This window comes from Equus przewalskii, chromosome 2, assembly GCF_037783145.1.
Source record: "Equus przewalskii isolate Varuska chromosome 2, EquPr2, whole genome shotgun sequence".
NCBI classification, from domain to species: Eukaryota; Metazoa; Chordata; class Mammalia; order Perissodactyla; family Equidae; genus Equus; species Equus przewalskii.
The window spans coordinates 21,696,704-21,963,746 of record NC_091832.1 but is presented as its reverse complement, the minus strand read 5'-3'; the positions used below and the strand labels follow the sequence as shown (position 1 = coordinate 21,963,746).

The 267,043-nt window shown below is 37.7% G+C and overlaps 2 protein-coding genes, 1 long non-coding RNA gene and 1 pseudogene across 23 annotated transcripts; 2 read left to right on the top strand and 2 right to left on the bottom strand.

Moving 5' to 3' along the window:
* The first annotated feature begins 13,489 nt into the window (after nucleotides 1–13,489).
* On the top strand, nucleotides 13,490–16,129 carry LOC103566099 (large ribosomal subunit protein uL1 pseudogene; annotated as a pseudogene).
* Nucleotides 16,130–25,073: 8,944 nt separating this feature from the next.
* SFPQ (splicing factor proline and glutamine rich) lies at nucleotides 25,074–41,347 on the bottom strand. 3 transcript variants are annotated; one of them, XM_008542362.2, is made up of 13 exons: nucleotides 40,397–41,347; nucleotides 39,484–39,672; nucleotides 38,843–39,144; nucleotides 38,649–38,744; nucleotides 37,668–37,864; nucleotides 37,487–37,571; nucleotides 37,025–37,142; nucleotides 36,354–36,402; nucleotides 36,152–36,273; nucleotides 30,561–33,731; nucleotides 27,390–27,437; nucleotides 26,390–26,473; nucleotides 25,074–25,165 (listed from the first exon to the last, which is right to left on the bottom strand). In XM_008542362.2, exons 1-10 carry the CDS (start codon nucleotides 41,225–41,227, stop codon nucleotides 33,594–33,596), a joined length of 2,127 nt encoding a protein of 708 aa, XP_008540584.2. In that variant the 5' UTR covers nucleotides 41,228–41,347; the 3' UTR covers nucleotides 25,074–25,165; nucleotides 26,390–26,473; nucleotides 27,390–27,437; nucleotides 30,561–33,593. The 3 variants fall into 3 exon arrangements, with proteins under 3 accessions (XP_008540584.2, XP_070450763.1, XP_008540585.2); XM_070594662.1 differs by having other exon boundaries at nucleotides 27,390–33,731; XM_008542363.2 differs by lacking the exon at nucleotides 30,561–33,731.
* Nucleotides 41,348–51,079: 9,732 nt separating this feature from the next.
* Nucleotides 51,080–55,446, bottom strand: LOC139079492 (uncharacterized). The gene is made up of 2 exons (XR_011533190.1): nucleotides 55,276–55,446; nucleotides 51,080–54,748 (listed from the first exon to the last, which is right to left on the bottom strand). It is a non-coding gene; the product is annotated as an uncharacterized lncRNA (long non-coding RNA).
* A 36,073-nt stretch (nucleotides 55,447–91,519) lies between these two features.
* Nucleotides 91,520–259,552, top strand: ZMYM4 (zinc finger MYM-type containing 4). 19 transcript variants are annotated; one of them, XM_070610329.1, is made up of 32 exons: nucleotides 91,707–92,017; nucleotides 168,889–168,934; nucleotides 175,116–175,275; nucleotides 200,684–201,208; nucleotides 202,888–202,949; nucleotides 203,297–203,467; nucleotides 207,500–207,550; nucleotides 209,984–210,068; nucleotides 210,310–210,565; nucleotides 214,628–214,802; nucleotides 214,910–215,122; nucleotides 217,663–217,813; nucleotides 218,313–218,428; nucleotides 218,857–219,132; nucleotides 219,306–219,456; nucleotides 220,272–220,444; nucleotides 221,007–221,157; nucleotides 221,693–221,833; nucleotides 222,170–222,207; nucleotides 223,110–223,254; nucleotides 225,450–225,568; nucleotides 226,487–226,658; nucleotides 228,830–228,883; nucleotides 229,264–229,443; nucleotides 229,836–229,930; nucleotides 234,393–234,564; nucleotides 234,747–234,842; nucleotides 236,872–237,023; nucleotides 251,664–251,775; nucleotides 253,241–253,489; nucleotides 255,758–255,887; nucleotides 257,043–259,552. In XM_070610329.1, the coding sequence occupies exons 4-32, from the start codon at nucleotides 200,695–200,697 to the stop codon at nucleotides 257,248–257,250; spliced, it is 4,608 nt and encodes a 1,535-aa protein (XP_070466430.1). In that variant the 5' UTR covers nucleotides 91,707–92,017; nucleotides 168,889–168,934; nucleotides 175,116–175,275; nucleotides 200,684–200,694; the 3' UTR covers nucleotides 257,251–259,552. The 19 variants fall into 19 exon arrangements, with proteins under 19 accessions (XP_070466429.1, XP_070466442.1, XP_070466434.1 ...); XM_070610326.1 differs by lacking the exon at nucleotides 175,116–175,275 and having other exon boundaries at nucleotides 91,610–92,017; XM_070610335.1 differs by lacking the exon at nucleotides 207,500–207,550 and having other exon boundaries at nucleotides 91,619–92,017.
* The last annotated feature ends 7,491 nt before the right edge of the window (nucleotides 259,553–267,043 follow it).

The window sequence follows — 267,043 nt, the reverse complement described above, 5'->3', positions numbered from 1 at the left end:
CATATATCTGATAAGGGGTTAATATCCAAAATAAATAACTCACACAACTCAAAAGCAAAAAAATGAACAGTCCAATTAAAAAATGGGCAGGGGGGCCAGCTCAGTGGCCCAGCAGTTAAATTTGATGCACTCTGCTTCAGTGGCCTAGGTTTACAGGTCAGATCCCAGGTGAGGACCTCCACCACCCATCAAGCCATGCTGTGGTGGTGACCCACATACAAAATAGAGGAAGATTGGCACAGATGTTAACTCAGGGCCAATCTTCCTTACCAAAAAAGAAGAAGAAGAAAAAATGGGCAAAGGAACTGCATAGATATTTTTCCAAAGAAGACATACAGATGGCCAACAGGTACAGGAAAAAGTGCTCAACGTCACTAATCATCAGGGAAATGCAAGTCAAAACCACAATGAGATATCACCTCACACCTGTTAGAATGGCTGATAAGTGATAACAAGTGTTGGTGGGAATGTGGAGGAAAGGGAACACTTGTGCACTGTTGGTTGGAATGGAAAACAACATGGAGATTCCTCAAATAATTAAAAATAGAACCACCACTTGGGCCAGACTGGTGGCACAGAAGTTAAGTTCACACGTTCCGCTGCTTGGCAGCCCGGGGTCCACCGGTTCGGATCCCGGGTGCGGACATGACACTGCTTGGCAAAAGCCATGCTGTGGTAGGCATCCCATGTATAAAGTAGAGGAAGATGGGCATGGATGTTAGCTCAGGGACAGTCTTCCTCAGCAAAAAGAGGAGGATTGGCAGATGTTAGCTCAGGGCTAATCTTCCTCGGGGAAAAGAAAAATGCGGCATAGAATTTTGTAAAACACCAACTAGAAATGCTAGACCAGAAAAATGCCATAGGTAAAATTAGGAACCTGATAAATGAGTAACAGCAGCTTTAGATAAGCCCTAGAAAAAATGAGTGTATTGAAAGGTAGATGCGAAGAAATTATTCTGAATAAAGCACAGAAAGATAAAGAGATAAAAATTCAGGCGAAAGACAACCACAGAATGGGAGAAAATATTTGCAAATCATATCTAATAAGGGCCCAGTATCCAGAATATATAAAAAACTCTCACAACTCAACAACAAAAAGACAAATAACCCAGTTTAAAAATGGAGAAAGAATGTGAGATGTTTTTCCAAAGAAAATTGGCTAATAACCACATGAAAAGATGCTCAATGTCGTTAGTCATTAGGGAACTACATTTCAAAACCGCAATGAAATAGTACTTCTTACCCACTACGAGGGCCACAATCAAAAAGTGGAAAATAATGGGGCCAGCCTGGTGGTGCAGCATTTAAGTGTGCACATTCTGCTTTGGCAGCCTGGGGTTCACCAGTTTGGATCCCAGGTGCAGACATGGCACCGCTTGGCAAGCCACCCTGTGGTAGGCGTCTCACATATAAAGTAGAGGAAGATAGGCATGGATGTTATCTCAGGGCCGGTCTTCCTCAGCAAAAAAAGAGGAGGATTGGCAGCAGATGTTAGCTCAGGGCTAATCTTCCTTAAAAAAAAAAAAAAGTAAAATAAATGTTGGTGAGAAATTAGAACCCTCATGTATTGTCAGCTGGGAGTGGGAAGAGATTCTCTTAAAAGGAGCAGTAGTTAGAGTAACTACTGACGTCTCAAGGGGAACAATAGGGCCTGGATGATGTCCTCAAAGAGCTGGAAGAAAATAACTGACAACCTGGAATTCTATATCCAGTGAAAAATATCCTTCAGAATTGAGGATGACATGAAGATACTCTAAAGACTATTCATGGATTCCATATTTGCCAATTCGCCTTGCTAAAATTTATTTGTAATCCAAAAATCAATACTCAAGCTCTTTTGCAGTTCTTTGCAGACATGCGGACATGTTCAGACACCCACATTCCCAGCTGAAGTCAAGTAAGAGGACACTCTGCCTTCTTGTTTCAAGTCTAATACAAAGATGACAAGAGGATGGAGACAATAGGGAACAGTACAGTGTCGTGCAAGAAGCTCCAGCTCTGGGGCCAGTTGGATAGGGTTTGAATCCCAACCCTGGCACCTGTTAGTTGGGCAGCCTTGAGCAAGTCACTTAACACTCCTCTTTTGCAAAAGAAAGAAAATGGAATCTACCAGGATGAGTTACTTAGAATTTAAGATAATAATCTACGTGGGCTATATATGTGGATGTGTGCGTGTGTATTTTCACTGAGGATTTTTTTTCAATATGGGTCATGTTTTCCTTGCATGCCTAGTAATCATCAACTGAATGGTAGAAATTATGAATTTTACCTTGTTGAGTAATGAATATTTGTGTATTTTTATGAACCTTCTTGAGCTTTGTTCTGTGATTCAGTTAAGTTACTTGGAAATAGTTTGATCCTGTTTGCTCTTACTTTCATAATTTGTCTGGTGGGTCTGAAGCAGTGCTCAGTCGAGGACTAATCAGGCTGAGACAAGACCTTCCTGAGTATTCTCCCAGTGAGAATTAGGAGTTTTTCTAGTCTGCTTGTTGGGAGGAGACACCATTCCCAGCCTTGTGTGAGTGCCAGGCACTGTTCTCCAGTGCATTCTGATGGTTTTCTCTGGGCCTTGGGGAGTTTCCTCACACGCATGCTGATTAGCCCTCTGCTGAAAATTTGAAGGAGGTTCTCTGCAGACGTCCAGAGTTTCCAGTCTGACACGCAAAGAACCTGGAAGGCATCACTCCCATCCTCACAACAAGAAAAAGTTGAACAAACTGGAAATCAACTCTTGTTAGATCCATCAGAAAGTGGAAGTCAGGGGGCAAATTGCTGCCCCCAAAACTGGAGAGACAGGCAGTTACAGAAAATCACAGCTTGCTGGGAGGAGAAGTCCAGGAGGAGAAGGCTGCTGCTGAAGCCAGCACCAATAGGAACACCTTAAACTATCATTAACAGGCTGCCAGAGGCTCAGTGTGCACAAGCTTGAGAGTTAAAAACTCCAGCGGGGTGGGCCGGCCCCATGGCCTCGTGGTTAATTCCGCACACTCCACTTTGGCAGCCCCAGTTCAGTTCCTGGGCGTGGGTCTACACCACCCGTAGGCAGCCATGCTGTGGCAGCAACCCACATACAAAACAGAGGAAGATGGGCATGGATGTTAGCTCAGGGTGAATCTTCCTCAGAAAAATCGAAACAACTCCAGGGGGCCCACTTTCCCCCTCTTAGGAGAAGGTCCACACTTTTGTGAGTTTTACCTCCAGGTTCCGGGCTAGGTTCTTACAGTGAAGACTGGAGAAAAATCTCCCTTGTGCTTCTGGCAAGAGGACAGGAAAAGTAACCATTCTGAAATACTTCCAGATCTCTCTGTTCTCCCTAACAAGGCCTGCCCTCAAGGGAAAGCATTTTGCCAGAGCCTAATCGACTGGGGCTTTACTAAAGCCAAACAGACCTGGGGAAGGGAGATTCCCCCCCGAGGCACAGTAAAGAGCCAGAGACCTAGCCACAGGGTGGGGGCTGCCGGCTCTCCCTGCCTCCCCACCGCCTCAGGAGGGTTCCCCACAACGACAGGATTACAGCCAAAAGGACTGCAAGCCCAGACCCCATTTAGAGAGCCTCCAGGGACACTCAAGACAACAAGGGAAACAAAATAAGGGCCGCAGAGGGAATTTTTGCCTCTGACACCACAGCTACAAGAAACAGTAAACACAGCATAACTCCTAGCCAGATAGAAGTGAATCTCCACACTAAGGCCTGTCTACCTGTTTCTTTGATCCAGTATCCAGGTTTCCCCCTCTGTGTAAGCTTCTCCTCTTCCTGTGAGCACTGGCCACCCTGGATGCTCAGCTCCACATGCTAAACTGAGTCCACTGAGCTCTGCCTGGTGTCCCCTTCCCGGCCCACACCCTGGAGACCCTCGGGGCGGCCCACCAGGGCAGTCACAAGGTTCTCCTCATTTGTTTCTTGTCTCAGCAGCCATTGTCCTTTGTTGCCTGATGTCCACGCCTTGAACCCATTACTGCACATATTTGGCCTGGGCTTTGGGTTTTTGTTTTTATTTTGGGCAGGAGGGTAAATCTGGTTCCTCTTGCTTCCATCTTGAGCAGAAGTGGAAGTCTTTTTAATTTTGATATTTGGAATAGATTCTTGAAAAGTGTGCTAGACATTGCCCCATCTCAAACAGATGGTACTAAACATAGGTACCTGCCACTGTGCTAGTCCCTGTGGATAAAAAGATAGGTACCATCTGGTCACCTTCTCAAAAACTTCACATTTTCACACGCATTCTTAGAGTTTCATAAAAAATGTAATATGTTGTATAAGAACTATGTTTAAAGCATTATGGGAATTGCAGGGAGCAACAAGTTGATTCAAGTGCTGGTTGAGGGGTGGGGGTTGATAAATAAGGTTTTGGAGAAAGAATAAGAAAATGGTGACACTTGAGGCAAACCTCTAAGAGCTGATAAAAGTTACCTTGGTAGGGAAGAAAAAATCCTGTGCAGAGGGAGCAGCCTCTTGCCCAAGCAAATGTGTAGCAGGCCCTCTTCACAGCCGGCGCACCAAGTCAGAGCAGCCCTTTGCTGCTTTACTGCTCTGATTTGCTGAAGGCTTACAAACCAACTAACGAGCCTGCTGAAACTACCTTCGATTATTTTTAAAGAGCTCAGAGGGCGAGACTTAGGGGCTTTCCTATGAGAAAATTAAATGCAGGAGTTTTAATATAGGACCTAATCAAACCTGTTTTGGAATTAACTGGTTATTTCCTTGGATCTTGGTGATATTTAAATTGAGAAAAGTGTGATTGTATGTCAGACCTCACACTCACAAAAGATGCTGAGTTCATGATCTAAAAAAAGAAAAATCATACCTTTAGACGAGACTTTAAATATAATCTACATAAAGAACATGAACTCCATTATAAGTTATAGAATTTAAACACCACTATAAATGAGGTAGGAATACACATTTATGCCAGCTAATATATATTCAGGGGATTAATTAAATTCTAAAGGTTTCCAGATGTAGGGTACAAAAGTTCTAGAAAAATCCCCAACAGTTAACTCTGACCAGCTCTGGGTCATCCTGACAAAATTCTTTCCCTTCTTCTCCACTTTACTAGTACGTGAACTTGGGTGATTTACTTTATCCTTCCAGATTTCTGTAAAATGAAGATAATATAAGAATGTACCTCATAATGTTGTTATGAGGATTAGTAGATGGATGCATGAAAAGCATTTGCTAAGCTCATTATAAGGACTCAATATTAGCTATTTTTTATCACAACCTAAATGTTGCCACTGTCTTTCCACCAGCTTATTAAATTAGTTTAATTTTTTAGCAAAGAGAATTTTACTTCAAAGGCAAGTAAAAATTTTCTCTCTTCTTTCTTTTATTGCCTTATAGCATTAGTTCCCAAACCTGGCAAGGCATAAGCTTTTCCATGGATTCCCATGTCCTCTCCCTGGAGATTCTGATTCAGTAAGTCTGGGGCAAAGCTGATGAAACTGTGGTTTTAAAAGTTCTACAGGGTTTCGGATATAAAAATACACACAATAGAATATTATTCAGCCATTAAAAAGAAGAGGGGCTGGCCTCGTGGCATAGTGGTTGTGTTCAGCATGCTCCACTTCAGCGAGCCTGTTTTGCCGGTTCGGATCCTGGGTGTGGACCTACACCACTCATCAGTCATGCTGTGGTGGTGACCCACATACAAAATAGAGGAAGATTGGCACAGATGTTAGCTCAGGACAAATCTTCCTCAGCAAAAAGAAAGAAAGAAAAGAAATCATACCATTTGTGACAACATGAATGGGCTTTGAAGGCATTATGCTAAGTGAAATAAATCAGACAGAGAAAGACAAATACTGTGTGATCTCTCTTTTACGTGGACTCTAAAAAACCAGAAAACCACCAAACTCATAGAATAAGAGATCAGATTTGTGTTTACCAGAGGCAAGGGGTCAAGGGAAGGGAAATTGGAGGAAGGTGCTCAAAAGGTACAAACGTCCAGAAATAAGTACTAGGGATGTAATGTACAACATGATGACTCTAGTTACCACTGCTGTGTGGTATACTTGAAAGTTGTTAAGAGTAAATCCTAAGAGATCTCATCACAAGGAGAAATTTTTTTTCTTTTCTTTCTATTGTATCTGTATGAGACAATGGATGTTAACTAAACCTATTGTGGTAGTCATTTCACAATATATGTAACTCCAACCATCATGCTGTACACCTTAAACTTATACAGTGATATATGTCAATTATTTCTTAATAAAACGGGGGGAAAAAGAAAATGAAAAAAAAACTCCACGGGTGATTCTGATGCACAGTCAACTTTGGGAATCACTGTGTTAGAGAATGACTTTTGAATCAGTTGTGTCCTCTCAGATCTATTCAGTTTGTCTAACATGAGCTGAAAAAACATTCTGTGAAAACACTGAATGTAGCAACGTGACGATTGCACCTGATAACTTTTCTGGGTCTCAGTTTCCTCAAAACCAAAAGAAAAGGCTTGGATTAGACGACCTTTTATGGTTCTGTACGCACTTAGAACATCTAATAAAGAAACCAGCTCAAGTAATGGCTGTGCCATCCAAGACATAGTAAGGGAGATGGAAAAGGAGGAGGGGGAGGGGGAGGGAGGAGAAAGAAGGAGGAGGAGTATCAAATGAGGATGAAAATCCACAAGAGAGAAGGCAGGGTAGAAAATGACCAGAGTGGCTACATTTTAAAAGGATGAACAGGGGCCAGCCCAGTGGTGCAGCAGTTAAATTCGCTGGTTCTGCTTCTACGGCCCAGGGTTCACTGGTTGGGATCCTGGGTGTGGACCTACGCACGACTTGTCAAGCCATGCTGTGGCAGGCATCCCACATAAAAAATAGAGGAAGATGGTCACAGACGTTAGCTCAGGGCCAGTCTTCCTCAGCAAAAGAAGGAGGATTGGCAGCAGATGTTAGCTCAGGGCTAATCTTCCTCAAAAAGAAAAGGATGACCAGATTTGTCCTCAGAAAAAAAGAAAAAGGTAGAAGAGGAAAACCAACAAGCAGCCTGTGGAAGTATGAGAGTGAAGGCCCACTCCACGGAACCAGAGGAAATATAGGCTCAACAGAGGAGGAAACAAAACGAGGAGTGAGAGAATGTCAAGGATGGTCATGGAAGAGGCCGAAGAGTCAGGAGGACTAAAGAGTGAGAAAAATATATGATAGGAATCAGAAAGACAGAAGGGCCAGCAATGAAATCCAAAAAAAGAAAAAAAAATAGAATCAGATCAAACATAGAAGATTAACGCTCAGTGTTACAGTTAGGTAAAACTGTGCTACAGATAGATTTAAAAACCTGCAAGTTCATGGAACGAAGATGTGTTGTAAAAAGATGAACAAATTAGATGCAAAGGAAGACAATTTAAAAGTTTTGAGAATTTCTTCTGGCTATTTTGTAAATAATGACTAAATCAAAGAAATAAAAGTTTGATAACTATACATTATGTGACAAAAAATGGAGAATACTGACATTTTAGAAAATTATAAAAACTGTATAAATTAGATTGAAAATCATATGTATTGTACAAAGGAAAAAGTAAATATTATTACCAAGAGTCTTTCATGGTAACTATAAAAGAAAAATTTGCAATTTAATTTTTTTTACAATCTAATTAAAACATATAACAATCTGTAAAACTTTTATTAGAAGTTAAGGAAGAAAACCTGAATGAATAATCTGAATGAATGGATTTGGCAAAGATTTCTTAAATAGGACATGAAGAGCACAAACTATAAAGGAAAAAAACAATAAATTGCACATAATCAAAGTTAAAAACATTTGCTCTTCAGAAGACTATTATGAAAAGGAAAAAGCAAGCCACAGACCAGAGGAGAATCTTTGCCAAACATATCCAACAAAAGACTTGGATCTACAATATATAAAGAATTCCTACAATTCAATTTAAAAATTTGCAACAGATATAAATAGACACTTCACCAAAGAAGATGTATGGATGGCAAATAAGTACATGAAAAGATACTCAACATCATTAGCTATTAGGAAAACACAAATTTACACTTCAAAGTGAAACCTCTATCAACCCAGTAGAGTAATTAAAATTTAAAAGATTGGCAAAATTTAGGTGTTGACAAGGATGTGGAACAACTGAAACAGTCATGCACTGCTGGTGGAAATATAAGATGGTACAAGCACTTTGGAAAACAGTTTGACAGTTTCTTTAAATGTTTAACATACACCTACCATGTGCCCTAGCTGTTCTGCTCTTAAATATTTAGCACCTAAGGGAAATGAATGCCTATGTCTAGACACAAACTTGTACACAGATATTCACAGCAGCTTCATTATAATAGCCCCAAAGTGAAAACAATCCAAATGCCCATTGTATTAGTCAGGGTTCTCCCGAGAAACATAAGGAGATAGATATCTCCTTAAATATAATAAGTGAGTACATGAGGAGATTTATTATAGGAATTGACTTGCGCAATTTTGGAGGCCAGGAAGTCCCACTGCCTTCTGCAAACTGGAGAATCAGGAAACCCAGTGGTGAGATTTTATTCAGTTCAAGCCTGAAAGGCCTGAGATCCGGGGAACTGATGGTGAAAGTCCCAATCCAAGTCTGAAGAACCAGGAGGAACTCCAAGGACAAGAGACAATAGACGTCCCAACTCAAGCAGAGAACAATTCACCCTCTGCCTCTCTGAATAGAAGGTTCTATTCAGGCCCTCAACAGATTGGGTGATGTCCACCCACATTGGTGAGGATGATCTTTTTACTCAGTTTACCAATTCAAATGCTAATCTCTTCTGGAAACACCCTTACAGGAGCACCAAAAAATAATGTTTTATGAGCTATCTGGGCATCCCTTAGCCCAGTCAAGTTGACACATAAAATTAACCATCACACCCTTCAACAGGTAAATGGATAAACAAATTGTGGTATGTCCATATAACAGAATACCACTCAGCAGTAAAAAGGAACAAACTATTGATACTCACAACTATATGGATGAATCTCAAAATAATTTTGTTGAATGAAAGAAGCTGGACTGAAAAAAGTAAATTGTGTATTTCATTTATATCAAATTCTAGAAAATGAAAACTAATAGAGAGTGACAGAAACTGTCTCAGTGGTTTCCTGGGTGGGGAGAAAGTGATGGGTTACAAAGAAGCAAGAGGAGCTTTTGGGGGTGATGGATATGTTCATTATCTTGACACAGCTATAGTTCCACGGGTGATTGCGTATGTCAAAACTCATCGAATTATACACTTTAAATATGTATGTTGTATTGTGCATCAATTATACCTCAATTAAACTGTTATGCGTTGGCTGAATTAGTGACTCTCAGGCACAAGGAACTGTATGGACACTCAGGTACACATTTTAGGGACAACTGACAAGTGATACAAGAACATCTGTTTCATATCCAAATCATATTTAGAGACAAAATTGGTGGGTTTCTTAGTTGTTGTTGTTGTTGTTTTTTCACACAAAAGCAGAGCCCAAGACAAAGGCTTGGATGTAAGTAGTTTATTTATTTATAACTGGGAGTTTGTACCTTTTGACCACCTTCACCCCTTTCACCCCACCCTCATCCCCTGCCCCTGGCAACCACCATCCTGTTCTTTATATCTATGAGCTCATTTTTGGGTTTTTTTCTAGATTCCACATATAAGTGAGATCATACTGTATTTGTCTTTCTCAAGTTCCATCCATGTTGTCACAAATGGCAAGACTTCATTCTTTTTTATTGCCAAATAATTTTCCATTGTGTGTGTGTGTGTGTGTGTGTTTATATATATATCTCACAATTTCTTTATCCATTCATCCATCGATGGACACTTAAGTTGTTTCTGTGCCTTGGCTATTGTAAATACACTGTAATGAACATGAGGGTGCATGTATCTTTTCAAGTTAGTGTTTTCATTTTCTTTGGATATATACTCAGAAGTGGAATTGCTGGATCATTGATAGTTCTATTTTTAATTTTTTGAGGAAACTCCATACTGTTTTCCATAGTGGCTGCACCAATTTACATTCCCACCAACAGTGCACAAGGGTTCCCTCTTTCCTGCACTTGCTCACCAACACTTGTTATTTCTTGTCTTTTTGACAATAGCCATCCCAACAGATGTGAGTTGTAGTTTTGATTTCTATTTCCCTGATGATTAGTGATGTTGAACACCTTGTCAGGTACCTGTTGGCCATCTGTATGTCTTCTTTGGAAAAATGTCTATTCAGATCCTCTGCCCAATTTTTAATCAGATTGTTTGGGTTTTTTGCTATTGCATTGTATGAGTTCTTTATATATTTTGGATATTAACCCCTTATTGGATATATGATTTACAAATATTTTCTCCCATTCAGTAGGTTGCTTTTTCATTTTGTCGGTGGTTTCCTTTGCTATGCAGAAGCTTTTTAGCCTCATCTAGTCCCACCTGTTGATTCTTGCCTTTGTTGCCTTTGCTTTTGGTGTCAGATCCAAAACATCGTTGCCAAGACCAATGTCAAGGAGCTTACTGCCTATGTTTTCTTCTAGGAGTTTTGTCATTTCAGCTCTTACATTCAAGTCTTTGATCCATTTTGAGTTAATTTTTGTGTATGGTAGTGTAAGATAGTGGCCTAGTTTCATTCTTTTGCATGTGGCTGTCTAGTTTTCCCAGCACCATTTATTGGTGAGATGGTCTTTTCCCCATTGTATATTCTGGACTCCTTTGTCATAAATTAATTCAAAAGAAATAGCTTCCCACATAGTATTACAAGAGTAACATTATTTTTCTCTAGGCCTTGAAGATTTCCTAGCCTTTTTAAAATAATGAATGATGTTTAAATAGTAGTTCCCTACAAGAATAGGGCATAATAGGACCATTTTACATTATTGCTTTTATAGAGAATTTCAACTGAGAGAGGTAGAATAATTAGTTTCAGGTGTTCCTTCAAATAGCTAGTCATATTATTTAGCCTTGAGGAAAAACAAAGTTCCTAGTAATTTAGAATCTATAAACCCCTCAATTAACGAAGTTTTTATGAGGAAATCTAATAAGAAGTTGGAAAGCAAAAGTGACATATTTGTTCTAAAGTGACATTTCTTCAGAAACACAGAAATGTAGAAAATTAAACCCAATTCTCTAAGAACGACATGCACAGAAATGAAGAAACAGGTCACAGACTTTAGCATTCTGTTTTACTCTGAGCAGCTTGGGTAAGTTTTCTTGGTAGAAGTTGGTGAACCGATAGACGAAATTTGCCTGCTAATGCATGGTGTGGAACAGAACAGCTGAGAAGTGCAATCCTCCCATAAGCGATTTTCCCCTGCAGTTTTCCCCTGATGAAAAATAATCGAACAATCCGAAACAGAAACCTCAATAGCTATGGCTGAAGCTGAAAAAAGCTTTTTATACACATTAGGAGAAAAAACAGATTTAGATAGAATACAAGTATTAAGTATAGATCCTTTCTTTTGTGGGTATTTTCAGTGTTGCAATTCAATATTATGTTGAGTATTATGTGCAGTATTTGACTTTTGGACATCACCAAATTCCTTAAAACTTAAAAAATAAAATTAAATTAATACAATACATTCCATATATATCAAAACCAGACATTTAAGCCAAAGTGATGTTATAGTCTTCCCTCCTTTCAATAAACTGTGTGCTCTAAACAAGAAATGCCATGTTTCTATTCTCTGTGCTGAGTAAACATGGCAGATATCGTGATCAGTCATAGTAGTAAACCCAGATTTATCTTCAGAATCCTCACAACACAATGGCATGCATAGCCACTACCACAACCTGGGGTTAGTCTGCCAAATAAACATTTGCCATTCCTGTTTAATGGCTAATAAATAACCCTATTCACAAACGCTTCACAAGATAAAACCTACAAATCCAATATCATTTTCCAAGTGAGTTTCACCAAAAAAAAGAGAATATATTAGCTCAATAATTCACTAAATGTTTACATATGCAAAGTACCTAAAATGTGCCTAACCCATAGTAGGCAATATGTGTTTCTGTCCTGATTATCGAGCACCTGCTATGATGAGACACTATCCGAGGCAGTGAGGAAACAGCAATAAACCAGACAAAATGTCCCCTGACTTTATGAAACCTCCCTTCTGGTGAAGGGAGACTGACAATAAACAGAATGAAGAAGTAAATTATATAGTTTATTAGGTGATATATGCTTCGGAGAGAAACAAAGCAGGGGAGAAAAACTCAGTAGTGCCAGGTAGCCATCACTCCACTTGTTTATCCAAGAAAACTGAAAGCATATGTCTCACAAAGACTTTTACCTGAATATTTACAGCAACTTTATTTGTAATAGCCCTACATTGGAAAGAAGTCAAATGCCGATCAATATTTGAATGGATTAAAAAATTGTGGTATATCGAGAGAAATAGCCCAATGACAAAAAAGAATAAACTGTTAATACACATAACAATGTGAATGAATCTCAAAAAAATTTATGCTGAGTTTTCAGACAAAAAGAGTGCATGCTGTATGCTTCCATTTATATAAAATTATGGAAAATGCCAACTAATCTATAGTGATGACAAAGCAGGTCAGTGGTTGCCTGAAGATTGGTAGGGGGAAAGGAGGGTTATGGAGTGGCAGGACTCAGGGATTACTAAAGGGCACAAGGAAATTTTGGGGTATGACAGCCATGTTTATTATCTTGATCATGGTGATGATTTTCTGGTGTATACATATGTTAAATCTTATCAAATTTATACTTTAAATGTGTGCAGCTTTTTGTAATCAATTATGCCTCAATAAAGCTGTTTTTTAAAAACAAAATTCATCATGTTTTCCAGTGTAAAATGAAGGTTTGTGTGAATATTTGTAACTTTTCCCAACTTGTTCTGTCCCCTAGTAAAACAAATCTGTTGGATCCAGCTCCCAGCTCAGGCAGAGGACTGGCACCAGATTTGCCTTTCTGCTGTAAACAACTAGAAAACCACGCAAAGTATATTAAACAACTGTTGTTCATACATTGTGTATTAGATTGCTGTGGCTGCCATAACAAAATAAATACCACAGACTGGATGGCCAAAACATCAGAAGCTTATTTTCTCATAGTTCTGGAGACCAGAAGTTCAAGATCAAGGTGTCAGCAGGTTTGATTCCTTCTGAGGCCTCTCTCCTTGGTCTGCAGATGGTGACTTTTTGCTATGTTCTCACATGGGCTTGGTCTCTCTTCCCCTTCTTATAAGGATACCAGTCATATTGGTTTAGAGCCCCAAACTCAGGACCTCATTTTAACCTTAATTACCTCTTTAAACACTCTATCTCCAGATACAGTCACATTCCGATATGTACTGGGAGTTAAGACTTGAATATAAGAATTTGGGGGGATACAGTTCAGTCCACACACATTGGAAAATAGGCTATGCAGGACTGTGATCTGTGAAAGAAGAGTAACAAGTGAGGTGAGCCCCATGATTGCTATAGCCGCCTGCCTGGAGGCATTATCCAATCCACAGCATGGGAAGGAGGACCCAAGCAGAGCATGATGGTCTTGCTGCATTGAGGAGACAGAGATAGGAGTTTGATGGGGCCGAAGCAGCTGGAATTTGTGGAGCAGAGTACTAGAAAGGAGGGAGGTAAGCAGAGAAAGAAATCTGCATAAGGTCCTTTTGAATCCTCAGCAGAACACTAAGCTGTGCATGTATAGAATGAGACTCCACAAGGTCAGACAAAGAACAATTGCTGAAAAAAAGAGCAACGATTAGAGAGCTCTAAGATGAACAGTTCCTAGAGCTTATCCAGGGCTGGGAGACATTTATGTTCTGATTATCCAGAATAGAGGAACCTTGTTAAACACCTGGGGCATCCAGTAGAGACACTAGAATTAGCTCTAGAGAAAAGGCCATTCTGGACTTGCTCTAGAAAATCTAACTGCCAGCCAAAACTAAACTAAATACTCTTAAAAGGAAGAAGCTCAACAACATGAAATAACAATGTCCAGCATCCAGTCAAAAATTACTAGACATGACAAGAGGTTGGAAAATATGACCTATACCAGGAGAGATCAGTTAATCAAAAAAAAAACAAACAGAATGACAGAGATGATGGAACTAGCAGAGAATAATGTTAAAAACAGCATTATACCTTTGCACATGTATTTAAAAAGGAAAACATAACATGATGAATATTAAAATAGAACTAATGGAACTTCTAGAAATTTTCTAGAGTTCTCGAAAAATATATCTTCCATAAGATACTATATTTTCTTTTAGAAAAATATAATATCTGAAATGAAAAATTCACTTATTGGGGATATAGAAAATTAGACATTACAGAAGTAAAGATCAATGAATTTGAAGACATAGCAAATCATACTGTTATGTCTTCAAGTTCACTGAAGCCCAAAGAAAAACAAAACTAATGGAAAATGAACAGAGTCTCAGTGATCTGTGGGATAATGTCAAGCAATCTAACTTATATGTAATAGGAGTGTAAGAAAAGGAAGAGGGCAGGAAAAATATTTCAAGAAGTAGTGACCAAACAGGCACATGAAAAGATTTTCAACATCATGAGCTATCAGGGAAATGCACATCAAAACTACAATGAGATATCACCTCACTCCAGTCAGAATGGCTGTAATTAACAAGACAGGAAACAACAAGTGTTGGAGAGGATATGGAGAGAAGGGAACCCTCATACACTGCTGGTGGGAGTGCAAACTGGTGCAGCCACTATGGAAAGCAGTAAGGAGTATCCTCAGAAAATTAAGAATAGATCTACCATGTGATCCAGCTATTCCACTGCTGGGTATTTATCCAAAGAACTTGAAAACACAAAAGCATAAAGATACATGCACCCCTATGTTCATTGAAGCATTATTCACAATAGCCAAGACTTGGAAGCAACCTAGGTGCCCATCAAGGGACGAATGGATAAAGAAGATGTGCTATTTATACACTATGGAATGCTACTCAGCCATAGGAAATGATGAAATCCGGCCATTTGTGACAACATGGATGGACCTTGAGAGCATTAGGCTAAGTGAAATAAGTCAGAGGGAGAAAGTCAAATACAGTATGATCTCCCTCATAAGTAGAAGATAAAAACAATGACAAACACATAGCAGCAGAGATTGGATTGGTGGTTACCAGAGGGAAAGGGGGGCCAGGGGAGGGCAACAGGGGTGATGAGGCTCACATGTGTGGTGACAGATTATAATTAGTTTTTGGGTGGTGAACATGATATAATCTACACAGAATTTGAAATATATTATGATGTACATCTGAAAGCTATATGTTATAATCCAATGTTGCTGGAATAAAAGAAAAAAGAAGTAGTGGCAAACTTTTAAAAATCTGTTGGAACTATAAACCAAAAGATTCAACAATTTCAGCAAATCCAAAGCAGAATAACTCAAAGCAAACCATCCCAAGACACATCGTAATGAAGATGCTGAAAACCAGAGATAAAGAGAAATGCTTAAAAACAGCTAGAAAGACATATTATAACAGGAGAACAAAGAAAAAGATGACAACTAATTTCTCATCAAAAATAACACAAGCAACTCTTTTCTGCTTATTGCAGCAAGAGGCACCAACAGCAGCAAATCTCCCTGGAAGTCCTGCACCAGAACCTGCCCAGCGCCAGAAGTTTTGGAAGCAGTGGAGCTGCAGATCATCTTGAAGAACTATGACCCTCAGAAGGACAAATGCTTTTCCAGCACCGTCAGGCTTAAGTCCACTCCCTGCCCCAAATTCCCCATGTGTGCCCTGGGGGACCAGCAGCACTGTGATGAGGCCAAGGCTGTGGATATCCCCCACATGGGCATTGAGGCACTGAAGAAACTTGACAAGAATGAGAAGCTGGTCAAGAAGTTGGCCAAAAAGGATGACCCCTTTTAGGCTTCAGAGTCTCTGGTCAAGCAGATCCCATGAATCCTGGGCCCAGGCCTGAATAAAGCTGACAAGTTCCCTTCCTCGCTGACTGACAATGAGAATATGGTGGCCGAAGTTGATGAAGTGAAGTCCATGATTAAGTCCCAGATGAAGAAGAAGTTGCTGTGTCTAGCAGTGGATGTTGGCTACTTAAGATGACAGATAATGAGCTTGTGTGAAACATCCACTTAGCTGTCAGTTTCCTGGTGTCATGGCTCAAGAATAACTGCCAGAAGGTCCAGGCTTTATACGTCAAGAGCACCATGAGCAAGCCCCAATGTCTGTACTAAGGCACAGTTTAGTAAACCCAAGTGCCACCAGTCAAAGAACAAAAACAAAAAAATAATAATGTAAGCAAGAACACACTGACAAGACATCTTTAAAGTACTGAAAGAAAACCCATCAACCTAGAAAAAATATATATATAATATATCCAGTTAATATATCCTTAAGAATAAAGGCAAAATAAAGATATTTTCAGACAAACAGAACTTGAGAGAATTCATCACCAGCAGACTTGCATCACAAGAAATGTTAAAAAAGGTTCTTCCTGGGGCCAGCACCATGGCCGAGTCATTAAGTTTGCGTGCTCTGCTGCAGCGGCCCAGGGTTTTGCCAGTTCGAATCCTGGGTGCGGACATGGGACTGCTCATCAAGCCATGCTGAGGCAGCATCCCACATGCCACAACCAGAAGGACCCACAACTAAAAATACACAACTATGTACCAGGGGGCTTTTGGAGGAAAAGGAAAAATGAAATCTTTTTTTAGAAAAAGAAAGAAACAACAAGGAAAAGCTCTTATGATAAATATCAAAATCCTTAACATGGCCTACAAGGCTTTCCATGATCTGACCTCAGCCTACTGCTCTGCCCTCTGCTTACACTATTCCTATGGTCTTGCTGTTTTAAAAAACTATGGTGTGGGGGATGATGTCAGCATCATAGTGGAGTGAGCTCTTCCTTTAGACTCTCCCCTGCTAAGATACAATGAAAAGGACATTAATATACCAACAGAGGATATTCAGACAACAATAAAGATGTCTGAGAGACCCACACAGCCATAAGTCTGAAGGTGGAGGTGCTGGACCCCCAGAGGAAGTGAAAGGAGGTAAGCGGATCTCCTCTCCCTCCTCCAATGGCAGTCACCTAGGGTGTGGGACTGTGCATGGCTCTGAGAGGAAAGAGGGGAGGGATAGCCCTCTGTGGGATCACCTTCACTCCCCAAGTTCCCTCACAGCCCATGGGAAAGCCCCACATAGAGGTGGCTAAGCTATTTCTGGGGTGTCTTCATCAAGCCAGCACTCTAGGAGAGCAAATAGTGAGGGCAGAGTGAGAGTGCCCCTGGGATCATGCAGGTAAAAGAAAGCACCCCTCTCCTGGCCAGGCACTCCAGCCAGTGAGCCAGAGCATCCACGCGTATGATAGAAAAGCAGCAGCTGTGAGCTGAGGTTGCAGTGGGCTCCGAATACACAGCTCCTGACCCCCACCCAGTGGCAGCAGGTGGAAGCTGCAACCAAATACTATCACTATGTGGAGGCACAAATCCACGCTGTCAGACAGTATGAAAAAATATATTAATACTCCAGACCAGAAGGAAAATGACAAGCACCCAGAAATCAATCCTGAAGGCACAGAAATTTATAATCTAAATGACAGAGAATTCAAAATAGCTCTCAAAAAAACCCCACAGGGGCCGGCCCAGTGGCACAGCGGTTAAGTGTGCATGTTCTGCTTCTTAGCGGCCCGGGGTTCACTGGTTCAGATCCCGGGTGTGGACATGGCACCACTTGGCACTCCATGCTGTGGTGGGCGTCCCACATATAAAGTAGAGGATGATGGGCACGGATGTTAGCTCAGGGCCAGGCTTCCTCAGCAAAAAGAGAGGAGGACTGGCAGTAGTTAGCTCAGGGCTAATCTTCCTCAAAAAAAAAAAAACAAAAACAAAAACGACGAGTTATAAGAAAATACAGATAGTTCAATGAAATCAGGAACTTCTTCACAAAGAGATTGAAACTATAAAGAAAAACCAATCAGAAATGTTGGACATGAAAAACACAATAGATAAGATAAAGAAAAATCTAGACACCCTGAAAAATAGAGCTGATATTATGGAGGAGAGAATCAGCAGCCTAGAGGACAGAAATATAGAAATGCTGCAGCCAGAAGAGGAAAGAGAACTAAGACTAAAAAGAAATGAAGAAATTCTCTGAGAAATATCCGACTCAATTAAGAAATGCAAAATAAGGATTATAGGTATTGGAGAGGGAGAAGGGAAGGAGTATGGAGTAGGAAGCTTGTTCAAAGAAATAATAGCTGAGAACCTCCCAAACCTGGGGAAGGGGCAGGAAATACTAGTGAAAGAAGCTAACAGATCTCCTAATTATATCAATGTAAAAAGACTTTCTCCAAGACATATAGTAGTAAAACTGGCAAAAGTCAATGACAAAGAAAAACTGTCAAGGGCAGCAAGGCAGAAAATAACTTACAAAGGAACCCCTATCAGGCTTTCAGCAGATTTCTCAGCAGTAACGTTATAGGCTAGGAGAGTCTGGTAAGACATATTCAAAAAAAATTCTGAAAGACAAAAACTTTCAGCCAAGAATACTCTATCCAGAAAAAAATATCCTTCAGATGGAGAAATAAAAACTTTCCCAGATAAACAACAGCTAAGGGAGTTCATCGCCACAAGACACTCCCTACAAGAAATGCTAAGAAAGGCCATGAAACATGAAAAAGAAAGGAATTACGAAGTCTTGAGCAAGGAGATACATAGGTAGACAAAATCAGAACATTGCAGCTCTCTATCAGAACAGGTTAGCAAACACTTAATTATAACATTAGACAAAGGGAAGGAAAACATCAAAAATAAATATAATCTCATCATTTTAACCACAAACTCACAATACAAGATGGAATAAGTTGTGACAATAATAACTTAGAAGGGGAAGAGGAAGGGATGGAATGGGCTTAGTCTAAGGAAATAAGAACCTATCAGAAAATGGACTATCTCATCTATGAGATTTTGTATACAAACCTCATAGTAACCACTAAACAAATAATCAGAACAGAGACACAAATGATAAAGAGAAAACTAAGAAAACCATCATAGAGAACTACCAAACTGAATTGGTAATCTGAAATACACAGGATAAGAAAGAAGGAAAATGCAGAAAAATCAGAAAATGAGCAATAAAATGGCAGCAGTAAGCCCTCATATATCAATAATCACTCTAAATGTAAATGGATGGAATTCTCCAATCAAAAAGACTTGGAGTGGATGGATGGATGAAAATCAAGACCCAACAATATGCTGCCTCCAGGAAACACATCTCAGCTCTAAAGACAAACATAGGCTCAGAGTCAAGGGATGGAAGATGATACTCCAAGATAATGACAAAGAAAAGAAAGCAGGTGTTGCCATACTTATATCACACAAAGTAGACTTCAAGACAAAACAGGTTATGAGAGACAAAGGGGAGCAGTATATAATGATAAAAGGGACACTCCACCAAGAAGACATAACACTTATAAATATATATGCACCCAACAAAGGAGCTAAAGTGCATAAAACAGCTATTAACAAACCTAAAAGGAGATATTAACAACAACACAATAATAGTAGGGGACCTTAACACCACACTTACATCAATGGATAGATCATCCAGACAGAAAGTCAACAAAGAAATAGTGGATTTAAACAAAAAACTAGGCCAGATGGACTTAATAGATATAAATGGAACACTCCATCCAAAAAATAACAGAATACATATTCTTCTCAAGTGTACATGGAACATTCTCAAGGATAGACCATATGTTGGGAAACAAGGCAAGCCTCAATAAATTTAAGAGTGAAATTATATCAAGTACCTTTTCTAAACATAATGCTATGAAACTAGAAATCGACTACAAGAAAAAAGCTGGGAAAGTGGCAGACAAGTGGAGACTAAACAACTTGCTACAGAACAACCAAGGATCACTGAAGAAATTAAAGGAGAAATAAAAAAAAACTGGAGACAAATGAAAATGAAAATATACCATACCAACTCATATGAGATGCAACAAAAGTGGTCCTAAGAGGGAAATTCATTTCAATTCAGGCTGACCTTAACAAACAAGAGAAATCTTAACAATGGTAAAGTACACCTAACAGAATTAGAAAAAGAAGAACAAACAAAGCCAAAAGTCAGCAGAAGGAGGAAAATAATAAAAAATTAGAGTAGAATTAATGATATTGAAACCAAAAAAACTGGTAGAAAGGATCAATGACACAAACAGCTGGTTCATTGAGAAGATAAACAAAATTGACAAACCCATGGCCAGACTCACTAAGAAAAAAAGAGAAAAGGCTCAAATAAATAAAATTAGAAATGAAACAGGAGAAATGGCAATGGATACCACAGAAATACAAAGGATTATAAGAGAATACTATGAAAAACTATATGCCAACAAATTGCACAATCTAAAAGAAATGGATAAATTCTTAGACTCATACAACCTCCCAAAACTGAACAAGAAGAAAAGAAGAATTTGAATAGACCAATCACAAGTAAAGAGACTGAAACAGTAATAAAAAACCTCCCCAAAAATAAAAGTCCGGAACCAGATGGATTCTCTGGAGAATTCTAACAAACATTCAAAGAACATTTAATACCTATCCTTCTCAAACTATTCCAAAAAAATGAGGAAAACGGAACACTTCCTAACATATTCTACGAGGCCAACATCACCCTGATACCAAAGCCAGACAAGGACAACACAAGGAAAATTACAGGCCAATATCACTGATGAACATAGATGCAAAAATCCTCAAGAACATATTGGCAAACCAAATACAGCAATATATTAAAAGGGTCATACACCTGATCAAGTGGGATTTATACCAGGGACACAAGAATGGCTTAACATCCACAAATCAATCAATGTGATACACCACATTAACAACATGAGGAATAAAAACCACATGATCATCTCAACAGATGCAGAGAAAGCATTTGACAGGACTCAACAGCCATTTATGATAAAAAAAAAACTCTCAATAAAATGGGTATAGAAGGAAAGTGCCTCAACATAAAGGCCATATATGACAAACCCACAGCCAACATCATACTCAACAGGGAGAAACCAAAAGCCATCCCTCTGAGAACAGGAACAAGGGTGCCCACTCTCACCACTCTTATTCAACATAGTATTGGAAGTTCTGGCCAGAGCAATTAGGCAAGAAAAGGACATAAAAGGAGTCCAGGGGGCTGGCCACATGGCCGAGTGGTTAAGTTCCTGCACTCTGCTGCAGTGGCCCAGGGTTTCGCCGGTTTGGATCCTGGGCACGGACATGACACCACTTGTCAGGCCATGCTGAGGCAGCGTCCTACATGCCACAACTAGAAGGACCCACAACTAAGAATACACAACTATGTACCAGGGGGCTTTGGGGAGAAAAAGGAAAAAAATAAAATCTTTAAAAGAAAAAAAACAGGAGTCCAAATAGACAATGAAGAAGTAAAACTCTCACTGTTTGCGGATGACATGATTTTATATATAGAAAACCCTAAATAATCCATTGGAAAACTATTAGAAATAAGCAACAACTACAGCAAAATTGCAGGGTACAAAATCAACTTAGAAAAATCAGTTACATGTCTATCCTCTAATAATGAACTAACAGAAAGAGAACTCAAGAGTACAATCCCATTTACAATCGCAACAAAAAGAATAAAATATCTAGGAATAAATTTAACCAAGGAGATGAAAGACCTATTCATCAAAACTAGGGGCCGGCCCCGTGGCCGAGTGGTTAAGTTAACACGCTCCGCTTCGGTGGTCCAGGGTTTCACTGGTTTGGATCCTGAGTGCAGACATGGCACCACTCATCAGGCCATGCTGAGGTGGCATCCCACATAGCACAACTATACTAAGATATCACCTTACATCTGTTAGAATGGCTATCGTCACCAAGACAAAGAAATCAACGTTGGAGAGGATGTGGAGAAAAGGGAACCCTCATACACTGCTGGTGGGAATGCAAACTCGTGCAGTCACTATGGAAAACAGTATGCAGATTTCTCAAAAAAATTAAAAATAGAAATCCCATACGACCTAGGTATCCCACTACTGGGTATTTATCCAAAGAACTTGAAATCAACAACTCAAAGAGACTTATGCACCCCTATGTTCATTGCAGCATTATACGGTATAGCCAAGAAGTGGAGGCAACCCAAGTGCCCATTGACTGATGATTGGATAAAGATGTGATATGTATATACAATGGAATACTACTCAGCCATAAAAAAAAAGACAAAATCATCCCATTTGCAACATGGATGGTCCTTGAGGGAATTATGTTAAGCCAAATAAGCTAGACAGAGAAAGACAAATACTATATGATTTCACTCATACGTGGAAGATAAACTAATACAGGGCCAAAGAGAACAGCTCAGTGGGTTACAAGAAGGGAAGGGGTTTCGGAGGTGGGCACAAGGGGTGAAGGGGCATATTTATATGGTGACTGACAAATAATAATGTACAACTGAAATTTCATGTTATAAACCTATTATCTCAAAAGAAAAGTTTGAGATGTAATTCACGTACAATTCATCCAAAGTATACAATTTAATGTTTTTTAGTATATTCAGCTATGTGCATCTGTCACCAGTAATTTAGAATGTTTTCATTACCCCAAAAACAAACGCTGTGTCCTTTAGCAGTCACGCCCCTATTCTCCATTACTCTCCCCTTCCTCAACACCCTCCCCCCTAGTCCTAGGCAACCACTAATCTACTTTGTAGTTTTCCCTGTTCTGGCCATTGCATAGACATAGAATCATATGTGGTCTTTTGTGACTGGCTTCACTTAGCAAGTTTTCAAGCTTCATCTATGTTGTAGCATGTACCACTACTTCATTCCTTCTCATGGCTAATATTCCACTGTATGGATATGCCACAATTGATCATCAGTTGATAAGCATGTTTCTACATTTTGACTACTATGAGTAATGCTATAAACATTCATGTACAAATTTTTGTGTGTACTTTTCTTTCAGGCATTAGAATTGCTAGGTTGTATGGTAACTGAGGAACAGCTAGACTGTTTTCCAAGATGGCTGCACCATTTTACATTCCCACCCGTAGAGCATGAGTGTTTCAATTTCTCCACTTTTTTTTTCCTTAGATTGGCACTTGAGCTAACAACTGTTGCCAATGGTTTCTTCTCCTCCTCCTCCTCCCCAAGGCCCCCCAGTACATAGCTGTGTATTCCAGTTGTGCCTCTGGTTGTGTGCCATGTGAGACACCATCTCAGCATGGCCTGATGAGCAGTGCCATGTCAGCACCCAGGATCCAAACCAGCAAATCCCTGGGCCACCAAAGCAGAGCACGCGAACATAACTGCTTGGCCATGGGGCCGGCCCCTCTACGTTCCTTAATGGCTTCTTCCAAGGCTCCCAATCCCTTAAGTACTAACGATCTCTTGCCAATCTTCCCCTTCAGACTCCATGGTTTGAAGGCTTACCAAAATTAACTTCTCTATTCTTTGCTATCAAACCTAAAACTGCATATCAGATCTTTGGATTACATGCTGTAATTAGGTCAAAAATTCTCTACTTGTTGCCTGTGAATCCTAATGACTGCCTATATATTTGAAAATACCACGTACTCCCTCGTGCCAGAGACTATGCTAAACGCTTTACGTACATCATCTTTTATCCTAATGACCCAATGAAAAAGGTAGGATGTTCACTTTATCAACGAGCAAATTGCAATTTAGGTAACTTGCCAGAGAAGCCAGCTGGGCAAATTGCAGAACCCTCGCACTCCAGTGATTAAGACCCCATTATGCCCCTAACCACTATATTACATTGCAGTTTGTGCCTTGAGATCCATAAAGCTTCAGACGCTAATTTGGCAATCAGAAAGGAGTAACAGAGAAGTTGAACCACAACAGATTCAGAACAGATTCTTGATTTGGGATGGCTGGGCTCTCTGGCTCTTTGAAGACACGCCAACCATGGATAAGCAGAATGACTACAGAGCATGAGAAAACCAGCAGGATTACGGCCTCTTCCCTGGTACTGACTATACATGCACAGCTTTTCAAATCAAATTTCATGGGACCAGTGAGTATTGTGACTTTCAACTTTCCTTTGTGAGTATTTTAACTAATTGTGAGCAAACTGCTCTGAATTCCAAGTCTCTCCTGCTTAATCATAGCAAGCTAATAAAACAGCACTTTCTGAAATTCTACAGTATTAGTAATGAGGCCCAAACACCAAAGCCCACAGATAGACACAGCAACAGGATTTTTTTTTGGTGAGGAAGATTGCCTCTGAACTAACACCTGTGTCACAATCTTCCTCCATTTTGTATATGGGATGCCACATAGCATGGCTTTGATGAGCAGCGTGTAGATCTGTGCCCAGGATCTGAACCCACAATCCCTAGGCTGCTGAAACAGTGCACAAACCTAATCACTATACCACCAGACTAGCCCCCAGAATTACGTTTTAAACATACACACACATAACCCTGAACAAATGCTTAAGTGGTGTCAAAGAGCTCTTCAACTGACTACCTGTCAAGTTTAATTTAGTATCAGAGCTACAAGAGTGAAGGGGGTAAGATTTTACTTCCAATTTTCTTTATAAAGCAGATTATACAGTTAATTCCTGCACTTTTCCCTACATTTATAGATTGTTCTGAATATCTACCCAGATTACACTGCACATAACATTCAACTTTATTTTAGCTTAAAGAAATTGCTAGTTGGGGTAACCAAAATATGGTCATTATTTGGCAAGACATAATCCTGTCTGTGCTTTGTGAAGTGATGTATGACTACCGTGTAACCATCATCTGATAATTCATTTATAATACACAAAACTGGGATATAAAATGCTATTATGCCCAAAATCCATCAAGGAGCACTGTAGTTAAGAATTACCAAATGAGTCACATGATAACTTTAGGAGTAAGATCCATACGGAGTGATAGCCCTCAATATTTTAAAATTGCCACTAAGTGAGGTTAGTAGACAGTAAAGGACCATCAAAGTGATTAGTAATTAAGAAGTTGAAGTAGCTCTGCCAAGAAGGCCTCAAGAAAGAGTCCTGAATTAATCTGTTCTTCGTCTACCGTATGAACATCTTTTTTTGTCACCTAGAAACAAGTTGATGAAATAAGGAAAATTCTAGAAATCAAAGAGTCCTACTTAAAAATAAAACCAAAACAAATAAAAGAACAATCTGATTTTTAAATGTCTTTATTAACAACAATTAGGTTGTTCATTCCTCTTTGCCATCTTCCTCACTGGTTTTCTGGACACAGTTCACCTGATCCTGCCAATTAAAGGAAAAACAATTACTCCAACAGACATAAGAATCCGAGTTACCAAGTTCTCAAACATAGATCAGTTAGCACTAAACAAGCAAACTTCTTATCACCAAAGAAAAATTAATCAAAGACTGTGGTAGTAACAGTATTTAGTGATACTATATTAAGGCTTCCGTAATCATTAAAATAAAAGATTATCTTAACACCGGATGTCGCCCAGCCAGCTGATTAAATATAACTTCTGTTTTCTACAAGAAATTTTAGTAGCAACCAGACTCTTAGAAGGCAGATCTCCAACATTCAAGATAGTCCATTAATGGGCACCCTCCCTCTCCCCAGGTATAAGCTATAGCCCTAAATTATATGTTATCCCTATTTCTAACCTTAAAGTACTCTCCCTTTCTGTTTAAATTCCAAACTGTGATTATTACAGCCCTTTAAACCTGAGTGATACCTATCTATACATGCAATTCATATCAGATGAAAGGACAATAAGCTACTATCCACAAGCCACCTCTTTTTGTCAAACAGTTTTATTGGAAGACAGCCAGGTCCATTTGTTTGCACAGTGTCTGCTTTCCAACTAGAACAGCAAAGTTGAGTTACCCTTTAAAATTGTCAATGATTCTAGTAGATAATTATTTATTATTTTGTTCTCCATCTATTTTCAACTACAGGTGACCCCACCATATAATTATTTGGATGAAAAAAAGAACTTCAAATTTTCCAAACCCTCCTCTGCATAGTGCTAAGGACAGAGTAAATATATATACATATTTTTATTGAAAACCCAAGTCCCTGTTTTTCTGAGGCTTAAGCGAAACCAACAGACAAGGTTTACAACCTCGAAAGGTTGTCAAAATGAAAGTATTTAAGTACAGTCACATATCACTTAACAACAGGGATACATTCTGAGAAATCATCAGTTAGGTGAATTTGTCACTCTGCGAACATCAGAGAGTGTACTTACACAAACCTACATGGTATAGCCTACTACACACCTAAGTTATATGGTACTAATCCTCTATCACCATTGGATATCTAGTCCATCACTGACCAAAACATATTGTTATGTGGCACATGACTGTACTATAAAAGCAATGTATTTCCGACTAGGAAGTTTTAATGTAGAAGAAACTAAAATGAGATATTCACACACAAGTAGTTATTATTGTACCACCCAAGCATCCTTCTGAAAGCAGTTTATAGGTAAGAATCACTCAACTTACCTAGACAATTCCTCAGTCTAACAGCTTGTGGCTTTCCTTCTTGGTTGGCTCATGCTGTGTTATGCCTTGAGAACAAATATCCACCTATCATTAAAAACATAATGATTTTATTAAAATAACATGCTCAACATATTACATTTTTATTAACTTTTAGTGTGCACATTTTATTCTGTCATCAACGAGAGAGACACTTTTTGGCACAAGTTTGGGTTCCAATCAGTGGTTTTTGGTTTTTTTTGTTTTTGTTATGTTATTGCTTAAAAAAGATCTGGCCCACACACCAAGGTTATATCCTCTCAATTTCCTTCCCATGTCCTTACGGAATATTTCCTCCTGTCAACAACTAGGTAGTTGTTCCTCTATTGTTTACTGGATAAGTAAAAAAGAATCTTAAGGGGATTTCGAACGGGTGCAAAGTTAAAGTACCAAAAATATGGTATTTCTCCACTAATTCAAGCTTTTTCTAATCTTCTATGATTGTTTTCTCTACATAACCACGCGTCTTTTTAAAATTCTTCTATTGTTTGACATTTTTGTAACAAATATTCCCCACCTTCTCTCTTTCCAACTGTCACACACACACTCACATGCACACACCTATTTTCAAAAACAAAAACACTGGGATATTATCTTAAAAAAAACAAGCATTTTAAAAAATCAAACACATTTCACCCCACATAGCAAAATCTATTTAACCATTAAAGAGAAATCAAACCCGGGGCTGGCCCCGTGGCCGAGTGGTTAAGTTCGCGCGCTCCGCTGCAGGCAGCCCAGTGTTTCGTTGGTTTGAATCCTGGGCGCGGACATGGCACTGCTCGTCAAGCCACGCTGGGGCGGCGTCCCACATGCCACAACTAGAAGGACCCACAATGAAGAATATACAACTATGTACCGGGGGGCTTTGGGGAGAAAAAGGAAAAAAATAAAATCGAAAAAAAAAAAAAGAGAGAGAAGTCAAACCCAAAGTCTTCTACAGGTTAAAATTTCAAAGGAAACTTACTTGAAGTGAATAAGCACTCCAGTGTCAGCCAACATCAATCATTCTTACCTAAAGAATAATAAGAAAAAGTTAATATAAAAGACAAGGGTATAAAAGTTTGAAAATGCTAGTTAACTTCAAAATTTAAAGAGTAAAATTCCAGAGACAAAGATTAAGGGGCAAGTTACAGCATAAAAAAATAGGAAGAAACTTCATGGGGGGGAAAAAATCTAAAATTATTCCTATGTAAAGTAGTAAAGCAGACACCTGAATTAGAATGAAAACTGTATCTTCTTTAAAATACAGCAGCCTAACTTCTCTTTTCACCAGTCTGAGCACAGTGAAGTTTGACTGCAACCCAAAATATACTATCCCTTATGTGAAGGTATGTGACAACGTTTACCTTACCAAATGAGTTTGAACATCGGCTCTTTTCATATGAAAGTACATACCCTGCTCCCCATTCAAGTGTGTCTTCCATTCTCAGGTGGACTGACCACCTTCAGCAGTCCTCCTCCAAGAGTGCCCTCCCCATCCCACAGAACCCAACAATGCAGTTGTTACCCTGCAATCCTATATATTTGCCTCGTTCTTTCTCTCTAAGTCCTGACTGAGTTTTAAGTTAGGGCAGGGAAGCTAAGCCTTATTGGGACAGCAAGGAACCTGAGTTTTTCTGAGGGAGAAGACATGCACCTTCACTATATACGCCTGGCAGGGCCACAGTGCACAAAAACCAGAAAGATCAGCCTTAATTCAAGTTCCAGGTTTTCATTCCTCCCTGATAATCAGTTACTGCCAAGGGTGTTAGGAAATAGAGTTCCCTGTTGCACATGTACCATCCATAAGGGATACTATATCGTTTTGCATTCTTCCCCCATTCTCCAGATTATCCTATTCTGCATCCAGCCCCCTTTTCTCCCTCCGAATAAAATGTTTTCAGCACTGGTGTTCAAAAGCAACGTTTTTATGGTTGATGGATTACCAACAACTCTGCGATTTCCACAGTTGAGTCTTAAAAATTGCCAATCATTATCTAGCAGCAATGACAGATGATTAGGAGCAGTCAAATCCTCTGAATTCTTTCCCTAATAGGCAGCCATTTGAGAACTGCACTAGCTGACAGAGCACTGAAACATTATCAGCTAAAGCCAACCAAATAAAGGCCCAGAACAAACATCCTGGCTCCTAAAACCTACCCAAAATCATTAAGGGAAAGGCAGTAAATGCAGGACTGTGGATCATGTCACTGCAGCTGACAATGATTAACAATAGGAGACATGCAACCCCCATTAAAGTGAAAAGTCCAAAACTAGTCACACGCATCTCTTTATTGGGGAAAAGTTGAGACTATTTTGCATTCTTTGCAGGTTTTGCAACCTTGTGTGAAGAGCACCCATTGCATTTCTTTCATCTTTCAGAAAGCACCGGTATCTGTTCCAAGGGCCTAACAGTACGAAAATGCATTCTGGCATCACACCTCTGAACTTCAGACCACTGTCATTAAAAAGAATAATTTTGGTTTATAACAAGACAAGACTATGAAATACAATGCAGGCACCTTAGTATAGTGTTATTACTGAAACCCATTTATCCCCAGCTTTTTGAATGAGTGTTTTTAAGACCCTCTGCACTAAGATTCACAAATTACAGCTACATACAAATCAAAACTAGCAAGAATTGACTTAAGTCACAGGTTTCTCATTCGAAAGTGCAAAAGCCTATTCATCTCGAAATAAGCAGAATGAAGCAAAATTAACCCCCCACCCCAAAGATATTCCCCAAAGTCCATATATTGTAACAAGTACATTCTCTCAAAGTTGTTGACCGTTAGGAAATAAACCTGAGCTTTTATTTCTAAACAATCGCTAAATCACGGTAGCATGTGTTGGCCACCGATTTAAGATTATGCCACAGGAAAACGCAATCAGGGCTGTATGCCAATTTAGTGACACTCCTGTCACTAACATTGAGCATTATGTTTGATCTGCATTGTATTATTAATATAGACAGCTAAACTAGTCACCATTTGTTCTTTCATCTGGCAGGAGAGTCCAGTTACTTGCTTGAATGAACTACATATTCAAGTACAAATCTGTCCCCATCTTGTGAATCGCTTGCCAAGAGCAAGCCATTTTTCTTGATACAATGGAAGAAACTGCTCAAAGTCATGAAGAGTTTTCACCAGGATTTATGCAGAGTAAACCAAATTTCCAATTACAGAGCAGAAAGGATTATATGTGAAAAGCTGTTTCTCATGCATGCTAGCTAAAAACCAGTTCAAAAACCAAAGTTGAATTGAGGTCTGGAACAACTGTCGATGCAAAAACTAAGTCCTAAGCAACAAAGGAAGGGGCTTTTGAGACTCATTTTTTTGGTAATTGAACATTTTGGATTATAACATCACATCCCTAAAGCTAAGGGAACCAAATTCAAAAAGCTACTCTGAAGATTTGCAGTTATCCTACAGAATACGACGAGGTCTTATGATTGGGAAATGATTCCCAACATGTATTCACTCAACTGTAGGCAAGTCAACGTGCCACACCACTTTCCCCCAGGTTTAGAGTATAGACATATTTAGACAAGTCACATAACTTGAACTATTCACATTAGATTCCCATCTAAGCCCAAGTTAGTAACAAAGATTTTCCCATGGAGACCATTTTTTAAAAAATTTTAAATCACATTACAAAAAAACTGTACTTTTAGTCTTCATTCCCTCAACTTGCAGAATAATTACCAAGATTGCATTCTGAAATTGTTGGCATTGGTGACCTATGGGCAGGTCAGTTTGCTACAACAGAGACTAATTATCACATGCTATACAGTCCGTGTCAAGATGCTAAAAGCACTCTACTTCCCCAGTATGGTTTGGTTCCCTCTCCCCCACACTGCTGATGTATTCCACATTATCTTCAGTTACAATGCAACTAAAGAAAACCACACAACTGGAATCATATACCAAAGAACCAAGTTTGCACTTTTTATCTGAGAACTGCAACAGCACTGGATTCTGCCTGACAAATTACAGCTCTAAACCCAAACCCACACGGTTCTGACATAAGCTAGCTTTACCGTACAAGTGTTAGGTGCTGCACTGTAATCTCATCGTCAGAAGTGTGATGTCAGAATGACCACGGAATAAAAGTACATAGCAAGTCACCAAGTTAGATTATATTGCTTGTTACCTACCTGTATGCAGTCGGCAATGAGAATCTTGGAGCAAGCAGGAATACTACATCCGGGTCCTAATGTCCATTGCCATTTGCGGTACTACGTTCCTCACAGTTACGCACTGCAGAAATGCTGGCTAAACGCAGTTATGTAGCAGGCCACTACTTTAATAGTGCACAATTGCAGTCCAAGACACCAGAAAACATTCCGCCACAACTTAGTGGCTTGCCCAAGAAAAGCCAAGTACCTAAATTTTTATCTGCCATAATATGCCACTTAGAAAAATTGCACAGGCGTAACATTACAATTTCCCAAATTATGATGTTTATATTAGTGGTATAATACATCTATAAAGAGTGGTGGGGTTTATAGTACTTCTAACTTAGGAGTTTAGTGTTCTACGCAAAGAGGATTATGGTTTCACTAAATAATGTGAGCCAATGGCTTCAGCCTATGAGATACCTATAAAATACACTGGGGTCTCTTAGAGAATGTAGTTTTTAAAGATTAGGAGTTAATAAGCTTAACAAGAATCATTATTCCTCTTAAAACAGAATTATGAGAGAAAGTGAAGAAGAGGAAATGGGGGCAGGTGGTTTCTTTAAATGAGAAAAATGGCTAAAATACTTCGTAAGTACTACCTTCCCCTTCCCACCCCAAGTTTCATATCAGCTTTTAGGAAACTACTTTTTAAGATGATTTAAATTCACATTAGGCTAAAAACTATCATATACATTGCAAGACTTATTGAAAGTCTATTTGAGTAGCTTACAACCCTTGGCACACTGCTGTTTCAGTGATGAAAGTCAAAACTTAGTTGAAACTAAGCAACATTATTTGCTAAACAATGTTTAGCAATTCTACAGCCCAAAGTAAGGCTATCAAAACCACAACTTTCAGGAGATTATCCATTAGCATCCTTCACCACTCTTCAAAGGTACAGTACTACCAAAAGCTTATTTTAGGGGTCTGTGCCAGCATCCCTTATAAAGAAAGGCATGTAATCTGAAAAATAAACTGAAACATTAATTTTATAGGCAGATTTTCCCATTTCCCCACCAGCCCCCACCCACACACATTCAAGTTCACCCTTTGTGGGTGTCCCATGAACACCCCTTATTTTCTTATCATTAGCGGAGTCCCTACCATACAATTCAATCAAATTGTAACGGACTCCTTTCAAATCAAGACCCTTGTTTCCGTACAGAAAAATCTCATACATATCACCAATAAATAACCTGGAACACAACTTCCTCATTGATAGAATTATGGTAGAGCTACCCATTTCCAAGTGTCTTGGTGAATAGTAATAATGAACATTTTCTAATGCGATTCTCTCCCTTAATTAGCACACCATGTACCTGTCAGTCACACAACCAGAATTGGGTGGCATGCCTTTATACTCCACTAGTGTTTTAGTATTATCCGGTTGCCTATGCAGAAAGTACTCAATTGTTTCAACAATAGGGTTCCCTTTGTACTCAGGCACAATACTAAACTTCAGCATTTTAACAAGGATTTGATTTAGAATTTTACTTTTGCCAATTAGCACCAAGAACAGAGGTAAAAAGGAGGAAGACACATTCCATAGTAAGAGTTCTATAATGTACAAATTTGAATGGAAACATAACTAAGAACAAAGCCAAACCATTCAATTACTTTACCTACTTTTAAGGTTCCCCTGCTAACATATATATACTGAGAAACCAGGTTCCCATTGTACTAACAGACAACAGTAACAACCTACTTTTAATATTTAGTCAAAATGTCTCTTATTCTAATGGAAGGAGAGTCAATGAGGTTGACAATATACTGACAACACCATCGAAACACTCCAAAGCTTCATGGTGGGAAGAAGGGATATTTGTACTGTGTAGCATAAGCAACTCTCTCCAGATTTAGTGCTACATCAAAAGGAAACTATGGAAAAACAGGTTAACAAATATTTTACAATAAGAATGGTTATCTGCAACCCTAAGTTAACAGTCACCACTAACTCTTAGAAAAGAGAACAGATTTTTATAGTCCTACATATTTTGCCCAACAGAAGTAGCACAAGGAGATGTAAAAGTTACAGAGTACAAATGTATGTAGAGCTAAGCCTACTTTATGGTCACTACACTTCTTACTTTCAAGTTGAATTTTTCAGACTAAACCCCACCTTTATAATCACTTGAAGTAATACATGAAAAGACTTCATGTTTAACAATCTTTAATTCAAATGTGAAAGTTCATTACAAGCCATTTGTAGGGCTTGGGCTTGTTCTTTAAAAATAAGAATGGAGGAATGCAACAAAATGATCTTTCCACTTTTTCTTCAGAAACTTTCAAGGAAAGGATAGATCATAGTGCCATAAAAGATCCATTTAGTCATACCCACTTTCTCCCCCTACCAATAGTCTTACACCCATTCCATAATCTTAATACACATTCCTGAATGAAGATTTACAGTTCAGCTTTGCTTACATAACCATTTAAATACTTAGCACCAACTTGCTTCCTATAATGCCAAACAAATCAAATCATCAAACTACTTCAATATGCATCTCTTCTCTTTAAAACAAGGGGGTAGTTATTTGTAGAAAGTAGTACTTAGCCTACAAATACATTTCCCAGAAATGGCATATGCCATTCAAAGGCCTAGACACTCTCATGCTTTCAAAGTGGAATACCTAGCCTAATGTGCATAGAAGCATGAATGGCAAAAGTTGAAGATCAATATCATAACTATTTTTTTCTATTTATTTGAAGCACAGTAAAAAAAAAAATTGGTACACTTTGGAAATTCAGTGGCACAAGGTACACTGCCATAACTTGAGGGACATTATACAGTTTAAAAAAAAAGGAAATAAAAAGGAAAAAAAATTCCTGTTTCAAACACTGCATTACATAATTTTACCTGCCCAAACAGACCATTTACAAATATTAGGTCAATAAACTGCTAACATCCATAAAAAGGTAGCTTTCTTACTAAAATGCAAGAATTTAAAAGATTGGTATCTAAACAAGAAAAGACAAAAACAAACTGGAATGAAAGCCTAGATATCACATCTAAAATCGGGGTTTTTTGTTTGGGCCTTCATACTCTTCTCTCCCTCTACCATATCCTGCTGGAGTTCCAGGCCCCATTCCTCTAGGACCCTGTCCACCCACAGGTCCCGCACCTCCCTGCCCAAAGCGCTCAGTACGCTATTGAAACAGTAATTAACAGTTCATTATATGTAGTTGATGTCCATGTGTGTTAAGTAAATATTTTAGAAGGTTCCGTAGTCAACGTTCGTCGATACAATCACCAATGAGTCGATCCACAGGTACCGGGAACATAGAAAGGAAAAAAGGGTAATTTGAAAATTAGTTTACGATAATACATGCCTTGTGGTATGTTCCCACTTGAGCCATTCTCATACACCTGTTTCAAAGAATAGATCTTCCCTGTAGTGCTAAAAAATTTAAGAATTAGTGCAGATGTGAAAACCCATTCCAAAATGAGTTTTAAGAAATTTCACATCAGATTAACCCACTGGAAAGCTTGCAAACTTCTCACTTTGAAGATCTGAACAGGAAATTTAATTTCCAAGTAAGCCTGCCAAGCCCAACCAGACAGATTCAATTCACTCAGTCAAGTGACAAAGACCTACTCACCAGTTAGTGGCATGTGCTGCATAAGAAACCTTGTGCTTTTCAAGATCTTAAGACACATCTGCTAAGTTGCACAAATCTTAAAAGGTTCAAAGTTTTAATAAAATGCTACCAGACTACAAAAAGAAAAAGCATAAAAGACTAATAGATTTAGTCACTTAACCGGCACAATAACTTGATTAAAAAACATGTGCTGCCACATTCTCACAGGTATACCACCTTCAGAGCCATCACTATATAACCAGACAATTATGTTCACAGTACTATTCTGTATTATTGCAAATGGACTGAATATACAGCCCACCCCATAAGAGCCCAACTTCGCCTTTAGGTCTTAGAAAAATCCACTGATACTTTGTTATGATTCTGTTTTGGGTATCTCCCAAATAGCATTAACACCAAGCTTTAGTGACTGCAATAAAGCAGGACTTCATTATTCCATCTAGTTTTAGGTAATTCTAATCTTAGAAACCTATGCACCCAAACAGAAGAATCCTACAGATATGCAAGCACAGCATCCTGAACTGTCTTCCAAACTCCATTTAAAACAGATCAGTTACTGAGAGAATTACTCAAAAAAAAAAAAAAAACAAAACTAAAACGGCCACCAGAGTTTAATTGTTCCCATAATTTCAACATGTTTCCTACAAACTACTATAAGGCCACTTGAAAGGACTAAATCTCAATCCTTTAAGTTATTTTGCAAACTCTTACAAGTTTTATGATTTTAGCACACTGTACTGAGTATTTCAAAAAGTTAAAAAGGAAAATCTAGGGGTCTCACAATTGTGTTATTGTAACATCTGAAAACCCAGGAGCTACCTGTTCTTGGAATATAGAACCTTAACTGTGGGAACACATCAAATTAGATTTTACAAATTTGATATATACCTACTATCTGCCTTTTAGGAAGGATATAAACCATAATGTTACCCCAATTTTTTAAAAATTCAATTTCAAAAAAACTCACAGCACTACATTTAACCCAACCAGCTATTTACGACTCTAATTCTCAAAAAGTCTTAAGTAGATTTTAAATAGATGAGGCCCCATACTAACTACTTATGTTCCCATTTGTAGAATGTATCTAGTGAACTACACGCTGCAGCTTCCCTCCTTTGCCAAAAGCCCGTAGGTGAACCAATCCGATTCAATCGCTTGTGAAAATGCACTCTTCTCTAAACCCACCTCTAAAGCCAATATTCATTTCCCCTAAGGATTTTTAAAGCACTAATACAGCCACTCAGACCAATTCACTTGGTTGGTCTAAAGCATCCTGACAGGCTATCTGTACAGCTACAGTATGATAGCACCAAGATGGTTCAGATCAAATGCACACAACTAGTATGCTTAAAATTACCACTGATTTTTGCTACCCTGTAGCAAAATAGAGATGTCAGTTTATTTTAGATGGTGTACCTATGAACAGGCCCAACAGGTGGGAAAACGACGAGTCAAAACACTAAACAATTCCCTTTTCATCATGGGTAGAAGCCACACCAAATATAGGTCAAAGTCCTATACATCACTAAAACATGTCTAAAGCTACAAACTACAAGCCTGATTCACACTTATGGCAAATACCAACATAACGAATGACAGTTTGCCATTTGATTACTCTCACTTGGATGTAGAATAATCAGGTACCTTATCTATCATTTAGAATTTGGATTTGCCATGCGCTAGAGTGCAAAAGTACACAAGCAATATAACAGAAAGCACCTAAGTCTACTTATTGCCAAAGATAACTCCAACATACTACTAACAGCATTGACTTCTTGTTGGCAACCGTAATGTCTAGGTTACCATACACTGAGTTCTTCTATGTTGCCAAAGTATTCCTCAATAGGATTTACATGATAGGGGAACTAAAAGAGGTCCAGTCACCTACTTTAAAAAAAAAAAAAAACACACACATAAGTTGTGAAAATGAGAATTTCCTTGGTACTACGTCTCACAGGATACATTACCATGTCACTTCCCATCATGGAACCACTCATGGTTGCTGGTGGAACTCCAGGATTAGCTTCATAACCTATGCCACCACCACCACCTAGAGGTGGAAATTTCTGGCCTCCTGAACCATAGGGATCTAGGAAACAAAAATGCTGGTTACGACTCAACCAAAACACTGCTCTCTAATGGTACTGATAATTTGATTTTCATGCTTACCTCCCATGTTCATTGCTCCTCCACCACCCATTCTCATGTCTCTCTCTCTCTGAAAAAAAAAAATCTCTTTCACACATCTGTACTATACCCACAACAAGTATTCTTGAGAACAGAAATTTCCAAAACATAAAAAAAAATTTTAACTTTTAAAAGAAGACCAAGTCAACTTCAAAATCAACATTCTGAAACTAGTTATTAAGATTCAATTATCAGAAGATCTATAAAGCTTCTTCCCAACCAATGAAATCTTTTGGCCCAACTAAGAAGATAAAATTCAACGCATATCAGTCATCAAAAGTAATACAATTGTTTACAGAAAAAATAAAAAGCCTGGCCCGGTGGCGTAGTAGTTAAGTTTGCATGCTCGGCTTCGGTGGCCCAGGGTTCACAGGTTCGGATCTCGGGCGCGGACCTACACACATCAAGCCGTACTGTGGCGGTGTCCCACATATAAAATAGAGGAAGATTGGCACAGATGTTAGCTCAGGGACAATCTTCCTCAAGCAAAAAGAAGATTAGCAACACATGTTAGCTCAGGGCCAGTCTTCCTCACACACACACACAAATTAGCTATAATGTAAAATGTTCTACTTAACTGAGTAACATTTCGTTCTAGGTACCTACAAGTTTTATAGACAACTCCAATTAGATCACAACAGAAGTATACTTACTGGATCCATGTAGCCCATCCGGCTATAACTTTCCTCTCTTTGGCGTCTCATTTGTTCTTCCATCTCACGCTGACGAATCATCATCTCTTCTTCCCTTCTACGTCGTTCCTCCTCTTGCCTGGAAATATTCATCAAGCATATAAACCTGAGTGTTATCCCCATCTTTTATAATTCAATTTGTAGAAAGCTAGTAGTTCCCCTAAAAGCTTTACAAAGTCTAGGTTAGAGCAAACACACACAAAGGTCTGGAAAGTGAGTCTAAGAGAATAGCCCTAGAGGCATTCTGGCAGAGAAAATAAGCAATATTAATGAAATTCTTACAGTCTATTCCAATTTAAGAGTTAGACCACTGACACGGTATCTAACCTCTTTGAACGCATCTGACTCACCTGCAAAATTTAGGTACAGCTTTCCTCTAAATGTTAATGCAGAACCAAAAACCTTAGTTCAACAAAATTTTACCTCAATTGCATTTCTTTACGTTTCTGCATTTCTTGATTGTGAAGTTCTTCCATGCGTCTTAATTCTTCCTGGCGTCTCATCAGATCTGAACATTGGAAAATTTTGTTTTGAATTCACATTAATGAATTTCAAGTAAGTTAAAAAAGCAATTGGTCCTATCACAAAGGATTTTTTTTTTTACCTTGACGCAAAAGATTTGCCTGATGCTCATGATAGGCATCTTCCATTTCACTTTCCAGTTTGTCTTTTGCATCTTTCATGTTTTTTTCAACTTGTTCCCTTTGCTGTTTTTCCATTTCATCCAGGGACTTCCAGCGCTGAGAATATTCGTACTCAAATGTGCCATGCTGGGCAAAACGAGGAGGAGTTTCTCTCTCTCTGACAATATTTAAACGTGAATCAATTTGTGGATGCACACAAAAAAATACTATTTGATTCCCCTAAAAACACTGGCCTTTCCCCTGGCCCTATCACCTGTAAGGAATATCAAAAGCCCAAGAACACCCTGGTTCACATAAAATATCTTCACACGACACACAATACATGCCCCAGAATGATACAGTAACAGAGTACGGGCACTGGAAAGAAATCCTCCTTTTTCCATTTCCTAATTCTATTTGCTCTAGCCAAAACCTAGTCAAGAAATACATTTTCCCATTCTTTTTTTTTTTTTTTTTTTTTAAAGATTTCATCTTTTCCTTTTTCTCCCCAAAGCCCCCCGGTACATAGTTGTGTATTTTCAGTTGTGGGTCCTTCTAGTTGTGGCATGCGGGACGCCGCCTCAGCGTGGTTGGATGAGCAGTGTCATGTCCGCGCCCAGGATTCGAACCAATGAAACACTGGACCGCCTGCAGCGGAGCGCGCGAACTTAACCACTCGGCCACGAGGCCAGCCCCACATTTTCCCATTCTCAAAATACGAAGACACCGACACATCATGCAGTTGTTCTAAGGACAAAATAAGACTGCATGTGAAACATACCTACCTCAGAAACAAACATCAGACATTTAACTGCTTCAAAACCTCTAACTTTCTGAGCCTGAGGTTTTTATTAAGCACATCCATTTAGAAGAATTTTGCATATTTTAAGCACATTTGAAAAATTCCTAGAACAAGTTACCATTTACACTTAAAAACTGCCCCAAAGTTTAATCAATCTTACTTTTGATACATTGGATTCTTCTGTGCAAGTTTTTCAGGAAGACCATCTTCATCATCTAATTGTTCGAGTGGTTCCACAATGACTGGACGAGGAGTTCTAATAACAAAAATAGCGCCATCTTAACTCTGTTCCACTTGCAACTTCCTCATACAAATTAATGAAGAGAAATTATTGGAATAATCACAAGAACTTACGTTGTCAGTAGGAAAACGCCTTCACTGCACCTTTCAAATGCTTTTCTTGCTGCTGGTTTAGAAGCAAATTCAACAATGCCTTTCCCTGTAGACCTTCCACGATCATCCACAATTACTACAGCCCTTTCAATAGGACCAAACTGGCTAAAGGCTTCTTCCAACAGTTCATTGGAAACGTAAGGTGAAAGATTTCGAACAGAAAGGGCAGCGGCATGTGTGGCAAAGCGAACCCGAAGCTGTCTACCTCTCATGGGGGTATCGTCAAGTTCAGCTTTGGCAATTTCAGCCAATGCTCTAGACTCCTGAAAGTATCAGACACACTCACGTTAATGATCTCAAAATTGGCTAATGCCCGCTCTGAAACTGCCACAAGCCTAATTCCCACTCCTATTCTTCCTGCGGCTCAGGTCAAGTGGCTTCAGGCAGCCCTCCCTGACACCATTCAGGGCAGGCAATTAAAAGCTTTGCCCACTCCCCTCCTTTCTTAGATACCCACAATTATACACTGACCAGCAACTGCATCTTTTCTCAAAAATAATAAAAATTCTGAAAACCCACTTATTTTTGTTGGTTTAAAAACCAGTATGTAGTAGCAAAAAAAAAAAAAAGACATTTTTAATTCTACATAAAATCAAACTCACAAGCTTAATAAATCCGAATCCTTTGCCTTTGTTGATAAAAACTTCTCCTGGTTCTCCATATTTAGCAAATAGTCTTTTGAATTCATCCTCCGTGATATCAGCGGGTAGATTCCCAACAAACAACCGACAGCGCTGAGTGTACGTTTTCTCTCCAGGCCTCCTCAAGAGAGACAAGTTGGCTTTAAACCCCTGATGAAAAAGGATGGGAATTTCAGACACCAGCGACCTCTGCAAGTAGGAAAACCCAGCAATAATTTTCGCTTTTCCCGAACTGGCTAAGTTATCGGGTTGCTCCCCTGTTCCGTTTCAAGTCAAAATCAGGGCTCTACTACATTTGCGGAATTTCCAATATGATCGCCAATATAATCCTAACACCAAAAAACCCAAATAATCCAGGATACTCTTGAGAACAGACACACAGACCTCTCTACACAGCAACCTGTGTGTCAGCCACCTCGTCAGCCGTATATGCTGAGCGTCCCCGACAAATCTAAATCTCGGCAGACAAAACTTAAAATGATAATCGAGCCTTAAATGAGAAAAGACAACGACCAAAATCCCGCTGTCACCGGGACGACTTGCGCCTGCGCCGCTGAGACCGGAACTCTCCCATCTCCGCCTCTCTCACGCCCTGCTGCACTCGTTCCCCGGGACCCGCTAGCTCTAACAGGCCGCATCACAGCCTCCCAGCGCCTCCTTCCTCCGCCCCGCCCCTCGGTCCCCAGGCAGGCGGGACGCCAGGCCGGGGCGACCAGAGGCCCCACGCCGGCCCCCTCCCCGGCAGCCGGCCCCGCCCCCTGCCGCCCGCGCAGGCGTCCTTTCCGGTGCCCGACAAAATGGAGGCCGCGGAGGGGAAGGAGGAGGGGGCCGCCGCCATCTTAGGGAAGCCGACGCGTCCTCCGGAGACACTCACCTCCGAGTCGGAGATCTTCTCCTCGCTGCGGCCGCCGGGCCCGCCGGGCGGGGGCCCTTGGTGGTGCTGCTGGTGGTAGGGCGGGTGGTGCTGCCGGCCCCCGCGGGGCTCCCCGCCGCCCCGGTGCGGCGGCTTGGGGTGGCCGCCAGGAGTGCTTAGGCCCGGACCCCCGCCGGGCTTCGGCCCGCCTGGCATTTTGCCGCCTTTCGGGCCGCCGGGGCCGGGGCCCTGCTTAGGCCCTGGGACTGGGCCCCCTGCGGGAGGCGGCGGCGGGCCCCCGGCCTGAGGGGGGGTGGTGGGGACCCCGCTGCTTGGCGGCGCGGGCGGGGGCGCGCCAGGGGGCGCCGAGGTGACAGCGGGCGGCGGGGTCGGCGTGGGGCCCGGTCCCGGGGGGGCCCCCGAGGTCGGGGGAGTGGCGGGCGGCGCCGCGCCGGAGGCCGGCGGAGCGCTGCCGACCCCGGGAGCCGGGCCGGGTCCCTGAGGAACGACAGGCTTGGACGAGTCCGGGGGCGGCGGCGGCTGCTGATGCGGCGGCTGATGCGGCGGCTGATGCGGTTGCTGGTGAGGCGGCGGCTGAAGCGGCGGCGGCTGCTGTGGGGGCGGCTGCTGAGGCGGCGGCTGCTGCTGCTGTTGGTGCGGAGGCGGTGGCGGGATCGGGGGCTTGGGGCCACCCTGGCCCGGCCCGGGACCCATGGGTCCGCGGTTCTGATTGAGGCCCATGCCGGGCGGCGGGGAGCGGAAGTCGTGGAGGCCGCCGCGGCCGCCGCCGCCTCCTCGCCGGTGGAAGCCGCCGCCACCACCGCCGCGACTCCGGAACCGATCCCGAGACATGTCTGTGACCAAGGGGCGGTCGAGGCAGAAGCGGAGAAGGCGCTCAGGAAACGTGGATGCCACCTTGCTTCGCACAAGATGGCGGATGACACAGGCGGCGCGCCGCCTTTGTCCTCTTCTTATATAGGCCGGCTGGCGTGGCCCCGCCTACTTCTCGATCGTAGCTCCAGTAGCCAATTGCAAGTACGGTACCTGATGACACTAAGTTACGAAGCGATAATCTTTCCTATTGGCTCCCGATTAAGAGGCGGGAGGCCTGGAGTGGCTGAAGTTTCCAGTCGGCCAATGAGCGAAAAGGAGTTGGCTGTAGGCCACTGTGATTTGCTGGGAGAAATTTGAATGCGTTCTCTGGAGGAATTTTCCCGTGAAAGCAAATAGCCAGGACCCTATCAGCTCCTGGGGGGAGATGTTAGAGGGCCCTTTTGTTTCTTGATTGCCCCTAGGAGCAGTCTGCGGGTGTCCTTTCCCAGAAAGAACAGAGATTCCCCGGTTCAAAAGCATAAATTAAGTGCCTACTATCTACCTTGTACTAGGCCAATGAAGTTAGAGAAATAAGATCTTACCGATTTCACACACACAATCTTACTGATTTCCTTTTGGAATACAGGTTTCTTTTAGCAGTATAAACTTCGCGATATGTTCAAGTGAATGCACTCTTTGTACAAAAGGAATAGAGGCCTTGATTTTGTGTGTGTATATAGACTAACAATTTACAAACACAAATCACAGGAGGAATATAACATTTTTCTTAATTCCACTATCACTCAACACTTTATGAATAGATTAAGATACTTCAAAATTACGATATTAAAATATGTATATGAAATCAACCAATGGGCATCGTCCTTTCTGCTTCGAAATCTGCAACTTCTTTAAAGTGCACTAGCAATATTCCTTAATACCCCTCCTAGTTACTGTCATCTGTGGACCTTTTGGTGGATCATTCCTCCCTCAGTTAATATTAGCTCATGGCTCATTGTCTTCCTTTCCAGCTCTACTTCTGTTCATCCAACATCTTTGTGGATGACCACCCAATACTCTGTCAATTCTTTACCTGCTCACCGCCAACAATCTTCCATCCTACATCAACCATCCCCCGCCCCATCATGGTTATCCCTGTGTTTGTTATTGCCGGTAACCACACCATCTCTAAAATCTCTATTTCATCCCAACTGTGTGATCATAGTAACTCTGATTCTTTGACTTCATCAAAACCTCCAAACAATTAAGTGTATTACTTTTTCACTCTCTCTCACATTCTTATATTTATAACTTGTGTCACCCAGTTTAGATGTTATGATTGCCTACAAATACGTACTACTCTTGTTTTTCTCTTTCTCCATTATACTCACCTGATAAAACCCCAATTCTAATTGGACCCAACAATTCACCTTCTAAAGAAAACAAGTTAAAATGAGGACTGAGGCTTTCACTTTAAATTCTTGACCACAAGCCTCAAAAGGGCATTAGACTTTTCTGGCAATCTTACTGAATTTCCCTAGTAAGTTCACTTTCCCACTTCCAGAGGTAGGGTATTTCATGCTTTCTCTGTTCAAACCCTACACCTTTTTTTTCTCACTCCACCATAACTAATGACTTCTCATATTTCTTTGAGAAAATGAAAATTATCATCAAAAAAATCATCAGAAAGGAACATTCTCATCCAACTGGCACGCCACAAGCCTTCTTACATTTGTACCCATCTTCTCTTGTCTTCCTTCCTGATACTATGAAAGACGTGTCTTTGCCCCGTCAAAGGGCAAACCCCCCTAGTGCTATGCATCCCACCCCCTCATGCATTCTCAAAGGGTTTTCCTTGCTGTATCATCAGTTGCTTCTACTGGATCATTACCATCTTAAAAGTAAAACCTTCCCTTTATCCTATCATCTCATTTCTTCACTCTTTGCAACAAAACTAAAACCAGTTGTCTACACTAGAGGTCTCCATTTCCTCACCTCTATTTCCTCTTCAATCCACCTTAATCTGTCCACCCTTCTCTTAAACTTACCAAGGATACCAATGAGCCACGTTGCCAAATCCAAGAAACATTTCTCCATATTCATCTCTTTTATGTGTCAGCAACATTCAACATAGATGGCATTCTGTCTTTCATGAGACACTTTTCTCACTGGCCTCTGTGACACCACAGTCTCATGATTTTCCTCCTACCTCAGTGATCCGTCTCCTTTGCTGACTCCTCCCTTGGAGGAACTTTAAATGTTGAGATGTTTCAGGGCTCATTTCGGGGCCCTGTTTTCTTCTTCTTCTCCTTGTCCGTCTCCTTCTCCTTCTTTTCCTTCTTCTCCTCCTCTCCCTCCTCCTCCTCCCCGCCAAAGCCCCCCAGTACACAGTTGTACATTCTAATTGTGAGTGCCTCTAGTTGTGGCATGTGGGACGCTGCCTCAGCATAGCTTGACGAGCGGTGCCATGTCCGGTCCCAGGATCTGAACCTGCCAAACCCCAGGCCACCAAAGCAGAGCGAGCACAAACTTAACCACTTGGCCACAGGGCTGGCCCTCTGGGCCCTCTCTGAGAACACTCTCTCCTTATCTAGATAAACTATTCGAGACTTCAAGCACCATCTAAATGTTAATAATCTAATTCATTTTTCCATGGTAGGGTAGATCTCTCCTCTGAGTGCCCAACTCATATATCCAACTACTTATTAGATGCTCCACTTGGGGGATTAGCTGGCATCTCAGATTTAATATGTCAAAACTGGAACTCTTGATTTTATCAACCTAACCTGTTCTTCCCCGAGTCTTCCCCAGTTTAGTAAATAGCATCACCTAGTTGTTAAACAGTAACAACAAGGATTCATCGTCTTCATAAAATCCAAAAATCAGTTCTCCCTCCAAAATATATCTCAAATCCATTTACTTCTCTTCCTTTCTACCACTACAACCTAATCTTTTTCACCTCCAACTCTCACCTGAGTTACTGCAACCACTTTTGAACTTGTCTCCTTGCTTGCTTTCTGAGTCCTCTCTAATCCATTTTCCATATCACAGCTAGAGTGATCTTTTAAGAAAAGATAATTGAGATGTCATTTTCCTCCCCTAAAGTCCTCAGTGGCTTCCGGTTGCTCTTAGAATAAAATCCAAACAACTTATCAAGATCTACAAGGCCTGACTTGATCTGACCCCTGTCTGCTGCCCTAATCTTATCTCTCTAGTTCCCTGACCCCATCCACAGGAAGCACCTATCTGTTCTTAGGATTTATCAAGTTACTTTGTCTGCCTGCTTTTTGCCTCGGGGTATTTGGACTTGCTGTTTACTCAACCTTAGGTGCTCTTCCCCCAACTTTCTGCGGAATTATGGCTGGTTCATTCTTCTATCTCAGTTTGAATGTCACCTCAAAAAAGCCTTCCCTGCCAATCATCACATCTAAAGGAAGCCTCTCCTCTGTGTTACACAATCCTGTATGCAATGTAATATGCATAACAGCTCTCTTCACAATTTGTCTTTATCTTGTTTATTTCTTTACTTGTTTATTGTCTGTCTCCTCTGTCAGACTGGGATTCTGTCTGAGTTCTTTAAGGGTGTACCACTGGTACCTAAGACAGACACGAGCACAGAGATGCTTAATAAAGATGTGTTGAATGAATGAATGAAAGCATACTGGTGAAGAACAGGCTCTGGTTCCATCTCCAGGGCCTTGTCCCAAGATCCTTAACTTTTCTGACACATTCCCTAAGGGGTACACACTCCTTAGGGAAGTTGTGAGGATCACTTGACATGTTTAGTACCTTCTAAGTGCTCAGTAAATACTAGCTATTGTTATGAAGAAATCAGAGACCTCTAAAGGCACTTGAGTATTACAGCCCAGAAGACAAATGGAGTTCACTAATAAAAGTCTGGTTAGTGTATTGTTCTTGAAGAGACAAGGAAGAAATTTTAGAATGCATTTCAAAAGAAAGTCTATCCTTGAATTTAGCAGTAGATTAAAAGAATGATCCACCACAACTAAGTAGGGTTTTTCTTAATGGGAAGAGGCATGTCTTTATATTAGGAAAGCTATTAAGATATTAGAGAAAAACTATTGAGCTGATACATCCCATCAATAAATCAAATAACAACAAGCATGTGGATGCTGAAAAGGCATTTTATAAAATTCACTCATTGAGTTAAAGTTTTTAAAAATTTGGAACAGGAGGATAATTTTTTTTCTTCTTCTCCCCAAAGCTCCCCAGTACATAGTTGTATATTCTAGTTGTAGGTCCTTCTAGTTCTGCTATGTGGGATGCCACCTCTGCATGGCTTGATGACCTGTGCTAGGTCTGTGCCCAGGATCCAAACCGGTGAAACCCTGGGCCGCCGAAGCAGAGCATGAGAACACAACCACTCGGCCACAGGGCCAGCCCCATTTTTTTTCTTTTTAAATCAGGTGTTTATAAATAAGAAAGCATACATTAATTACATAAAAATAGTTTTCGAATAGTGAAGTCATCATATTGGTTTTTTGGGGTTTTTTTGAGGAAGATTAGCCCTGAGATAACATCTGCTGCCAATCCTCCTCTTTTTTTTTTGCTGAGGAAGACTGGCCCTGAGCTAACATCTGTGCTCATCTTCCTCTGCTTTATATGTGGAACACCTGCCACAGCATGGCTTGATGAGCAGTGCCATGTCCGCACCCGGGATCCAAACTGGTGAACCCTTGGCCACCAAAGTGGAACATGAGAACTTAACCGCTGTGCCACTGGGCCAGCCCCCATCATATTGTTATTAGCAGCAGCAAAGGAGAAAACAGGGACAGCGATGCAGATGCTCCTGACAGATATAAAGGTAGAGCTGTGTTGTTTTCCTTAACTGGAAAAAAATGTTTGTGACTCCTGACTTAAAGCAAGCACAAGAGGCCTCCCTCGAGCCTGGTGGACGCAGGCACTGGGGAGGGGGTGGGGAGGATTGAAACTGTGTGGAGCTCCAGGGTGGGGTCCCTTGGATAACTGGCAAAAGGGTTTCTCCTCCCCCCTGCCAGATGAGCGAGTTCTTTTTCGGTTAAAAACAACCCAGAAAACAGGACAGCTACCAGGTAAGAAAAGAGTTTCTTAAAAAGGAACCACCATCTACAGGTATGATACAACAGTGTAAAAGGAAACAAAGTAATATTTACATGGTCATTGTTTTCACATTGGCTAGTTCTGTACAAAAAGCAGAATATTATGTGTATGAGTTAGCTGCTGCATAGATCTGAATGTTATTGATGTTATTTTTTCCTTCATTAAAAATCTTCTTTCTGAGTAATTAAACGGAATACAGTATCATTTTGACATGGATGTTACACACAGTAAGAGTCAGCAGCCTGCAAGATAGATTCCTCTTCTCCCTTCTTCTGAAAAGAAATGACTGCAGCTTCATGAATGGGAACCAGGTCTTGGGCCTGGGGTCGGCCTGGGTATGGTGGTCCAGAGCGGGTCTGGCAGTCGCAGCTGTCTGGCGGACCTGGGCCCTGGAGGACAGAAGCAGCGGGGACAACCCCAAGCCCCCCAGCCTCACCCAAGAGCTGCCCAGGAAGGCTCGAGCTGCTGGTGAAGGGGGAGCCCACCGCGTCTGGTTCCCACTCCACCAGCTCTGGCGGGCCACAGGACCCAAGAGGTATAATTCTTTTAAAAAATCTTATTATTTTAATGGTAAAAAAATGTTCAGATTGTACCAACTACCTCTGGAAATGGAAAAGCGGTAAATTCTAAATAATGAGAACAGCTGCCCCTTAGTGACCATTGACGTTGTACCAGTCACTCTATTATCTCAATTAATCTTCACAACAATGCTGTGAACTAGATACTATGATTATTCCCATTTTACAGATGAAGAAACTGGGGCTTACAGAAGCTGAGTAATTTTCTCAGCGTTACACAGCTAACGAATGATGGAGCTGAGGTTTCAGTCCAGATCTCTCTGGCTCTAAATTTCAAGCTCTGAGCCATTCTGCTATACTTCCTCCTCTTTCCTTCTGGATATTGATGCTTAGGTTCAGTTGTAGGTTTAGTTATTAATTTTTCAAAAATTACACGAGTAGTACATTTTACACATGTTAACTGCAAAAGATCCAAGTAATGAATAAGTTTCTGGAGTAAAATTCAACCCTCATTCACTCACTCCCACTCTATTGTTAAAAGTTCGATGTGTGTACCCAAAAGAAAATTCTTTTTTTTTTTTTTTTAAAGATTGGCACCTGGGCTAACAACTGTTGCCAATCTTTTTTTTTTTCTTTCTGCTTTATCTCCCCAAACCCCCACTGTACATAGTTGTATATCTTAGTTGCAGGTCCTTCTAGTTGTGGGATGTGGGACACCGCCTCAACGTGGCCTGACGAGCGGTGCCGTGTGTGCGCCCAGGATCCCAACCCTGGGCCACCGCAGCGGAACGCGCAAACTTAACCACTCGGCCACGGAGCCGGCCCCAGAAAATTCTTTAATATGACAAGAAATAGCTGCCTCAGTGTGGAGATTCCTCAAAAAATTAAAAATAGAACTACCAGACGATCCAGCCATCCCACTACTGGGTATTTATCCAAAGAGCTTGAAGTCAGCAATCCCAAAAGTCCTATGCACCCCAATGTTTATTGCAGCACTGTTTACAATAGCCAAGGCATGGAAGCAACCTAAGTGTCCAGCAACAGACGAATGGATAAAGAAGATGTGGTACATATATACAATGGAATACTACTCAGCTGCAAAACAGAACAAAATCATTCCATTTGCAATAACATGGATGGCCCTTGAGGGAATTATGTTAAGTGAAATAAGCCAGCGAGAGAAAGATAATCTGTGTATGACTCCACTCATATGAGGAATTTAAAATTATGGACTAAGAACAGTTTAGTGGATACCAGGGGAAAGGTGGGGTGGGGGGTGGGCACAAAGGGTGAAGTGGTGCACCTACAACATGACTGACAAACATTAATGTACAACTGAAATTTCACAAGATTGTAACCTATCAATAACTCAATAAAAAAAAAGAAGATACGGTATATATATATACAATGGAATACTACTCAGCCTTAAAAAAAGACAACTAGACATTCACAACAACATGGATGGACCTTGAAGGAATTATGTTAAGTGAAATAAGCCAGATAGAGAAAGACGAACTCTGTATGACTCCACTCATAGGTGGAAGTTAAACATAGAGACAAAGAGAATTGATTGGTGGTTACCAGGGGAAAGGGGGGTCGGGGGAGGGCACAAAGGGTGAAGTGGTGCACCTACAACATGGCTAACAATAATGTACAACTGAAATTTCACAAGGTTGTAAACTATCATAATCTTAATAAAAAGTTAAAAAAAAGAAATAGCTGCCTCAAATAATAGCCAATATCATAACAATAGCCAAAATTAATTGATCATTTACTAGATGCTAGAGTAGTAAATACTTAATATGGAATTCTCGTTATGACTCTGAGATAGATAGTATTGTTTTCCCCTTTGACAGATTAAAAAACCAAGGACCCTGTAATCCAAGCTAACATGGTAATGTGATTTCTCACCTAGCCATTTGCAAAGCTTCCTGAATGGTGTCACAATGCCCTCCTCCTTTCTATTTTCCAGGCAGCAACCAAAATTATCTTTGTAGAGAGCAAATTTGATGCTTCTTCCTCGCCTCTTTAAAACCCTAATTGTCTTCACATTGTCCTCAGGAGAACAATCCCTAATGGCCTTCCATTCCCTGGCCATTACATTCCTCTCCAGTCATCCCTCCCTCTTGCATTCTTTGCTGCACTCACACTGACTGCCTTTTAGTTTTCTTGACTTAATCATGCTCTCATTCGAAATAATCTCTCCCTAGCCACTCTCTTCCCACTTTTTGGTTAGCTCCTATCCATCTTTCAGGACTTCACTTTTACCTGCCCTTCTCTGAAGGCCTTCTTTGACCCCAAAGACCAAGTTGCTTCATTTGATTGGTGCTCTGTACTTTCACTCTCATAACATGTGTCCTCCTTTATTGTAGAGATTTTCTAAATTGTATCATCTAGACTGTAAGATCATGAGGGCAATATCTGAGATTCTCTCTCCTTTTTTTTTTTTTTTTTGAGGAAGATTAGCCCTGAGCTAACTACTGCCAATCCTCCTCTTTTTTTGCTGAGAAAGACTGGCCCTGTGCTAACATCCGTGCCCATCTTCCTCTACTTTATACGTGGGACACCTACCACAGCATGCCTTTTGCCAAGCCGTGCCATGTCGGCACCAGGGATCCCAACCCGCCAACCCCGGGCCGCTGAGAAATGGAAAGTGTGCACTTAACCGCTGCACCAGTGGGCCGGCCCCTGAGATTCTCTTTTAACCACCAAATTCCCAGGGCCTAGAGCTGGGATACTCAATATGTATTTGAAAGAATGAATGAATGAATCCATTAATCTTTCCTTATCTGAACCATTGAAGTATGCCCCTAGTCATAAATGATTAATTTCAGATATTAAACATAACTCCATAGTTCAAATGTGTGTAAATTATGCTGGATGGTAGGTAGAACAATCCTCATCTAGTAATACTCTGATATGGGTGAACTTACAATTCAAAACTATAATTACAATACATAAAAAGTGTGATTATCCTCTGGTTTGACTTTTTCTGAGGCCTAGAAGGGTAGGGGATGGAGATAATATGCTTGATGAAACACATTGCTGCTCCCTAGTGAATAGTAATTGAACTGATTAAATTTACATCTTCAGCTGTTTCCCAGGGCCTGAGAATCTGTGTTGATCAGCTTAATATGTGTTAATTTCACGGTTCCAACTTTGCAGAGGCTATTCAGTTTCCGGATCTATCAGCACTTGTCTTTGTAGGTTCGTGGACACAAGAGAGGCCTCAAATTATTTTGTTAGTGTGCAGAAAAGAGGGCACCTAAGTTCCCCAAATGGACGCCCCCCTGTAATAAGTGGTTCCTAGAGGGGCCCCACTGGCATACTCTAATGGTGCAGTGAAGATCCTCACCACTAGGTGTCTCAGTGGCCGTGCCACTTCCTCCACCTCCTTGGAAAGCAGCGAGCTGCACCAGCTCCATTACTCCATTGTTGAGCCTCCAAGCAAATAACCTTTCCGAAGGGTTGATTTCAATACCTCGGTAAATTTTCCAGCAGATCTAATCAGTAGGCAGATGGCGTCTCTCAATACCAGAAACATTGGATTATCCGCAGTGTCTCACTGCTATTGCTCTCCTTTGTTTAGGAATATCATGCTGTGTTTGTAGTACATCTCTTTCTTTATTTCTCTGTTTATTTATTTATAGGGGAGGGAGGAGTCTTAGCCTGAAGTGATTATGACGTTCGACCTCATCTTGATCTCGTCCCCACAGTGAACTAAATTTCTTCCAGGATTTCTCCACACAGGTGCTGTCGTCTTGAAGGCATTGATCACTCTTCAACTGCAGCTAAATTGACTACTTGGACTGATTTTAAAGGTCAAAAAAATTCAGAATTTAAAGAATCACCAAATGAAGGAAGATAGTGTAGAGACAGATCCTATATATATATATATATATATATGAATTTTTTTTTCCATAAGGGGACATCAGAAATCAATGAGAAAGGAAAGAAATATTCAACAAATGGTATTAGAATAAGTAGTTTCCAAAAAAATTTTTTTTATCAAATTAATTCCAGATGGATTAAAGAGATAAATATATTTTAAAATCAAATCCTGAAAGAAAGAGAAAAAAGTAGAAATGAACATCAGATATTTGTCAGGAAGAGACATATCTAAGATTTAATATGACAAAACAAAGAACAAAATAAAATATCAATGAATTTCCCTGCATGAAGATTAGAAATCGCCATGTAAAAAAAAAAGACAATAACAAAAATGAAAAGTTAAACTGAAAAAATAATTGCAAAGACAAATTATAGGTGGCTAATATCTTTAATATATAAAGAATTTATACAGCTTTATTTAAAAAAATCACCAAGATCCCAATAAATAAACAGCCAAATAAATGAACAAACATATGGAAAATATTCATCTTCACTGATAATTACAGAAATGCAAATTAAAATAAGATACCATTTTTCATTTAAGTTAACATAAATTGAAACAGCCACTGCTGATATAACGCTTTTGGAAAATAATTTAGCATGCCCTTTAGCAAATTCATTCTCTTTCTCTCTCTCCTCCTTCCCCCTCAGTCTCCCTCTCCCTCCAGCTCCCTCCCATCCGTCTCTTTCATTCATTCATTCATTTTTATTGAACAAATACCCTCTGTGTGCCTGCTGGAATCTAGCCTAAATTCTAAATACAGAAAAAACTTTATGTACAGATTTATTCCTCTCAACATGATCAGTAATAGTCTCAAATTGGAAACATCTTACATTGTCATCCATTGACACGGTGACCAAATGTCTTGTTTTGCTCAGGACAATCTTGGTTTATGCTTGATGTCCCAGGGTAATTATTAAATGGCGCCTCATAATAAGACAACTTTCTGGCTGATGGCAGTCAAGTATCTTGAGGAAGGGCCAGCCTTTCTAATTTGTACAAAAGCACCATTGGGATTAGCTGCTACCCATGGAGTTACTGAGGTTGGGTGATTTCTGGTTTTGTCTGTATTTTTCTGTAATTTTCAGATTTTCTAAAACGGACTTTATATGCTTATGGGCTTTACAAGCATTAACTGATTTAATTTTCAAAATCCTATAATTATTTCTTTTTTCTTATTTCACTGCTTTTTTAAAAAGGAGGAAATTGAAGACTGAGAGATTAAGTTACTTACCTAGAGTCACACAGTTGTTAAGTGGTAGAACCAAGATTTACACCCAGGCAGTCTGTCTCTGGACGTTTAAACACTAAGACCTCCTGTCCTTTGGAACCACTATATCCAACTGGGCATTTATAGGGGAATAAAGACTACCTGTGCTCATAAATGTTACTTGAAAATACTTCAAATAATAGCCCAAAAAGGTCTCTCTTTATCTCTTAGAAACAAAATATTTTCTTTTAAGTCCACGAATTAGAAACACAGTTGATTTTTTAAAAAACATGAGATGCAAAACTTCATAAACAGTAAGTAAACTGTAAGAATCCCAAATACCAACTTTTGATACATGGTTATATTTCTGATTAAATTTCAACATACATTAAATACTCGCAATAAAAATATCTGCTTTAAGTGTATTGGTGAACAAATAATATTTTTCTTACATGATTAAAGTAAATTAAACAACATGCATTACTATTTAAATGAGGAAATGTAAACAATTATGTATACTTTAGAGTATTATTAAAGATTTATAAAAACAACTATACAGAGCCAGCCCTGGTGGTCTAATGGTTAAGATTCACTGCTGTGGCTTGGGTTCGTTTCCCAGTTGTGGAACCACACCACCTGTCTGTCAGTTGTCATACCGTGGTGGTGGCTCACATGGAGAACTAGAAACTAACAACTAGGACATACAACCATGCAGTGAAGCTTTAAGAAAAAAACAAAAAAACTGTACAATGCTACCTTTAACTATATGTTAATGTAAAATAAATTATTTAACTTAAAATCACTTTTTTTAAATTGAGGTTATGATAGTTTACAGCCTTGTGAAATTTCAGTTGTACATTATTATTTGTCAGTCACATTATAGGTGCACTCCTTCACTCTTTGTGCCCACCCCTCCTTCCCCGTGGTAACCACTAATCTGTTCTTTATGTCCACGTGTTTGTTTATCTTCCACATGAGTGGAATCATACAGAGTTTGTCTTTCTCTATCTGGCATATTTCGCTTAATGTAATACCCTGAAGGTCCATCCATGTTGTTGTGAATGGAACGATTTTATCCTTTTTTATGGCTGAGTAGTATTCCATTGTGTATATATACCATATCTTCTTTATCCATTCGTCAGTCGATGGGCACTTAGGTTGCTTCTACGTTTTGGCTATTGTTAATAATGCTGCAATGAACATAGGGGTGCATGAGTCTCTTTGAATTGTTGATTTCAAGTTCTTTGGATAGATACCCAGTAGTGGGATGTCTGGGTCATATGGTATTTCTATTTTTAATTTTTTGAGAAATCCCCATACTGTTTTCCATAGTGGCTGCACCAGTTTGCATTCCCACCAACAGTGTATGAGGGTTCCTTTTTCTCCACAACCTCTCCAACATTTGTTATTTTTTGTCTTGGTTATAAAATCACTTTTTTTTTTTATCATATACTACAGAAGGACAAAATTTAAATCATCTCCTTAAAAGGGACCCTGGTATATTCAAGTGTCACCTCACCGTCTGAATCATACTACTATAGTACCAATCAATTGGTACCAGATCGGTAAATTCCCCTTGATGGACTTGAGTATTCACCAGTCTCATCTGCTATAGAGTCACAGATCATGTTGGTGGTCGGCCGTAGATATCTCATCCATTATGTGTTAACATTTCGTAGTTTCATTCTCAGACATTGGAAGCAGCATATGGAATGAAACATTCAGGTTCCCACTTCGGCTCCATCTCAGGCCATTTGCTCCTGGGCAAGTTTCTGAACTTTTCTGAGCTCCAATTTCCTCATTTGTAAAAGGATAAGGGTAATAAATACCTCTTGGTGTTGGCTTGAGGATTAAGTGAAACAGGTCCTATTGAGCACCTAACACAAGGTCTGGCTTCCAGTAAGTTCTCAATTAAAGTTAGTTATTATTATCATTATGACATCCAAGTTTGAGGAACCCAACTGGGGCTCTTATGTGGTGACTCTGGTTGGACAGGGTCAGATTTGAAAATAACCTCACTAGCTTGAGCAAGGAAGGACAAGATGAAAGCACAGCTTGAGTGACATTTCCTGAGAGAGCCTAAGGGAGCAATCTGAAAGGGCAGGGCAAAGCAGGCAAGATTATCAAGGTTGGTTGGTTTTGGGCAGGCATGCTAGGCACTGCAGGGGGTTATCTGGGGCAATCTGGATTGAATTTTAATATCCTTCAGACCACAAAGGGGATAGGCTTCCTGTCCTCCTGACAGTGCAGCGAAAGCCAGTTCGGGCACTGGCCTTCCCCTCCTAGTCACTGGGACTGCAGCAAGAGCAGCAAAAGAGCCTTCATCTCATCTGTCTCCCCTCTGACAGGCCCAGAATGGAGCCTTGGCTCCAGGTTAAGTGGCACAATTCACGGCTCTCATTCAATGTGCCTAGAAGCTCCATGAACCCAGTACCACATGGTGGTGGACGGGCACAACATGGGAGGCAGCATGCCTCGAAATCCCTTTGCCATCTTTCAATGTCCAACTCAGGATCAAGGTTGTAAGGATTAAATGAGATAATGCATAGTTAGTACAGTGCGCACCACAAAATGTTGGTCTTCCTCTGTACCTCCCTGCTCCACGTGACTGCATTGCGCATTGGGGATTAAAGGTCATCTTCCTCAGGCAGAGCCTGTCACCTGCTCCTTTGGGCTCCTAAATCTCCTACTCTTGGTCTGTCCTTGTACCTATCACTCTGCATTGCATTTCTGTTGTCTGCTGACTTGCATGTTTCTTCCACAAGGCTGTGAGTTCTTAGAAGGCAGGGACCACCTCTTTGGTGAATTCATATTTTAGGTGCTTAATGAGTGTTTCAGGACTGTTAAATAAAGCAAAGTACGTTGAAAAAAGTATGCATTTTGGAATCTTTATAAACCTGGATTTGAATCCCAACTTCAGCATTAAAGCGGTCTGTCCCCAGTAAGTTACTTCATTCAGAGTTTCAATTTTCTCACCCAAAAACAGGGATGACAGTAACTCCCTGCTAACATTGTTGTGAGGATCAAACAGGATAGTGCAGGAAAGGATGGAGCCCCCTGGGCCTGGCCAATATTAGGTGCTTAGTGAATGAGTTCCCTTCCCCCTCTAGGAACTTATACTGATAAGCTAAAGAAATGAAAATATAAATCTCCTGGACTCTGAGTCTCCTTCATCTGTAAAATTCTCAGCAAGTAAGAATACATGAGATAACTGTAAAGTACTATGATGTCTCTGGCTGAGCAGTGGTTGTGTTAGCTGAAGGAAAAATCTGATGTGTTATTACTGAGCTTAATTAAATCTTCTCTGCTATACTATAATGGATAAAAATACATTCTCCTTGGAGTTAATTCAAGGAGCACTACTCACAGGAGGGAAAGTCTGGGGCAGGAGTCATCAGGGAGTCTGGGCTCCACTCCCCCACCTCAGCCAGCAGCATTTCTTCCCAGCCCTCTTCATAGACGCTAATAGATCCTGCTAAGTGCATCCTCCTCCTCCCCTGGGACTTCTTTGTGAATCACCCCAGCCAGCCCAAGGCTGGAAACAGGACTCAGGATTCATCAGGCCTGGTGGATGGCTGATAGCAGGGCTGAGTCTGACAGAGGGGGTTGGATTTTAAATAAACACAAATCCGATTGGACAGAGGATAAAAGATGATGAGAAGGGGAGGTAAACCAAAGGGGTAAGTGGAGAGATTTTCCTACGAATGCCCAAGTAAGCCAGATTCCAAGGTGCACAGTGCCTCCTTCCCCCAAGTGCTGCCTTCCCCACCTACCATCCCTCCCCCACTGCCTTTTCACTGCGTGCTGAATTTAGACCACGAACCACGTGCCTGCTGCCTCTTCAGAGCCCTCCTGGGAGTGAGAATCTGATGCTTCTGAAGCAGCTGGTGATCCACGGCACAAAGTCAAACAGCCTGCTCCTTCTGTTTTCCACAGTTGGCCCCAGTTATTGGGTAAGAAAAGATACAGTCACACAAGAGGTGACTCTAGGAGTCAGTGGCCTCATATTGTGAACAGCTTATTTACAAAACTGGATTAAATCCATCTTCCGCCACCAGTCCCTTCAAGTTATCATTTCAGCCCTCATCCACCGCTGTGCATTGCCTCCTCTCCCTTTCCCCTTGCCTTCTGGCTGTGGCCCACACAGTGGAGAATGGCCTCTTCTGCCCCTACTGTCTTCCTCGAGTTAAAAAAATTTTCAGAAAATTACCTCAGCCTCACAAGTCGGAAGGCATGATTTTGAAAAGGCTCAAAGCCCTTAATTCTAAAACATTAGCACCTCCAACCTCTTTTCTTGGGACATTTTATCCAACCCCATAAGAAAATTGCCCTATGATGTGTTTTACATCCTCTCAAAATTCTCAAGGAATTGTCTACCCCTAGATGTCTTAAATTAATTTCTTTTTTATAAAAGAAAAAAGCAACAACAAAACCAAAAATGTTTGAGGAAATAGAAACCAATTCACTCCAGAGAGGTAGTAAGCATAGCTTTTTTTTTTTTGGTGAGGAGGACTGACCCTGAGCTAACATCTGTTGCCAATCTTCCTCTTTTGCTTGAGGAAGATTGTCGCTGAGCTAGCATCTGTGGCAACCTTCCTCTATTTTTTGTATGTGGGATGCCACCACAGTATGGCCTGATGAGCAGTGCGTAAGTCCGCAGGGTCCAGGCCCACGGCCACCAAAGCGGAGCACCTGAACTTAACCACTACACCACCAGGCCAGCCCCTAAGCATAGCTTTTAAGAAGCACATAGACTCTGGAGCCAGGCTGTCTAGGTTTGAATCCTAGGTTTGCTGCTTACTAGTTATATGTCTTTGTCAAGTCTCTTAATCTCTCTGGGCCTTGAGAGAGGTTTCCTCATCTGTAATATGGGGATGGTAACAATTTACTTGCTTTTAGCATTAAGAGGATTAAATGAGTGTTTAAAACACATAGAACAGCACCTAGCACATGAAACATGTTATAAAAACATATGATATTATTTTACTAGAATGTAGATTTGAACTCCAATATATAGATGGCAACTGGAATTATAGCCTAGATCTTAATGGCTCAGCCACCCTGCTACAGTCTGATAAACCATCATTCCCAGTCCATGCAAATCCTGCTCCAACCTTGTACCATTCTCCTACTCGGTCACCTGAATGCCTGTTCTTACCAAAATAAAGTACCTCCCGTCTTTGAAAGAAGAGCAATGAACCTATCTGTTGGTCAGAACTTCTGCTTTGGTGAAACAATAGTGGCTCAATTTCTAAATTTGAAGAGATTTTGACTCATGGAAATGAGATTGTCTGCAGAGTTGAATGAAGGAAGAGCGGCCCTCAAAATGGACACCAAGGACCGATCCATGAGTTAGAAGGGTCAGCGGAGACCATAATCAGAGACAACAAAAGATGAATTTCAATCCCTTGAAATTCTGCTTCTTTCACAACTGCGTAACTGCAGTGGTACTTTGAAAGGTCATCCATGTCCATTTTGGGCCAGTGCAGGCCTTTCTTCAGCCCTCATCCTTCATAAATCTTTGTAATTTCTTCTTGGCTCCACACCAAAGCCTTCAAGCTCCTAAAAGGGATGTTAGGGGGTGGTGGCAAGGACACTGTCAAAAGATTACGAGGTAAGAGTTCTCATCACAAGGAAAAGATTTGTAACTATGTGTGGTGATAGATGTTAACTAGACTTATTGTGGTGGTCATTTTGCAATATATACAAACATCAAATCATTATGTTGTACATCTGAAACTAATATAATGTTGTATGTCAATTATAGCTCAATAAAAAACATTTAAAAAAGTGGTTACAAGGATACCACAGAAATACAATGGATTATAAGAGAATACTGTGAAAAACTATATGCCAACAAAATGGACAATATATAGGAAATGGATAAATTCTTAGACTCTTATAACCTCTCAAAGCTGAATCAAGAAGAAATAGAGGGGGCCGGCCCCATGGCCGAGTGGTTAAGTTCGTGTGCTCCGCTTTGGCAGCCCAGGGTTTCACCAGTTTGAATCCTGGGCGCAGACACGGCACCGCTCATCAAGCCACGCTGAGGCAGCGTCCCACATGCCACAACTAGAAGGACCCACAACTAAAAAAAAAACCACACACACAACTATGTACCGGGGGACTTTGGGGAGGAAAAAGGAAGAATAACAAAATCTTTGAAAAAAAAAAAAGAAGAAATAGAGAATCTGAATAGACCAATCACAAGTAAAGAGGTTGAGACAGTAATCAAAAGCATCGCAAAGAATAAAAATAAAAGCCCAGGACCAGATGGCTTCCCTGGGGAATTCTACCAAACTTTCAGAGAGGATTTAATACCTATTCTTCTCAAGCTATTCCAAAAAATTAGGGAAGATAGGACCCTTCCTAACACATTCTATGAGGCCAACATCACTCTGATACCAAAGTCTGACAAGGACAACACAAAAAAGGAAAACTACAGGCCAATATCGCTGATGAACATAGATGCAAAAACCTCAACAAAATATTGACAACCTGAATACGGCAATACGTCAAAAAGATCATACATCATGATCAAGTGGGATTTATACCAGGGACAAAGGGATGGTTCAACATCCACAAATCAATCAATGTGATACACCACATTAACAAAATGAGGAATAAAAACCAAATGGTCATCTCAATAGATGCAGAGAAAGCATTTAACAAGATCCAACAGCCATTTATGATAAAAACTCTTAACAAAATGAGGATAGAAGGAAATTACCTCAACATAATAAAGGCCATATATGACAAACCCACGGCCAACATCATACTCAATGGGGAAAAACTTAACGCCATTACCCTGAGAACAAGAACAAGACAAGGATGCCCACTATCACCACTCTTATTCGATACAGTACTGGAAGTTTTGGCCAGAGCAATTAGACAAGAGAAAGAAATAAAAGGAATCCAAATAGGGAATGAAGAAGTGAAACTCTCACTGTTTGCAGACGACATGATCTTATATATAGAAAACCCTAAAGAATCCATTGGAAAACTATTAGAAATAATCAACTACAGTAAACTACAGTAAAGTTGCAGGGTACAAAATCAACTTACAAAAATCAGTTGCATTTCTGTACTCTAATAACAAACTTAGAGAACTCAAGAATACAATTCCATTTACAATCGCAAAAAAAGAATAAAGTACCTAGGAATAAATTTAACTAAGGAGACAAAGGACTTATACAATGAAAACTATAAGACGTTATTGAAAGAAATAGGTAATGACATAAAGAGATGGAAAGAGGTTCCATTCACATGGATTGGAAGAATAAATGTAGTTAAAATGTCCATACTACCCAAAGCAATCTATAGATTCAATGCAATCCCAATCAGAATCCCAATGATATTCTTCACAGAAATAGAACAAAGAATCCTAAAATTCATATGGGGAAACCAAAGACCCCGAATTGCTAAAGCGATCCTGAGAAAAAAGAACAAAGCGGGAGGCATTACAATCCCTGACTTGAAAATGTCCTACAAAGCCGTAGTGATCAAAACAGCATGGTACTGGTACAAAAACAGGCACACAGATCAATAGAACAGAACTGAAAGCCCAGAAATAAAACCACACATCTACAAACAGCTAATCTTTGACAAAGTTGCCAAGAACGTACAATGGAGAAAAGACAGTCTGTTCAATAAATGTTGTTGGGAAAATTGGACAGCCACATGCAAAAGAATGAAAGTAGACCATTATCTCACACCATACACCAAAATAAACTCAAAGTGGATCAAAGACTTGAAGATAAGTCCTGAAACCATAAAACTCCTGAAAGATAATATAGGTAGTACATGCTTTGACATCAAACTGAAAAGGATCTTTTCGAATACCATGTCTTCTCAGACAACGGAAACAAAAGAAAAAGTAAACAAGTGGGACTTCATCAGACTGAAGAGCTTCTGCAAGGCAAAAGAAACTAGGATCAAAACCAAAAGACAACTCACCACTTGGGAGAAAATTTTTGCAAATCATGTAACCGATAAGGGGTTAATCTGCATAGTATATAAGGAACTCACACAACTGAACAACAAAAAAACAAACAGCCTGATCAAAAAATGGGCAGAGGATACGAACAGACATTTTTCCAAAGAAGATATACAGATGGCAAATAGGCACATGAAAAGATGCTCATCATCACTAATCATCAGGGAAATGCAAATCTAAACTACACTAAGATACCACCTTATGCCTGTTAAAATGGCTATAATCACTAAGACTAAAAATAGCAAATGTTGGAGAGGGTGTGGAGAGAAGGGAACTCTCATACACTGCTGGTGGGAATGCAAACTGGAGCAGCCACTATGGAAAACAGTATGGAGATTCCTCAAAAAACTAAAAATAGGACTACCATATGACCCAGCTATCCCACTACTGGCTATCTACCTAAACAACCTGAAATCAACAATCCAAAGTAACATATGTACCCCTATGTTCATCGCAGCACTATTCACAATAGCCAAGACATGGAAACTATCCAAGCACCCATTGACTGATGATTAGATAAAGAAGATGTGGTATATATATACAATGGAATACTACTCAGCCAGAAAAAAAGACAAATTCATCCCATTTGCAACAACATGGAAAGACCTGGAGGGAATTATGCTTAGCAAAATAAGCCAGACTGAGAAAGACAAACACCAGATGATTTCACTCATATGCGGAACATAAACAAGCACATGGACAAAGAAAACTGTTCAGTGGTTACCAGGAGAAGGGGGTTGGGAGGTGAAGAGGAGCACCTATGTGGTGACAGACAAGAAATAATGTACAACTGAAACTTCACAGTGATGTAAACTATTATGAACTCAAATTTTTAAAAAAATGATTACAAGGACCCTCCACTGAAAAATAGAACAGTGGACATAATAGGCCAGAAAAGGTGGTGAAAAAAGGGACACAACTGTCCCAAAAGCTGCTGGGACAGACTTATTACTTTCTTTGTTCTTTGCTGTTTGTTTTCCTATCTCTAAGTATAAACTACATGGCATTGAGGAGAGAACCTTCCTGGAGGAGGTAACAGATTACAAATATGTAGAAAAGTTAATGTTTTTGTTTCTTTCATGGCACATACCTAATTTGTCATTTTATTAATTGGTTTCTTGGATTTTATCTGTTACCCCACCGCAATATAGCCTCCAGGATGGCCAGGAACAGGCTCTCAGTCTTGCTTAAGCTTGTATCTCCAGCAGCTAACACAATGTCTGGCCTATTGTTATAGATTTTAACATAGAAAACAAGCTATAAAAATAGTAGAAGGAGGGGCTGGCCCAGTGGTGCAGCGGTTAAGTGCACACGTTCTGCTTCTTGGCGGCCCAGGGTTCGCCAGTTCGGATCCAGGGTGTGGACATGGCACCGCTTGGCAGAAGCCATGCTGTAATAGGCATCCCACATATAAAGTAGAGGAAGATGTGCATGGATGTTAGCTCAGGGCCAGTCTTCCTCAGCAAAAAGAGGAGGATTAGCAGTAGTTAGCTCAGGGCTAATCTTCCTAAAAAAAAAAAAAAAATAGTAGAAGGAGATATTGGAATATTTATTTTTATATTCTTGGAGCACATAAAACCTTCCTAAACAGGAGAGAAAATCAGGAAACCATGAAGAAAAAGATAATCAGATATGACTACATAAAAAGAAAGCTTTCTGCCTGAAGAATAATAAAACAGTGATTATTTGTCACTTTATACTTGCCGGTTTCTGTTCTAAGCACTCCACATGTCTTAACTCATTTAAGCATGCTAATGGTCTTATGATGCAGGCACTGTTATTCTCATCTCCCTTTTCCAGATGAGGAAAGTGAGGTACAACAAGATTAAACACTTTGCTCGAGGTCGAACAGCTTATTAAGTGGTAGAGTCTGGTTTTGAACTCATGCAGTCTAGTTCTAATATCAAGAAGAAAAACACAGACAATCCAGTTGAAATTTGGGCCAAGAATATGAATCAAAATTCACTGAAGAAATAAACACATATGGTCCATAAATATTCCTCACTAGTAAGTAGTGATTCCTAAAGCTATAGCAACAGTGAACTACTACTTTTTACCCCTTAGACTGGTGAAAAGTAAAACATTGCTAATATCTAGTATCAGCGAGGGTATGGGGAAATAGAAACAGTAAACTGGTAAAATCGCTTTCTTATTTTATTCAATGGGTTATTTTTCACTACTCTCACTAATGATTGATCAATCGGTAATGATCAACTAATCAATGAGTGTTGATTTTCAAATGGTCCCAGATTTGACCAGTGGGAGCCCCTCCAAGCTGGCTCACATGTCCTTTTGACATGTCCCATCGTTCTTTGAGCACTACTTACTTTCTGGCACAACCAAATATTTGTCCCAGCCCTATAGACAGCCATTTCTCTGAGGGGCCCTGATTCCTTGTACAAACCAAGTGTGTTCAATGTTGTTGTAGTGTCATTGCTTTTAGGTCCTCTTGAAGGGCTGGAAAGTGAATGTATGCAAAAATGCTAAATGCTCAATGTTAAAATAATCAGACAGAAAATTGTACATACAGTATGGTAGTTTCCATTAAAACCACACACACACAGACACAGCAAAAGGCTGAATTATGACATTTGGGGTGATTTTTTAAATTTCAATTTGTATTCCAAATTTTCTGAAATGAGGCATGTTATTTTTTATTACTTTTTCAACAAACTTTTATTTTATAGTAGATTTAGATTACAGAAAAGTTGCAAATATAGAACAGAGTTCCTTTATAACCCACACTCACTTTCCTGTATAGTTAACATCTTTTGTCACAATGAACCCATGTTGATCATTATTATGAATGAAAGTCTATATTTTATTCAGATTTCCTTAGTTTTTACCTAGTGTCCTTTTTCTGTTCCAGGATACCACATACATCTAGTTGTCATGACTCTTTAAGCTCCTCTTGGCTGTGACAGTGTCTCAGACTTCCATTGTTTTGATCACCTTGATAGTTTTTAGGAGCACAGCTCAGGTACTTTCTAGGTTATCCCTCAATTGGGATTTGTCTCATCTTTTTCCTCATCATGAGACTAGAGTTACAAGTTTTTGGGAAGGGGACCACAGAAGTAAAGTACCATTCTCATCCATCGTATCAAGGGTACTTATTACTGTTAGTATGCTATTTTTATAATGAAAAAATAGCTGTGCTTTTTAAAGTTCTGCCTAAGAACACATGTAATGCATTTTCTTATATAGTAGTGTAGGATATAAGTTTAGCTGCTACAACAAGAAGAAACCAAAATATTGAAACATGATGGAAATTAATTTTTTCTCTCAAAAAAGTCTAGACAAAGCAGTCCAGGGCTGGTAGGGAATTTGCTTCACAAGGTTGGTAAAAGGCCTAGGTTCCTTCTAATGGTCCTGTCTTCCTTAACAAGTAGCTTCCACAGCTACAGTGGAAGCTTCTGTGGTCACATGGCTAAGATGTGTGCTTTAGAGGCTGCCATCACATCCATATCCAGACTGAAGGGGACAATATACTCTTTCCTTTTAAAGACATACCTAGAAGTTGTACATTTCATTCATTCTGTTCATATTCCATTGGCCAGAACCTAGTCATATGGCCACACCTAGCTGCCAGAGAGGCTGGGAAGTGTAGTCTTCTAGTAGGCAACTCTGTGCTCAGCTAAAACATCTATAAACGATTAGAGAAAGGGAGGCTGGGTTTTGGGGTAGACAATCAGCAGTTTCTGCCAAAGTTGGAATGCAAGCATCCTAAGAGTAAAAGATGGATCTGGACAATCCAACACTTTAGCGGCTATTAATCATTACCTTCATTACATTACCACCAAAGATTTCAATGTGAACACCAGGCATTCCTTTTTCTCATGTCTCTTGGCCAGCCCACTGCTGAGGAATTTACACCAACCACTTTCACTCCACATAGTCCCCAACCTCATGCCATTTCCACCTTTCTCCGTCCCATCCCATTCTCCTTTCCTCTCCATCTCAGGAGCAAAACCAAACTCCTTGGGGCCAGCCTGGTTGTATTGAGGTTAAGTTTGGCACACTCCGCTTGGACAACCCAGGTTTGCATGTTAGATCCCAAGCGTGGACCCACACCGCTCATCAAGCCATGCTGTGGCAGCAACCTACATACAAAAATAGAGGAAGATTGGCACAGATGTTAGCTTAGTGACAATCTTCCGCAAGCAAGAAGAGGAGGATTGGCAATGGTTGTTAGCTTAGGGCCAGTCTTCCTCACACACATACACATGCAAACCAAACTCATCAACGCACTTGTGGTTTATCCAGCCACGGTCACGCCCTTAGCATTTCACCTTCTACTTCAAGAGGATTAATCAAGATATTTTCCCAAAGAAGGACCATCCCTTAGAAAAACTGTTAAAATCGTCAGCACGTTTATGCTAAGAACATCCTGCCCACCAACAGACAAGGTGAAATTCCCTTGTGTCTGGCACTGCTTGAACATTTCTTCACACAGCAGCCAGGATAAGCTGAAGATCCTCGTTCACAGCAGGCTCCCTGGCTCCATGGAAGACTACAACATTGGAAAAGTTTCTTCTCAGGTGTCTTCAGTTTTTCCCTACACCCTCCGCCTCTCCCGCAGCCTCTCCCTTCCTTCCTTTCCCTTCAGGGTAGTCTCAAGCCTTCCTCCCGCCTTTGCTTTCTCAAAACAATTCATGACCCACATTTGACTGAGGTATAGATAATAGTGGGACATCTAGTTACTAATTTCAGAGCCATTTACATTTTAATGGGGACTAAAGATTGAAGTCTAAGAAGTGAATGTCTAAATGGAAGAATTTCAAGTATCTCATAGTTCTCAGGGGAAACTCTTCATCCCTGATATCATTGAGGTGAAAGAATGAGATAAAAACAAACTTTTATTGAACAGCTAGTATGTAATAGGCATTGTGTACAAGATTTCCACAAAAGCCAGTGTATTTAATCCTCACATTAATTATGAGTGGCATTAGTATCCCTATTTTACGAATAAATTGAAGCTCAGAGAGATCTAACAGTTTGAACCCGGATCTGTCTGATTTCCCAAATCTGCATTGTTTCCACTATAGCAGCTGTGAATATTTGCCTGAAGAAAAGAAACTAAGGATTGCTGCCATCTCAAGGAATCAAATCTTCTTGGAAACTACCCCTAGATAGATCTTGGGCTAGGATTAGCAACATAGGAATGGTTGCAAGACATGAGTGAATTCTATACCCAGCCAGACCCGGTCACTTTTGCACTGTTTTTCGAGAAGCATCCTACAGTGGAATCACTAGGGGCCTTTAATGAAAATGTGGCCCCCTGAATCCCATCTGAAACTACTGATTCTGACTTCTGGGGACACAGCCTTGGAATCAGCATTTTAAATAAGACTCTACAGCACACTACGTTTGCAAATCACTGGCTTAGTGAATAAACAGAAAAGAAGAGCTGTCATCCTCCTCCTTATGACTGCCCATATTTTTGTAATTTTATAGCTTGTTAGCACTCTTGTCAGAGGCTGGGAGCCAGAAAGGCTAGGATTCATTTTCCTAGATTATTCATTTAACAATTATTTATTGCATGCCTTCAAATATGCCAGGCATAGGAAAGCAAACACATTGCTTTTGAAATGTATTAGAAGGGAGAGCAAAAAACTGGGAGGAGGGACATCTGAAAGCAAGGGTCAAGAAGAAATTGAGAAATTATTTGAATGGCTGATCACTCACATGGACTCTCAGTGTCTCCAGAGAAGTGGCTGCAATAATCTGGAACTACAGATGGAACCAGCAGTTGCTGGTTACCTGCGTGCTCTCATGTTACAGAACTAGAGCGTGCCTGCCCTCATGTGCAGGTCAAAGACAGAGAGGCGAGAGGTATTTCTCCTCTGCTTCCAGTGGAGAAGCCAGATCACTAGCTTTCGTCTAGCTGGGGAGGGATGCATTTCAATCTAGGCAGCAGATCCGGGTTGCGTAGGACCTGAGCTTTTACAGTTCTGCACACCTTCTCCGAGAACACAAAACTATGAGTACAATATTAAGTATGAACGTGAATATTTGCTTAGAATGTGAAAAGTAATCAAGACAAATTATTGAAGACAGATTCAGACCCTTTTTTCTGAGGTCTTCAGGCAATTTTCCAGAAATGCTTACACAAAAATGCTGCTTGATTGTTAACTACTTCTCAACTCCCAGACTGCAACTCCTACCAACTGTCAACTCTCACGGGGGAGCCCTGCAAGTGAGGGGCCCTGAAACTTAAGCTTCATTAACTTCATAATAAATCCTCCTTCCTTCCTTTTGTCCTTCCAGGGCAAAGTGCTCATCTTTGCTCCAGTGGCCTTTGCCGTAGGCTAGCTCCAGCAAATATGTACAGGCCAGTTAAACGATTTAACTGGGGAGCAGTCTTGGCAGAATAAATTCTTTTTTTAATAGAGTTCATAATATTATATAGGTTTCAGGTATGCAGCATTATAATTTGACATCTGTATATACAACAGCATGCTCACCGCTGAAAGTCTAGTTTCTGTCTGTCACCAAACAATTGAATCCGTTTACCCATTTTACCCATTTCACCCACCCCCACCCTCCTTCTCCTCTGGCAACCAGCAATCTACTGTCTGCCTCTATGAATTTGTTTTTGTTTTGCTTGTTCATTTGCTTTATTTTTTATATTCCACATATGAGTTAAATCACATGGTATTTGTCTTTCTCCACCTGACTTATTTCACTTAGCACAATACCCTCAAGTCCATCCATGTTGTTGTAAATGGGAAGGATTCATCTTTTTTATGGCTGAGTAGTATTCCTGTGTCTGTGTGTGTGTCTGTGTATACCATATCTTTATCCATTCATCATTTGTTGGGCACTTAGGTTGTTTCCGTACCTTGGCTATGTAAATAATGCTGCAATGAATGTAGGGCTGCATATAATTTTCAAATTAGTGTTTTTGTATTCTTCAGAAAAATACCCAGAAGTGGAATAGCTGGATCCTATAGTAGTTCTATTAATCTTTTGAGGAATCTCCATATTGTTTTTCATAACAGCTGTACCCGTTTACATTCCCACTAGCAGTGTATGAGCCTTCCCTTTTCTCTACATCCTCTACAACACTTGTTATTTCTTGTCTTTTTGATAATAGTCATTCTAACAGGCATGAGGTGATATCTTATTGTAGTTTTGATTTGCATTTCCCTGATAATTAACGCTATTGAACATTTTCATATGCCTGCTGGCCATCTGTATGTCTTCTTTGGAAAACTTCTGTTCAGATCCTCTGCCCGTTTTTTCTTTTTGAGGAAGATTAGCCCTGAGCTAACATCTGCTGCCAATCCTCCTCTTTTTGCTGAGGAAGACTGGCCCTGAGCTAACATCCATGCGCATCTTCCTCTACTTTATGTGGGACGGCTACCACAACATGGCTTGCCAAGCAGTGCCAGGTCTGCACCCAGGATCTGAACTGGTGAACCCTGGGCCGCCAAAGCGGAATGTGCAAACTTAACCACTGTGCCACGAGGCTGGCCCCCTCTCTGCCCATTTTTTAATCAACTTGTTTGGTTTCTTGTTGAGTTGTATAAGTTCTTTATTACTTCAGATGTTATTTATGGAATATATGGTTTTCAAATATCTTCTCCCATTCAGTAGATTGTCTTTTCATTTTGCGGATGGTTTCCTTTGCTGTGCAGAAGCTTTTCAGTTTTATGTAATCCCATTTGCTTACTTTTGCTTTTGTTTCCCTTGCCTGAGGAGACATATCCAAGAAAATAGTGCCAAGACCAATGTCACAGTGTATTGTCTATGTTTTCTTCTAGGAATTCTATGGTTTCAGGTCTTACATTTAAATCTTTAATCCATTTTGAGTTAATTTTTGTGTGTGGTATAAAATAGTGTCTAGTTTCATTCTTTTGCATGTGGCTTTTCAGTCTTCCCAACACCATTTGTTGAAAGACTTTCCTTTCTCCATTGTATGTTCTTGGCTCCTTTGTCATAAATTAGCTGTTCTTGTATGTGTGGGTTTATTTCTGGGCTCTCTACTCTGTTCTATTGATCTGTGTGTCTGTTTTTTGACAAAATAAATTCGGATGATGGTGGAGGTATAAGTAGAGAAAATGGATTATTGGATCTGAGAGAGTTAACCCACCCCATTCACACTGGGGAATCTGAAAACAGCCAAGGGGGCCCGTGAGGATTCCAACATAGTTTACGATTTGCTTCAGTCAGGCTGTGCAAGCTGGGTAATAAAATTCTCTTGACTTGATTTTATTAATTCAGTTTGGTTGCAAGAGGTCTCTCTCCCCTGCTATTCAGAAATCCTCACGGACTTTCATCTTGCGTGAGTAATACACCAGGAAAGAGAATAAATAATTTCTTAGCAAATGTGATTTGTTTATTAGATAAAAACATGGTGTTCAAGAGAGGGGGCTTACTGGTAAACATGTTGAGGAGCACAGTTCTGGTCCAGGCTCCTCACTTTACAAATGCTAAACCTGAGGCCAGAGAAAGGGAGAGATGTGTTTAAAACCACATAGTCAGGCAGGAGCAGAGCCAGAATAGAATTCCTGGTCCAGGCTTCTCTTTGGCCCAACAACCTTCCCAGCTCAAAATCTCAGTTTCTAAAAGAAGGCAGAGGAATGACTCAGAAGGCAAATGAGAGTAAGCTGTTCAACTGGGTTTGGAATTGCTGACAATCCAGTGGGGAGGTGATGGGCCAGGCTAGCCCTCTGCTGAGAGGAGTGCAAATCAGCCTAGCGCTGCTGGAGAGTTATTGCGAAACCAGGATCAAAGGCCTTGAACATGTGTATGCCCTCTGACCCTGAAATGCTACTTCTCAGGATTGATTTTGAGGGCATAATCAGAAGTGAGTGAAAAGATATATATATATAGATATAGATATCTGCATAGATATGTTTACTGCAGCATCATTTATAATTTTTAAAAATTAACATAAAAATTTTATACATATGTATAATTAGACATCAGTATGAGTAGGCTTATCATGAAACCTAGTAGTCCTTTACCCACCAGTCCCTACCCACTAGTTCCACTCCCTGGAATGTCGACTATGTTACCTGTATGTTTTTCTGGTATCTATTTTTATGCTCATACTGCTATTTCTTGATTTTTCAATTTCAGACACTGTTCATGGATTTCCCATAATGGTAAGGGAGGATTTAACTCCTTACACTCACCTCTCCTGCTTCCTCTCTTCCTTCTCCCAGTATCACAATTGTTTCTTAAATCAGTAACCGATATTTGCATTATTATAGTTTCATAAGCTTTATTCGCTTCTCTGCTGTGTAGTGTACTACGATTGTGATTTAACTTTTCTCCTTTTGTTGTCGTTGTTTTTCCTACAGTTATTGCTTCACTTTTTTATTTGCTTAGTTTTCAATATTTATGAAATTATCTATCTTTATGTGTTCCCTGGGATCTGCTATATGTTTATCAACATTACTTTTCAACTGGTCAAGATATTCTACCAATTTCCTTATATTCCCCCAGACATCTCTGTTCCAGAGCCTTCTGTTGCTCTGTTCTGGAGTAAGAGCTGGAATTCTAGATCTGCTGTGAGCTATTACCATAGAATATCTTTTCACCGTTTTCCTATGCTATATCTTCTGTTTCCCTCATCTTATCTCAACCTCTTTCTAGGTTTATTCCCTTATTTTACTGGAGCACATCCTCTAGTAGTTTCTCTACTAAGGAGGCATGTAAGGTAAATTTACTGAATCCTTGTAGACTGGAAATGTCTTAATTCTATCCTTACACTTAATAGTATGGTAAACTGAAGAAAACTAGGTTGACATCCCATTTTTTTTCCTCAGAATTTGGAAAGTCTTGCTCCACTGTCTTCTAGCTTCCACTGTTACATACTAATTTCGGAAGGTCATCTATTTTTCCCCTCTTGGGAACTTTTAGGAATTGCTTTTCATAGCTTGTAATCTGAAACTGCCAGCTAATGTGCCTTAGAGTGAGCCTCTTTTCCTCCATCATGCTGGGCACTTTGGGAGGCTCTTGCAGTCTGGAGAGAATTTCTCTTAACATAAAAGTATATGAAATACCAATTGTGCAGATTCCTTCTTAACGCACAAATAGCAATAATATAGTTTGATTCTCTTAAACTTTTCTGTGTTAAATTCTAAAACTTCCCAGAGTTAACAGGATGCAGACCAGGAAGGGAGGCATTTACTGAGATTATGAATGACCACAGACATACTGAACCCTCTTTAAAGTTATTCTAGCAATGACTCCTTAACTTCAAGTGGAGTATGATCACACAACTCACGTTAAATATACACATTTCCACACTTTTCCCTCTTCTCACCTTCTATTCATGTTAATTAATCGAATGAATTTTGAATTTCTTTGGTTCTTGAGATATGTCTATGTCATTTCTTTCTAATTTCTAAAACCATTGAATTTGATAGGATCATAGAATATGTTCATGTCTTCCATTAAAATTTTGAGCTTTAAAGATTTTGGAATTTGGAGGAATCTTAGAAATTTGCATTCTATGTATTCCTAGAGTGAGACGATGATTTATTTTGAATATTTTAAATATCTCATTGAATTTTGAATATCTCATAGATTTTGTCTGACTTGAAGCTACAGCCTAAAATGTCATTCTACCAACTTCTGAGTGCCCAGGGTTCTCTGGGGAAGCCTAAAAAGACTCATGACATCAAACCTGCAGGAGGAAAGTCAGAGGACTGTGGAGAGAAGACTAGATTTTCCTTGAAACAAAAGATTTGCTCCAGATGTTCCAGCAACAACTGTTAGGATTTCACAATCCTAGTATTATTAATTAATAACCATTATCAAGATGACATATATTTCTCTAAATCCCCTTGTTGTGAAGTTTACCCAGCTTCCCTATTCAAATCTGTTGATTTGTCTGTTCATTCAACACATACGGAAGGGAGAAAGGATCTTCCCATTTATTGAGGGCCTACAATGTGCCTGGCACTAGTCGAGGCATCCACAGACATGACCTTGTTGAATTTTCCCAGGTACTTGCAAGATGGGTGCCATTATCCTTATTTTACAGATAGGGAAAGTGAAGTTAGGAGGGCAGCTAACTTGCCCAGGTTCACTCAAGAAGGTGCTGTGCTGAGTATGCTGTAAGGGAAACCATTTCTTATTCTGGAAGTTTTACGATCTAAGGGCAAGACAGACACACAAATGAACATAATATAAAAGAAAGGAAATAAATGAGAAGGTGAAGGTACAAGCAAAATGTCCAGCGAGCACACAGGAAGGGGAATTTTGTCCTGACTTGGCGAGGACAGATATTTGGGCCGGAACCTATAGGATGAGTAGATTAAATAGAATAAGAAGGCAGTCCATAGAATGTTGCTTGAGCAAAGCCACAGAAGAGTGAAAGTGCATTTCGTGTTTGGGGAACAGCCACTGTCCGGGTGGTTGGAGCACAGAGAAGGCAGAGGCAGAGAGGGGAAATGAGGCCAGATCATCAATGGTCTTGATGGCCGTGCTGTGGAGTGTGGACTCAATTCTGAAAGCGATGGGGAGCCAACACATGGTTTAGAGCAACAGTTCTCAAGGTGTGGGCCATGGGAGTCCCTGAGACCTTTTCAGAGGGTCTATGAGGTCAAAACTATTTTAATAATAATAATACGTTATTTGCCTTTAAAAAATTATGGTAAAAAGCACATACCATAAAATCTACCATCTTTTTTTTTTTTTTTTTTTGCAAAGTTTAGCCCTGAGCTAACATCCATGCCCATCTTCTACTTTATATGTGGGATGCCTGTCACAGCATGGCTTGAGGAGCAACGCATAGGTCTGCGCCCAAGATTTGAACTGGCTAACCCCGGGCTGCCGAAGCCGAGTGTGCAAACTTAACTGCTGCACCACTGGGCCAGCCCCAAAATCTACCATCTTAACCATTTTTAAGAGTACAGTTTAGTAGTGTTGTGCCACCATCACTATCATCCGTCTCCAGAACTTTTTCTTTTTTTTTTAAAGATTGGCACCTGACTTAACACCTGTTGCCAATCTGTTTTCTTCTTCTTCTTCTTCTCCCCAAAGCCCCCCAATACATAGTTGTATATTCTAGTTGTAGGTCCTTCTGGTTGTGCCATGTGGGACGCCACCTCAGTCTGGCTTGATGAGCAGTGCCATGTCTACACCCAGGATCTGAACTGGCGAAATGCTGGGCTGCCAAAGTGGAGCGTGTGAACTTAACCACTCGGCCACAGTGGGGGCCCCTCCAGAACTTTTTCATCTTGCAAAACTGAAACTCTATACCTATTAAACAAGAAATCCCCATTTCCCCCTTCCTCTGGCCCCTGACAACCACTATTCTGTTTCTTCTTTCTACGAATTGGACTTCCTTAGATACCTCATATAAGTGGAATCACGCAGTATTTGTCTTTTTGTGACTGGCCCATTTCACTTAGCATAATTCTTCAAAGTTCTCCATGTTATAGCATGTGTCAGAATTTCCTTCCTTTTTAAGTCTAATTAATATTCCATTGTATCAATATACCACGTTTTGTTTATCCATTCATCTGTTAATGGACATTTGGGTTGCTTCTACCCCTTAGCTATTGTGAATAATGCTGCATGGGTGTACAGATATCTCTTTATTGAACACGGGTATACAAATATCTCTTTGAGGTCCTGATTTCAATTCTTTTGGATATGTACCCAGAAGTGGGGTTGATAGATCATATGGTAATTCTATTTCTATTTATTTTTTAATTTTTTTGTTAGGAAGATTGGCCCTGGGCTAACATCTGTAACCAGTCTTCCTCTTTTTGCTTGAGGAATGTTGTCTCTGAGCTAACACCCATGCCAATCTTCCTCTATTTTGTATGTGGGTTGCCACCACAGCATGGCTTCATGAGTGGTGTGTAGGTCCATGCCCAGGATCGAACCTGCTAACCCCAGGCTGCCGAAAGCAGAGCATGGGAACTTAACCATTATGCCACTGGGTCAGCTGCTCCATTTTTAATTTTTTGAGGAGCCATCATACTATTTTCCATAGTGACTGCACTATTTTACATTGTTATTTGGTTTTTAACTGTGTTAACATTTGATTAATGTTGCAAATCAGTAGTGGGTTATCTGCTCTCCCTATGGGACAGTGGGCTCAAACTGAATCTGTATTCTTTGCCACCACACAACCACAGTAAAACAAATCTTCTTGATGAAGCAGTAAAAATTATTAATTTTAATTTTGTTAAATCTCAAGTACATATCTTTTAAATGTTCTGTGTGATGAAATGTGACGAAGGCATAAAGCCCTTAAGCTGCATGTCAAAGTAGGAGGTTTATTTCAAGGAAAAGCACTTGTGGGATTGTTTGAGTTGGGAGCCGATCCAGCTGCTTTTTTCATGGAACACCATTTTTACTTGAAAGAATGATTGACAGACAAACACTGGTTGTACAGATTCGGGTATTTGGCAGACATTTTCTCAACATTGAATGAAATGAGACTATTACTTCATGGAAAAAAAACTGACAGTATTTGCTGCCAATAATAAAATTCAAGCTTTCACATAAAGTTAGAATTTTAGAAAACCTGTGTCTACCATCATGACCTTGACAGCTCTGCAAGACTTGAAGACTTTTGTAAGAAGATTGGCAGTGACATGAATGAATGAGATTTTTGATATTCTGGAATGAAACATGTCAGCAATTGGAAGATCAATATAAATAGTGAACCAATATTTTCCAAGTGACCGATGCATGGTGTTGTAAAATTATTCATGAGTAGAACATCCATTCAAGATACAAGATAGATCGATGGATTTTAATGCAACATAATACAGAATTCATTGATATAGTTTCAGATTCCACCCTGAAACTAACCTTTAATAAACTACTATATGTTGACTATTGGTGTAATAGCAAAGAAGAATATCCACATTCAAGAAGACTTTGAAAATACTTCTCTCTGTTCCAATAATGTATCTATGTGAGGCCAGATTTTTTTCACAGTCTTCAGCCAAACCAGCATATCACAATAGACTGAATGCGGAAGATATGAGAATCCAGCTGTTTTTTTATTAACCCAGACATGAAAGAGGTTTAGAAAAGTGTAAAACATTCCACTTTTCTCAAAACTTTTTTGTTTTGGATAATATAGTTATTTCTTATAAAATAAGGCATATATTGCTATAATTTTAAGTAAACTAATAAATATTTAAAAATTTTTCAGTTTTAATTTCAAATATGGTAAATATACATGAACAAAAGCTTAGCAATGTTTGAGAGTGTAAAGTGGTCCTGATACAAGGAGCTGGAGAACTGGTGATTTAGAGGCCGAGTGCAACATTAGAACGGTTTTTAAGAATATAATTCTGAAGGTGGTCTATGAAAAGTCTGAAAAATTGGAGGCAGGGAGACCAGTGAGGAAGCTATTAAAATAGTTGTAATGGGGCCGGTCCTGTGGCCTAGTGGTTAAGTTCTGCGGGCTCTGCTTCAGCAGCCTGGGTTCAGTTCCCAGGCACGGACCTACACCCCTTGTCGGCGGCCATGCTGGGGCAGATACAAAATAGAGGAAGATTGGCACAGATGTTAGCTCAGGAATCTTCTTCAGAAAAAAAAAAAAAAATTGTAATGAACATTCTACAATCTCAATGCAAAGAAGCTATAAAAATATACAGAAGTGGGGCTGGCCCGGTGGCACAGCGGTTAAGTTCGCATGTTCTGCTTCTCGGCAGCCTGGGGTTTGCTGGTTCGGATTTCTGGTGTGAACATGGCACTGCTTGGCAAAAGCAATGCTGTGGTGGGTGGCCCACGTATAAAGAGGAGGAGGATAGGCATAGCTGTTGGCTCAGGGCCAGTCTTCCTCAGCAAAAGGAGGAGGAATGGCAGTGGGTAGCTCAGGGCTAATCTTCCTAAAAAAAAAAGTATAGAGAAGAAGTTTCAACACAGTACTTTAAGAATACTCAAAACTGTTTGTGTATCTTGGGTTTGGACAGTGTGGTAGGCAGAATTCTAAGTTGGCTCCCAAGAATTCCATCCCCTGGTGTACACACACTATAAAATCCCCTCCCTGTAAGTTATGGATGGACCTGTAAATATCATGGGATACAATTTTGTGATTAGGTTACCGTATATGGCAAAAGTGAGAAGATTTTGGAGCTGTAATAAGGTCCCTAATCAGCTGACTTTAAGGTAATCAAAACAGAGATTATCCTGGGTGGGCCTGACCTAATCAGCTGTGCTCTTTAAAAAGGAGTCTAGAGGTCAGAGATGGAAGAAGTCACAGAGATTTGAAGCACCGGAGATCCTCACTTGTTGGCCTTGAAAAAGCAAACTACTATGTTGTAGAGTGGGTCATGGGGCATAAAATGGTAGGTGACCTGTAAGAGCTGAGGGCCTCAGTCCTATGAGTGGAAGAAATTGAGTTCAGCCAGCAACCAGTGAGCTTGGAAGAAGACCCTGAACCTCAGGTGAGATCAAAGTCTTGGCTAACATTTTGATTTCAGCTTGACAAGAACAGAGCCAAAGACCCAGCTAACCCGTGCCCAGATTTCTGACCTACAGAAACTGTGAAATAACAAATTTGTATTGTTTTAATCCACCAAATTTTCAGTAATTTGTTACATAGCAATAGAAAATTAGATGTGTATAAATTATTGCTACTGTCAGTTCTGTATAACAAACCATCCCAAAACTCAGCGGCATAAAGGAACCTCCTTTTATTATTTTCATGACTCTATGTGTCACCTGGGCAGTTCTGTTGACCTGGGCTGGGCTAGGCTAATCTCACTCGGACTTGTTCATGAATCCATAAACACCTGTTGGGTTAGCTGCGTTGGCTTGGCTCCACTCCACGTGGTCTCTCATCTTCCGGCAGGCTAGCCTGTGTTTGTCCTCACAGTAGTGGCAAAATTAGAGAAAGGAAGAGAAAACACATGAACAAATTTTCAATTGCTTACATCAAGTTTGCTACTGTCCCATTGACTGACAAGAAAAATATATCCATACAAAGACTTGTGAAAAAATGTTTATAGTAGCAATTCATAAGAGCCAACAAGTGGAAACAACTCAAATGTCTGTCAATGAGAGAAAGAAAAAACAAACTGTGGCATACTCACAAAATGGAATATTACTCAGCAATAAAAGAATGAGTTAGTGATACTAGCAATGATGTGGATGAAAATCAAAAACATTACATGGAGCCAAAGAGGTCAGACACAAAAGAGTACATCTGAATGATTCCATTGACATGAAATTGCAGAACAGGTAAAACTAATCTATGACACTAGAAATCAGGATAATTAGACATAAAGGGGATGGGGATTGAGTGGAAAGGGGCATGAGGGCACTCTCTGGGTTCATGGAAATGTGCCTTATCTTGATTGGGGTGGTGGTTACATGGGTATATAAATTTATCGACTCATTAAATTGTAGACTTTAGATCTATGCATTTCACTGTATCTAATTTTTTTTTTTTTTGGTGAGGAAGATTGTCCCAAAGCTAATATCTGTGCCAATCTTCCTCTATTTTGTGTACGGGATGCTGCCAGAGCCTGGCTTGACGAGTGGTGTGTATGTCCATACCTAGGATCTGAACCTGGGAACCCCGGGCTGCCACAGTGGAGAGTGTGAACTTAACACCACACCACTGGGTCAGGCCCTCACTGTATCTAAGTTGTACCTTAAGAAACAAATAAACAAACAAACAAAAACTGATGTAGTGGAAAGAACATAAGTGTGGATGTTGAAAAGCCTTGGATTTGAATACTATTTCCACTTCCTAAATGTGTAAAGTCAGATAATCTTGATAGACCTTAATTTCTCATCTATAAAATGGGAAAGTTGTTTACCTCACTGTTTTTTATATTGTAGTAAAATATACATAACATAAATTTATTATTTTAACCTTTTTTTTGAAGAAGAAGATTAGCCCTGAGCTAACTAATCCAATCCTCCTCTTTTTGCTGAGGAAGACTCCCTGCTAACATCTGTGCCCATCTTCATCTACTTTATACATGGGACGCCTGCCACAGCATGGCGTGCCAAGTGGTGCCATGTCCGCACCTGGGATCCGAACCGGTGAACCCCGGGCTGCCGAAGCGGAATGTTCCGAAGGGGAACTTAACCCCTGTGCCACTGGGCTGGCCTCTAACGATTTTTTAAAAGATTTTATTTATTTTCTTTTTCTCCCCAAAGCCCCCCGGTACATAGTTGTATATTATTAGTTGTGGGTCCTTCTAGTGGTGGCATGTGGGACACTGCCTCAGCATGGCTTGATGAGCGGTGCCATGTCTGCGCCCAGGATCCGAACTGGTGAAACACTGGGTCGCTGCAGTGGAGCATGCAAACTGAACCATTCGGCCACGAGGTGGCTCCTATTTTAACCATTTTTAAGTGTACAGTTCTCTAGCACTAAGTACATTCATATTGTTGTACAACCATCACGATCATCCATCTTCGGAACTTTTCTGTCTTCCCCAACTGAAACTTTGTACCCATGAAACACTAAATCTCCACTCCCTTTTCCCTCAGCCCTTGCCAATCATCCTTCTACTTCCTGTTTCTTTGAATTGGACTACTCCAGATACTTCATATAAGTGGAATCATACAATATTTGTCCTTTTGTGACTGGCTTATTTCACATAGCATAATTCTCCTGCGTTCATCCATGTTGTACCATGTGTCAAAAGTTCCTTCCATTTAAAGGCTGAATAATATTCCATTATGTGGATATACCACATTTTATTTGTCCATTCATCTTTCAATAGACACTTGGGTTGCTTCCACCTTTTAGCTATTATGAATAAAGCTGCTATGAACATGAGTATGCAAGGATCTGTTCAAGTCCTTGCTTTCACTTCTTTTGGGTATATATCCAGAAGTAGATATGCTGAAGAGCTGCCATACCCTTTTCCACAGTGGCTGCACCATTTACATTCCCACTAGCAATGCATACAGGTTCCAATTTCTCCACATTTTCACCAACACATGGTACTTTTTGTTTTGTTTTTTATAATAGCCATCCTAATGTGAGTGAAGTGGTATCTTATTGTGGTTTTTATTTGCATTTCCCTAATGACCAGTGACGTTGAGCCTCTTTTCCTATGCTTATTGGACATAATCTTTGGAGAAATGTCTATTCAAGTTCTTTGCTCATTTTTTAACTGGTTGGTTTTATCGTTGTTGTTGAGTTGTAGGAGTTCTTTATATAATTCTTTATATACTCTGGATACGAATATCTTATTAGATACATGATTTGCAAATATTTTATCCCACTCTGTGGGTTGGATTTTTACTCTGTTGATAGTATCCTTTGATGCATAAAAGTTTTAAATTTTGATGAAGTCCAACTTATCTATTTTTTCTCTCATTGCCTGTGCTTTTGATGATATATCCAAGAAATGGTGCCAAATCCAGTGTCATGAAGTTTTCCCCTTGTGTTTTCTTCTAAGGATTTTATAGTGTTAGCTCTTATGTTTGGGTCTTTGATCTATTTTGAGTTAATTTTTTATATATAGTGTAAGATAAGGTCCACCTTCATTCTTTTGCATGTGGATATCCAGTTTTCCCAACACCATTTGCTGAAAAGACTGTCCTTTTCCCATTGAATGGCCTTGGCACACCTGTGTCAAAATCATTTACCATATATGCAAGAGTTTTTTCCTGAGCTTTCTATTCTATTGGTCTGTCTTCATGCCAGTACCACACTGTTTTGATTACTGTAGCTTTGTAGTAAGTTTTAAAATCAGGAACTGTGAATCCTTCATCTTTGTTCTTCCTTTTCAAGACTATTTTGACTACTCAAGGTCCTTTGAGATTCTATATGAATTTTAGGATGGGTTATTCTAGTTCTACAAAAAAAATCATTAGGATTTTGGTAGGGATTGCATTGAATCTGCAGATTGCTTTGGGTAGTATTGACATCTTAACAATATTAGGTCTTCAAATCCATGAATGTGGGATGTGTTTCCATTTATTTATGTCTTCTTTAATTTTTTTCAGAAATGTTTTTTAGTTTTCATTGTACAAGTGTTTCATCTCCTTGGTTAAATTAATTCCTAGGTATTGTATTCTTTTTGATGCTATTGTAAATGGAACTGTTTTCTTGTAATTTCCTTTTCAGATTGTTCATTATTAGTGTATAGAAATTCAACTGATTTTTTTTTTATTGAGTTATTGATAGGTTACAATCTTGTGAAATTTCAATTGTACATTAATGTTTGTCAGTCATGTTGTAGGTGCACCACTTCACCCTTTGTGCCCACCCCCCACCCCACCTTTCCCCTGGTATCCACTAAACTGTTCTTGGTCCATAGTTTTAAATTCCTCATATGAGTGGAGTCATACACAGATTGTCCTTCTCTCACTGGCTTATTTCACTTAACATAATTCCCTCAAGGTCCATCCATGTTATTGCAAATGGAATGATTTTGTTCTGTTTTGCAGCTGAGTAGTATTCCATTGTATGTATGTACCACATCTTCTTTATCCATTCGTCTGTTGATGGGCACTTAGGTTGCTTCCACGTCTTGGCTATTGTAAACAGTGCTGCAATAAACATTGGGGTGCACAGGACTTTTGGGATTGCTGACTTCAGGCTCTTTGGATAAATACCCAGTAGTGGGATGGCTGGATCGTATGGTAGTTCTATTTTTAGTCTTTTGAGGAATCTCCATACAGTTTTCCATAGTGGCTGCACCAGTTTGCATTCCCACCAGCAGTGTATGAGGGTTCCTTTTTCTCCGCAACCTCTCCAACATTTGTTGCTATAAGTTTTAGATATTTTTGTCGTTCTAACGGGTGTAAGGTGATATCTTAGTGTAGTTTTGATTTGCATTTCCCTGATGATCAGCGATGATGAGCATCTTTTCATGTGCCTATTGGCCATCAGTATATCTTCTTTGGAGAAATGTCTGTTCATGTCTCCAGCCCATTTTTTGATTGGGTTGTTTGATGTTTTGTGATTGAGTTGAAATGCAACTGATTTTTGTCTGTTGACTTTGTATCCTGCTACTTTGCTAAATTCATTTATTAGATCTAACAGTTTTTGTGGAGTCTTTAGGGTTTTCTACAAATACAAACATATTATCTGTGAACAGAGAAAATTTTACATCTTCCTTTCCAATTTGAAGGCCTTTTATTTCTTTTTCTGGCCTAATTGCACTGTCTAGAATTTCCATTACTACATTGTATAAGTAGTGAAAGTGGGCATCCTTGCCTTATTCCTGTTCTTAGAGGAAACTCTTTCACTCTTTCACCATTGAGTATGACACTTGCTGTGTGTTTTCATATGTGGCCTTTATTATGTTGAGATAGTGTTCTTCTATTCCTAGTTTGTTGAGTGTTTTTATTATGAAAGGGTATTATATTTTGTCAGATGATTTATCAGCATCAATTGAGATGACCAGGTGTTTTTTTCCCCCTTAATTCTGTTAATATGGTGTATTACATTGGTCAGGTTTCATGTGTTGAACCATCCTTGCATTCCAGGAATAAATCCCACTTGGTCATATGCATAATCTTTTTAATACGCTGTTGAATTCAGTTTGCTAGTATTGTGTTGATGATTTTTGCTTCAGTTTTCATAAGAGATATTGGTCTATGAGTTGTTGTTTTGTAGTATCTTTGTTATCAAGGTAATGTTGACCTCATAGAATAAGTCAGGAAGTAGTCTCTCCTCTTCAATTTTTTGGAAGAGTTTGAGCAGGATTGAAGTTAATTCTGTAAATGTTTGGTGAATTCACCAGTGAATCCATCTGGTCCTGGGCTTTTCTTTGTTGGAAGTATTTTTTTTTATTACTGATCCAAGCTCCTTACTAGTTAGGTTTGTTCAGATTTTCTATTTCTTCATTACTCAGTCTTTGTAGGTTATGTGTCTTTAAAATTTGTTCATTCCATCTAGGTTATCAAATTTGTTGGTATATAATTGTTCATAGTATTCTCTTATGATCCTTTTTATTTCTGTAGAATTGGTAGTAATGTCCCCACTTTCATCTCTGATTTTAGTTATTTGAGTCTTCTCTCTCTTTCCTTAGCTAACCCTAGCTAAAGGTTTGTCAATTTTGTTGATCTTTTCAAAGAATGAACTCTTGCATTTGTTGATTTTCTCTTACTGGGGTTTGTGAGGATTAAATAAGATAATGTGATACCAATTCCTAAAGAAAGAATGCAAATAGTCAAAAGTCATATTTTAAAGAATTCAGTCTTCTTAAATAATTCAAAGAAATTAAGTTAATGGTAAGACACCATTATTTTATCGAATTGGCATTATTGGAAACAGAACCTAGCTGGAAGTCGAAGTCACCCTGTTGTGTGTTGGTTTAGTTACTAGAAGGAGATGCTAAGGGGGCTTCAGGGAGCTTCATTTATTGATCTGGGAGCTGGTTTTTTTAAAAAAATATTTATTTATTTATTTATTTTTGAGGAAGATTAGCTCTGAGCTAACATCTATGCCCATCTTCCTGTACTTTATACATGGGATGCCTGCCACAGCATGGCTTGATAAAACGGTGCATAGGTCTGCACCCAGTATTCGAGCCAGTGAACCCCAGGCCACCGAAGCAGAGCGCATAAACTTAACTGCTGTGCCACCAGGCTGGCCCCTGGGAGCTGGTTTGATGTCTTAAAAATTCATCAAGCAATAGAGTGTTACTGTTTACTTGGTACAGAGTTTCAGTTTTGCAAGATAAAAAGAATTCCTGAATTGGATGGTGGTGATGGATGCAGAACAATGTGAATGTACTTAATGTCAATGAATTGTACACTTAAAAATGGTAAGATGGTAAATTTTATATTATATGTATCTCACCACAATTTAAAAAATCCGTTGAGCTATATACTTGTAATTTGAGTACTTTTCGGTATGCAAGTTATATTTTATTATTTTTAAAAAACGTAGTACGTAGGATGGAAGCTTGCGGTAAGCAGACACTGCTGGTGAAAGTGTAATTGATATCTTTCTGGAAGGCAATCTGGCAGCATGCATCAAAAGCCATAACCTTTCACTCAGCAATTCTACATCTAGGAATTTATCCTAAGGAAATATTTAAGATGTTCACAAAGCTGTGTGTAAAAGGATGTTTACTGTAACATTGCTTCTAAGAGCAAACAACTGGAAACCACCTAAATGTCGCATAAAAGGAGACTGGTTAACAAAATATATGGTAGAGCCACACACCAGAATATATGAAGCCATCAAAAATGCTGTAACTTAATCTTTATCAGCACGGTAATGTGTTTATGTTACATTAAGTGAAAAAATCAGGAGATAAATGTGAAAGACATAAAAAGTAACAAAAAATTCGCCAATGATCATCTACTTTGGGCAATGGTGATGTATTGGCTTTTAATTTCCTTCCTTTTCTGCTTGTGAGTGCTTTAAATTTTCTTTAAGGAATATGTTATTGCCTTTATAATAAGAAGAAAATCTGCCAGTTATCAGCAATTAGGAAAAATAGTGTTTGGCACACAGTGGATGTTCAAAAATGATAATGCCTCTTCCTTCCTTTGGAAAAGTAATCACTGCCTGCTTATTACCTGTATTAGTCAGGGTTCTCCAGAGAAATAGAAACAATAGGATGTGTAGATATAGAGAAAGAGTTTTATTTTAAGAAATTGGCTCACACAATAACGGAGGCTGGCAAGTCCAAAATCTGCAGGGTGGGTTGGTAGGCTGGAGACCCAAGGAAGAGTCAGTGTTGCAGTTCAAGTCTCCAGGGTGTCAACTGGTAAAATTCCTTCGTGCTTCTGGGGGTGAGAGGGTGTCAGTCTTTGTTTTATTGAGGCCTTCAACTGATTGGATGAGGCCCACCCAAATTATGGAAGGCAATCTGCTTACTCATAGTCCACTGATTTGTGTTAATATCATCCAAAAAACACTCTCCCAGAAATATCCAGAATAAGGTTTTGACCAAATATCTGAGCCTCATGGTCTCACCAAGTTAATACATAAAATTAACCATTACATTATTGTTCCATAGGGCTTGGCTGTGGGCACCTGGTTAGAAATAGAGGAAAAAGATAAAAGTCCTAGTTCTCTGGGCCTATTGAGTATTTCCGGATGGCATGAACTTCCATGCAGAAGCCAGCATGCCCAGAAACTCTTTCAATCTGCTTTAGTTAAGGTTTTCACAGACTGCATAAAATTTGCCTATTTGCCTCACTCTTGGAAGTACCCACTTTATGTTCGATCTCGGATGCAGCTGTCCAAGATCAGAGCATTTGAAATTGAGGAGGACAGACATCCAGTGCCTGGGAGAAAATAAATGCTCTTTTCCATACAATTTTCTCTTTTCCATCCCAGGAGTTGGAGTCTGCTGTGTCTCCAGGCTGCCCCTGCTGTTCAGATGAGGCTACAAAAAGGGTGGATTGTGTTGACCTGCCAGGTATGTGCCTCTCTGTGTTTTCAATGTTTTTTTCTCTCAAAATTTTCCTGTAAGCCTTCCCTTCTTGCTGTTTGTTATTCTTTACTTTACAATTCTGTTAGGTGATATTTATTTGAAGCTAATGGAGATGTTGCAAACTGGGGGCTTTGCAGGTGCTTCTTGTTGGTATATGTGGAAAGTTTAAAACTATTTGGCTTAATTGACAGCACTCAAATATCTGGAAATTTCATGGTATATCCACATAAAGGAATACTATTCAGCCATAAAGAGGAGTGAAGTACTGATACATGTTATAACATAGATGAACCTTGAAAACAGTATGCTAAATGAAAGAAGCCATTCATAAAGACTACGTATTACGTGATTCTATTCATATGAAATGTCCACAATAGGGAAATCTGTAGATGCAGAAAGTAGATTAGTAGTTGCTTGGGGCTGAGGTGGGGAGCTGGAAGGGCAGATAGGAGAGTGATAGTTAAAGGGTATCTTTTGAAATAATGTAAATGCTCTGAAAGTGTGGTGATGGTTGCACATATCTGTGAATATAGTAAAATCCATTGAATTGTACATTTTAAATGGGTGAATCATATGATATGTAACTTATATATAAGCAAAGCTGTTTTTAAAAATTGAGTTCTCGGTATATATCCTAAAGATTTAAAGCAGAGTCTCAAAGAGATATTTGTACATCTATATTCATAGCAGCATTATTAACAATCGAAAGTTGGAAGCAACCCAAGTGTCCATCAGTGGATGAATGGATAAACAGAATGTGGTATATATATACAGTGGAATATTATTCAGTCTTAAAAAGGAAGAAAATTCTGACACATGCCATAACATGGATGAACCTTGAGGATATAAAGCTAAGTGAAATAGACCAGTGACACAAAGAGAAATATTATATGTTTCCACCTATATAAGGTATCTAAAGTAGTTCAATTCACAGAAACAGAAAGTAGAATGGTGGTTGCCAGGTTCTGGAGAGGAGGAAATGGAGAGCTTTTGTTTAATGGGTATAGAATTTTGCAAGATGGAAAAGTTCTGGAGATTGGGTGTACAACAAGATGAATATACTTAACACTACTGAATTGTACACTTAAAAATGTTGGGGCTGTCCCCATGGCCCAGTGGTTAAGTTCACGTGCTCCGCTGCAGGTGGCCCAGTGTTTCGTTGGTTCGAATCCTGGGCGCAGACATGGCACTGCTCATCAAGCCACGCTGAGGCAGCATCCCACATGCCACAACCAGAAGGACCCACAACGAAGAATATACAACTATGTACTGGGGGGCTATGGGGAGAAAAAGGAAAAAAAAGTGTTTCAGATGGTAAAATTTTTGTTATGTGTGTTTTGCCACAATGAAAAATTTTTAAACCTTGAGAAATTTCAAATAAGAATCCAATTTCTGAGTTTATAATTTTAGTATCTGGAAACTCTGAGCCGGCATCCCCTCATGGCTAGAATCTCCTAGAGTGAGTAGTGGCTGTCTCTGCTTTTGAGTGGCCGTGAGCTTTCCACTATTCTACTTGGCTCCTTTTATGCATTTATGCTACCTACTACCCACTGTATGTATTTGCATTTGGAACCCGTGTTCTGGAGTATCTAACCTCCTCTCTGTTTTCTCCCCACTCTGCACTACATCCCAGTGTGAAATCATCTACATGTGGCATCAGACAGCAGAGATGTCTCTCAAACTCCTCTGCTATGTGGCCTTGGGCTGGTTACTTAAACTCTGAGAGTACTTCCTCTCCTTAGAATAATGTGGACAAAATGTTCTCTACCTAACAGGAAAGGTGAATAATGCATGTGAAACTATCTTGTAAGTAAAAAATTGCTTTTCATATGAAAAGCATGAGAAAGAATGTTTGTTCCAAACCTATTTAAAATATGCTGGATTTTTTTTGTTTATTATACCATTATTTTCTCATTTATTTTAGCTCTATTATTTTAATCAGGATTTTGAGGGAATTTAAGATTATTTAATTTTTTAAAAAAGTAATACACTTACATAATTCAAAATTTTAAAAAGCTATAGAATGAAGATTATTCCTCCCGTATCTTCCTTGATCTGGCCCCAAATAGGTAACTACTGTCCATTTTCTGCATATCTTTCCAGATTTTTAAAATGCATATTCAAGCAAATATATATTCTTTTTGGGGGGGGAGGTGATTTTTATTTTATTTTATGTTAATTTTTAAAATTTTTTTTATTTTTCAAGGAAGATTAGCCCTGAGCTAACTGCCTCCAATCCTCCTCTTTTTGCTGAGGAAGGCTGGCCCTAAGCTCACATCCATGTCCATCTTCCTCTACATTATATGTGGGATGCCTGCCACAGCATGGCTTAACAAGAGGTGCCATGTCTGCACCCAGGATCCGAACGAGTGAACCCTGGGCCTCCAAAGCGGAACGTGTGCACTTAACTGCTGTGCCACTGGGCTGGCCCGGGAGGTGATTTTTAAATATAAACTTTTACAATTTTACTTTTGAAAAATAATTTCTGTATCATTGAAAACAATATTCTTATTATATTAGGAAATAAAAATATCTCATGTTTATTCAGTTGGCTTACAATTACTGTCACTTTCCAGGTTATGTCCTTGACCTTTTCACCGTGAAATTTCAAAATTATCTAACTCCTCAGCATGAAGTATGCTCACCTTTAATACATCGTTGTTAGTCCTGAATTTTACTTCAACCTCTAGACCCTGAAGAACAAGCTTCACAGAAGAAGCAGCACAATGATACTTACCTTCCTTCACAGAAAGACACCAGTAACCACGACAACTCTACAGAACGCATTCCCCAGGGATTAAATGCTGGATGGACCACCGCCTTCTAAAGTTGGCTTGACCCCAGGATGCATGATTTCCTCTTTTTGACCCACCCCGTTATCCACTTCCTGGCCTGTATCTGTTCTCTCAGCCTCATTTCCATACTTTGTGCAGGCTTGGAAGCAAAGGTCTTTGATGCTGTGTTGTCCATTCCACTTTTCCAATGTATTTGGTGATGCTTTACTATTTTTTTTTTTAAAGATTTTATTTTTTCCTTTTTCTCCCCAAAGCCCCTCAGTACATAGTCGTACATTCTTCGTTGTGGGTCCTTCTAGTTGTGGCACGTGGGACGCTGCCTCAGCGTGGTTTGATGAGCAGTGCTATGTCCGCGCCCAGGATTCAAACCAACGAAACACTGGGCCGCCTGCAGCGGAGCGTGTGAACTTAACCACTCAGCCATGGGGCCAGCCCCAATGCTTTACTATTTTTAATGTTTCAATGACTCCCATCTTAAAAAAAAGAAAACTGCCTTAACCCACATTCCCCTCCATCTACCACCCTATTTCTCTGACCATTATAGCAAAAGTTCTTGAGACAATTGCCTATACCTACTGTCTTCTTTATCTCCTATTCTTCACCTCCTGTTCTCTCTTTAGCCCAGTCCAAGCATGCTTCTGTCTATACCAATCCCCTGAAATGGCTCTGCTCCAGATCACCAATGACTTTCCAATTCTATAGTCAATTCTTGGGCCTCATCTTACTTATCCTCTCCACGACATTTAACAAATTGGCAATCAATCCTCTCTCGGAACACGCGTTTTTTTTTGGTGAGGAAGATTGGTCCTGAGCTAACATCTGTTGTCAATCCTCCTATTTTTTGCTTGAGGAAGGCTGTCGTTGAGCTAGCATCCGTACAAATCTTCTTCTGTTTTGTACATGGGATGCCGCCATAGCATGGCTTGATGAGCCGTGTGCAGGTCCATGCCTGGGATATGAACCTGTGAATCCCGGGCCGCTGAAGCAGAGCACACAAACTTAATCACTACGCCACTGAGCCGGCCCCGAAACACTCTTTACTTGGCTTCTGAGACCACACTCTTTCCTGGTTTTCCTGCTACTTTACTGCTGCTCTTTCTCTTCCTGAGTTATAAATGTTGGAGTGCTTCAGGGGTCAGTTTAATTTCTACTCTCTGGGTAATCCTATCCAGCCTTATGGCTTACACTGATGACTCTCACATTGCTATCTCTAGCCCTGTTATCTCTCCTGAGCTTCAGACTCTAATGTCCACCTGCTCATTTGACATTTCCACTTGGACGTCTAAGAGGCATCTCAGGTCCAAGACATTAGTCTTGCTTCCTTCTTTGCCCCACTGCTTCAAACCTGCTCTACTCTTCTCCATTTCAAATAAAGAGCAGCGCCATTAATCTAGTTGTCCCAGCTGAAAAGCCGAGGGTCATCGCTAAATCATCTTTTTCTTTCACTCACAGGATCCAATTCATCAGCAGCAATGAATTTATATGTTTGGCTAAAGCTCCAAAACATATCCTAAATTCAACTACTTTTCACCATTTCTACTACCAACATCCTAGATGAAACCACTGCCATCTCTCACTCGAACTACTGCAAAGCCTCTTATTCCACTCTTGCTCCATTATGGTCCGTTCTGCACACAGTATGCGCAGGGTTCACAGAACTCTTTTTGAAAAATTTTTCCAATGGCTTTCCCTCATACACAGAATAAAATAGAAAATCCTTACCATGGCCTCTACTTCTCTGACTTCATCTCCTGCCCCTCTCTCACTCAGTTCTAGTAATATTGGCACCTTGCTGTTCTCAAACACTTCAAGTTTGTTCCTGCTGCAGGACGTACACTTGCTGATCCCTCTGCCTGGAATGCTCCGCCCAGACATTTGTGCGCGGACAGCTCCTGCTCATTATTTAAGTTTCAGCTCAAATGTCACCTCCTCAGAAAGATATTCTCAGACTACTATATCTAAAGTAGCCCAACTCCAGTCACTTTTTATCCTAGCACCCTGTTTTACTTTCTTCTTAACAGTCTCAGAATTTACCTAATATATCTAAATGTCCAGTTTTGTTTAAAACATATTTGAATCTAATGGATAGAACTCCTTTAGGTGATAACCTCTTTTGGGAAGAAATGCCAAGTCTTTCATATAGCTGCTCTCCACCTCTGTGCGTGTCCCTAGGATGGCATCGGAGCGTATGAGGCATCGTGGTGCTGAGGAAGCCTGAGAACTTGGATCCATTTGGTGTGCTTGCACTATTCTCTCACTTCTCTGGACACCCAGCAACCTGTTGGTCAGCAAGCGGTGTATCTTGTAGCTTGGCCTCCCTAAGTTTGCTAAAAGCCTAGAGGCAAACCACAGCTCTTCCTGAGGTCTGGCTGTTACTTATCTCTAAATCTCTCAGAACACTTTTGGTTCCTAGCACCATAAGAGTGTATTATTTGTATATTTAAAAAATTTTAAATTATAAGCCAACATTTAAAATGGGATATTTCACATAGCAATCCAAATTTCTGACTTCTCTAAAAAAAAGTAGAATATAATGGTGTAATATTTTGCAAATATCAAGCTGACTCATTTTAATTTTCTTTAAGCCGTGTTCCATTATAGACTCTTGTCTGAAGTGCAGCTCTGAGACTTATTTTCCTGATTAGGAGAGAGTAGAATAGGCTTAGTGGAGAGAAAAAGAATTTGTTAAATTTCCTTAATTCCATTTAACCTATGAAGTTCAGCACGCAGTAAGAATCTCATAGAATCTTCCCATACTGCAGAGGAGATGCTGCTTCCATCTAAGACAGCTAAGCCATGAAGCTGTAACATAGGGAAGTAAAAGAAAAGCCTGACTCTTAATTTAGGTGTAGAGGGGAGAAGGAAGAGAGATATAAGAGGAGCAGTGATTGAGAGACACATGACTCTCTCTTCCCTCCCCAGCTCTTCAAAACAGAAAGCCTTCCCGCTTTGCTTCTCTTTGGAATTTCAAGTAGAGATGACTTACAGACTATGCCCACACCAACAAGCCAACAGCCACATATGAGTAAAAATGATGGCCCAGTGTAGCTGGGAAGAGAGAGAAGGCCTGCATCTAGTCCCTCAGAGTGCCTTTTAGCTAGGGGTGAATCCAAGTTTTGTGGGTCTTGGAGTTTATGTGATGAAGGCAGGGAGGAGTTTTTAAGGAAACAGAACACAAAATTCTATATACAAAATTAGATATGGGGTCTTGCAAGGAGCTCTGCAAGTGAGCGGTGATACAGAATGTATCCGCAAGTTCCCACATAAGGAAGGTAGCCAAGAGAACTGGCTGGAATACAGGGGTAAGTAGCTGTGAAGCTCTCACTGGCTGGGAACAAAAAGTAGCACAGTATTAACTAATTCTCCCAACAATCCATTTTACAGATGAGGAAACTAGCGCACAGAGCAACTAACTTGACCAAGATTGCATAGCTACACATGGTGCAAACCAAATACATGTCTGTGGGAAAGATTTCTCTGCAAGGCCACCAATTTGCAACCTCCAGTTTATGATATTATTTGAATAAGCCAGAAAAAGACTTTAAATTCTGGCTTGGCTTCTCTGCTGAATGACCTTGGACTGGTCATTTACCTCTATAAATCCCTCTGTAACATTACGATAATATGATTAACCTTGCAGGGCTCACTCAGTGTTGGTTTTCTCTTTTCTCCTTCCCCCATATGGATGACTGCACTGAACATTCATGGGTATGCTTGTATATTTTCTGGAATGCACAATTCCTGCCTGTCATTCAAGACAAAACACATTCCCAATGCCTCTAGAAACAGTCTGATAGAGGAGACAGCTCTAGGCTGGGGGTCAAGATGCCTGTTCCAGTCCTGATGCTGTTACTAATCCTTTGTGTCATTTCAAGCCAGACACATCTTTTTGGGCCTCAGTGGCTCCATCTTTAAAATGTGGAGTTGGACGAAATCAATGGCTTTAAACTGCATTCTGGAAAACGCGACATTTCTCTAATGGTGGGAGGGGGCATGAAAGAAGGAGAAGAGACAGGGCAAGAGGGAGGCTGGGTGAGCAGGCTTATGGGTTCCCCATTTTGATTTCAGATTTCACAACCCTGTTTTAAGCCACCAGACTTTATTACAAGAGAGTATTCCACTTTCAATAAAACAAGTGGAAACTACCAGACCATTCATGTACTCACATTCCATGAAACTATATTTTCTTGGCTATTTTCTTATTTCCTTGTTGTCCTGAACACGGAACTAAAGGGTCTGACATGTTTTTAAAATTCTGGCTGAAATATACACTTTCTTTTGTCCTTCTCTCCTATTTCCTAACCAGAAGTGAAATTAAAGATGAAGAAGCCTAAGCAAGGACCAGCATGGAAACTTCCAGCAATATCACAGAGTTTTCAGCAAAATGTGATGGATTTGGAAACTTCTCAGTTTCAAAATGGCTTCTAAGTGACACTCAAAAAGTGACACACGGAAGCTACATCTCATTATCCTGTGATTTAAAGAGTTGCTTATTTGCATTTGAATGTTTCTTGCCATGGGGAATGACCTTTCAGAAAGCAACTTCTTTGTATTTTTACTTAGACGTCTTATCTGATTGCCCCTAAGCTATCATTACAAACTCCATTAGGGCAATTTTTGTCTACCTAAGCTGGGGGACTGGAATAGACTAAGGAATGAATCAAGTCTCCATTCTTTTCAGCCATCCTCAGCTTTGGTTTCAGGGCAAGATAGACCCAAATCTACTTCCCAGTTTTCTGCTTAGAGAATAAGATGCTCATCTTTAAATTAGACTCTTGAAGTCCTTTAATGGAGGAGACACACAATGTTTGCAAATCATCACACATCTTCAGAGGAGGATTACCATATTCTTGAAATATTATGGAACTTTCATGTTTAATCTTCTAGATTAAAACAAATTTATCTCTTGATTTGAAGACAGCTGGGTGCATTGAAAGTCTGGAGAGCTGTGACTCAAATCTTGATTGTAATTTCACACCAGTCTCTAGGTGCCTTGGGGCAAATTACCCCCGTTGACCAGGCTGCAATTTTACCATTGGGAGCACTGGAGTAGATGGTTCCTAAGATCCTTCTCGATTTAGATATTCTAATGACAAATTACATTGAGGAAATTATCTCCAGTTGTTGGTTCAGTCTTCCAAATCACCAAAGGATCTGATTTTGAGGTTAGGCTATTAGAGTTGGCTCTTAATATTCTACACCCTGGGCTTCGGATCAGGCTGTCTAAAGACAGGAATGCTGGGTCTCCTTGAGATGACTGGCTTGCTCCCTCATTGGCTGGGATTCTTCATGTTCAGAGGTCCACTGAGAACTTCAGCTCACCATCATTTATCATTTACAATGGTATCTCAGCAGTCAGGTGTAAGACGGTGATCTGGACCCCTCACTGACGTTCCACCCAATTCTCCAGATAGCCTTTTCACTAATTTCTTTCATTCCTCCTTCATGACTGCGTCATGGTCCCTTTAAGGCAGCGGCCATAGTTGAGTGGTGGGAGCAGCTGCTGGCAGCAAAGAGACTTGCAGGATTTGGCCTACCCTGGGCCACTCACCGCGCACGCTCAGGACCGGGGGCTTGGTGGGAAAGGGGGGAGGGGCTTAAGGTGCGCCTGCGCATCAGGGGCGCGCGCAAGGGGCTGGTTTGGTGATCCCTTTAAGAAACCGCAGGCGGAGGAATTTCTCTGAGAGAAAATAATCCTACTCACGGGGCCCCTTGGAGGCCATTAACCCCCCGAGTCCCGGCCCCCCTCGCCCGGGCAGGCCCTCCCGCCCACGCGCGCACCCGTGGGATCTCGAGCTCTGCGGCCCGGCGCGCGGCATCCGCCCCCTCCCCACTCTCCGCGCCGGCCCGGCCGGGTTCTGGGAGGCTGCCGCGAGGCGGCCGTGCCTGCAGTGTGGGCGGGGGCCGGGGGGCCGAGAGGTTCCGCCGCCACTGCGCCGGGAGCCGCAGCGGTTCCGAGCGGGGCCCAACATGGCGGAGAGAGAGGTGGAGTCCGGCCCCCGAAAGAGGGTAGGTGAGGTGAGGCAGAACTCGGGCGGCGGGCGGCGGGCGGGCGGCCGGCGGCGGGGGGCGGGGCGGGGGCCGCGTCCCGGGGCCGGGAGTGGGCCGAGCGCAGGCTCGTGGAGGAGTCGCCGGGGCCCGGCTGGGGAGAGGCTGCGGGCAGGACCGAGGCCACCTTGAGTCTGGAGCGTGCTGGAGAGTGGTCCTTCGGCAGGTGGGACAAAGATTTGCTGCTGGTTGGGAGGGGGAGGGGCGGGGGCTGTTGTTTGCTTTTTAAAAAAAATTTTCCAGCACTGGGTGTGGGTTATCTGGGACAGGGGAGGGAAGGTGTCAGATTCTTAAGTGCATCTTTAGGAAATCAGAGTCTGGAAGTTTGAACTGGGGAGAGGTCAGGTGGGGGTGGTGGTGGCGGTGGCGGGAATAAGTCGTGGAGGGGGTCTGAGGAGGAATAACCGGGAGGGTACACCATCGCGAATTCACGTCCCTGCCTCCTTTCCCCTCCCCCCATAACCGTTATCAAAACTGAGGTGGAGGTGGTGCTCTTACCTGTGGAGAAGTGGGGTCGTTGGCATGTCCTGATTTAGGAGAAAGATTTTGGCAACTGTAAATGTCATGTTCTAGTCTAGACTCTTTACCAGCAATTAAGAACGTGGAAGAGTGTGACAAGTTTTGTCATAACAAGGATGTACCCAACCAACCTGCAGAGGTGAAGCCAGTTCTTCTAATAGGAGTTGTTGAGTGCCTTTTAAAGTTCGTCTTGAAACTTTTCTTATTTAACTCAGAATGGTTTTTTTTCAGATGGAGAACAATACCGTACTATTGATTGAGCAATATTTTTCAGAATTTTCTTTTACTTCCTCTCCTTCTAGCCCGTTAAGCAGTAAGTTTTCCTATCAGGAATCTTCCTTTTGGGAATCGTCTCAAAATGATCACGTTACTGTGAAGCCAACCCCGTAAAAAATTACTACTAAATCTTTATTGAGAAAGCTCTTTGGATTTAGCGTAAAATTAGCAATCTCATAATGATGTTATAGCTAACATTGTGAGTGCTTACCATGTGCCTGGCACTGTGCTTTACAAGAAGAATTTAACCTTAGGTTAACATTATAAAAAAACCCATTTTGCAGATGAGGAAATGAAGGCGTAAAGGGGTTACGTAATTTACTTAAGATCAGTTACCTAGTTAGGAGGTTGAGCTGGGATTTGAGTCAAGGTTTGTCCCAGCTACGTGCTGGTGTTGGATGCCACATGGGAGTTTCTTTAATTTATTTCTCTTCTTAAAAGTTTAAATTATAAATAAGCAAAGAAGTGTCAAATAGTATTTTTTCAACAATTTATTAGGAAAATATTTTCAACTACACAGCAAAATTGAAAAAATTTGCCCGGAGCATTCATATACCCACTACCTAGATTCTACCAATAACGTTTGACTATATTTATTTCATCACATATTTATCATGTCTATCCCTTTATCCATTCATCAGTTATTTTAATGCATTTCGTTGTGGGTTTTGAGCAATTAAAATTTAATGTTGATAGTCTTAGGTTTATAAAATTTTAGATATTTCTTGTATAATAATTAGTTATTGGACAAGTTAAAATGTATGATAGTATGTCTGAATGTTTCATTTAGTATAAATATTGGGTGTGGAATGCACGTGTTTTGAAATTTTAAATTGTCCTTTGAGCTGTCAGTTTTAAACTGGATCCTCATTATGCTTCAGTAAAGGCAGATGGCATGTGGTCCACCAATGAAAATATATAGGGTAAATTACTTTAGGTGTGTAATGTTCCTTCAAGGAGATCTCTGAATGCTGTTGGCATTCACCTTATACGATAGAATGTTCTAGAAAACATCTATGCCCTTTGGTAACAAATTCAACTAGATTTTAAATACTTCTTTCTCTTCTGATAGATTTAAAAAGGTGCCACACTGGTAGCAATCTAAGCTTTATTTTTTAACAACATGTCATACACACAGCACTTGTACAGGGTTTCCCTGTTATTTTACCAGGTTAATTGTGGCGGAAGGTTACTTTCAGTATCTTTTAGGCTACATAATCCATTTTGGTTTTGATATTTGGTTAGAATGTTGAGTAGGCTAGTCCTGAATGGTACACGTGGTACATGTGCTTTTTTCATTTCTCGTTTTGTGTGTGTGTGTATGTGCTAAATTCCACGTGAATGCCATATGTATACTCCAAGCAGATTAGTGGGGACTGTGTTCAGAAGTACAGTATCTTTTTGAATAATTTGACTGTTTGCCTTGAGACAGTCAAACTACATAGACCTAGGTAATAAGTTTAGGCTGTTTAATCTGAAAGTGATGCCATAGTATTGTATTTATGATGCTTACTGCCTTTGACCTTTATAATCATAAGTTATAAAATATCTTTGGGGACCTATGCTAGTTGACTGTATGCTAGGCATTGTGCTATGGAATTTATGATTGTTTACGATGATGTATTTTGGCTCTCCTGCTAAATTGTGAGCTCCTTTAGGGTAGGGTCCTTTTTAGTACTTTTTGCATCTCCAATACTTATGACCTCCACATAAGAGGAACTCAAAAGACATACTGATTTTTGAAAAGAAAAGTTTACCTGTTATAATAGAGGCTTTGTGGCTTGAGTTCCAAGTTAATCTGCTTTGTAATTTTAGGAGCTTGTATAAACTTTTCCTATCATCCTGTATACCCAAAGTTCTCTCCTATGGATCCAGATTTAGGGATCTTCTGATTGTTCTGGATTATGGTTAGATGGGAGAGTGTATTTTAAGACCATTGGGTTAACAACTCTAAATTCTCTGCAGGCCTTCCTGGTGTCTTATGTTCTTGCTTGTGGGCGATTAGAACAATAGGTATTAATTAGATAAGAATGATTTGATTGTATTCAGACTATATCTGAATGCCAGTCTCTCAATTTGTGGGCATGGGGAAGCTGCGTATGCGGGTAGGTCAGCACTATATCCATCTATCATTTCTGCTATAGAAAGATCCAAGTTTGTAGGAAGGCCATTATTATAGAGACACACACACACACACTTTCTCTTTCTTTAAAGTAAGGATATTTTTGAGATAGTATTTATGCATTTTTTTAAGATTGTAAAATTATTTTCTAAAATAAGTTTTAAAATTCATTAGGTAGGCTTATTGTAAGTAGTGGAATGATTTTATGCATGGCTATTATAATAAACTTATGAAGCATGACTAGATCTGGTGGAAATTTTTTTGTGTGAAATCCCTGTATCTTTTCAAAGTTTACGTACAAAATAATAACTTTTGTAAATGTATGTGTTATTACCTGGTTTAGAAAGTTGTATCTATTTTCATACTTAAACTTGTCTGTATATTAAATTTGAGGTGTATGTTTGTTATGCTTAAAGAAAGAGAAAGCAAATGTATAAGGAGTATGCTTCCATTTTTGTAAAAACAAACTGACCTTTCTCTCCCCTCCCCATTTATGTGTCTATACTTATATATTTATGAGCTTGGAGAAAATTGTGAAGGATACGTATAAGGCTGTTACTGTTGATTACCTTCAGCAAATGAGAAAGGAAAGGGAAAATAAAGGAGAAAACTTTTGCAAAATGGAAAAATATGGTATAAAGCTAAGTGAAAATATAGACTATAAAATGTTATCTATATTGTTATTGTAAGTGTGTAAAAATTGAACATACGTGTAGACAAGAAATAGAAAATAACGTGAACAAATGAAAACATTGATTTTATTGTGTGATGGGATTATGGACAAGTTTTGTTTTGGATTTCTGTTATTTTAATATTTTATAATAAAATAATTGCAAAAGGTTGATCCCTCTTAATTCCTTAATGAACTTTTAATCTTTTGTCTTTTTGCTAAATGTGTTACTTAAAAGCATGGTGGTACATATCATTAAAAATACTTGCAGTTCATGTGTACACAATGTAAATCATCTGCTTTAAGAATGCATTGGCCCTTCGTATAAATAGCGAGCATTGGAAGAGACCATTGTAGTGTTGACAGTGATCCCAACTTGTTTCACAGTGCCCGTCTTGTAGCTAGCAGAGACTTCTCTAAATAATGGTAATACTTGGTATTTATAAACGTTTAAACTCCAGTCATTATTCTGAATATCTTATATGTAATATATCTTTTTTTTTTTTAAGATTTTATTTTTTCCTTTTTCTCCCTAAAGCCCCCTGGTACATAGTTGTATATTCTTCGTTGTGGGTCCTTCTAGTTATGGCATGTGGGACGCTGCCTCAGCGTAGTTTGATGAGCAGTGCCATGTCCGCACCCAGGATTCGAACCAGCGAAACACTGGGCCGCCTGCAGCGGAGCGCGTGAACTTAACCACTCTGCCACGGGGCCAGCCCCTTATATGTAATATATCTTTTAATCCTCAATTCTGTAAGGTGTAGTCACTATTACTGCCCCATTTTATAAATGAGGAAACTGAGGTACAGAGAGGTTTGCTCAAGGTCATAATATAATAGACTAAACCAGGATAAGTACCATTTGAAATGTACTGTTTGATAAATAGTATAGGTTAGAATTAATTATAATATATAATAATATATACATTAATTATATATAACTATATTATATATAATAACAGTATAGGTTCAGAATTCATTATCTGGAGTTTTTGGTTGTTGAAATAAATTGGATTGTATTTCAATCAAACTGATGTAAATTACTTCTCAGGTAGCATCAAATTAACTTTTTGCCTAAGAAATACATTCTTGTTTGAGATAACCTTAAAACATATCTTTGCAACTCATAGGTTTATTTTTAAGAAAATATACACTAAATATTTTAAAGCTATGATTTAAAGGTAAAGTTTGTGTTTCCTTTGAAATGGAGTGATTTCTTTATTTACTAAAGAAAATATAAGTAGATAAATGTAAAATTGCCATTTCTGTGGCTATTTAGAAGATATTTTTGAGTTCTATCTTAGGAAACCAGCTGCTCTTTAAAGATGATTGACGTTTCTTTTAAATATTCTGGTTATAGTACTATGTTAACTATATGTAATTGTCTTAGCAAAGGAGAGAAAGGAAGGCATTATGGCATAGTATTAGGTTGAACTGTATGGAATTGCTGATATTAGACCATTTGACCTACAAAAATGCATTTTCATATGGCTCAATCTAATAGAGCATGAGCTTTTCAAAGTCAGGTTATGGTACAATCTCTGGTATTTAGTAATATTGGGATGATAACATCCACATCACCTTTCTTTCTTTCTTTCTTTTTTTTTTGAGGAAGATTAGCCCCAGCCCTGAGCTAACATCTGCCGCCAATCTTCCTCTTTTTGCTCAGGAAGATCGGCCCTGAGCTAACATCTGCGCCCATCTTCCTCTACTTTATGTAGCTTGACAAGCAGTGTGTAGGTCCACACCCAGGATCCGAACTGGCGAACCCCAGGCCACTGAAGGGAAACATGAGAACTTAACTGCTGTGCCACGGGGCCCGCTCCCACGTCTACTTTCTTATACTTAGAGAATACTTATAATGTTATTTTAATTGCATTCTTACCTTCTTTCTGGCCTCCCAGAGCTTGAGCTAGCTGCTTTCCTGCCTTTGACCAAAGATAGTACCTGAGCAAACCTTTTCTGTCCAACATATAGACTACTGTGTGCTGTAAGCTCTTTGAGGTCAGGGATCATATGAGTTCATCTTTCTTTACATCTCCTGACATGTTGTCTTATATATTTAAATGTTTTTTATATATATGTATGCACTCGCATATATTTCATGCCTATGTGTTTGTAGGCAAAAATAAAAAACTTTCTATGTTTCATAATTCCATATCAATATAGAATATAAAGTATAGATTGGTACAGTGAAACCCCGTGTTATTATTGCATAGCTTTTTTTTTTTAAAGATTTTATTTTTGCTTTTTCTCCCCAAAGCCCCCCAGTACACAGCTGTACGTTTTTAGTTGTGGGTCCTTATAGTTGTGGCATGTAGGATGCCGCCCCAGCATGCCTGATGAGCGGTGCCATGTCTGTGCCCAGGATCCGAACTGGTGAAACCCTGGGCCGCCGAAGCAGAGCGCGAACGTAACCTCTCGGCCACGGGGCCGGCCCCTGTTACCCAGCTTTGACAACTAAACAGTTATCAACATTTTGCCATCCCTATCTCGTCTAACTTCTTCCTTCCTTCCTTCCTTCTTTTCTTTGTCTTTGAAATAATTTCAAAGAAATTTCAGGCATCACATCATTTAATCTATAAATACTTCTGTATGTATTTCTAACAGGTAAGAAGTTTTAAAAAATACAACTACAGTACTGTTAGACCTAACAAAATTAAGAGTTCCTTAATCCAGTCTGTGTTCCGATTTCTCTGATTCTTTAAGTATCCTTTTATAGTTGATTTCTTTAAGTCGCTATCCAAGTAAGGTTTGCCATTTCATTTGGTTTGTATGTCTAAGTTTCTCTTTAACCATCTCCCTCCCTATCCTATACCCCCTGTACTTTTGTCCATGCTGTTTGTTGAAATAACTAGGTCACTTGTCCAGGAGGACTTCCCACATTCTGGATTTGGCTGGTGAAATACTTGTGTTTAACATGTTCAGTTACCCTTCATATTTCCCACAAGTTAGTGTTAGATATAGAGGAGTGGTTCTCAACTTTGGCTCAAACTTTAGAATTACCCGGAGAACTTTTAAATGTCCTGATTCTGAGGTCACAGATCAATTAAATCAGAATTCATGGGGTGGATTCTAGGCATGAATATTTTAAAAAATTTCCCAAGTGATTTCAGTCTGCAGCCAGCCTTGAGAACTTGAATTGGTAGGGCTTTATGAGATTTAGATTCAGTTTCTTTGGAAAGAAAAATTCATAAATATTGTATAATTTATTTCCAATTAGATAATTTTAAGAATGAAAAGGTGTGCTGTTTAATAATTACAGTGGGACAGTAGCCATAAACCGGGACTGTCCTGGACAAATTGGGATGTATAGTCACCCTATTAGATTATGCTGTGAATTCTTGTTGCGTCATTCTGGGAGGCACATAAGTGGTTGTCACACTTTTAGTGGTATTAAAATTGATCAGATTAGTCAGTGGGATCCCACCATCATAGTTTCTTTTTTTTTTTTTTAAAGATTTTATTTTTTCCTTTTTCTCCCCAAAGTCCCCCGGTACATAGTTGTATATTCTTCGTTGTGGGTCCCTCCAGTTGTGGCATGTGGGACGCTGCCTCAGCGTGGCTTGATGAGCAGTGTCATGTCCGCGCCCAGGATCCGAACCAAGGAAACACTGGGCCGCCTGCAGCAGAGCGCGTGAACTTAACCGCTCGGCCACGGGGCCAGCCCCACACCATCATAGTTTCTTAACTTTTCACCTAATAGATTTATCAGCCACTGATGATTTTTGCCCAGATCTGTTATTTCATTAGAAGAGTTTTCTATCATTTCTCCTATATTTATTCACTGGAATTCTTACATAAAGAATTCTTTCATCAATTATTTGGTTACTCTGTAATGTCATTTGTACAGGAAAAGCAGAATAAACGTTTATCCCTCTACCCTGCCCCTTTTTTTGTTTTTTAAGCAGTTTTCAGAAGAATGAATTGATGCCTTGGCAAATCCCAAAGGTGAAATTTGGGAGGATATCATTATGAATTCATGGATTTTAATATATTTGATTTTTTAAAAATTTATTGTGGTCAGTATTCTTTTTGCTGTTTAAATTTGTCACATTTTTGATCGCTGGCTATCTGTATTAGTTTCTTAAGGCTGCCATAACAAATTACTACCAGCCTGGTGGCTTAAAACAAGAGGAATTTATTCTCACAGTTCTGGAGGCTAAATGTCCTAAATCAAGGCCTTGTTCTCTCTGAAGTCTCTAGGGAAGAATCCTTCCTTACCTCTTCCAGCTTCTGGTGGATTGATTTGTGTTCCTTAATTTGTGGTGTTCCTTAATTTGTGGCCGCATACCTCCAGTCTCTGCCTCTATCCTTATGTGACCTTCTTCTCTGTGTCTTCCTTACTATCTCTTCTAAGGATACTCTTAATTGGATTTAGGGTCCATCCTAATCCAGGATGATCTTATCTCAAGATCCTTACCTTAATTACACCTGCAAAGACCCCTTTTGCTCACATGCAAAGACCCCTTCTGCTCACATTCGGAGGTTCTGAGTGGACATGTCTTTTAGGGGCCACAATTCAAACCACTATAGTCCACCAAGTCATCCCTAAAACTTCGCATCCATCCCATGTGCAAAATACGTTTACCTTATCCCACCATCCCCCAAAGTCAACCAATTACAGCATGAACTCTTAAGTCCCAAAACTCATCTAAATATCAGCAGCTCAAAAACTCCCAAATCTCACCATCTAAATCATCTAAATGAGGTATGGGAGTGATTCTGGGTATGATTCATCTGGGGTAAAATTTCTCTTTATCTGTGGACCTGTGAAACCAGAAAACAAATTTTCTGCTTCCACAATACAATTGTGGAACAGGCATAGGATAGACATTCCTATTCTGAAAGGAGAAAAATGAATCACTGGTCCCAATCAAGTTCAAAACCTAGCAGGACAAATTTCATTAGATTTCAAGGCCGGCGAATAGTTATCTGTGGTTTGATCCTCTGCCTCTGTGGCTTGGTCCTTGGAGGTGCTGTAGACCTCTGCCCTGGGCCTGCTTCTCTGGCCTCTGCCTCTGTGTCTGTGGCTCTGTCCTCAGAGTCATTTTCCTTTTTTTTGAAAGGTAGCACATGTTTGCAGCTGGGTAGCTTTATTAACTCTTTCCTGCCCTTAGAGTTCCAGAAGTCAGACAGCTTTTTTTCATTTTTGTCTAGTCTCTGTTCCTTTAAGTACAGACTGGCAGTGTTCTTACTGGTATAATATGCTCAAAAACCTTGTGAGTCTCCTCTCTGTATTAAGGGGACCCACATACTTAGACGAGAGGGTTCTTTACACATCCTTCCTGGATAACTCCATATTTCTGACTTAAGCTGAGATGATTGATTGGATCCATGAGTGACCCATCTAATATCTTCAGCAAATGGTTTTCTAGCCACACACTTGGCCGTATCTCTAGAGCACACTTTTCTAATGGTGAATTTCCTGAATTTAGCATCCTTTGCAATCTGGATAGGCTGAGAACCTCCTAAATCATCAAGAGTTGTTTCCTTTTTGCTTAACAGTTCCTTCCTCAATTTATCTCTTTCCTTTTGCTTTTACTTAAGCAGCAAGGAGAAACAAGGCTGCACTTTGAACGCTTTGCTAAGAAATCTCCTTAGCTAATATCCAAGTTCATTGCTTCTAAGTTTTGCTTTCTAGCCAACAGCAGAACACAATTCAGCCAAGTTTTCTGCTATTTTATAGCAAGGATCACCTTCTAATTCCCAGTAACATAGTCTTCATTTTCTTCTGAGATCTCATCAGAAGCGCCCTTAACATTCATGTTTTTCCCAGCATTCTGTTCATGGTATATGTATTTTTTAAGATGATATGAGCTTTCTCTTTGCTACTCACTTCCTTCTGAACCTTCAACAGAGTTGCCTTTAATACCCATATTGGTACCAACTGTCTCTTCAAGGCAATCTGGCCTTTTTCTACCATGTTTCTCAAAATTTATCCAGCCATTACCCATTACCCATTTCCAAAGCTACTTCCACATTTTTAGGTATTTCTTACAGCAGCACGCCACTTCCATGTACCAAAATCTGTATTAGTTTTCTTGATTTGCCATACACAAATCACCACAACTTGGTGGCCTAAAACAACAAAAATTTATTCTCTCACAGTTCTGGAGGCTAGAAGTCCCAAATCCACATGTGGGCAGGGCCATGCTCTCTCTGAAGGCTCTAGGGAAGAATTTTTCTCTCTTCCAGCCTCTGGTGGCCCCAGGTGTCCCTTGGTCCGTGACTGCATAACTCCACTTTTTGCCCCTGTCTTCACATAGCCTTCTCTGTCTGTCTGTCTTCTGTCTCTTCTAAGGGCAGTCTTCACTGGATGACGGCCCACCCTAATCCAGGGTGATCTCATCTCACGATCTTTGCATTAATTACATCTGCAAATAAGTTTATTCCAAAAAGGTCTCATTGTGAGATTCCCGGTGGACGTAACTTTCGGGGGCCACAATTCGGCCTACAACAGGGTCTTTAAGGTTACCACCTGAATCCTTTTTAAAAATTGTTATTTTATAGTTGAATAATTACCCTAAAACTTTTTGTGTTAAAATATACATAACATAAAATTTACCATTTAAAGTGTATAATTCAATGACATCAAGTAGATTAACAATGTTGTACAACTATTACCACTCTCTCTTTGACCCCAAACAGAAATTCTGTACACAATGAGGAATAACTCACTGTTGCCCGTTCCTCCAGCCCCTGGTATGCTTCAGTCAATTTTCTGCCTCAGTGAATTTACCTATTCTAGATATTTCATATAAGTGGAATCAGACAGTATTAGACCTTTAGTGTCTGGCTTATTTCGCTTAGCATAATGTTTTCAGGGTTCATCCATGTTGTAGTATGTGTCAGAACTTCATTCGTTTTTATGGCTGAATAATAGTCTATTGTATGTATATAATACATTTGTTTATCCATTCATGTGTTGATGGACACTTGGGTTGTTTCTGCCTTTTGGCTATTGTGAAAAATGGTGCTATAAACTTAAGTATCTGTTTGAGTCCCCACTTTCAGTTCTTTTGGGCATACCTAGAAATGGATTTGCTGGGTCATATGGGAATTCTGTGTTTATCTTTTTGAGGAATCCACAGAGGCTGTGCCGGTTTCCATTCCCACTGGCAATGCCCAAGGGGTCTGATTTCTCCATATCCTCTCCAATACTTGTTCTTTTCTTTTCTTTTTTCATAATAGCTGTTCTAGTGGGTGTGAAGTGGTATCTCATTGTGGTTTTGGTTTGTATTTTTCTAATGACTAATGATGTTGAGTATTTCTTCTTGTGCTTATTGGTCATTTGTATATCTTCCTTGCAGAAATGTCTATTTAAATCTTTTGCTCATTTTTTAATTGGGTAGTTTGTTTGTTGTTGAGTTATAGGAGTTCTTTATATATTCTAGATATTAAACTCTTATCGGATATGTGATTTGCAAACATTTTCGCCCATTCTGTGGGTTGCCTTTTTAGTCTATTGATAGTGCCCTTTGATCCAAGAAAGTTTTCAATTTTGATGAAATCCAACTTACCTGTTTTCTTTTTGTAGCTTGTGCTTTTGTTGTCATATTTAAAAACCATTGCCAAATTCCAGATCATTCAGTTTTTCCCATATGTTTTCTTCTAAGAGTTTTATAGTTTAGCTCTTTAATTTAGATTTTTAGTCCATTTAAAGTTAATTTTTATTTATGGTATAAGGTAAGTGTACAATTTTGTTCTTTTGTATGTGGATATCCAGTTTTTCCAGCACCATATGATGAAGTCTCTTCTTTCCCCATTGAATGATCTTGGCACCCTTGTCAAAAATCATTTGACCTTTGTGTTAATCAGCTTGGACTACCATAACAAAATACCACAGACTGGGTGACTTAAACCACAGAAATTTCTCACGCTTCTGGAGGCTAGGAAGTCTAAGATTAAGGTGCTGGCAAGGTAGGTCTTGTTCTGAGGCCTCTTCTCTTGGCTTATGGGCAGCCACCATCTTGCTGTGTGCCTTCATAATTTCTTCTTTGTGTGTGTTGAGAGAGAGAGGAGCAAGCTCTTTGGTGGCTCTTATAAGGACACTAATCCCATCATGAGAGCCCTGTTGCTAATTACCTCCCAAGAGTCCCATCTCCAAATACCATAATATTGAGGTTTCAGGCGTCAGCATATGAATTTTGGGGACACAAACATTCAGTCCATAACAACCATGTATGTATTTTAAGTGCTTATTTGTGCACTCTCAGTTCTATTCCATTGATCTATGTGTCTCCTTGTACCAGTACTACACTGTTTTGATTGCTGTGGCTTTGTAGGAAGCCTGAAATTGAAAAGTATGAATCCTCCAATTTTTTTCTGTTTTTCTACTGAGGCAGATTAGCCATGAGCTAACATCTGTGCTAGTCTTCCTCCACTCTATGTGGGTCACCACCACAGCATGGCTGAGTGATGTAGGTCCGTGCCTGGGATCCAGACCTGTGAACCCTGGCTGCTGAAGTAGAGCGTGCCGAACTTAAACACTACGCCATGGAGGCCAGCCCCTGTTTTTTTTTTTCAAGATTTTTTTGGCTATTTGGGGTCCCTTAAAATTCCATGTGAAGTTTAGGATAGTTTTTTTTTTTTTTCTATTTCTGCAAAAAATGCCGCTGGGATTTTGATAGGGATTGAATTTAATTTGAATCTCTTGGGTAGTATTGTCATCCTGTGTCTTCCAATCAGTCAACATGGAATGTCTGTCCAATTATTTAGGTCTTTAGTTTCTTTCGGCAATGTTTTGTACAAGTCTCTTGGTGTACAAATCTTGCACCTTCTTGGTTAAATTTTTCTGAAGTATCAATCAATGTAATACACACATTAATAGAATGAAGGAAAAAACCACATGATCATCTCAGTTGATGTAGAAAAAGCATTTGAAGAAATCTAACACCCTTTTATTATAAAAGGACTCAATACACTAGGAATAGAGGGGAAGTTTCTCAACATGATAAGCGGTATATATGATAAGTCATATAGTTAACATCATATTCAACGGTGAAAGACTGGAAGCTTTCTCCCTGAGATCAGAAATAAGACGAGGATGCCCTCTTTTCTCAAATTTACTCAATGTAGTATTTGAAATTCTAGCCAGAGCAGTTAGGCAAGAAGGAAGACAAAGGCATCCAGGTTGGAAGGAAAGAAGTAAAACTATCTCTATTTACAGATGACATGTTAGTGTATGTAGAAAACCCGAAAAATTCACCAAAAAAACCAAAACAGTAAACCCTGTGAGAGCTAATAACAAATTCAGAAAGTTCATGATAAAAAAATCAACACACAAAAATTAGTAGTATTTCTATACACTAGCAATGAACAATCCTGAAAGGAAATCAAGAAAATGATTTCATTTATATTAGCATCAAAAAAAAAATATTTAGGCACTTGTATCTTTTTGGCTTAACTGCAATAGTCCTTGAAAGACTCTCCCCTTTTTGGCCAAAAAGATGTACCTAGGCTCATCCTATCCATTCCTATCTCAGACTTTGAATTAACTCCGGGAACCCTGGTACCTTTCAGTGGGGAATGGTAGAGACTTCGGCAGCTTTTTGAAGTTAGTGTCTTTTTTTGAGGAAGATTAGCCCTGAGCTAACATCCGCTGCCAATCCTCCTCTTTTTTCTGAGGAAGACTGGCCCTGAGCTCACATCTGGGAACCCTGGGCCATTGAAGCGGAATGTGCGCACTTAACCGCAGTGCCACCAGCCCAGCCCCTGAAGTTAGTGTCTTTTTGAGATGGTATCAGGTGTGTATTTCTCATTTGTTCCTCAACCTACATCTGGCTTTTCCCTCTGTTTTGCCATTGAAATTCTTTTTTTTTCCCCTTCTTCTCCCCAAAGCCCCCCCCAGTACATAGTTGTATATTCTAGTTGCAGGGCCTTCCAGTTGTGGGACGCTGTCTCAGCATGGCCTGATGAGTGGTGCTAGGTCTGCGCCTAGGATCCAAACCAGGAAAATCCTGGGCCGCTGAAGCAGAGCACGGGAATTTAACCACTTGGCCACGGGGTCAGCCCTGAAATTCTTTTTAAGATCACTGAAATGACCTAGTAATCACCAAGTCTAATGGATGCTTTTCAGAACTTTTGTTATTTGATCTCTCTTAGACATCTGACCATATTGCCCATTCCTTCCTTGAAACTTCTCCCTTGTTTATAAGATGGCTTTCTCATGGTTCTCTTGAATTGCTTCTTTTCGTCATCTTTGACTCATTTTGCATGCTCAGTAAGTGTTGTTCTCTCGGCCTGTATTTTTCTTGGGTAATCTCTTCTACAGTAGTTTTAACCTCTACCCATTAAATAATATTATGTGATTCCCTTTCTAATTCTTTGCTTTTTTTGTCTTTAAAACTTAAAATCTGTGTTTGCAAATGAATACTTTGGCTTGTATTTTGCTGTCTTACAAGTACTGGTAATTCAGTATACCTAAAACAGAACTTCTTATTCCCCTGGCGAGTACTTAGTCTCCCCATTGGTGCCCCATTCCTTCTCAACCTGTTTTTCTTCCTGTGTTCTGTGTTTTAATTATCGTCTTCTAGTCACCCAAGTTAGAAACCTGTGAGTCTTGCTTCTTCCCTTGCTCTTATTAATCCAGTTTTAATTGGTAAGTGTTGTTGAGATTACCTCAGATATGATTTTTAAAACTTTATTTCTACTGCCACCAACCCCGTCCTGATATTCATTTTGCTTGCTTTTGTCTTCTTACTTTCCTTGCCTTACAACACTCCTTTTCCCTCTCCCTTCTCTACTGTTTTCTCTACCCTCTTCATTTTATATACTGGAGACTGATTTATCTTTGGAAATGAAGATCTCTTCATCTAAAAGGTAACGAGTTGACTCCCTTAGTACAATGCCAATTCCCCAAGATAGGTTCTGTTTGAATTCTCTCTCTGTGGCAAGAGGCACGTTGCCTTACAGCTCTGGCTCTCCTAGAAATTTACTTTTCCTTCATGGAAGTGTTTCTTTCTGCTTATCTCTGCTACTATCATGCTAGCCTTGGTAGGAGTCCTTCTTGGGCCCTGCAGCCCGAATGTGGATACAGAATCTTTGCAGGCTGTGACTTTTGAACAAGACTTTATTAAAAGTTTAGTATAGTAGGAGGGAGGTAGAAAACAGATATTGGCTCTTAAATATGGTTGACCTAGGAGAAATGGGCACCATTTACCTGCGGAGCCTTCAGCCACTCTTCTAGTGAGCAGAGGACACCTTTTCTTTGAAACCCAGCGGTTTGAGATCCGGGGGAAAGAATGCATTTTCCCGCCATTGTTCTAAGGACCTAACATTCTGACCTATAATTTGTTGTTTTTAGGCTGACTACCATTGGGAATATCAGTTTGCTTCAGGAGATTCGCTCTCCCTGCTTCAGAGGTGTATCATTACTCTTTGGCCCCAATGGAGTGAATAGACTAACATTAGTGTGAGAGATTCGTTCATTCAACAGATATTTAGGACATGTATCAGGTGTGGTTTTAGGTGCTGGAGAAATAGTAATGAACAAGAAAGACAAAGTTTGTACCTGTGGTGGGGGGGACAAGATAGAAAATAAACAAGAACTAGATAAAATAATTTCAGGTAGTGAAGAAAATCAGATAGCATAGGATAATATGATAGTGAGTGATTGGGGTGGGAAGAAACAATATCACATATTTCTCTGAGAAGCCAGTTTGTGTTTTTTAGATATGATCTCTTAAAAGATTCCTGGGGCCGGCCTGGTGGTACAGCAGTTCAAGTGCGCATGTTCCGCTTCTCGGTGGCCTGGGGTTTGCTGGTTCGGATCCCGGGTGCGGACGTGGCACCGCTTGGCACGCCATGCTGTGGTAGGCGTCCCACATATAACGTGGAGGACGATGGGCACGGATGTTAGCTCAGGGCCAGGCTTCCTCAGCAAAACAAGAGGAGGACTGGCAGTAGTTAGCTCAGGGCTAATCTTCCTCAAAAAAAAAAAAAAAAGATTCGTTAGCTCCTGTATACAGGATGAACTTCAGGGAGCAAGATGGGAAAAAGAGTCATTTAGGAGGCTCTTGGTGTAATCCATGTGTGAAAGTGATCATTGGAAAAGGTGGAGATGGTGAGAATTGGTTGTGATATATTTTGGAGGTGGCGTCGATAGGACTTACTGATGATTATAGGGAAATAAGACTACAGACCCCTAGAGTTTTACTTTGAAAAACTAAATAGTTGCTAACACCATAAACCAAGATGGGAAAACTGGCAAAGAATACACATAGTATGGGGATGAAGGAGGAAACTATTATTTCGTTATTTTAGATTGCTCTGCTAATCTAAATTGCTGATGATTAGTGACGACTTCAGCGTAGCCTAGATCAGAGTTTCTCGGCCTCAGTACCGTTGCCAGTTTGGACCAGGTAGTGGTTTGTTGGGGGAGGGAGGAGTTGTCCTGAGCAGTGTGGAAGTTCAGCAGCTTGCTTGCCCGCGATCAGCTCCGTGCCCACTGCATCCACAGTACTGAGTCCTCGTTTGTGACAACTCAAAATATCTCCAGACATTGCCTAATGTCTCCTGGGGGCAAAATTGCCCCCGTTTGAGTACCACTGGTCTAGATATTTTTACCATGTATCCTAAAGACCTGTCCAAATTGTTCTAATCTATGTATCCAGCTGTTTCTCATGCCATTCTGTTATATAAATTCTGATACTACCACATTGATTGACATGCCAGTTTTCTTACCATTGTGCCTTTTTAAAAATCATATTTTATTCAGCCATAACTACTACTTAGCATATTTCTTTCCAGGGATATTTCTATGCATGTGTACATGATTAACATTGTATGTACAATATGTTAACATGATTAACTTCATATGTACAATTTTGTTTCTTGAGTTTTTTAACCTAAATTTTCATCGTAAGCAGTTTCCTCTGTTATTAAACATCTACTTATAAACCTAATTTTACTGGCTTTATAATATTCTGTGGCATAGATAAACTGTAATATAGGAATATTCTTCCATTCTTAGATTGTTTGAATTTTTTTCCCTATTGATAATGGGGCTATACTGGGGGAAATGCCCGGACATTGTGATAGCCAAAGGAGTGATAGCCAGAGGGTTCAAGATTTCTTTCTGGGGTGATGAAAATATTCTAAAGTTGATCCTGGTAATGGTTGTATAACTCTCAGTATACTCACAGTCATTGAATTGTGTACCTCAAATGGGTGAATTATATGGCATGTGAATTATATCTCAATAAAGTTGTTACAGAAAAAGGAGGCTAAAGCAAACAGCATTGTGTAATTTTTGTCTGTAGCTCTGCTTTCCTAGAAGTGAAATTACTGACTCAAGGCATGTCAAAGATATATTTAAAATAAGGTTTATTGAGGTATAATTTATGTAGAGTAGAATTCACCCTTATTGTTGTACCCTTATTCACCCTTATTATTGTACAATTCTGTAAATTTAACAAATGCATATAGTTCTGTAACTATCACCCCAGTCAATATATAGAACACCTCCATTATCACCCAGATTCCTTCATGCCCCTTCATAGTTAGCCTTTCCCCTACCTCTAGTCCCATATCTATTTTCTGTTCTGTAATTTTGTGTTTTCAGAAAATCATATAAATGATACAATACAGTATGCACCCTTTTGAGTTTTCCTTCTTTCACTTAGCAATATGCAGTTGAGATTCATCCATGTTGTTGCATGCATCAGCCGTTCCTTTTTACTGGTAACTAATATTCCATTTTATGGATGTACCACAATTTGTTTATCCATTTGCCAGTTGAAAGACAATTGTATTGTTTTTAGTTTTTGTTGATTATGAATAAAATCATCATAAACATTTGCCTATAGGTTTTTTTGAAATACTGTATTTTAACAAAAATATACTTCCTTTAACAATTTGCCGTTTTAAAAAATTTTAAAGCAAAGTATACAAAAGGGAAAAAAAAGCTTCATTCCCAAGAAGGAATTAATAAAAGGAAAGGCTTATGTGTTAGGTATAATTTCGTTATACGTATTTGTTCAAATTTACCTTTTTCCGCAATGAATTTGAGGCAATTTACAAAAAGGTATGTAAAAAAAATGAAAAGAAATAAAGGACCATGGTAAAGGAAAGTACAGATATGATAGTTCTGATGTTGTGATTGATTAGGGAATATGATTAAAGAATGTCCCGCTATCAAATGGAGGAAACATTACTGCGTTTTTGAAGAAACAGCATTTTCTGGCACTGATTCTAAAAGTAGTTTCAGGTGTTAATCTTCAGTAGGAGACACTGATTAATGTAATGAACATTGTCTTCAGTAACATTTTCTTTTCAACAGAAAAAGCGGTCTGAATTTCTTGCCTATAGGTTTTTTAAATAAACATATGTTTTTATTTCCTTTGGGTAAATAGGAGTGGGATTGCTGGGTCATATAGTATCTGTTTGCTTAGATTGTGTTTTGAAAGCTATTTATATGTTTTGGATACAAATCCTTTATTATATATATGTTTTGCAAATATTTTCTCCTAGTCTATGGCTCATCTTCATTTTCTTAACAGTGTTTTCCAAAGAGCAGAATTGAGATTGAGACTGGTGAAATACAGACATATACACAGACACGAATTTAATTTTGTGCAAATCAGCAGATAGATCATCTTAGAGGACTCAGAAGAAAACATATCATGGTGTATTTATTTTTAATTAGCAGTATGCTTCAGAACTTCCTGGGAGAATTCCATCTCTCCTCCCTCACCATGTACACTAATGTCCAGTCCCTATCTATCCCAGACCGTCTGAAAGAAAATATGGGTGGGAAGGTGGAGGATTGCGGAGTAGGAACCACTCTGTGGCCATAGTAGAATTTGGCCCTAGTACTTAGTAACCATTCTGGTGATCTAGTGGTTAAGATTTGGTGCTCTGACCACCATGGCCTGGGTTCGTTTCCTGGTCAGGGGACCGCACTACTGACTCTCGGTTGTCATACTTTGGTGGTTGCGTGTTTCTGTGATGCTCAAAGCTATGCCACTGGTATTTCAAATACCAGCAGGGTCACCCATGGTGGACAGGGTTTAGCGGAGCTTCCAGACAAGGCAGACTAGGAAGAAGGACCTGGCCACTGCTTCTGAAAAATTGGCTATGAAAACCCTATCAGTAGCAGGGGAGCATTGTCTGATAGAGCCCTGGAAGGTGAGAGGATGGAGCAAAAAAAGAGCAGGCAGGGTTCTGCTTTGCTGTACGCCGAGTCACTAGGAGTTGGAATCAACTCGAAGGCACTAACAACAAGCTTGTCAGTAACGTGGTTTTTGTTTTCTTGTGCATAAAATGGAAATAAAGACACTATCTAACTCTTAGTAAGTTTCACAAGGTTAGTGCACATGAAATACCTAGGGTATACTGCTAGGTGGTAATTTGTAGAAGCACAGGGGAAAGAGTAGGAGCCCAAGGATAGTGTCATGGAAACCTTGGAAGTCATTGCCAGGAAGTGGGAATGAGCGTTACTCTCTTCTTGCCTTTGATTCCATGTGACACTTGAATGGTTGAAGTAGCAAATATTTGCTCCAGTTATTCTTTCATTCGACCCATTTGTTCTATTGAAATTGACTATGACATTTTTAGAAGTTCTTGTATTCCAATATATCATAGTAACTTCCTTGCTTCTTTAAATGATTTTTCATAGAATTTATGTCAGAGTTGAAGTGTTTCTCTAAAGATAGTTCTAGAAAATATGCATGCTTACTGTCCTTCACTTTTTTTTCATGTTTGTTGTCTTAACGTACATGTTAGAGAAGTAAATACTTTTCTTACTATAATTTTTCTTTTTTAAGATTGGCACCTGAGCTAACATCTGTTGCCAATCTTTTTTTTTTTCTTCTTCTTCTCCCCAAAGCCCCACAGTACATAGTTGTATAGTCTAGCTGTAGGTCCTTCTGGTTGTGGCATGTGGAACGCCGCCTCAGCATAGGTTGATGAGTGATACGATGTCCTCACCCAGGATCCAAACCGGCGAAACCCCAGGCGCCTGAAGTGGAATGCGCAAACTTAACCACTCAGCTACAGGGCGGCCTCGCTATAATTTTTATATATGGAAAACAATTTTACTTTAAATGAAGTAATATTCGATAATATTGAGCAGGAAAAAGGGTGCTGTGTCTAGTAACAAGGGAGGATTTGCTTTATTTGTTTAGTTGCCATTTGTTGGAAGAAAAGAATACAGAAAGGCTCCAAAATAGTGAGTTATTTTTAGGGATGTAAGAAGTTTTATTCGCAAAAAACCTGCTTGTTTAGCGTGAGGAATACAACTCTGCATTCAAGAGGTTTCTAGTTGATCACTACTTTTTCTTTTAACCTTTATTGTAGAAATTTTCAAACATAAGTGTAGAGCAAATAGTTCAACTAATGCGCGTGTATTCATCATTCATCTTTTTTAACAGTCATCAACTTTGTGTCTGTTGCTTCATCTCTTCCTCCCACATTTCTTTCTCTATAATATTTTAAAGCAAATTCTAGATGTATTTCATTTCACCTACTAATACGTAAAGTGTGTATCTCTAATTAATACAGTCTCTTTTTAAAAAACACATAACCTTAAAACCATTATCACACTGAACTAAATCAACACTAATTCCTCAGTATTACCTAACACACTATCTGTTTAGCTTTCTTGTTTTGTTTCAAAAAGCTAGGAGCTAAAACAAGGTTCGTGTATTGCTAAAACAGCGTTTGTGGGTTGTTATGTTTCTTTAGCCTCTTTTAATCAATAAATTTCCCCATTTAACAAATGCCGTTTACTTTTAGAAGACACTGGATGATTTGTTCTGAAGCATTTGCCACATTCTGGGTTTTGCTGATTATATCCTGGTGTCATTGAACATGTTCCTCTATTCTTCATGTCCCCTGTAAACTCTTAGAAGTGTGATTCGATTCAGGTTCAATTTGTTTTGCTTTTTTGGAAAGAACTCTTTATAGGTGGTGCTATGACACCACTAGTGGAAGCAAGTCACTTTTGGTGATGTTCATCCTAGTTCAGGTGATGTCAGCCTAATCCATACATTAAAAAGCTCCCCTTCGGTTTTTGACCTAATGGCATTTACTGATAATTATTTCTTGATTCACCATTTCATTTCATGGTGGTTTCCTAATTCTTTTATTTCTCCAGTGTTTATTAGCTATGATTATTTTATAGAGAAGAACTCTCCCTGATCACCTATTTGGTTTCTCTAATACCTTGAAATAGTGTTAATATAGAAAAGATAAGAGAAATGCTTGAGTCTTTTATTTGTCATTTTTAAGAATGAGTTGATGCCCAGGCAGCTCCACAAATAACCAGGGAAGGTTGTTTTTTGGGGTTGGGGGAGTGAGGAGGGGATATCAGGATAAATCATTTAAAATGGATTTATATACAGTCACGTGCCACATAATGTGTCAGTCAGTGACGGGCTGCATGTATAATGGTGGTCCTGTATGATTAGTACCAAATAGCCTAGATGTGTAGCAGGCTGTACCGTCTAGGTTTATGCAAGTACACTCTATGATGTTTGCACAATGACGAAATCGCCTAACGACATTTCTCAGAATGTATCCCTGTCATTAAGTGACGATTGACTGTATATTTATTGTATGTCAGTCTCTTGTACCATCTTTGGTCAGTAAAAGCCTCTTCAGGTTAGCTTTGAGTCATTTTTTCATGACCCCATAGTCTTTGATAACTTGCTTTCTGGTGCAAGATGAAACATGCTCATCTGTAAATTCCCTACTCCAGACCTGAAGTCAGCCATTTCACCCAGGAGCCCTGGTTCCTTTTAGTGGGAAATGGTATTTAGAGACCAAAGCAATTGATTAGTTTTTAAAGTTATATGGTCTCAAATTTTAGATTTAGAAATGTCGTTTGGAGTTTCTACTTAGTGTAGGATTCTGTGTCCTAAGTATTTTGCACGTTCATAACTGGACTCATTTGATCACCATTTAAAAAGATTAAGTGACAAAGATTCTCATATTGAATATGATCTCTACTTTGTGTTGCGTATAAGAGAAGTTTTAAATGAAGTGAAACTAAGCAAGTTAAAAATAAAAGAATGTATAAAGCAAATGCAGCAAAAATTAAAGTTTTAATATTAAAATGATCTTATTCATGGGAAAAGTAATTAACTGCTACTAACAAATTTCTGACTTTATGTTTGTAAGAGATATGTCACATTGAGGATGTAATTGCTATGAGTCGTTATGTATCAAAAAACCTTGTATTGAAGTATATAAAACAAAAATTTAAATGGTTTAGAGGAACTGAAATTTAATTGAACTCATACACTATGGGGAAAACATTATCATCTTTTTACACTCCCAAGGAATATTTACAGCAATTAAATCATAATTTACACTTCAGAAAAAAATTACAAATTTTAAAACCTAAAAATTTACAGACTACGTTCTTTGACCCCAGCACAATAAAGTTGAAATGAGTAAAGTGTCAGTTAAAACAACCCAACTGGGCCAGCCCCGTGGCCGAGTGGTTAAGTTCGTGTGCTCTGCTTCGGCGGCCCACGGTTTCACCGGTTCAGATCCTGGGCGCAGATGTGGCACCACTCATCAAGCCATGCTGAGGCGCCATCCCACATGCTACAACTAGAAGGACCCTCAACTGAAAATATACAACTATGCACTGGGGGCCTTTGGAGAGAAAAAGGAAAAATAAAATCTTTAACAAAAAAACCCAACCCAACCATTTGGAAATTTTAAAACTTCTAAGCAACTTTTGGGTTGAACAAGTGAAACTAACTTGAATTACAAACTGTTTAGAATATAACGAGTTATATATCAATTAAACCTCAATAAAAAAAGAATATAACAATGAGAGCACGCCATATCATAACTTGGTATATAGGAGAGCTATACTCTAAAGAAAATAGCATTAAATGCTTTCAGTAAAAAAAAAAAAAAGGGAATTGCATGTTCAACTTTATATGTTAGAACAATGAAATAAACCTGAGGAAACCACAAGGGAATAATTAATAAAGTTGAAAGTAATGTGTTAGAAAAAATGAATTAAGAAATAGAAAATCTATAGACTGATAAAAATAAGTGCTGATTCTCTGTAAAGAGACCAGTAAAGTAAAGAAGTTTCTGATAAGTCTAATTGAGGGGAAAAAAAAGAAATACATAGTATTAAGGAGAAGAAAAGGCTTATAATGATAAATAGATTGGGGATAATATGTTGAACTAGTCTATGTGTAATTAACTCAATGCTGATACATATATAAATTAAAAAGAATGGAAGATTTTCAAAAATAAGTTACCAAAATTGATTTAAGTAGTAGAAAACTTGAATAGGCCAATAACTGTTTAAGAAATGGTAAATAGGGGCTGGTCCCGTGGCCAAGTGGTTAAGTTCGCGCGCGCTCCACTGCAGGCGGCCCAGTGTTTCGTTGGTTCGAATCCTGGGCGCGGACATGGCACTGCTCATCAAACCATGCTGAGGCAGCGTCCCACATGCCACAACTAGAAGGACCCACAACGAAGAATATACAACTATGTACTGGGGGGCTTTGGGGAGAAAAAGGAAAAGATAAAATCTTTAAAAAAAAAAAGAAATGGTAATAATGTCAAAGGACAACCTCCCAAGTTTCTTATCTTTCTTTCTGTAACCTTTGAGGAACAGTTTTTATGTTTTAAAAATATTTGCCAAAATAGAAAAGACCTTATATCAAGATACTGAAAAAGACCTTGATATGTTTAGTATTTATTTGCGATGAAGTCTCTAAGAGTAGAGGGTTGTTTCCTACACATAATAAAACATATGTATTAGAATCATCCCTTGATCCCCAACTATCCCTTGAAATTTAGGAAGGATGCTTGCTATTACCAGAATATTACTGTTCTGGAAGTTCTAGGCAGTATAGTTAGATGAGGAAAAGAAATGAGAGGTGTAAATCTTCGAAATTTGGGGAACAAAGAAATAATTATTTTCTGATGATATAATTATTTCCCTGGAAATTTCAAGAGTATCAATAGAAGGTATTTTAGGGCTAAGAAGTAAAAATGCAAAGATGAAAACAGTCTGGAGGGAAAGAAGAAAATGTATTAAAATTATGACAGGGAATAGTAAAATGCCTAGTTACAAAATAAAAAAATCCTACAAAACCCAACAATTTGTCTATAAGTAGTTGGAAAATATATTTTAAAGTTTAAAAAAGATTGATTCACAAAGCAATCAAAAATTAAAATTTCTTGGGACAAACCTAACAAGCAATATGTGAAACTTGAAAATGACAAGACTTTCCCCAAGGATGTGATAATAAATAACAATAGTCACAACAACAACTAATCTTTATTGAGCATTTTTTTTTTTTTTCCTTTTTCTCCCCAAAGTCCCCCAGTACATAGTTGTATATTCTTCGTTGTGGGTCCTTCTAGTTGTGGCATTTGAGCATTTTTTTAAGTGCATGTCTTAACTCAGTTAATCCTCAAAATGACCCTGTGATATAGGGTTATGCCTGAGGGTAACAGGGGTAAAGTGCCTTGTCAGTTTATTTAGCTGGTTAGAATGAGGAAGAAAGGGATTGGAACCCGTTCAGGCTGTGTGACTCCAAATTCTAGAGACTGCAACCACTATGCTTTGATGACTCTTGAAAAAAATAAGAGTGATGTACCCTGTTCCTAGATGGGAAAACCCAATATTATAAAAATTTGTGTCCCATAAAATTAATATTATTTCAGTCAGTATCCCCGTGGGATTTTTCTTTTTCTTTTTGATTGTGAGGAGGGTAGAATTTGAGAAAACAATGATCAAGTTCATTAGGAATTATAAATATGTAAAAGATAGTCAAAGCAGTGGTGAATTAGAAGAATAATGGGAGCATGGAGGAGTAGGGGAATGGGTGGTTGCCTTGTTCTACAGGATCTCAAATATAGTACTGGCATAGGAATGCTCAGACAAATGACCAATAAAGAAAGAGATTCATGTCTGTAAAGAGTGTGGTTATAAATTATTCATTAAATGGTGTTTGGACAATCTACTGGTCATTTGGGCAAAAAATAGTTAGATCTTTTTCTCACTCCAGATATCAAAAGAAATTATAGAGGAATCGAATATATGAAAATAAGAAAATGAAACTATTAAAGTACCCAAAGAAGATATAGGTATATATAACATCTTGCTAGGGGGAATGCCTTTTTAAGCATAAACCAAGAAAAATGTGATTCGAAAGAATGGTAGATTTGACTACATTGAAAAAATTAGCACATTTTTCAAAAGGAAAAAGTCTTTGAAATATCTGACAAACACGAGTTGAGTATTTTCAGAAGAATGGCAGATAAAAGCAGATAACCACTTTTAGGAGTTACTTTAGAATTCCTCAGTGCTCCACGTCTCTAATTTCCATTCATGCTTTCATTCAACAAGTGCTTTGAGTGTCTATTTTGTATGAGGAACCATTGTAGGTACTGAGGATACAGTAATGAGTAAAATGGAGAAAAATCTCTGCTTTTATGGAGTTTACGTTCTACTGATGGGAGAGAGAACTGTTAGTCAAATAATTAATGTAGTGCATTTAAAATGGAACATTTCTATAGAGAAACATAAAGCAGGTAAAGGGGATACACTGTGCTATGGTGGAAGGGGCATTGCAATTTAAAATAGTGACATTTAAGCAAAAATCTGAAGGAAATGAGAAAGCCAGCCATGTGAGCACCTTAGAGGAAGAACATTCCAGGTAGAGGGAACAAGGGCAGAGGCTGCGAGACAGGAGAGTGCTGTGCATAGCACTGAATAGCAGAGAGAGAGGTGGTAGCTGAAGGTGAGTGAGCAAGGTGTGAATAGTAGGAGATGAGATCAGGGAGATAAGTGTCTAGACCATGTAGGGGCTTTTAATTAAGGCCAGATAATTCTTTGTTTTGGTGGCTGTTGAGTACATTGTTGAATGTTTCACATCGTCCCTGGCCTCTACCCACTAGATGTCAGTAGAACTTCCCAGTTGTGATAACCAAAAATGCCTCAGACATTGCCAAAGTTTCTAGATTTGGGAGCAAAATTGCCCCGATTGAAAACCACTGCTCTACTAAATGGCTGTAGGTCATTTTGGGGAAGGCTTGGAGGAGAATTTGTGGTATGTACTTGTGGTAATGGTGCAGAGTCCTTCCTCAGAGGGCCCCAATATCTCCTTAATCAAGGCTCTGGGTCGTGAATTGACTAGGTCTGGAAACTGGCTGAATGTCCATGACTTCCACTGTGATAACTCAAGTTGGTTTTTGGGCACCAGATTCAGACAGTTTTCTGTTAGATAGATTAAACTGCCCATCTCTTTCATTCCTAGGAACATCATGATCAATTAGCCACTGTCAAAGATCCCTGCGGGCCAAAGCATTCTGATTAGTGGTATGTCCCTGCTGTCCTTATCCTTGGGGTTGTGCTGCCACTTGGCCTCTGCTACTTTGGGATCCCATCATCCCCAGTAAAATCAGGGAGCCTGTCTCAGTGGTGAGATTTCCTACAGTCATACTTGACCTAGAAAAGAGAGCAGCCACACAGCTTTTCAAGCATGTGGTGCTCCCTCCACTGATATAGTGTCTTCTGGGCCTTCTCAGGGAATGTTGTTGGGTAGTAGGTGTACAGGTTGCAGAGGGTAAATCCACTTCAGTGTTCCTGCCTCCCTAAGCCTTTCGATTTCCTCTGCCACATAATGCCAATGAAACTCTAGTAACTCAGCCTCATTAAAGGTTCATTGTTAATGTCAGTGTAGTTTTGATTTTCATTTCCCTAATGATTATCAGCTATTAATTGAGTATAAGTTTTAACCAAGTAAGCCGTTAAAGCCACCTCCAACTGCACAGCCTAACACATTAAATTCAGAATCTGTAGTAAGCTCATCCATATTAATTAATTCTAACCTCCTTTTCTTATGCTCTTAGCATCTATTTTCATACATATGCTCCACAGTTTTGCTTTTATGTGTTAGCAAAATCTTGGCACTTTTTGGTGCATAAGCTATTTCTTCTTGGGTCGTAGCGTGTACCTGTCCCTCTATAACATGCTGAGATTTGAACCTAGTTATGGGTCTAGTGGCAGCAAAGTCGACTGTGTTTGGTCTTGAGGAAAATGAGCATTCTCCTGCAAGTTATTTGTTGCACATAAGGATATCATAGAATTTGCAAGCAAAGGAAGGCTACTCTCCTTAGATACTAAAGGGTAAGTTTACTTCCACTGGAGGTTTAAATTGTCTTTTTCATTCTGGTTCATCTACATGTTCTCATTCCAGGTTTCAGGGTCCCATTTTTTCTGAGTCATTGCTCTTACTTTCACATGAGAAACTTGGTGAGACTATGAATTCATCTGATGTTATAGTTCATCTATTTTTACAATGAAATTTTGCATTTGATTTTCAGCAATATCAACCTATGGTTACAAGAATTAAGGCATTTAAAAAATTTTGTCGTGAAAGTGCTCTGTTTCTCAAACTGTGATTTGATCTAAGAGTTAATGGACCTGAACTTACTATTTTCTTCTGTATCTACTCAAGAGCACTTAGAGAGTCCATCTCACATAACAGATCTTGTAGTCATCATTACTGCCTTACCAGTCAAGTACAATAGCCGCTTGGATTCCCAAGGTACTTGCTTCACTTGGCACTTCATCACAGTCAACCACATGTGATAGCTTGATTAATTTTGATGCCACTGCATACCAGGCATTACTAGCGTCCTATTTCCTGCTTAAGCCCAGGGTCACAACCAAGCCAATCTCCAAATCCTATCTTTGTGGGTCTGTCTGTTGTGACCACTGCCAGTACCAGTCCTTTATCAATCAGAGGTGAGAAACCACACAGTATTTGAATAGGGAAAGTTTAATATAAAGAATTATTAACCAGTAGCAGAGAATTAACCCTAATGGAGAAGGAGAACTTTAAAGTATACACAGTAGCAGGTAGAGGGAGCAGCCACTACCTCTAGGGATGGAACTATCTGGAGTGCCCCATCTCCCAACTTCACGGCTGAGATTCAGATCTTGTTGGAGAGGGATGCTGGAGAAGTTTGAGTTGCTGCAGATTTTTCTTGGCAAGGAGGAAACCTCCCTCTGGATCCTGACAAAAGTCACTAGGAACTCCTTGCGGAACCTGCCTAAGAAGCTAGCTTGGGCACTGACGTAATTCTCTGGGAAGCTTCCCGCCCATAGGAGTGCTGCTGAAACTTGTTGCATAGCTACCCTCTGCAGTGCTGACAAAACTTGCTAGGAAACTACCATGGGGTTGTATTTGGGTGTCTCTGAGACTTGGTAGGAGGTTGGCACTTGGGGAGACTGCCACTGGGTGTCTTGCAAGCCACTAGTCTCCACTGGAGCAAGCAGATTAGAATACAGTCTGATAGGATGAGAACCTCCTTCCTTCTGGAGTATTCCTCCAGTACCATCTGCTGACAGAGGTTAACATTGTGCCAGCTGGCAAAGAAATGCTTACAGGTGCCAGCTTCCTTATCACAAAGCAGGACAGAGAAGAGTGGATTTGGAGGTGAGAGGCAAAACATTTATACTTGCTACCCTCAGATATTTACATTTCTAGTATTCTTCATTCTTCTGAGTAGACCCTGATTTCCAGGTGGTGTCCATTTTCCTTCTTCCTGGACTTACCTTTAATACCTCTTGTGCTGGTCTGCTGGTGATGGAATTCTTCTGAAAGAATTCAGAAGATCTGAAAAATTCTTTTATTTCCCCTTTTTTAAAAAGGTAAGAGAGGGGGGCCCTCTGTGGCCTAGTGGTTAAGTTTGGCACACTGTGTGTCAGTAGCCTGGGTTCAGTTCCCGGGCATGGACCTATACCACTTGTCGGCAGCCATGCTGTGGCGGCAACTCACATACAAAATAGAGGAAGATTGACAACAGATGTTAGCTCAGGGGAACTCTTCCTCAGGTTTCAGCCATTGTGAATAACGTTGCTATAAACACGAGTGTAGAAGTATCTTTTCAAGACCCTGTTTCAATACTTTTGAGTATCTACCCAGAAGTAGAATTGGTGGATCATTTGGTAATTCTGTTTTTAATTTTTTGAGGAACTGCTATACTGTTTTCCACAGCAGCTGTACCTTTTTACATTCTATCCCCTATGCATAAGGGTTTCACTTTCTCCACATCCTCATCAAAACTTGTTGTTTTCTGTTTTTTTTGATAGTAGTCATCCTAATGAATGTGGGTGGTATCTCATTGTGGTTTTGATTTGTGTTTCCTTAATGATTAGTGATATTGAGCATCTTTTCATGTGTTTATTGGCCATTTGTGTATCTTCTTTGGAAAAATGTTCAAGTCCTTTGCCCATTTTTGAATCAAGGTGATTGTTTTTTGGTTGTTGAGTTTTTTAAATTTTCATGAAGTCTTGTCTATTTCTTCTTTTGTTGCCTGTGTATTTGTTGTCATATCCAAGAAGTCATTGCTAAATTCAATGTTGTGAAGCTTTTGCTCTATGTTTTCTTCTAAGAATTTTATGGTTTTAGGCCTTATGTTTAGGTCTTTGATCCATTTTGAGTTAATTTTTGTGTATGGTGTAAGATAAGAGCTTAACTTGATACTTTTGCATGTGGATATCCAGTTTTCCCAATTATGTGTTAAAAAGATTGTCCTTTTCCCATTGAATTGTCTTGGCACACCCTTGTCAAAATCATTTGACCACATATGTGAGGGTTTCTGAGATCTATTCCATTGGTCTATATGTCTGTCTTTATGCCAGTACCACACTGTTTTGCTTACTGTAGCTTCATAGTGAGTTTAAAATGAGGAAATGTGAGTCCTCCAGCTTCATTCTTTTTCAGGACTGTTTTGGCTATCCAGGGTTCCTTGAGATTCCATATAGACTTTAGGATGATTTTAGTTCTGCAAAAAACATCATTGGAATTTTGATAGGGATTGCACTGGATCTGTAGATCACTTTGGGTAGTATTGATATCTTAACAATATTAAGTCTTCTAATCCATCAATGTGGGACGTGTTTCCACTTGTCTTCTGTACTTTCTTTTGAAATGTTTTGTAGTTTTCATTGTATAAGTCTTTCAGTTCCTTCGTTAAATTAATTTTTAGGTATTGTATTGTTTTAGATGCTGTTGTAAATGGAATTGTTTTTGTAATTTCCTTTCAGATTATTCATTGTTAGTGTATAGACATGCAACTGATTACTAATTTTTGTGTGTTGACATTGTATCCTGCTGCTTTGCAGAATTCATTTATTAGTTCTAACAGTTTTTTTGTGGAATCTGTAGGGTTTTCCACATTTAAATTCATATCATCTAGAAACAGAAAATTTTACTTCTTCATTTTTTCAAATGATTGTCAAATGCTTTTTCTGCATCAATTGAGAAGATGATGTGTTTTTTTTTTCCTTCATTTTGTTAATATGGTGTATTATGTTCATTCATTTTCATATGTTGAACCATCCTTGCATTCTAGGAATAAATTCTACTTAGTGTACAGTCCTGTTAATATACTGCTGAATTTGGTTTGTTAGTATTTTGTTGAGGATTTTTGTTTCAGTGTTCATAAGAGAGAATGTTCTGTAGTTTTCCTGGAGTATCTTCATGTGGCTTTGGTATCAGGGTAATCCTGCACTCATAGAATGTGTTAGGATTCAGTTTTTTGGGAAAAGTTTGAAAAGGATTGGTATTAATTCTGTAAATATTTGGTAGAATTCACTAGTAAAGACATCAGGTCCATGACTTTTGTTTTTTGGGAGATTTTTGATTACTGATTCAATCTCCTTACTAGTTATAGGTCTATTCAGATTCTCTCTTTCTTCATAATTTAGTCTTGATAGGAGACTAAATGTGTTTTTAGGAAATTGTCTATTTTATCTAGGTTATCCAATTTGTTGGCATAAAATTGTTGATAATATTCTCTTATAGTCCTTTTTAATTTTGTAGAATCAGTGATGTCTCCACTTTCTTTCTTTTTTTTTTTTTTGAGGAAGATTACCCCTGAGCTAACATCCTCTGCCAATCCTCCTCTTTTTGCTGAGGAAGATAAGCCCTGAGCTAACGTCTGTGCCAGTCTTCCTCTATTTTATATGTGGGATGCCTGCCACAGCATGGCTTGATAAGTGGTGGGTAGGTACATGCCTTGGATCTGAACCAGTGAACACTGGCTGCCAAAGCAGAGTGCATGAACTTAACTGCTGCACCACTGGGCCGGCCTCTCCTTTTTGATTTTAATAATTTAAATCTTCTCTTTTCTTTTTCTTAGTCCATGTAGCTAAAGGTTTGTCAATTTTGTTGATCTTTTCAAAGTATCAGCTTTTGATTTCATTGATTTTTCTCTGTTCCTTTTCTATTCTCTATTTTTTAAATTTCTGCTCTAATCTTTATTTAATTTTCATCCTCCTGCTTGCTTTTGGTTTAGTTTGTTTTTCTTTTTCTTGTTCCTTAAGTTGTACAGTTATGTTGTTGATGGGAGATCTTCCTTATTTTATAAGGTAAGTGTTTATAGTATGTATTTTTCCTTAGCACCTGCTTTTGGTGCATCCCATGTGTTTTGGTATGTTGTATTTTTGTTTTCATTTGTCTGTAAGTATTTATAATTTCCCTTGTGGTTTCTTCTTTGGTCCTTTGGTTGCCTAAGAGTATGTTAATTTGCACAAATTTGCAAATTTTCCATTTTTTTTATTTTTTGAGGAAGATTAGCCCTGAACTAACTGCTGCCAATCCTCCTCTTTTTGCTGGGGAAGACTGGCCCTGAGCTAACATCTGTGCCCATTTTCCTCTACTTTATATGTGGGACGCCTACCACAGCATGGCGTGCCAAGCCATGCCGTGTCCACACCTGGGATCTGAACCGGAGAACCCTGGGCTGCTGAAGTGCAATGTGTGCACTTAACCGCTGTGCCACCGGGCTGGCCCCAACGAATTTTCCAGTTTTACTTCTGTTACTGATTTTTAAATTCGTCCTGTTGTGGTTGGAGAAGATAGTTTGTATGATATCTGTACTTTTAAATCTGTTGAGACTTAATTGTGATCTAATACGTGGTCTATTCTGGAAAATATCCCATGTGCACTTGAAAAGAATATATATGCTGTTATTGTTGGGTAGAGTGTTTTGTATATATCTGTTAGGTCTGGTTGGTTTATTGTGTTGTTTAAATTCTCTATTTCCTTACTAATCTCCTGTCTGATTGTTCTGTCCATTATTGAGAGTGAGGTATTGAAGTCTCCCACAGTGATTGTAGAACAGTCTATTTCTCTCTTTAATCCTGTCAGTTTTTGCTTCATGTATTTTGATGGTCAGTCATTAAGTGTGCAAATGTTTGTAATTGTTTTATCTTCTTGTTGTATTGGACCTTTTTATTAATATATTATGACATTCTTTGTCTCTTGCAGCTTTTTTTTGTTTTTTGTTTTTTTGACTTAAACAGAAATTTATTTTTTTACGGTTCTGGAGGCTTGAAGTCCAAGATCAAGGTGTCAGCAGGTTTGGTTTCTTCTAAGGCCGCTCTCCTTGGCTTGCAGATGGCCGCCTTCTTGCTGTGTCCTCTGTGGTCTTTTCTCTTTCTATGCCCATCCCTGGTCTGTCTCTGTCCAAATTTCCTCTTCTTAAAAGGACACCAGTCACATTAGATTAGGGCTCACCCTAACAGCCTCACTGTAATATAATCACCTCTTTAAAGTCCTTATTTCCTAATCCAGTCTCATTCTGAGGTACTGGGGGTCAAGGCTTCAACATATGAATTTTGATGAGTACAATTCATCCTCTAATATGGACTCCATGCAATTCTATTTGAATTTGAGGGTCAGCTTTTCCGTTTCTAGCAGCTTTTTTATTTAAATTCTATTTTGTCTGATGTTAGTATTGCCACCGCTGCTCTCTTTTGGATACTATTTGTATGGAATATCTTTTTCCATTCTTTTACTTTCAGCCTATTTGGATCCAGCCTATCTTTGGATCTAACGTGATTCTCTTGCAGACAGCATATAGTTTGATCGTATGTTTTTAATAATTCTGCCAATCTTTGTTTTGATTGGAGAGTTTAAGGCATTTACATTTAAAGTAATTACTGATAAGGAGGGACTTCAGTCATTTTGCTGACTGTTTTCTATGCCTTAAGGCCTCTTCTGTTCCTCATTTCCTGCATTACTGTTTTCTTTGTGTTTAGTTGATTTTTTTACAGTGAAATGTTTAAATTCCTTTCTCATTTCTTTGTATGTACATTCTAGAGCTATTTTCTTTGTGATTACCATGGGGATTACACATAATATTCTAAAGTTATAGTATTCTACAGTCATGCACTGCCTAACGAAGTTCTGGTCAGTGATGGACCACATATATGACAGTGGTCCCATAAGATTAGGACCATGCAGTATAGGTGTCTAGTAAGCTATATCATCTGGGTTTGTGTAAGTATACTCTTTGATCTTCGTACAATGATGAAATCACCTAACACATTTCTCAGAACATATCCCTGTCATAAAGTGACACATAACTATAATTTGAATTTATACCAGCTTAATTTCAATAACAGAGAAAAACTATGCCCCTGTGCAGCTCCAATTCCACCCCTTTTGGTTGTAGATGTCACAGAATTACATCTTTATACATTGTGTGCCCAAAAACATAAAATAAGAATTATTTATATTGCATTAGTCTCTTAAATTATGTATAAAACAAAATTTGGAGTTACAAACCAAAGTTAACAATAATATTATCTTTTATAATTGCCCATGTATTTACCTTTATCGACATGTTTATTTCTTCATATGGCTTTGAATTACTGTCTAGTGTCCCTTGATTTCATACTGCTGGACTCCTTTGAGCATTTCTAGCCGGGCAGGTGTAGTGGTAAAGTCCTCAGCTTTCATTTATCTGGGCATGTCTTAATTTCTCCCTAACTTTTGAAGGACAGTTTTGCCAGATAGGGGATTCTTGATTGACTGTTTTTTTTTTTTTTTTTTGGTTTTCTTAGCACTTTGAAAAATCAGCCCACTGGTTTCTGGCTTCCTACGTTTCTGATGAGAAATCTACTCATATCGTTACTTGAGGATCGCTTGTGTGTGATGAGTCACTTCTTTCTTGCTGCTTTCGAGATTGTCTCCTTGTCTTTGGCTGTCTGGAGTGTCTTGGTGTCAATCTCTTTGAGTTCATCTTATGTGGGATTTGTTGAGCTTCTTGTCTTTAATCAAATTTGGGAAAGTTTTCAGTTATTATTTCTTCAAATGTTCTCCCTGCCCCTTTATCTCTCTCTTCTCCTTTTGGGACTCCCACAGTGTGTATACTGGTCTGCTTATTGGTATCCCACAGGTACCTTACTCTCTGTCATTTTCCTTTTATCATTTTTCCTTCTGTTCCTCAGACTTGATAATTTCCATTGTCCTATCTTCAGGTTTGCTGATTTTTTTCTTCTGCCTGTTCAAATCTGCCTTTGAATCCTTCTAGTGAATTTTTTATTTCAGTTATTGTACTTTTTGTCTTCACAATTTCTTTGTGGTTTCTTTATGGATTTTTCTATCTCTTTATGGATATTTCTGTTTTCCTTATACATCATTTTCTTGACTTTCTCCATATCTTTAGTTCTTTGTGCATCTTTAAGACAATTCCTTTGTTGTCTTTGTTTAGTAGATCCACTATCAGGTCTTTTTCAGGGATAATTTCTGTTTTTCCTTTGTATGAGCTGTACTTTCCTGTTATTTGTGATTTTTTGTTGTTGAAAACTAGATATTTCAATTTAATAATATGGAAATCAGATTCTCGCCTTTTCGCACAGTTTGCTGTTTTTTGTATTTTTGATTGTTGTGGTTCGTCTTTGTGCTTAGGATCAGCCTGAGGTGTAAACTGAAGTTCTTCTCAGGTCTTTTCTCAGTCTGCACCTTTCCCTGATATGCATGATGACTTTCTAATTTCTTCTGTTTATGCAGTTGCTTTTGAATGTCATAGTTTTTAATGTCTGACTCCTAAAGGGGAAAAATGAAGAGAGAAAAAGGACATCTGCTGGAAGGGGAGGGACTTGTAGCAATGTGGGGAGATGGACCCAAAACAGCCAGTTACCTCTTTGTCCTCGTTTCTGGGGTCAGAGGCAGCTATGAGGATTTAGAGGATCCTGATATTTGGAGGATGTGGTCATCTTTGCCTACCCTGGCTCCCAGAGGCTACTCCTAGAAGGTTGTACTGCTGCCTGTCACATGGCTGGAGGTGGAGGATGGATAGCTGCAACTCTGCTGATAGCTGAAATTGACTGAAATTTCCTTTCCAAACGTTTCCCCTGGAAGTTTTGCAAGTTTTCCATAGACTCTAGAGGTCCAAAATAGTTACATCGACAGGTTCTGCCTGTGCCGTTGTTATCTACGTGGGGAATCAGAATCCTGGTGCTTCGTTACTTTTCCATCTTCTCAGAATCTCAATCTATACATTGTTTTTTTTTTTATTTAGAGGAAGATTAGCCCTGAGCTAAATGCTGCCAATCCTCCTCTTTTTTGCTGAGGAAGGCTGGCCCTGAGCTAACATCCATGGCCATCTACCTCTGCTTTGTATGCGGCATGGCTACCACAGCATGGCGTGCCAAGCAGTGCCATGTCCGCGTCAGGGATCTGAACCGGCGAACCCTGGGCTGCCAGAAGTGGAACGTGCACACTTAACCGCTGCACCGCTGGGCCGGCCTCCATACATTGTTTTTATTGAGGTATAATTGACATATAACATTATTTTTTACTTTAAGATGTACAACATAATGATTCAATATTTACATGTATTGCAAAATGATCGCCACAGTAATTCTAGTTAACATGAATACATACATATTTTTAACATTTCATTTTTGCTCCCCAAGTTCCCCCAGTACATAGTTGCGTATTTTAGTTGTGGATCCTTCTAGTTGTGGCATGTGGGATGCTGCCTCAGCATGGCCTGATGAGTAGTGCCATGTGTGCACCCAGCATCCGAACCGGCGAAACTCTGGGCTGCCGAAGCGGAGCACACGAACTTAACCACTCGGCCATGGGGCTGGCCTCAATGTTTCATTTTTCAAGTGTTTGTTGCTGGTATATAGAAATAAAGTTGGATTGTTGTATTTTTACCTGCTTAACCTGATCTTGCTAAATTCATTAATTGTGGAAGCATTCTGGAAATTTCTTAGGATTGTCCCTGTATATATGATCATATGTTTGAATTAAAGATGCTTTACTTCTGCTCTGATTATTATGTCTTTTATTTGCTTTTCTTGCAGTATTGGACTGGCAAGGTCTGTCAGTAATGTTGAATGAAAATGGTCAGAGTGGACATTTTTTCCGTATTCCACATTTTAGGGAGATGGTATTTAGTCTTTCACCATCAAGTATTATGTTGTAGGATTTTCATAGAATTCCATCTCTCAGGTTTAGAAAGTGGCTTCTATAATTAGTTTGCTGAGATTTTTTTATATAATGGAGTTAAATTTTGTCAGATGCTTTTTCTGCATGTATTGTGAAGATCATATAGTTTCTTCTTTTTCAGTCTCTTCATTTGCTTTTTGAATGTTAAACCAACCTTTCATTTCTGCTGTAGGCTCTATATGATCATGATGGATAATACTTTTTATATGTTGCTGGATTAAGTTTATAATATTTTTCTTTTCTTGCGGAAGATCAGTCCTGAGCTAACATCTGCTGCCAATCCTCCTCATTTTGCTGAGGAAGACTGGCCCTGAGCTAACATCCATGCCCATCTTCCTCTACTTTATACTTCGGACGCCTACCACAGCATGGCTTGCCAAGCGGTGCCAAGTCCACACCCGGGATCCGAACCGGTGAATCCCGGGCCATCAAAGTGGAATGTGTGAACTTAACCACTGTGCCACCAGGCTGGCCAGTTTATAATATTTTGATAAGAATTTTTGTATCTATGTTCCTGTGTAATATTAATAGTTTTATTTTCTTGTACAGTCTTTGTCTGGTTTTGGCATCAGGGTAATGCTGGCCTTATGAATTGAGTTTGGAAATATTCCTTCCTTCTAATTTCTAAAAAAATTTGGGTAAGATTACTATTATATCTTTCTTAAATGTTTGATATTTTTGCCGATAAACTCATCTAGGCCTGAAATTTTCTTTGTGAGAGGTTTAGTTAATTATTTGAGTTTTAAAATAGATACAGGAGTTTGTTTTTTCTTGTTTTATTTTTGGTGAATTGGGTCTTTTGTGGTATTCGTCCATTTCATCTTCAGTAGTTGAATTTATTGATGTAAAATTATTCATAATATTTTCTTATCCTTTTAGTGTCTGTAGATAAGTAGTTGGGTCTTTCTTTGATTCCTGATGTTGTCAATTTGTGACTTCTTTATTTTTTCTTTGATCAGTCTAGCTAGAGGTTTTTCAATTATATCAATATTTGAAAGAAACAACTTTTGATTCACTTATTTTTTTTAAATTCTTTTTCATTTCCTGTTTAATTGAGTTTTGATCATATCTTTTTATTTCCTTTTTCTCACTTGTTTTGGGTTTACTTTGCTCTCTTTTCTTAGCTTCTTGATTTGACATCCCTTTTTAAAATACAAGTGCTTTTAAAGCTAGAAACATCTTTAAGCATTGCTTTAAGTGTATCCCAAAACTCTTGGTAAGTTTTGTTTTCATTATCATTTAGTTCAGAATAATTTCTTATTTCCTCTGTGATTGTCGTCTTTTTACTTTGACATATAGTGTATTTTGAAGCATGTTTACTGTACAAATTTTGGTGTTATTTATTAGTGGTATCTAACTTAATACTGCTGCGGTCAGTGAATATTCTATTACTATCATTATTTTATTTTTATTGATGCTTTTTTATGGTTCAGTGTGTGGTATATCTTGGTGCTTGCTCTATGCATACTTAAAGAGAAGTATATACTGCAGCTGCTTGATGTTTTTATAAATATCAATTAGATCAGTTTTATTGATAGGGTTGTTAAAGTTTTGTTTGTTTTTTGTCTCCTTGTTATAAAACTACTAACAGTTACAAATCTAAATTCATAGTTGGAGATTTTGTGTTTATCACTTCAATTCTGTTTTTCGCTTCATGACTTTTGAGGTTGTGTTAGTTACTACACATTTAGAATTAGATCTTGTTGATGATCATTATTAAATAACTTTTTGTAATGCTTTCTCTTTAAGTCTGCTTTATCTGACATTAATATAGTTACATTAGATTTGTTATGCTTCGTGTTTGAATGATATGTGTTCCCATCCCCTCTTTTACTTTCAGTGTATCTGTGTTTCTATATTTAAAATGTATTTCTTGTAATATCGTGTAGTTGGGTCTTGCCTTTTTCTAAAGCGTGATGCTTTTTCGTTGTGTTATTCCTTTTGGATTTAATGTGATTACTTGTATAGTTGGGTTTAAGCCTTCCATCTTGGTATTTGGTTTTTTTTTTATTGAGTTATTGATAGGTTACAATCTTGTGAAATTTCAATTGTACATTAATGTTTGTCAGTCACGTTGTAGGTGCACCACTTCACCCTTTGTGCCCACCCCCCACCCCACCTTTCCCTGGTATCCACTAAACTGTTCTTGGTCCGTAGTTTTAAATTCCTCATATGAGTGGAGTCATACACAGATTATCTTTCTCTCGCTGGCTTATTTCACTTAACATAATTCTCTCAAGGTCCATCCATGTTATTGCAAATGGAATGATTTTGTTCTGTTTTGCAGCTGAGTAGTATTCCATTGTATGTATGTACCACATCTTCTTTATCCATTCGTCTGTTGCTGGACACTTAGGTTGCTTCCACATCTTGGCTATTGTAAACAGTGCTGCAATAAACATTGGGGTGCACAGGACTTTTGGGATTGCTGACTTCAGGCTCTTTGGATAAATACCCAGTAGTGGGATGGCTGGATCGTATGGTAGTTCTATTTTTAGTCTTTTGAGGAATCTCCATACAGTTTTCCATAGTGGCTGCACCAGTTTGCATTCCCACCAGCAGTGTATGAGGGTTCCTTTTTCTCCGCAACCTCTCCAACATTTGTTGCTATAAGTTTTAGATATTTTTGTCATTCTAACGGGTGTAAGGTGATATCTTAGTGTAGCTTTGATTTGCATTTCCCTGATGATCAGCGATGATGAGCATCTTTTCATGTGCCTATTGGCCATCAGTATATCTTCTTTGGAGAAATGTCTGTTCATGTCTCCAGCCCATTTTTTGATTGGGTTGTTTGATGTTTTGTGGTTGAGTTGTGAGAGTTCTTTATATATTAAGGATATTAAGCCTTTGTCAGATATATGACTTGCAAATATTTTTTCCCAGTTAGTGGGTTGTTTTTTTGTTTCAATCCTGTTTTCATTTGCCTTGAAGAAGCTCTTTAATCTGATGAAGTCCCATTTGTTTATTCTTTCTATTGTTTCCCTTGTCTGAGAAGACATGGTGTCCGAAAAGATCCTTTTAATACTGATGTCAAAGAGTGTACTGCCTACATTTTCTTCCAGAAGGCTTATGGTTTCAGGTCTCAGCTTTAGGTCTTTAATCCATTTTGACTTTATTTTGGTGAATGGTGAAAAAGAATGGTCAATTTCCATTCTTTTACATGTGGCTTTCCAGTTTTCCCAGCACCATTTGTTGAAAAGACTTTCTTTTCTCCATTGTGTGCCCTCAGCTCCTTTGTCAAAGATAAGCTGTCCATAGATGTGTGGTTTATTTCTGGGCTTTCAATTTTGTTCCATTGATCTGTGCACCTGTTTTTGTACCAGTACCATGCTGTTTTGATTACTGTAGCTTTGTAGTATGTTTTGAAGTCGGGGATTGTGATGCCTCCCGTTTTGTTCTTTTTTCTCAGGATTGCTTTAGCAATTCGGGGTCTTTTGTTGCCCCATATGAATTTTAGAATTCTTTGTTCTAATTCTGTAAAGAATGTCATTGGGATTCTGATTGGGATGGCGTTGAATCTGTAGATTGCTTTAGGTACAATAGACATTTTAACTATGTTTATTCTTCCAATCCATGTACATGGAATGTCTTTCCATCTCCTTATGTCGTCATCCAGTTCTCTCAGAAAGGCCTTGTAATTTTCATTATATAAGTCCTTCACTTCCTTAGTTAAATTTACCCCAAGGTATTTTATTCTTTTTGTTGCGATTGTGAATGGTATTGTATTCTTGAATTCTTTTTCTGTTGGTTCATTACTGGAGCATAGAAATGCTACTGATTTATGCAAATTGATTTTATACCCTGCAACTGTATTGCTGTAGTTGTTGATTACTTCTAACAGTTTTCCAATGGATTCTTTGGGTTTTTCTATATATAAGATCATGTCGTCTGCAAACAGTGAGAGTTTCACTTCTTCCTTCCCTATTTGGATTCCTTTTATTCCTTTTTCTTGCCTGATTGCTCTGGCCAGGACCTCCAGTACTATGTTAAATAAGAGTGGTGATAGAGGGCATCCTTGTCTTGTTCCTGTTTTCAGGGGGATGGCGTTCAGTTTTTGCCCATTGAGTATGATGTTGGCTATGGGTTTGTCATATATGGCCTTTATTATGTTGAGGTAGTTTCCTTCTATGCCCATTTTGTTCAGAGTTTTTATCATACATGGCTGTTGGATCTTGTCAGATGCCTTCTCTGCATCTATTGAGATGATCATGTGGTTTTTATTCCTCAGTTTGTTGATGTGGTGTATCACTTTGATTGATTTGCGGATGTTGAACCATCCCTCTGTCCCTGGTATGAATCCCACCTGATCCTGATGTATGATTCTTTTGATGAATTGCTGAATTCTGGTTGCCAAAATTTTGTTTAGAATTTTTGCATCTATGTTCATCAGTGATATTGGCCTGTAGGTCTCTTTTTTCGTGGTGTCCTTGTCAGGTTTTGGTATCAGCGTGATGTTGGCCTCATAGAATGTGTTAGGAAGTGTTCCATCTTCCCTAATTTTTTGGAATAGCTTGAAAAGGATAGGTACTAAATCCTCTATGAAAGTTTGGTAGAATTCCCCAGGAAAGCCATCTGGTCCTGGGGTTTTATTCTTTGGGATGCTTTTGATTGCTGTTTCAATCTCTTTCCTTGTGATTAGTCTGTTCAAATTGTCTGCCTCTTCTTGAGTGAGCTTTGGGAGATTGTAGGAGTCCAGGAATTTATCCATTTCCTCTAGGTTATCCATTCTGTTGGCATATAGTTTTTTGTAGTATTCTCTTATAATCTGTTGTATTTCTGCAGAGTTTGTTGTTATTTCTCCTCGCTCATTTCTGATTTTGTTTATTTGAGCTTTCTCCCTTTTTTCTTTGTAAGTCTGGCTAGTGGTTTGTCAATTTTATTTATCTTCTCAAAAAACCAGCTCTTTGCAATAGTATTTATTTCTGCTCTGATTTTTATTATTTCTCTCCTTCTGCTGACTTTGGGCTTCATTTGTTCTTTTTTCTCTAGTTCAGTTAGGTGTGCTTTAAGGTTGCTTATTTGGGATTTTTCTTGTTTGTTAAGATGTGCCTGTATTGCGATGAATTTTCCTCTTAATACAGATTTTGCTGTATCCCATATGAGTTGGTATGGCATGCTATCATTTTCATTTGTTTCCAGGTATTTTTTTATTTCTTCTTTAATTTCTTCAATGATCCATTGCTTGTTCAGTAGTGTGTTGTTTAGTCTCCACATCTTTGTGCCTTTCTCAGCTTTTTTCTTGTAATTAATTTGTAGCCGTATAGCACTGTGATCTGAGAAGATGCTTGTTATCATTTCAATTTTCTTAAATTTGTAGAGGCTTGCCTTGTTTCCCAACATATGGTCTATCCTAGAGAATGTTCCATGTGCACTTGAGAAGAATGTGTATTCAGCTCTTTCAGGGTGGAGTGATCTATATATGTCTATTAAGTCCAATTGTTTTAGTTTTTCATTCAGCTCCACTATTTCCTTGTTGATTTTCTGTCTGGATGATCTGTCCATTGATGTGAGTGGGGTGTTGAGGTCCCCTACTATTATTGTGTTGTTTTTAACATCTTCCTTCAGGTCTGTTAATAGTTGCTTTATGAATCTTGGTGCTCCTGTGTTGGGTGCATAGATATTTATAAGCGTTATTTCTTCTTGATGAAGTGTCCCTTTGATCATTATATATTGTCCCTCTGTGTCTCTCTTTACCTGTCTTATTTTGAAATCCACTTGGTCTGATATGAGAATTGCAACACCTGCCTTTTTTTCCTTGCTATTTGCTTGAAGTATTGTCCTCCATCCCTTCACCCTGAGTCTGTGTTTGTCCTTGGGGCTGAGGTGTGTTTCCTGGAGGCAGCAAATTGTTGGATCTTGGTCTTTAATCCATTTTGCCACTCTGTGTCTTTTTATTGGAGAGTTCAATCCGTTCACATTGAGAGTGATTATTGATGCATGTGGACTTAATGCTGTCAAACTGTCGCTCATTATCTTGTTTTCCTGTGTTTCTTTTCCTGTGTGCTTTAGACTACCCATTTAATACTGCAATTTCTTATGCTGGGTTTCTTGGATTTTTCCTTATCTATGATTTGTGACGCTGTTCTGTACTTTATTTTAGTGTCTACCTTGAAGTTTGTATTTAGAATCTCGTGTATAATATAGTCTATTCTCTGGTGGTCTCTTACTTACTCGACCAATACTGATTTAGACCCTTTGCTCTTCCCCTCCTAAATAATTATTTTCATTTTTTATTCCAACTCGTCTTATTAATTTGTAGTTAGAGTGCTAAGATCGTCCTTGTTTTGGTAGTTTCCTTACTTTTATCCTAATGCTATAGTTGAATATTTGCTATCCTGTTCTGGTTCTATCCATCGGTCTCCCTAGTCTGTGGCTTGTGTCCCCTTTCTCCCTTTTTTCTTTTTTCAAGTATGAGAGCCTTCTTGAGGATTTCTTGTAATGGAGGGCTTTTAGTTACAAATTCCCTTAACTTTTGTTTGTCTGGAAAAGATTTAATTTCTCCCTCATATCTGAAGGAAATTCTTGCTGGATAGAGTATTCTTGGCTGAAGGTTTTTATCCTTTAAAGCTTTGAATATATCACTCCATTCTCTCCTAGCTTGTAGGGTTTCTGTAGAGAAATCCGCTGACAGTCTGATAGGGGCTCCTTTGTAGGTTATTCTCTTTTTTTTTCTTACTTCCCTGAGTATTCTTTCCTTATCATTCCTGTTTGCCAACTTTACTATCATGTGCCGTGTGGTGGGTCTTTTTACATTGACAAATCTAGGAGATCTAAAACCCTCCTCTACACACATTTCTCCGTTGATCCCTAGATTTGGGAAATTCTCTTCAATAATTTCATTAAGCACACTTTCTGCTCCATTTTCCTTTTCCATATTCTCAGGAATTCCTATGATCCTTATGTTCTTACTCCTCATTGAATCCATTATCTCTCGGTGATTTTCATTTTTTTTTAATTCTTCGTTCTCTTTCTTCCTCTGTCTGGCGCCATTCAGCCTGTCTGTCCTCGATTATGCTGATTTGCTCCTCTAGGTTGTCTACACGGGCATTCAGGGAATCTGTATTCTGTTTTATCTGGTCCATTGTGTTTTTCATCTCAAGTAATTCTGTTTGATTCTTCTTTATGACTTCAATCTCTTTTGTGAAGTAACTCCAGAACTCGGCTTGTTTCTCTTTCTCTCTGCCTCATTGAGTTTTTTGATTATAGCTGCTCTGAATTCATTATCACTTAGTTTACCTAATTCCAAGTCCTCAGGACTTAATTCTGTGTTTTTATTGTTTTCCTTCTGGTCTGGGGCTTTTATAAATTGCTGGATGGTAGAGGAGCGGTTTTTTTTCATGGTGGTAGAATTCAGTTGCAGTTACAGCCTGTCGCCACTAGATGGGGGTCGAGTGTGGCGTGTTAGCTCTCTGCCTTCGGGGCAAGATGGCTGCGCCCACTGGCTTTGTTAGGGGGGAGGGGCTGTTACACGCGCGGGTCTGGGTTCAGATCAGTTCTGTTCTCTGGTCTCCCAAGGCCCTTGATTTATAGGGTCCCCGCGGACAGAAGCTTTCCCCCCGTCAGCGGGTCACCACTGAATCAGCGGCAGGAGTCCTGGATGATCCCCCGGTCGCGCAGCCCCTCCCCCGCTCCTTCCCGACCCACGCCGCAGCGATCGCAGACTCTAGGGGAGGGAGCGATGTTCTCTTCTACCGTTCCAGTTCCTCCAAAGGGGTAAAGCTAGGTTTATGATCTCTGCCTTCTTGGTATTGTAGGTCTCTAACGAGCTGGCATTATGTTTATTCTCAGAAATTCAGTTCTTCCAATCTTTTGTTGTATTTTGGAGGGGAGAGAATCCCGGGTCAGCTCACCCCGCCATTTTGCTCCGCCCCTCTCCTCCAAAACAGTCGGTATTTGTTTTTTATTTGTCCCGTTCATTCTTAGTTCCTGTCTTATCATAGTTGGGTTTCATCTTTTTCACTGTTGCATTTTGAGTGTTTAGGTGCACTCAATTATGTCATTTGTCATACTTTACAATGGTATATTCCATTTATCTCCTTCCCTCCCCTTCCTCTCATCATCTTTTCAGCCCTAGTCTTATATTTTACTTCTAAGTATGATTATTTATTTTCTAGTGTCAATGTGGTCTCATGGATTCTTAAATCAATGTATTATGATCCATTGTTGCCATTATTACTTTTGATGCTCACATTATCCTAAATGCAGCCCGTGGGAGCCCCTCCAACCCAGTTTCTGTTTTTTTAAATATCCACCAGCTTGTTAGACTTCTCTTACTTTTTGACACATGATGTTCCAGACCGATCTTTTAAAATCTTTAATTTAATGATGTTACTCCTCTACTTAAAGTTCTTCTGTGACTTTCCGTTAACCACACAATAAAGTCAGAATCATTCAAAGCTGGAAATACGTGGCCCTGATTATGTGTCTAGTTTTCTTTCTCATCTTCACCAGTTCCCCATTGCTTCTAACTGTTGTGGACCTCTTTCACTTTCTCTGTATACTTTCTGCTCTCCTTAAAACTCCCTATAGTAAATGCTTTTTTATCCCTCTGATCTAAAAGATGCCTTTTTAATTTATAGGCTAGAGTAAATCCCCATTATTTACATATCATAGCAGTGTTTTCCTGTCTATAATCTAACTTTGTATATCTTTGTTTAATATCTGTATTCTCTAATAGGCTATGAAGGAGTACAGGAACTGTTTGTTTTATTTCCTGCTCTATTAACATTGTGGCCAGCAGTATGTGTCTGATTTTTAGCAGGCAAATATTAAACAAATATTTGTTGGTGAGTGACTGAACTGGACATATTAACTGTTTCTATATCCTTGGGTAATTTATTTTATTTCATAATATATAAAATGAGGGGTCTATGCTAGAACTAAGTTATCTTAATATCACTTTCATCTTTGAAATTCCTTAATTGTATGTGGTGAGAATGATAAGGAAGTTAACTGAATTTGAGTGTGAATATCCACCTCATGGAATAAGGTGAGAAAACATTGGATGGGTAGTAAAAATCTGGTAGATTTAGATTTATTTAGTTCTTCATAGTTTAGAATCTCCTCAGGATATGAATGCAGTGCAAACATCTCTACACCTTGGTACAAATTCTCTCTCTGACACTTACCAATTAGGTAACCTCCGGCAAGCAGAATTCACTCATATGTTAAGTGTTATCTTTCTATGTGTCTGTAAATGCACGTAGTACTTAATTTTTAAGGTTGTTTATTCATTTAATGGTATGTGTAGTGCACCTACTATGTGCCACAGAAATGAAATATAATGGTACATACAAACTACCGATCTCATGCCAGGTGTTCAAGAAATAGAAATTCAGTCATTTAGAAATTTCAGACTTTTAGGTCCAATGTCTCAAAATTGGTGCTTGAGCTAGTCTAGACCCTGGGTTGTCTGAACTAGTCTAGTGTAGTAGTGTTCTGGTTGAAGTAGTAGAATCAAAATGAATTGTTGTAGTGAGAGTCGGTGAGAAAGGAAAATTTTGTACTTTTGGAAGATTCATGCAAATATTAATACCACATTAGTAACATAAGTAAGGGTTTCACCGGTTCAGATCCTGGGCGTGGACATGGCACCGCTCATCAGGCCATGCTGAGGCGGCATCCCACATGCCACAACTAGAAGGACCCACAACTAAAAATATACAACTATGTACCTGGGGGCTTTGGAGAGAAGAAGGAAAAATAAAATATTTTTTTTTTGAGGAAGATCAGTCCTGAGCTAACATCTGCCAATCCTCCTCTTTTTGCTGAGGAAGACTGGCCCTGAGCTAACATCCATGCCCATCTTCCTCTACTTGATATGTGGGATGCCTACCACAGCATGGCTTGGCAAGCGAAGCCATGTCCGCACTCAGGATCTGAACCTGTGAACCCTGGGCCGCTGATGCAGAACGTGTGCACTTAACTGCTGTGCCACCGGGTTGGCCCCGGAAAAAAAAATCTTTAAATAAAAAAAAAAAAGAGATTATAGGAGGCAGACTTGTTTGAGAGAGGAAATAGTGTGAGGGACAGAAAACAGAAGACAATGACATGTTACAGTGGTAATAGTGAATTTAGAGAGAAATAGTAGATAGGTTTGAGAGAGATTCTGAAATACAGATGGAGTTTCCCGACGAAATGTGGATGTTAAACTCATTAAGTAAGAGAAATGAGACAAGATAACCTCATTGTTGACATTTTATGTCATTAGTTATAAAACTTTGGGTGTATAGCCAGCAAGTTTGTGAAGTTTTATGAAAATCACTTATTTAAATAAGCTTTATTTTTTGGATGCACTTTTGTAAATTTAGCTTATTTCTTTGATACAGATTGAAGAGTACCTTTTCTTTCCTAAGTTATAAGAGTAGCTTTATGTTTGCATTATTTATTCAGTAAACATTGATTATTTAAATTGTACCAGATATTATCTTAGGTTTATTTTATTTATTTTTTTTGTGAGGAAGATTGGCCCTGAGCTAACACCTCTGCCAGTCTTCCTCTATTTTGTATGTAGGACACCGCTACAGGATTGCTTGACAAGCAGTGCTAGGTCCACGCCCAGAATCTGAACTTGCAAACCCTGGGCCGCAGAAGCAGAGTGCACAAACTTAACCACTATGCCACCAGGCCAGCACCTGTCTTAGGTTTAATCTTGCAAAGGAAGCGTAATTTTGTTTTCTCTTGGGTAATTGAGTGGTAAAGAATTTCAGTAGTTAGAAAAATTTAATCTAATAGTTGGCTTTGTAATTATCATTTATGTATGTATAATAACTATATATTTCTATATGTATTATATATATATATATATATTAGAAACTTTGTAGGTTATCCTGGCTCCTCATCTTTTTTTGTTGTTGTTGAGGTAAAACTGACATATAACATTATATTACTTTCAGGTATGCATAGTGATTTGATATTTGTATATATTGTGAAATGATCACCACAATAAGTCTAGTTAATACATCCATCACCATAGATAGTGACGAATCTTTTTTCTTGTGATAAGAACTTATAAGATCTACTCTTTTAGCAATGTTCCAGTATACAATACAGCATTATTAATTATAGTCACCATGCTGTACATTACATCCCCAGGAGTTAGTTATTGTATAACTGGAAGTTTGTACCTTTTGACCTCTTTCACCTGTTTCACCACTGCCGCCCCCCCCCCCCCCCACTTCTGGCAACACCAATCAGTTCTCTGTGTCTGTAAACTCGGGTTTTGTTTTTGTTTAGATTCCATGTATAAGTGAGAATGTATGGTATTTGTCTTTCTGTTTGACTTTTTTCGCCCAGCATAATGCCCTCAAAGTCTATCCATGTTGTCAGAAATGGCAAGATTTCCTTCTTTTTGGTGGTCGAGTCATATTTTGTTGTATATATACACCACATTTTCTTTATCTATTCATCCGTCAGTGGACACTTAGGTTGCTTCCATGTCTTGGCTATTGTAAGTAATGCTGCAGTGAATGTGGGAGTGCACATATCTTTTTGAGTTAGCGCTTTCATTTTCTTTGGACAAATACCCGGAAGTGGAATTGCCGGATCATATGATAGTTCTATTTTTAATTTTTTGAGGAACTTCACACTGTTTTCCATGGTGGTGGCACCAATTTACACTTCCACCAACTGTGCACAAGGTTCCCTTTTCTCCACATCCTCACCAACGCTTGTTATTTGTTGTCTTTTTGATAACAGCCATCCTATCGGGTTTGAGGTGATACCTGTTGTGGTTTTGATTTGCGTTTCCCTGATGATTAGTGATGTTGACCATCTTTTCATGTGCCTGTTAGCCATCTGTGTTTCTTTGGGAAAATGTCTGTTCAGATTCTCTGTCCATTTATTTTATTTTATTTCTTTAAAGATTGGCACCTGAACTAAAAACTGTTGCCAATCTTTTTTTTTTTCCTGCTTTTTCTCCCCATATCTCCCCAGTACATAGGTGTATATTTTAGTTGTGGCACATGGGATGCCACCTCAACGTGGCCTGACGAGCGGTGCCATGTCCACACCCAGGATCCAAACCAGCGAAACCCTGGGCCACCACAGCGGAGCATGCAAACTAAACCACTCGGCCTCGGTGCCAGCCTCTCTCTGCCCATTTTTTAATCAGCGTTTTTGTTTGTCTGCTTTTGAGTTGTATGAGTTCTTTATATATTTGGATATTAACCACTTATCAGATACATGGTTTGCAAATATTTCCTCTCATTCAGTAGGTTGACTTTTCATTTTGTTGATGGTTTTCTTTGGTGTACGAAAACTTTTTAGTTTGATGTAGTCTACTTGTTTATTTTTTCTTTTGTTGCCTTTGCTTTTGGTGTCAAGTCCAAAAAAACCTTGCCAAGACCAAAGTCAAGGAGCTTACTGCCTATAGTTTCTTCTAGGAGTTTAATGCTTTCAGGTTTTATGTTGAAGTCTTTAATCCATTTTGAGTTACTTTTTGTGTATGGCATAAGATAGTGGTCCAGTTTCATTCTTTTGCATGTGACTGTACAGTTTCATCTGTCTTTTTAGAAGCCTTGTAATTATTTGTTAGTAAATTTTTAGAGAGAGAGCTTGATTGTGAGTGGGAGTTGGGGGAGGGGTTAGCAGCTGTCTACCATTATGAGTAAACTTTATACTTTGAGATCTCAGAACACTTTACAGTGTTCTAATTATTTCCCAAATAATACTATGAAGGAATTGTATTTAACTGGCATATTCTTAGCTTACTTTTAAGTATATTTTAATTATTTTTGAGCATTTTATTTTTATTATAAAGTCAGCATTTAATCATTATAGATGATTTGAAAGACTAGAAAAAGGTATAGGGGGCTGGCCCCATGGCCAAGTGGTTAAGTTCATGCGCTCTGCCTTGATCGCCCAGGGTTTCACTGGTTCAGATCCTGGGCGCGGACATGGCACTGCTTGTCAGGCCTTGTTAAGGTGGTGTCCCACATGCCACAACTAGAAGGACCCACAATTAAAAGAAAAATACAGCTATACATACTGGGGGGATTTGGGGAGAAAAAGCAGGAAAAAAAGATTGACAACAACAGTTGTTAGCTCAGGTGCCAGTATTTAAAAAAGAAAAGGTATAAAGAAAAGATAAAAATCTCTTGTAATTTCACTACTAAATTTATTTATTTACAGTAATGCATAAATTTATCTTGCCTGTATATTTGTAATTTACTTTAGAAATGAGCATATGCTAAAATTTCTTTTTTCATATTTGGTGTATAGTTATATGAGTTTTAAACACAGATACAGATTCCTGTAATCACCACCACAAACAGGACTCATAGCAGTTCTCTCACTCCAGAAAACTCACACATGCTATCCTTTGTAGTCATACTCTCCATTCCCTCTTAACCACTGACAACCACTGTTTTGTTTTCTGTCACTGTAGTTTTGTCTTTTTGAGAATGTCATAAATGGACTTATATAGTATGTAACGTTATGAGACTGGCTTCTTAGGATCAATATTTTTTCACATCAAGTAAAATTTAGATACCACCATATAGATTGTTTTACCCAGGGAAGCCCTCTGTGTTGTCACTGTCATATATACATACTGAATCCCTATCATATAATGTTATAATTTTTACATTCAACTGTTAAACAACTGAAAAAAGTTAAGGGTAGAAGAATGGTGTGTATTTATAAATAGTTATATTTATTGAGATTGTTACCAGTTCTCTTGCTCTTTCTTCATTCCTGATGTTCTTAATTTTCTTTTTTTTAAAACATTTTTTGAGTTAATGGTAGGTTACAATCTTGTGAAATTTCAGTTGTATTATTATTGTCTGTCAGTCTTGTTGTAGGTGCAACCCTTCACCTTTTGTGCCCACCCCGCACCCCCCCCCATTCCCCTGGTAGCCACTAATCTGTTCTCTTTGTCCACAGGTTTAAATTCCTCATATGAGTGGAGTCATACAGAGATTGTCCTTCTCTATCTGGCTTATTTCACTTAACATAATTCCGTCAAGGTCCATCCATGTTGTTGCAACTGGGACGATTTTGTTCTTTTTTATGGCTGAGTAGTATTCCATTGTATATATATACCACATCTTCTTTATCCAAGCATCTGTTGATGGGCACTTAGGTTGCTTCCACATCTTGCCAATTGTAAATAATGCTGCAATAAACATTGGGGTGCATAGGACTTTTGGAATTGCTGACTTCAGGCTTTCTGGATAGATACCCAGTAGTGGAATAGCTGGATCATATGGTAGTTCTATTTTTAATTTTTTGAGGAATCTCCATACTGTTTTCCATAGTGGCTGCACCAGTTTGCATTCCCAGCAGCAGTGTATGAGGGTTCCTTTTTCTCCACAACCTCTCCAACATTTCTTACTATTTGTTTTAATTATTCTTGTCATTCTAATGGGTGTAAGGTGATATCTTAGTGCAGTTCTGACTTGCATTTCCCTGATGATCAGTGATGATGAACATCTTTTCATGTGCCTCTTGCCATCCATATATCTTCTTTGGAGAAATGTCTGTTCATGTCTCCTGCCCTTTTTTTTTCTTTTTTTTTTAAAGATTTTATTTTTTCTTTTTCTCCCCAAAGACCCCGGGTACACAGTTGTATACTCTTCGTTGTGGGTCCTTCTAGTTGTGGCATGTGGGACGCTGCCTCAGCGTGGTTTGATGAGCAGTGCCATGTCTGCGCCCAGGATTCGAACCAACGAAACACTGGGCCGCCTGCAGTGGAGCGTGCGAACTCAACCACTCGGCCACCGGGCCAGCCCCTCTCCTGCCCATTTTTTTTTTTTAATTTATTATTATTTTTTTATTGAGTTATTGATAGGTTACAATCTTGTGAAATTTCAATTGTACATTAATGTTTGTCAGTCACGTTGTAGGTGCACCACTTCACCCTTTGTGCCCACCCCCCACCCCACCTTTCCCCTGGTATCCACTAAACTGTTCTTGGTCCATAGTTTTAAATTCCTCATATGAGTGGAGTCATACACAGATTATCTTTCTCTCGCTGGCTTATTTCACTTAACATAATTCTCTCAAGGTCCATCCATGTTATTGCAAATGGAATGATTTTGTTCTGTTTTGCAGCTGAGTAGTATTCCATTGTATGTATGTACCACATCTTCTTTATCCATTCGTCTGTTGATGGGCACTTAGGTTGCTTCCACATCTTGGCTATTGTAAACAGTGCTGCAATAAACATTGGGGTGCACAGGACTTTTGGGATTGCTGACTTCAGGCTCTTTGGATAAATACCCAGTAGTGGGATGGCTGGATCGTATGGTAGTTCTATTTTTAGTCTTTTGAGGAATCTCCATACAGTTTTCCATAGTGGCTGCACCAGTTTGCATTCCCACCAGCAGTGTATGAGGGTTCCTTTTTCTCCGCAACCTCTCCAACATTTGTTGCTATAAATTTTAGATATTTTTGTCATTCTAACGGGTGTAAGGTGATATCTTAGTGTAGTTTTGATTTGCATTTCCCTGATGATCAGCGATGATGAGCATCTTTTCATGTGCCTATTGGCCATCAGTATATCTTCTTTGGAGAAATGTCTGTTCATGTTTCCTGCCCAGTTTTTGATTGGGTTGTTTGATGTTTTGTGGTTGAGTTGTGAGAGTTCTTTATATATTAAGGATATTAAGCCTTTGTCAGATATATGACTTGCAAATATTTTTTCCCAGTTAGTGGGTTGTTTTTTTGTTTCAATCCTGTTTTCATTTGCCTTGAAGAAGCTCTTTAATCTGATGAAGTCCCATTTGTTTATTCTTTCTATTGTTTCCCTTGTCTGAGAAGACATGGTGTCCGAAAAGATCCTTTTAATACTGATGTCAAAGAGTGTACTGCCTACATTTTCTTCTAGAAGCCTTATGGTTTCAGGTCTCAGCTTTAGGTCTTTAATCCATTTTGAGTTTATTTTGGTGAATAGTGAAAAGGAATGGTCAATTTTCATTCTTTTACATGTGGCTTTCCAGTTTTCCCAGCACTATTTGTTGAAAAGACTTTCTTTTCTCCATTGTATGCCCTCAGCTCCTTTGTGGAAGATTAGCCGTCCATAGGTGTGTGGTTTTATTTCTGGGCTTGCAATTCTGTTCCATTGATCTGTGCACCTGTTTTTGTACCAGTACCATGCTGTTTTGATTACTGTAGCTTTGTAGTATGTTTTGAAGTTGGGGATAGTGATGCCTCCAGCTGTGTTCTTTTTTCTCAGGACTGCTTTAGCAATTCAGGGTCTTTCGTTGCCCCATATGAATTTTAGGATTCTTTGTTCAGTTTCTGTAAAGAATGTCATTGGGATTCTGATTGGGATGGTGATGAATCTGTAGATTGCTTTAGGTAGAATGGACATTTTAACTATGTTTATTCTTCCAATCCATGTGCACGGAATGTCTTTCCATCTCTTTATGTCATCATCCATTTCTTTCAGAAAAGCCTTGTAATTTTCATTGTATAGGTCTTTCACTTCCTTAGTGAAATTCACCCCGAGATAGTTTATTCTTTTTGTTGCAATTGTGAATGGTATTGTATTCTTGAGTTCTTTTTCTGTTAGTTCGTTATTAGAGTATAGAAATGCTACTGATTTATGTAAATTGATTTTATACCCTGCAAGTTTGCTGTAGTTGTTGATTACTTCTCAAAGTTTTCCAATGGGTTCTTTGGGGTTTTCTATATATAAGATCATGTCGTCTGCAAACAGTGAGAGTTTCACTTCTTCCTTCCCTATTTGGATTCCTTTTATTCCTTTTTCTTGCCTGATTGCTCTGGCCAGGACCTCCAGTACTATGTTAAATAAGAGTGGTAATAGAGGGCATCCTTGTCTCGTTCCTGTTCTCAGGGATGACACTCAGTTTTTGCCCGTTGAGAATGATGTTGGCTGTGGGTTTGTCGTATATGGCCTTTATTATGTTGAGGTAGTTCCCTTCTATCCCCATTTTGTTCAGAGGTTTTATCATAAATGGCTGTTGGATCTTGTTGAAGGCTTTGTCTGCATCTATTGAGATGATCATGTGGTTTTCATTCCTCCATTTGTTGATGTGGTATATCACATTGATTGATTTGCGGATTTTGAACCATCCCTTTGTCCCTGGTATGAATCCCACTTGATCATGATGTATCATCCTTTTGATGAATTGCTGTATTTGGGTTGCCAAAATTTTGTTTAGAATTTTTGCATCTATGTTCATCAGCGATATTGGCCTGTAGTTCTCCCTTTTCATGCTGTCCTTGTCAGGTTTTGGTATCAGCGTGATGTTGGCCTCATAGAATGTGTTAGTAAGTGTTCCATCCTCCCTAAGTTTTTGGAATAGCTTGAAAAGGATAGGTACTAAATCCTCCCAAAGTTTGGTAGAATTCCCCAGAAAAGCCACCAGGTGCTGGGGTTTTATTCTTTGGATGCTTTTGATTGCTGTTTCAATCTCTTTCCTTGTGATTGGTCCGTTCAAATTGCTGCTTCTTGAGTGAGTTTTGGGAGATTGTAGGAGTCCATGAATTTATCCATTTCCTCTAGGTTATCCATTTTGCTGGCATATAGTTTTTCGTAGTATTCTCTTATAATCCGTTGTATTTCTGCGGAGTCGGTTGTTATTTCTCCTCTTTCATTTCTGATTTTGTTTATTTGAGCTTTCTCTTTTTTTCTTTGTAAGTCTGGCTGGGGGTTTGCCAATTTTATTTATCTTCTCAAAGAACCAGCTTTTTGTTTCATTAATCCTTTCTACTGCCTTTTTTGTTTCAATAGCATTTATTTCTGCTCTGATTTTTATTATTTCTCTCCTTCTGCTGACTTTGGGCTTTGTTTGTTCTTCTTCCTCTAATTCAGTTAGGTGTAGTTTAAGATTGCTGATTTGGGACTTTTCTTGTTTGTTAAGATGTGCCTGAATTGCGATGAATTTTCCTCTTAATACAGCTTTTGCTGCATCCCATATGAGTTGGTATGGCATGTTATCATTTTCATTTGCCTCCAGGTATGTTTTTATTTCTTCCTTAATTTCTTCAGTGATCCATTTCTTGTTCAATAGCGTATTGTTTAGTCTCCACATCCTTGTGCCTTTCTCAGCTTTTTTCTTGTAATTAATTTCTAGCTTTACAGTATTATGATTGGAGAAGATTCTTGTTATTATTTCAATTTTTTTAAATTTGTAGAGGCTTGCCTTGTTTCCCAACATATGGTCTATTCTTGAGAATGTTCCATGCGCACTTGAAAAGAATGTGTATTCTGCTGTTTTTGGATGAAGTGTTCTATATATGTCTATTAAGTCCAACTGTTTTAGCTTTTCGTTTAGCTCTACTGTTTCTTTGTTGATTTTTCTCTCTGGATGATCTGTCCATTGATGTGAGTGGGGTGTTGAGGTCCCCCACTATTATTGTGTTATTTTTGATATCTTCTTTTAGGTTTGTTAATAATTGCTTTATGAGCTTTCGTGCTCCTGTGTTGGGTGCATAGATATTTATAAGCGTCATTTCTTCTTGATGAAGTGTTCCTTTGATCATTATATATTGCCCCTCTGTGTCTCTCTTTACCTGCCTTATCTTGAAGTCTGTTTTGTCTGATATAAGTATTGCGACACCTGCTTTCTTTTGTTTGCTCTTAGCTTGGAGTATTGTCTTCCACCCCTTCACTCTGAGCCTGTGTTTGTCCTTGGAGGTGAGGTGTGTTTCCTGGAGGCAACAAATTGTTGGATCTTGTTCTTTAATCCATTTTGCCAGTCTGTGTCTTTTTATTGGAGAGTTCTGTCCGTTTACATTGAGGGTGAGTATTGATGCATGAGAGCTTACTGCTGTCATTCTGTTGCTCATTTTCTGGTTTTCCTGTGTTTCCTTTGTTTCTCATCCTGTGTGTTTTAGCCTACCCATTGACTTCTACAATTTCTTATGCTGGGTTTCTTAGATTTTTCCTTATTTATGTTTTGTTTCTCTGTTCAGTTTTGTAGTTTAGTGGCTACTCTGAAGTTTGTATTCAGAATCTCGTGTATAACACAGTCCATTTTCTGGTGGTCTCTTACTTCCTTAGCCTAGACTGTTTCAGTCCCTTTCCTCCTCCCCCCCTAAATTATTATTTTCATCTCTTATTCCAACTTGTGTTGTGAGTTTTTGGTTAGAGTGATAAGATTGTCTTTGCTTTTGTGATTTCCTTCCCTTTATGCTAAAGCTATAGTTAAATATTTGCTATCCTATTCAGATTCTATTTGTCTCCCTACTGTGTTTTGTCACCCCTTACTCCCTTTTTTCTTTTTTCATGTGTGAGAGCCTTCTTGAAGATATCTTGTAGTGCAGGTCGTGTGGCTATGAAGTCCCTCAGATTTTGTTTGCCTGGAAAATATTTAATTTCTCCCTCATATCTGAAGGGTATTTTTGCTTGGTAGAGTATTCTTTGCTGAAGATTTTTATCTTTTAAAGTTTTGTATATGTCACTCCAATCTCTCCTAGCTTCTAAGGTTTCTGTAGAGAAATCCGCTGAAAGTCTGATGGGGGTTCCTTTGTAGGTTATTTTCTTACGCCTTGCTGCCCTGAGTATTCTGTCTTTATCCTTCCTTTTTGCCATTTTTACTACTATGTTCCTTGCGGTAGGTCTTTTTACGTTGACAAATCTAGGAGATCTGAAAGCTTCCACGCACATTTCTCTCTCAATCCCTAGATTTGGGAAGTTCTCTTCTATTATTTCGTTGAGCACACTTTCTGCTCCATTTTCCTTTTCCACGCCCTCAGGAATTCTGATGATTCTTAAGTTGCATTTTCTCATTGAGTCAGCTATTTCGCTGAGATTTTCTTCAGGTTTTTTAATTCTTAGTTCTCTTTCTTCCTCTGTCTGGAGCCATTCAGCCTGTCTATCTTCTTTTATGCTAATTTGCTCCTCTATGGTGTCTACACGGGCATTCAGGGAATCCGTATTCTGTTTTATCTGATCCATTGTATTTTTCATCTCTAGTATTTCTAATTGATTCTTCTTTATAATTTCAATCTCTTTTGTGAAGTAACTCCAGAACTCGTTGACTTGTTTCTCTATATTTCCCTTTACCTCATTGAATATTTTGAGGATAGCGATTTTGCTTAAAGATTGGCACCTGGGCTAACAACTGTTGCCAATCCTTTTTTCTATTTTTTCTGCTTTTATCTCCCCAAACCCCCCTGTACACAGCTGTACATCCTAGTGGCATGTCCTTCCAGTTGTGGGATGTGGGACGCCGCCTCAACGTGGCCTGACGAGTAGTGCCATGTCCGCGCCCAAGATCCAAACCCTGGGCCGTCGCAGCAGAGCATGTGAACTTAACCACTTGACCACGGAGCCGGCCCCATGAGGATAGGTATTTTGAACTTCTCTTCAGTTAGTTTACCCATTTCAAGCCCTCAGTACCTACTTCTGTATTTTCATTGTTTTCCTTTTGGACTGGAGCTTTTATAAATTCCTGGATGGTAGATGAGCGGTTTTTGAGCATGCTGCTATTATTCAGCTGCAGTTACAGATTGTCGCCACTAGACAGGGGTCGAGAGGCTTGTTTTCTGAGCCCTGTGCCTTAAGCCAAGATGGCGGCGCCCAGCGTGGGTTGGGGGAGGAGGGGCACTTTCACTCATGCCAACCCCTATTGAATCAGCTCTCGCTCACTGGGGCCCTGGCTTGCTGGGGCTCTCCCACGTGAAAGCTTTCCCCTGTTAGAGAGTTTCTGCTGCTTGGTGGTGGGAGTCCAGGATCATCCCCGATGCGTGGCCCCTCCACCACTCCTTCCCGCACCCGCGCCAGCGATCCCGGTCTCTAGGGGCGGGAGCAAAGATCTCTCCTACCCGCTTCCAGCTCTTCTGAGGCTGGCTGCAGCCTCTCCGCCTTCCATTGTCTGGCTGCTGTGGGTCTCTGACGATTTCTGTTATTAGGGTTGTTTTTTTGGTTGGAAAGCAGTTGCTCTTTTTGGTTGTACTTTGGAGGGGAGAGAGTCCCCGGTGAGCTCATGTGCCCATGTTGATGACGTCACTCCTTAATGTTCTTTTGATGTCATTTCACTTTTGTATAAAGAACCTTCTTTTTAATTGAGGTGAAATTGGTTTATAACATTATGTAAGTTTTAGGTATACATCATTATATTTCGATTTCTGTGTAGAATGCATCATGTTCACCACCCAAGGACTAATTACCATCCATCACTGTATACATGTGCCCTGTCACCCCTTTTGCCCTCCTCCCTCCCCACTTTCCCTGTGGTAACCACCAATGTAATCTCTGTATCTATGTATTTGTTTCTTGTTGTTGTTTTTATCTTCTACTTATGATTGAGACCATATGGTATTTAATTTCTCCATCTGACTTATTACACTCAGCATGATACCCTCAAGGTCCATCCGTGTCGCAAATGGCAAGATTTCATCTCCTTTTTATATCTGAGTGGTATTCCATTGTGTATATATACCATATCTTCTTTATCCGTTCATCCCTTTATGGGCTCTTAGGTTGTTTCCAAGTCTTAGCTATTGTGAATAATGCTGCCGTGAACATAGGGGTGCATATATTCTTATGCATTCGTGTTTTTGTGTGCTTTGGATAAATACCCAGGAGTTGAATAGCTGGATCATATGGTAGTTGTATTCTTAGTTTTTTGAGGAATCTCCATACTATTTTCCATAGTGGCTTAATCAGTTTACATTCCCACTGGTGATGTATGAGAGTTTGCTTTTATCCACATCCTCTCCAATACTTATTTCTTGTCTTGTTATTTATAGCCATTCTCATGGGTGTGAGGTGATGTCTCATTGTTTTGATTTGCTCTTCTGTAATAATAAGTGATGTTGGACATCTTTCCATGTTCCTCTTGGCCATCTGTATATTTTCTCTGGAAAAATGTCTCTTCAGATCTTTTGCCCATTTTTTAATTGGTTGGTTGTTTCTTTGTTATTGAGATGTATGAGTTCTTTATGTATTTTGGCTATTAACACCTTATCAGATGTGGTTTGCAAATATCTTCTCTCAACCTTTAGGTTGTCTTTTCGTTTTGTTGATGGTTTGCTTTGCTGTGCAAAAGCTTTTTAGTTTGATATAGTTCCATTTGTTTATTTTTTCTGTTTCTCTTCCCTGATGAGACGTGGTATTTGAAAAGATCCTGCTAAGACCGATGTTGAAGAGCATACTGCCTATGTTTTCTTCTAGAAGTTTTATGGTGTCAACTCTTACATTCAAGTCTTTAATCCATTTGGAGTTAATGTTTGTGTATGGTATAAGATAATGGTCTACTTTCATTCTTTTGCATGTGGATGTCCAGTCTTCCCAGCACCATTTACTGAAGAGACTTTCCTTTCTCCATTGTATGTTCTTGGATCCCTTGTCGGAAATTAGCTGTCCATAGGTGTTTGGGTTTATTTCTGGTTTGATTCTGTTCCATTGATCTGTGTGTCTGTTTTTGTGCCAGTACCGTGTTGTTTTGTTTACTAAAACTTTGTAGTATATTTTGAAATCAGGAAGTGTGATGCCTCCAGCTTTCTTCTTTTTTCCTCAGGATTCCTTTGACTATTTGGAGTCCTTTGTTGTTCTGTATAAATTTTAGGATTCTTTGTTCTATTTCTATGAAAAATGTCGTTGAAACCTTGATGTTGATCCCATTGAATCTGTAGATTGCTTTAGGAAGTATGGACATTTTTAACTGTGTTTTATAATCCAAGAGTGTGGAATATCTTTCCATTTCATTGTGTTGTCTTCAATTTCTTTCAACCAAGTTTTATAGTTTTCAGTGTACAGGTCTTTGACCTCTTTGGTTGAGTTTACTCCTAGGTATTTTATTCTTTTTCTTGCGATTGTAAATGATTGTATTCTTGATTTCTCTTTCTACTACTTGTTTTTAGTGTATAAAAGTGCAACTGATTTATTTTATTTTTTAAAGGTTGCACCTGAGCTAACATCTGTTGCCAATCCTATTATTATTGTTATTTTTTCTTATTCTTCTTCTCCCAAAAACCCTCCCAGTACATAGTTGTATATTCTAGTTGTGAGTGCCTCTGGGTGTGCTATGTGAGATGCCGCCTCACCATGGCCTGATGAGCGGTGCCACGTCTGCATCCAGGATCCGAACTGATGAAACCCCAGGCCCCCAAAATGGAGGGCGTGAACTTGACCACTTGGCCATGGGGCCGGTGGCCCCTGATTTTTATATGTTGATTCTGTATCCTGCAAATTTACTGTGTTCGTTTATTATTTCTAAAAGTGGATTCTAGATATAAAATCATGTCATCTGCAAGAAGTGATGGTTTTACTTCTTCCTTTTCAATTTGGATCCCTTTTCTTTCTTTTTTTTGCCTGATTGCTGTAGCTAAAGAACCTTTCTTAACAATTCTTTTAGAGCAGGTCTGCTGACAGTGAAGGCTTCTAGTTTTCCTCAACAGAGAATATCTTTATTTCACCTTTATTCCTAAAGAGCATTTTCATTGTATGTAGATTTGTGGTTTGACAGTTGTTTTCTTTCAGCACTTTAAAACTGTTTTTCCACTTTCTGTTGGCATTCAAGATTTCTTATGTGAAATCTGCAATGATAGGTAATGTGTTGTTTTTCTCTGGCTATTTTAGAGAGTTTTTGTTTGTCTTTAGTTTTCAGCAGTTTGAGTATGAGTTCCTTGGTGTGAGTATCTTTAAATTTATTCTCTTTGGGGTTTGCTTAGCTTGAATCTGCAGATATATGTCTTTTATTCAAATTTGGGAAGTTTTCAAACATTGTTTCTTCAAGTATTTTTTTCTGCACTACAATTTTTCTCTCTTTCTGAGACTCTGATTATGTGAATGTTATACTTTTTCATATTGTCTTACAAGTTTCTGAGGCTCTGCTCATTTTTTTTTCAATGTCTTTTATCTTTCTTATTCAGGTTAGGTAGTGTATTAATCTATTTTCACGGCTCTGTCCTCTCTGTCTCCGTTTTCCTGTTGAGCCGATAAACAGAGAATTTGTTTTATTCATTATGAATTTTTTTATTGTGGTAAAACATACATAACATAAAATTGACCATTTTAACCATTTTGAAGTGTACAATTCATTTGCACTAATATCTTTCACATTGTTGTGTAATCACTAGTCATCTCTAGGACTATTCCATCATCCCAGACAAATTCTGTACCCGTTAAATAATAATGACCCATTACCCCTTCCCTTGGTAACCATTGAATGAATTTTTATGTTGTTTTTTAAATTTTTCAGTTTAAAATTTCAATCTGGTTCTTCATAATATCATAATATCTATTTTTTTCTTGAGACTTTTTGTCTTTCTGTTAGTTTAAAAAGTGTCTGTCTTTAGTTGTTGTAGAATGGTAAACCATCTCTATTTTCTCTCAGTGTATGTATCCCATCAAAGTTGTATGTTCAGATCTACCTTACACTTTTTTTTTATTGTGGTAAAGTATTCATAACATAAAATTTGCCACTTTTATCATTTTTAAGTTTATAGTTCAGAATGTTTTGCTGACATCACCACCAACTCTCTCCAGAACTTTCTACCTTATTCTTTAGAATTCCCTAGTATAATGTGTATTAATAAATCATTTATTTCCACGTGGGGGGTACTCTTGCAATTTTTTGTTGTTGAAAATAATGTGGCAACAAATATCTGTCCTGCATGTTTTAACGGTAAGCTTTTATCTGTTATTTTTGTTCCCAGGGACAATTCTAGAGATTAGGAGATTTTTAAAGGATGTGTGTTTGCGTGTTGGCTAAGATAAAAACCTTTACTGTATTGTCACTTGTTGCCATTTCTTTTTTAAAAAGTCATATTAAAATGTACATGATATTTTAAATTTATATATGATATGACTTGTTGGGGCTTAAAATTTTACTTTCTGCTTATCAGAGTGATACATGATTATTTAAAAATTTTGAATATTACAGAACTATTTATATATTGAGGTTATATATCAATTCTTATATGTACACATATAATTTATTGTGTATATATAACTGACATATATTCTTGGTTCAAAGAAGTATGTTTCAAGTCTATGTGAGTCCTTTAAAAAATGAGGAGTTAATTTTTAAATATTTCTAAAACAGTTTATAGACATTTCATCAATTAAGAGTTTTAGAGACATGTGATTGACTGCATCCAGTTTCTATAGCTAGGAAAGCAATTTACTAGATTACTTTCCAGCATGTAATATGCTGATAACTAATTTACATAGTGTCTTCTCCTCACCTTTAGAAAGAGATAGTATGTATGTATTTAGTAAAATGTTCATTCAAAAAGACAGCTGTTGGAGCTGGCCCTGTGGCACAGCAGTTAAGTGCGCACGTTCCGCTTCAGCAGCCTGCGGTTCGCCAGTTCGGATCCCAGGTGTGGACATGGCACCGCTTGACAAGCCATGCTGTGGTAGGCGTCCCACATATAAAGTAGAGGAAGATAGGGACGGATGTGAGCTCAGGGCCAGTGTTCCTCAGCAAAAAAGAGGATTGGAAGCAGATGTTAGCTCAGGGCTCAAAAAAAAACAACTGTTGTTTTATATAAGGTGAAAGATACAGAAATGCTAAGTTTTCATACTTGTTAGATATTTTCATTGGTTTCGTTTTTTCTGGTCTGTTAGATCATCTGGGATTAATTCAACATAAATCTACAAATTAGGTTTGAAAACTACTGTGAAAATTTAGTTGAGTTATTTTTTAGTGACAATTTAAGCTTGATCCTTCTAGTCTCTACCTACATTATCTTGTTTAACCTATTAAATTTTATGCTAAAGCATAATTACATAGTTGTATTACCATACAGTAATTATGGCTTTCGAAAAAACATGAATTTAGATTTTGGTAATGTTTTTCATGATAGAAAAAGTTAATGGAATATCACTAAAGGAATAAATATTTTAATTACGATGAAGACTGAACTGGTTGGACTTGCTTTTAAATTCTTTAAATAGAAGTACTTGATGATATTTGGTTAGTTCTACAAGAGATTCTCTCTTAAGAGAATCCTATTTTCTTTCTAATATATATTCATGACAGCCATTTTTGGGCAGTGATGAATACGGTGACTACCAGTATGATTTGGTGCCACTGTATAAGGGGCCAATAATTATATCCAGAATTGATTTTGCACCATTAGTGCGAAGGTCAAACCAGTAAAAATACATATATTGTCTCAGCATTACTGCGAAAATAGTTTTGACTTTGGGGACTCCTGAAGGGGTTATGGGAATCAAAAGGGTCATGGGAGACCAGTGAGAGTCCAAGAACCACAGATACAGAACCAGTACTTCTGGGGTTTTCTTTTTCAAAGGTTTCTTATATGGCTGCAGATATTTGCAGGCTGGATAGTCTTTGTTTGCCTTCTGTCTTCGTTCCACAGATAGTTTCAAGGTAGACATCAGTTGGCTCTTCAATTTTTCATCAGCACATGATCTAGGAGATTTCTTTGGATTGATTTTTACTGTTTTGGGCTTGTGGCAGTTTACCCCTTGATTGAAGTCAGGGATCTGAGGTTTTTATTTTTACCCTAACAAATTGAAGAAACCTTTTATTTGTTGTAAGTTTTATAATTTACAAGTTTGTATTTGCTGTAGATTTTAGGAAACCCTGAAAATAGTTTATTTGAGGAACATTTCTGGATTTCATTATAAATATTCCAGATTTTCCAAACTAGTAACCAAATTTATGTATCATTTTGGAGTAGAAAACTTGGTGTCAAAAATGTAGTTTAATAATTCCAAACATATTATAAAGAATCATGGGAACACATATTTTCCTTCTTCCTTAGTTTACATGTAAGGGTAAATGTAACATTTTCCACATTCAGGTTGAAAGGGAGACATTATCCACCTTTTCAAAAATGACTTTTCTGTTTCCTTTTTCATTTTAGGTATTGCCTTTTTTGGTGAGGAAGATGGGCCCTGAACTAACATCTGTTGCCAATCTTCCTCTTTTTTTTTTTCTTTCTCTGTGAAACTCTGGTACTTAGTTGTATGCCCTTCTAGTTCGTCTATCTGGGACCCCACCACAGCATAACTTGATGATCAGTGTGTAGGTCTGAACTAGTGAACTCTGGGCTTCTGAAGAGGAGCATGTAAACTTAACCACTATGCCACTGGGCTATCCCCTCTGTTTCCTTTTTAAGTCTGGATAGATTAATTCTCTCCTTACCTATTCTGTAAAGACGTCATAAAAGAAGTCATTTGAGCGTGATATCTTTTCACAATTGAATTTGATTTTTGTTTGAAGCTATTTTCTCTGCACTGGCTGAGAATCTATACAGTTATCCCTCCGAATCTGTGGGGGATTGGTTCCAGGACCCCCGTGGATACCAGAGTCCAAGGATACTCAAGTCCCTTATATAAAATGGCATAATATTTGCATGTAACCTACACACATCCTCCTGTATACTTTGTAGATTACATATTAATGTAAATGCTGTGTAAATCGTTGTTATACTGTGTTGTTTAGGAAATAATGAAAAGAAAAAAGTCTTTATATGTTCAGTACAGACACAACCATGGTAGCCCTTATGATCTGTGGTTGGTTGAATCCACAGATGCAGAACCTGCCCATATGGAGGGCCAACTGTACTCTCTAGTATTTGGTGATAAATTTTAACTGTTTTATCTTTATTACGCTTTGGTAGCTATTTGAACAGATTTTTTTCCATTAAATGTGTAATGTAAATTCAACATGCAAGTGATACATTCTGTGAATCTTTAATAATACATTTCTGATGGCTGAGTTGTTCAGTATATTTCTGAAATTGAAATTAATTCAGTTGCTTCCTTTTATAGAATTATGAGCTTGTAAAATCCAAGTTGCCTCAACTATTTCTAGTTAGAACTTTGATTTTTATCCTACCATAGCATTTAAAAAACACTACCAATAAAGTATGCTGACAGCATATGAAATATGAATTACTAATGCTACATGTACTTAGAGTAAGTTGATTGATAGCCAGTCTTGTTTTGAGGGAGAAATCAAGACTACTTAATTTTTAGTTCATGTCAGAGTAATTTCAGTGGAAATAATTATTTTGTTTAATTAACTTAAATTTTGGAATGAATAAAAATGTGAAAAGAAGATGGATTTGATTCCATTTTAAAGGAGGAGTTGTTAACATCTTAAGAAGTCATTCAATTAGGAAAAACGCACCTATGGAGAGAGAATGAGATCTAGTTTTATAGTGTCCTTAAGTTTTCAGTCTCCGTTATACCAGTTTGAGTTCTTAGTTTATGCCTAACTAGAAGTGAATTGTGAGCATCAAATTTGAGAGTTTGGAGAGAACTTTTAGGATTTTGTAGACCAGCTTCATTAATTTATATGGCTTGAAGAATTTGAGCCCCTGAGGAGTTAAGTTTCTTGTTTCGGGTCCGTTAGTGAATTAGTAGCAGAGCAGTGACTAGAAAGTAACAGTATTGATGTTAACAGTCTTTCTTAAGACCTGCTGTGTCAGTGATCAGTCACGTTATACTTCTCTCAAAGTCTGCTGGAGATTGGTCACTGCATCTGCTATTCAGTTCTTGCACAGACAGGAAAGAGTATAGTTGTGTTAACTCCTTGTCTCCCATGATAAATCCACGTGACAGTTTACAAAACTAGATTATCAAAGGAGACAGTTGATTAGCAAAGATGGAAGTGCAGCAAAGAAATGAAAAGTGGTAACACTAGATCTGAAAAATTGGATGTGATAGCAGATTTGAAAATAGTGACAGACGGGTAAAGATAGGACAAGAGCTGGGCCTGCATGAAGGTACAATATGAACTGTATGGAAAACTCAAACGGATATTTATATTTAAACAACGTGAAATTGCTTCAACATCGTTTAGTTTAAATTGTAATAGGAATGATCTCAATCAGTTTAGCTAGCATTCATGCCAAAGCATTGAAGTTAGTTGCTGCATTGAAAGAAAACTAAGTATAAGGAGACTGAAGAACTTTTTATTGCCAGTAAACGCTGGTTTTGTTTCAGAATCAGCATATATTAAGCTGCTAGAGCAGGCAGGGGTGCTGCTGTGAACTTTGTACCCAAATTCCAAGGATGAATTGAGCAAGTAATTATGATCATCAACTATTTAATGTAGGATAGCTCTGTTTTGGAAGGCAATCCCATCAATAACTTATGTGATGGAAGACAGAGGATTGTGGAGTGGTCATAAAGGGGAGAGCAAACATGAAGCCTGAGGAACTTAGCAAAGGTCCATTTATCAACATAAGTGAGAAAAGTAGTTGTGACAAAAAGGATGACGATGTCTCAGAGGAAGTGACTCTGGCAAAAATTTCACATTAAAGGAACTCTTGGAAATATTTGACAAGATTGAAAGGGCAAAGGGTAAAATGTTGAAAGCTGAACCAGCCTTGGAAGGGATCATGAGGTTTTGCCAAGGCATGGACAAGATGCTTATACTGTATCATAGAATACATGAGCGAAAGAAGACAGACACTGTGTGCTCTTGGTGAGTTTTTGCAAAGAAGTAAAACACTTTGCTTCTCCATGTTTCTTCTGGTTTAATTTATAAAACAATATTAGTTACACGGTATTTTCATTCCCCTGTACATTTGTAACTGACGGTAAGAATTTTAAATGTTTTGACAAAACTTTTGAAGATCATAGAAAAAGAGTAATTTTTTTCCCTTTGATTATTGAGAATTCTTTGCTCAGTTTCAGCTTTAAGATCATTCTTATGGTTCTGTACTACAGTGCAAAGTGAGTTCTACCTGTAGAAAAAATGTTTTTACCATAACATGTTTGTTACATTTTCCAATTTGATAAAATGATTGTAAAGTCTAAATAAGAGATGTTTAAATTGATGTAGAAATAGGGAAAGACTAGCGTCACCATTGTGGGGATGAGGGAAGAGGAGTGGACATTTAATTTGGAATGCTCTGTTGCAAGCATAAAAGCTATTTGAACTTCTGCTTAATCTTCGAGATTCTTGCAAATTTTAAAGTACATTCTAGGATGTTTAAGTTTTTAATATAAACAAGTTTTAAATTACTTATTAACTAATAAAGGTAATTTTTTTATTTAGTGCACATTAATTGGGCTTTTGTTATATGTTTGGCATTTTCAGCAGTATGGAACAGACAGAAATCTCTCTAGACTAGAATATACTTCAAACTACTCCCTGCTTTGAGAAATGTGAATTCTCTAATCCTTTACAGAGTCTTGATTTCATTTAGGTTCTGTTGAAAGAAACTAACTAGATTATTTTTAATTTTTGCGTAACTCTAAAGGCTTTTGTATAAAAAGTGTTAACTTTTATTGATTTCTTTTTTAGATAGTCTCCAAAATGGGGTTCAAATTCCACATTTGTGTAACTCCTATTATTTGTCAGAAGATCAGTCTACCAAAAGGATGGGATATTTCATGATACAGCTTCAGGAATGTGAATGAGTCCTTGATTGCTTATAGCATACCCACCTTTGGAGTCAAATTTTTATATTTGCTATCATAGACACATCTCATGTAGTAGTGCTAGGAAGGGGAGTTCTGCCTTGTGGATTCTACCTTGTTCAGGAAGTTGGGTGTGTGTGGGTTGTGTGAGATGGCATCATTAAGGAGTTGTAACTTTAGCTCAGTCATGAAAGCTGAGTTAGGTGTTAACTATTGAATTAGTACTGGAAAAGCTCAAGTACTGTGGACCCTGGTCCAGAGGCATGAAACTACCTGAAAGATTAGGTGAGCTACAGGTCATTCATAATAGCTAGAGCATTTACTGTGGGGATGGGGTTGTAATGGGAACATGAAGGCAGGAAAAGATGAAGCAGTAGAGGAAGATATGGCCATATTTTGAACAGTCAGAAGTTTGGGCCTTTTCTCGGGAACCTTTTTCAGAGCACTGTATATGTCTCTGTGTGTGTGTCTTAACCTCTCAGTACTTCCATTTCTTCATGTATGAAACAGAGGTGTTAATACTTACTTGATGAGATTCTGGGGAGGTGAAATTGAGTGAAGTTACATAAAGTGCTTGAAAAAAGTACCTGGCACAGGGTGAGGTTTCTGCTAAGTGTTAATCACTGATTAAAACAGGTTTCAGAACCACTGCCTCAGGTCACCTAAAATATTTCATAATCAGGCAATAGACAGAAACAAGAATCACAGATGGTCAATAACTATATGGGAAGATTCTTATTCAAAATATAAGAAGTGAAAATGAAAACAATTAAATGCAGAACAAAACAACAAATGCAGGTTTAAATAATGAGGTAACGTTTTTTGCCTACCAAATTGAGGAAGATGAAAACAACTTCATGCCAAGTGGTGATGACATTCTTGAGAAACAGGATCTGTTGGTGTCTATATATACTGGCAGAATGTTTTTGGTAGAAAGTTTGGTAACATCCATCAAAACTTAAATGCCTATGCCATTTAATTTCATGATTCCACTTCTAGGAATCGATTTTATGTTTATATACACATAAACACACACTCACATATGTTAGCCAACTAATAGGTACAAGGATGACAACTATGTGTTTAAAGAAAAAACTCGAAGCAACCTAAATGTCCATCAGCATAATACAATAAAAGACTGCATAACCACTAAGAAGAGTGAATTAGATCTCTCTGTAATGAGAAATTTCCTAGATACACTTAGGTTTAAAGAAAATAAGGAGAGAATTTCTATCTCTATCCATTTATTTGTATCTTTGCTAGTCTGAGGGAAAATGGTACCTCATTTTAATTTTGAGTTCAGGTGAGATTGAAAGTTTAGTCAAGCCATGCTGTGGTAGGCATCCCACATATAAAGTGGAGGAAGATGGGCAGGGATGTTAGCTCAGGGCCAGTCTTCCTCAGCAAAAAAGAGGAGGATTGGCGGCAGGTGTTAGCTCAGCACTAATCTTCCTCAAAAAAAAAAAAAGTGAAGAAAGTTTAGTGCTTGTTCATGGTCTTTGATCATTTTCTATTGGGATGCTACTCTTAGTGGATTCTAAGACTGCTTTATAAGTAGGATATTAACTGTTGTGGTATTATTTTTTTAATTTTTATTATTTTTAAAAGATTTTATTTTTCGTTTTCTCCCCAAGTCTCTCAGGTACATAGCTGTGTATTTTTAGTTGTGGGGTCCTTCTAGTTGTGGCATGTGGGATGCTGCCTCACCGTGGCCTGATGAGCAGTGCTGCGTCTGTGCTCAGGATCTGAACCGGCAAAACCCTGGGCCGCCAAAGCGGAGCACGAGAACTTAACCACTTGTCCACAGGGTCGGCCCCTGTGTTAGTATTAATACAGACTTTTTCCCCAAATTGTCTTTAAGTTTTCCAAACGATTTTTATTTTTAATATGGTTAAGTTTATTAAACTTTCTCAAGAATATTTGTTTCTGTTTCTGCTTAAAAGACTTTCCTATCTTCTAGTGTTTTCATTTTTTTCAATTTGTTTTTCAGATATCTGGAATTTATTTTGGTGTAAAGTATGAGGTGGTGATCCAGATTTTTCCACCTTAAATGGTTACTGGTCCTATTTTAATTCTTAAATAGGCTTTGGACTTTGTATTTTCTATTGTGTTTCATTATTCTATTAATTGCCATGCCAGTACCACATATTTTAGTTATTGTACCTTCGATATATGGTAGGGCATATTTTTCTCTTGGTCACTATTGTAATTTGGCATTTTCTAGACATTCTTTTTACCTTTATTCTTCCAGATGTCCTTGATAGTGATTTTATCTAGTTTCCTCTCATTCACCCTGGCCTCTCTATTTTGTGAGGAAATTGAGTTCATTTTGGTAATGATTTTTCCCTTTTGTAAACAATGTTTATATTTACCCTCTGAAAAGTTTTGTTTTTTTTTCCGTAATGATTTTATACATTTCTTAAGTGTATTTTCAGAACTTTTATTTTTGGGGGGCAAGATTAGCCCTGAGCTAATATCCGCTGCCAATCCTCCTCCTTTTGCCAAGGAAGACTGGCCCTGAGCTAACATCCCTGCCCATCTTCCTCCACTTTAAATGTGGGATGCCTACCACAGCATGGCTTGCCAAGTGGTGCCATGTCTACACCCGGGATCTGAACTGGCGAACCCCGGGCCTCTGAAGTGGAACGTGTGAACTTAACTGCTGTGCCACTGGGCTGGCCCCTCAGAATGTTTTATATGTAGTTGTTGTTATGAATTGGATCTTTGTTTTTCCTTTATATTTTACCTAATTGTTTCTGGTTCGTAGGAATGCCGTTGACTGTTTTTTTCCCTGAAGAAGATTTGCCCTGAGCTAACATCTGTTGCCAGTGTTTCTCTTTTGCTTGAGGAAGATTCACCCTGAGCTAATATCTGTGCCAGTCTTCCTCCACTCTATATGTGAGTCACCACCACAGCATGGCTGTAGGTCTGTGCCTGGGAACCAAACCTGGACTGCTGAAGTAGAGAGTGCCGAACTTAACCACTGGGCTGGGGGCTGGCCCCTGCTATGGATTGTTTGAACGTTGAATTTTGTAAAGAGTCACTGTTGGAATGTATTCTTAATTCCAGTACTTTTTCAATCTGCTAACTTGGGTTCTTCAAGTAGATAAGCATATTACCTGTAAAAAATAACTGGTTTTCCCCAAAGTTTATACTTTATATTTCTTTTTTCTTACTGTATTGACTAGTACTTTCAGAACAAGGTAAAATAGTGGTAATATTACCACTTTAATGGTAATTAAATGGTAAATATTTGATCTTGCCTACCAACTTCAATTAATTATTAATGGACACCTGAATTTTGAGTTGAGAACAATTCTGAGAACATATCTCTACTTTATAGGAAAGATTGCTCTGGTTGATTAGTGTTGAGGAGAGATTTAGTAGGAAGACAGTGTTAGGAACCAAGTATTTACTATCCTTATTTAATATTTCCTTATTAAATTTGGCTGATAATTTGAAATATTCTTTAACATGTTAAATAATTATATTCTGTTCTATGTATTTGTTAAACTATCAAATGGAAAAGTCCTTGCTTATACCAATACTTGTGAAAACCACAGATGGTCAAATGGCATGATTATTAAAAAAAAAAACTAAAAGATTTATTTTGGGGTGTATTACTAAATTAGAAAATGACCTTGTATTAAAATGTGTAGAAAAAAGAAAAAAGATGAGATCTTGCCATTTGCGATAACATGGATAGACCTTGAGGGTATTATGCTAAGCGAAATAAGTCAGAGGGAGAAAGTCAAATACCGAGGCATCTCACTCATAAATAGAACATAAAAACAACGACAAACAGAGAGACAGAGATTGGCTTGGTGGTTACCAGAGGGGAAGCGGGTAGGGAGAAGGGTGAAAGAGGTGATTAGGCACATGTGTGTGGTGATGGACGGTAATTAGTCTTTGGCTGGAGAACATGATGTAGTCTACCCAGAAATCAAAATATAATGATTTACATCTGGGAAAAAAAGAAGAAAGCGTATTAAATGAAAATAATAACAATGTCCAACGTCAAGAAAAACAAATCTACAAACCTCTGATGCTAGCATGAGTTAGCATCATTTCTCACTGTGGTTCTCTAGTATGTTAATAAATATTATCCTTCAAAAGGGTTCTGTGATCAAGTACATCTGGAAAATGATGGGCAAAACAACAAATACAGATTTCTTTAGTTTTAAACTTCTTAGCAGTTAATAATTAATAAGCATTTATTTATCACCAAAAAAGATTTGCATTTCCTGTATTTATTTGATCATAGAACTCTTTTTTTTCTTAGAGCATCTTACAGGTTTTACATCACAAATGGTGAGAAATTCAAGGTTATGGCATTCAGTTAATAAAGAAGATAATTGAGAGATTACACAATATAATGTGCTAGGGCTTGTAGGTATCCTAGGATGAAAAAAATTTATCTAGAAAGTGATAACTGTCATATATATGTTAACTGTGCCACAAGTGTAAATGGAATATAAATCAAGTGCTACAGAGAAGTAATGAATTCTCAGTGGGTTATCAGAGAAGGCCTCAGTGAAGTGCTGCGCTTTGAAGAAGCAGTGGGATTTCATCAGGTAGACATTCCTAGTAGGGAGAAAACAGTGAGAAGGTGTGATTGGAACTTGGGGTAGGAGTGAGAAAATGACTTTACTTCATAGTCAGAGTGATTGTTTTCAGAACTCATATCTTCCTTCCTGCCACATCCTTCAATGGTTTTTTTTTTTTAGGATGAAATCCAGTATCTAAACATGACTAATACTTAGGTTGACCTAACTGAGACACTTTCGCCAGTGAAAGGGAGCACATTATCAATTACATGGAGTTGATAGGTGTAAACTGAGATGCTTTCAGCTAACTGGAATATGTGGTCGCCCTGTCTATGAAGAATGTCCTGCGATGTTTGGCCCATGAGTTATCCTCAGCTTTATCTTACAGTGCTGGCCTGCTTTACTCCCAGAATTCTGATCCACCCAGCCTTTCTGTTCTTTGAATTCTCTATTCTTTCTTCTGCAAAGAACCTTTACATTTGCTGTTCTTTTCTTGAATCTTCTTTCTCACCTTTTCACCTGTTTTATTTCTTAGTCGTCCTTTAGATCTTAAATTAAGGAACAGTTTCTTTGCCTTTCCTGACTCCTGTATAGGTTAGCTTGTGATGGAGAGAAGAGATTTATCTAAAACACTAAGATGTGTTGGAAATAGAAATGATAGTTCTCTTATCAGTTGAAGGGAATGAAGGAAAAAACCCCTGATGTTGAGATTTCTTGTTTGACTTCTAGGGTGTTGGGACTGCCACTAAAATGAAAAAGGGACCCATGATGAAAAGAGTAGGTTTTAGAGAGGAAAAAAATGAAGCACGTTTGACAGTTTTCAGTTTCTACTTAATCATTGAAAAACCCAGCTTCAACTCCCCAAACTATTTTAGAGCTATTCGTCTATTATTTAGTTTTCATTGAATAAGTTTATCATATAAACTCTCAAATTGTCGAAAATATTAAAATCAGTTTTGAAAATAAAGGTTATGGTATTAATCATTCTATCAGTTATGTCCAGGGAATTTGTGAAGTGTCATCATGTTTGTATGGAGGATAGAAGAGAAAATTAACTTTTTTAAAATAACAATTATTGGTCCAGGATCCAGTAAATTTCTAATTGTGATTTTTTGTGTGTGTGTGAGGGGGTGGGTGGTGTATTTACCAATTCACAGTATATTCTGATTTTTCCCTCCATCTAGGGTTAGGGAACTTGAGTGTTTTATTTTGTAAGTAAAAATGTGCTTTATCCCCAGTGCTTAGTTTTTTAAATACAGGGAGCTAAGTTATTTGCCTATTGCTTTCCTTTTATTTTAAGCGGTGGATACATTTTTACAAGTGAAATGTTGTAGTGAACCCTGATTTTTAAAACAAGTGAAGATATCTTTTATTAGTATAGTAATAATAGCTCGCATTTATTGTGTATTTACAGTTTGCTAAGCACTGTGCTAAGTGCTTTTCATTTAATCCTGACAATTCTGGGAAGGTAGGTATCACTATATCTATATTTTATGGATGAGGAAATTTGAGGCTAAAAGTTACATAACTGATGAGTCACCAGAGTTGGGATTCAAACTTAGTTTGAGACTGAAGCTGTCATACCTCTTAAAGTTATAACACTGATTTTTTAAATTTAAATAGGCAACAGTTAGATACTTTGAAGTCTTTGGGTAGGATCCATGAGACTATTTTGATAACTAAAAGTGAACTGATATTGGGGCTGGCCTTATGGTGTAGTGGTTGAGTTTGTGCCCTCTGCTTCAGCGGCCTGGGGTTTGCAGCTTCAGACCCCAGGCACGAATCTACATACTGCTCACCAAGCAATGCTGTGGCGGTGTCCTACATACAAAACAGAGGAAGATTGGCATGGATATTAGCTCGGGGCCAATCTTCCTCACCAAAAAAAAAAAAAAAAGAAAGAAAAGAAAAGAAAAGAAAAAGAAAACAAACTGGTATTTTTGTCTTAAGTCCATATCCACATTTGTTTATTTTATATTTTTTCCTTTTTTCTTGCTTTTTTAAAATTTAATTTTTTATTGACATCACTTTGTTTTATAATATTGTATAGATTTCAGGTGTGCATCATTATATTTCAGCTTCTGTATAGACTTCAATGTGTTCACTACCAAGAGACTAATTGTCATCCAGCACCATACACATATGTCCCTTTACCCCTTTTCACCCTCCTCCTGCCCCTTGTTTATTTTTTTAGTTTCTATTTTTGATATTGTAGTGTTGAGAAAATCCTTGCCTATACAAATAGTTATTACAGATTCTTAAAATCAGCTTGACTTTTAAGTTCAATTAAATCTTTCATTAAACTTGAGGGATGAGTAGTAGGACATGAATTTCAAAACTAATTTACTAACTGCTTATATCTAATTTCTTGCTTAGAAATATACAGATTGGACAAGAAGCACCCAAACACAATTAGTAAAACCATCGTATTATCACAAAGCTAAGTGTTACTTGTAAATTTGTCGTCACCCAGTTGGTGGGATTATAGGGCAAGCAGTGTTCTGGAGTCCTGCCCATCATTTAATTGAGAACAATGTTAGTCTTACTGATTGTATGATGTTAAGTAAGTAGTTACCAGCAGGTTTGAATTAAAACTAATAAAAACAAAACAAAATCAAGGAGAGTCAAAGATAGACTCTCTCTTAATTGATGCTCTACCTTATCAAGTTCACATACATAAAGAGGTTTACATTAAAATGAGCTAACCTCAACACGGGAAATTGCACCTGAGGGGCTTCATGGTATTTAAACATTTATTTAACACATTTGAATATATATTTTAAAAATTAATCTTTAAAATTGCTGGTACTTTCTGCTCACATAACATCTCCGTAGTTAATCTTGTTTCAGTAGTGTCTTTCAGTTTTTAATACCTAAACTTCATAGGAGGTATTTTTCTCAATGTGTTTTTAAAACAGCTTTATATAGAGGTATCATTCATATGCCATGCAATTCACCCATTTAAAGCACACACTTCAGTAGTTTTTAGTATTTTCACAGTTGTGCAACTGCAATCAATTTTAGAACATTTTGTCACCCAAAAAAGAAATCCTGTACCCATTAGCAATCATTGTCTGTTTCTCCTCCACCCCCAGCCTTTGGCAGCTGCTACTCTATTTTGTCCCTATGGTTTTGGAACTGTGTACCCAGTGTCAACAAAAGGGACTTGCTGCATGATACTGTGTCTATTTGTAAACAAGCGTATAGATTGTTTGGCATCAAGAGACAATGTTTTAGTCTTTGTTTTTTATTTTCTATTTGAGAAGGAGGGAGGGAGAAGTAGTAAAACAAGGGTTTGGTTTTGAACCATAGAGAATGAAATTTAATCCTGGAATTTTTGCCACTAGAAAGAGTGTCTTCTAAAGCGTCAACACCTGATGTTCTTCCCGTCTAGGTTTCTTCATTTCTTCTGAGTCATAATCAGTTGTGTTTTTTTTGTATCCAGTATAATTTTAATTGTGTTTCATTTTGTTAAATATTTTTTATGATAACACTTGAGTGGTCTGAATTCCAATTTTTTTTTTTCTTTTTAGAATGTGGAAGTCATTGATCTTTTGTGTTCCAGCTTACAGGGGAGAAATATGCTATCAGTCTGATTGTTGTTATAGAGCAGTCTTATCTTACGAGTTAGATTTTAGAACCAGTTCACGAGATGAAATGGCACATAGTTCAAATTATCTTAGAAAATCTCTTTGTCACCCATAGTGTATAGATATACCACCTTTGGTAATATCACTACCTTTTTTTTTTTTTTTTTTGAGGAAGATTAGCCCTGAGCTAACCATTGCCAGTCCTCCTCTCTTTGCTGAGGAAGACTGGCCCTGAGCTAATATCCATGCCCATCTTCCTCCATTTCATACGTGCGACGCCTACCACAGCATGGCTTCTGCCAAGCGGCGCCATGTCCTCACCTGGGATCCAAATTGATGAACCCCGGGCCGCCGAGAAGCGGAATGTGTGTACTTAACTGCTGTGCCACTGGGCTGGCCCCCCATTTTTTTTAGTAAGATTGTAGTTTCTTTGATTGAGCACCATGTAAAGTGTCTAGAGGCAGTATTATACAAAAAGTGCATTATCTTTAAACACTTGGATCCTTCTTAATGGAGACAAGTGCTTTCATCCTTTGGCTTGCAGTCACATCGCCATTTCCCTTTCATTCTGGAGTGTAGCTCTTGGAGTGCAATGGTAGGCAGAGTGGCCTTTACTATTTCTTTCCTTTTCAGTGTTTGTATAGTTGAATTCTGTTACATTAAATATATTTTATGAATCACTTGCACTATAATTCTTTGTATTCCTCCTCTTGTTTTCTTTTGGAATTCTGAAATTTCACCAGGATGTATCCTTTTTTTTCGTTTCTCTTTGGTCTTTGATGGGCCCATTTAATCTCAAATATTCATGTTTTTGGTTCAGGGAAATTTTCTTCATTATTTCACTTCTCCATTGTTCTCTTCTTTGGGGATGCCTTTGAGATTCCTGTTACATCTATTGAATCAGTCTTTTATCTCGTCATATAAAATATCTTTTTGAACTCTGACTTTTCGTTTTATTTTTTTTCGAAACTGATTGAAAACTTTGTCATTAGCCTGTCCAATAAAATTCTTATTTTTGCGGTCATTTTCTTGTTTTGAAATACTCTCTCATGTCTCCTTTTCATGGCTATCTGTGCTTAGTCTTTTGCATCTGTAGCCTCTCAGATACCACTTAAAATAGTTTTTATAAGTTTCTTTTCTGTAAATTAATTGTTTCCTTCTTGAGTGGTTGTGCTGTTTATTCACCTTGAATCTTCTCTTTCACATAGTTTCTTTCCGAAACCTGGGATCCTTGGTTGTTCACATTTATGGATATCAGATACTATTGATTACTATAGCTAGCTGTTGTGTTTCCTCAGCAGTTATGTAGGTATTTAGTTATGTAGGTACGTAAAGTTCTTTTCCTTTAAAAGTTTCTTCCTTGAATGGGGGTTCACACTCTCAGTTTTGGTAGGCCAGGTTTATCAAGGAGCAGCCTTCCTTGTGTTCTTGGCTCGTTGATGAGCAGTAGGCAGGGGAGCAGGAGGCTGGAATGCTCACACTTGCCAAAGTGAGGAGACCTTTAAAGACTAGGGGTGGAACGTGCTAGTCTTTCCCCTTTATCTGTTTTAAAGGTCTGAAATTACCTTAGACTTGGCTCTGCTTCTGACGTAAGTCCTAACATACTCAAATAGGAACCATCCCTGTAACATGGCTGACTTTTGTTTAAAGAGCAGCAGATTTCTGCCTTTTTGCCCAAGAGCAAAACCTATTGGTGCTGATGTTCTGTTAAGTTTTTTTTTGTTATTCTTTTGGGGTTTTTTTTTTAGGAAAATTAGCCCTGAGCTAACATCCGTGCCCGTCTTCCTCTACTTTATATGTGGGATGCCTGCCACAGCATGGCTTGACAAGCAGTGCCATGTCCGCACCCAGGATCCACACTGGTGAACCCCGGGCCACCGAAGTGGAACGTGCAAACTTAACTGCTGCGCCACCAGCTGGCCCTCTGTTAAGTTTTGATTAGAAGTTTTACATAGTTCTCAGTGAGTGTTAGTAAGTTCTCAATAAGGATTGACTGTGTTTATTATTGTTACAAATATATATGATCCTTGATATATCTGATCCTCTGTATTTTGTGACATAAATGTGGTTTTTAAGAAATAAGTAGTTTTTTTATAGAGAGGGCATGTGTTTATCTCTTTGTTTTTGGTTTGGGGGCTTTGGCCTGAGAACTTCCTTTGTTCATTCTCAGTTTTCCTTTACTCTTTTTTTTTTTTTTTAAAGATTTTATTTTTTTCCTTTTTCTCCCCAAAGCCCCCCGGTACATAGTTGTATATTCTTCGTTGTGGGTCCTTCTAGTTGTGGCATGTGGGACGCTGCCTCAGCCTGGTTTGATGAGCAGTGCCATGTCCGTGCCCAGGATTCGAACCAACGAAACACTGGGCCGCCTGCAGCGGAGCACGAGAACTTAACCACTCGGCCACGGGGCCAGCCCCTAGTTTTCCTTTACTCTTTTTGGCGGTGTTTTGTTTCTGTTGTTGTGTATTTGTACACCTTGGTTGAAAATGACAGCTCTTGGGGGAGCAGGAAAGGAAGCCAAAAAGTATGGTGGAAGAACATGAGAATAATGTTACTTTTCTTTTTCCTTTTTTGCTTTTACAGTTTGACCAGAAAACTGGTGCAGTTTTTGATGAAATTGTAGAGAACTGTAAGTACCATTTTAGAAAAAAACCAATCATGTCTTTACATAGATAATAATTATAAGTTTAGAGAGAGCATTTATCTATAACAGTGTTTAGTTAGGGCTGGTTACTGTGATGGTTCACTTTGATTTAGTTTAGATCTCATCACGCCCTGTTAGTATTTGCAGCATGTTGATCTGAATTGTTAAAAGTCTTACTTTTTTTTAAAGTAAATATTTTATTTTCACAGTTATTAATATTGAAATATAGTCAGACTTTGTGTATGTGTGAATCATGTAAAAGTTGATACTGAACTTAATACTCAAGAAAGTTTGCTACTTTGTTTACAGGGTCTCTTCATTTTCTCTTTATAGTCTTTCCATGTTACATGATTTTCTTAAAAAAAACTTTTGTGTCTTATGATTATAAAAGTAATACATTCAATTTTATAGTACAAAAATGAATAAAGCAGAAAATAAAAGCCTTTGTCTTTACCATTCTCCAAAGATAACCAATTTTAAGAGTTTAATATATATCTTTCCAGACTTTTTTTCTATGAAAGTATATATATGGATATATGGTAGGTGGGGATTTATGTATGTGTATAGGGATCATATGAATACTGTTCTTGCTTTTTTCATTCAACTGCCTAGACATCTTTCTAACTCAGTGAATTTGGACCTATTACATTCTTTCTGATGACTGCTTAGCATTTTATTGTATGGTTGTACTATAATCAGCTTCCTCTTTGATGCGTGTGTATATTATTTTCAGTTTTTCACTATTACAAACAATATTAAGTATGTATTCCTATATATATCTTTGTCTACTTGTTGAAGTGTTTCTGTAGGATAAATTCTAAAAATAGTATTGATGACTCGTCAAAAGAGGTTTGTGCAGTTGTTTATGAAGGACAAATTTCATCATTGAGAGTTCCTGAGTTAAGTGCAGTGTGCATTTCTTTTGTTTTGTTTTTTAAGTTTACTTTCACCAGTAGGATCTGAGGACTTTCTTTCTCTTTGGAATTAGTTTGTTGATATTTTTGACTGATAACAGTTTTTTAAGGTTAATGTTGAAAGGTACTAGCTCTTTTGATCTTCAGTGTATTTAGTTATTGAATGTCCTTTTTGTTGCACACAAGCAACAAAAATAGGCTCCAGCTAGCTAGCTAATGCAGAAGAAACTTTAGAAGCATATTGGGATATGTCACAGAATTTAGGGAGGAGGTCAAGAACAAATTTCCTCCAGGGAGCTCAATGAAAGGAGATCATCGGCCTGCTCTCTCTAGTGCTGCCAGAAAGCAGTTATGCTCCAATGACTTTCAGTCTTTTTGTATATCCATTTTAAATTTCTAGTTCCTGGGAAAAAGATTATGATTGGGCCAGCTTGGATCTGATGTTTGTCTTTGAATCAATCTTGTATGGTCAGAGAAAACAGAGTCAGAAAGTAAATCATGACTGTTAGAACGTATCCCTCAGCCACTGCTTTTCTCTTTCCCTGACTAATTTTTGATTACCTGCTTCTGCTTTGCTCAAGTCTGTACTAGTAATAGAAATTAATCAGATTAATAGCTTTCTAATGAAGGTTTTAATTTGATTTATTTGTTTAAAGATGTTGTAGTAACAACAATCAAAGTAGTAACGGGAATCTTGAGGTGGTAACCAAGCTCCTGTACTTGGGTTCCTACTCCCAACATTTGGGGATTATATTTCTGGTGCCTGTTGCTTTTCTGCTTCACCCTCAAAAACATTTTTAGGCTGGAGGTTTACAAGCAGAGGATTTTATACCAAATGCTGAGTGCAAATGATGCAGTAAAGATTATTCTTTATCTCCCCCTTTCTGGTACTTTATTGTTAAGGGCTGTTGAAGGCTCTGGAGGCAGAGAAGAGACTAGCTTGGAAGGGATTCTGGCCTGTCTCCATAAAGACGATTCAGGAACATAGACACCTGTCCAGGAGAGATGAGGGCAAATTGCTATAGATGGTATTCAGGAAGTGTCTGATTCCAAAGATGGTCATTCAAGGCCTACCATTTTGTCTTGAGGTCCATGTCTAGAATAAAGGAGATTCACTGTTTCTCAGGCAAGTCCCTCAAAAAGTCCAGCATAGTACTGGACTTACCATGTATTCATTGCCCAAGATGACCAGGACATGGGGCTTCCAATATTTGTTTTGTAGATCAAATCCAGCTCTCCTAGGGTAGAGCCATCTGAAACTTTCAGTAAAATATAGGAGTATACGCTAATTGTTGACACACATAAACTGATAGACCCTAACACCATCAGTGAGGAATTTGGGAAATTTGGTTTAAACATGAAAAAGCTGAGTTGACTTTCCAAAAATGTAGTATTTTCAATAAAAGGGATATAAAAGAAGGCTTCAACATTTTATGAAAGTCAAAAGAGAAAGTAGGGTTGTCTGACTTCTACTTTATCACTTGTCAGGAGAATTTGTGCTGTGGATTTTTTAAGAAACATGGTGACAGAGGAAGTAACTCATACGGTGGATTATCCTAACTCTTGTTTCCTTAACCATTGCCAGTTTATGTGAAGTGTGAAAGAAGTTAATAGAGAGATTTTTTTAAAATGTGTTCATATAGCTGCTACCTTAAATCAAGGACTTTTATTCATTAAATGGCTCTAAGATAACCACCTGGTCATTCACCAATGATTGATTTTCTTACTGATAGAATAAGTTTATATAACAGACTTGTGAACTTTAAGGAAAAAATAAGAGCGTTGTTAATTTGTTCATGAAGTACAGTTATTTGGATTCAAAAAAATTATTCACATTATTTTGATTACTTGCAGCATTTGAGTTTGTGAAAAACTTTACATATATTATCTTTTAAAAACCTTAATAATAATTGTATCAACTAGTGGATTAGGTTCAACTATGTATAAAACATAATAGAAATTTATTTTTCTTGTTAAAGAAGCCCAGATTGATGCGGGCTCTGTGAGCTGAGGAGTCGAAAGACAAATTTCTTGGACTCTCAAGGTCTGGCAGTACTGCTGTTTTATTCAGAGAATAGCATGGAGTATCATGGGGACAGGACCCACAGGCAGTGAAGAGCTGCAGCATGGGGACAGGACTCATGGGCAGTAAAGAGCTGCAATGGGTTGAGAGTAGGGCTAAATTTATAAGGCATAGGTACATGAGTTATTTCTTTACAAGACGTAGGAAAGATCATGAAAAAAATCATTAAAATGGTACCAGTGTAGGTGAGGTCTGGTTATTGGGTGGTCCTATAACTTTGGATCCGAATCAGGTCGGATCAGATCAGGATGTCCTATGCTTCCTGGAGGATGATATAGATTGGTATGTAGGGCAGGATGCCTTGGGCTTCTCTTCCTGGGGCAGCCTTGATCCTCATGAAGATGGTAAGATGGCTCTGGTTATCAGGAATCCAGGGGCCTTCTGGCTTTCTGTATGACATCCTTGGCACATGGCTTCCATTCCCTGATGTTCTAAGATGGCTGCTTTATCATCATCCTGCGCTGGGATAGGGAGGAAAGCAAAAAGGCACACTTCTTAACAGAATCAGCCTCTTAAAGAACTTTCCTAGAAACTCTATACCTGTGTACTTTGGTTTACGTCTCATTAGCCACCCCAGCTTCAGGGAAATCTGGGAATTGTAACCCTTTAGCTGAGTCCATTGTTGCCAACAATAAAATCAAGGATCTCTTGGTAAGAAAAAGGGGGAGAGTTGTTACTAGGTATGCAGTCTCTGCATAATAACCCTCTAGACATTACAATGGTCTCTGTTTTACTAAGGAGGAAACTAAGGCTTAGAGACATTTTTTAGCTTTTATGTGGTGCAATCAGGATTGAATGTAGGATTACTTAACTCCAAATTTGTTCCTTTTAAATCTTTCATTACCTATTTCTGAACTGCCCCCTAGATCACTGGAATCACAGGTTTTGAAGAATAATAATTATTTGGTAGAAATAAAAGAATAATTTAAAGTAATTTAAGTCCTAAAAGTAACTAAAATATTTTAATGGGTATTAACCATGACAAGTTTTTGTGGCTGCCTATGGAGTATCAATGTCAGTTTGTGTTTGAAATATATCTGTCTTATCAATGCAGCTCAATTTTTAAAAGAACTGGTAAATTGAGCAGTTTTTTTTTTTTAAACCCTGGAACTACTTAAAGATTTCTATTTACGTTATCTATTGCTGAATATTGTTTGGATCCTTCCAGCATTGTGAAGGAGTATCTTCTTCACAAAAATGTTAAAACCAAAGCCTAGATAGTCTTCTTTGGGGTATAAACATGGGTACAAAATTGAGGTGACCTCGACTGTAAACACCCCACTATTCTCAAGAATCTTTTAGTTATTAAATAGTATTTTAGTTATTAAATATTAGTTCATGAAATAGACATAACTTATTTTTGAATTAAGCAAATTGTATAAAGTTTTTTAATGAAATGGACTAAACTAACTTTTGCTTTATCTCTATAGTATCGCTAAAAGGTGTATATTTTTGCAAACAATTCACAGCTGTATTTCAAGATTATTATCTTTGAAATTGAGGTGGCACAGAAACTTTAACAATGAAAGGAAGATGTAAGTTGTATGTGAATTTTAGTTTAGGTTGATCAGTAGTATAAGAGACTAATAAGAGTGAAAGTATATTATAAATGTTTGAATATAAGATGATTCCAAATACAGGGTTCTCACCCATTTTCCCAATGAAAAGATCTAAAAACTAAAATTTTTGCCATCTAGAATACATGTTCTCAGACCATGGATGAATGTCAGATGTCTAGTGATCATTTGTTAATTATGTACGTATTTAAACCTACTAGGTTAAATAATACTAATTTAGAAAATAATGCTTTTCTTCCCATTATTTTGTGAAAGAATTTTAAGTACCTCGGATGCATATTTTAGAAATTTGACTTTGTCATTGCTAGTGTCACGTTTTAAGTCAGTTAACATAATTTTCTAGAGCCAACTGTCTAAATTATTTAAGATAAGACATAGTTTGAATTTGCATTCTGATTATTGGTATGTGTTGCTTAACAAACCACCCCAAATTTAGTGGTAGAAAACAATAACAATTTTATTATGCTCCTGGATTCTGTGGCTCAGATATCCAGAAAGGGTATATGGAAGATGTCTTGTTTTTTGCTCCACAGTGTGTCTTAGGTCTTGGCTGAGGAGATTTGAAAGCTCACCGACTTGATTTTGGAATAATCCAGAAGTTCATTTGTCCATGTCTAGTCTGGGTTAGGAGGACTCAAAGACTGGGACTGCTGTCTCGAGCACCTATACATGGTCTTCTATTGCCTTGCCTTCCTTATAGCATGGCAGCCTCAGGGTAGTTGGATTTCTTTTACGGTGGTTCAGGGCTCCAAGCAAAAGAGTAATTCAGCAAATAAGGCAGAAACAGAATCTTTTCTCACCTATGTTCAGAAGTCACAGAGCATCACTTTCACTATATTCTTCAGGTTACAAGTAAGTCAGAAGCCTGCCCAGATTCTGGAGAAGAGGTCATAGACCTCACTTCTTGGTAGGAGAAGGATCAAGGTCACAGTGTAGAAAGCATGTAGATGGGAGGTATCATTGCAACCATATTTGGAAAATACAATCTGCTGTCACGGCATAAAATCCTGTTTTAGGATATTTTATTCTAAACCAGAAGGTGGCTTTAAAAAAAATTGATCCTATAGGTCTATATTTTTTCTTCACAACGCTAACCACTTCCTGTAATACATAAACATAAACTGCGCAAATTTGATCATATATGATTTTTTAAGAGTAACTTTGCCTTTTCTCTTGGCTTAGTCTCTCCTTTCCATATCATTGTCCCTTTCACCCCTCATAAGCCATGTCAACAGCTTCGTAGGTAGCCTTTCATGTTTTTCTCCAGTGCTCATAAAATCATTATATACACAAATGTATACAGATAGACGTATGTAAGGATTTTGAGGGTGGTGGTTTTTTGTTTAACAAATGGAATTATCATATACATACATTTCTTCACCTGACTTCTCTCACTTGAGTACTTCATGATGTCCCTCTACCTCAACTGGGATGGCTCCAACTCTTTTTTTCTTTTTTTCCTTTGGTGAGGAAGATTCATTCTAAGCTAACATCTGTTGCCAGTCTTCTTCTTTTTTTGCTTGAGAAAGATTAGTCCTGAACTAACATCTGTGCCACTCTTCCTCTGTTTTGTATATGGGTTGCTGCCATAGCATGGCTTGACGAGTGGCATATGTCCACGCCTGGGATCTGAAACTGTGAACCTGCAAACCTGGGCTGCTGAAGCAGAGCATGTCGAACTTAACCACTATGCCACGGGACCAGCCTCTGGATAGCTCCAACTCTTGTAGTTTAACATTCCATGATTTAGAGGTACAAGAAGTCATTTTTTGCCTTGTTTTTAGGCATTCATGTTGTTCTAGTTTTTTTGCCACAATAAACAATGATGTATTAAAAATCCTTTAATGTATGTCCTTATTATATAAGGGCTTTATATCTGTGGATAGATTACAAAAAGTGGGGATTTTGGGGTAAAAGGTATGTATAATTTTAATAGATGTAAGGATATGTATAATTCTAATAGATATTGCTGGCTTTTCAAAAAAACTTTAGTGCCTCACATTTCCACCAGAAATGTGTAATAACACTTTTCCTTCTCATCAGTGTATATTATAATTCTTCTTCATGTTCCGCAATCTGATGGATGTGAAATAGCACAGTGTTAAATTTAATTTGCATTTTCTTAATTCCTATTGAATTTGATTTTAAGCAGCTTTTATTGAGTTTAACGTTTGGACTGGCTCCCTTGTATTATCTAGTCATAACTGTTTGTTAAATTTGAATATCCTTTGCCCATTTCTTAAAGTTTTTTCTTTTCCATGCCTAGTTGTAGGCTTGTTTTATATTGTAATAAATATTAAGTCAAGTCATAATAAGCATGGTAAAGGATGAATCTGAAAGAAGATTCAAGTATACATTTAGAAAGATAGTCACTTAACCATTCAGAAAATCTAGCTTTTAGAATGCATGACCTAAAGTTCTTTTGATAATGGAGTAGAGGGTTTTGATTTCCCTTGCTTTGTTTCCTTTTGTTTGTCTCATCTTTTCCTGAACAAATGTTTTTTACCTATAAAAATTTGATCTTTTTTAACATCATGGTTTTCAGTCTTGGTTAAAATAGTTTTCCTTACCCCTTGATTATATGCTATCCTAAAGTTTCCTGGAATATTTAGAAGACTATTTGCATAAAGTATTAAGTAAACACAAAAATAGTTATAACATGTGAGATGTATACAAAAAACAAAAACTTGACTTTACCACCTAGCTTTAAAAAAATGTGCATCATCGTGCCTTTGGTGCCAATTCCTCAGTCTCATTTTGTTTTCCTCTCCAAATAGTCATCATCCTGAATTTTGCTTATTTCCTTGCTTTTCTTTACAGTTTTTACCACATTTGCACTATTAATCAATATCTTGTTTAGTTTTGATTATGAACTTTGTATTGTATTTGAAGCGAACTGTACGTTATCACTTCCTTTTTTCTCATTCTGTATTCCTGAGGTATGACTGTCTTGATGCATGTGGCTCTCATTCATTCATCACTTATGTATAGTAATTCATTTATATATTACAATTTTTATTTAATTATTTAAAATTGTGTTAGAAAACATAATGTAAAATTTACCATCTTAATCACTTTTAACTATACCGTTTAGTAGTGTTAAGTACTTTGACATTATTGTGCAACAGATCTCTAAAACTTTTACATCTTGCAAAACTGAAATTTCTATACCCAGTGAACGAAGATTCCTTCCCCCTTTTAAGGTTCATCCAGGTTGTAACATGTTTCAGAATGTCCTTCCTTTTTAAGGCTGAATAGTATTCTATTGTATGGATATATCACATTTTGTTTATTCATTCATGCTTTGGTGGGCATTTGGGTTGCTTCCACCTCTTGGCTATTGTGAGTAATGCTGTAGTGAATGTGGATATGCAAATATCTTTTCAAGATCCTGCTTTCGTTTTTCTTGGATATATACCCAGATATGAGATTACTGACTCATATGGTAATTCTGTTTTCAGTTTTTTGAGGAACTGCCATACTGTTTTCAAGTAGTGATTGCACCATTTTACATTTGCACTAGCAGTGCACAAGGATTCCAATTTCTCCACATCTTTGCCAACACTTGTTACTTTCTGTGTTTTTGATAGTAGCCATCCTAATGACTGTGATGTGATATTTCATTGTAGTTTTGATTTACATTTCTCTAATGATTGGTGACGTTGAGCATCTTTTCATATGCTTGTTGGCCATTTGTATATCTGCTTTGGAGAAATGTCTGTTCAAGTCCTTTGTCCAGTTTTGAATTGGATTATTTGGGTTTTTGTTGTTGTACTTTTTTATGTATTCTGGATAGTAATCCTGTATCAGATGTAGGATTTGTAGATATTTTCTCCCATTCCATATGTTGCCCTTTCACTCTATTGATGGTTTCTTTTGATGTGCAGAAGTTTAAAAAATTTGATGTGTTCTCATTTGTTTGTTTTTGCTTTTGTTGCCTGTGGTTTTGGTGTCATATCCAAGAAATTGTTGCCAAATCCAGTGTCCTGCAGCTTTTCTCCTATGTTCTTCTGGGAGTTTTATAGTTTTAGGTCTTGTGTTTAAAATATACACAATTTTAAAATTCATTCTGTTGTCTCTATACTTCTTCATGTGTCTAGTTTTCCAAAATATGACCACTTTTCCCTCTATGAACATTCTTGTCTTTTGTTTTTGTTTTCTGATATGTACAAGAAGGTACCATGTGTGGAATTCAATGTAAAAATCTATTTCTTATGGTGAGTCTTGTCAAAAAAAAGTTTGAGACCTCTTGCTGTAGTATAAGGGTTGGCAAACTTTTTCTCTAAAAGGCCAGGTAGTAAATATTTTAGGCTATATAGATCATACTGTCTCTGTTGCAGTAACTCAACTCTGCATTTGTAGTGTGAAAGCAGCCATAGACAATACATAAAGGAATTAACTTGTTTGTTTTCAATAAAACTTTATGGACATTGAATTTTGACTTTATTATAATTTTCAAGTGTCAGGAAATATTTTTCTTTTGATTGTTTTTCAACCATTTCAAAATGTGAAAACCATTCTTAGCTTATGGGTTATAGAAAACAACAGGTGGCTTCTGGATTTAGAATGCAGACATAGTCTACCTACCCCTACTCTAGGGTTTGGTATATGGGAAGGTGATTGCTCAGGCTTAGGGTGTGTACATTTTCAACTTCACGAGAAATGCAAAACTTATTTTCCTAAGTAGTTTTATCCATTTACACTTCTACCATTGGTTAGAGTTTTAGTCACTATGCCTCTGGCCAATCCTTGATATTATCAGACTTTTAAACTTTGTCAATATGGTAGGTATGGGTTTCATTTTTTTAAAATTGCATTTCTCTAAATAATAATTTAATTGAACATATTTCATGTTTATTGGCCATTTCTGATTCCTCTTCTGCAAAATGGCTGTTTAATTAAATCTGTTGCCTACTTGCTGTGGATTGTTGATCTTTTCTTAACTGAATTATAGGAATTCTGTAAATATTCTGAAGAGTAAACGTATCGGTTATAAATATTGCAGATAACTTCTCCTAATTCAAACTGGTTTTTATAAAGTTTTTGCATAAGCAGAAATTAACTTTAATGTAGTCAAATGGTAATCAATGTATGAGTCTCTGCCTTTATGGTTTGCGTTTTCTTTTCATTTTATTTAGGAAAATCTTTCCCAGGCTGAGGTCAGAAAGACCTCTTACGTTATTTCCTAAAATGTTCATTGGTTTTACCTTTTGCATGTAGTTCTTGAGTTATTCTAGAATTGATTTTTGGTATGGCTTGGGTTAGGGAACTAGTTTTATTTCTTTTCATAATGCCAACAAATTTGTCTCACCACCATTTATCAAATACTATTTCCTTTTCCTGGTGTTCTGCAAAGCTGCTCTATAATGTATATCTGTGGACTTTTTTCCACATTCTCGGTTAGTGTTCCATTGGACTATTTGTTTATTCCTGTGCCAGTACCCTATTGTTTTAATTAATTTAGTTACATAATAAGTCTTGATAATCTGATGGTTCACATCCCTAAAAATTGTTCTTCAGGAATGTTTTGCCTTTTCTTGCCACTGTTCATTTTAGAAGTATCTTTCCAAATCCCTAACAAAACAAAATCAAATAGCGAAATCTTGTTGGGAATTTGATTGAAATTGTCTTAAGTCTATAGATCAATTGAGAGAGAGTTGGCATGTTTATGATATTGAGTCTTCCTGTCTATCAAGTTGGTATATCTTTTCATTTATTTAAATCTTTAATGCGTTTCACTAAAATTTTATAAATTACTGTATAAAGGATTATTTTGCAAGCTTTTAATTTTACATTTTAGCATGTAAATCTTAGTTCCTTTGAAATTTATTTTTGGATATAGGATAACATTGGGGTCCACTTTTGTTTTCAGATGAATAGTTGATTTTGCTGCCATATATTAAGTGATTCATCTTTTTATCTAAATAGTTGATGTTTTCATCATTGAACTGAATTCCAGCATTGAGATATTTAAGTTCTATATATATGGGAATCTCTTTGGAATTTCTGTTAATTCTATTAATATTTATATATTAATAATTAATACTAAATACTAACATTTATTTCTATGCCAGTATCATTGATTTTATCATTTGTACTTATTATAAGAAATATTTTATTACTATATATTTATTGGCTTTGGGGTATAGACATTTATCTGCTGTATGTCAAGCTACTGTCTTAGTTTTATTATTTGTTATTTTAAAACTTTTCTTTAAGCTATTCTTCCACTAAATTTTAACATGAATAAAATCAATTTCCAAAAATACTGTGTTGGAATTCTAACTGAAAAATACATTTATATATTACCCTTGGAAGAATCAATATTTTTATTATATTTTTCCACTTGGGAACAGACATCTTATCCTACAGATCTTGCTTTATGCCATTTGCTTAAATTTTATAGTTGTTTTCAAGTAATATGTATTGTGCTTTTCTTGTATCATTTGTTCTTAAGTATCTTATTTGTCACCTTTGCAAATGGAGTATTTTTTTCATTTCTAGATTCTTACTGCAGGAATAGTCTTGCTGTCTTAGTGAATTCCCTTCTTAAATCTAGTCGTCTTTTAAAATTTGAGTTTGTAGTTATCTAGACATAAAACCATATCAACTAAAGTATTTTCTTTCTTTTTCCCAGTGACTGCTCAAATTATGTAATTTGTTTTTGCTAAAACTTGTAGGATTACATTAAATGAAAATCAAAATAGTTGTCATCTTTGACTAATTTCTGATTCCAATTAAGTAGTTCTCATATTTTGTCATTTAGGGCTAATTGTTGTTTGTTTCTGTCACATAGGCTTTATTACATTTAAAAAAAATTCCCATTTTACCTTGAAGAATGGCTGAAGAATATTAGTATTTATATATTGCTGGATTCAAATTTGCTATTTTGTTAAGGATTTTCCTGACAAAGTTTGTATATGATTGAAGTTATAGCTTTATTAAATATTCTGTAAAATTCACCAGTGAAATCATCGAGGCTTGGAGATTTCTTGGTTTTAAGTTTTAAGTTATGAATTCAATTTTTCAAATAGATATAAGGTTATATGTATTTTACGTTTCATCTTGTGTCCAGTTTCATCTTGGTAAGTTGTACTTTTCAAGGAATTTGTCCATTTCATTTTTGTGGTCCCTTTGTCCTTTGAATTATAGTTGTTTTAGTGGGACGAATAGTGGCATTGCAATGTGGTTTTCTTGCTGCATTTACATTTCCCCTGCTGACTAAAGATGTCATACATTTTGTCATTGTGTTTGGTGGCCGTTCTTAAGTGTTCTTTTGCTAAGTGTCTGTTCAAACCTTTGCCCATTTTTAAAATTTGATTGTCTTTCTTATTATTAAGTTGTAAAAGTTTTTTATGTATTCTGGATACAAGTCTTCTGTCATATAGATCAATAGATAGAAATAGATGGGGGTATCTTTATATCTCCATCTGTCTGTATTTATCTATGTATCTCTTTGCATATCCACTCACTCATCCATTCATCCATCCAGTCTGTTGTTTGTCTTTTCATTATCTTAGTGGTGTCCTTTGAAAAGCACAGGTTTCTAATTTTGATGATGTCTCATTATATTGTTATCATTATTACATTTTTGTGATCTGTATTCCTTCTGTCCTAAGAAACCTGTCCCAGGATCATGAGTATTTTCACTTGTTTTTTCCTAGAAACTTTATAGTTTTAGACTTACCTTTTATGGTTAGGTTTATTATCCATTTCAAGTTAGTTTTTGTGTATAATGTAATGTAAGAGTCAAAATAAGTAAGTTTTGTATATGGATATCTTGTCATATCAACACCATGTACTGAAAAGATTGTTCTTTCTGATGTATTTACCTTGACACTTTTGTTGGAAATCAGTTCATCTGTATGTTTGAGTCTATTTCTGGACTCATTCTGTTCTGTGGATCTATATGTCTATCCTTAGGCGAATACCACACTGTCATGGTTATTTTAGTTTTATATTAAATTAGATATTCTAAATAATATCTTTCAAAGTTGTTTTGCTTTTCTAGGTTTTTTACGTTTTCATGCAATTTCTTAGAAGCAACTTGGTCAATTTCTGAAAAAAACCGAGCTTCTTGGGATTTTGATTGGGATTGTATTGGGTCTGTAGATGAGTTTGAAAAGAATTGACGTCTAAATAATAGTGTTTTTCAATTCATGAATATGGTATGTCTTTTAATTAATTTACTTTTTAAGATTTTATTTTTCCTTTTTCTCCCCAAAGCCCCCCAGTACATAGTTGTGTATTTTTAGTTGTGGGTCCCTCTAGTTGTGGCATGTGGGACACTGCCTCAGCATGGCCTGATGAGTGGTGCCATGTCCACGCCCAGGATTTGAACAGGCGGAACCCAAGGCTGCCAAACCGGAGTGTGTGAACTTAACCACTCGGCCATGGGGCCAGCCCCAAAATATAGATTTTTTTTTTTTCCCTATGGAAGATTTGCCCTGAGCTAACATTCACTGCCAATCTTCCTCTTTTTGTATGTGAGCTGCTGCCACAGCGTGGCCACTGACAGATGAGTGGTGTAGGTCTGCACCCAGGAACCAAACCTGGGCTGCTGAAGTGGAGTGCACTGAACTTAATCACTAGGCCACCAGGGCTTGTCTTTTAATTTATTTAGATCTTCTTTCCTTTTCCTCAGCAATGTTTTGTAGTTTTCAGAGTACAGTATAGGTCTTGTGCGTATTGTGTTATTCCTATATATTTTAAATTTCTTATGCTATTGTAAATTAAATTCTTTAAAAATTAAATTTGTTGAGGTATAATGTACAGATAATAAAACTTACCATATTTTAAAATAACTTTTAGTTTAAATTTTCACTTTGAAATAATTACAGACTTATAAAATGAGTTAGTATAAATCATTTACCTCTGTTCTTAAAAATTGTTTTGTTGGGCTGGCTCTGTGGCCGAGTGGTTAAAGTTCTGTGTCGTCTCCTTTGGCGGTCCTGGTTTGCAGCTTTGGATCCTGGGCACAGACCTACTGTATTCAGCCATGCTGTGGAGGCATCCCACATGCAAAATAGAGGAAGACTGGCACAGATGTTAGCTCAGGGCTAGTCTTCCGCAAGCAAAAAGGGGAAGATTAGCAATGGACATTAGCTCAGGGAGAATCTTCCTCACCAAAAAAAATTGTTTTGTCTATTGAGATTCTTTGTATTTGCATATACATTTAAAATCGACATGTAAATTTTACAGGTAAGTCACTGGGACTTTGATTGGAATTGCATTAAATCTGTAGATTAGTTTGGGGGAGAATTGACGTCTTAACTGTATTGAGTCTTCCTATCCATGAGTGTGGTATATTTCTCAGTTTATTTAGGTCTTCTTTAAATTTCTAAATTATTATTAAATTTGTAAGTTGCCTTTTGTAGTTCTCAGTCTGTAGATTTTGCGCATATTTTGTGAAATTTAGCATTCCAATTTTTTTTTGTCTATTCAATGTTTTGTCTGGATTTTTTATGTGTGGATAAATTGAGGTACAATTTCCCCCCATAGAGATAGCCAATTATTTCCTTCCAAGTAGGTGAATAATAATCCATCCTTTTCTTTTCTGATTTGAAATGTAATATTCCTATTTTTTATTCCATTATAATGATTTTTTAAAAATTTCAGTTTCCAGTTGATCTTTACCATATATATAAATTGTCCTCTCTCAGATTGAGGACCTTCTCTTCTCTTTATGGTTTGCTGAAAGATTTTTTCATGAAGAATACTAAATTTTGTCAAATACCTTTTCTTTTTCTCCTGAGATGATCGTCTTGTTTTTTCCTTTATTGTGTTAATGTGGTAAATTGATTTTTGAATATTAAACCCCCTTGCATTCATAGGATAAATCCTGCTTTGTTATGATATATTATTTGTTTTATATCTTTTAAAATTCAATTTGCTAATAATTGTAAGTATTTATGCTGGTGTTTTAAGCATCTGTCTTTATGAAGGATATTGGTATATTGTTTTCTTTGGTTGTCATATCTTTCTCTGATTTTGGTTCCAGGGTAATACTGGCCTCCTAAAATTAGCTAGGAAGTGTTCTTTTCTCTTATATTTGCTGAAAGAATTCATATAAGATGGGTATTTTCTTCCTTAAATGTTTAATTTACTAGTGAAGTCATCTGGGCCTGGCTCTATTCAGATTTTCTGTTTCTTCTGTGTCTTTTTTGGTAATTTGCACCTTTCAAACTATTTCCTCTAAGTCAGCACAGTTTACTAGAAGTTTTCATGATGACGGAAATCTTCTATATGTACACTGTTAAAGTATAGTAGCCACTAGCTACCTGTGGCAGTTGAGTACTTGAAATGTGATGAGTGCAAAACTGAAGTTTTAGTTTTATTTAATTTAAATAGTAAAAAATGGCTGATGGTTTACTGTTTTAGACATTGCAGATTTAAGCTGTTGAGTTCATTTCCATAAAGTTAATAATTTTTTAATGTTTCATCATAAAGTTTTTCATGGTATTTTAAAATTTATTGCTATATGGGGCTGGCCCAGTGGTGCAGCGGTTAAGTTCGCATGTTCTGCTTCAGCAGCCTGGGGTTTGCCAGTTCGGATCCTGGGTGCAGACATGGCACCACTTGGCAAGCCATAATGTGTAGGCATCCCACATACAAAGTGAAGGAAGATGGGCACGGATGTTAGCTCAGGGCCAGTCTTCCTCAGCAAAAAGAGGAGGATTGGCAGCAGATGTTAGCTCAGGGCTAATCTTCCTCAAAAAAAAAATAATAAAGTAAAATAAAAAAATAAAATAAAATTTATAGCTGTGAAGTTGATTATAATATTTTCTTAATTCACTTTTATTGTCTATGAAATCTTTAGTGCTGTCCTTTCTTTCATGCTTGATATCAGTAATTTGTATCTTTTTCTTCTCTCAACTTTCTTTGTATTAACTTTTTATTAAAATATTTCAAATGTAAAATAAACATAAACTAAAATTTACCATCTTACCCATTTTTAAGTGTTCAGTTCAATAGTGTTAAATACACTCACATTGTTGTGTAGCCAATCTCCATAATTCTTTTCATTTTGCAAAACTGAAACTCTAGACCTATTAAACGGCAATTCCCAATTCTTCCTTCTTTAGACTCTCTCAGCCACCTTTCTGCTTTCTGTCTCTATGAATTTGACTACTCAGTATCTCATATAAGTGGAATCATACAGCATTTGTCCTTTTGTGAATGGCTTATTTCACTTAACATGATGTCCTCAAAGTTCATCCATGTTGTAACATGTGCTAGAATTTCCTTCCATTTTAAAGCTGACTAATACTCCATTTTATGGATATACCATGTATTGTTTATCAGTTCACCCATCAATGGACAGACACTTGGGTTGTTTCCACCTTTTAACTATGGTGAATAATGCTGCAGTGAACATGGTATGCAAATATGTCTTCAAGACCTTGCTTTCAGTTATTTAGAAATCATATGTAATTCTATTTTTAACTTTTTGAGGAACTGCCATTCAGTTTTCTGTAACAGCTGCACCATTTTGCCATTGCACCAAGAGTGCTGCATAAGGGTTCCAATTTCTCCACATCCTTGCCAACGTTTGTTACTTTTGTTTTTTTGATAGTAGTCGCTCTTTTTTTAATGATCAGTTTGTCTGGAGGTTTATCGATTTTGTTCTTTTCAAAGATCTCGCTTTTGATTTCATTAGTTTTTTTCCAGTGTTTGTCCATTTTCTATTACATAGATTTTTCTTCTTTCTTTATTATTCCTTCCTTCTACTTTGGATTTAATTTGATCTTTTTCTAGCTTCTTAAGGTGGATGTTGAGGTTGTAGATGTTAGACTTTTTTCCTTTTCTTTTTTTTTTCCTTTGCTGAGGAGGATTAGCCCTGAGCTAACATCTCTGCCGGTCTTCCTCTACTTATATGTGGCTTGCCACAACAGTGTGGTTGACGAGTGGTGTAGGTCTGTGCCTAGGATCCGAACCTGCAAGCTCAGGCCATAGAAGCAGAATGCGCTGAACTTAACCACTACACCACAGGGCCGACCCCAGACTTTTGTTTTTTCTTAACAGAGGCATATAAATCTATGCGTTTCCATCTAAGCCCTTCTTTTACTACACTTCTAAAATGTTGTGTTTTCATTGTCATTCAATTCATAATATTTTCTCATTTTCCTTCTTTTTTTTTCTTAAGAAGGATTTTGTTTTATTTCTGAATATTTGAGAGTTTTCCAAATGTGCATTTGTTGAGTACTAGTTTAATTCCATTTTGGTTAAAGTAAATATTCTGTATGATTTCCACTATTTGATACCATACAATATTTCCATCATTTATCACGTGATCTTTGTTGGTGATTGTTCCATGTGTACTGGAAAAGAATATGTATCCTGTCATTTTGGGGTTATTTTATAAATGTCATTTAGATTCAGTTGATTGACAGCATCTTTTCAGATCTTTTATATTTTTACTTATTTTTCTCACTATTTTTTCCATCAATTACTGGCAGAGAAATGTTGAACTCTTTACCTATTATTATGGAGTTGTCTATTTTTACTTTTAATTGAATCAGCTTCCAGTGTTCGTTCTCTCCTGGAGACCCAGGTTTCCATCAGGTATCTTTTTCCTTCTATATAAAGAATTTCTTTAACATTTCTTGTTTCCAGGTTTGCTCATAACATGTTCTTTTAGCTTTCATCTAAAACATTTTTATTTCATCTTCCTTTTTGAAGATTATTTTCTTGTTATAGAATTCTGGGTTGACAGGGATTTTTTCTTTCAGCACTTTTAAATTTAACAACTTTGGCAGAAAATTTATTTCTTTAAGTACTCATCCCTCCAACTGCAATTAAACATAGGTTGGCCTGCTTAATATTGTATCCCAGGTCTGATGTTCTCTTTCTTATTTTTCAACCTTTTATCATTCTGTAGTTCTGTCTACAGTGTTTTTATTGCCTTGTTTTCTTGTTTCACTGTTACTTTCTTCTACATCGTCTAATGTGCTATTAACCCATCCAGTTAATTTTTCATTTCAGATACTATACTTTTCTGTTTTAGGAGTTCCTTTTTTTTTATTGAAGTCATAATAGTTTATAACATTGTGAAATTTCAGTTGTACATTATTATTTGTCAGTCACCATATAAATGTACCCCTTCACCCCTTGTACCCACCCGCCTACCCCCTTCCCCTCTGGTATCCACTAAAGTGTTCTCTTTGTCCGTGTGTTAGTTTATCTTCCACTTATGAGTGAAATCGTATGGTGTTTGTCTTTCTATGTCTGGCTTATTTCACTTAAGATAATATCCTCAAGGTCTATCCGCATTGATGCAAATGGGACGATTTTGTCTTTTTTCTGTGGCTGAGTAGTATTCCATTGTATATATATACCACATCTTCTTTAACCACTCATCAGTCAGTGGGGACTAGGGTTGCTTCCACTTCTTGGCTATAGTGAATAGTGCTGCAATGAGTGTAGGGGTGCATAAGTCTCTTTGAGCTGTTGATTTCAAGTTCTTTGGATAGATACCCAGTAGTGGGATAGCTGGATTGTATGGTATTTCTATTTTTAACTTTTTGAGAAATCTCCATACTGATTTCCTTAGTGGCTGCACCAATTTGCATTCCCACCAGCAGTGTATGAGGGTTCCCTTTGTTCCACGTCCTCTCCAACATTTGTTATTTTTTGTCTTGGTGATTATAGCCATTCTAATGGGTGTGAGGTGATATCTTAGTGTAGTTTTGATTTCCACTTCCCTGATGATTAGTCATGTTGAACATCTTTTCATGTGCCTATTTGCCATCTGTATATTTTCTTTGGAAAATCAGATCCTCTGCCCATCTTCTTTCTTTCTTTTTTTTTTTTTTTGAGGAATCTCATCCATGAGCTAACATCTGTCAATCCTCCTCTTTTTGCTGAGGAAGACTGGCCCTGCACTAACATCCGTGCTCATCTTCCTCTACTTTATAAGTGGGACGCCTGCCCTAGCGTGGCTTGATGAGTGGTGCCATGTCCGCACCCGGGATCCGAACCGGCAGATCCTGGGCTGCCAAATTGGAACGTGCGTGCTTAACCACTGTGCCACCAGGCCAGCCCATCTGCCCATTTTCTGATTGGGTTGTTTGGTTTTTTTGCTATTTAGTTGTGTGTGTACTTTCTTCTTCTTTTTTTTTTTGTGAGGAAGATTCACCCTGAGCTAACATCCATTGTCAATCTTCCTCTCTTTTTTGCTTGGGGAATATTAGCCCTGAGCTAACATCTGTGCCTATCTTCCTCTGTTTTTTGTGTGTGGGATGCTTCCACAGCATGGCTGACGAGTGGAGTAGGTTCACGCCCAGTATCCAAACCCGAGAACCAGAGCTGCCAAAGCAGAGCACATGGAACTTTAACCACTTGGCCATGGGGACAGTCCCTGTGTGAGTTCTTTATGTGTTTTGGAGATTAAGCCCTTGTCAGATATATGATTTGCAAATATTTTCTCCCAGGTGGTGGGTTGTCTTTTCATTTTGTTCTTGGTTTTCTTTGCCTTGCAGAAGCTCTTTAGTCTGATGAAGTCCCTCTTGTTTGTTTTTTCTTTTGTCCCCTTTGACTGAATAGACATGGTATTGACTGAATAGCAATGGTATTCAAGAAGATCCTTTTAAGACTGATGTCACAGAGTGTATTGACTATATTTTCTTCTAGGAGTTTTATGGTTTCTTACCTTCAGTCTTACCTTCAAGTCTTTGATCCATTTTTGTTAACTTTTGTGAAGATTGGCCCTGAGCTAACATCTGTTGCCCATCTTCCTCTTTTTTTTGCTTGAGGAAGATTGTCACTAAGTTAACAACTGTGCCAGTCTTCTTCTGTTTTATGTGGGATGCTGCCACAGCATGGCTTGATGAGTGGTGCTAGGTTGGCACCTGAGATCCGAACCTGTGAACCCCAGGTCACTGAAGTGGAGCACACAAACTTAACCACTATGCCACCAGGCTGGCTCCTGCTTGTATTCTTTTGCATGTGGCTGTCCAGTTTTCTCAACACCATTTGTTGAAGAGACTGTCTTTTCTCCATTGTATGTTCTTGGCACCTTTGTCGAAGATTAGCTATCCATAGATGTGTGTTTTTATTTCTGGGCTTTCACTTCTGTTCCATTGATTTGTGTGTCTGTTTTTGTACCAGTACCAAGCTGTTTTGATTACTGTAGTTTTATAGTATATTTTGAAGTCAGGGATTGTGATGCCTCCAGCTTTGTTCTTTTTTCTCAGGATTGCTTTAGCTATTTGGGGTCTTTTGTTGCCGCACGTGGATTTTAGGATTCTTTGTTCTATTTCTGTGAAAAATGTCATTGGGATTCTGATTGGGATTGCATTGAATCTGTAGATTGCTTTCAGTAGTATGGCTATTTTAACTATATTTATTCTTTCAATCCACGTGCATGGATTATCTTTCCATTTATGTCATCATTGGTTCCTTTTAATAATGTCTTTTAGCTTTCATTGTATAGGTCTTTGACCTTCTTGGTCAAATTTATTCCTAGATATTTTATTCTTTTTCTTGCGATTGTAAATGGGATTATATTCTTGAGTTCTCTCTCTGTTAGTTCATTATTAGACTATGGAAATAGAACTGATTTTTGTAAGTTGATTTTGTACCCTGCAACCTTGCAGTACTTGTTGATTATTTCTAATAGTTTTCCAGTGGATTCTTTTTCCTATATATAAAATCATGTCATCTTCAAACGGCGAGTTTCACTTCTTCATTGCCTGTTTGGACTCCTTTTATTTCTTTTTCTTGCTTAATTGCCCTGGCCCAAACTTCTAGTATTGTGTTGAATAGGAGTGATGAGAGTGGATACCCTTGTCTTGTTCCTCTTCTCAGAGGGATTGCTTTCAGTTTTTCTCTGTTGAGTATGATGTTGGCTGTGGGTTTGTCATATATGGCCTTTATTATGTTGAGGTACTTTCCTTCTATACCCATTTTATTGAGAATTTTTGTCATAAATGGATGTTGAGTCCTGTCAAATGCTTTCTCTGCATCTGTTGAGATGATCATGTGGTTTTTATTCCTCATTTTGTTAATGTGGTGTATCACATTGATTTGTGAATGTTGAACCATCCCTATGTCTCTGGTATAAATCCCACTTGATCATGTTGTATGATCTTTTTAATGTATTGCTGTATTCAGGTTGCCAATATGTTGTTGAGGAGTTTTGCATCTATGTTCATCAGCAATATTGGCCTGTAATTTTCCATCTTTGTGTTGTTCTTGTCTGGCTTTGGTATTGGTGATGTTGGCCTCATAGAATCTGTTAGGAAGTGTTATGTCTTCCTCAATTTTTTGGAATAGTTTGAGAAGGATAGGTATTAGATCTTTGAATGTTTGTTAGAATTCTCCAGAGAAGCCATCTGGTGCTGGACTTTTATTTTTGGGGACGTTTTTTATTAGTTTCAATCTCTTTACTTGTGATTGGTCTTTTCAGATTCTCTCTTTCTTCTTGGTTCAGTTTTGGGAGGTTGTATAAGTCTAAGAATTTATCCATTTCTTCTAGATTATACAATTTGTTGGCATATACTTTTTCATAGTATTCTCTTATAATCCTTTTTATTTCTGTGGTATCCATTGTACTTTCTCCTGTTTCATTTCTAATTTTATTTATTTGAGCCTTTTCTCTTTTTTTCTTAGTAACTGTGTCTAAGAGTTTGCCATTTTTGTTTATCTTCTCAAAGAACCAGCTCTTTGTTTCATTCATCCTTTCTACTGGTTTTTTGGTTTCAATTTGATTTCTTTCTTTTATTATTTCCCTCCTTCTGCTGACTGGGCTGTGTTTGTTCTTTTTCTAATTCTCTTAGATGTAGTTTAAGATACTTACTTGAGATTTTTCTTGTTTGTCAAGGTGGGCCTGTATTGCAATGAATTTCCCTCTTAGGATCACTTTTCCTGCATTCCATATGAGTTGGTATGTTGTGTTTTCAGTTTTATATGTGTCCAGATCTTTTCTGATTTTTCCTTTGATTTATTCATTGATCCAGTGGTGGTTCAGTGAAAGCATGTTGTTTAGTCTCCACGTATTTGTGACTTTCCCAGCCTTTCTCTTGTAGTTTATTTCTAGTTTCGTAGCATTTTGGTCAGAAAATATGCTTTATGTGATTTCAGTCTTCTTAAGTTTATTGAGGCTTGCCTTGTTTCCCAACATATGGTCTATCTTTGAGAATGTTCCATGTGCACTTGAGAAGAATATCTATTCTGTTAATTTTGGATGGAGTGTTCTATATATGTCGATTAAGTCCATCTGGTCTAGTTTTTTACTTGAGGCCCTGTTTCCTTGTTGACTTTCTGTCTGGATGATCTATCTGTTGACGTAAGTGGGGTGTTGAGGTCCCCTACTATTACTGTGTTGCTGTTAATTTCTCTCTTTAGATCTGTTAACAGTTGGTTTATATACTTTGGTACTCCTGTGTTAGGTGCAAATATATTCATAAATGTTATGTCCTCTTGGTGGAATGTCCTTTTTATCATTATGTACTACGCCTCTTTGTCTCTTGTTGTCTTTTTTATCTTGAAGTCTGCTTTGTCTGATTTAAGTATGGCAACACCTGCTTTATTTTGCTTGCCGTTTGCTTGGAGCATCATCTTCCATTCCTTCACTCTGAACCTATATTTATTTTTACAACTGAGATGTGTTTCCTGGTGGCAGCATATTGTTGGGTCTTGTTTTTTAATACCTCTTGCCACTCTCTTTAGATTGGAGAATTCATTCCATTTACATTTAGAGTGATTACTGATATATGAGGGCTTAATACTGCCATTTTATGTCTCGTTTTCTGGTTATTCTATACTTCCATTGTTTCTTTTCCCTTGTATTTCTGACTGCTATTTCCGTTCGGTGGTTTTTCTGTGATGGTTTTCTCAGTTTTCTCTTTATTTATGGTTTGTATCTCTGCTTTCATTTTTTGTTTAGTGGTTACCATGAGGTTTGTATAAAAGATCTCATAGATCAGATAGTCCATTTTGTTTGTTTCTTTCTTTCTTTTCTGGTAAGGAAAATTGGCACTGAGCTGACATCTGTTGCCAGTCTTCCTTTTTTTTCCCTTTTTCTCCCCAAAGCCCCAGTACATTGTTCTATATCCTAGTTGTAGGTCATTCTGGTTCTTCTTTGTGGGATGCTGCCACAGCATGGCTTGATGAGTGATGTCCCCGTCCATGTCCAGGATCCGAATCAGTGAACCCCAGGCTGCCAAATCAGAGCACAGGAACTTATCCAGTCTGCCACAGGCTGGCCCCCTCATGTAGTCCATTTTCTCATAGCCTCTTATCTCCGTTAGTCTAAGCAGGTTCTATCCATTTTCTCTTCACCTTCTGAGTTATTGTTGTCACAAATTGTTCTTTTTTGTGATGTGAGTTTCTAACTAAATTGAAATGTTTATACTTATTTTTAAAGCTCTCCTTCCCTTTGTCTTTTGTGTTATAGTTGTATTTACTAAGCTATTCTGATAATAGAGTTGCAATTTTGTGATTCTATCTATTTATCTCCTTGCTGAAGATTTTGTAAACCTTTGGTTTCTAGTTCCAGATGGGAGGACTCCTTTCAGTGTTTCTTTAAGACAGGCACAGTGGCGATGAACTCCTTCAGCTTTTGTTTATCTGGGAAGGCTTTTATTTTTCCATCGTATCTGAAGGATAGTTTCGCTGCATAGAGTATTCTTGGATGAAATTTTTTGTCTTTCACTATTTTGACTGTATCGTTCCATTCTCTCCAACCTGTAAGGTTTCTGCTGAGAAATGCACTGAAAGCCTGGTAGGGGTTCCTCTGTAAAGTTATTTTCTTTGGCATTGCTGCATTAATATTTTTTCTTTGTCATGTTATTATTATTTTTCTTTTGAGGAAGGTTAGCCCTGAGCCAGCATCTGCTGCCAATCCTCCTCTTTTTGCTGAGGAAGACTGGCCCTGAGTTAACATCTGTGCCCATCTTCATCCACTATCTTTTATATGTGGGATGCCTACCACAGCATGGCTCACCAAGCGGTGCCTTGTCCACACCCGGGATCTGAGCTGGTGAACCCCGGGCCACCAAAGTGGAATGCGTGAACTTAACTGCTGCACCACTGGGCAGGCCCCTGTCATATATTTTTGACAATTTTACTATTATATGCCTTGGAGAAGGTCTTTTTGCGTTGATGTAGTTAGGAGTTCTCTTGGTTTCATGTACTTGTAAGTCCACTTTCTTACCCAGGTCTGTGAAGTCCTCAGCTATTGTTTCTTTGGAGAAGCTCTTTGCTCCTTTCTCCTTCCCTTCTCCCTCTGGAATACCTGTAATCCTTATGTTGCTTTTCCTAATTGAGTCAGATATTTGTCACAGAATTTCTTTATTCTTTACACATCTTAGTTCTCTCTTGTCGTCTACCTGAAGCATTCCTGTATTTTCTGTCCTCTAAATCACTAATTCTGTCCTCGATAACATCAGCTCTGTTTTTCCTGGTTTCTACATTATTTCTTGTCTCACTAATTTTGTTCTTCAAATCCCGAATTTCTGTTTGGGTTTCTTTTGGAGTTTCAATTTCTTTGGTGAGGCATTCCTTCTGCTCATTAATTTTCTTCCTGAGCTCAGTGAATTGTCTTTCTGAATTTTCTTGTAATTCATTGAGTTTCTTTATGGCTTCTATTTTGAATTCTTCATCATTTAGATTATAAATTTCTTTGACTTATCCACAACTGGAAGGACCCACAACTAAGATATACAACTATGTACAGGGGGGTCTGGGGAGATAAAGCAGAAAAGAAAAATTTCTTTCTCTTCAGGACTAGTTTCTACAGATTTGTCATTTCCTTCTGCTCTGAAGTGTTACTGTAGTTTTTCAAGGTGTTTGATGAATTGATCCTTTGCTGGCATATTTGTGGTAGTATCAGGTTGTAGGTTACACGTGCCACCACTGGGAATTGGGTGCTGGAGCTGTGTTTTCTGATCTGGCCCCATCTGGTGGAAGTTGTGCCAGTAAGATTTCTCTGCATTTGTGTGCTGGCCACAGCCACTTGGTGGGTCACACATGCATGCTCAGTCAGGGCCCGTGGGCTCCATCAGCAGGTTGTTCTTGTGTGGGCAGGACTGCTGTGTTTGGCAGGTGACTGGCTAAGCTCCTGCAGGAGGTGAGAGGGCAGGGGCACTTTGTTTCCCAAATGGGTTGGCTCCGTGCTCCTTGACATTTTAGCTGCACTGCTTCTCTTAATGTGTGGGGCTCCTTCATGAGGGCTGAGCTGCCTCTACTCACTGGGGAGCATTCCCACAGGTGGGAACACCAGGGCAGGGTGGGTGCTCCCATGGGCCGGACTACCACTCCAAAAGCATCGACACACTTTCCGGGCTGCATCTGCCTCCTGTTATAGTCACGCAAGCTGTTGTGTGATGACCCACAACCTGGATTGCTGCTACTGGGGAAGGGGAGTGGTCTGCTCACCTAATTCCACTGCTTCCTGGGGTTCCAGTCCACCCACCTTCAGGTTAATGGCTGTGTGGATCTCTCAGGTGTCCTGTTCTGCTGTAGGGGATCCTCTGTTGGTTAATGCATGTCTGTTTAGTTGTGACTTAGATGGGAGAGACAAAGGGAACAACTCAGTCCACCATCATGCTGACATCACTCCAGTTGTATTGTATTGAATAATAATAAATCATCTCTTAGAAATATTTCACTGACAAAACAAAATGCTAATTTAAGCTTTTATTTCAAATGAAGCAAGATTAACTCATTTTTATGCTTCTTGTTTGTTTTTGAATTCTTTGGAGTTTGTGTTTCTTTTCTTTCTTTCTTCCTTTATATGAGAGAAAAGCAACCTGAGATAATTGTTAGACAACTATGACTTTGAGAGTTAAAATTAGAATTGATACTACTTTATTTCTGAAGATTATGCTTTGATTAAAAACAAAAATGTGTAAGAGGAATTAAGTAATATATTTGCAATGAAAGTAACTAACAGCCGTTTCACAGTGTTCATTTATGTGATTATTGGATTCCTTAGTTGATGGTTGTACCTTAAAGTGAAATAATATTGGGGGATAGTATAGAAGTATCAGTATGCTACTAAAGGAAGGACTAAACAGAAGGACAAGGAGTAAAGGGTGACTTGGCATCATGAAATTTACTTTCATTATCGAACACAAATATGAACTTAAATTGCTTTCCCCAAATTTTTCTTTCCCCAAATCTGACAACCTACTTGTGTTTAGACCCATGTACTCCTTTCATTCTTTTACAAAGGAAATTGTTTATGTACTGATCACATTTCCTGTTGCACAAAGGTTTTCCTTCTGTACTCTTTAGTTATTCTCTTTATTGGATCATGCCCATGAGCATACTACAAGATGTAATGTTCTCCATCTTAAGAAAAAACTTACCAAAAAATTAAAAACGAACAAAGAAAACAAAACAAAAATGCAGAGTCAGAAAAACTCTTGACTCAAGATTTTAGTTGAGTTTCTGCTCATTTTCTTTAATTTAGAGCAAAACTGCTCTAAAGAGTTGTCTGTACTTATCATTCCCAAGTTATCTCCTCTCAGTCTCTGTTGGGGTCCCCCCACTTCAGCTTGTACACTCATTTTTCCATGATACAGCTCTTGTCAAGTTAGAAGTTCACTTCACATTTGCCAATATTAACAATTAATTTTCGATCTTCGTTTTATGTTATTATCTCAGCAGTATTCATTATCATTGGTCACTCCTTCCTTATTGAAATATTTCCTTCACTTAGCTTCTGTGACATCAGTCACCTAGTTTTCCTCCTACCTCACTGGCTGTTCCATCTTAGTCTCTTTTCCTGATTCCTTCCTTCATACCAGATTTCTAAATGTTGAAGTATCCCAGGACTCTCAACTCTGTTCAGTCTGTATTAAATAAACTCACTAGGTGATCTTATCTAGTCCCATGAATTTTAAGTACCATCTCTTCATTGATGAGTCCCAATATGTCATTTTTTGGCAAAAGTCTCCTCTTTTAACTCCTCTTTAATATAGCCAGTTGCCTTCTTGATATCTCTTTTTGAAGATTTAATAATATTCTCAAAGTTGATAGGTCCAAGACCAAGTTATTCATCTTACCTCTTTCAGTTTGTTCCTCCCTTAGTGTTCCCATCTCAGGAAGTGGCACTCTGTTGTGTTATCCTTGACTTCTTTCATAGCCAGCTTCTTATATATCAGGAAATGCTTCTACTTTCAAAATTTACCCAAATCTGACGACTTCTCCTCACATCGATCATTACTATCCTGGTCTTAGCCACCAGTTTTTCCTTTGATTATTGGAGTAGCCTCCTGACTGGTCTTCCTGCTTCTGTTCTTCACTCCCTGTGGCATTTAACAGCCTGGAAGTGGTCATACACAAGCTAGGGTGATCCTTGTAAAACATAAATCGTGTTAGTCCCTTGTAAGGATCTTTTAATGACTTCCTTTCACACTTACATGTATTGCATTTTTTTTTATGGTCTGCAAATTCCTAATAGACCTATCCTCTGGCTTTTTTATCTTTTCTCATTTTTTAGCACCCCTCCCTCATTGAATTCCAGCCGTAGAGTCCTTGCTCATCCTCAGATACGCCACACATGTTCACAGTGTCTAAAAGCTAGGAATCTTTCATGAGAAATTTGTGCTTTTAGGTGTTCCACTGGCTACTGTGATTCCCAAATATAGTGTGTCATGTTTTGTTCTGTAGATCTAGGCTCTGAGAAACAGAAGCTCTTTCTTTTGTTTGATTATACGTCATGAGGATAAATAGAATTCTCTTTCAGTGAATTATATATATAAATATAACTGGTAGTTACATTTTAGCCTTATAAGATTTTATGCAGCCTACAAATTTATTGTGCGATGACTAGCAAAATTGCAAATTCAAATTAGATGCTTTGTTAGAAATTGCTGTCTCTGAAAAAACTTTAAATCTCAAGTAAGCATAAAAAAATTTTTCTCACTTGATAGATGAATTGATAGATGAATGTGCTTCAAAACTCAAAGATACAAAAGGGGATGCTTTGAATAGTCACTGTTTCTGTTTTCCAGTTCTGATTGTCATAGGAAATTCAATGAAAGTGTTTTGTTTTTTTTGTGATGAGGTTTGTCCTTGAGCTAACATCTGTTGCCAGTCTTCCTCTTTTTGTTTGAGGAAGATTGTCGCTAAGCTAACATCTGTGCAAATCTTCCTCTATTTTTGTATGTGGGATGCTGCCACAGTGTAGCTTGATGATCACTGTGTAGGTCTGTGCCTGGGATCTGAACCCACAATCCCCAGGCCACTGAAGCAGAGTGCTCTAACTGAACCACTATGCCACCGGGCCGGCCCCAGAGAAGATATTTTTTGTATGTAAACAACTGTACATAAACATAAAGTTTTAAAAATATAGTAGTGATAGCATAATATATGTATGTGTATTCTTCCTCACTTAGTTATTTTTACTTAATTGACCTTGGGAACTCAATATAAAGCTGCCTCATTCTTTTTAACAACTATGTAATATTCCATTGTAGGTATGTACTGTAATTAATCTAGCCTCACTAATGAAGAGATAGGCTGTTTCCAGTCTTTGCTGCTATAAATGTTATTTTTCATAGATCTCTTGTGAGATTATATCTATAGGGTAAATTCTTAGAACTTGAATTGCTGGATCAAGAGGTATGTGTATTTCATGTATCATAAATGTTGCCTGGTTGCTCTTTATTAGGATTGTGCCAGTTTATACTCTGACCAATAATATTTGATTACAGGGGTGGCAGACTTTTTTTCTGTTAAGGGCCATATCTTAGAGTTTGCAGCTCAGTTATGGTCCATGTCACAAACTCTTCCTTATATGCTTTTTGGCCTTGGGCCATAGTCTTACAGCCTCATCCCATAGCATAGCTGCCAGGCTGTTATCAAAACCTTTTGTCATTACCAACCTGCTATGTGAACATGGTATCTCACTGCATTGTTAATTTGCATTTCATTTATGAGCAAAGTTCAACCTTGGTATTTCCTTTCCTCTGAAATATTTGTTCAAATCTGTTGCTTTTATATATGTATTTGGTTGTTTGTGTCTTTCTTGGATGATAAGTCTTCCCTTTTTTTATTAGGGAAATTACCCTTTGTTATATGGAATGCAGGAAAATCTTTTTAAGCAGTTTATCCTTAATCTTTTGGTTTGGTTTGTGTTTTCTTCTCTTTAGGAATTTTTTAGTCACGTTTGATCTTTTATTCTTTTATTCAATAAATTGGTCTTTTATTCTGGATTTTGTGTCATCCTTAGAAAGACTTTTCCCCACTTTAAGACTTAAAAGTAAGTCTTCCATGGTTTTTAATATTAGTGTTTTATTTTTTATGTCTAAACATTAACTACATCTGAATTTTATTTTGCTGTGAGTTAGGGATCCAGTTTTTCCAGGTGGCTACCCTTTCCTCCCAATACCATACTCTGAATTTAAATGTAGAGATTTTGACAGTTGTTTGCAATATTCCTTTTCAGTACAGTCATGTGTTGCTTAACAATGGGATTTGTTCTGAGAAATACATTGTTAACGTGTTTTACTGTTGTGTGAATATCGTAGAATATACTTTCACAAACTTAGATGGTATAACCTACTACACACCTAGTCTTGTGGGACCTACTATTGTATATGTGGTCTGTTGTTGACCAAATTTTATTGTTGTGTGAACATCATAGAGTATACTTGCACACACCTAATCTTGTGGAACCCCTATTGTATATGTGGTCTGTTGACCAAAATGTCATTATGCAGCACATGGCTGTGTTGACTTCTCATATACCATAGAATTTAGATTAAATGCTGACCACATGAAATGCATGTTCTTCCATTTGGGAAACAGTTACTGAGCACATGTTATGTGGCCAGGTACTCAGGGTAAACTGTTGTACAGAGAAGTCTGTAACTCTGACCTTTAGTTGCTTACAGTTTGGCAGATTTATCACAATGTATGTATGTGTGTGTTTTGACATCCTGCTTCTTTATTTGTATTTTCTCCCTAACCTTCTATTATTATGAGAATTTTCAAATAAGTGGGACAATTGAAAGAACAGTACAATTAATATCTATAACATTGTGCATGCTCTTTCATCTCCCCCTGCTTCTCTCTTTGTGATATACTATGTGAAAGTAAGTTGTAGAGGTTCCTAAGATTTTTAGCATCTGTTGTTTGAGTTGATTATTATTTAGTTAAGTAAAAATGGTGATTTTCTAATATTATTGTTTTCCTCTATTTGGTTTTTTTAGTTCTGTGAGTAGGGGGAGTCATCGCTTTTTCATTTCATCCCTAGATCCTAGCACAGTGCTTAACCACAGAGTGGTTTCCCAATAAATATGTGCTGAATGAATGAGTGCTTCAGGTAGTGGGGAGTTACTGAAGGACTTCAAGGGGGGGTATAATATGGTATAATATGAGATGATTTATGGTTTAGAAAGGTAATTCTGATGTCTTTATGGAAGAGGGCAACTTGAAGAAAGCTTTCATTTGGGCCCTGTATCAGTTAGGATTTGATTACAAGTAATCCAAAACAAAGTCACTTAAACAAAAAAGAATTTATCCTGGATCATGGAATCCAGGGAATGATTTGAAGAACTAACCACCTGAAGGCTTCAGGAACAAATGAAAACAAGACTGTTGGTGCCACTGATATTTTCACTAATGATTTTCACTCTGTGTTTTTATGAGTTCCAGTTTGTCTGCTCATGGACCAGTTAAATGTGGTTTGGGAGTAGGGTCTGTAAGAATATAGTTGCTTCCTAGATGTCTGCATGGATTGAGTTAGTACACTATCAACAGTAAGAGATGTGGAGTGTTGGAATGCTGCCAAGTAGAGGAAATAGATTTGAAAGATTTTAAGTAGTACAGTTGACAGAATTTGTCCAGGGAAAGAATTAGAGTGGTTCTCTTTTCTGTCTTGAGCAAACTGCTGGCTTGGTGATGCTGTTAAAGAACTGATGGAGATACAAGAAGAGAATGCTTGGAATGGGAACATGATGAGTTTAGTTTTAGAGGTACTAAGTTGGTGGCCCTCTGGGGAGAGGGCGTATAAGAGCTAGTTGAATATAAATAAACATCTGAATCTTGGAAGAAAGACGTAAGCTAAAGTATTTAGGAAGTCACCAGCAAAAGGCAAGGCCATGGTGGTGAATAAAATAGTCTGAGTGTATAAAATGAGAAGAGAACTGGAATATTGAGCACATAAACAGAGGAAGAGGAGTATGAAATAAATTAATAGACCGATTAGAAAGACAGGAAGAAATAGAGTGACAGAGAAACCCAAGGAATTTTATCCAAGAGGGATGTGCCACATGAGGATTGAAAAAATCCATTAGATTTGACCATTAGGAGATCATTGATGATCTTAATGAGAGCAGTTTCAATGCAAAATTGGGAACGAGACTGCATTAAGTTCAAAGGATTAACGATTGGGAGATGAAGTAGAAACATACCAATGTACACTCTCTTTTAGAAGTTTCACTGTTAAGGAAAGGTGATTGAGGGCAGGAGAAAAAAATACAGGGCTGGGAGCCTTTTTCTTTTATTTTGGAATGGGAGAGACTTGAGCATATAGTTTCAAACAGTAAACAGTTTTTTATTTATTCCAGCTTGGATAAATTTTCTTTTTATGTTTAAATATTTACCGTTGTAAACATCAACTGCTATTAAGTGTTTATTAGAGTTAGTGCTGAGAAATTGGGATTCAGACCAGAGACCTGGGTTCTAATCTCAGCTCCCCAGAATAATCACTACAATAATTATAATTAGCACTTTTATATTCCCTTCTATGTAACAGTCACTGTGTTAGTGGGCCCTTTATATGTACTATCATTAATCCTCACCACAAGTTAATCTCTAAGGTGAGTATTATACTGTTTTGTAGATAAAGAAACCTGAAGGTTTACTTCTCAGGATCACATAGATTTTCAGCGATCCAGCTATGATTCCAGCACAGATATGTCTGATTCTGAAGTTGGTACTCATTTTTTCTATATCACATTGTCTTTCTTTCTAGCCTTCAAAATAGTTTCTCAAGCTTTAGGTCCCTGTTTCCTCATCTGTCAGATAGGGATAGTCGTATCTGTCACACCTATATCAAAGTGCTAATTGAATACTACAGTATTATCATCTATATTTTGTTTGAAAAGAAAAAAATATATATTTGGTTAAATACCAGACAGGCCTTATTAATGTGGTCATCTTTAGCACTATCGTTTGTCTAAACAGTATTTTACTTTTTAAGGTGGTGGTATCATGGATACAGAAATGTCTGAAGATATAGACCACAACTTAACTCCTACCCTTGACAGCATGTCTTATGGAATGCCGAATCAAACAGGATCTGAAAATTCATTGCTGGATGAAGATGATTATTTTTTGAACTCTGGGGATCTTGCAGGAATTCCAGTCGTTGGTAGTGACAATGAGGATGAACAGGATTTTAGTTCAAAGGACAATCTGGTTTCTTCAATTCATACTGATGATAGCTTGGAAGTAGAGAGAAGAGTCACACAGCATGAATCAGACAATGAAAATGAAATACAGATTCAAAATAAATTAAAAAAAGACTTTCCTAAACAGTTTGATCAGGTCTCTGTCTTTAAATCAATACGGAAAGATTTTAGTCTAGTAAGAGAAAACAGCAAAGACACACTTTCTGGAAAGGAGAAAAATAGAGACCTAACTTATCATGAACGTGAAAAACGGTTGGATAAACCCCATAAAGAGTTGGATTCAAGGTTGAAAAGCAGTTTTTTTGATAAAGCAGGTAATAATTGTTGGAATAGAGCCATAAAACACAATAAATAACAACGTACTGTTGATAATACAGTTTTTATTACTTCTGATGCTAAGCGAAGTATGAACAGTTAAATTCATTGTAAGCTTGTCATTTTTCTTTTATCCTTGTTCTTTGCAGAGTGACTGAATTTCTCCCCGTAACTTTTGGTAATGGTATAAATGGTTGAAAAATAGCTCTAAACCTCATTTCTCCCTCCCCTGGTTGAAATGTTTTGATGAGAAGGCAAGCTACTCGAATCACCTGTTCATTTTCTTTGGTTGAACATTGGAACCTGAAGTTGGATTAACTTCTTTGTGCTGTAAGCACTAATTCAAACTGCTGTCCCACAAATTAGTCCAAATTAGGGAGGGTTTTTCATTTTGATAACATTTCTATTTTATGTTTTAGAAGTTTCTTGAGGCTTCTCTTGAGGCTCTTTGACCAGTGTACCCTATACTTTAGCTCCAGTTTCATTCTGGAATATATTATATATTTTCTAATTTCTGTCCTCCTTTTCCTCCTGCTGTTCCATTTGCCTGCATGTCATTTTCTCTCTTTGTATATATGCCTATAAAAGTACTTCGTATCCACCAGTGCCTAACTCATAAACCTCTTCTACTCTGTAGTCATCCCTAACCTCTCTACATGAAGAATGAATTGTTTCCTTATCTATATTTCCATAGCACTTTGTTCATACCTCATTATTTATAGTACTTATCACACAGTATTATAATTTTCTGTTTGTTTTGCCTTACCTACTAGGATAGGTAATCTGAGGGCCAGATTGTATCTTATTTGTCTTTGTATCTTTGAAGCCTAACCTGGTGCCGTGAAAATAGTAATATGTCAATAAGTGTTCAGTAGATGTAAAGGAAAGCAGGGTGTAATATGCAAACCCTTAATATTTCTTATGACAATGCTAGGAAAAGTATGGGAGAAAGAACAAATCAGTATTGTTAAAAAGAATAAGGATCCATTATGTACAAGGGTATACTATATTTTTAAATATATATTATTAAATATATATTTTTAATATCCCTACAGGGGATAAATTATAAAGGTACTTATCCTCAAGAGACATAACATTTAGAAGTTGAAAGGACAAGTCAAGTAGTAGAAGTGTTGATGACCAGTTGAATAGCATAAGGCTTAATTTATAATTGAAGACAATGGTAGAAGAGTTTGTCATAAGACAGTATAAGAAGATTTCTTTCAAATAACTGAAACAGTGTGTTTTGGATCTTCTTGGAAGAGAGATTTTTAACTCAGTGGACAGGGAAAGTCTTATAGAGGAGAGGTGAATTTTGAACTGAGCTGAGTCTGGAAGACCATAAAGATTACGATAGATAGAGGGGACTTGGAATGATGTAAGCAGAAATGGGAAAGAACAAATACAAGTAATTTTCAGAGCATAGTGAATAAAGTAACCACTTTATTTAGGCTTGAGCAAGGAAAAGTGTGAGGTGAGGCTAAAAGTTAGATGGGACCAGATTGTTTCTTTTGAGTGAAACTACCATTTGGGTATTTTTTAGGACCCATTTCACTCTAATGAACATTGCTGTTGGAAAAGAGAGGTGATTATCAAATGATAGCTTTTTAGGTCACTCTTTATAAGATTTGTTATTCATATACATGTGTTTGTTTTGTTTTTTTTTTTCTTTCAATAGCTAATCAAGTTGAAGAAACATTACATACCCATTTACCACAAACCCCAGAAACAAACTTTAGGGTAAGTTTTCAGTGTGTATGTAGATTGCTGTAACTGTGGCAAGTGTCCAAGTTTTCTTTCTGTCATTTTCTAAACTGTAACTGTATGTGTTAGGTGGAGTGCTGATTTTTATTTGCTTTATTATTTGGTTAAGGACATCTTTGGAGATGTTCTAAGAACCCTCAGCTCTTAGATTCTTCATTTGTATTTGATATTCAGACATATATCACATTTGCTTTTAGGCGTAGGGCCTCTAATGAATGTCCATAGAGTTCTTCATTTCCAGTGAGCTTTTCTTTGGGTGTTAAACCTGAAGAGGAATAATTTTTAAATCTGAATATTTATTAATCCTTTATATTGTGTTTTAGGATTCCAGCTATCCATTTGCCAATAAAGAATCCATTGGTTCGGAACTGGGGAATTCCTTTGCATCAAATATTAGAATTAAAGAAGAACCTTTGGATGATGAGTATGACAAAGCAATGGCACCACAGCAGGGACTACTAGACAAAATTAAAGATGAACCTGACAATGCTCAAGTAAACATTTCACCTTTTCTTCCCCCTTCTTTTTGTTCCACTCATGAATTATTCATTTGAGAGAGGACGTTCTTGATTAAGAAGTGAAGTAGTTTGTTGACAGGATGAGGAGACTCTAAATGAAGGTTGAGGCAATTAAAATTATCTTGTAAGAATAATGCTAAGGCATCAACAAGAGTTATATGAAACTTTTCCTGAGTAGTAATTAAGGCTTTTAATCCACTTTGTTCCTTAATACCACTGTTCTGTGATTTTTACAATTTCAGTGCAGGGTTAGGGAAAGTGTGAGTCTTCAAGGATTTGAGATTGATCCAGCAGACATGGCTGAAGGTTTATGGTGATGTATGAGTTTATAGTGTGCTTGAGTTTATATAAGGTAGTAAGCCCTTTGCAGTTACTGCTAATGAAGTACAGGCTATATATGGATTGAAGTGTTTTTCAGGAGGGATTAATGGACAGGTTATCTTTGGAAGCGTTAACTGATTGAAGAACTAGTTCATTGGATTAGTGTGTAGAAGGTAAAGGAGGCTTTGATGGGTGATACAGCATTCCAAATTTGAGTGATAAGGGTAAGGATAGAGCTCTGCTACTTCAAGGTTTCTCTGGAGGTAAAAGTCATAGACATCCTGTCACTGTGAAGTCCTGAAGTCAGTAAAGTTATCCATGCAGTTAATGACATTGCAGTGGTTGGAATGGAAGAAAGAAGTTATATCAGGTGCTGTAATCATTTTGGAGTGTAGGAAAGGGACCAAAGGATGAATACATAACAGTAGCAATTATTTAAGGGTGATTTATGTTTTATGCAGATAGCATGAATTCAGAGGCTGAGAAGTAAAGATAGCATTAATTAGCTATTTCTCTGAAATGACATTTGATCTAGAGAAAACTTACCTTTCCATATCTTTCTATCATATTAGGAGGGTTGAGAATGTGAGACTTCTGTGGAAGAGATTTTTTTCATTCAGATGTCTCTGGGCAGGGTTTATCAACCTCGACAGTATTGACATTTTGGATCAGATACTTCTGTATTGTGAGGGGCTGTCCTGTGCAGTGTAGGATGTTTAGCATCATCCTTGGCCTCTCCTTACTAGATGCCAGTTGTACCCTGCTCCCCGCCCCGACCCAGAGTCTCTAGATATTGCCAAATGTCCCCCGGGGTGCAAAATCATCTGCTCATGAGAACCGCTGTTTTAGAGTAAGCAGATGGAACAAAAGGTGATTTATTGATGTAGGTGATTTGTATGAGTCAGATTGATGCTCAATTAAGCAAGAATTCCGTGGTGCCCAGTGGAGGGTAGCTGTATAGGGTAGAGAAGATAAAGCTGTAGGAGTTGGATTAGGTATGAGATTGGTGACTACAAAGAAGGATATGTTAGAGAAGTAATAGGAAAGTATTTGAATAGATGGTAGATTTGAAAGCATGTTAATTGAAGGAGACAAAATGGAGATCTTGATATCTGAATTAGGGATAAAGAAATGTCCTGACACCTGGGAAAAGTTCACGTGGCAGTGTATGCCTCAGAAGATTACAACCATGTCTGTATACAGGGCAGATCTCCTGTCCCTTTACATGCTGCAGGGTGGACATGGGAAATCATGAGAAATCGTAATGCTGGCAGGATACCAAAGGCATCACTTTCTCTCTGAACATGACCCAGTGACACTTTCCCTAGGATGGAAAGGCAGTTATAGCAAAGATGAAACACACTGGGGGAAGAGAGCATTAGGAAGGGTTATTTATATTACTGTTTTGAAAACAATCAGAGGTTCTGATGGCTGGAGAATGCCAATAGGATGGAACTGTCAGGGCATAGAAATACCTACATTTTTATATACAATTCAAAGTGTAATACTGTGTTATAAAATGCCAAATATGAAGTTTCATCATGATTGTGGAGAAGAACTTCCCAAAAGACTCACCATCTGGTTGATTGGACTCTTGAGAACCAAGCAGGAATGTGTATTAGGTCCTGGGCATAAGGTCTAGAAGCATTCTTTATCCTGATCCCACAATAAGGCAGTACTAACGTGTGAGTAGGTGAAACTAGGTTTTCTCTGAGAAGTCCTCTCTGTTATCAGCTACACCAATCCTGTAGGATCAGACCTTTGATAATTCTTCTAGAAATTCCTCAGGGAACTTCATCTTAAACTATACATACCTGACTCTTTCTTTTCTTTTTTCTCATTTTCCCTTTCTCTTCCCTCCCCTCCCCTTTTCCCTCCTCTTCTCCCTTCTTCCTTGTCCTGTTCTTTTAGATATTTCTCCCCTATGACAACTAGAAGTCTGTATTCCTTGCTGTTCAATACTGTGCTTTATCTCTCTTACTCATTTCCCATAGACTGGAAAAGGGAGTTCCAGCCTTTTATTTTCATAGTTTCTAAAACAGTAGCGTTAACCTAACTCTCATAAAATACTGCTAGATTTAACATTTTTCGTCAGCCTTTACTTTTGACCATCAATTACTAGTAGTAACTTTTCTCATGGTTTAAGAAGATCATAGCTTTAGCTCATTGCACCTTCTCAAAACTCCCATGGCTTTTCTCTTTGCATAACTTGTAGATTTGCTTTCAGCTCACTTCCTAATTCTCCTTTTTACACAATTCATTTTGGTCTTAATTTCTTTACTTTCCCATGTAAATGACTAAGGTGTTGAAATATGCATATATATATTTAACTACTTCTACCCGTTTGCTCTAGGTTATTTCTTCAGGTTTGATTTTCTGGGTTTGCCAGTTGTCATCCTCCTGCCTCTGTTACTACCATAACATCATTTGGCCTCCCAGTTTCACTTCTCCTTTCAAATCCTATTGCATGTTACTATAATATTTTCTGTAGTATTTTTACAATTTCAGATGCTTTTACATGTACTATATTGTTTCATCTTCCTATATAAGAAGGCCAGAGTAGATGATATTAAATCTGTTTGTAGATGAGGGAACTGAAGTTCACAGAGGTTAAGTTAGTTACTCAAGACCATATGGTCAGGAAGGAGCCAATCTGGGGCCATGATCAAGGTCTTATTATTATTAGTCTACCAATCTTTTTATAAATAAAAGATGTTTAATTTTTAAAAATGCCTAGAGAAGGTTTTAAAATAGAAACTTTAAAGAGCCAGAGACGTTGTTTTTCCTTTTCTCCTTTTCTCTGTAGGTTCTAAAAGCTGGAAATTCAGTAAATATTAGTGAATCATGAGTTTTTTCTTTTGTTTTTTCTCATAATAAAAGGGGAGCTAATCTGTAATCGCTCATTTAAGTAAATGGATTAGGATGGGAAGGCAAATTAATTAATTGTCACAATAGGGAGTCAGTACAGCCTTGGAAAGTAGAATGCAGTAATTGAATGTTGGGGCTTTTTTTGGGCCGTGTCAGTTAACTTGGCTATAGGAACTGGATTCTTCATTTTTAAAATACTGTCTTGGGATACTGATATGGACCTTCCTTTATAGTAAACAAAGAGAAAATAAAGGTGTTGGTAAAGGATTTTTTTGTTTTCTTTTGACACCTGTTTTTCCACTTGTGAAAGCTTTTGGGTCATCAGAGTTTCACTTTTCAAGTTATTTATTTGTTTTTAAATATTTGTAAAATTAGTCATTGTTGGGGGGAATACTAACATAAACATAATTCTGCCTTGAAGGTGTTGTGGAGTGTATAAGCAGAGTACTTAAGATGTATACTTTAGTTTACTATATTACATAAGTAATATGTACTTAAGGCTTCAGGAATGTATCAGAAGTTTGGAATCACTGTCACAGAAAGAAAGAGAGCTGACTGGAGACCATTAAAGTATGCCAGTCAGGCTATATAGATAATGCTACAGATACCAAAAGACGTCTCATGTAATTCATTATGCATTTCTTATAATAGATACTCTCTTGATCATGGTAAGGAAATATCTGCTTCAGATCAATAACAATCATTGAATTTAAAAGTAAAATGTGATGGAAACCTGTTAATAATTACTAAAAGAACACAAATTACTGATGTCAGCCTTATTTAACTCTTGTTGGATTTTCAACCCAATACATGTTAAAGAAATTAGAAGAGATATTGGAAAAGGGGAGACAAAATTATCATCATTTGCTGGTAAGAATTTTTGTTAGAGAATTAATAGAATTCATGAAAAGTTTAGTGGAGTAGCTAGTTGGATTTTATTTATCTAAAAGATAGAACTATTTCTGTAAATCAGTTGTTTCCCAGTTAGATAATGTGATGAAAAGATGTACTATTCCCAACACCAAAGTAACTAAAAAGTATGTATATCAGATAAAAGACAACTTCAGTGAATGGAAAGACTTTTTAAAAAATGTGTAAGATATCAGTTATTCCTAAATTAAGATATAGTTTTGATTCAATTCTGATGAAAATATCAATAGGTTCTGATGTTTTGAAGAAGCATGAATAGGCATGCAAACACGCAGATGTTACACATATGTTCTAAAAAGTAGTTAAGAGAGGTTGACAGTGGCAAACTCTATTAAATGGTTAAACATCCCACAATTATTTTCATTAGGATAATGTGATACCATAAGATTAGTCAGGCTGATAATGATACACAATAGATTGCTACAAAAGAGACATTTTTTAAGGAATTTGATATGTTAATGGTGAATGGAAGGAATTCACCAGCTATTCGGAGAAAGAAAAAGAAAAATACTCATCATACATCAAAATAAATCAATCCCAGATAGATTAAAGCAGGGGTTGGCAAATTAGCAGCAGCACACCAAATTCAGCCTGCCCTCTTTTTCTGTTTTGTTTTTGTTTTTCTGAACACTATTTTTGTAAATAAAGTTTTATTGAGTCATTGCCATCTTCATTTATTTCCATATTCTCTGTGGGTACTTTTGCTCTACCAGGGCAGAGTTGAGTGATTTTGATAGTATGGCCTTGCAGAGTAGGAAATATTTCGTACCTAACCCTTTGCAGATAAAGTTTGCCAACCAGTTAAAGGACTGTATTATAAACAGTGAAGCCACTTTCTTAGTATTTGTTGTGGAAGTAGAACTTTGTAAGAAATAGAAGGAATCCCAAAGGTAAAAACTGTCAGATTTTTGGCATAAACATGGAAACTTCAGTACATGAAAATTTTAACTCAAAGTACGTATTGAGGAAATGTTGATAACAAAGGGTTAATATTGTTACATTATATTCCTTTTTTGTAAATGGAGATTAAAAAAATTTCAAAATGAAACAATAATGGGAAAAGACTTTTAAATGGTTTTTTTCACAAATTGCTAGAATAAATATAACTAAGATCTCTTTTTTAAAACAATTTGTAGTTGAGTGTTAAGAATCTTTACTATGTACCTTTTTACCCAGTAATGCTACTTTATGGATCTTTTCCTTAGGAGATAATCCCAAATATAAGAGTATGAGTATTCACAAAGACGTTCATCATGGTATTACTGATAATACCAAATGTGTGGAAACAAATGGACCAACATTGGGTTGTGGTTCTAAATCTTAATGCCCTTTGTGGCCATCAAATTGGGGACTGAGGCCAAAGGAAAAATCAGTAATACTGATCCTGTTTTTAGTCATTTAAAGTTTTGGTATTTTGTTCATCATGGAGTTTTGCATTTTTGATTTTTAAAAATGGCATTAAATTATTTATCTTGATTGCTGAGATTTTTGGTGCCTTAATAAGAGGTCTAGAGGTCTTACAGCGTTTTATAAGTTTCAGTGTGGTAAACAATAAATTGAAAGTTAAATCTACTACTTAGGGGTTTCACAATGCAGTAATATAATTGTAAAAGCAAACAGCGCTGAAAACTTGTAGTATAACTCAGTTATGTGTGGTTATTCATGACTAGAATATGTTTACATTCACTAAAAAAAAATCAGTGAAATAAAGGAAGTTTATATTCTTTTAGAATTCTCAGGCTCCCTACAGTACATCAGTAGACATCAGGGATTCTTGGACTCCAACTTACAAAACACTGATATTTAGCCACTAGAAGTTATTTTGGAGTAATATGTAATCATATTCAAATGTTCAATTGATTCAAGTGATCAAAAAATCATTTTATAAGAATGGTATGTTCAGTATAATTACAGCTATATAAAGAAAGAAAACCTGTGAATACAGGAGGGGAAAAGACTGGAAAGATTACCGAAAGAATAACAGTGGTTGTTTTGGGGTTATGGAAATATGATTACAATTTTTTTCTTATTTCTACTTGTCTAAATTTTATATAGTGAGTGTGTATTACTTTTATAATAGATAAATAGCAACTTAAACTACTGTAATAATATTAAGACTTTTCAAAAATAATTGTAGATATCTGGTAGTGCTGCAAGCTAATTAGATAGCTAACTTTCATGTTATGCCTCTTACTCAGCGTATACAAAGATACCCTTATTGCAATGACTGCTTGCTGTTATTTCTTATTAGTGTTAATGTAGTAAATATTTTCCACACCTATATAGCCATAGTAAAATGTCTTGAATGTCTGGGTTTTTTAAGATAACATTGTATTTATTCTTCTCTGTATGTATTTATTTTCTTTTTTAAAGGAGTATAGTCATGGCCAACAGCAAAAAACTCAAGAGGGGGAACTGAAAATTAGTGCTGTGTTTTCAGTCAGTGGCAGTCCTCTTGGTAAGAAAAAGAACTGAATAAATGAATCATGTTTATTTATTCTGACCAGTATGAGTGAGAAGGAAATATCTATTTGTATTAGTAAAGTAGACAGTTCTCTCTGCCCATTTAGAATGGCTGTAATTGTATATTGCATAATTAGTGTTGAGTGTCAAGACTAGTTCTAGAAGAGAAAGGAAGGATGCACACTTAAAATTCATGGTAAAAAGTAAAACGTTTTTTCTTTCAATTTTTTTTTAAGCTCCACAGTTGACTACTGGCTTTCAGCCTTCACTGGCATCATCTGGCATGAATAAAATGCTTCCTTCAGTTCCAGCCACAGCTGTTCGAGTTTCCTGTTCTGGTTGTAAAAAAATCCTCCAGAAGGGGCAAACTGCTTATCAGAGGAAAGGGTCCACTCAGCTCTTCTGCTCCACACTGTGCCTCACTGGATACACGGTTCCACCTGCCCGCCCACCGCCTCCTCCCACCAAGAAAACTTGTTCAAGTTGCTCAAAGTATAGCAGAATTGCTTCTAAATTATCTTCTTTGTTGGTTTCCTTTCTTTTAAGATGCTTTGTTCTTATCAGTGTATTGTTTAATTTTCTATATTTCCATGTTTTTTGAGAAATATCACATTATTTATACCAACATGTTGTTGCTGCTTTCAGTCTTTCTCGATGCCAGGTGCTCAGCTTCTTTTAACTTATTAATCTTTTACATATTAAGAGAGGTTTTTGAAACCAACCATGCCTGTTAGTTGAAATGCTTTATAAAACAAGAACTACACCATTTGGGGGATTATAAGACCACAATATTTTATCTTGTAACTGTAGGTAGTAGATACTTAAATCCAACAGATATCTAAAGTTATGTTTCCTGTTACGTAATTGGAATTCATTTAATACCTTAACTTTAAATGGACTCTAGTATATATATTTTTATCTTTCCAATATCTCTGATCTACCTCAGAGGTTCCATTTTAGTGTTTAATAAAAAAGTATGACCTTAGACTCATCAATACAAGGATTACAGAATTGATAATAAGGTCATCCTGATATATTTGAGGAATATGAACTAATTTTGGCTAATTTTATAAAGTGATTGTTAGAAACTGTTTAAGTCAGAAAAAGATGAATAATGCTTTTGTTCTGAAACACTTTGGCCTCTATTGTTAAGCTGCTCAAACCATGATTTATTAGTTTAGGTATTTGTGTTTAGCTCTTCACATGGATGCTGCCCTTTTTGTCTGACAAGGGAGAAAGATACTCCCCTTTCTGGTTCTACTGGAAAAAGGCATATAGATAAGAGACTTAAAAGAAATTTGAATATAGTTAGAAGTTTTTTTTGGAATTTAGTTATTTATATGCACATCTCTTTATGTTTCAAGTTTAATTTATCAAAAATAGACTTCTTTATACTGTTTGAATTATGAAACATGCTTTTAAAAATGAGTATTTAGGGGCCGGCCCTGTGGCCGAGTGGTTAAGTTCGCGTGCTCTGCTTTGCTGGCCCAGAGTTTCACTGGTTCAGATCCTGGGCATGGACATGGCACTGCTCGGCAGCCCAAGCTGAGGCAGTGTCCCACATGCCACAACTAGAAGGATGCACAACTAAAATATACAACTATGTACTGGAGGGACTTGGGGAGAAAAAGCAGAAAAAAAAAAGATTGGCAACTGTTGTTAGCTCAGGTGCCAATCTTTACCCAAAAAAAAAGAATTGAATACTTATATGCCACGTGTCTAATTTTTATATTCTAGTATATTCATCAGATTCTATGATTAAATCAACTTGCAGATTATAATTTTTATAGGGATTGTTTTGTTTCCTCTTTCTCCATGAAATAATTTCACATAACTTATTTTTCTTCTTTATTTAATTCTTACTTTAGGGATCAGCACTTTCTAAAATTTCAGTGGTATTTCTCCTTTCATAATAATAGTCATAGAGACTTCTTTCAAAGATTTATCAGTAGATTTCAAAATGACTGTACAAAACTCAAAGAAGTTTTAAGATGTGTGCCCTCTTTCTGTGTTTTTAAATTCTTGTCCATACATGTTGTTCTTTTCATCTAAATTTATTATATGCCTTTGGTCTCTAGAGTTTGCCTAGCGTTGTCTGGAGATAGATCATTTTCACCTGTGTGTCAGATCTTTTCTCTGTCTTGATTGTATGTAATTCAATTATTCTTTAAGATTACATTTTCTTCTTTTACTATGCTTTGTCTTCATAAATTTTCCATTTTTTCAACCTGTCATTCCTTGACTCTTAACTCTTCTACCTCTTTTTTCACTTACTCTGTTACCCTTATCTTATCCCTTGTTCTTTTCCATTCACCCCTTTCTGTCCTTCTCTCAGGTGCTGCTTACTTGCCTATTGCCTCAGCTTTTTCTTCTTCATTTTCTGTCTTACTTTTCCCCTTTTCTCATTTTATCCAATACCTTTTTCTCTCATTGATCAGTCTTGTTTTCCTTGTGCTCCATTTCAGTTTTTGAACTACTCTTTCATCTCCCTTTCACTGTTTTACCTTTCCTTCCTTTTTTTTTCCTTACTTACACAGTCATTACAAGAGTTTGGGATAGTCTCGTTTATCTGATTATAAAATTGTTGAATTTGTAGGGAAATTAGGTTCAAAGAAGTTAAGAGATTTCCTCAGTATCACATAGCTGGTTAATTTTGGCACATGCATCTTTTCGCCCCCAGATAGTCCATGTAGTCAAACAGGTTTAATTTGTAAGTCAATCCCTATAAGAAAAATTTCAATTTAATTTTAGTAGATGGAGATAGAAGAGGTTTTTTTCCAAACAGCTACTGCTATTTTTATAGACCAGTAGAAATATAGCAGGATTGCTTAGGTTGAAAGAATCTCATTAGCTGTTCAGAGTAACAGTTCTGTTTTTCTTAATCTTTTATTAACCATATCTCTTAGCATCTTGAATTTAATCTAAACTCTTAATTTATTTTGACTAATCATTGTTTAATTTTTAGGTTTCCTTAGTAATAGGGATCTAACAATATGTTTTTAAAAATCTATTTCAAATCCTACATAAAAGAGGTAATTTGGAGGGTAATTTGTTAATACTGTTAGAAAGATCAGATTTCTTGATGTAATGGCACTCAAAGATGTAACTGTTTAAGAATTGTCTGTACCATTTCTGAATTTTTACTATCTGGAGTGAGATTACTCCTCATTCTGGCATAAAATATAATCTACTACAATAAGATGTAATTGGACACTAAACATACTGAGAACAGTGAGAAATACCTACGTTTATACTTCCGTTGCCTTGATCCATGCTGCTGCCCATCCCTTATCTCCTAAACCTTCTAGAAAACTCCTACTTAAGGTCCAGCTAAAGTGTCACCTTCTTTTGGGTAGCCTTTCATGTCACGTATTGTCTCAGTTAATTGTTTCTTCATTTCTCTTTCTATGGTACATTATACATATCTATGTCAAAATTATTATACTTTTATATTTTAAGAATGCTTCTGTTACGGTACTTTATATATCATTTTTCTATTTGTCCCAACATACTGTGAGCTCCTTGAGTGCATGTTTGTACTGTGCCTTGACACAGGGTTTAGCTAGTGCCTGGCTCAATATGACTGCTCAATAAATACCTATATAAATGAAATACATTAAAACCTAAAAAAAAAACTGTAAAGGCAAAAAAAATGCAGAAAGTAGAGCAGTCTGCAGCTACTAAGTATAAAAGATGAGGTAAGGAGTTATGTATTACAGCATAGTACAATATCAAGTGTTCCTTGGGATGATTCCCATTATCTTTTATTGAAGCGGAGATATTTGTAATTGTTTCTAAAAAGTACTCTAGTGGTATAATCTGGTTAAGATGCAGGAATGAATATAACACAGTTTATTTACTATTATGTGAGTGCGTACCCATGGGAGAGAGACACTGTTTAGGAATTTTCATTGAGGTATTTTTAAAAATTGATTTTTAAAGTGGTTTACACATAAACTTTCTGATAAATGGCTATATAAGAAGACTGATTTGGGGGTGGGATAAGGCGTGGAGTGGTAGGGAGCCTTAATCATAAGAGTTTTAATCTTCACTGCCTTTGCTACTAAGGCTTACAAAGTAAATTAATTAGGTAAATGTTCGATTTTATATAGCCATGCTAGAATATACATTGTGTAGTTTGAAATGTATTTTTACTTTTAAAAGACTGTGGTTTTTAAAATTTTTGAGTATAGTGTTTTTAAAGAATATTTTGAAAAGACAGAAGAGCCTAAAGAAGAAAATTAAATCTCCTATAATTCCAACTACTAGAGATAATGAATAATAACAATTTGATATATTTCTTTTTAATATTGAAATATACCAATTCTCAGAACAGTTTTATGAAGTAAATCATGTATTAGTTCATTTTATAGAGCAGAACTTAAGGATCAAAGCAGTTTATCAACTATCCAAGAAAACCCGGGTTTTCTGACTTAAGTATCAATGCCCTTTCCCTACTATGCAATTGCCTCTGTTTTATTTGATTATTTTAGCTCATGAAAAGGAAAAAAATGAATATACCATGGCTTATTTTATCTTTGTTATCATCTTTAGAGACATTTTAAATCCAAAGGATGTGATCAGTGCCCAGTTTGAAAATACCACCACAAGTAAAGATTTTTGCAGTCAGTCATGTTTGTCGACATATGAACTGAAAAGAAAACCTGTTGTTACCATAAATACGAATAGCATTTCAACCAAATGCAGCATGTGTCAGAAGAATGCTGTTGTAAGTTATCTTTTTGCTTTATTGGGAGGAGGGGTCTAATGTTTGTACTTAAAGAACAGCTTTTGATAATCTCTGCTTGTTTTGTATGTTGTTATTTTTAATTCTAGATTCGGCATGAAGTTAATTACCAGAATGTGGTACATAAACTTTGCAGTGATGCCTGCTTCTCTAAGTTTCGCTCTGCTAACAACCTCACCATGAACTGTTGTGAGAATTGTGGGGGTTACTGTTATAGTGGCTCTGGACAATGCCACATGCTTCAGATAGAGGGACAGTCTAAGAAGTTTTGTAGTTCAACGTGTGTCACAGCATATAAGCAGGTACATGACCATATTTAATCCTGATATCTTTGTTCATTTCAGGAGGATCTAAACTTTTGGTAGAAATTATTTATGAAAATGTCACAAAAATATTAAGATCTTATTATTAGCTTAATATTTTTTACATATAAATAGTATTTGTCAAATGCGTATTAAAAAACTCTTAGAGAGGTTTGTAAGTAATGTATATTTCTATTCATGCATTTGCAATATGTGTTTTTAGGGTATGGCTTTTTTATTTCAAATATGAGTCATGTTTTTGAAAATACAGAAAAGCACAAAGAAGAAAAATAATGCATCTCCCAGAGATACCCAATCCCATCCTTTTGGTGTATAGCCTTCTAATCTTTGAAATATATTTTGGTTTGCCTATATATACTTTTTTATTTGATAAGGTAAGGTCCAAGTTGCGTATGTATTCTTGAAATCAGATCCATATGGTTGAAATGGCAATTCAGAAAATAAAAATCTTACCACTAATTGCTTAACAGGTTTTTTTCTTTTCTTCATGAAATAAGAAAAAATAAATGTGGGTTATATGTTATTTTGTGAATTGGTGAGATTTATAGAGGATGAATTAGTTGAATTCTGTGTGACAAATATCTTCTATACTTTTGTACTAGGTTTATAATTTTGTTAGTAAATTTTAATCAAAAATTAGATTTTAAAGTTGATAAACCCAAAGGAATATTAAGAACTTTTTACGTTTTTAATTTTACAATGCCGTCCTGTTTAGTGCATTTGCTGATCATTCTTTATGTTAGGATAGTGAATTTTTATACAGTCTAGCAAAATTGGTGAATTTAATAATGTTAATTGGGAAATTTTAAAAACATTGTTCTTAAAACTTTGCAATGAATTTGGGATTTTAAACATTATACAGTGTTTCCATTTATTTCTTGTTAATATGCAAACGTGTTAAAAGGGCTTAGCTTTACTATTTATTCCTTCCTTTAGAAACACCATGTTTTTGCTCTGATAAGGAAAAAAAACCCCAGTATTTTCATGTGCTTTGTCCTTATCCAAAAGACTATTTTTCTGACATTATATCAAGTACTAAAAGTTACTTGGGTTGAGTCCATTGAAAGACGGTTCATATTCCACAAAAGGGAGAAATAGGTTGAGATATCTTAATTTTAGATGTATTTATAATTTGGCCAATACCTATGAAATTTCTCACGTATTAATATGTATTATGATATAGAGAAAGAATTTGGGTTTAGAAATAAAGCAGATATTGGTTTGATTCCTAGACTTTCTATTGAAATAGAATTTTACATTGGGGAAAGCAAACTCCCTGAGTCCATTTTCTTATCTGTAAATGGGTATTATACTGCCTATGTCACTGGGCTGTTTTTAGGATTATATGAAGAAGAGTGAGAAATCGCCTCGTATAGAACCTGGCCCATCGAAGATGGTCATTTTTACTACTTTCTTTTCTTCCTCATGTATAATTCATTCAACAAACATTAGATGTATGATTCTTATTTCTAGTGGCTACCTGTGTCCTAGGGGACATAGACATATAACTGAGTAGAAATACTGTAGTAGAAGTATTAAGGGGTACAGTGGGGCACAGTTCTACATGATAGGGCAAGATGAGACTGTCAGCAAAAACTTGACAGAGATAACTCTTGACCTAATTCTTATAAATTAAGTTTGTGTTTGCAGTCTTGATGGATGAGGAAAGGAGAAATAGGTTTGGAGATATAGAAGACATTCCAAAATGCAGGAATGTGTTCACTTTACCATGTACCTGTTTTAGTACCAAGTCTAACAATTTATCCTTGAAGAGGGAATAGAGATCTTAAAATCTCTTAATGGGTGCTGGATATACTTTATAAATTATCCTGAATCTATGACATGTTAATAGTATTTAGCATTATTTGCTGCTGAATTCCTGATTGAGTGTGAACTTAAGATAACAGACTCTTTGGTTGTTTAGATATGGATGCCTATGGTATTCAGAGCTTGCTCCCACTTTATTGCTTACAGTGTGCTTTGTTATTGTAGAGTATTTGACAAGGGATTTTCTAATAAGTTTATTAATTTCCTTGAGTTCACATTTTATTGTTATATATAGCACCTTTTTTGGGGAGCTTCTTCCAGTTTTTAGGATACTGTAAAAGCATGAATTCCCTGTTGTGGAATTTTTTGAAATAGTATTTTAAAACTATAGTTACAACCAATTAATAAATCCCAAAATTAATTGCTAGGTTGTGACCAGCATCATTTTTTAATGAAATAGAATAGAATTGAAAATATCAAAGTGCATCACATGTTATCATAATATGTATTATGAAACTTTTTTCAGTTTTATACACATACATGTATAATACACAAACACAAAACCTCAGAATTATGTGTGTACTGGGTCACTTTGTAAAATTTATTTCTTACTGAGGATTGTAATCATAAAAGTTTGAAAGTCACAAATTTAAAATATTTCAAATATTTCAGTGTTAAGTATAAACATTTCAAAGAATTATGCTTTTACTTGTAATTTGGTAAAAATGAATGTTATTTTATTTTCTTAATAGAAATCAGCCAAAATTACACCATGTGCGCTTTGCAAATCATTGAGATCCTCAGCAGAAATGATTGAAAATACCAATAGCTTGGGAAAGACAGAGCTTTTCTGTTCTGTTAATTGCTTATCTGCTTACAGAGTTAAAATGGTTACTTCTGCAGGTAATACTGGTTTCATAAACTACATAAATATAAGTTGAAAAAAATTATGGTTATTGCTTTGTTTTTATAGTACAGATTTTTGTTCAGATTTAGTTGATTTTTAAGGCAAATTTAAAACATTTCAGATCCGTTTTGTAAAATATCACCTATTACTTTGCTTATTTTATGTTTATTTACTTGCTTCCTATTTGTGCATTTCCCTGTTACCAAAAGAATTCCTTATGGCTTCTTTAATATGTTTTCTTTATCCACACCTGACTTATTTCAAGGTTTATTTATTTTGTAGTTTCACGCTAGACTGTGACTACTTTAAATTAAAAGAAATATTGTTAATGTTAAGATAGTTTTTGCCTATATGTGACGTGATTGAGTTTAGTTTCAGTTCCTGGAACTTGACCTGGCCCTTGAATTTTCATATATTGCATAATACTTATTTACTTTCTCATATTTATGCACATTTGTATATATTACTCATTAGTTTTTATTTTGATTTGCTAAGGTGTACAAGTTCAGTGTAACAGTTGTAAAACCTCAGCAATCCCTCAGTATCACCTAGCCATGTCAGATGGAAGTATACGCAACTTCTGCAGCTACAGTTGTGTGGTAGCTTTCCAGGTATGGCTTCAGGAATCTTCCTCTTCTCCAGTCAGTGAGTTGCCTACTATAGTAATGTAAACTTATTAGGTGTTTGCTACTGCCTAGATTGTTAAATTTCTGTCTCAGTTCTATTAAACTTGGATTCTTTAACTCCTCCTGTATTTGGAGGCATATCACTTAACTACCTTCTGTAAAATTAAATGGTGCTACTATTACCTAGATTATTACCTAGATTATCTATTGGGAGGGTGTTATTTTTAAAGAAGATTATTAGTTAAATTATTTTTTTTTTTTGGATATAAATAACACTTCCCCCATTGAATTATAAGCTGCTCAAAGGCAGCAGTTTTGCCTGTTCACAAATGTGTCTTAAGTGTTTGGCGTACTTAGGTGCTCAGTCCTTACTTTGAACAAATAATTAGATTGATCTTTTTGTTTGTTTTCAGAATTTGTTCAACAAACCAGCAGGAATGAATTCTTCAGTAGTGCCCTTATCTCAGGGCCAAGTAATTGTAAGCATCCCCACAGGTTCAACAGTGTCAGCAGGAGGAGGTAACTCCTCTGCTGTTTCTCCCACCTCCATCAGTAGCTCTGCTGCAGCTGGGCTCCAGCGACTTGCTGCCCAATCCCAGCACGTTGGCTTTGCACGAAGTGTTGTAAAACTCAAGTGTCAGCACTGTAACCGTCTTTTTGCCACAAAACCAGAACTTCTTGACTATAAGGTAAAGTATAGGATCATGATACAGAGTTTGAGTATAAACTGGTCTATCTGTAATATTATTTCTGGCTTTTCATCTCTCAAAATTCCACTATTTGTTTTGGAAGTAAGAAGGATAAGGATTTCCGTAAGATAAACCAAATGTTTAATTAGTACTCAATGATCATTTCTTTGCAGGGTAAAATGTTTCAGTTCTGTGGCAAGAATTGTTCTGATGAATATAAGAAAATAAATAATGTAATGGCAATGTGTGAATATTGTAAAATTGAGAAAATTGTAAAGGAGACTGTGCGATTCTCAGGTGCTGACAAGTCGTTCTGTAGTGAAGGTAAAGACAGAAGATTATCTTACCTACTGAGCATGTTAGTTGTTTTAAAAGTAGTTGATGATTTAAGCTGTTACTATGTAAGTTTATCTATTTTATCCTTTGTGTATAACACCAAAGCCTTTTTGTTTCATTTACACTTGGTTCACTCTTTGCTGATCTAATCCTTCATATTATATAGATGTTAAAATGAAGGAGAAGATCCTCAAAGTGTATTTCAGAAGATGGTGATGATGTGAAAAACATTTAATGTTATCAGTTTGATAGGGATCTTTTAGTTCTTGCACTTATTTCTAAAGAGAATTTTTAAATTTTGGTAGCATCCTAAGATTATACTTTCATTATTGTCTTATACAGCCATTACAGTTCTGAATATAAATGATCTGAATATGCAAATTAATATAAGGTAGCTTGTCTTCTTTATTTATATAACTATGTTATATATTTAGAATGTTTTGTTTTATTCTTAAACTGTACAAGATTAGTCTCCTAAACTAGTGGCTTTTGAAAGTTTTGACCACAATACAAAAGAAGAAATACGTTTTACATTGTGACCCAGTAGATTATCACGTATTAGAATAAAACAAAAGTTTCATGAAACAAAACTGACTTTTACTAAATTTAATGCACTGTAATATTTTCTATCCTGTATTATTTTGTTTTAAAGAAGAAAATGGTAGTGTTGATCCTCTAAATTGATCTCTTGATCTACTAATTGGTGAGGACCCAAGTGTGAAAACTTTGTTATAGGGCATTTAAAGATGTAGATAGTTCATATTTTTCCCTGATGTTAATCTTATCTTTCCTGATGTTTTTAGGTTGCAAATTGCTTTATAAACATGACTTGGCAAAACGCTGGGGAAATCATTGTAAAATGTGCAGTTATTGTTTACAGACATCTCCCAAATTGGTACAGAATAATTTGGGGGGGAAGGTGGAAGAGTTCTGTTGTGAAGAATGCATGTCAAAGTATACAGTTCTGTTCTATCAGGTAAATATAATTCACAATCCTGGGTTTTTCAAGTTAGGGTGTACACTATTCCCTTCTTTAATTCTTTCATGTAGTATAAAGGGCAATTTAATGATTTTAAACTTTCAAATATTAAATGTATTATGTTCTCCTCTGGTATTAATACATGACTTAAGAAAATTTTAATATCTCTGAAGTTGTATTCCTTTTGTTTTTGATTTCCTTATAGAAGACATATCAGCTTTAAGACATTAAAATATTTAAAATTTTAATTTTATGCATTTATTTAACTAAAATGAATTTGTCTTCTGAAGTCTTTGAGGGAGATAGATCTTATTTTCATTTCACTATGTTTTTTAATTACTATTTATTGGTGTCTCTATAATGTGACTTTTTTGTGATATTTGTATAAAATTATTGATAGATAAATAAGCATTTACCATTTTAGGAGTGTTAGCCTTCATTTTTTGTTATCCAAATTCTAAGTTAATATCCTTACTTGTTATGTGTGTCCTGCTTTTATTCTGTCAGACCACAGATAATTTGTTTCTTACTCCTTTACTGTCTTCTGTTTCTTTTTCAGATGGCCAAATGTGATGGTTGTAAGCGACAGGGTAAACTCAGTGAGTCCTTGAAATGGCGAGGAGAAATGAAACATTTCTGTAACCTGCTTTGTATCTTGATGTTCTGTAATCAGCAAAGTATGTGTGACCCACCTTCACAAAACAATGCAGGTAAAATTAAACTTGAGTCTTTGATCAGTGCCAGGTACTAACTACTGTTCTGCAGACTGCGAACTTTAAACAGTTGTCAATTTCATGAACCATAAGTATTGTTCTATTCAAATGACATTAACATTTAAGTCTCTTTTTGTTTAACACTCTAGATTAAGGCCCTGTAAACATGAGTTCAGTTTTCTCTGGGCATATTGAATCAAGTAAACTCTGTAAGAACTTTATGGGAAATAATAGCAGTTAATGTTTTGTAATTGACTTCCTTAAAAAAGGATTTGAAACTATAACAAAGGACATAGAATCTAAATCAGAAGGATTTTTAAGTATACCACATGCATGGTTACGCAAGAGAAAGTACATAAAATACTTTTAAGTTTCACTAATTAAAAAATAGGAAAAAACCTAGTTAATATTGAAGTGACTCTGCTCCAACAGAATTTACTCTGACCTGAAAGTGTTGTTTAACCTCCCTGAGATGTTTTCTATATATGTACATATAAATCACATGAGGTTTTCTTATTTTTATTTTAATCAGCAAGTATTTCCATGGTGCCAGCTGCTTCAGCAGGGCCCCCATCTCTAAGAAAAGATTCTACTCCAGTTATAGCTAATGTAGTATCATTAGCAAGTGCTCCTGCTGCTCAGCCCACAGTGAATTCTAACAGTGTCTTACAAGGTATGGCTTGATTTGAAAGCATTTATCTAGCCATTTGAGGTTAAATACAGTGGTTCTCTGTCTTTTTTTCATCAGTGATCATTTTTACATGTTTGACACGTTCATATTCAGAGTGGTGGCTCACTGTGGGCTGCTGGGGCATTAACCTGTGTTTTCATAAATTCCAGATCTCTTTTTCTCATGTTATACTTTAGATGCTAGTCTTCCTGTGAATTAAATTAAGATAATACATGTTTTTATTATAAGACTTTGTGTTTATTGTCCAATAATCAGCTTTTAATGCTAATGTTTAAATAATTGTGTAAGATCCTAAATATATATTTTAATTTGTATCAGGTGCAGTTCCAACAGTAACAGCGAAAATCATTGGGGATGTAAGTTTTATTATTTTTATTGGTATTGCCACTGTATTTATTTTCCATTTTTATGCAGTATGAATATGTCTAAGCTAATTTGCCCTCCTTTATTCTTTATTGTATAAAATAAATTTCATGAGCTCATTTAATCTTTGTTCAGGAACAGGGTTTTCTGTTTTTTTAGGTAAGTCTTATAGGTACTTTCATTTTTCTGAGTGCTTGCTCTCTCTATGTAGTTACTGAAGGTTGTTGTTGGTTTTTAAAAATTGTACAGAATTCAGGTATAAAAGGTTTTTGGGGCATTTTGTAATGTAGTCAGATTGTAACATATAAATAACGTATTTATAAAATGTAGTTTATTTCCCACCCAATGCAGATTATGCTGTGAATAAGCGTTCCTTTTTGTTTTTACTCAGTATTTTTTGCTTTTGTCCCTTAAAAGAAGAAGAAAATAAATAATGAGAAAAACTAATAACTAGGACAGTGGCATTTCTAAAGTGTTTTCTGGTCTCTAGAATAACTTTCACATCATGTTTTTTCAAATTACTTAAATGATCCTAAGTGATTCAGTTATTTCTAGTTTCTTGAAACTAAGTCTTCTAAGACCTAACTCAGTAGAGAAGTTACGGTTCTCATTTTAAACTCAGCCAACATTGTTATTGACCAACAGTGTCTTACAATAGAAATAGCATTTTTCTTGGTAAACAGAACTGGTAATTAGATAGATTCAGAGTCAATATATAGTTATCACAGTAGTCCTTTATTGCTATTGACATGTCGGGAAAATTGTATTTCTTACATATGTAGTTGAATATGTTCTATGTCTTGCATGTAATTCCAATATAGTATTTCTTGTGAAATTATAATACTTCTTGTAATTAATGATAAGCTTTAAAAACCTCTTTGTTTTTCTTTACTAGGCAAGTACACAAACAGATGCTCTGAAACTTCCGCCTTCCCAGCCTCCAAGACTTTTGAAGAATAAAGCTTTATTGTGCAAACCCATCACGCAGACTAAAGCCACCTCTTGCAAACCACACACTCAAAACAAAGAATGCCAGACAGGTATGTTCCTTGTGCTTTCTTCATTCAGTTTTTTTAGGGAAATGGAATATGGGATCTGCTTACGTTAACTGTCTACTATTTCCTAGGTGATGTGTTTGGTTGCTTATATACATTGCCCAGTCTAGGTCTCACAACATCCCTGGGAGTTAGGTATTTTCACCATCTGAGATTTAATGAGTTAAGCAAAGAGAAGGTAGTTAATTGATAATACCATACTGTGAGCACTTCATTTAATTTCTTTATTAATGGCAGTGTAATATTATGGAGTAAGCATAGACTTTGGAATTAATATAGACAGGGCTTTAATTAAGAGAAACTGTTATCTTCTAGACTATTTCAAATAGTCAGTTCCTTTGGAGAGAGCCTCATGGCTTTCTTTTCTTTTGAACTGCCTCTCCCCCAGGCAAAATCTCTGAGCTATTTCTTTTAATGCTGACAACCGTGCTAGCCTCTGATCTTCTCAGCTTGTCTCTCCTGGCGTGGAATCTCTCCTCTACAGGTGATCAGGGGTGAGGATGACTGGGACCCCAATATTCTCGGCCTGCAGTTCCTGCAGTAGGGCCTCTATCCTGTGAGTGACAGCTGGGTGGAGGAAGGGAGCCCCCAACCTGTCAGCTACACTCACTAGAGAATTAACCTCTTCACCTTGGAGTTGGAGGGGATGAGAAATGATGGTGGCCTCATCCTGCTGGTGTGAGATATCGTAACCCTTGATTGGGAGCTGAAGGAAGAGGAGCCTCTTCCTCCTGGCCACACCCACCCAGAGGGGAGCTTCTGTCAAATTGAACTGGCTGAGCAGGGGCTATGGAGCAGGTGGTGGATCAAATGTCATAGACTCACAGTGTCCTTACTGTCTTTTAGTAGATTTTCTTGAATAAATGTTTCTACATTTGCTGTATGCCCTTAGGACAGTTTCCAAAGAGTTTAAATGGTAGGTTTTTAACAGTTTTCACCAGCTTTGCTTATTTCACTAGGGAATGGGTCTGTGGAGCTCCTCATGCTGCCATCCAAAAGTCTCACAATTTTTAAACTAGAAAGGAATCCTAGATTCCTAGATCTGGAAGCTTATCCGCTAGGTCAATGTTTCTCAAATATTAACATGCATATGAATTACTTGGGAATTTTATTAAGTAGATTCTGATTTAGTGGAGCCTGCAGCTTTATATTTCTTACAAGCTCTCAGGTAATATAAATGCTACTGGTCCATGGGCCACATTGAATAACAGTGCTATAGATGACTTAGTCCTATGTTTTAATTATATAAATAGTGATTTCTTTAGTATTATGTAGCTTGGTTATCAGACATCTCTAATCAGATAACTTTTTTTTATGTCCACAACACCATGGTAAAATCCCATATTATTTCCTACCTTTAACCCTAGTCAAATTGTCAGCTTTTCCCTTCTTGTCACCAGCATTACCTTTCTCCTTCATTAGTGATTTTATAATTATCTAGCATATTTTTCCGACATGTAGAAAGGATTCTATAGGTACTTGTTAAATAATTGAGTGAATCTTCCATCCTTCTCACTTTTTCCCTACTCATATTTAAATTAGTTTCCAAGTTTTGATTCATCTTTTTAATATCTTAGAATGTCTGGTGTATATATTTATTCTTTTTTGTAGGTATCATAACCACCCTAGTTCAGGCCTTCATCATCTTAGCTCTACATATTGTAATTGCCTCTTACTTTTACACTTTGTATACTTTTTGTTCCATGCTAAGAGGACAGCCAAATTAATCTTTTTTAATGCCATTCTCATCACATTACTCAGTGCTAATAGGTCTGTAGTAGCTCCCCACTATCTGCAATAAGTGATTTAAAAATGTGCATTATAGCCTCACAAAAATGGCCCTTCTACCTACTCAGTCTCCTCTTGAACATACCTTACTTACTAATGTTAACAGTTTTCCATACCCCTCTTCTAAGGTCACTGTTCAGTCCTTTCCATTCATCTGTCCAGATTCTATCCTTCATTCGTTTTATCTTATCATTGACAATTACTGTGTTGCCCACTTTTTGTTAGTGCTAAACTCAAGCCTTTCTTTGCTACTTCAGTTATTTCTCTTTTCTGTGAACTCCTTGTGTCATCGATTACACTTCTTTTGACCTGCGAATCTGTATATGCTTTTTAAAAATTTTTTGTTAAAGTGTTTTTAACCCTCTGTTTTTTTGTGACTTTTTTTTCATTAGAAGACACTCCAAGTCAGCCCCAGATCATTGTGGTGCCAGTTCCCGTACCAGTGTTTGTGCCCATACCTCTTCATCTTTATACTCAGTATACGCCAGTCCCATTTGGAGTTCCAGTTCCAGTGAGTAATCATTTAGAGATTAAGACTAATTTAGTATACATTTTCCTCAATTAAAGTTTTACAGCTCCATAAAAATACTTTCCACTTGTTGGTAAAATATACCTGACTCTGGTTGGCTATTACCATATTACTGTATTACTTAATATGGCACATACAAAGGACTGGCATTATTTGTACCCTGCCTTCTCAGAGAAAGCTATGATGTAGTTGGGTTTTTTCCCTCTCAGGAAGATTTGCCCTGAGCTAGCATCCATTGCCAGTCTTCCTCTTTTTTTCCTTTTTATTTTTTTTGTGTGTGTGTGAGCCACCACCACAGCATGGCCACTAACAGATGAGTGGTGTAGGTCTGCACCCATGAACCAAACACAGGCCACGGAGCACCAAACTTAACCACTAGGCCACTGGGGCTGACCCTGGTGTAGCTTTTTTATGTTTTGTACACTATGCAACCACTCAAATAGAAAAAGATCAGAAACTATGTGTATGTTATAATCCTAGATTCTGGCACAGATGAAAAGATGAATACTATGATTTACATGATTCTTACTTTTTATTAAAGAAAAATGTGTTCATTTTTTATTGGAAGCATATTTTTCCTTGGTACTGAATTCTTAAGGGAAACAGTTGTGTGAAAATGTTAAGCAAGAAATATAATCAAAAACAAAGCAAAAATGTGTTAGATAATTATTCTTTTAGAGAAGTCAGAGACAAAATTTGTTGAATGTCCAGAAAAGCTTTTATTGTATTTTTATTTAAATGGCTGTAGTCTTATAAAAGCAAACTAGCAAGACTGTTTTAGTCATCAGCAATAGAAATAGCTTGAATTTTTATTTTAGTACTTAAATCATCTCACAAATAATGGATTTGATGACGAACCTGTTGCCTAAGAAACTCTTCAGTCTGTCCTTGGTCTTCCAGATGCCTGTCCCTATGCTTATTCCATCCTCAATGGATAACAAAGATAAAGTCACCGAGAGTATTGAAGACATTAAGGAAAAGCTGCCCTCCCATCCATTCGAAGCTGATCTCCTTGAGATGGCGGAAATGATGGCAGAAGACGAAGAGAAGGAGAGGACTCTGTCCCAGGGAGGTTGGTATAATTTTAAAGTAAAGAAAGAAAAAACACACCCACAGATTTTCAGGTAACTCAAGTCATTTTAACTATTGGGCAGTCAAGGTATTTCTTTTATTTGTGTTTAAATACCAGGTCTATGGATTCGTTAAACTTGTTGATATCTCTGAAAGCTCTGTCTTTTTTATCAAGGCAAATAAGTCTCAATATTCAGTACAGTTTTTAGTTCTTATTGGTTCCAGAAAAATAACCTATAAATTCATGTTTCATGATCATTTTCTGATTTTATCCCAATATTCAAAGCCATGGTCCCCAGATAAGAATTCCTATTATATAATAACCAGCATGTTTGTAGAATGTAAATAGAACCTTAAGATGGAAAACATTTGGCTCAAAATGACTGATAGATAAATCCCATTCTATGAGTAGAGAGTAATGATAATAACAATAGTTAACATTTGTGTGCTTACCATACTCTAGGCATTGTCCTAAATGCACTATGGCATCACCTTATTTAATCTTCACAACAACCCCATGTGAGGGGTACTGTTTACTTCAGATTATTCATTCGGAAGATAGTATATCATATTTGCCCTGATTATGCAATCAGGAAGTGATGGAACCAGAAGGTGAATCCAGGTCTGACTCCAAAGCAAATGATATTAACCAGACATAACCATGAGAAGAGAGAGAGAAGATGTTTGAGATAGTTGAAATACATAGGTGAATTTTTACAAAGGCCTTTCTGTGTATCACTGACAAGCCAAAAAAGAATTCTTTCACAAGCCAAGAAAGAATTCTTTCTTGACAATTTTTTCTTTTTTTCAGTGATGGTTTGTGTAAAGCTAGCCACTGGGTTTTGATTTTGCACGATAAATGCTGGATGATTTTCCACACACTGTAGCATTTGGAAAAAGTACTATGAACTTTTCTGTTGTGTTGCCAGTAAGCTTTTAAATTATACATATTCTGAGAGATGGGTAAAAAGCTTATTAGTTATTATCCTGATGTTTTTAGTCTCATTTTACTCTTTAGTGTATAATCTCATAATTCTGACTCATTTATATGTAGATTTCAGTATCTTAGAATATTGGTCATGTGCTTGATTTTCTAGCTTCTGATGCTGAGTTTGGAAGTTTAAGCAATTCCTGACAATAAACCTCATTTTAAGTTGGCTTCTTCATTCACATTAATAGTTAACATTTATCAAGTGCTTTCTCTGTACAAATATTGTGACTTTGCCTTAGCCTATAATTGAGTCAGACAGAAGAACTTTCAAAACTAAGCTTCAAGACAGATATTTAATCACTATAGTGTAAGTAAAATCAAATGGTTTAGAAACATATAGGGGAGACAAATTAATTCCAACTGAAGGGATCTGGCTAATTGATCTTTGATTGCAGGGAAAAGAAGCAATTTTCCAGTTACTTTTTTAAAAAACTTGGTTTTTTTTTTTTAATACTTTGAATCCTTAAGCTTCTTACTTTTAAAGTAGTCTGTAATTGATAGAACTGTCTGCTGTTTAGTTTCATGTGCTCATTGCTCATGTAACTTATAAGTCTACTGGCTTTCTAATGCAATGGTAAAGGATATATTTTAGAGGGAAAAAAGCAATTTAAAGCAGATTTATCAGTCTGTGAATAAATATAGTATGTGTATATGTACATACCATGGTAAAAAAGACAGTTATTTCTGATAGCACGAGAGTTTAAAATCCAAAATAAATGTCTGTCTTGCCGTGATTTCTTTTATCCTGCTATCCAGAAGTGTAACCACTGTTATCAGTCATAATTTTTTTAACTGCATTTACCACTAATGTCTGATTTTATTAGTGAATCATTCTTTCTGCATATGAAGGCTGTGTCCTTAGAGTTCCTTGGAATGATTCATGTATATAGTGCAGTCATTTCATTTGAGATGCAGTTTGCTTTGTGTGCACAGTCCTGCACCACGTAACAACGTTTCAGTCAGTAATGGACCACATATGCAAAGGTGGTCCCTTAAGATTGCACCGTGTAGCCTACCTGTGTAGTAGGCTATACCATCTAGGTTTGTACATGTACACCCTAGGATGTTTGCACAATGGTGAAATCACCTAACGACACATTTCTCAGAACAGATCCCTGTCATTAAGTGATGCATGACTGTACATACGAGTTGTTTTATTATGTGCTTTTCTTTTTCTTTAGGATCCCAAACTTCTGAACAGGAACTCTTTCTAGACACCAAGATATTTGAGAAAGGTTTGTAATTGTAAATATATTTTGGCTCTTAGAAGTACTGTCCTCTGTTAGTAATACAAACTCATAAAGTATTTGCAATTTTAGCTATTTGTAGGGGGCATCAGATGTCTCTGATTGTGTGCTGATTTGTAATGAGAATAAGGAAAAATACCTCAGATACTGGTTTTGAGGATTAAGTGTGATGATACTTTAAGGTGTGTGCCAAGAACATGAATCCAGTTCTGTGAAGGTGGTGAACAAGTCACTTCATTCTTGAGTGTACCTAGGTAATTGTTCAGCAACCATATCTCAGTTTTGGTATTGAGGGGTTCAGGAGGGTTTCTGAACATGTCAAGAGTCTATCTTATTTTGAGGGCTTGCTTGTTTTCTATATATTTCAGACCAAGGAAGTACATACAGTGGAGATCTTGAATCAGAGGCTGTATCTACTCCACATAGCTGGGAGGAAGAGTTGAATCATTATGCCCTAAAGTCAAATGCAGTGCAAGAGGCTGATTCAGAATTGAAGCAGTTCTCCAAAGGGGAAACTGAACAAGATCTGGAAGCGGATTTCCCATCAGGTTTGTGCAGAGTAACCTGTCCACTGAAAATCTTTTATTTTAAAACATTGGTACAACTCTAAAATGACATTGTGAAGCAGTTATAATGTGTGATAATAATCTAGGTCTCAAATGGTCCTTGCCTTTAAAGGTGTTAATTTGTACCATATTGTTCTTATAAATGGTTAATTTGTTTTGTTTTTTACCTTTCCCACAGTAACCATGGTTTTCTTGATTGTTAATGTTTATTTAAGTGCTGTATCCTGTGTTTCTCTTAAGTGTACAAGTAAAATTCTTATTTTATCACAAAATAATGAATATAGCGATGATTACCTGATATTTCCTCCCACAGTCTAAGTCTTTAAGTCTGAGAGTTATTTTCCTCATGTTATGCCTTCTGCTGATTATTGTAGAATCCTTCGACCCACTGAATAAAGGACAGGGAATCCAGGCTCGTTCCCGGACAAGACGACGACACAGAGACGGCTTCCCCCAACCCAGACGAAGAGTAAGCAGTAGCTTAATTTTTCTAGTATTTTCTTTCCTTCATTCTATATGTGTTTATTAGTCCTCCTGTTTATAAAACACTGTAACAGCCAGGGTCAAGGAATTCCATACATTGTTTTACAACCTTGTATTTTTGTGCTTTTATTTTTGTTTCTTGAAGTCAGTAACTGTATCTTTTATTTTACATTTCTCTTAGCGGGACTTTTATTTTTATTTCTGTAGTTGAGGGTTTTTTTTGTTTTGTTTACTTTAAAAAGCTTTTTATAATCCTTGTTATAGACTTCTGTCTTTTTTTTAAGTTCTCTAAATTTAGCTTTTTTAATGTATTATAATGAGGTTCACTATTTTGTATGGTGTAGTATAATAGTGAAGTTCACATGGACCATTTTTCATGTTGACAGGGCTTTCCCATACCAAAAATTAAAAGAATAAAAGCCTTATTTTTTAATTAGCTCTGTTGAGTTATAATTACATTTAAAAATTCGTAAATTTTAAGTGTACAATTTGATGGGCTTTGACAAATGCATTCAGTGTGTAACCACCACCACAATCATAATGCTTCCGCTGTCTTGGAAATTTCCCTTGTGATCTTTTGCAGTTAGTCTTCATCTCCAGCTCCCGATGACCGCCGATCTGCTTTGCAGATTGATGCAAAATGATACTGCTTTGCCTTTTCTAGAACGTCATATAAATGGAATCTCATGATTTGTAGTCTTCTGTGTCTGCTCTTTTCGCTTACCATGTTTTTGAGATTCATCCATGGTATTTCATCTATCAGTAATTCATTCCTTTATATTTCCCAGTAGCATTCCGTTGTATGGACAAACCACAGTTTAACTGTTTAACAATTGATGGAAATTTGGGGTTTCCAGTTTTGGGCTATTTTGAATAAAGCTGCTATGAACATTCTAGTATAAATCTCTGTGTGAATGTATGTTTTCATTTGAGGAAAAGTATCCAGGAGGAGTTGCTAGATCTTATAGTATGTATATTGTTAATTTTGTAAGAAAGATGCCAAACTGTTTTCCAAAGTGGAAGTACCATTTTGATTCCTACCAGCAATGTGCGAGTTCCATCTGCTCCATAACTTTGCTAACACTTGGTATTGTTGATTTTTAATTTTAGCCATTCTACTGAATGTATGGTGGTATCTCATCATGGTTTTAATTTGCATTTTCCTAATGACTAATGACATTGGGCATGGTTTTTCTTTGGGTTTTTTTTTTAAAGGAAGATTAGTACTGAGCTAACATCCACTGCCAATCCTCCTTTTTTTACTGAGTAAGACTGGCCCTGAGCTATCATCCCTGCTCATCTTCCTCTGTTTTATGTGGGAAGCCTGCCACAGCATGGCATGATAAGCAGTGCCTAGGTCCGCACCGAGGAACAAAACTGGTGAACCCCAGGCTGTTGAAGCAGAGCACGTGAACTTAACTCCTACACCGCTGGCCGGCCCCGATGTTGGGCATCTTTTCATATGCATATTTGCCGTTCGTGGATCTTCTTTGGTAAAGTGTCTTTTCAAAACTATTGCATAGTTTTTTATTGGATTCGTTGTCATCTTACTGAGTTGTAAGTGTTCTTTACTATGGAGGTAATTCTTTTGTCAAATGTAACTTTTGCTCCTATTCTGTTACTTCCTTTTTTTTTTTCTTAATGGTGAATTTTAATTTTGAGGAAGTCCACTTTATTTTTACTCTTTTATACTTTTTAGTATCCCCTCTAAAAATCTTTACTTAACTGATGGTAACTAAGATATTCTCTTATGTTTTCTTCTAGTTTTATAGTTTTAGCTGTTATATTTGTCTGTGGTGCATTTTGAGATAATTTTTATGTATGAGTGGAGGCAAGCATCAAGTATATGGATATCCGGTTTGTGTATGGATATCCGGTTGTTCCAGTACCACTCTTGGAAAAGACTGTCCTTTCCCCCTTGAATTACGTTGGCATTTCTGTTAAAAGTCAACTGACCATATATATGTCAGTCAATCCTGAAACTATACTGTTATGTTGATTTATGTTTGTGTTTTTATACCAGTACCAACTATCTTGATTATTGTAGCTTTACAATGAGTTTTGAAGTCAGGAGTGTAAGTCTTCCAACTTTGTTCTTCATTTTCAAAATCGTCATTTGCATTTCCATGTAAATTTTAGAATCACCTTGTCAATTTCTGTAACAAAGCTCACTGGAATTATGATTGGGGCTGTTCTGAATCTATAGATCAATTTGCAGAGAATTGACATCTTAGCAATTAGGAGCTGTCCCATCTGTGAAGATGGTATCTTTCTCCTTTATTTAGATCATCTTTAATTTCTCTCAACAATTTTTTGTATGTTTCATTGTACAAGTATTTATCTAATAAGTATTTAAAAATTTTTTTGATCCTGTTGTGAATAGTACTATTTTTAAATTTCATTTTCTAGTGTTCCTGTGGCATATAGAAATAGAGATGGTTTTTGTATGTTGACTTTATATACTGTGATTTCACTCAACTAAAATGCTTAAGATTTTCTACCTAGACAATCATATTATCTGTGAATAAAGACAGTTTTACTTTTTCCTTTCCCATCTTAATGCATTTTCTTTCTTTTTCTTGATTTATTGCACTAGCTAGGGTCTTCAGTACAACATTGAATCTTAGTGGTGAGAGCATACCTTCCTGCATGTTCCCAGTCTTAGGGAAGTGTTCAGTCTTGCAACATTAAGTATGAAGTTACCTGTAGGTTTCTCGTGGATGGCCTCTATCAGGTGCAGGAATTTCTTTTCTGTTTCTAATTTGCTGAGAGTTTTTATCGTGATTGCGTGTTGAACTTTGTAAGGTAGTCTCTTGCATCTGTTGAGATGATCATCTAGTTTTTTCTTTTTTGAGTCTGTTAAAATGGTGAAACACGTTAATTTTTTAAATGATAAACCAGCCTTGCATTCATGAGATGAACCCTACTTTCTTAGGATGTATTTATTCTTTGATATATTGCTAGATTGAATTTGCTAATATTTTGTTAAGGTTTAAAGTATCTCTGTTTAAGAGGGATATTGGTCTGTAGTTGTCTTATAATGACTTTATCTAGCTTTGCTATCAGGGCAATGTTAATATCGTAAAGTGAGTTAGTGTTTTCTCCTATTTTCTGAAATATAATTTATATAATTACTTTGACTGTTGGGTAGAATTCAACAGTGAAGCCATCTCAGTCTGGAATTTTTTTGTGGGAAGGTTTTAAACTATGAATTCCAATTCTCTGGCTATTTAGGTTATCTGTTTCTTCTAGGGCAAGCTTTATTAATTTGTGTCTTTCAAGAAACATGTCCATTTCATGTAATTGTCGAGTTTATTGGCATAATGATGTGCAAATATCCTCTTATTATCCTTTTAATGTCTGTAGGATCAGGTATTGGTAATTTGTGTCTTCTCTCTTGTTTTTGATCATTCTAGCTAGAAATTTATTGATTTTTTTAATGTTCTAAAAGAATCAGCTTTTAGTTTTATTGATTTTTCTTTTTTAATTGATTTTTTGCTTTTATTTTTATTATTTCCTTCATTTTCCTTGTTTTGGGTTCTAATATGGTCTTCTTTTTCTAGTTTCTTAAGATAGAGGCTTAGGGGCCGGCCCTGTGGCAGAGTGGTTAAGTTTGAGCACTCCGCTTCGGTGGCCCAGGGTTTTGCCAGTTTGGATCCTGGGCGCGGACATGGCACCGTTCATCAAGCCATGCTGAGGCGGCATCCCACATGCCACAACTAGAAGGACCCACAACTAAAAATACAAAGCTATGTACCAGGGGGCTTTGGGGAGAAAAAGGAAAAATAAAATCTTTAAAAAAAAATGATAGAGGCTTAGATTATTGATTTTAGACTTTTTTCATTTCTCATAGAAGCATTTTAATACTATAAATGTCCCTATAAGCACTGCTTTACCACTGTTACAGAATTTTCATAATTTTCTCTTAAGTTCAAAATATTTTCTAACTTCATTCGTAGTTTGTTCTTTGACCCCTGGGGTATTTATAAATGTGTTGTTTAATTTCCAGTTTTTGAAGATTTTCTTACCAACTTTCCATTGTTGGTTTCTAGTTAATTCTGTTGTAGTTAAGAGAATTTATTGAGGTTTGTTTCATAGCCCAGAATATGATCTATTCATGTGTATTCCATTAAATAGACCTAAATGGTAATAACGGTTATTCATACCTCATTGTGTGGGTCCAGTCTCGGGAACATAGTAAGTACTTAAATGTTAGTGATTATTACAGTATGATCTTCTACATTTCAACTTTCTCTTTTTTCTTTTCTCATATAGATTGGATTAGATAATCTGTAAAGCTCTTTCTAGTTCTAAGAACTCTGAATCTTTAGGATATACTACTAAATTCTATATTCTGTACATTTATGCCCTTTCTGTCTTTGAGAACTATGATTCTTAAATATCCGAGACTAAATTTTGCGTTCTGTAAATTTTTGGAATCCTTACAGGGACGGAAGAAGTCTGTAGTAGCTGTGGAGCCCAGGAGCCTTATTCAAGGAGCCTTTCAAGGGTGCCCAGTGTCTGGGATGACACTCAAATACATGTATGGGGTAAATGCCTGGAAGAACTGGGTTCAGTGGAAAAATGCCAAGGAAGAGCAGGGGGATCTGAAATGTGGCGGTAAATACACAGCATGAACTTGTGTCTTGCATTAGGAGGTGGGGGGAATATTGATAAAGTTATAAATCTTCTCAAAAGAGATAAATACTAGGTCAAAAATCCCATAAAACTTTGTTTTGGGCTTTACTTAAATTTTTTCCCATCTTTATTTAAACTTCTCATTTATTTTTATTCCTTGTCAGGAGTTGAACATGCCTCATCTAGCCCATGTTCTGACCCCTTAGGAAGTGCTCAAGACCATGCAGTCTCTCAAGAATCCTCAGAGCCAGGCTGTAGAGGTAAAACTCGATTCTCTGCTTATGGTCTGAATTACGTGTAATATCTTTGTCAATTTTAAATTTGTAAGTGTAATATTTAAAGTTTGAAGTCTTGTGGTAAAAAGAAATTAATATCATATTTCTGATTTTAAAGAGCTTGTTATAAAGGTAAGGTTGTATCTTCTGATCATGGATTTGTGATGCAAATATAAGGAATTTTTCTTCTTTTTCTAACACTATGCAGGTGGCTCAAATCTGTCTTGAGCCCTGAATCTATAGATTAACCCATACGGAACCAAGTGTGACACTTTTTTTTTGAGAAAAATATCTGGAAACCCTTGCTTTTTCTGCAGGAATTTTTCCTAACAGCAAGCTCTGTATGACTGACCATGTTTGTGGATTTTGCTCTGGGTGCCAGAAATTTGGGACCCAATAAAGAGTTCAAATAGAGCAGCAATGTGTAATTTTAGAGCCCACATTAGCTTTCATTTTTCCCTGGTTTTGATGTCCTATTGTAAACTTTTGTTTTCAGTTTATATTTTGCTTTTTTATTATCTGTGTTTTATGTAAGATACTTAATCTTCATGGAATGAGATGGGACAGGAATGGATGAGATGTCCTTGCAATTAGATTTTTTTGCCCCTTCCCAACTGTATCTTCTCTCTAACACCTGGGTGATTGCATGCACTCTTGTCTTCACCTCAGTCTACCCTGCTGGGTTGGGGGTACATGTAACCCTCCTTATTGGAGCAGTTAGTTGCTGCTCTGGTCTCTGACTGACTCATGAGTTCTTACAGATCAAGTGTAATCTCTCTGCTCCAGAGTGATAATAAATATACTCCTGTTAGGAGGTTTGTTAGGCCCTTTACCATCCACTTTTGAGCCACGCAGCACTCTTTGTTTTTACGAAAAAAGAAGGGTAGTGGGAATGGAGAGGTAATATTCTATTAGACTACCAGGCTGAAATGCAGTAGCCATGGGGGATGCCTACTCATTTCTACTACTCATTCGTCTGAAAAATACTTAGTGGATATCTGGCATGTACCAGGCATGGTGGTAGGTACTCGAGTGAAAAGGTCGAACATGGTCCTTGCCCTTGTGAATCACCACTTACCTTTTGTGAAACCTTCTCGGGAGCTCAAGTCTATTTTTGGAAATGTGCAAACTTGTCTGAATGCAGAAGAGCAATAACTAGAAAGGATGTTTCGGTTCTAAATCCCACAATGTGGACCAATCCGTTGTAGCAGGATCTCTACAAATCAAATTGGATAACTCTCCTGTGTAAAATTGAGCTCTTTCTTGTCTTCAAAATCTTAATATGATATGTGAGGCTTACCAGCATATGCCCCCATCTGCCCTTCTTGCTTTTCTCCTGTGCAACCCTGAACCTTTTCACTTTTGTGGCCGAGCACTTACTGTATTCCAGCATTTCTAAGGGCATAAACGTGTTATATGTTATTTGAAGTGTTCTATATTCAAATAAATTTGAGTTAAAGTTAAATGGCATTCTTTTTTGCAGATATCCTCAGAGGCTTTAACACGCCAAAAAGGATTGTGAGTTCTTTAGAGGCAGATGTAATATGCTGCTCTTTTCCAAATTTGTCAGATCTTAGAAACGCAGTTTTCTCCAGCTTTCGCATACCTAGTATTTTGTGGAATATACTTTGGGAAATTTATTTTCTATCCTCAGATTGGAATTCTTTATCCACCTGTTTAATTCTTCTTCACCCTTCAAGGTCTAGCATTAGTGTCACATCGTCCAGAATCCCACCTGATCCTTCCCTGTCTATTCGATGTCCCTCAGTTGCTTTCATAGAATCCTGTTTAAATGAAACCTCTATTATTGCACTTGTTACACCATATGCACACCATATTGTCTTTATTTCTTTAACTAAAAACCCTTGAGATCAGGGTCTGTCTTTAATCCATGTGTTCACCCGTGTATACCACAGTACGTGGAGCACAATAGTAGTCATTGTTTATTCAGTGAATCAACTAATGTTACTGTGTTTCTTGCAAGTTAACATTTTAGATGTTTTCTATTCCACAGTCCGCTCTATCAAGCTGAAGGAAGATATTCTGTCCTGCACTTTTTCTGAGTTGAGTTTGGGTTTATGCCAGTTTATCCAAGAGGTGCGGAGACCAAATGGTGAAAAATATGATCCAGACAGTATCTTATACTTGTGCCTTGGAATTCAGCAGGTATCAAATTCAATAATTGTTACAAAATCTATTGCACATTTAATAATTCTGATAGAACTTCTGAACTAAGCTGAAAAATTATAGTGTATAGTGGTTGTTTGGTATTGCTGCTAGGATACTCTCTTCTTAGTGAACCACTGACCCTGATTCAAAAGTCTTCATCATATAGCGTTCTGTAAGCTAATTTGAGACTGTTATTAGAACAACAGAAATCAAGCATGGTACATTTTATTGTAAAATGGACAAAAAAGGCATAAACAGCAGTTCACTGAAGAAGTGACATAGATGACTCTGTGTGTATGTATATGTATGTATTTATATAAATCATGTGGTCTCATGTAAATTTTTTAAGGAAAATTAAAATAATAGGTATACTATTATTTGTCTATCACATTAGCAACAATCAAAAAATTCTAACACTTGTTGATACGAGTTTTGTGAGACAGGGGTTTGCTTTCATAGCTGGTAGTAATTAGTACCTACTTTCTAAAAAGCAATTTTGAGCATATGTTTCAGGAATACTTTTGAATGTTCATACTGTTTTGCCAGTAATTCACTTTTTGCAAGTCTGTCAAAGCTGATACTGAAATTCAGACATCATTGCACAAAATTTGAAATAACCTCAATGTCCACCAAAGTGTGATGGTTAAGTAAATTATAGTATATTTATAAAGTTGTATATTATGTAGCCAATAAAAGTTGTTTACAAAGTAACTTCTAGTAACAGAAAAATCTTAATATTACAGCATTAAATGAACAAAATAAGAGTACGAATTCCATACGTATCACTGTATGCTAACATACAGTGGTTTAAAAACTAGCCAAATAAATACATGATAAAATGAAATGCACCAAAAATGTTTACAACGGTTATGGTTTTGGGTTGGTAGAACTCTGAATGTTGTTGATTTTTTAATTTTTTCTATTTGCCAGATTTTCCTCCATTTGTATGGGGGGGTGTTCTTTTATTTAGGCATTTGTTTGTTCTTAAGTTTTGTTCTTTAATTACAAATGTGTTGCATGTGCTCAGTGTAACTGTTAAAACAGTAAGTGAAGGCATATGAAGAAAAATTTGTCTTGCTCCATTCCCACTCCCTGAGGGAGCCAGTGGTGCACCATGGTGAGTCTCCTTCCTTACCTTGTCCGGTGCTACACGTTTATACATTCGTATACATGTTTGTTAATAGTTTTTGTTTTGTTTAGTTTTTAGCAAATGGGGCCCATACCATACACGTTTTTTGCAGCTTGCTTTTTCCAATCTGTGTATCCCTCCAGGAGAACATAAATCAAACTCCTTCCTTTAAAAAGAAAGCTGTATAATATTGCAGAGTATGAATATCCCAGTTATTCAGCTTTTCCTCTTTTATATATTCAGATTTTTTCTCCTCCCACCACCCCCCTTAGCCTCACAAACACTGCTTCAGTGAATATTTTGTTTGCATACCTGATGAACTGGTGCTTTTATTTCTAGGTTAAAGAATATATTCATTTTTCCAATTTTAGGATATTTTCAGATTACTTTCCAAAATGGTTACAGTACTTTATAATTTTACCAGCAGTGTGTGTGTGAATGCCCATTTCTTGAATCCTCTTTATCACTCCTCTTTTTTTTTTTTTAAAGATTTTATTTTTTCATTTTTCTCCCCAAAGCCCCCCGGTACATAGTTGTGTATTCTTCGTTGTGGGTTCTTCTAGTTGTGGCATGTGGGATGCTGCCTCAGCGTGGTCTGATGAGCAGTGGCATGTCCGCGCCCAGGATTCGAACCAACGAAACACTGGGCCGCCTGCAGCGGAGAGCGCGAACTTAACCACTCGGCCACGGGGCCAGCCCCTATCACTCCTCTTTTTAACGTTTGTTCATTTTTGTCCATGCTACAAGTATATTTCTTTTTTTTTTTTTTTTTAAAGATTTAATTTTTTTCCTTTTCCTCCCCAAAGCCCCCTGGTACATAGTTGTATATTCTTCGTTGTGGGTCCTTCTAGTTGTGGCATGTGGGACGCTGCCTCAATGTGGTTTGAGGAGCAGTGCTGTGTCCGCGCCCAGGATTCGAACCAACGAAACACTGGGCCGCCTGCAGCGGAGCGCACAAACTTAACCACTTGGCCACGGGGCCAGCCCCTACAAGTATATTTCTGATGAATAACATTTCTGATGGGTAGCTGGTTAATTCAAGCAGTATTAATTTTCCCACAGAATCAAAATGTCACCTTTGTTATTTAATAAGTTTCCATTATATTTTGAACTAATGTCTAGACTGTAAAAGATATTTTTAAAATTAACATATGAGAGAACTTTCATGGATTCTTTCAACAAAAATTTATTGAGCACCTGCTATGTGCCATGCATGCATTTTGCTCAGGTAAAAGTTGTGAGAATTCTGGATAGACTTCCTGTACTCTGGAAGTTTATAATATTATGGATCTAAAGAATATTTTCTCTTGGGGCCAGCCTGGTTGCACAGTGGTTGAATTCGCACATTCTGCTTCAGCAGCCTGGGGTTTGCAGGTTTGGATCCTGGGTGTGGACCTACTTACTGCTTGTCAAGCCATGCTGTGGCAGGCATCCCACATATAAAGTAGAGGAAGATGGGCACAGATGTTAGCTCAGGGCCAGTCTTCCTCAGCAAAAAGAGGAAGATTAGCAGCAGATGTTAGCTCAGGCCTAATCTTCCACAAAAAAAAAAGAAAGAAAGAAGGAAGATTGGCAACAAACGTTAGCTCAGGTGCCAATCTTTAAAAAAATAAAAAAATATATTTTCTCATTTGATCAGTGCAGATGTCAAGATGTTTTGTGGTAGTTATTAATATTCTAATAATTTGAATATAATCAAAACATAGGTGGTCATTGCCACGATTTTAATCAAAAACATTTGAGTGCATTGCATATCAGATTCTCTGCTATATAAAAAATATATTCTAATTTGTGAGATAAATCATAAACCTATGAAAGTTTTTTCTAGTATATTTGTCCTGTTAACTTGTTTATATTAATAAATGACTTATGTAACAATACTGTTAAAAAGAGGCCATAAGTTAACAAATGGTCAGATGATTGTGATAGAAAGTAAATATTAGGAACCTTTTATCAATTTTGAACAAGAAATAAACTTTCCTTAATAAGGTTATTTATGTTGACATCTCAAGTGTGCTTTTATTTTCTCTGATTATAAAAATAGTTATGCTGATTGTAAAGAATTTTGAAAATACATAAAAATGTAAAGAAAGAAACTAAACTATAATATCAACACCTGGACCACCACTGTTAACGTTAGCTGGGAAGGGGATAATTGGCAAAAGAAACAAACAGGCAAGTCACAGAAGAAAATCAAGAGATTGCTAATGGACCGAATATACCAGCATCACCTAACAATCATTTACTATGTATGTAGTGTATTAATAGCTCATTTCTTTTTTTTTTTTTTTTTGAGGAAGATTAGCCCTGAGCTAACTACTGCCAGCCCTTCTCTTTTTGCTGAGGAAGCCTGGTCCTGAGCTAACATCCGTGCCCATCTTCCTCTATTTTATATGTGGGACGCCTACCACAGTATGGCGTGCCAAGTGGTGCCATGTCTGCACCCAGGATCCAAACTGGCGAATCCCGGGCTGCCGAGAAGTGGAACGTGCGAACTTAACCGCTGCGCCACTGGGCTGGCGCCTCATTTCCTGTATTAACTCACTTAATTGTTAGTCTGGCCCTGTGACATGTAAGAACTGTTATCATCACCATTTCATGCTAAGGAACCTGAGGTACAGTGAGTTAAATAATTTGCCTAAGGTCTCAAACGTAGTAAGTGCCACGACTAGGATCTGAACCCACATGGTTTAGCTTCAGGGTCCATGCTTATGATCACTATGTTGGACTACCTCTCTAATGTAAAAAGGTGCTGTGATCAGGAAACATTTTCACCTATCAGATAGATTAAAAATTTGAAAGATTGAGAAGTTTGTAGTACCAAGTATTAGTAAAGATATGTGCACTGTTGGAGGCTTTTTCAAAGGGCAGGTTGACAGTGGCTATTAAAACTTTAAATGCATATAGGTTCTTCAGTCTAGCAAATCCACTGATCAGTATCTCTTCTAAAAGAAGTGCACACACATGGACCTAGAAAGACATATACTGATATTTTCATTGTAACGTTGTTTTTAACAGCAACAATTTGGAAACCACCTAAGTGTTCATCCAAAGAGTAATGATTCAATCAGCTATAATATATAATTGAATATCATACAGTAGTTAAAAAAGAATGAATTGTTTCTATACATATTGACATGGAAAACGCTTAGAGACATATATTTAAAAAAGTAACTTGCAAAATTTATATGTGTAGTGCAATGTTTATATTATGGTAGAAAACGTATACATAATATTTGCCATTTTAAAGTGTACAATTCAGTGGCATTAGGTACAACCATAATGTTGTGCAACCATCACCACTATCTAGTTCTATAACTTCATCACCCTAAATGGAAATCCTGTACTCATGAAGCAGTCACTCCCCATGACCCCCTCCATCCAGTCCCTGGCAACCATAAATCTGCTTTCTATCACCCTGGACTTGCCTATTCTGTATATTTCATATAAGTAGAATTATACAGTGTGTGGCCTGTTATGTCTGGCTTCTTTCACTTAACATAGTGTTTTCAAGGTTTATATGTTGTAGCATGAATCAGTTCTTCGTTCCTTTTTATGGCTGAATAATATTCCATTCATTCAGCTGTTCACGGACATTTGGATTGTTCCCACCTTTTGGCTATTATGAATAGTAGTGCTACCATGAACATTCATGTACAAGTTTGTTTTTGAACACTTCTTTTCAGTTCCTTTGGATATATGCCTAGGAGTAGAATTGCAAGGTCATATGGTAACTGTTTGATTAGTTTGTTGATGAACCACCAAACCGTTTTCCACAGTGGCTGCACTGTTTTATATTCCCAGCAGTGGTGTATGAGAGTGGAGAGTTCTGTTATTGCTACATCCTTGACAATGCTTGTTAATTTCCGTCTTTTTTTTTTTTTTAGTACTCATCTGCTGGGTATGAGGTGGTGTCTCATTGTGGTTTTGATTTGCATTTCCCCACTGAATAATGACATTGAGCGTCTTTTCATGTACTCGTTGGCCATTTGTATATCCTCTTTGCAGAAATATCTAAGTCCTTTGCCCATTTTTTAATTGGATTGTTTGTTTTTTTGTTGTTGAGTTGTAGGATTTCTTTATATATTCTGGATATTAAACTCTTATCAGATATGTGATTTGCAAGTATTTTCTCCCATTTTCTGAGTTTTCTTTTCACTCTCTTGAAAGTGTGCTTTGATGCACAAAATTTTTAATTTTGATGAAGTTCAGTGTATTTTTTTTATTGTAGCTTGTGCTTTTGTTGTTATAAAGAATCCATTGCCAAATTCAAGTTCATAAAGATTTTCCCCTATGTTTTCTCTTTAGAGTTTTGTGGTTTTAGCTCATTTTTAGTTCATTGATCCATTTTGAATTCATTTTTATATCTCATGTGAGGTAGGGATATGTGGATATCTCGTTCTCCCAGTAGCATTTGTTGAAGAGACTATTCTTTGTTCATTGAATGGTCTTGACATCCTTTTCAGAAATCATCTGACTAAAAATTTATTTGTTTATTTTGGACATTGGTCTACATGGCTGTTCTTATGGCAGTACACACTATTTTGATTACTATATCTTTGTAGTAAGTTAAAGTCGGTGAGCTTGATTCCACAAGATTCTTTTGGCTATTTGAGGTTTCTTGCAATTCCCTATAAATTTTAGGATTAGCTTTTCCATTTCTGCAAAAAAAGCCATTGAGATTTTGATAGGATTCAATTGAATTTGTAGATTGCTTTGGGGAATATTCCCATTTTTTTTAACTTTTTTTTTAAATGATTTTATTTATTTATTTATTTTATTTTTCCTTCTTCTCCCCAAGTCCCCCCAGTACATAGTTGCATATTTTAGTTGTGGGTCCTTCTAGCTTTGGCATGTGGGAGGCCGCCTCAGCATGATCTAATGAGTGGTGCCATGTCCGCGCCCAGGATCTGAACCGGTAAAACCCTGGGCCGCTGCAGCAGAGTGCATGAACTTAACCACTCTGTCATGGGGTCGGCCCCTTTTTTTAACTTTTTATTGAGATTATGATAGTTTGCACCCTTATGAAATTTCAGTTGTACATTATTGTTTGTCAGTCGTGTTGTAGGTGCACCACTTCACCCTTTGCGCCCATCCTCCACGCCCCCTTTCCCCTGGTAACCACTAATCTGTTCTCTTTGTCTACATGTTTAACTTCCACACATGAGTGGACTCATACAAAGATTGTCTTTCTCTATCTGGCTTATTTCACTTAACATAATGCCCTCAAGGTCCGTCCATGTTGTTGTGAATGGGACAATGTTATCCTTTTTTATGGCGGAATAGTATTCCATTGTCTATATATACCACATCTTCTTTATCCAATCATCAGTTGATGGGCACTTAGGTTGCTTCCACGTCTTGGCTATTGTAAGTAATGCTGCAGTGGACACAGGGGTGCATGAGACTTTTGGAATTGCTGATTTCAAGTTCTTTGGATAGATACCCAGTAGTGAGATCGCTGGGTCATATGGTATTTCTACTTTTAATTTTTTGAGAAGTCTCCATACTATTTTCCATAGTGGCTGCACCAGTTTGCACTCCCACCGGCAGTGTATGAGGGTTCCTTTTTCCCCACAACCTCTCCAACATTTGTTACTTTTTGTTTTGGCTATTTTTGCCATTCTAACGGGAGTAAGGTCATATCTTAGTGTAGTTTTCATTTGCATCTCCCTGATGATAAGTGATGATTAACATCTTTTCATATGCTTATTGGCCATCCGTATATCTTCTTGGGAGAAATATCTGTTCATGTCCCCTGCCCATTTTTTGATTGGGTGGTTTAATTTTTTGTTGTTGAGTTGTGTGAGTTCTTTATATATTATGGAGATTAACCCTTTGTCGGATATTTGACTTGCAAATATTTTTTCCCAATTGGTGGGTTGTTTTTTTTGTCTCAATCCTATTTTCCCTTGCCTTGAAGAAGCTCTTTAGTCTGATGAAGTCCCATTTGTTTATTCTTCCTATTGTTTCCCTTGTCTGAGAAGACATGGTGTCCGAAAAGATCCTTTTATGACTGATGTCAAAGAGTATACTGCCTATGTTTTCTTCTAGAAGCCTTACGGTTTCAGGTCTTACCTTTAGGTCTTTGATCCATTTTGAATTTATTTTTGTGAATGGTGAAAAAGAATGGTCAATTTTCATTCTTTTACATGTGGCTTTCCAGTTTTCCCAGCACCATTTGTTGAAAAGACTTCTTTTCTCTGTTGTGTACCCTCAGCTCCTTTGTGGAAGATTAGCCGTCCATAGGTGTGTGGTTTTATTTCTGGGCTTTCAGTTCTGTTCCACTCATCTGTGCACCTGTTTTTGTACCAGTACCATGCTGTTTTGATTACTGTAGCTTTGTGTATATTTTGAAGTCAGGGATTGTGATACCTCTAGCTTTGTTCTTTTTTCTCAGGATTGCTTTAGCAATCCGGGGTCTTTTGTTGCCCCGTATGAATTTTAGGATTCTTTGTTCAATTTCTGTAAAGAATGTCATTGGGATTCTGATTGGGATAGCGTTGAAACTGTAGATTGCTTTAGGTAGTATGGACATGTTAACTGTGTTTATTTTTCCAGTCCATGTTCATGGAATGTCTTTCCATCTCTTTATGTTGTCATCAGTTTCTTTCAGGAAAGTCTTGTAGTTTTTGTTGTATAGGTCTTTCACTTCCTTGGTTAAATTTACCCCAAGGTATTTTATCTGTTTTGTTGCGATTGTGAATGATATTGTGTTCTTGAGTTCTTTTTCTGTTAGTTCATTATTAAAGCGTAGAAATGCTACTGATTTTTGTAAGTTGATTTTATACCCTGCAACTTTGCTGTAGTTGTTGATTATTTCTAATAGTTTTCCCGTGGATTCTTTAGGGTTTTCTATATATAAGATCATGTCATCTACAAACAGCGAGAGTTTCACTTCTTCTCTCCCTATTTGGATTCCTTTTATTCCTTTTTCTTGCCTAATTGCTCTGGTCAAAACCTCCAGTACTATGTTGAGTAAGAGTGGTGATAGAGGGCATCCTTGTCTTGTTCCTGTTCTCAGGGGGATGGCGCTCAGTTTTTGCCCATTGAGTATGATGTTGGCTGTGGGTTTGTCATATATGGCCTTTATTATGTTGAGGTAATTTCCTTCTATCCCCATTTTGTTAAGAGTTTATATCATAAATGGCTGTTGGAACTTGTCAAATGCTTACTCTGCATCTATTGAGATAGGTCATGTGGTTTTTATTACTAAATTTGTTGATGTGGTGTATCACATTGATTGATTGTGGATGTTGAACCATCCCTTTGTCCCTGGTATGAATCCCACTTGATCATGATGTATGATCCTTTTGATGAATTGCTGTATTTGGGTTGCCAAAATTTTGTTTAGAATTGTTGCATCTATGTTCATCAACGATATTGGCCTGTAGTTCTCCTTTTTTGTGCTGTCCTTGTCAGGCTTTGGTATCAGAGTGATGTTGGCCTTGTAGAACGTGTTAGGAAGTATTCCATCCTCCCTAATTTTTTGGAATAGCTTGAAAAGGATAGGTATTAAATTTTCTCTGAAAGTTTGGTGGAATTCCACAGGAAAGCCGTCTGGTCCTGTGGTTTTATTCTGTGGGATGCTTTTGATGGCTGTTTCAATCTCTTTCGTTGTGATTGGTTTGTTCAGATTGTCTGTTTCTTCTTGACTCAGCTTTGGGAGGTTGTAAGAGTCTAAGAATTTATCCATTTCCTCTAGGTTATCCATTTTGTTGGCATATCGTTTTTCATTGTATTCTCTTATAATCCATTGTATTTTTGTGGAGTCTGTTGTTATTTCTCTTCTTTCCTTTCTGATCTTGTTTGTTTGCACTTTCTCTCCTTTTTTCTTTGTAAGTCTGGCTAGGGGTTTGTCAATTTTATTTTATCTTCTCAAAGAACCAGCTCTTTGTTTCATTGATCTTTTCTGTTGCCTTCTTTGTTTCACTAGCATTTATTTCTGCTCTGATTTTTATTATTTCTCTCCTGTTGACTTTGGCCTTTGTTTGTTCTTCGTTTTCTAATTCAGTTAGGTGTAATCTGAGATTGCTTATTTGGGATTTTTCTTGTTTGTTAAGATGTGCCTGTATTGCAATGAATTTCCCCCTTAATACAGCCTTTGCTGTATCCCATATGAGTTGGTGTGGCATGTTATCATTTTCATTTGTCTCCAGATTTTTTTTATTTCTTCTTTAATTTCTTCAACAATCCATTGCTTGTTCAATAGCATATTGTTTAGTCTCCACGTCTTTTCATCCTTTCTCAGCTTTTTTCTTGTAATTAATTTCTAGCTTTATAACATTATGATTGGAGAAGATGCTTGTTATTATTTCAACGTTTTAAATTTATGGAGGCTTGCCTTGTTTCCCAACATATGGTCTATCCTTGAGAATGTTCCATGCGCACTTGAGAAGAATGTGTATTCTGCTGTTTTTTGGATGGAGTGTTCTATATATGTCTATTAAGTCCAACTGTTTTAGCTCTTCGTTTAATTCCACTGTTTCCTTGTTGATTTTCTGTCTGGATGATCTGTCCAATGATGTGAGTGGGGTGTTGAGGTCCCCTACTATTATTGTTTTATTTTTGATTTCTTCTTTTAGGTTTGTTAATAGTTGCTTTATGAACTTTGGTGCTCCTGTGTTGGGTGCATAGATATATATAAGCATTATTGCTTCTTGATGTAGTGGCCGTTTGATCATTATATATTGCCCCTCTTTGTCTCTCTTTACCTGCCTTATCTTGAAGTCTACTTTGTCTGATGTAAGAATTGTGACACCTGCTTTCTTTTGTTTGCTATTAGCTTGGAATATCATCTTCCACCCCTTCACTCTGAGCCTGTATTTGTCATTGGAGCTGAGATGTGTTTCCTGGAGGCAACAGATGGTTGGGTCTTGTTCTTTAATCCACCTTGCCACTCTGTATCTTTTTATTGGATAGTTCAATCCGTTTACATTGAGGGTGATTATTGATGTATGAGGGCTTAATGCTGTCATTATATCACTCGTTTTCCAGTTTTCCTGCATTTCCTTTGTTTCTCGTCCTGTGTGTTTTGGTCTACCCATTGAATAATGCATTTTTTTATGCTGTGTTTCCTAGTTTTTTCCGTATTTATTTTTTGTGTCTCTATTCTGGTTTTTAGTGGCTACTCTAAAGTTTGTATTCAGAATCTCGTGCATAACATAGTCCATTTTCTGATGGCCTCTTATTTCCTTAGTCTAAACTGATTCAATCCCTTTCCTCCTTCCCTCCTAAATTATTATTCTCATCTTACTCCAACTCGTGTTGTGAGTTTGTGGTTAAAGTGACAAGATTGTCTTTGTTTTTGGTATTTTACTTCCCTTTAGCCTAATGCTATAGTTGAACATTTGCTGTCCTATTCTGATTCTGTCTATCCATTTGTTTCCTTACTCTGTGTTTTGTGACCCCTTTCTCCCTTTTTTCTTTTTTCAGGTGTGAAGGCCTTCTTGAGGATTTCTTGGAGGGGGGTTATCTCATGGCTACAAGGTCCCTTAGTTTTTGTTTGGGAAAGATTTAATTCCTCCCTCATATCTGAAGGATATTTTTGATGGGTAGAGTATTCTTGGCTGAAGATTTTTATCTTTTAAAGTTTTGAATATGTCGTTCCATTCTCTCCTAGCTTGTAACGTTTCTGCAGAGAAATCTGCTGAAAGTCTAATAGGGGTTCCTTTGCAGGTTATTTTCTTCTGCCTTGCTGCCCTGAGTATTCTTTCTTTGTCATTAATTTTTGACAATTTTACTACTATATGCCTTGCAGTAGGTCTTTTTACATTGACATATCTAGGAGACCTGAAAGCTTCCTCCACACACATCTCTCTCTCATTCCCTAAATTTGGGAAGTTCTCTGCTATTATTTCTTTGAGCACTCTTTCTGCTCCAGCCGCCTTCTCTTCACCTTCTGGGGTACCTATAATTCTTGTGTTGCATTTCCTCATTGAGTCGGATATTTCTTGGAGACTTTCTTCATTTCTTTTTTAGTCTCAGTTCTCTCTCTTCCTCTGTCTGGAGCAATTCAACATCTCTATCTTCAGTTTTGCTGGTTCACTCCTCTATGGTGTCCACACGAGCATTCAGGGAATCCGTATTTTGTTTCTCTCTTCCATTGTGTCTTTCATCTTTAGTATTTCTGATTGATTCTTCTTTATAGTTTCAGTCTCTTTTATGAAGTAAGTCCTGAACTCGTTAAATTGTTTCCCTATATCCTCTTTTACCTCATTGAGCTTTTTGATGATAGCTATTCTGAATGCATTGTCGTTTGGTTTACTTATTTCTGAGTCTTCAGAACAGAATTTTGGGTATTTCTTGTTTTGTCTCTGGTCTGGGCTTTTGATGAACTGCCTGATGCTGGAAGAATGGGGTTTTCGCATTGTAACATTATTGGGTTGCAATTACCGCCTATTGCCACTGGATGGGGGTCGAGAACCACGTATTCTGAGTCCTCCACTTTCAGCTGAGATGGTGTGGCGTGGTGCCCTGTCACGGGTGGGGGGTGGGGCGCTTTCTCCTGCATGCAGTGCCCGGTTTACCAATCAGCTTTTCCCATCTGGTCTTCTGGGGTCTTGGCTTGATGAGGTCGCCCCACGTGAAAGCTTTTGCCCCATTAGAGGGCTTCCCTCTAGGCTACAAGGGCCCTAGGGAGTCCTGGGTGATCCCACAGATGCGCAACCCCTCCCCCTCTCCTTCCCTCCTAGGGCCTCCCGCGGCAGCCACGGGAGAGGGAGTGAAGATTTCTCTTACCTGGTTCTAGCTCCTCCAGAGAGGGCTCTAGCCTCTCTGCCCTCCATCATTTGGCTGCTGTGACTGTCCTAGGATTCCTGTGCTATTAGGATATTTTCTGTTCGAATATAGTTGCTCCTTTTTGTTGTATGTTGGAGGGGAGAGAGTTCCGCCCAGCTCACTTGCCATGATGCTGACATCACTCCTACGGGGTTATTGCCATTTTAACAGTACAGTCATGTGTCACTTAACGACGAGGATACTTTCTGAGAAATGTGTGGTTAGGCGATTGCATCGTTGTGTGAACATCATAGAATATATGGAAGAGCAACAAAATTTGCCACCAAAAATGTGTCTCTTTAACATGAGGATTATTTTAGGTTGATTATTTTTAAGAAACAGAAGAGTCAGAAGGTTTTCCTTGTTAATTCCCCCTTAACAGCCTAAAAGAATTCAGATTAAAAAACCTGTCTTGGGAAGCAAAATGTCACTAAGCATGACATGAACTAGGTGGTAGATAGGGAAGAACCTAGAAAAGCCTGTTTGTTGGGCTCCCTTCTGTGTTCTTCTGTTTCTGTGTGGCCAAACACTTGTTTTCCAAACATTTTCTTCTTTTCACCTACCTGTGAATTGTCTTCCTTCCCTTTGAAGTCTCTGACTCTCTCCATCTTGAATGTCATCTTGTTTCTTTAGCTAAGGAGGATATTTAAGGGGAGGACTTCAGCCATTTTGGCAAGTTACTCGTTTTCCTGGGTTTCTTCCATGTATACATGTTATTAAACTTTAGTTTTTCTCCTGTTAGTCTGTCTCATGTCAGTTTAATTCTTAGACGAGCCAGAAGAACATAGAAGGGTAAACGAAAATTTCTTCATCCCCTACAGTACTTCCACAAACCTAGATGGTACAGCCTACTGCACCTCTAGACTTTTTGGTACTAATCTTATGGGGCCACTGTCATAGATGCAGTCCCTCACTGACCGAATTGTCATTGTGTCGTGCGTGACTGTATTGTCTTCATGTCCATGAATGTGAGATTTTTCTTAGGTCTTTTTAAATTTCTCTCACCCGTTTTTTCTATGGGAACCTACAATACAATTTTGTTGCTCTTCCATATATTCTATGATGTTCACACAACGATGCAATCGCCTAACCACACATTTCTCAGAAAGTATCCTCGTCGTTAAGTGACACATGACTGTACTGTTAAAATGGCATGTACCCAAGTGCTTGGTTAAATTCATTCTTAAGTATTTTAGTCTTTCTGATACTATTATAAATTGAATTGTTTCCTTAATTTTCTTTTTGGATTGTTCATTGCAGCTGATTTTTATGTTGCTTGTATCCTGCAACTTTACTGAATTCATTTATTAGCTCTAATAACTAGTTTTTTGGTGAATTCTTTAGAATTTTCTATGTATAGGATCATATCATCTGCAAATAGACATAGTTTTACTTCTTTTCCTACTTGGAGTGTTTTTTATTTCTTTTTCTTGCCTGATTACTCTGGCTAGGAGTTCCATACCATGCTGAATAAAAGTAGCAAGAACAGACATTTTTGTCTTGTTCCTGATCAAAGGGGGATGTGATATTTATTTTAAAAGTATTTTCTATGTACTCATATATTTGAGTAAATGTACAAAACTCAACTTTTTGTATTTATAAAAGAATTTTGTTTAGAGATTGAAATACTCCTAACTCTCAATAGAAGTCACTTTTGTGTAGTGGGTTTGAGTATATCTTTTCTTCCACTTTTTCTGTATTTTAAATTTTTTCCATAGTGAGGATATAGTAGTTTTAAGTTGCAAAAATAACTTTATTAAAAGAAAAAAAATACTTTTCAACAAGAAAACTGTGATCTGCCAATACGATCATAAATTGCCTTTGAAGAGGCCTATAAAAATGCACATTGAAATGGTGTATACTTTCTATTAGCCAGAATAAATTTAAGTGGAAATAAAAATTCTCTCCAAGTCATACATTGAGAGAAAAGTAGGAAATCAAGATGGTCATAGATAAATAAATTAAAAATACAGAATGTTAAAAACACCAGGAGATGTTTACATGTAATTATATTATCCTGTGCTGTTCTGTGAATGCTCATTGTGTTTCCTGAGTGTTTATATCTGACCTGCTCTTTACCCTCAAAACGTATTTTAACGGTACTTTACCCAAGCTGTTGCTTGTTTCCCATCCTGTGATATGGTTCTTGATGGTTATAATTAGCATAGTTTTATGTCCTATAATTAGACTTGAACTTTTTGAAGGCTGAGTTGTGGAGCATAGAGTTGAGAGCTGTGGTTAGAAAGCTCCAAATAAGTAGTTTTTAAATTTGGGTATCCTCAGGTCATCTGACACTAGCTAGCTGTATTATTTTAGGAAGTGATCTTGTAACTAGTCTGAAAAACAAGTAAAAACTGAGAGCATGTCTGCAAATAGGCACTGTGAATTAGAAGAATGATTTGGGAATTACGAATAAGGACCAATTTTTAGTATATCAGTTTTATGAACCGAGTAAAAAGTACTTATATTATTTATTGTAATTATTTTATACCATGCATGTTTTAAAAAGGAAATAGAAAACTCTACCTTGCAAGCTCAGTGCTCGAGATAATGTCAGTTCCTGTGGAAGAGATCTTTAGTTTGAATCCTGGTATTTTAACATGTATCCTTCAAATGGTTCACAGTATTGTAAGGTCAAAAATTAAGGGTAAACTATATTCCTTAAAATCTTTTTTAAAAACTTGTTTTCTTTCTATCAACATGTATGTTTGCATTTTTTTCTCTTGTAGTACCTGTTTGAAAATGGTAGAATAGATAACATTTTTACTGAGCCCTATTCCAGATTTATGATTGAACTTACCAAACTCTTGAAAATATGGGAACCTACAATACTTCCTAATGGTAGGATGATTATTTTTTATTTTGATTCTTCTCATGATGTACCTTCTTAAATTGCTTAAGTTTTATGATTATCTTTTAATAAATTGTTCATTTTATACTTCTGTCCTGATTTATAACATGTTTGGACTTTTGAGGAGAAAGTCTTTGGTTTATTAGTGATTATTTTAGTAAAACTATAATTTCCATACAGTGCATGTACAGATACTAACTATTAAAAATAAAAAACAACTAGAAGTTGCATTTACTTTCTAGAAACTGGTATTGATCTGATAGTGTTGGTAAATTTGCATACTGTACCAGTAGCTGCCACATATTCTTCTAGACTCTACGTCTTAGCAGTGGACCTTTTCCAATAGTTTATAGCATTAGTTGTTAAGAGAGTTGAGTCTTCATTCTCAAATTGTCTCTGATCATATGTTGTTGGGCAAGTGTCTGATTCACTCTTGGTCTCAGGCTCCTCGGCTGTGAATGAAGAGTTGAATGTGATGCTCAGGGATTTGTGCCCCTTTCTGTTGGATTACAGATCACCTTTGAAGCATCTGAGCAATGTGGTGGCTTGAGGCATTTAGCATTCAAAGATGGGGGTGGGAACATAAATGTAGAAGTAATAAATTCATATTTGTAGATAGTCTCCCCAGAATAGGACGCAGAAGCAGCACCGAAAAGGATTGGGGAGGGAACATTAGAAAACACCTGCATGTAAGTGGTCTCATGAGGAAGGTGCATTTAAAGGTGTACTTACTTTAATTCTTGGGCAGAACCTCTGCTTTTCAAGAAAAATCTCAGCTAAGTTATCATGAGTAACTCAATATAAATTTAAAATAATAGGGGGTGGAGGGAGAAAAGGCTATCTGTCTTTTAATGATGTTAGCTAAATAAAGATCAAACCGGTTAACAGTAAGTGTAATAATCTCAAACAGGAGTCTGCAGACTGTGGCCTGTGGGCCGCATTTGGTCTGCTGCCTATTTCTGTATAGTCTGTAAGTTAAAAGTGGTTTTTACATTTTTAAATGGCTGGGAAAAAATCTAAAGAATGTTTTGTGGCATGTGAAAATTGTATGAAATTCAAATTTGTGTCTATAAATTAATTTTATTGGTATATAGCCACAGCTACTTGTTTCGGTATTATCTACAGCTCCTTATCTTCCACAACAACAAAGTTGTTCAGCGCCTCTGTGGCCCACAATGCTTAAAATATTTACCATCCGGCCCCTTGCAGACAAAGTTTGCCAACCCCTGGTCTGAAATAACCATAGATTAAAAGTGTTTCAGGGGAATGCTCACAATGTTTCTTCAGCAGAATCATCTGCCCTTTTTTCTGTGGTGCCTTTTCTGTTTTTCTGTGTAAAGAAGAGGAGGAAAGAGGGGTTTCCCTTCGTTGTCTTCCTGTCTGAGAATTTAGAAGTTGCTTAGTCCTCCTGAGCAGGAGCTTAGTACTGCTTCTTGTTCCCCTTCTTCTGTCCAGGTTACATGTTCTCTCGCATTGAAGAAGAGCATTTGTGGGAATGCAAACAGCTGGGCGCGTACTCACCAATTGTCCTCTTGAACACCCTTCTTTTCTTCAATACCAAATACTTTCAACTAAAGAATGTTACTGAGCACTTGAAGCTTTCCTTTGCCCACGTGATGAGACGGACCAGGACTCTGAAGTACAGTACCAAGATGACGTATCTGAGGTTCTTTCCACCTTTACAAAAGCAGGAGTCCGAACCAGGTGTGTGGTGGCGTTTGTAAGATTTCTATTCAAATAGAGACTTATGGCAGAGGAGTAATTGTAAATTCTAGACATGGGTAAATGTAGCTTTGGTATAACATTTAAATCCTTTTCTTTATTTTCAAGGCTAGGTTAAAGGCTTGCCTCAACCTGAGAAGAATCACTTGCTTTAGTATACTTTTGTTGGCTTCTAAATTAGAAATTCTTATTTAATTGATCTAGGGTACAGCCCCAATAATCTGCATTTTAAAACTTCCCAGGGAATTTAAATACGCAGCCAAAGTTGAGAATCACTGATTTAGAGGCCACAGATGAGTCGATTGCCGGTTAAAAGGAACCTGCTTAACTTTTCAACTGCTGTTTCTAAATCTTGGTTTGACCAGAGCGCACCCTCTTTTAGTTAACATTGTCAAATTCTGAAGGAACTTAAAAGCTGGCCTAGAGTATACTGCTTTTGTACAGCAGTGACAGTTTTATTAGAAGGTTTATAGTCTTGCACTCCAAAAACAGCCTATTATATAATAGTTTGTTTTTAATGTTAAAAAATTAATATTTCTATTATGGAACTAGAAATTAGATTTATTAATTTTGACCAAAATTGTAAGTTCTAAAACTCCCAAAATTAAGTTGTACTTCCTTGGGATAAGAGTGAAATATATATTTTGAATGTGGGAATTTAAAATTACTGAAACTAAAAATCTGTAAAGAATAATTGTAGGGGCTGGCCCAGTTGCATAGTGGTTATGTTCATGCATTCCACTTTGGCAGCCCAGAGTTCACAGATTTAGGTCCTGGGCATGGACCTGCACTGCACACTGCTCCTCAAGCCATGCTGTGGTGGCATCCCACATACAAAATAGAGGACGATTGGCACAGAGATCAGCTCAGCAACATTCTTCCTCAAGCAAAAAGAGGAAGATTGGCAACTGATGTTAGCTCAGGGCCAGTCTTCCTCACCCCCCCCCCCGCAAAAAATTGTGATGTTCATCTTTGTGTTAACTTTATCTCAGTTGCTCCTTTACTTTAGAAAATACTAGGATTAGCTTGCTTTTCCACCACACGTCTATGTCCTTGTTCCTTCATTTTGTTCATATATAGCCCACTTAGTGCTCTTAATTGATACTAATTGGGGGAGGGGGAGGCAATCAGGTAACATTTCTGTGTTTTCTGATTAGGTACTTGACAAAATTGGTAGTTCAGTTCAGCTTGTTTTCTGAATAAGTAACTAGCAAAGTCTTTCTCTTTAAGTAGCCTCTAAATAGAGAACTGGGATGAATTTTGTTTAGTAACTAATGCAGGAAGCTCAGGAAAGTTCTCTGCCACTTGTTAAGAGGAGCTATAAGAAGAGAAGAAAAGGGCCTGGCCTGGTGGCATAGCGGTTAAGTTCACGTGCTCTGCTTTGGTGGCCCAGGGTTCTCCGATTCGGATCCCAGACCTACACACCGCTTATCAAGCCATGCTGTGGCAGATGTCCCACATATAAAAAATAGGGAAAGATGGGCACAGGTGTTAGCTCAGGGCCGATCTTCTCAGCAAAGAGAGGAGGATTGGCAATGAATGTTAGCTCAGGGCTAATCTTCCTCAAAAGAAAAAAGAAGGAGGAAAAGAAAACCTTTTTCTTCAGGTTCTCAGATCCATCTCCTGTTGTCTTAAAGGTTGAATGGAGAAAGAGGGAAAGAAACAGCCCACTTTCCCTGTCTGCACACTGGCTTCTTTCTAATAATCCTTGGCCTCTACAAAATTCTGTTGGTGAAAAAGGGTTTGCTCTTTTCTTATCAAATGGTCAGCTTTACTGAGAATTTCTTTTCCCAACAAAGACTCTATTTCTCATAATTCTATGACAAATAAAAGAAACTTGAACAAATGCCCCACAGTAGACATATTTTCACCTAGAGGTGCCAGCTTCTGTGTCAGTCTCTACTGTAGGAGAAGAGCACGTGGAACCCCCTTCTCCTGCTTTGTCCCTCTGTGGCTTCAGAGCCCCATGCCTAGTAAAATTCTTAATGCCCCCTCTCCAGCACGGTGTGTTTTGCCTGCTGCCTCCACTGTGGTGAGCAGGGGACATTACATTTTTGTTCACTGTTATTAACCCAGCACTTAAAATAATATCCAGCACTGCCACAGGTGCTCAGTAAGTGTTTGTTGAATGAGTAAGTGAAACGAAGGGGGAGGGAGTGACAGTTCTGATTGGAAGCAAAGCTCATTGGGTGTTTTGAGACTTGAAGAAAAGACTTTTCTAATCTTTTGATTATGACTTCCTGTCTCAAGATAAACTAACTGTTGGCAAGAGGAAACGAAATGAAGATGATGAGCTTCCGGTGGGTGTGGAGATGGCAGAGAATACTGATAACCCACTAAGATGCCCCGTCCGACTTTACGAGTTTTACCTGTCAAAATGGTAAGTGATCTTCATCTGAGCTAGATAGAGCACACGGCAAAAGGATGTTAACATATTTTGGATTTCAGATGCTTGAATATCAGAAATATAGCTGACCTATGACTTGAGACAAGGATTTACCTCTAATTTCTTTTTTTCCCCATTCTCGTATCTCGTACCTGGATTTTGAACCAAGAAACAAACTGGTTTATCTTGATAATTTTCTTTTCTGAAAATCTCTTCAAAAGCAAGAATCACTGCCATTGTTTGGTCTTTACAACCCTGTGACTCAGCGTTTATGTGATATCTAAACTGCTGTGATTTTATTATTTATATAGGGAAGAAATTTAGAGAACAGGTCATAGTGCTAAACCTATAAATAGAAATATGTATTTTTAAGAAATTGAAGTTTTGTAGTAGTTTTTTTCTTACAGAAGCTTTTTGACTGTAGAGTTGTAAGATCCACACTAAAGCACTTTTTCTCAAGGAAATACAGTGACTGCGTTTGCCGTTTGATATTGTGATTGTAGTGCTCCTGGGGTTCGTGCCAGGACACTGGGCCCTGAGGATACATGGTTCTCAGCTATAGTGTCACATGTGCATTGAATTTTTTGGTTGCTCCTAGTAGCCTTTTGTTTTGTTTTGTTTTTTGAGGAGGATTATCCCTGAGCTAAGATCTGCCGCCAATCTTCTTTTTGCCAAGGAAGACTGGCCCTGAGCTAACATCTGTGCCCATCTTCCTCTACTTTACATATGGGACGCCTGCCACAGCATGGCTTGCCAAGCGGTGCTAGGTCCGTGCCCAGGAGCTGAACCGGCGAACCCCGGGCTGCCAAAGCAGAACGTGCGAACTTAACTGCTGCACCACCAGAGTGGCCCCTAGTAGCCTTTTAAGCACGAAAATTTGGGAAGGGTTTGCACTTTGTCTTCTAACAACATTATACTCACTTCCAATCTAGTGTGATTTCTTGAGTGTGGGAATAAAGATACAGAGTTAAAGGTCGGTCCTGGGGGAAAATGCCTATAAACTTACTTACCTCTGGGTGTATTGCTTGTCTGTGGTACTAGTCACAGTAGGGAAAAGTTGAGAGCCATTATATTAAAGAGTAGTTATATATTTCCTCTACTCTCTGATCCCCAGTTTTCGTTTTCTTTTTCTTTTTTTCCTGTGGATAGTTCTGAAAGTGTGAAGCAGAGGAATGACGTGTTTTATCTTCAACCTGAGCGCGCCTGTGTTCCGAATAGCCCTATGTGGTACTCCACATTCGCAATAGACCCTGGGACCCTGGACACCATGTTAACACGTATTCTCATGGTGAGGGAAGTACATGAAGAACTTGCCAAAGCCAAATCAGAAGACTCTGATGTTGAATTATCAGATTAAAGCTGAAGTGAGGTTCCTATTTTCATACGCATTGGTATGCACCAAACTGTGAATGCATCCAGCTTTGGAAAACGATGTATAGTCCAAGTCCTCTTGACTTGATTATAAGATAATGGGAAACAGACGACTCGTGAACCACAGTGTGGATGTACAAATGAAAACTGAAGGAAGAATATGGACTGAGAAATGTTGTTCTTTGGCAGTGATATAGTTCTTAGACATCTTCAGAATGACTAACCAATTTCTCTGAGTGGTGCATAATCTTATTTTGTTTGGGAATAACAAATTGTGGAATATTTTTAAGGAAACTGTTGTATAAAACTCTGCCATAGTAACCTTAGACCTTAGAGAGGTAGCTTTGGAGTGAGCCTTGGCTGCAGTAGGCTGCTCGGGTAAGCCCTATGTAAGAGTCAGGGGAGACATCAGGACAGAGCCGAGAGTGACATCACAAGAGGGCTGCGGGACCCAGACTTGAAGACCCAATAAAAATACTCAACTTTTTTTTAAAAGGTAGAGAGTGAAGTGGTCTTGATTTTGATTTTCACTGCCAAGCCAATTCTGTGAAGGATAGAAGCCTCTGGTGCTTTTGCCCTGGGCCCCTCACATCAAGGAAAAAGGCCTTCACTGCTGTGCACACAGCCGTGTGTCCCTTTCACTTTCTGGGTCTAGTCTTCTCAGCTGCGCGTCTGGATGTGGGTAAATTAAGGTAAACGGGCTGAAACTCTGCAAACTGATTATGCACACAGAAAATCTATGGAGCCCAGTAGACGCCCCCTCCAAGTGTCTTGAAATGTTTGTAGAAAACCCACTAAAATGCCCACTTCTCTGGGTGTCAGCCTTTATTGCTGCTGTTTCATAGCATGAGCTGTGGTACACAGAAATGGGGGTTCTCCTTTTGTTTTTGTTTTATCCCCAAATGGCAGCTTTTCTCCCATTGTTTTATCTTCCTAAGTAATTCCTCTTATTTTATCTTTTACACCAGTTTCTGGAGGCCCTTGTCATTTCAGAAGGAATGGTCTCTCTCCTTACTCTGGCAAACCTGTGGGTGATTCCACAAAGACACAGTATTACTTAGCTATCAGAATTATGGTAGAAAAGGTTCTAGTATGTTCCTATATAAAGCATTTGAAGATGACCTTGTTGCCCTAAGAAACTTGAAAATAGGGGTTCTGGGGTTAGGATACAGAGACATTGAGTGTCCTGCATATCCACAAGCAGGTCTTCTCATAGCATTGTTCCAGAGTCTAGCTGTTTCAGTACTCCTACGAGGATTGCAAGTCATAGGTGTGTTTGGCATATCAGTCCGTCTCCCTCATCTCCATTCTCAGTTTCTTCCCCACAGAATTTTGAATCAAAGCTTTTGTGATGTTGGCCAATCACAGAGCTTCTTTAGCCTGAGGTTAATTTGACCGTGTAATAGAAATGAGAAAAGTCCAAAAAGCCGCTTAGAAATTTTAACCTTGAAAGACTTTTCAATATGTCCCATTTTTTAGATGGGAGTGGCAGGGTTTTTTGTTTTTTTTTTTTTAAATAAAAAGAACGTCATTTAACTATAGTAAAAATTTAAAAGTAGGCCTTTTGACATTGTGTACTTGATGGTTCTGTCCCTCTGCCTGTAACAAATTTCATTTTTGTTCCCAAAAACTGTGTGAAAGAAGTAAATCTGCCCCAATTCTGTATGATTAATTCCATCTGTGTTTGTCATTTCTGACTGGAAAACAACTTCCTTCCAGACCTTGTCTGGTGTGGGGGAGAAACCATTGGATTGTCTGATAAGTCTGCCAATAAACTGTCCAGAAACATCAGGGGTAATAGTCCCCACTATACGAATTCTATGGTTTGTATAAACACTAACATTTCCCCTTCCGTAGCTGTATGGAAAACAAATATTGTTGGCATAGTAGGTAAATTGTTTTGAAACACCAGAGAGGAAAAAATCTGTATCTTTTAACTGAGAACAGCCAATACCCAGGAAAATGACTGTATCAGGGTTTCAACTGCATGTCAGTCCACAGAGCTGTCCAGACCCTAAATTAACTTGTAAAAGAAAATATGGATTAATTATTGGTCATTCCTCATAAGTGTAGCTGTTGATATGTGTGTCAGATTATTTGCTTTTTTTATTTTATTAAAATTACGTAAAATTATTTTTTTTTCCCCAGGGGAGGAAAACAACATCAAACAAGAGAAACATCTAAATTACCCTTTCTGTTGTTCTTTGTTTGTTAACCACTTTTGGGTTTTCCCCTTGCAGAAACCACAGAAATATTCCCTTAGAATAAAATAGTATATTTGTATTTGATGGGTGATTTATTCCTTTTCTTTATGTCTTGAAAGAGTTTTAAGTATTTTTTCTGTTTGGCCCTATTGGTATTACCCAACAGATGGTATATTACAAAGAGAGGAGTTTTCAGAAAATAAATTATTTGATTTTTACTCAGTCCAGTAAACATACTATTTCATTGAAAAGTCTTTTCAGTTTTCTTTTTTCCATCAAAAGACTTATTCCAGTTTTTAGTTAACTTATTAAGTATATTCAAAGCCCTGAAAGCTAGAAATATCAGGTATCAGGTGTATATTTTGTTTCAGGCAAACTTTTTTGAGATTTTCAAAGCTGGAATTGGTTCAGCTTGAATGATTTTGAAATTGTGACATTAGAATTAAGAATATATCCATTCTTAAGTATAAATACATATTTAATTTGGGAATGTGAGACTAAATGGCATTTTCCTTAGACTCTAGAGCTATGTGGTATTGTGCAAATATACCTTCAAATTCCGTGTAGACTGTTTCTGTTGCCCGCCCTGTGGCTTCCCTAATTTTGTAAAACAGTAGTTTTCTAAAACATCTAAAGTAAAATGAGTTCCTGTAAATGAATCTTAGTTTTCCAAGCAAATTAAAATCTTTAATTTTCCCTGCGGATAAAAAGGTTTCCTATGATATCGAGTTGAAAGTTTAGAAAAAAATTAAGCAATAATACCGCCAGTTCCTCTTGTCTATCATCATCATACTTGATCATCATCATTTTAAAAGCAATAATTGTGAGGCGTTATTACGGAGTAGGAAGTGCCGAAGCTTTTGGAGCCTAGTCTTCCACTTACTGGCTGTATTGTTTTAGGTAAATCACTTAACCTGTCTGTGCCTCAGTTTCTCATAAAGTGAGGATAATAATAACTCTTTTACAACATGTGCCTGGCACACGGCAGGCTTTCAAATGTCAAGTATTTTTTATTATACACAAATTGCTAGGCATGTAGTAAGATTTTAAGTAAATGTTAATTCCCCTGGTACAGTCTAAATTTTCACTAAGTTCAGTGCTTCAGATTCTGCAAAATATAATACCCTACATGATCAGTTCTATACATTTGAATCACATATTTGGAATAACTAAATACTATATATAATAAATCATACATTCTTCACTCATGCTTATGTGTGTATGAAGAGTAATCAACGTCAGAAATCCATCGATGTACATCACTACATTGAAGAAGGGAAGAAGTGCATGGTATGTCAATAGATACAAGAGCATGGGATATAGTTTATCTTTCTTTTTTTAATTGGAGAAACTCTGTGGAATTTCTTTTACTCGGTAATGGTTATGTACCATCACTCAGGAACAAGACAACTGTATAACAACATACAAACAATATACATCTCCCCACTTTTTCCGTCATTAACAGGAATCCCTGACCCCATGTTTCAGCTGGGCAGTAGCTTCCTTGGGAAGAGATTGTATTTTCCAGGCTACCTTGCAACTAGGTGTAACTAAGTTTGACCAATGAGGTGGGAGCAGAAGTAAGTTTATAACTGCCAGGCCGCATCCTTAAAAGGAAAGGGCTTGCCTGCCTTTTCTAATTTCCCCTTTCCCATGAATTAATGGGATGAATGTGAATGTGGTCATGGCAAACTAGTTTTGTCTCTGTGGGAAAGGGCAGCATATCAAAGGACATTAACCACGTAAGGCAGAGCCACTTATCTCCTGAACTGCCTGCTAGCTGAGACGGTCACACAGGAAAGAAAGAAACCTTCCATCTTACTTAAACCGTTGTTATTTGGTCTCCATTAAAGTAGCCAAACCAATATCCTAATTAAGAGACCTACTATGCCCGGTATTGTGCTACTATTTAACATAGGACCAGAAGCTCTGATCCAGACTGTAACGAAGGAAAAAGAGAGAAAGAGATTATCAGGATTGAAAAGTGAGAAATAAAACTCATTATTTTAAAGTCATTATTTTCAGATTCAGGAATATCTACATTAAAAAAACAAGAGAAACAACAAACTATTAAAAATAAGTTTAAGTAAGGATGCCAGCTACAAACTATGTTTATAAAAATGTCAAGCATTTTTCTACAAGAGCAATAGTCAATTAGATAATGTAATTAAAAGCAAAAGATAGTAGCAACAAAAGCTGTATTTAATAAGAATGCACAAGACCCATATGTTCGTTCTAGTAGATGGTGTTGGAAAACTGGCTGTATACCTGGAGAAAAATTAAACAGGATACCTAACTAGCATCATGTCCAAAGGTGGGCTCTCGATGGATTAAAGGTCTAAATATGAAAGGTAAATTTAAAAATTAGTAGAACTATAAGAGAATGTTGTGATCAGGGGAGGGAAAAAGCTTCTTAAATAAAATCCCCCAAACACAAAACATGGAGAAAAAATTTTTGTATCAGAATTTAAGACGTTTGTCAGTAAAGTTTGACAAACAAATGACAGGCTTGGAGAAGATACTTGAAATGTGTAAAACCACTAAAGGATTTATATCTAGAATATACAAAAAAATGCTGAATTGTAAAGAAAATTCAACAAAGGATAATGAATAGATAGTTCATAGAAGAGAAACCCAAAAGAGTAACAGGTATATGAAGAGATGTTCAAACTCATTAGTGATCATGGGTTTTTTTTTTTAAAAGAGCTATCACTTTACATCCTTAAGACTGTACAAAATTAGAAAAATGGACAATGCCAAGTGTTAGTGGTGATGTAGGGGTATAAACTATAAACCCTTAGATTTTGCAAGAATAAATGTAGAACTGTATGTACAATCTGGAGGGCAATCTTAAACATCAAGTTAAAGAAGTTTGATGGTTTTTACTAAGAAATTTCCCTCCTTTTCATTAAATAAAAGATTAATATTATCAAATGCTTTTTTTCAGTGTCTATATAATCATATAATTTTTATTCACTTAATGAAATGCATTGATGGATTTTTCTGATGTTGAACCATCTTTGCATTCCTTGAAAAAAAACCCTAATTGATCATGATATATTTGTTTATATATACTATTGGATTAGATATATAACATTTATGAAGTTAAGGACATTTCCTTCTATTCCTAGTTTGCCATGAGTTTTTCTTTGAATTATAAATGTGTTGAATGTATCAAATGCTTTTTTTTTTGCATTTATTGTATTTGTCATCTTATTTTTCTGCCTTTATTAATGTTGGAAGTGCATCAGTAGATCTTATGTTGAATGGTTCTTACATTCTTTGGGTAAACCCTGGTTGATTTAAAAATGTATTTGTACTGTTAGGTTTGGCTACCTAATATCTTACTTAGTTTTTGTTTTGTTTTTGCATCTATAGTCACAAATGAAATATTTCTTAAATTTTTTTTCTTGAATTCTTATCTGATCTTGGAATCACTGTTACCTTAGTCTCAAAAAGAGTTGGGCAAGTTTTATTCCTTTTCCATTTTGTGGAACAACTTATATAAAACTTCTGTTCTTGAAAGTATAGTCAAACTATAAAATTTTTAATTCTGTCTTTTTTTTAATCCCTCTAAGGGGAAGTCTATGGCCATTTTAATTTACTTAATGCTCACTGGTCTATTCAAGTTTTGGTGTCTTGTCAATTTGGATTTTTATATTTCTCCGCAATTTTCTCAGTTTCATCTATATGTTCGGGTTTATTAGCATATGGTTCATAATTATTTCCTTCTTCCATTCTGTATTTTTTATTTGCTTTTTCTCTTTTTCCTGATCAGTCTTAATCTATCTTACAATCTTTTCAAAGAACCATCATTTGGTTTTGTCAGTCTCTTTTCCATTTTTTTCTGATTTTATTACTATTTTTCTTCATTTATTTTTTTTCCTGTTGTTCATTCTCTAAATTGTTGAATTGAATGATTGCTTCTTTCATTCTTAATCTTTTGTGTTTCCTGAAAGTGATTTCATGAAATGAAAAATGATTTCAAATCTATATTATTTCCCTCTCAGTTCTACTTTAGCTGTGTTTCCAGATTCAGACCTAATGATTTTCATTAGTCCATTGTAGACATTTTCTCATTTCCTTTTTTAACCCTAGGATTATCCATTCTCCCTTTCTTTGCCTGAAATTTTGTCAGTTTTCAGGCTGTTTTTGAGGTATACTAATATCCATGGGGGGAAAAAATCCACGATACTTAACATCTTCTTGATTAATTGTTCTTTCTTGTCACTAATCTCCCACCTTTTTTCTTTTTTGCGTTGAATCCTGTCTTATCAGATGCTATAATTGCTTCCCCAGCTTTCTCTTGGTTAATATTTGCCTGGTAGTGTTTTTTCCATCACTTTTGCCCTGAATTGTTGGATTTTCTTTTAAAGAATTCATACTGAGTCTTACTAATTTTTTAGTCACTTATTTATATCAGTATAGACTCATGGATTCCTATTTTATTCATTAGGCTCTAATCTGATACTCTCTTTTATTTTGATACTCAAATTGTCCTAGATTTGACCAATGGAAGCCTTTTCTGGCTGGCTCCTGTGTCCTTCTGACATTGTCCCCATCATTTTTTCAGCTTTTACTTACTCAAAACAAGATGTTCCGGGATTGTTTTGTACTTTCCTGCCCCAGTCTTGGAATCAACCGTGGAGCCCTAAAGCCTTAGCACTTGGTGCATTCATTGCTACTAAGGTAGAATTGTTTCTGTGCCCTGTCGGTTAGAATCAGTCAGTTCATAAATATGTACACATATTTATATAACTGTATACAACTCTGTCTGTGAGTTCATACCAATTCTTGCAATTCCATTTCAACCCCTCAAGGTTCTTTCTAGCCTCCTCCCTTTCCACGTTGATAAATAGTTGCTCAAAGCAGTGAGAAATCTGCTCCCATTATCCTCAGTGTATGCACTTAGTTTCTCTATTAACTTATTTGCACAGTGTAATCAGTCTCCTAACGGTCCCAGCCACCCCCTGCCTCACTGCTCTGCGGTTGGGCTGCCCCGCTGTGGCAGCGCTCTCCAGCGGCTTCCCTGGGCTCCAGGCTCACAGTTACTCGGTGCATTGACTCCCTCCGACACTAATGTCTCCATGCAGGGAGGGCAAGTGAAGATGGAGAAGAAGGCGTGAGAGTCGGTCTGTGGTTAGGTTGAAGATATTTCCGTTCATTTTGTCTACTGCTGTTAGACCTTATTTCTGCTGTTACTTCACAAGTTCTACTTACTGTACTTTTCCTTTGCTTTCTATTGAGAAGCGATGGAAAATTTTCTTAATACATTCTGTTTATATTTTTATTGATGTTACTGAGTACTAATCATGTTTGTTTACCCCTGTTGGTTTCCTTAATTACATCTGAATCTTCTTCCTCGTAAGACTTTATGATACTCTTAGGTTCCTTTGGTCTTCTCAGTCTTACCGTGTAGCTATATTTTAGAATTTTGGTTCTGATTGTTAATATACTGTTTCCCCCATTGGTTCTAGTTGTTTCAGACTACAAACTTTGCCAAAGAATTTATTTGCCCCCCCTTCCTCTATCTCTTCGCGTGTCTAAATTTATTTTTTGTATTTAACCACTTCTTCCAAGAATATTTTTTAAATGGGTCTTTTGTGAAAAAATTTCTGAAGTCTTATATCCCTGAGAATATTTTTTATTATGCTTTGTGGTTTTTTGTGGGGGTTGTGTGTGTGTGTGTTTTGTTTTTTTGAGGAAGATTAGCCCTGAGCTAACTGCTGCCAATCCTCCTCTTTTTGCTGAGGAAGACTGGCCTTGAGCTAACATCCGTGCCCATGTTCCTCCACTTTATAAGTAGGACGCCTACCACAGCATGGCTTGCCAAGCGGTGCCATGTCCGCACCTGGCATACGAACCGGTGAACCCCAGGCCACCAAAGCTGAACGTGGGAACTTAACGCTGTGCCACCGGGCCGGCCCCTGTTTTTTTTTTAAAGATTGGCACCTGAGCTAACAACTGTTGCTAATTGTCTTCGGTTTTTTTTTTCTTCTCCTCAAAGTCCCCCAGCACATAGTTGCATATTCTAGTTGTGAGTGCCTCTGTTTGTGCTATGTGGGACGCCGCCTCAACGTGACCTGATGAGTGGTGCCGTGTCCACACCCAGGATCTGAGCCAGCAAAACCCTGGGCCGCCAAAACAGAGCGTTCGAACTCAACCACTCGGCCCCCCATTCATTATATTTTTTGTACTTAGTATTTCCACTTGGTTCTTGTTCTTGTTTCATATTGCTAATATTTCCTTGTATGTTTATTGTGCTGTATTTTCAATTCTTGGTTAGAGAGTATAGCTTAGTTTGTTCTCTCTGGGGACCAGGGGTTGCACTCCTCAGGCAGGATCTGGTTATTTGGGCCTGTGAGCTCGTGTTCTTCAGAGCGCCAGCTCCTCTCGTAGCATTTATTGGTGAAGGGCCAAGGCCAGGCCCCATTCTGTCCCTCCCAATGACCTTAAGAAGGGGGCTGTGACCTTCAGGCACGTCACAGTCACTGTGGACCACTCCACCAGCACCTGCTCACAGATTTACCTTCAGACCCTTAGGAAGAAGCAGCAATTCCTAGTTGCCATCTACCAGCCCAGGGACTTTGGAGGGGGAAAGGGTTTTAATCTCAAGAGCAGCTGCCTAGCCCACCCCTCTTCACCATGGCAGAGCTTTTGAGCTGGCCTGATGGTGTCCCACTGACACCAGTGACTTGGCTGATTGTCCTGTGTACAGCGAGAGTAGACATTTCACTGCTGTCCTACCTCCCCTTACGGTTTATGATGACCTTCAGTCTTCTGGGGTTCTTACAGGATTTGGGGGGATTTCTTGTTGGTTTTGATTTTGGCTTGGTTTTCGGTGGTAGTTCCTCAGATTGATGCTATTTCCTAAGGCGTATTGTTTTCCTAGGGTTAATTTTTGGAGCCTCTTTCACACTCTCTCTGTCTCTCTCTCTCTGAAGACTGTCGCTGAGCTAACATCCGTGCCAGTCTTCTCTATTTTGTATGTGGGTTGCCGCCACAGCATGGCTTGAGGACTGGTGTGCATGTCCGCACCTGGGATCCAAACCCACAAACTCCGGGCCACTGAAGCTGAGCACACAAACTTAACTGCTGCACCACCGGGCTGGCCCATCCCTTTATTCTCAATCTTTCTGTGATATCTTTTAGGTGTTTCTCTTGTAAATAGAGTATACGATTTATATCCATCTGTGAACTTCTGTTTGGAGGAGGTGGTGGTGGTTTTAATATCCAGTCTGACAACTTGTTGCCTTTATTAAGTGATCAGATTTTTAATGCTGCTTTTTTCCCCTCTGTTCCTGCTTTCTGTTTGGTTGATTGAAGTATTTTAATTTTTTTCTTTCTTTGGTTTAGATATTACATATTCTAGTTCTGAATTTTTATTGGCTTTCCCAATATTTATAATATGAATGCCTGACTTAAACTCTGATCAGCATTTTTACTGTCCCCCTGTGGAAGGACTTTAGATTACTTTCATTTCAGTCACCACTTGACCACTGTCTCATATGGTATTGTTCAGTATTTTCATTCCGTCTCTTTAACTCCCAAATATACTACCTGGGAACTGACTAG

Coding starts and splice junctions, on each gene's coding strand:
- ZMYM4 (XM_070610325.1), top strand. CDS start 91,979: ATGGCGGAGAGAGAGGTGGAGTCCGGCCCCCGAAAGAGGGTAGGTGAG. Junction 219,133..219,305: donor CAGAACTTCTTGACTATAAG/GTAAAGTATAGG, acceptor ATTTCTTTGCAG/GGTAAAATGTTTCAGTTCTG. Junction 237,024..251,663: donor TGTGCCTTGGAATTCAGCAG/GTATCAAATTCA, acceptor TTTCTCTTGTAG/TACCTGTTTGAAAATGGTAG.
- SFPQ (XM_070594662.1), bottom strand. CDS start 41,227: ATGTCTCGGGATCGGTTCCGGAGTCGCGGCGGTGGTGGCGGCGGCTTC. Junction 39,145..39,483: donor GATTCGGATTTATTAAGCTT/GTGAGTTTGATT, acceptor TGATACTTTCAG/GAGTCTAGAGCATTGGCTGA. Junction 37,572..37,667: donor GGCAAATCTTTTGCGTCAAG/GTAAAAAAAAAA, acceptor TCCAATGTTCAG/ATCTGATGAGACGCCAGGAA.